Source organism: Anser brachyrhynchus (assembly GCF_964034855.1).
Source record: "Anser brachyrhynchus genome assembly, chromosome: Z".
NCBI classification, from domain to species: domain Eukaryota; kingdom Metazoa; phylum Chordata; class Aves; order Anseriformes; family Anatidae; genus Anser; species Anser brachyrhynchus.
This window is the reverse complement of record NC_137697.1, coordinates 13,758,039-14,015,116: the sequence shown is the minus strand read 5'-3', so window position 1 is coordinate 14,015,116 and position 257,078 is coordinate 13,758,039. Positions and strand designations below refer to the sequence as shown.

Genomic DNA, 257,078 nt, shown 5'->3' with positions numbered 1-257,078 from the left:
GCCCGTGTGGCCAGCTTAGAGTGAGGACTAAAACCCCAATGGGAGGTACTTACGGATCAGTTTAACCTCTGTCATAGATTTTATCCCTAATTCTCACTACTGCAAGAAACAAAGATAAGCGATCTAAGTTTTATATTCCTTCAAAGTTACTCCTAATACTGATCACAGTTTGATCTGAGCAGGCTTTGCATTCACATGAATCCTCACAGGTTAAACTACAGGAAAATTACTTCCCATTCTGCCTTTTCTGTACTATTTATTGTTTTATATGTGTTTTATTGCATCTTATTCTGCTCATTTCCCAAACTTTTCGGTCCCTATTCATCTTAATTTTCAATTCCTTTAATCATTACTGCTGTTTTCTCTGAAACAATTTTGCTTTTTTTTTTTTCTCTCATGAGTTGATCAGCACTGTAAATAATGCTGACCTGCTGGAGTTGTATAGGCAGATGATTTAAAATTTTTCTTCATTGAACACCCAGGAGTGACCAAGAGATGCCATTCTCAGCTACAAAAGCAGCTCAGACACTGGATTTTGCTGCCCCAAGTGGTGAGAAGTTGTGCTTTCAGTGCCTGGCAGGCTGCCTCTGTCCCAGGAAGGGAAGGAAGGAGGGACGGAGCTGAGCTGGGGGCCTGCTGTACTTCACAGGGTCCAGTGCTGGAGAGGACAGCTGTCCTACTTTCTGCCTTTACCCCCCCTTAGTGTTTTCTTAATAATTTCTGGCTCATTATTTGTATCTAAAACAGACACGAGCGAAGGTGTCAACTTCAAAAGGTGCAAAAACTGCTACAACAAGGATTTTGAGTCATAAAATCTGTAAAACTAATAAAAACATTCTTTTTTTTTTTTTTTTTTTAACGTAAGTGTAAACTAGTTAAGTGGTTATTCTCTAAAATGTTCCATCTTTGAGACCTTAACAAAAATTATATAACATGAAATTAAGTCACGGCTTTTCAGGCACTATATTAGGCAAACATATGAAGGGAGAAAGTATGTTATATTATTTCCCTAGTGGACAAAACTGCGAAGAGAACTTGGAACAATAACTAGCTTCAAATTATATTTTCCATTTGCCTCCCATCAGTGAGCCAGCTCTGATGACCATTGTGTGCAGAGACTGTTGTGGGTTTTAAAATGAACTTTTTTTTTTTTTTAATCAAGAAAACTGACCTGCAAAATTAGAAACCACCCTAAAAAAAAGATTTTTGAAGGTTTTGAAAACACCAACTTCTTAGGCCCTCAGTAACCATCTATAGTGCTAAGTGGAAAGGCTGGATTGATTAAGCCTTGCTTTTTTGTTCAGACTACCAGAGGCAAGGCTTTTAAAATCAGAATAGCACATATTGATTTCTGTCATTTTATCTGCATGAAACATGTATCTGAGTGCCTTCTTTGGTAGCGAATCTCTACCATCTTCATTGGGAATCAAATTTTCAGAGTCAAAGTGAATGTTATTCTGATTCTGTTGAGCTCAGAACCTGTAACTCAGTGAAAAGGATTAATGTTTAATGTGTTCCTAGAGATTTGTAATTTAGGGGTGGAAAAGAAAGCCAAACTAAAGCAAAAAGTGTGCAGATGCCTAAATACAGGATGCCTCATTGCTTTCATTTGGAGTTTGCTATCTCAAGACTCCTGAGAACCTATGCTGAAAGAGTTGTTTGAAAGCATTGTGATTTATTTTTCTGCTCAGGTGCAGAAGCTTATAGTAAAAAAATTGGGAACATGAAGGAAAAGGTAAGGATTTTGAGCTATCTTTCCTAAGAAAGCGAGTTAGTAGAGGCCCAGCAAACAAAAATAATAAAATTGTGTATCAATCCAGATTTAATTTTCCTTGAAGTCCTCAAATATTTCCTTCTTTCTTTTGTGGATTTTCCTCTGTGCTATAACTTTGTTGCTTTAGTAAGGAAAAGAAAGTGATTTTTCCAGGAGGGAAGATGAAGCTCTGGTGGGATTTAGCCTTTTCACTGTCACCATTATGAAGATACCAACTTGGAAAAACCGTAATCCAGGATGTTGGACAGTGTCCTAGTAGGAAACAAGCAGAATGGTGCTTTGTGCAAGGAAGTGTTCATCAATACCATTTCTGAGAGCAAACTCAGTCAGACACTGAGTATGTGCTTTTTATTGTTTTGCTTTGTTGTCAGTAATATCTCATCATAACTAGAAACCAATGTAATTTATTTTTTTAAAAACTGTAGAGATGGACAGAAATTTCACTTTAAAGGTAAATGAAGTGGCTTTATTACATTTCAACATTGTCTGTAACTGTAATGTCTAATTCTGAACGGTATGAGGACTTGCCAGAGCAGCAGTTACCATGCCTAACAAATCTGCCACTAGAGGGCACAAAATGATTTTAAAAACAAATTATCATTCTGAAAGATTAAAGATTTCAAACTAGCAAAGCAGTGAAGTAAATACAATGAATGTGACAAATAATTATAGTTTCTTTTTCATTTTCAGCTTTAAAAAGATCAAATAGTATTAGCTTTTAAACGTTCTGTAAAATCATACTTGAAAATATATATCTATTTTCAGGTATCAGAAATGGAGATACTTTATATTGTGCTATTGAATTTAGGGAAAGATGCAGTGGACTTTAGGAGAAAACAAAATCTTTTTTTTTTTTTTTTTTCCCCAACCAGGAACATAAATTCATCAGAAGTTGCATAACGTTTTTGAAACTAGGTTGTGTAAAATAAGAGATAACTGAGCAGAAAGACAGAGGTTCTTGTTTGACCTTTGCAATACGTTAGTTGCCTCAGCCCCTGTCTGCTTAATAGGTGGCCGGTACTCAGAAATTCTTAACCCTGCATTTAATATTGCTAGGAATGCATGTCTGTCTCTGTTCCCTGTCTGAAGAGATATCATTTCACAGCTATGCAGGGATGGCCATTAAGATAAATCAGCTGTGTATGCCGTCCTTCCATGCTGTGTAATGGGGGCATGCGCTAGACAGATATTCAGGTGGTGCTGAGAGTCTTTCATGGTCACAGAGAAACAGGCACAGGTCAACTGCCAGTCCTTGTCATACACACAGTCTGAATTTACCTCCAGAATTTAAAGACTGAGATGCATTAGCAAAAGCAAACATATGAGCCAGATGTGCTTTAGCCCAAGCTGCACAAGTCTTTGAGGAGTAATATCAGTCCTAATAGATTGCAATCTAATACCTGTCATGGCAATCCCAAGCACAAACAGGCTGGGCGGAGAATGGATTGAAAACACTTGACCAAGTTATGGAGGGTTGTGGTGGGTTTTCCATGAACTGAAGTCTTTAAGTACATGTTCTTTCTCAAACATACTACAGGTTTCACAAGGAAATTAGCAGGTGGGATGACATAGTCTTTTGTCGAGGGGATCACAGTGGAGATCATCATTGATCTTCTAACCTTTAGACCTATGAATCTGGAAACCTTGACTGTCTCCATGCTGTAACCATTTCAGGCTGAAGTTTCTAGGTGGTCTCAGCTAATACCTTTTGAAAACAAAACTAGGTAAAAAATCCTTTATTATTTTTTTTTTCCTCCACAGATTCATGTGTGTGTTCACATACACAGGAGGAATCTGGTGTAAACGGTAGAAGGACCAGTGATCAGTATCAGAAAGTACTATTAGACTGAAATCAAGACACTTCTTAGGTTAAATCTTAAGTTGCTGAGATGGTTTCACTTTGACATTTTCAAAATGAAAATTTCAGTTTTACAGAAAGTAGATATTTTTGAGATAGCTAATAAAAGTTTAAGACAACTATTCATCTCTGATCCTGAATATTTGAAATTACTGAAATCATGTGTCTTATCAAACAAAATAGACTTCCTCCATCTTTGGATTTTTGTCTGCACGTTTTACTTATTCAGGAGAGATACCTCAGGTTTATGTGGATTGGGAGAAATTGTTCTCCTCCTACCTTTCTCATTTACTAGGTTACAGCAAGCACTGGTAAATTACAAGCATCTACCAAATTTGCCTCAGTTCCCTTCATGCATCTAGAAATCACAAGCCCTATGCTGTCTGTATACACAGTTCTTGAACTGCATGCTGTATATGTCATTTTGTGACACTTCATTTTTTGTTATTTCCCATACGTCAAAGGAAGTGACTGGGATTTTTGCTTCAAGCTGAGCTCTGACTTTTGACAAGCATGGGTGGCAAAGGATGTCTTTAGATGCATTCAGCTAACAGCTAAGAGTTAAACAATCTTAGCTCTTCTGGCCATGCTTAGTGCTCAGAAGATGTTTCATGATGGTCAGATACAGTTAATGAAAGATAAATAAATAAATAAATACAGCTGTATTTATAGAAAGTCAGAGATTTCAACATTATTCTAACCAGAAGTGGCCCTATCAACAGCAGGGTGTTTGATAAGCTGTGAGCTTCTGCAAGTTCAGTGTACAGTGAAATGGCACACATATGAATACAAGTTTTTGATTCTCCTCGTACAGTTTTTCTCTCTCTTTCCTGCTTGTTTCCCCTTTTCCCCCTTTGTTAGGCTATACAGCTTGTGTATCTCCTTTCTTGAACATTTGAATTATAAATTGTTTCATGACTGGTGTCTGTGTCGAGGATGCCAAGAGCAATTCTTCCACCTGATTATTTGAGAGGTGTTGGTGGAAGTTTCATTTCTTCTTACAACGTCTTCCATTGAAGCATAACCCCTTTTTTTTTTTCATTAGCTTTAATCTCCAAACTTTGAAAATATGGTTTCTTGTAAAAGTTGTTTTCCAGCACTGAGTTGTACTCAATTGAATTGTACTCAGTTGAATTGTACTGAGTAACTTATTTCTGAAATGCAGATCTCTCCAGTCTCTTTGACTTGATGACCCCATGATCAAGTACAAATTTTTCTTGATCAGACTCTTTTTATCTGGATTAAATCAATATTTTAAAATCTAATTTAGGGGTTAGAATGCATAAGAATTCCCTCGTGGTAAGAAAGTTACGGAGAAGAACAAAGTGACCACCTAAAATATCTCCTTTTAAGTAAAATCTTTACCGCAAGATGTGACATTTTGATTTACAAAGATAACCTCAGTGATCAATGAACTCACTTGAAAGAGGGAGGAATTGAACAGTTCGTGCGCTGTGTTCCTTGGATCCTGTATTGGATTTAGCTCACCAAAATGTGTTTTTCTTGGCCTTTATTGTAAATATTTAGGCAGTAGTTCCCCAACAAACTCTTACAGAGGCTGTGGTTTGCAAACATGGGCTGGATTAACAATCTTCATGTAGATATCTTTGACTTGAGTCTCTACTTTCTCTGCTAGTAACAAAAATCTTCATTTAGCCACAATTGTCAAAATTCTTCTGCTTCCCCAGTAGTTAAAAATGTTCTATAACAAACGAACAAACAAACAAAAAACCAGACTGTAAAGGTGCATGTGAAACTGTTGGCATTGCATACTGCTGGTTACTGGACCTATTCCAGCTATATATAACTTAGCGAAGTAAAATATATCATTTACATACTCTAATCTGCTTCTTTTCCTTATCCTATCCGACCTGAACATTGCTCATGGCAGATCTTTTTGTGCCTACAGGGACACAAATCTGGAGTCATGGCACTGTGTCCCAGTCCCAGCCCCTTCACTCTACTGGAAAAGCACAAAGGGGTTCCCGTATGGTAATGAAGTGGTAATGAAATGGTGTGAATTGAGATGCCCGGGAATCAGAGGCGGCCTGTTGAAGGAAGGATGGTGTGCGACTGAGTAGCTGAACACAGCTGTAAAGTCTCTTGAAATCACAGTGTAGGTCAATGTAATCTGATTTTCCTTTTATTTTAATTAACATAAATCATAATCACTGCCATGGCAACAGTCAAAGTGTGGAAACTAGTAAAAAGAAGAAGGACGCTCTCTCTGGGCTAATTTCTCATTTCTCTCTGTCTGTTCCCTCCCACCTTGCATCACAGAAAAGTGATTTTGCAGGGGCAGGATTAAATCACAGCAAAATAAGCTTGCCTTAACCTTTGAGTTTGGATCCTCTGCTGTTTTTGAGGGTGGAGACCCCTCCAAGTGAGCATTTCAGGCACAGAATGATGCTGGAATGGGGCATACAGGTTACAGCCCTTTTGATCACTTCTTCCCACTACTTTTTTGAAAGTCTGACTTTGTCCCCCTGCACTAAGTTATTTACTGCGAATATATTTTATTGAGAGATCTTTAAGATCTTAAGAGATTCACCAAAACCACCGTTGATTTGTGGGTAAAGTATAAAATGGGAATGCACTCTGTTTATATAGGAGCCATCTAGTCAACTTCCTGCAAAATATTGTTAATTTGCTAAACTTTTTCGTTGATTTTGGTATTTCACTTCCACATTACACTGAAAAATAAGAAAAATAAACAAACCTTTTAAGTTTGTGCTGACTGCCTTGCAGAAATGTCCAAGATAAATATTGCTATATATAGCATGATAAAATGAGGCTCAGAATTCATATTTCTGCTTATGTTTGCTTCAAAAGTCTCCTAATCCGCATTGAGTCCTTACCAGTTTGTTTTTGGTATCAAGCCTTCAGGCTTCATATATGCATCAAGGCAAGGACTGCCTTTATGGTGCATCTTTTACAGTGTATTTTGATCATGACATCAGGACTTGGAAAATTATGATGGAGTTACAAAAAATATATATTTAAAGTACTATTAAAATACATATGGCTTTCACCACTGCAGGTAGATCATGGGTTTCTGGCAATCTTGTAATACAGAGCATTGTCAAACCATGCACTGCAAATCATTTCACTTCATTATTTTTTCATTGTAGCTCTGATGTAATGCTATCACTTTTATTTAAGACTCGGATTTATTTAAACCCAGCATCCGAATTCAAAATCAGTTCATCCACACCAAAATGCTTCACCTGCTTTTAACGCTTGCACCGCTGCACTGCTGCGGCATTTTTGGAGCACTGAGCTCTAGCTTCCAGGCTAAGAGGAGAGCAAGATCTCCCAGAAAATGAGGACTGGAAATAATATTAAAGGAATTGTTGCCAGTGGACCCTGTGAACGTTTTCTGATCCCATCTCGCTGCTCAGGCAACATCACATAAGCGCAGGGAACCCCTGACACTGAACCCTCACGCTGTGCCACCCGGCCCCATGTGGCACCATCTGGCTGCTTCCACACTGTGTTTCCCAAGCTCCTCCGTCTGCAGGAGCCCCGTTTGGACATCTCAATTATCTGCACAAACTGCCAGCTGAGCTCCGCGCCGCATCGATACTGTGGTATGAGACAGCTGGGTGCCAGATGGCCCTGGAGGCTGCAGAGTGGCACCTGCGTCAGTAAGTCTCGATGGATCAAAGCAATTCCAAGCGGAGCTGAGAGGGACGGCTTCACCTGTTGATTAGTTTACTGTGAATCAGTACTCCAGCCTGAGGAAAGGAGGATTTGGACTGTGGAGTGGCTAGTTTAGATAGGGCACTCACACCCTAACCCTTACGCCATCCGGCTGTGCTAGGAGTTTGTGAACTTTGGAGACTGTGTGGTGGTATCCATCCTTACCTGATGGGAGTGTAGAACTAGTGGGTGGGAAAACTAACGGGATGTGCAATTGGAAAGAAATGTAGCTGAAGATTGTATGTGACTTGTTCTCTCATTCCTTTTCTATTAGCAACCTAAATTTGTCAGTTAAGGTTATTTTGAAATATCTCTCAGCCCTTTAAAGATGACCATCTTATACAAAAGTAAATTCTTTCTAATAAGAGATTGAGTATTATACCTCAAAATATTGAAATATGTAAGTATATATTCCAAATCAGTTGGAGAGTTTTTCCTGTTCCCCATCCTTTCTGGAGCCCACCTCTGGTGGACATCCTCATGCGCCCAGGCCCACCATGGTGCTACAATTTTCTGTCTCCTCTTTGTGCACAGAGCTCTGCAAGCTGCTGCTTCTGCATTAGCTTGCAGGACTAGGGAGTGACATGGTTCATCAGCAGAAGAGTGCTACTCACTGGCATCAGGGTCAGCCAAAAGCACTGAAACAAGCTGAAGAACACAGGGGAAGATGAAAACGATTCTCTCCTTGCATCAGTCCTGCTTGTGCAAGCAGCTACTAGAAATACTTCCCCCTGAAAATATGGTCATCAGAGTTATTACCGTGTGGTTAAAGAGTGTGTGAGAAATACTTGACTTCTTTATAAAAAGTGCATTTTTAAGGGCTGAGAAAGACATTCCAAAGATTGATGGGGCTTGTGAGGCTATAGCCCACAGTGGAACAGAGAGCCAAGGCCCCCAGTCTAGCACCAAACTGAATGGGGGTCCTGAGCTGCAGTGCCTCGTTTCTCCTGTCTCTCCATCCATAACAGTATTTTTAATAAGGGATGATTTTTTATCTTGCACACAGCAATGGGCGCTCCAGGCTTTCTGGACCTGAAGTGGCAAAAGGGGATGATACTTCTGGCTCGAGCGTGAGCAGGTCCACCTCAGGTATCCCTGATGCAATGCGCAGGTAGATCTAATCCCTTAGGCTTAACCCCTGCCTTCAGTGTAGGGCCATGGAGATGCTGTCCTCTGGATGATCGGGGCCAGCTGTTGTCTCTGGCAGTCAGCAAGTCTAAGGCCAGCATCTCTCTCAAATGAGAAAGCACACGCAGTATTTTCAGAAATATTCCTACTCCCATTAGAAGCCAAATCTCATAGTGTTAGTCAGATAAAAATGCATATTTTGATTTCCAGCTATGAACTGTATAAGGAATGAAAGACCTGCCCTTCTTAATGGGAATTTTGTTGTCATGATTACCCCAGGGGTTTCTTTTCGTCTCTTCCAATATCCATAGCTGTAGCTGAGTGGTTACTCAGTGAATGATGAGTGCTGCGTCAGCCTCAGTTCCCTTTACTGCAAGTATCAGATTGTGTTGAGACATCTCAAATGCCCTGGATACGGCAGATACTATAAAAAGACAAGGCAATGTCTCAAAGTCCAAGGCATTTGTAGGCTTTCTGCCCACAGCGGTCACACAGAAATGTGTTTGTGACCTTGCTTTTGGCAACCTGTTCTGATACTGAGACATTTTCTTCTATGAAAGCATTTTTTACAGTGCTTAGATCCATGCATGAAATCATCTTTACCCAATTTGGAGGAGCAGCCTGATCAATTACAAAGGTAATCCTTCACTGACAGATACTGAGAAGGTTCAATAACTTGCTCTGCAGTGCTTGCAGCAGCATATATTGTTTATTCTGGGCCAGGATTTTGTGGCCAGCCAATATCAGGGTTCTTAATTTAATCAAATCAGTGCGTATTAAACCTGCCTTAAGCTGTAACTGTTCAAAAATTCTTTGCTGTTTACAGATGTCTCATTCTGCTGTTCGTGAGCAATATTAACAGCTCTCTCCTTGACGTTCAAATTCGGTGCTAATTGAATTACAAAGTCAAACATCACATACAAATGAAAACAGCTCCTTAGAGAAAATTCAGAAGTGCTCTGCCACATACTTTGAGGCTGTTCTGGTTAACATATAAAAAGCATTCATCCCAAAACTTTCAGTAAACTAAACAGACGACAGAAACACTTGCCTGTGCTGTACCTGGAACTAAAAGAGGGGGAGCGAGTGGCACGTCCATATTCCAGCACGGTCTCACTTATCCACCACACTAGTGTGGGGCCGGGGCACATGGCCATTCGTGAAGGAGCATGGGCTTAGGCCTCTGTACTGGGTTCCTCTGGGTGCTAGGGAAGAAGAAACCTGGCCGCGTGCATCCCTGACATGTTTGGGTCAGTACTTTCTGCTGGCTTATGACAGACAGTGTCATCAGCAAGTATGGAATCGGGCACAGAGATGCCAAACCCCTTATCCAGTTTTGTGAGGCAGGCCTGTACACGTAGGAAGGGCTCTGTGTAAACGTGGTATTTACATATATAGAACAGACGATGTGATTTTGGCTGTCTGATCTAATTCCTTGCCAAGTTTCCAGTAGTTTAATCATCATCTAATTTAGAATAATTGTCAGTTTTTTTTTTTTTTTAACTGCTTTTTCATCTCTAGGGCTATAAACACCATCACCACATACATAGGTAAAATCGTTTTTATAACAACTTGTAATTTTAAATGGTCAAATTACAAAATTCTCTGTAAAGAGAAAGTCAGCAGAGGTCAGCAAAGCAGGTTACTCACTGGTGACTCTGAGCTATATTCCAGCAGTTGTGCCATAAAATGATATGTAAACCAAGGGTATAAACATGTGAGTTTTTATAGAGTTGGCATGCAAAGTTTAAATCTAGACCTGTATCTAGACTTCACAGTTTTTAATCCATGCTACATGTTCCATCAGATTCCTGGCTGAGAAAGCTCCTTGACCTAGAAGTGTATAAAATCTAGACCTAATTTTCTAGTGTGATTGATTTCTCATTACCTTAAACCAATATACAAGTTAGACACAGGCAATATGAGGTGGAAGTGTGAGTTAAATGGAAATGTAGGGACATATGTATTTTATTTAGCTTGGTTTGTTAAAAAATAGCAGTTTCTTGACTTATGCTGTATTCCAAAAAAAAAAATAAATAATAATAATAATTAGTACATTATGGAAATTTACAATCCAGGTCTTATTCTGCACTTCTTGTACAAATTTCTTGTTAGTACAAATAATAAATAAAATGCAAGAATGCAACTCTCCAGTTTTCTAAAGTGAACTGCTTTCAAATGCCTTCAAGTCTAAACAATCACAACAAAAGTCTTTCTGATGAATGGACATGTGCAGAAGTGCAAGCTTCAGGCTTTCATTTCAGAGTAAAAGAACTCTCTGGCTTCAGCTGGTGAGTGCCAGGGGTTTGTTCATCAGATTTTTTTCATAGTCTTAAAATTGTATTTGTATTCAATTTCATTTGAATATGTTTTTAATTTGGGCAACCGGCAGATGGCTATTGTAAAGAGTCTGTATTTAACTTGGCACTTTCCATCCCACATTCCTCTACTATTCATAGCAGAGCAGTCAAACTTATCTCCAGTGTGCATGAAAGGAGGCACTTTCATTTGCAGCTGCAGATCTCAAATTTTTGAGCACTTGCAAACTCATGTAGAACATTTTTTTGTTAAAATGTAGAGAAGACCAATTACAAGGTATAGTGGGCAGATGTTATTTTCATCTCTACTACTCTTTTTTAAATCAGAGAAACTGAGAGAGAAATTAGACTTGTGTCTGTAGTAAGGAACCCCCACACTAAAATTGGATCCATATTGGTACAGAAAGAGTGGGAGAAAAAAACAGCAGAAAAATTTGATCTTGAAAGTACAGCTGGAGGATGTCAGCCTAAACTGTCAAGCAACATGAAGAATTAAGTATTCAACTTATTGATCTACAAGACAGTGAATAATAATAAAGGCACCCATGCTAGAGTAATGCCTTTTTATTAGCAGGGGTTCACAAAGAAGAACTTGATGCTTTTGAGTATTTGTAAGCAATATCTTTCTTCTTTGGTTGCAAATAGATAGCAGAATGTGTTAAGCAACAACAAATTTCTAAATCTCTTGCAGCATTTTATTTCTGTCTTTGTCAGAAAGTTTCATTTCTACGTACTGTGTTTTCAAACATATATAGTCAGTGAATATTCTGGTTTTCTATATTTTCAAACATGTAACACACTTCTAAAAAGTGCTTTTTCAAGGCTATTTTATATATAAACATTAACTGTAGATTTTTTTTCTTGATATTATCCTTCAGTTTGTGTGCTTCTCCAGAGCCTAGGAAGAAGAACTTAATCTAAAAAACTAGAAAACAACATTTTTGGTATGTAAATTAAATTTCAAAAAAAACTCACAACCTGTCTATTGCTTCTTTAATCATTATGAATATATATTACAAGTGCTTATTGCAAGAAATACAATTCCTTGTTCACTGAACTCTTAAATGTGTTTTATTTTCAATAATATCAAATAGATTTTTTTCTCTTGCTGTGATTAGCCTAAATTTTCTACTGTTCAAAAAGCCTAGCTTTCCAGGATACACGTAGCCTGAGACAAGTAGTCTAACATTTCACATCAAACAATAAATTCAGCATGCTGAAAAATATATACAGAGATTTTTCTTTCCTGTAATATAAATACAGCCACATGCTTTCTACACTCTACAGCATTACTTGAATGATATCGTCTTGTTATATTAAGAATAATTTTATCTCACCAATAAACTATGGACAAGGTTCTAATTCATTCCCACCGAGTTCTTCATTTCAACAACCAAAATGCCATCATGGCAGAAGAGTGCAGACAAATCTTTGTTCTCCACTCCGTCAGGCAACTTGTACTGTCTGGTAAAGCTTCTCGATATGAAACCATGTTCATCCATCCTGGGTCCATGCTGAGCTTTGATCAGGAGCCAGCCTTCAAAAGTCTGAATGATGATATCTTCAGGGCGGAACTGCACAACATCCAGCAAGACCTGAAAGCCTGTGGTTCCCTGCTCCTGGCCACCGGCCTCGGCCCCGGCTGTACTTTCCACCGTTTGCCTCCTGTTGCTCAGTGCTGCTGTAGAAGGGCCCGGCAAAGCATACAGAGAGTGATCCAGTTTGTGTGCTTCCAGCTCCTGGGCTGCAAACTGCTCTTGATAGCGTACAGGAGTTTCCACCCAGTGTCTTATAACAGCTTCTGCCATTGCTGAGGCAGAAAGATAAGTTGCTGCGTTTGTGTTGCCTGAGGGAAGCTACGGAGTTAGACCGAACTCTTCCCAGGCATGTGCCTTACCCTCAGGCTCGTTGATCACTTGATGTAGCCTCTCACTTTTAGCAGGGAGAGCTTAACGCTTAATCGGACACGCCATGCTCAGTGAGGCTCGTTTCATCTCCTATCTGCTAACAATAGAGCACTATTTATAGTGCTAGGGTCTTCAGTGGCTGTAACAGTTTTCACATGTGCAGCTTCCATGCGTAAGTAAAAGCAAAAGTGTAATGCACTGCTGTTTATTGCAATACTGTGCTGTTTGTTCTTGTGAATAATGAGCAGACATATAATGTGAAAGACTCATTTATTTAAATGGACATTTAATGATTCAATTTTTCAAAGGTATACATTGCAATAGATACAAACTGTATTTCTTCTAATTGAAATACAAAGTTATTGTACTGTACAAAGGGAAGAAGTTTAAGTAGCTTGACAGTAGGAACAGAGTAAATTTTAGGTTAGGTGAATTATAAAATCAAATGCATTAGATGTTGTTGCTTAGGTTGTTCATAGGTGAAATTTGGGCTTTGTGAACAGCCTTACTGGAGGGAGGAAGGAAACACAATCATCCCTGCCTAGAAAGGGGGTGGCTAATGGCTGACCCTGCAGTCTTAGTGACCTCCAAACACAGCAGAGTCTTCTGCAGTGTGTCAGGGAGTCGGACTCAAGAGCACAGGGGAAATTAAAGGGAAAGTTCATGTTTCACAGCTTCCAGCAGAGCACAGAGTTATTTTTCCCTAGGAGAATAGTAAAGAAAACTCCAAATCCTTAATGGTATCCCGCTGTCCCAGCAGCCTTCATCTTCTGGGGTTTAACAGCATGAACCTATGATCCCATCTACCACATGTCTGGGGAGCAGGAATGAGAACCTCAAAGACTTTCTATGGTGTAATCTTGCTACTGTGTGATCTCAGGGCAAATAATGCCTAGAAGTATTAATAGTTTGATTAACAAGACTAAAGATGAAAGTGCAGTGAAAAGGGAAAAGCATTTCCTGTTTGCTGGAAAATGGTTTGTTTTCCCATGTTGTACTGATGCTTGAAATAATCAGACAAGATACCTTAATTCCTTTTTATTTGGCTTTTGTTCTTCTGAGCTCTCTCTCTTGCCCTTACATCTTTCATTATCCTGAAAATGGCAAGACAGTTCATATGACATCTTTGGTTGCTAATGGACTGTAGACTCATACAGAATGAGGTAGCTGAATTTCAACAGTAATCAGAAATGAACTTCTGTATTGAATCGATAACAGAGCAGGATTGCTGGACATATCTATAATTAAGGTTCTAAGGTTGCAATTTTATTTTAGACTCATGAAGGCTACATTGCAAGGTAAGGAGATTTTCAAAGATAGATCAAAGGTTCAAGATAACTTAGATTAATGGCCTCTTGTTTAATCGAGTATTGGGGGGCAGGAGAATTATGCTACTTTATTTAACTATTGGCTCTTCTCTTGTCAAACTGTCCTCCAGAAATCATTTTAAAATGCAATTCCAAATGTATGGTTTGCTAGAATAAGGATAAAAATAACCTGGGACGTTGCCCGTTATCTGCTCAGCAGCTGTTTTCTGTTTCACAAGCCAGTGATTCACTTGATGAGGAAAACTTAACCCTGAAGTGCAGCAGTATGCATGGCTGTTTGTTATATGCTTTTAGAAACTGCTGAAAGTTATTGCTCTCCCTACTGAATTCTCTGATGATAGACTCAATTCATTTTACTTCAGTTTCACACTTCATTAATAAACGCGTTATGCAGGAATACCACATTTTTTCTCTCTCTCTCTCCCTGTCTAATTATTCCCATCTTCTCCAGGGGAGGAAAAAAAAAAAAAGAAAGAAAGAAAAAAGGTAAACTTGCATATACTTACCCAGTTACATGCAAAAGGAAACAACCCCAGTATAGCTCACTGCTCCAGAAACAGTTGTGTTAGTATTTCAAATGTCTGTGTTAAGCACACTTGGAACTAAGTGTGGTCTAATTAGCATGAAAATGCTCTGAATGCCCTTTAAATTCATATATATTATGCAGAGCTCTTCAAATGTTTCTAGGATCCCTTTCTACTCCGCAGGACTGGGGAAGATTCTGGTAATGCAGCCATGTAGTCTCACCTCTTTCTGCTCTCTCATCCTGGTCTCTCCTAGGTCCCAGTCCCCTTTTCTCTCTCTTTTCCACCCAAAGAGTCAGGAATTAGCTCCATCTCTTTGTTGCTAAAAAGGAGGACACAACAACCACAAAACAAAAACCCTCTCCAAACACAAACATCCCATCAATTTGGAATGTAATTCCAGGCTTTCCAATTTAAATATGCACACAGTGCTGCAACACTGAAGGACTTCAGATGTTTAGGCCATGGTCTTCAAATACACATCACACACCAGCCATGCACTTTTATAACAGGTGACTCCTGAGGTGATTTTGGAGGGGGACTTTTTATAAGGGCATGTAGCAATAGGACAAAGGGAAATGGCTTTAAACTAAAAGAGGGTAGATTTAGATTAGATATAAGGAGGAAATTCTTTACTGTGAGGGTGGTGAGGCCCTGGCACAGGCTGCCCCAAGGAGCTGTGGATGCCCCATCCCTGGAGGTACACAAGGCCAGGCTGGATGGGGCTTTGGGCAACCTGGTCTGGTGGGAGGTGTCCCTGCCCATGGCAGGGGGGTGGAATTTGTTGATCTTTAAGGTCCCTTCCAACCCAAACCATTCTGTGATTCTAGGATTTTATGATTTTAAATCTTCAGCCTAAAAAGGGCGTTCCTCCCCTCTGGTGTGTGAGGCTGGTACTGCGCGCTCGGCCTGTCGATGCCTTCAGCCCCCCAGCGAGGGATCCTCCCATCTCGTTCCCATCCCTGCCAGGGCACTGAGAGGCCTCCCCGGGCTGGGGGTGCTCCCCCAGGCACCAGGCACCACGCTGGGGACGGGGACAGGCCACAACATGGGCCCGTGGGTGGGCCTGGGCCTGCAGGGCCCATGGCGGGGCGAGGACATGCTGGGGGGGCTGGATGTGTCACTGGTGCCAGGGAGATGGCTGTGAAATGGGGCTGCAGCGAGGATAAAGCATGCTTCTCTTGGAAACAGCAGGTGCACAAAACCAAGGGGAAAAAAAAAATAAAAAATCACCGAGCTGCTGCATAGATCGAGCAGTTATGATGGGAATAGGATGGATGTCCTTAACTGCCAGCTCAGCAACTCGAATCTTTCTGATTTTCTTTTCCAGGTGTTGCAGGCAGCACAGAATTGCATCCGAACAACTTGCCCCCTGTCACACACCGTGTTGAGCACAGAGGCTGCATCATGCGTGATTTACAGCACACACAGGAAACCACCAAATAATTTGGGAAGTATTGCAGAGCTGCTCTGTGCAAAATTGGTTTGAAGTGAGGCAACTAGTTATAGTTGCCTTGTACTTGTCAACCCTTGCTTTCTTTTGCTGTTATGGTTTCTTTTTTTTTTTTTGCATTGTTTCGTTTTGTTTTTAAAGAAAAATAAATAGATCCATTGGCAACAGCTATGTATGAGAAAGAGTGCTAGTATAAACGTGTTACACTGACATCTTGTGGTGAGGCAGGAAAATAGCAGCTAAAAGAAAATTAGTTTTGCAAGCCCCTACTGTGTGTACAGTGCATACAGATATCATTACCAGTCTATGAAATACTTGTATGGAGAGAGAAAGGGGAAAAAACACACACACACACACACACACACACACACACACACACACATTTTTTTAACTTACAACAGGCTTTTTATGAGCTAATATAATCTTCTTTCTCAGTAATTTGGAGGGGAGAATAAATACTCAATTCATGTTGAACACCTGGAAAATACATAAAGCAGCCATCCTGTTAAAGCTGTATCGTAAATTGCAAAAATGTAATGTGCTTGAACTCACTAGAACAACAAATTTTTGATGCATATCTAAAAGAAATACAGGCATTGTGCCTGACACAACTTTAAATAGATTGCTTTGTTGCAATTCTCTGAATGCCTGATTTCCCAAAGAGATATATTTCAACTACCATTGAAATTCAATAACTACTGGAAGGGGAAAAAGGTGAAAATCCTTGCAGGATGAAGTGAACAAAAATGCTTCCAGCAAAAGCTGACAGGCTAAATTCAAATGAAAACCATGTAATTACCCAAATGAATTTAGTCAGAGTATTGCAATTTATTTTTCCAAAAGTATCTAAGGATGCCATTCATGATCTACTTCACATGTCATGCAGAAGGGATGCTGTCAATTCAAACTTGGCATTGCATAAGAAATGTAAGGAAGAGTAGGACACTACAGGTTTTAATATTGCTGGCTCTGTTATAGTCAATATAGGAGATTAAGCTTTGTGGTGATACTGACAAGGTACATAGCAAAATAAAATGTATATGAGAAAGGCACTTGGAGTGACACATATGGAAACTGGAGGATAAACACCAGTTTTCTACAAGGTAATTAATATATATATTTTTTTTAGATTGAGAAAATTACTGTCTGCTATTTGTCTCACTTTGAGTCCATTACTTCTCAGACCTGTGAGTTGTCCTTTTCACCAGACTGTTGGATCTGGATGTGTGTTTGAAACATTCAGAAACTTAACTACAACTATTGCAATTGTCTAGTCATCAGGCACCAGGTGGTTTGTTTTCAATAAACACTGAGGGATTCTTTTCAATAATGTTTCATTCCAACCATGTAATATTTGCATTGGGCAGTGGCTTACAAACAAATTCTTCCCACAGCATACTCTGTTATAAAACTACTTGCAGGTTATAAGGGCTATGTTTTTACACAGCCAACTTAACTGAAAGAAGTCTGTGGGTCACGTCCTTCAAAACCTGGAAAAGGCTGGGTCTGCCCAACCTCTTGGAAAATCTCTTCAGGGCACTGATGTCACTTGTAACTGTAAATTTCATCTCCTGATTTTAGAGGCCTCTTAAGAAATGGAAAGCTAATCTCAGTTTTTGCACTAAGAATTGAGTTTTTGCTTGATTGTTAGGAAACTGTGTGAGAAATATAACTAATATGGAAAGGGCTATCATTTTGACACATTGCATCCACTATCATAAGACTTCTGTTTGATGTGTTGAGATAAAAGAGGGGCAGATGAAGAATGAGGATGAGGAACAATAGGAATACAGCAGCTTCTCTTGGAGCAGATTCTGTATAGAAAGATGAAGGAATGAAAATGTAACTTGTATAATAATGATTTTTGAATTTCAAGTTACTATAAAATTTATATTTAAATTTTTTTTAAAGATTCATGGAACTCTTTACAAAAGTGTTTTTTTATTCACATGGCTTGTTTTCTATAAATTTTTATGCTTGTTAGGGGAAAATGCATCTGCATGTCACAAATTCTTGAGGAAGTGTGATAAAAAACAAACTACATTATTTTATTTAGAATGATACTAATCTGTTAACTTCTTGCACACAGAAAAACAGCGGAGAAGAAAAGAACGATTAAAAGAGAATAATGTGCCAAAGGACTTGAATGTTCTGTTTTGCCACTGATAGGTGGGATCTAATGCACGCTTGCTGTAGAAACAATCTTGTTTTTCATCAGTTAAAAATTAACTAGTGTTCCAAGAAGAATGTTACTTTTCAGATTTCCTGCTCCTCTCCCTCACTGAAGTCTTGCCTTGAGACTTGGTAGGAATAACTCAAAGCAGTTGAGTGCAATAATGCTGGTTTATTTATTTTGGATCTGTTTAAATTTCACAGCAAGTTCTCACTTGCTTCATTAGAATGTGAAATTCCTATTCCAGGGATCAGATCTTCAGCTTTTTATGTTTTGAAGTTGACCACTTAACTAAAAGCAATACGAGTACTGAAAATCTTACCTATTAAATCCTGGCAGTAGGAACATTTCTGCTGTTTATAGTTAGGTACCGTCTAAGAATTCCACAGATAAGGGCTGGAAAATCTACAACCTCTATTACACACAGAACATGTTAACCTATAATTAGCACAGAGAAAATCTGATCTCACTTTTTACAATTTTCCTTAGAACAAAGTTATTGCTAAAGTTAAATAGCTACAGTAAGTTGAACAGCTATGGTACACTGAAGCTCTGGACTTGTTTGTCAAAACATTTATTTGGAAGAATATAATTCAACTTGCTAACTGAATTTTGAGATTGAAAATTTTCACTATGTTGAGGCGTATGAGGGAACCAAAGTTATAACTGAACACACTTCATTCCACACCTACCGTGAAAATATTGTATTAAGACATGACTTTAGGAGTGAAAACTGAAGAGCTATGATATAGAATACAAATTCCCACGTATGTAGGAAATTTTAGAGTTAAAAGCAATACTTTCTGAGTATTTGCTAGCAATGAGATACCAGCTGAATAGCCCTTGATACATATCTTGTGGCTATAACTAATGTCTGCAACTTTGGCACTGGATGCTAAGTGAAGCCACTGATTTAAGGCATTGTGCGTTGCTGCATCCTGCATCCTTTGTGACTGTGTCTTATAGGTGTAACTCAAATCAGTTCACTGATTTTCTTCTTTAACATCAAGATTCCATGAAAATTTCTCCAAATGCCATGAGTCTTCCACCACCATGTGTCACCAAGATGGGTGATGGCCCTAAGGCCAAGCTAGAATCCCAAAGCCCAAAACTCATTGAGTCTGAGAGCTGAAATGTTGGTCTGGAAAGTGGCCAGCTATGGATTCCAGGGTAGGGGTGCCTCATCCAGAAAGTCCTTAAAGAGTAACTGCTGTGATTTGTGAGGGATTTACAGGACGAGTTTGCTGTGGTTAGTGAACAATTCCTTTCTGAAGTGACATAAATAAGTTGTTTGCTGTCAATTTACTATGGGAATTAACTTCTATTATAAGCATCTATAACTGACAAGGACCAGCAGGAGACTGAGAATGGGGGAAGTGTGAGTGGAAGGCTTACCCCAAAAACACAAAATCACAGGAGTGACTGATATTGAATTGATGGTGAACCAACACTGTTGTCTTCATATGCTGACTCAGTGGATGATGTGAAATACGTTGGTAGTCAAGTCTCAATTCTATGGACCACCTATTTTTATCACAGTCAGCCCCCCACAAGTTTCCAGTCTTAGAAGGAGAGCCAGTAATTCATTGGCAAAAATACTACTTCCTCTTGCCCATCCACATGGAAAAAAGACAACCAGAATTTGGCTTCTATGTCAATTGTTACTTCTTTCAGTGTTGGAATTATAACAATATTCTCAGACTTTCTTAATTTTCTGACTTCAGTGATGTCTGGAAGGCTGCAGAGGTTGTAAAATCTCAGATGCTACAAATCCTTTTTTATAGATAGAATTTCAGTTAAGTCTGAGGACCAAATTCTGGTATATGAACCTCCTTTTATCTTTACTGGACTTGTACATAGTGGATATAAATGCAGAATTTACATTGTTAATTGTGAATTTATCATCCATACTAGTTCTGAAATTGCATGTTCTTTAATAGCACAGGTTCAGCTCAGGAGACAGCACTTGGCCACGCTTCTCTTCAATATCACAGAAAAAATTACACAGACAAGAGTAGCAAACACTTTAATAAATTGTTTATTAAAAACTGATGGGAGACTTGCTTTTCTCAGAAAAATCTTCATATCATGTAACAACAATACTGGCAGAATCTCACTCAGTGTTTGCCACACCCTCTAAGCAATAATCTGTATACATGTAAACATTTATAAAGTATAACTACATACCTCATTAACAGGTATGGTAACACACTTTCTCTCCATTACTAAAATATTTTCCTTCCAAAAAATATTTATAAATACAGCTATTTTTATAATATTCTCGAGCAAAAAAAAAATAATGTTTTGCAAGATCTACTGCTTGTATGTTATTTTTACTGAAAGTCAGAAGACCCTTAATTAAACTTTATTGTGCCAAGGTTTATGTTTAGATAGTATGTTGTGCAAGAAATAAAATATTTGTAGTGAGATCATGAGAGCACTCTAATGTTTATAAAGGCAGATTTAACTCCCGTGTTATAGAAACTCTTCTATTTTCACAGTAGAAGCTCTTTTTTTCATATTAGTCCTTGCTGTACTGAAGGTAAATTAGGTCTGTGCAGACTAATAGCCAGTTCAGTAGTCAGATTTGTAATACCGGATTTTTAAACGATTACCTATTCTTGGAGACAAGTTTTCAAAATAATTCTGATCTTTGCTGGGCTTTTTAAAGTATGTTAGATATTTCATATACACTGTAGTGTTTTTTTGTGGCTTGTCAAAACTGCTTACAGATGGCCAAAAAGTACAGAGCCTGTTGTTTATGAAGTGAGGTGGGGCTTCTCTGTGCGAGGCATGAACAAAGCCGCAGGAAGACCATTCAGAGAGCTAACCATAAGCAGAATCCCAAGCCACAGAGAGGGCTCTGATACAGGGTCAAATTAGTTAGTGTTGTTGGCATTTTGTTTCAATTCAAAACATATTAAAAAGTTGGAGGCAGAGGATGAGAGTGAAATATGTGATGGACAGAGAGGAATGTTCTAAAACAGAGGAAATGTGATTTGTAGTGCGCAAGCAAGCTTTCACTCAGCAAAATATACTGGGTGATAGCAGCCGAAGGCAGCTGGATGTTGAATAACGAGTGACTGACTGTCCAGTTTGCCAACTCGCTACTCACACCGCTGTTCCCATAGTATTCAGTGGGGATACCAGAGAAGTGAAGGTTGAAGGAATAAACATTATTCTAGCAACAAACTAGGAGAGAAAGAACCACCAGGCAGTTTTGGATGGGCTCCACAGTCTCTCATTGCTATTCCTATTCTATCACTGCTGGAATTTTGCTGTGGAAACAAATAGCAAAGAAAACAATAACAGGATTAAGAACAATGAGAGACTATTAAGTCACATGCTAGTGGTTTACAGCCTATGACATTTTTTTCCACTGGTGCAATGTTAGATTTCTTTTTGGCAATGTTTTTTTGTGCTTTTTTATGTATAACACTTCAGGGTTAAGCACATGACCTAAATGAGGAGGTGATGCTTCTTAGTTCCTCCCTGGGAGGTAAAGTAGCAGGGTCCACTTTGTTACTGTCCATCTGCTTATTATTTTTGATTTAGTTCTCCTGCCTGAATCTGCGTAATTTGGAGAGAGGCCCCTTTTCTGCTCAGGAACAAGAATTAGTGCCTCAGTTGCCAAACCATGCTTCATACTTCCTGGGTATACAAACCCATAGAGAGCAGTTAGTAATCAGTGAGCAAACAACAGTAATGAGCTGATCTCTTTCATGAGCTGCAACTCTGTGAGGGCTGATGTGCAAAGACTACATAGCAATAGACATTTGGGACCAACTTGCAAATGACTGGTAATCCTGTAACCCAGAGACTGTTCTAGCAGTTTAGAAAAGCAGTGTTCTCTAAGGTTAGCTACTTAAATTGTGCTGGAGGACGCTGTTATTGCCAGAGATCAGATTCAGTTTCCTGTTCTTCATTTACTTGTTCCCAGAGCCACTGATATATCCTGACTATACTATAGTAAGACACCGAATTACTCTGTAAACTGGAAAGGTGTTTTGTTCTACTACTGCAGTTCTACACTCTGATTACACAAAAACTAGAAGTTAATATTTCTTCTCAGCAGAAGTCCAACTTATTTTAGTCCTTGATGTCATCTTGATACTCTGATTTTAATTTCCTGATCTAAAAAGTCCAGTTTTATTTTCACATATTTTAAACTTATCTTTATCCCTATCTAAGTGTGAAGTAACCATTTAGATACCCAGGTAACGTGGTTACAAAAGATGCTTGTGACACATCAGTTACATATCATGTGCCTGACCGCTTGCAAAACTCAGCCTCATTTGAACATGTTAAAGGCATTAGTGGTTTCCAAAATGTAGCTGCTGCAGTTGCATGCCTTCCAGAACTTGTTACTAATAATGTCCAAATCTCACACCTGGGTCAGTTTATTAAGGGGTGGCTTTCTGCCTCTAAACTGGCTGCTATAGCCAATTGCATGGCATGCTACATGCCAGCTATGCTTTTGCACAAACTAATGGGGAGTTAATTGCCTGCATTTGTAGAACGACTGGACTGATGCCTTATGTTACCAGATGCAGCTCCCATGCAGTTATTACCTCCAGATGTGGGGAGAAAGGCTAGCAGAAATACCTGGCTCCATTAGCCCAGTCTTTGTTTGACTACAGCGAGTCTGACCTAGAAGGCCTGGTCTGCAGCAGCAGTAGGCACTCAGACCTGTACTTGAAGATAATATTAAAAGCAGTCTGGCTGGACATGCTACTCGATGCTAAATATTGCAGAATCCTGTCTGTCTTGTATTAGGTACCCAAAATCAATAGACTTTGACATTTAACTTTCTGTGCCTTGTTCCTACTTCTGAAAGGAAGTGATAATAATATTCTCTCATCTTAAAGGATTGTTACGAAAATGAACTAATTAATAACTGTGAAGATTTTGATAGTATCATAATGCATGCCAAAACAATGAATAATTCTGTCCTCAAACAGGATTTGACAAGTGGTGAGTAAATGATACATGGGGCCACACACATCAATAATAGTAGTAAAGAAAAAGGAAAATTGAATACTGAATAAGATAATAGCCAAATGGAAAATACACAGTGGTTATGTAATTAGGCATTAAGTCTAATTATAGATAGGCACATGCAGACCGAATTACAGCTGCACAGTAAATCTTAAATCCAGCATTGTCTTTTTAAGTGTCTGATTTCAACAGTATTTTTAATGTTGTGTTTTGAGCATTTACTGCACTATAGCCACAACTGTTATGTATCTATTACTTTCATGGTTTTTCAGCATGATACCTAATTAGCCATGAGGATGTGGGATGTGTAAACAGATAACATCTCATTTGGAAAATAATTCAGATAGTAATGTAAAGTTATCTGAAATGAAATTAGAACTGACCACACTGCAGCTCCCATCTACCCCTGTTCCAAGAGAATTATGAGTCAGCTGGTGTAGTATATTGAAACCTCTTGACAGTTCCCTGCCTAGAGACTGAATCCACTGTCTATTTTCTGCCCATTGTCACAGCTGAGATAAACCAGAACTTCCTGATCTGTAGCAGGAATGATATCAGGAATGATAGATGGGACCCGGTAGGATCTAAGTTAAAGTTTCACTACCAGAATTTTCCATTTGCATCCCACTGACATTATTGTGAATTTTACCAATATCTGTTTGTATGTAGAAAATATGTCTTGGATCTCTGAAAGATAAATATTGAAAAAGGAACATGTGAAAAGCTTTAATTTTGCCCAAGTCTTACTCAGTTCTGAGACAGTAAATTAATATGTGTGTCAAACAGATGAACAGGGTAGAAATGAAGAATTAGTGATCAACACTAATAAGGATCATTTGCTCTAAACACAAACATACTGTGCTTTTCGCTCACAATATATGTAGCTTTACTTGAAATGATTCCCCCAGTCTCTGGTTATTTTAGTATCATTACTTATGATTTTTCATGTGTTCAGAGTAATGTTAATCCTTAACCTTAATTTCTTCAGAAAGTATTAACAGTTTCATGTCAAGGAATTAAAATACTCACCTTCCTTTTCTTAAACCCTACATATAGAAGCAAGTGACCAAATTCATGTTACTTATACAGAAAGCCTTAATTTATTACTTAATCAAGACTGCAAAAATAGATATGAATCAAATCTGTCCTTCATATTGAGTAAAATAGAAAGAAAATAAAGCTGGTATTCCTTCCACATATTCTTCATATAGGTTAAAAACATGAAGCCTATACTCGTCCTACCCCCTAAGGAAAAACGAAAAGCACTTTAGTGAGAGTCAAAGGACTCTATAAAGCATGCTTTGGATGTGTACACATAGCCAGAATCCATGGAGCTACCACATAAAGTACCTAGCTCTTACTGAGAGCTTTTTAAAAAAAACTGACCTGTTTATCTGATCTGATATTCATTTTGACTGCGAGGTCTCTCAAAGACTTTTAAATTATGATTCTCTTATGATTCTCTTCATAATTCTCTTCTTTATTGGCCAGCTAATTGCTGGTGGTTGTTGTTGTTTTTACCATCCTCACAAATAAGTGGAGGATGATCAAAGGAGAAATGTAGTTTATTCCTAACCAAGAATTCTTCGAGATGGACTCAGTATATTCACACCCTTGTCCTGCTTTTCCTTTGGAGCTGTAGTTACCTGTACAATAGAAAAAGGAATGTACTAAAGAGGCTGAATTCACATGCTGTCTTTAGATCCTCATCCTTAAAACACTTTGGAACAGTGTGAAAGGGTGAACAGTATTAGTTTAAAATTTCCACCCATACAGTAAATTGCTTGAGTGGAAACACATTTTGAAGCATTCATGACTCTCTGTCATATTTACTCCTATATTCTTGACTGTCATGCAGCTGAGAATCTCGTAAGTCTGACACTGCCTAGCATGTCTGCAGTGTCACCGCGTTTGTGCTGTTTAGCCAATCGTCACTAACTGGTTTTGTTACTCACAAACTAGGTTTATAACCGAGCTGCCAAGACATAAGCAAGAAAGGATGGCTGGACATGTTGTTAGGGCACTGACTTGGTAGTTAAGAAATACAGCCCTGGCTCTCCTGCAGGCTTTTCTCTATGACATCTGGCAAACCACAGTCTTTCTGTTCCACTTTCAAAGAGTGGGAAAGAGGTATCAGGATCCTAGTACTATTTATATTATCAAGCTTTTCAAGAGAGTCACTATTTTCTAACGCATATATGCAGAAACTCTTACACGCAGACATGATAACATATCAGGTCTTCAGAGGAAAGAGGCAAACCGGAGTCATATTTCTAAGTATGAAGGTGCCTCCCCAATAACAAAGATGAAATTAACTTTAGCAAGAATACACCTTTAATATTCTTAGTGAAACCAAAGAACAGATTGTTGACTCAGGTATCAGAGGCAGACTTCCTCGAAGGGATAAGCACTCCCCTCTCCTCCAATATGTCACTAACTATGTCGCTTGCTTCAGGAGAGTTGACAGTGTAGTATCAGTTTATGTGTCCAGTGCTAGTCCTGGTCATCATCATAACGCACCTGAAAATACAGGGTATAGCAAGTATTCAGAGTATACAGACAATAAGAAAGCATGTAGTAACTAACCCAGGTTTGTCAAATGGATGCATATTCAGTAGAAGCAAAGATGATTTCAGCAGATTTAGCTTTTGCTGCTAATAATAAAGTAAATTTAATTGTGTTGTTGTCCTGTCTGTATGGCTGATAATTTTGCTTTTGTTTTATTCACCATATATTGGTTTGCAAACAAAAAATAAACGAATGCCCATTCTGGACTTAGCATAGTATAATACTGGTAATGTATTTGTTCTACTAAAAAGCTTTGTGGGATGAAATTGCTTGAGTTCAATTTAAAATTAACAATTATAGGCTCACCTTTCAGACCTCTCTTGAGCAAAGTTCATTGAAACACTTTTTCATGCATGAGGACTGAAAAGGAGCAAAAGGACAAAAGGATTAAATATTTATATACTCTGTACTCTAGAAAGAATAAAAACCATAAGCCTCAGAGACCTGTTAGACATCACTATGAAAAAGTGTTGCTGTGGTATTAAGTGAGATATGTGGCTGTAATTCTGAATGTGCTAAATTTCATTTGTGAAAATTTTTGAGAATATTTGTGGATAATTGCCAACACAGTAACAACAGTAAATTTACTGATGGAGTTTGTTTTTGTTTAAACTATCTCAGAATGTCACATGTTAGGTTTAACCCTAAACGACTTGTGCAGTTGAGGTACAATAAATACTGTCAGAAGTGATCACATCTCTTTTAGTACATATTATATACAGTGATTACTCTATAGATATTACAACTCACACTTCTGTAGTACCTGCTAATAAGATAGACAATGAAGATTTACATAAATTGCAAAAATGAGACTTTCTGAGTAGAAACGGAAAGAAAATTCAGATCTATTTGTATGAAATGTGCCCAGGTATTACTATGTGTATGATTATTAGCACTCAAGTATTAAAAAAGGAGTTTTGCTATAGTTTCACTCAAAACCTCTCAAAAGATGTATTTCAGGTAAGCAATCCTGGCCAAGGAAAACCCATGTTGGTAAGTAAGTACTGGCCAGATCTTGCATCCCTTTTCCTTATACCCAAATATTTATCTTTTTCTTAAGTCTGTTCTTCATTGGCTGGCTTTCTGTCACAGGAGATAGAAAGTTATTCATGTACTACTCTAGTTGTTTCCATTGCACTTGAAAGTGGGAGATGCTTGGAAGCCCTGATTATCTCCCAAAATATTCTTGGTGTTTCTAAGAATTCCTTCATTGCTTTTTTTTTTTCTTTAATATATTTTTTTCAAGTTTTACCTGGAAAGGTAAGGATTTTTAAAACATCGTTTATTTATGAGTTGCTGAAAATTATAGTTCAAAGCATAGGTGCTCTCTCTTGGTTTAAAGATGTTCTTACACTTAAAACAGACTGTAGGTACTGGAAAATCCCTAACTCCATCTCATTAGCTACAGTAGTTCAGGACTTAACCCAATTTTAATTAACGTCAATAGGAGTCTATTTATGTCTTTGGATCAAATGGTCAAAAATTTACTACCTTGTCAGATTGCAATCTCTCTGAGGAGTATGCATAAAAAACCAGGTTCCTTCATACCTTCTTGTAACTTTCCAGGTTGCCCTGATGTTTTTCTGGGTAACGTGCAAGGGAGTGAAAAGAGCCGACTGGTACTACAAAATTTCCACACTCATTGAAGTCAAAACTCATATAATGTTTGCTTTGGCAGGCAATGGTGGCTCTGTAGCATTAGCTCCTAGACAGACGTTTTTGTACTCATCAGCACCTAAAGAGATTTGTGTTATATGATATCAGACCAGGTAAAGATAACAAAAGTGTATGAAACATTGAGATCTAAAATTTTAATTATTTTTTCTTAAAAAATCAAAACGTAGGTATTTGTATTTAAGGGCAACTTGATACAGAAAAATAGCCCTGAAACCAACTGTTAGCAAAATGCTTTCTTTGGTCAGTTTCTAACCAACAAACAAGCAAACAAACAAAAAGCAGAAGCACAACCATGGTAATTAAGTACAATTTAATTTATATCTGGTTTATAAGGAACTTTTAAACTAGGAGAGACAGTGACCACAATATGAAAAGTGTACAATAAAGTGTGTTTTATCCAGGATTACAGCAGGTATAGCTGACATAGAATCATAGAATCATAGACGTGTTTGGTTTGGAAGAGACTTTAAAGATCATCTAATTCCAACCCCCCTGCCATGGGCAGGGACACCTCCCACCAGACCAGGTTGCCCAAAGCCGCATCCAGCCTGGCCTTGAGCACTGCCAGGGATGGGGCATCCACAGCTTCTCTGGGCAGCCTGTGCCAGTGCCTCACCACCCTCACAGTGAAGAATTTCCTCCTAACATCTCATCTAAATCTCCCTTCTATTAGTTTAAAGCCATTCCCCCTTGTCCTGTCATTATCTGCCTGAGTAAAAAGTTGCTCTCCATCTTTTTTATAAGCCCTCTTTAAGTACTGAGAAGTTGCAGTAAGGTCTCCCTGGAGCCTTCTCTTTTCCAGGCTGAACATCCCCAGCTCTCTCAGCCTTTTTTTGTAGCAGAGGTGCTCCAGCCCTCTGATCATCTCTGTGGCCCTTCTCTGGACCTGCTCTAACAGCCCCACATCCTTCTTGTGCTGGGGGCCCCAGACCAGGACGCAGCACTGCAGGTGGGGCCTCACAAGGGCAGAGCAGAGGGGCACCATCCCCTCCCTCCACCTGCTGCCCACCCCTCTGTTGGTGCAGCCCAGGACGCAGTTGGCCTTCTGGGCTGTAGGCACACACTGCTGGCTCATGTCGAGCTTTTTGTCCACCAGAACCCCCAGGTCCTTCTCTGCAGGGCTGCTCTCAGTGGGTTCTTTTCCCAGTCTGTGCTCATGTTTTGGATTGCCCCAACCCAGGTGCAGCACCTTGCACTTGGACTTGTTGAACCTCATTAGGTTCACATGGGCCCACTTCTCCAGCTTGTCCAGGTCCCTCCGGGTGGCATCCCTGGCATCCCTTCCTTCTGGTGTATCGACTGCACCACTCAGCTTGGTGTCATCTGCAAACTTGCTGAGGATGCACTCGATCCCACTGCCTGTGTCGTTGATGAAGATATTAAACAGCACCGGTCCCAGGACAGACCCCTGAGGGACACCACTAGTCACTGGCCTCCACCTGGACACAGAACCATTGACCACCACTCTCTGGGTGTGGCCTTCAAGATAATTCCTTATCCACTGAATGGCCCACCCATCAAATCCACATCTGTCCAATTTGGAGACCAGGATGCCGTGTGGGACCATGTCAAAGGTCTTGCAGAAGTCCATGCAGATGACTTTGATCAGTCTTCCCTTGTCAACTGATGCAGTCACTCCATCACAGAAGGCCACCAGATTGGTCAGGCTCGATTTGCCCTTGGTGCAGCCGTGCTGGCTGTATGGTATCACCTCTTTGTCTTGCATGTGCCTTGACATTGCTTCCAGGAGGGTCTTTTCCATGATCTTCCTAGGGTCAGAGGTGAGGCTCAAAACCTGTGATTTTATCTGCTAACTATATACTTGCAATTTCCTCTAAATAATAATATAGAATAGTAGATAATCATTTATGGTTTGTATAAAATAAACAGATTATAAAACAGATGATCATTCTCTCTATTCTTTGTTTGTAATTACATTTTACTATGAAGTCTATAAAATTGGTTTCATGCCTGAGTGTCTGCAAGTGTAAATGCATACTTAATGGTACAGACATACTGCAGAAAGCCTGTCAGAAAGGAGCATTACCCTGACACAAAAAAAAAAAATCCCTAGTGAAAAAACTAGTTACATGTTTCTACATCTCAAGTCCCAGAGCAGGTTAACAGAGCCTGAAAAGTAAAAGGCAGTGATGAGGAATGCTAAGAGATGCCTTGATTCAAGACAACTTGCTTGTGACCTCCAACAGAACAGCTTTTTTAGGATCCCCTGCTGATATTTAAAATCAGCTATTTGGCATTCCCTTTGCCCGTTTGAATCCCTCTGGTTGGAAAACATTAAATTAACTTACCCTTTAAGGTAGTAAGACACCATGATTTTAAATATGGTGCCTAATTGTAATTATATCAGATACAAGCAGTTAACACAGATCTGCCCTTGCCCATAGTAAGGACAAATTCACCATTTAGTATAATAGTCTGTTAACTTCTGTATTGGTTTGGCATGTCTTCCCAATACAAACAAGCCACTGACAGCAGAACACACACTGCTCTTCCCAGACCGAATGCTTCCCTGACAGTGAACTGTTCTTTGGGGCAAAGAAATTGTTGTCCCTTTGAAAAATGGCAATAAGCCTTTGATCATGATTTCATATGAGGAATTAATTATATATGTTTTTACACCCTTAAAAAATCTAGATGTCATAGTTAATAAGCTACAGGGTTACAACTGGCTTTGCCTCTAGCTGTTTTCTACACCTAATTTTGGGCAGCATGCATATGCAGAATGAAATTGTTTGAATAGCATAATGCTGCCCAGCTGGTTCAGTCAATAATGTCTTTAACTCTTGCTACACCAGATTTTTTCCCAAAGGTTTATATGTGGTTTACCCTAATTATAATTATGTCTCGCTTGAGAGGGGAAGAAAAATTTCTCAAAGATGTTGTTCTGCAGGGAGCAATAAAGAAGAACATAAACAATGTATATTGCTGTATGTTCTAGCGGCTGATGGAGGCATCTTAAAACTGCTGTACAAATACCACCAACATCTAAATAGTTTTGCAAAAAAAATGTGGTAATGAATGCTTCCTTGACCTTCCTTTAAACGCCCAAGGAAAAGGGAGTTTGATAAGAAATTATTAGTTTTACTCATTGAAATCAGATTAAATCAGTGGAAGCTTTCTCACTAATACCAGTGGCAATAGGCAAGTTTAACTCCTAGGCACAGCCAAAGTAAACAACAGTATGTGACCTTGCTACCTGTTTTGCAAGATCTCAGGGAACTGAATTTGCTAGGGGAGGCAGATGGAGTGTGTGAAGTGTGGGCTGTTTTTGTGAGAACAGGCAACAAGCTGCATGTTTATTTCTGGCCATCCCTTCCCTACCTGGTCTGTGCAGAACCAGGTAAATGCTTCTTGCGAGGGTGAAAGACAAGCATTGAATTGGAGAAAGCAGAAGGAAGTTGCAAAGAAGCCTCTAGATCTTTAGACAGTGTATTGAGTGGATTATGGAAGGACAAGAGGCCACTGGGAAGTAGGAGAAGGCTTCCAGTTCCTCTTTCTCTGCTTTCAATCAGTTCTAAATAACAAGACCCTCAAATACACTTGCCAAGCACTTCTTTTCTTCACCACTGCAGAACTGGACATTGATTTTTTCATTTATTAGTGATCAATCTTAAGCTTCTGAGACTTCAGAAAATTTTTTTCCTGACTCCCTCTGGGTGCCTACTCTGACCTGAGAACTAAAATATTATTTATATTACTCCTGAAGTATTCTGTCAGTCAATGTATTAAACCAAGCATATTTTCCCCAATACCTACTTGTTGCCATATTCCTATGTATAAAAGATACGGGGTACCCCACTTGGTACTGTTATAATCTTGTCTCACTCTTGGATATTGGCTTCCAGTCATTCTGGAATAATATTAGTGGAAGGATCTTCTAGGTAACGAACAAGATATAGTACAGAGAGCTGTCAGAGTGACTGTTTCAGAGTCATCTTGTAATGTTAACTTAGCCTAAATCCAAAGGTTAAAATATGTATTCCAAAAATACGTAGGCTATATGGTCAGTGCAAAACATGTTTTTTGATTGGTCTGTTAGCTATGTGACACATGAATATGTCACCTCGGTTCATTTTGGCTGTTTAGTTTTGATTGGACCAACATACCTAAGCTACTTCACTTGTTTGCTTTGCATTTCCCCATTGGCCATGGATAATCTCTGTAACTATCAAGTGGTGCACATGCATGACGGAGCATGGCTAAGAGTACATGAATTCTGGACAGTCAGGAATTCAGGAACAGCATTTCTCTTTGGTGACAGTCTGCCTAGCTGTAAAAATGAGCATGTACGGCCTATAGAAAATCCAGTTCAATTACTGGGAAGACCTCTGAAGGAAATACAAAGGTCAGGTAGCCAATGTTGCTCCTATTGGGGGTAGAAGCAACGAAGCCATTGTTTTTATTGGGAATATGATTTGGGTGTTCAAGTCAAGTACCTGGACCTTTGCAAACAGGGGGATAGGCTTTTCTGCCTTTCCTGAGACAGAGGTTCCAGCCTTGCAATAAGAAGGATAAATGGAATATGTTTGTTCTCACTATTGCTATAATATACAAAGGCTATGATACGGATGCAAATATTGTTTATATTTTTAAGTGGGTTTCTGCATGGGATTTCAGAATGGGCACCCATTCTCATTTATGAAGATCACCCATTTTGCATGGGGATCCTTTCCCACTTGCACTCACACTATCAGAATAATTTCTTAAAACACTGTGATCCAAAACAAATAGTGAGAATCTGACCTGTGGGTTTTCAAAAGGAAAATCAATTGAGAAAAAAAAAAAAAAAAGAGAACCAACTTAACATTCTAATTCTACAAGCATTTGAACCAAGTCTCTACTTATTGGTAACTGAAGCACCTAAACAGGCATCTCTTGAATCAACTTCTATTATGCAGTATGTTTAACAGCCTGCTGCATTCAACATTAGTTACTCATCATAACTTTAGAAAAGACAATAGGAAAACTTGCTTCAACATAAAACATTCTACCTTTTGTTGGGCCTATCTACATAAGTGCACCCAATACTGAAACCACTCTATATAAAACATAGCTTTTGTAGAGTAGCCAGCAGTCAACCAAACTGCTTTATGGAAAAAACCAATGTAATTTGAACTGAATATCTCCAGTGTTATATTCCACAGGTATTAACCTTGCATGAGCAGTTCATGTGAAGGCGGAGGTAGTTATACGGGTATTTAATTGGAAGCTCTCAAACCTAGAAGGCATGGTGCTTAAAAACATTTGCATGACCTTCAATTCACATTATTTCTACAATGCAGATGCCGTTCAGATTTCTGTATGTGAGCTGGAAGTCAAAGAGACAGATACGTAATTTATAAATGTGATTTTTAAAAAGGCTACTTTTTCAATATCCCCAATACAGAGATAATAGTGAAGCTGAAAAGGAAACAACACTTTCTGTTACTCACATTTGCTCTCCTGTTTAGTGGCATATTTTCTGGTGTAGCACTATCTCCTCAGTTTTTCAGTTTAAAATTACATCTGCTGTCCTACTAGGGAAGCATGAAGTTGATTTATCAGGATTCTTTTGGACTGTCACCACTTCAGACTTTGGTTACCTCGGGTGTATAGAACCTTACGTACAAAAACATCCCCAAATACCTTAGGAATAGTTACAACTGAAACAAACAAACAAAAAAAATTTGAGAGATATGATTCATTTCCAAGACTTCCTAATTAACTTGTCGAGTTCAGTTCACAGTATCTTCTTGCTTGCTACATCTGTTTTTTTCCTCAAGAATTTGTACGTTGGCCCATATTTCCTGCTTTTAAAATAAATGGGAATCCTTTCAGATGATCTGCAGTTGATATAATCTCTTCTATATTCCTTGTCTTCAAAAAGTGGCTAAACTACAATCATTTTCATAAACACATCTGACCAACACAAAATTCTCCTTTTGGACTGATATGGTTCAAGACGTTTTATTTATTGAGGGTCTGATATCACAGTATCACAGTATCACAGATTTCTAGGTTGGAAGAGACCTCAAGATCATCGAGTCCAACCTCCGACCTAACACTAAGTACTCCACTAAACCATATCGCTAAGCTCTACATCTAAACGTCTTTTAAAGACCTCCAGGGATGGTGACTCCACCACCGCCCTGGGCAGCCCATTCCAATGCTTAATAACCCTTTCGGTAAAGAAGTACTTCCTAAAATCCAACCTAAAACTCCCCTGTCGCAACTTTCGCCCATTCCCCCTCGTCCTGTCACCAGGCACGTAGGAGAACAGACCAACCCCCACCTCTTTACAGCCTCCTTTAAGGTACCTGTAGAGAGCGATAAGGTCGCCCCTGAGCCTCCTCTTCTCCAGGCTGAACAAGCCCAGCTCCCTCAGCCGCTCCTCGTAAGACTTGTTCTCCAGACCCCTCACCAGCTTTGTTGCCCTTCTCTGGACTCGCTCGAGCACCTCCACGTCCTTCCTGTAGCGAGGGGCCCAAAACTGAACACAGTACTCGAGGTGCGGCCTCACCAGAGCCGAGTACAGGGGCACAATCCCTTCCCTAGCCCTGCTGGCCACACTGCTTCTTATACAGGCCAGGATGCTGTTGGCCTTCTTGGCCACCTGGGCACACTGCTGGCTCATATTCAGCCGACTATCAACCAATACTCCCAGGTCCTTCTCTGCCAGGCAGCTTTCCAGCCACTCATCTCCCAGCCTGTAGCTCTGCTTGGGGTTGTTGTGCCCCAGGTGCAGGACTCGGCACTTGGCCTTGTTGAACTTCATAGAGTTGGCCTCAGCCCATCGCTCCAGCCTATCCAGATCCTCCTGCAGAGCCTTCCTGCCCTCGAGCAGATCGACACACGCACTTAGCTTGGTGTCATCTGCAAACTTACTGAGGGTGCACTGGACGCCCTCATCCAGATCATTGATAAAGATATTAAAGAGGACCGGCCCCAGTACCGAGCCCTGGGGGACACCACTAGTGACCGGCCTCCAGCCAGATTTGACTCCATTCACCACAACTCTCTGGGCCCGGCCATCCAGCCAGTTTCTAACCCAGCGAAGCGTACGCCAGTCCAAGCCCCGAGCAGCCAGTTTCTCAAGGAGAATGTTGTGGGGTACTGTGTCAAAAGCCTTACTGAGGTCAAGGTAAACCACATCCATACAAAATTCTCCTTTTGGACTGATATGGTTCAAGATGTTTTATTTATTGAGGGTCTGATATCTATATCTCAGATTTGCTTCTAGACTCTGCTTTTTAATCCTATTTCAGTTGTATGTTGATATGTGTGCCTTATCACTAATAGCATACTTTAATTCACCAGAAATATGCAGTAAAGTGTTTAAAAACTTTAAATCAGTGGGACGTTAGGATGTGCTTTAAAGGGAAAAAAAAAAAAAAAAAGAGCTCCTAAGGATATGCTACATGGCAAAATGCAGGTTTAATTATAACTTGTGTTCACATGTCTGCATAGCTTAAATTAGCTAACATGAATAAAATAATGAAAGAATTACTTCTGTGTGAACTTGTTACTGGAGTTCAAACTCTAAGGCGTGTGTTACTAAGTCAACATTTCTCTTCTAGCATATGTTACCTAGAGTAGGCTAAAACACTGTTGTATCTTCCTTTCTTCCATAAAGATACATCTATACCAACAAATTATTTCTTACTTACTTGATTTGCATTTAAGGTTCCAAAAAGATTTCAACCACTTAGCTTTGTATCTGATGTTCATTATTTCCAGGCAGAGATGAAATGGTCATTCCCACTGATAGGCGCAATGCTTTGCTGAGCATATTCTCAATATATGTTATAATTTGACTACAGAGAAAATTCAGTTGTACAGGATTGTATTCACACTGATTAATCTGGAAGATGCGACTGTTAAGGAACATATAAAGCTAGAATATATTCAATAAGTTTACCTACCTTATATAACTATGACATACAAGGTCATAAGCAAAGTGCAATTACTTTTGTTTCTGAATCAGCTGTTCTTTCAATTGCTTTGACACTCCATATTTCTTCTCACCAATTCATATGTGCCATTATTGAATCTTGTTCTTTTGCAGTGAAGGGCTCTGTTCCAAGTCATTGTACAGCTTAAGTCAAAGGACTGCACTGCTATCCTTCAGACAGGCAGATCTACAGGATGGTCACTGTTATTACATATTATTATACCCACAGGTATTATGTACATCATAAAATGTATTGTCTTTTACTATTGTAATGGCATTTCTTCACACCTTCACAAGACTATGGTTTGAGAAGTTCTGACAAATATGATTTTTCCAACACCAAATGGAAAGATGAAAGGCTTTAACAACTGGATCCCAAAACAGCCCCCGTCATAGTTTGAGACACATAGAATATTTTCTCTCTAGGTGTTTTCTTCTTAGGGGTAAATCTGGAACATAACTGTAGTTCTGGCCTAACAGAATTCTCATCCTGTGGTCAAAGCCAAGGGAAAAGGCCACTGATGAAAACGTGTGTTTGAATGTAAATACTACAGTAAAGACCATTGTGTCATTGTATTGCTTCCTTTTATTTATTCATTACAAAAGGCAGAAACAATCTCAACATAAAGACAGAAATATTTGAATGCTTTGTAAACACTACTCGTACTAGAAAGATGTATTGCAAACCTTAATCAGAATTGTAATCCTCATAACATGTACCGCGCAGATATCGCAAAAGTCCAAATACTTAGCTCATCCAAGAAAGTCAGGTGGAATGGGACTGGAATTCTTAGTGTTTGCCTCCTCGTTGTTTTTCAACAGGGATGTGAAAGTACAACTTCTAATCCATCTCTTGAAGGTATTTACACAGTGGCCCAAGCAGTATCAGGTTTGAACTGCTATAAACCATGATTTTTGTTTTTTAACTTCAGAAGACCTTGCTATTGGAAAATGCTATTTTCTTCATCTCACAAAAAAAAAAAAAAAAAAAGAAAAAAAGTGCAGAAGAGTCATTCGATTTGTTGAGTGTGTGTGAGAAGAAACTGGACAAAGTAGTAACTCTAGGGCTCCAAATTTCCACAGTTTCTTAAAGACAGAACCCCTGCTACCAAAGGGAGATTCCCTGTCTATGCTCATTTGGTCCTCAAACTCTGTTAATAATTCATAGGATGGGTGTCAGTTTAAGACTGGGACACTTAGCTATTTTTCTTCCTTGCTGTTGGACTGTTTCATGACCTTCCCTTGAAGAGTCATGAAATGAAAAATGAGTCCACAACACTAACAGCATAGGTAGCAGTGACTTAGAAAGGTAAGTGCCCGTCTGCTTAGCAATGTAATCTATTGACTAATCTATTCAAAAATTTTCATGCAAATCTTCTTGCATTGCTTTACCAACAGTAACATTTTTGTGGTACAAGGAAGACTAAATAATAATCTTTATAAAATCAGCTGTAATACTGCAATTACTTTATATCCCACGGGCTAAAATTCTTCAGCCTTCATTGAAATTATCATACATTTGCATCAGTGTAACTGTAGTCGGAACCTGTTTTCTCCTTTTGACCTTTTTTCACCATTAGCCTTTCCTTTTATACTTCTTGTTGTTATTTTGCTAGTAATATTACCTGAAGGACCTACAAATATTTCAGAAAACAAGAAATGGGAGGGGAACAAGTGGAAAACCCTTTCCAAAATCTGCTTGCTTGCTTTCATAACTATGCATTCTTTTGTAGGAAAAACATCTAGCCTTGACAGACAGAGTGACCCTACTGCCAGAACGTAACAATGCATTAGAGCACAGAAAAAGGAAGGGAAGATTTTTGATTGAGAGGTCTTGCTTCTCCCGTTGCAGTCATTCATCTTTGTTTGTAGTATCTCTGCACGTTGACATTTGTCAATATTTCAGATAAAGAGCTGCAAATTGCTTCAAGTTTTATTTACTCAGAGCAGTTTCTCCCTGCCCCTGGTAACAGTTACACGAGTTTGCTCAACAGCAGGCTCCAAGTTACCCACTGAGATCAGAGCTGCAAATACAGCTGCTGACTGTTCTTGGCTCCCCGTGCTCAAATTCTCCTCATGAAAAATCCATTCTGCCTCCAGTCCTTTTTCCATTTCCATACCCTTCTGGATCTTTCTAGGAAATAATTTTGGTGACGGTTAATACGTGGCCATGGATATTTATGGTTCAAGTTTATACTTTGAAGTCTATTATCGTCAGACCTTTTGTATTTTCTGTCAGTTTTCAACCTGCTGAACCTCAGAATTCCTCTAACTGGTCTCACTTCTTAGTTCTAGCTTCTTGTGTGTACCGCCAGTGAAGCAGGAGGCTGTTTTATTGCAGGGCGGGTCCTTTTGAACTGACTAGAATTTGTGTCTTGTAGGGCCTCTGATTCCAAACTGTCTATCCCCAATGAAGACATGTGGTAGCATTTTCATTGCCTCGGGGTCTTCATGCCAGAAAGCGCTCCGTATTTTTATGGGAACTTTTTTTTTTTTTTTTACAGACCCTATTCCCGAGTAAGGGTACGGCATTAGCAGGAGGCTGCGGACGCTGTAACGCGTGAGTAAGGTCGGCTTTCGGTGCGCTCACAGGCACTGGATGCTTGAGCGGCGCTTCTCAGCTTTTATTAGAAGCGTGATGCCCACCCAGCGACATTTATTTTCGCTGAGACCCCTGGGCACTGCAGGCCGGCACCGCTGAGGGCTGGACCCCGCCTCCCCCCCGAGGCGCCCAGCCCTCTCCCTCCCGCCCTTCCCCTCCCCTTCCCTCCCCTCCCGCCGCCGCCGCCCCCTCCGCGCCTTCCCCTTTAAGCGCCCCCCCCCCCGGCGCCCCACGTGTGCGATCAGCTGACGCTGACGCCGCGCGGGGGGGGGGCGGGGCGGCGCCGCTCGGTGCCGCGGGGCCGGGGTTGGCTGCGCCGCTCCCGCCCCTCCCTCCCCGCTCCCCCCTCCCCTCCCTCCCCTCCCTCCCCGCTTCGCTCCCCCCCCCCCCCCCGCCCCTCCCGCGCCGCCCGCGCGCAGGCAGGGCCGGGCCGGGCCGGGCCGGTGCGGCGCGAGCAGCGGCGGCAGCAGCGGGAGCGGCGGTGACAGCGCCCGCGCAGCCCCCGCCCCGCTGCACCTTGCGGCGCCGCCAGCCCCGCTCCGCTCCCTTCCCTCCCCCTCCCCGCACGGCGGCGGCAGGAAGCGGAGCCGCCGCTCACCCCCCCCCCCCCACCCCACACACACACGGGGCGGCCCCGCGGAGCTCGGCGCGGCGCGGCGCGGCTCGGTACATGGATTACCTGGTAGGTGCCGCGAGGCGGGCGGGCGCGTCCGGGCGGCTAATGAGGGCGGCCCGCGCCGTGACCCTGAACGGCGGCGGCGCGGGGCACGCTCCCCGCGGGGGATTTATCGCTCCGTAATGACGGCCGGCGCAGCGATGCTATCGCGGCGGCGACCGGGCGGCACGCACCCGCCGCACCTGCTCGGCCGGGCGCGGCCGTTGGGGTCCGCCTGCCCGCCGCCCCCGCCCCCAGCCCCGCGGAGCGGTCCGGGGGCACCCTCGGCGCTCCCTCACGCCCCCCTCGGGGTGCCCCGCCGGTGCCAGCGCCTCCCCGGGCTTCCCTCCCCTGCGTGGCCGGCGGGCTGCGCCCAGGACCCGGGTAACGAAAGTTGCCGGCTGGCTTCGTGCGAGCCCCGAGCTGCTCCTCGCGTCTCTCTCCCGTAGGGGCTCGCCCCCCGGTGAGGCTGGGCTGCTGCGCGGAAGGCCGGCCAGGGGGAAGGAGGGCGACAAATTTAACAAGCCCCGGTAGCTGTGAGCACGCTTCTGTGGGGACTAAATACCTCTGCATCGCTTCTCCTACGCTTTTTGTCCAGTTCATCCTTTCACTTTTTTTTTTTTTCCTTCCCGTTTTGCAGGCTTACACTAAAAATAAAATAAAAAATCTTCAGCGTAGCGATAACCCGAGTGACCGTGCAGTTCTTGCGTACCGTTCCTGTGGTATCGGGAGTATCTTTGATGACAGAATTTCTCCAGGCCTAATCTATCTCACCGGGCATGGTATAGTCCCGCATGAAACCTAGAGGATTCCTTTGCTGTAGAAGTTGCTACAGATCACCCAGGCTATTTTTTGTAGGTGGTGAAAGCCAGGGACTGGGAATAATAGCTTAAGCAGGATGCTGATCCACTGAAGCTCTGGGACGATCCAAGATGCCTTCATCCATCGCTGACCACCCCTTGTCGCTAGGGTTAGCACCGCTTCCTCTGCAGCAGAAGGAATCCTTTGGATCTTTGGGATACTTGTAGCAACTGGCATCAACCCTTTGAACCAAAGGAGCGAAAATGTAGAAGGCCTTAATTTTTTGAGTCTGTGTTTCACTTGGAAGGAAAACAAATTCTGCTTGGTGGTTCAAATATTTTATCATGCATTTGTGCAGAGCCCCTTCCAACCCTCATCTCTGTTGCATGCAGGAGATCGGTCCTCCTTCCTCTTCCTCTGCTGAGGGTGGTAAATGGAGAGGCTTTTTGGTGCTGTGCAGGAGGTTCAGGCACCTCGGGAAGTCTGCTTGGGCGGGAAGAATTCGTGGAAGAGAGTTAGGCAAGCACTTTTCTGCAGCGCACTGTCAGCCTGGAGGACCAAGCTGTTGCTGCAGACTGCCCCAGCGTACCGACAGGCCTACGCTTTATTTATGCAAGACCTGCAGTTACAGTAAGATATTAATCTGCAGGTGTAGAAGCGCCATCTTTTTGTTACGTTCATAAAAGCAAGAGCTGCATATGTTCAGAAAGTTTTACACTCTCAAGCGTTATGCGTTTATGTTGGTGTCTTTCACCTTCAGCACTTAAGCAGAAGGTCCCTTACTGATTCCTCGTGCTGAGCAACTGCGTGAAAGCCTGGAGGCACAGGGGTTTTCTCCTCGGCCTTTAGTGTGAAGCACCCAGCAGGGCCAAGGATGCAGCTGTTTCTGACTGCAGCAGCCCCCTGACGGAGCACTGCACAAAGTTTTGGTTGGAGGTGGGGCGGAATGAAGGAGCTCGGTGGAAGGAGGCTCCAATAGCTGAGGTCAGGTTTGCTGCAGCGTGGACTCAGGAGCAGTAATTTCTTGACGCGGGGTCTGCCTTCAGCGTTGTCTTCCCAGGCTTGCACAGGAAGCATCTTTTCCTGATGTTCCTTGATGAGGCTGCCTTTGACAGAGACTTTGATCTCCTTTAAGGAGCTGAACCCAAAAAATACCAGATAAAGTTAGTATTAGGCAGGTATCTTCTGTGGTGCTCTGGTCTGGTTTTGTGTTGTAAGAGAACAGTGGGACTAGTCTCTATCTTAATAGCTAGTAGAGCTGTTGCCTGTTTCATTTTTGTATTGATATAATTACAGTGTTAGGAGTGGTTTGTTTTTTTTTTTTTTCTGTGTGTTTTTATTTTAATCAGCATAACTGAGCAAGGTTCAACCTCTAAAAGAAAATCCATCCTCACTCAGTTAAGGGCACCTTTTATGCATACGGTTTATTGTGCTTATATTGCAGTGAACTCCTTTAAAACAGAGTGTGCTAACAGAGCTGCATCGATACGGAGTAGTATGGTTTTTGGGGCTACGTAATCCTCTAGTGTATCTGCAACCATCTTCTTCTTCGTTCTTGCTGCGTTGTGTCTGGAAGGATTATAGTGCATACAGAGACTTGTGTTGGCTGGCCTACGTTCAGTAGACTGTGCTTAATTTAAGAAATTATGGCATGATGCATCTTGTGAAAAGTATGGCTTGTGACCAACCTTACAATATTTGCTTGGAGAACCTGTGGGGAAACAATGGCAGTGCTTCAGTTTTCATAAGTGAGACTTGGAATGCAAATTTTAAGCTGCTGAGTAGACTTTCACAATACGCTTCTTCAGTGGCATCCTCTGCGCTAGATAATGATCTTGCACTAAACAAGTGCATGTATCAGCCTGATCTGTGTACAGCCTTTAGAAGCTACTTCAGAGCATGATACAGAAATTTGAATGTGACTGAAACAACAACAAAAGAACTAGCCTTAGTATTTTTAATATGAAAACTGAAATTGAGTCCTATACTACATAGTGTCTCAATCACATACGTGAGAGTTCCTTGGGCAGATCATGAAGAGTCTTTTTCAGCCTGAGACTAAAGAGAACACTTCTTGCATGAACAATTGCTTCGAGTTCAGTGGCTTCTTCATCCTTAAAGTTAAGCATGAGTATTGAAAAAGGTACACACATTACTTTTAGCACAGCGCAGTCTTGTTGCTTTGATTGGGACTGTTTTCTTTCTCTGTTCTAACAGAGAACCAAAAGGACTTATTTGGTTCTTTGTACATTTGCTAGCTATACTGATCAATTTTAATTCTGTATGTGTGCACAGATGGTTTTGCATAAATAGAACTAAATTTTAGATGAATAGGCCTTGAAGTAACTTCAGAATTTTTATTATTTTTTTAATGACTGGGGAAAGCAGCATATAAAGAACTGGTGTTTTAAAAAATGCTAGCAGGTAGACAGATTTGATTTGGAAAGTGGGAATACAGGATGGATTGTGACCTCTTAACAGTTCTGGGCAACTTCGTATCAGGTCTGACCATTGCTGTTACATCGTTTAGTACTGGCAGGCCTTGAGAAACATTTTTGTCTTTACTACAAATGCGTTAATGGAACCATCTGTTTGAAGGTCAGAGTGTTCATCCACTGAAACATTGTCAGCCAGTAGCTGCTGTTCTTTGAATAAGCCAAGATGGGGAAAGGTCCATGCTGTGTGCTCTGGGCCTTTCCTCCGAGGTACGTACAGGTGTTTTACATGTCACCTGCAGCATGAGCAGCAAAGGTCAGCGTGGCCTTGCCGCAACTCTTACCGTATGCTGAACTTCCCTCTCGTGATATGAATCCTGTCTTTTGTCATGTAGTTTTAAAGATTCTTGGTCTGTCTTCTGACTCCTCTATCAGGTATATCATCCTTGAAATTTCTACCCTCTGTAGAGCACAATGACTTGTATCGTAAGATATTATCCCTCCTTCAGTGTGTAAGGCTGATTGGGCATGACTATGAGGGGTCTGACCGTTTTTTCAAGATTAAGAAATCGCTTAATGCAGAAAAGAAGCCAACTACCATATAGAAGATCAACTAGCATACAGGGTGTGTTCAGCTGTGTTAGTGTTTGGATCATGTTTGAACTTTTGAAGTGAACCTTAGTCATCCCAACTTGGTGTATATAGGTTTGCATTGCAGAGTGATCACAGGTACCTGATTTTTTTTCAGATGAAACCGGATTGGAAGATGCACTCAACTAATAAGTTTTCAGTCCACGGGACCAGGTCAGAACTAGTCTGAAGTAAAATGCCTGAAGTACTCAGTACTTGTCTTCAGTACAAGCTCTTGCTCTGCTGCATTACTCGCTATTATATACATAGCCCAGGTCACTTAATCTGGAAGTGAGGTTGCTGCTGCTTCCGATTGTTTTCTGCATCAGCATAGCAATATAGAAAGAAACCTCAAACAAATTTGGAGACCCTAACTCAAAGCAGTTGTTTTGGCTAGGTTCCCATTGGCATTTCAGCTCTGTGAAGCATAGCATTCAAATCTAAATCAACTGGGAGTGGCAAATGGAATTAATTCTGGTAGACAACCTTCCCTGAATGAGCATGCTTCTGATTTAACTAAGCTTGGAAGTTCAAGAACCTGATTTGGCTGACGACTTGGAAGAGGTGCTCTGGAAAAGCAAATCTTCCTCCTTGGTAGACTCTACATAGCCAGTATCACGAGCACTTTCTGCTGAATGAAAGGTGTTGTCAGCTATATAGAAAGGGCAACAAAAATACTGGTGACTTAACTCAGCTGGATCACCTGGCTGAACACAGGTGAGTGAGCAGAAGAGGTGCAGGGTTTCTTTGTAGAAGATGATAAAAGTGAAATGTTGCATTGGTTCTTCCTGCAGGAGGAAGCATTCCTCAGGTAAAGTTTTGATTCAAAGGTGGCTGTTACAAAAACTGAAACTTGACACAGCTACCTAGGGAACCCAAAAGAAGGCTTTAACATGTTTATAATTTTGACGGCAAGATGCTGTGAATTAATGGAGGTATTGCAGCTCAGAAATTTCATTCTCCTTAGATAACACATGCTGAACAAACAAGTGAATTGGAATGTTTAAAATCAAATTACTTTACCATTTTGCCTTTTCTGTGATGAGGATTACGTTCGAGCAGTAGGTGCTATTACATCCAAAAGTGTGTCTCAGTTTCTGAGAATGTGCTGGTCCATTTAGTACAAATAGCCCTATCCTGTCCTTGTGAATTTTTCCCAAGGTTCAATATGGGCTGGGCCCCATATTGTTCTGCAGAATGCTGCTCCTAAATTCTTCAGTCAGAGCTCCTAGTTTGAGGCAGAATGGTGACGAATTTCACAAAAGGTTAGAAAAGCAAGCTTTTAATAAGTGAGAAAAATCTGCATTTTAGCAAGGACAGAATATTCTTCATAATACCTCATGCTGATTACCATTTTTGGCTTGCTGTCAGTATCGTCAGTTCATATTTTTTAATACTGACAGCCTGTGATGTTTCTTCTCTTAAGGCCTGAGTTCTGAAGTTTTGTGATTATGTGAGGGTATCAGCTTTCCATCAACAAAGGAAACAATGTTTCAAACTTAAAAGCTTGAATGTGGGCCCATTCAACTGTAAAGCTATAAGGAAAAAAATATATGCAGTACTGAATCTTGTGATTGTTTCATTTACCTTATAGTATTTTGGAGTATGTTGGTTTTGCCTTTTTTTTTTTCCACTTTTTGTGCAGCAAGGCTTTCTGAAGGGCAAGCTGTCTTACTGTCCAAAAGTTCCTGGGGACATAAATAGGGTATTTGCAATTGAATGACTGGCTCGTCTCATACTGGAGCTCTTCAGAGCACAGAACTTTTCTTTTGGCTGTCTGGCAGCCTGGTAAGGTGACTATTAGTTGCCAACATGAGGATGTAAGTAGCTTCCTGCTAGCTGAGGAAGAGGCACAAGGCAGGAAACCTAGCTGACAAGTCCTCTTGTGTTCAGACACGGTCCTGCCCTGTGGCTTTGTTGCTTACAAGGACAAACAACAGGAAGAACACGAATCTTTGTGCAATGTTTTGTATTTATGATGCATGTTTTGGTGGAGTAGTAGAAGAAAAACTTATTCACAGGACCAAGTTTGCTTTTGGCATGGAAGAGTCAGAAGAAGCAAGGTGGCATCCAAGAGCTAGTAGGAATTTTTCATGTGTGAGAAGTGAGTTTGCAGATCTTGTTTTTATTTTTTGTTTTTTATTTTTTTTCCTCCTGGTTATGACTTGGAGCTTTTTGATGGAAGAAGCATCTGTTTTCTACATTCTTATTAGCTTTTACAGTAACTATTGCCTAGTTTTCCATTATATGGTTTTGCACCTAACAGAGATACAAAACTTTGAAGCAATTAAATGAAGTAATCGTTCTGTGCACTGTCAGTAATAAGTTTCATAAAAGAGAGTTAATGACGCTGTCCTGGCAGTGAGTAAGAGGGAGAGGAGAATGCAGGGGTTATAAGGGAATTTCGTGTTCATGTTAAGTTGTATGAACTGCATGTGCTTTGAATGGGTTGATGCAGAGGCAAATATTAGGCGTGCATATTGTATCTGGGAAAGGAAAAAAAACATACTGCTCCTTTTGCTATTGGTAATAAATTGGCATGTGAAATTTGGTGTAGATAAATGCAAAGTTATATATATTTATAGTAGAGGGAATAAATCTGACAATACAGATGAATGGGTAGGCTCTGAAATACCATCAGTGCTCAGGATGGGGAAAGAGGATCTTTCTTTAAAATGTCATTTCAAACCCTGACAGCTGTCAACAAATTAGCTATAGAATTAAGAAAGAAAAAGAAAGGAAATGCCATTTTGACACTACTTAAATGCAAGGTTTGCTATTGTCTTAAATGCTACATTTCTGGTTGCATCATCTCAGAATATTGTAAAACCAAAGAGGATATGGAGAAGGATGACAGGGTACTGAAAAGAAAACAATTGCTACCATACAAAGAGGGATTATGTACTTATAGGCTTTCAGCCTGAAGAAGAGGCAGCTGGATGGTGTGGGGAAGCAATGCTATAGATGTCTCTGAAAACATAAAAGAGAGTCAATAAGCAATAAGTCATTTCTCCCAGTACAAGAACTTGATGACAATTATAATCCAGGAATTGCTTTTTCCCATGAGTATAGTTGAATTCTGGACCTCGCTTTGCAGTAGCGATAAAGAGACCAAAAAAATCTGACTTTGTACAGTTTCTTGGAAGATGGATCCACTGGGGAATATTAAGCTTGAGGTTCAGGTGTGATGGTAGGCTTGTGGAGATCCTGAAGGTGTGTTTGCTGGATCCTGAGAAGGACGTATGAATGAAAGATGGTTCCCTGCGTGCTTACACTACATGCTAAACATCTCCATGTCCCCTCTCTGAGGGGAGAGCTAGATCTAGTTCCAGAATAGGAAATTGCTCTCAGAAAATGGAAATGTTCTGGATCGTGTCCAGGAATGCTCCCCAGTGTAAGCAGAGTTGTGCACAGGAGGTGAGACTTTTTATTGAGCAGGATTTATGAAGATACTTAATCTGCTCCAGGGACGTATAGCTAAAGGATTCCTTCTGCTTGGAGGTGCTGCTTTGACATACGAGCAGAGGCTGTTGGACTTCCAACATTTGTATCCGAGCCAATTTATGACTTTATATATAAAGGCCCACAATGCTGAGTGAGCCTGAAACTGCCTGACAGCTTGTACAGAGTGCAGAGTGATGATGAACGCTAATGAGTGATCTCTTCCCTCAGTGCTTTATTCTTGCCTAGAAACTTACATAATTTCAGGTTTCAGCAAGACTGGAAAAAAGGTCCAGGATTCTTGAGAAATGTTTGTGCTGTTCTTGCAGCTATTAATTGTGTGTTGGCTAATCTGCATCTTTCACTGTCTGAACCGTTGCAGTCCTGGAAACAGTCATGGAAAACTGTTCTAGTGAGAATATTGCCTAAAAGAGGGGGGAGCATTGTTCTCTAGTTCATCCATTTGATTACTTTTTATGATGACAAGAGAGTTCTTGGAACCAATCCTACTTCCTGTTCACATATCACTGGCTTTCCATCAGCATCAGGTTTCTTCTAGTCCCTAAACTCAGATTTATCTAACGATTATATGCAAAAAGGTTGGTATTCCGAAAATCTATTTATGCAGCATTAAAGGAGAAAGTGAAAATATTTGGTGTCTTTTTTCCCCTATGAACAGTATTAAAAAATTGGGAGTTTAATTTGGAAATGTTATTGATGGAATGTGCTGAAGAGCTGTGTCATCTTGTGCAGAAAGGGAAGCCTTCAGGTTACTGCTTGGAGTTCAGTGCACAAGCTTAGCAAACAGCAGTTCTGGTCAAAGTTCCTGCCACCTGTACTGTAGCGTAGTTGTGTGTGCTTTTTGGTGTATACAAATTCTTTAAGGCACGTGAGCTCTTGAGGATTTGTTTCAGGCTGCCTCCAGAGAGGTACCTTAAATTCTGGGTGTTGTTTACAGTTGTGTTGCTGACTTTCATATATCTTATTAACTGAAAAAGATACAGAGAGGAGTGGAGGGGGAAGAGCCCTTTACCTGGAAGGTCCAGTAATTACACGTGATTACTGTGTTAGATCATTTATTTGCAAATGAGCAAGTAGACATAGCAATCTTCATTTTAATAAAGAAACATATCACCAGAAAAACAAACAAACAAAAAAGCAATACAACAACGTCACATTGCTTTCTGGTTTTCTGACCTTGGAACTACACTTGGTGCTGTAATTTATTAAGGATTATGGCAAAGCAAGCTGATGTCAAGTATTTCTGTTCGTTGGCAGAATGAGGATGACAGCTCCTGCAGTTAGGTGTTGAGCCTTTTGCTTCTTTTCCAAGAAGCTGGTTAGGGTCCCCCCTTGGCCCACCAAAGCTGCCGAAACAAGTGTTATGAATGCTTTCAACCCGGTTATTTCAGCTTCAGGTGATCAACCGTAAAACATACTCTAATTAGTCTCTTTAAAATTTGCTGTCCTGTTAATAGAAGTAGAAGCTTCATTTTGTTTTTGGTGAAGATGTAGATATGAAATCAATGAATTCATTCAGTTGCAGACTAATGTGTGCATGTATTAGACTTCTACAAGTTTTTTGGTTTTAAACAACAAATACAGAAATTATTTTGTACTGTTATTTATACTGGTAGCTGAGTGTTTGGAAAAAAAAATGGGCAGAACACATGCTTGTGGTGAATGAAAGGTTGTATAGTTGCAAGGCATATGTCTTTCTAAGTCATTTTGAAGAGTGACGTTTTTAGAACACATGATTAAACTAGCAAAGCTTTGGGAAAACATGTATTTGTTCTCTTAGCCATAAGTTGAGTTGCCAGCTGGAGAAATAATTTAATGTTTGTGAGATGACCCTTTTTCTAAGCAAAAGGGTGCATGTTGACAGAAGTGTGTTTATTTTATTTGACATACTCAACCTGAAGACTCATGTTCTTGCTTTAGACATGTTAAATGACTTCTGTTAAGAGTAAGTCCTTTCAGAGTTGTATCAAATAAGGTATCTTTCTTTGCAATATTTGTAGTTATATTTTAAAATTATTTTTTTTCTTTTACTTTCATGCTTACCATGTAAAATCCTTTCAGAAAGCAACAATAAACTGTAAGTAAACAAAATGCAAATTATCCAACAATTGTTTTGTTGCTCAATTGTATGGTGCAAAATGAGTTGCAAAACCAAAGTAATGAAACATTACAAGTATCAAGAATAAATTCCCCATTGTAGCAGTAGATTATCATATATATTGCAATGTTGTGATCTGAGTGATAGTCTGTAGTTCAGTATCACCAGATATCTGATTATTCAAATTCATTTGAGTTATCTGGTGATTAAATGGAAATAATATTTGGAGGAGAATGTTGCTTTTCTGGGAGGGGGGAGGGATGAATATAAAAGTCTAAAAACAGCATTGGAATTAATGATTTTTTTTAATGCTATATGTTGCAGATCAGAAGTGTTATCTTGGAGGCTTGGGGAAGGGATTTGATTAATATTTAATAGGGGAAAGGTTCACTGGTACTGTACATGACAGTAGGAAGAGGAGATAATTTTAGAGTTCATAGCCTCTAATAGCTCGTTGATTTCTAAACATTCACAATAGCAAGCCCCGTGATAGACAGGTAAGGTAACTGGGATGTAGCCTTGTCTCTTCTGCTGAAGCTAGGGTCCACAGGCACTTGTGGGATTTGAGCTGCACCTTAATTCACCTAACAGTGTGAAGTCTGGAAGTACTGAACAAAAATAAAAAAGGAAAATAATTTGTAATACGGCACTTCTTTAGAAAAGAGCAATCTATATACACTGACAAGCTGCACTGTTATGCTGCTGCTGCACGTTTAGTTCCTTTGCAAACAGAAGCACACTTTTACGTCATGTGTAACAATGGGACTGCCATCGACATAGAGTCTGTCATGATACTGAGAAGAGAAATCAATATATACATCATCCTGTGTAGCAGTTTAAATTGCAGCAGACTCAGGTTAAACATTAAGAAACTTTCTAGCAGTGAGGATAATGAAGCACTGGACTAGATTGCTTGGGGAAATCATCACTGGAACCTTTACAGCAAGGTAGGTGGATTTTGTCAGGAGCGACCTGGGTACAGTTCATTCCCCCTCACAGTGTGTAACATGGGATCTCTCAAAATCAGTTCTACTGTTTTTCTATTATTTTTTTTTCTATGGGAAACTCAGAGTGTGAGTAATAGAACTTCGTTTGTTCTGAAAGCTGAAAACGACAACAAAAGAGCATCCTGGCAATTTAAATAACATTTGGAAGCAGCATCCCTTGTCAGCAATAATACTGTAGCTTGAAATATAGAAAACAAAATCAACCATGCTGTTGATGTTTGCTTTCAGGTTGTGCCGCATGTTTTGACTTTCAGACAGTTTAATGAAATATTACTTGTTTAAAATTTAAATATAACAGTTATAGCAAAAGAAAAATGATGCTATGTATTTTTTTCTCATAATTCATGAGATGTTTATTTATAAATTTCACTCATAAATCTGATTAAATTGCTTATTCAGTTGTAGTTTGAAGGTGAGTTGAAAGCAGAGGCTGAATTTTTTTTTCACTGAAAATGTTTGTAGTCTGTAGCATCCAGCACTTCACCTTCTACATGTTAAAATAAATGCGGATGGTGTGCGAAATTCGGAAACATCGAGTAAAAATGTTCTATGTGGTTGCTTTAATTTTTGCCTGCAGTGAGAAAAGATTTCTTACCTAATATAAAGGAATTCCTCAATTACTGTTTTGAACAGATCATTGTAAGCCTGGTTTATTGTGCTTGGCCATCTATCAAAATGGCAAACCAACAATAGATTTTTGCTTTGGTGAGGGGAGAAGATGCATGTATTTTCTGTCTTTGTTATGCTTTTTACAGAAGGTGTTTTTCATCTGTTTTATCAGAAATTCATAGCCCATCAGCATCTCTGGGTGACTGCAGATGACATAGAATTGTGGCATCACAACAGGCTGGAAGTTGAGCAAGTGGAGGGTAAAAACTTTTAATGTGATTATTGACAGCGGTGACAGATTACATAAAATATTTATTCAAAACAGTAGAGAGTTCTATTTTAAACATGAAAATGTCAGAAAATTAAAGGAGTATGACTTTAAAAATATAGAAACTTAAAGGTATATACACTACTTTGGCATATGGAAGAAGAGGGTTTGAATGATGATACATTATCATGATCGATGATATCATGATGATACACTCTTACATACCACTAAAAATCTATAAAATGCATTACGCTGTTAAAACGTCTCCTGTAGGATCTTTTTAAGCCAGAACAGATAAAAATAAATGGGACTGGAAGCTTGCATGAAAATGTTAATGCTGTGTTTGAGCATTTGGGGAGCATTGGGTAATTTGAGGCCTATAATGAAATACCGAGTTAGTAAATGCAATAGTGTTGGCAGTTGCTGCTTTGTGAAAGGTAATAAGTGTTTGAATAATCTGATTTTTTTTATGGCATTTTTCTCAGTCTGTTTAGTACAGTCTTAGAGGAGAAACATCATGTAGTATACCATCAGATATTTCTTTCGGGGAGAGGGGAGAGATGTCAGAGAAAAAAAGATTAATTTTTAATAAATGGAATTCTTAGTAATGTCTTTATTTTAATTTCTTTAGACTATGTCTGAATGTATCCAGCTCTCATTTGCTGTTTGTAGAATTGGCATTTACACGGTAAGGCAATGTTCTAACTAAATAAATAACTTTTGTTAGTGTTAATGCCATTTTTTCTGAAAAGAAGTTACACAGTATTTTGGGATCAGGATTAAATAATGCAGTTAGCAAAAGGGATTTGTCATATTAGTTTACATAAGCAGAATACAGCATGGTTTATCCTATCCAGCTTTATTAATACCAGGACAGAAAGTGTTCTCCACTTTAATTAAAAAGTAATGAAAAATCCAGCCAACCTCTTAAGGTAAGAAAATTTGGAATTCTTATGTGTGAGTTACTGAGAATTCACGCATAATATAATGGCTGAAGGGTTTGTATACATTTGCTTTTAAGTATCCATTATGCTTGAGTAATGTGTTGTATTAAAACATATTAGGTAAATGTACTTCTTGTTGTAAGCTTTGCCTGGAGTGACTTAATATTTTCCAAATACTGTTAAGTCTCCTGAACCTTAATTGAAAGAAACTTGAAAGAAATACGAGGTTTATTTCAAACATGAATGTCCCAAAGATGCTAAGAATTCTTTAAAATTTCACCTTCCTCCTAATTGCTGCTTGTATTAATGATGAGAACAGATAGAAATTCATTAAGTAAGCATGTTTCAAATCTTGGAGCTTTCAGAGTGGGGTTGCTCCTCCCACTGTTAGTGCTTTTCAGCAGGAAACCTGGCACACACCACTTTCCATTTTATTAGGCTCTACAGTCAAAGGGTATGTGCCTTGTGAACAGCTGTAATGAGGCCTGTGTAGCACCAGTGACCCTTACCTGGGGGACCAAATCGCAAAGCTTAAGATTTTTTTATTCCTAGAATTTAGTTCCAGTTATGGCTTCATGTCCACATGACTGTGCTCCCCCCACCTCTGACGTTTGCCTGTGTTCGGTTTTCATAATCTAAAAGACTCTTTTCTAAATGGTAGAACGTAACAGATTTGGGTAATATGTACAAAATCCTCATGGAGGAAACTGCCACTTGCAGTTAAAAGCATGCTTTCCTGTGGTATTTAAGATCCTTAGCAAGACCTTCTTTCTCCAAATTCCTGTGTGATAAGAGAATGCTTATCTTGAAGGATCGGAGTGGGCTACGGTATGAGGTTTTAATGGCTGTGAAGTATGCAGACCATCTGCCAGCTCTTTAGAAGGCTGTATTAAGCTGTCCAAATTAATTGGAGAGGATGTCCAAGTATAATTTTGTGTGTATTGCAGAATTGGGTATAAGCAGTTGTAATGTATAGCAGAATACACCCTCTGGTAATAACTGATTCTGTTTAGGTTTAGAATAGGTAAGTGCAGTGGGTCTGCTGCAGTTCACTGCTAAGTCGTGGTAGCTGCAGTTATAGTAGTAGTTGGATAAATGGTATTTTATTGTGAAATTTGATCAGCATAATTTTTAATTTCATCAAGTATTTTAAATTACAAAGATAGCTTTATTTAGGAAAATGCTGAGAGAAACTGATTTCCCTGACTGCTGGGACCTCAAACAAGGAGTGTGGTGAGTAGGCTTGAGAGCATCCAGAGATGCACTGCTGTGGCCACAGTATAAGAGCAAAGGCATGTCACATATAAAGTGTATGTGAAGGCTAAAACAGCTGTTTTAGGAAACTGCCAGGTGTCTGGAGTACTTGCTTGTACAGAATGCCTGTCATTGAAAGGTGAGTTTCAGATGATCTGCTTGGTGAGTGGGTTTGAACTGTTTTTGTGTCAGAGTTAAGGGAGAGACCTGCCGAAGTGAATGCTATGCGGAAATGAAGTGTGGTTGTTCCTCTCTCCACTCTTTGCCTTGTTCTTGCTCAGTCATGTAACTCAGTCTCTGGATTTGTTGCTCAGGTATGCAAGCAATCTGGCAGCTAGCAAGTATAGCGCTCTGTACAGATGGTCAAGAAGCAAAACACAAAACTCCAGTTCATATTTCCCATTTAATCAATTCATTATAACTTGTATTGTATGCTTTCTACTGCATGCTGTTTTGCAGATTTAATAGATCTTTTTTTAAAAAAAAAACAAGATTGATTATTACCCAAAAGCTAAGCAGTCTGTGAAGTGCCAGTCCTTAGCAGTGGCATGTGTTCAGTTTGTCCCGTATTTGAACACTTCCTGTTCTGCATGTCCTCGTTGTACAGCGCCATAAGTGTCTCGCGAAGACTTGTAGTCCTTTGGACTGCAGACATCTCAATTGTTAGTCTGTTATCAAGCTGCTTATCAGTAACACTCTTTGAGTGCCCATTACTTCAGCTGTACTACTGCATTAAATAGGCTTCCTGTTTTTCAGGCCTGCACAGATTATGAGAAGGAGGAAGGGTTTATATAGATATCTATAGCAAAAGAGTCTGTTTTGCCTTCAGTTGACATGATTAGGAGGATAAAGCTTTGTTCTCTCAAGCTAGAAAGAACATAGGTCCTTGCAAGAAAGATGTGACACTCATTTTGGGAGATTAAACCAGATGAGATTTAGAGGTATGCACCTAGTCCCAAGGGGGAAGTACAAAAGCAGAGGTGGTTAATATGAAAACTGCATAGATATTTGTAAGGAACTGAAGGTGAAAGATGCGTATCCTGAAATGAAAACATTATCATGTGCTTAAATGAAAACTTGTGGAATAGAAACCAACCAAAGTAAAACTCCATATCTTCTGTGTGCCTTACACAGTTAGTACCTTCTGGCAGAAATTCCAGCCTTTTCAGACTTCTTGTTTCTGCTTCTTCCACTGTGCTACTGTCTGAGACAGATATGTCAGTGGCAGCGTGGGAACAGGTAGATAAGTTACTTCTTGACTCTGTGGTTGTGGAGATTGTACGCGTATGACAGCTTGTAGCAAAGCTTGACAGAAATTTGTGTCATCATTGTTAATGTCTTTTCTGCTTCTATTTTATTTTTCTTAAGCAGGTGAAAATAGTATTGAAATAACTGTGGAGACCTCAACCTACATAAACTTAAGAGGGAAAATACATTGAATTTTGTTGTCTTTCTTGTAAGATAGTTTTTTTGATGGTATGTTTGCTACCTTTATAGCTACCTAGGTCTCCACATGAGAAAGTGTGGAAACATGATTGTATGCCTATACATGAGCTCCAGAAGGTTCTCTGATATGCTTTACTGGGCTTTGAGGCTTTGTTCCCCTAAACTGTTTGTATATAATAGTAATCTCTTTTGAACATGGGTTATAGGATATTCTTCTCCCCTCTTACCCAGGTGACCTCAGGAATAAACAAAAAGACTACTAACATTCCTATTGCTTGTTGTTCTGGATGACAGAACAAGGAAAGAAACCTCTGCAGGGATGAGAACCATGCAGAAAAAAACTAAGGAAGCTTCGTGGAAGTGTGATTCTTGGCTGATATGCATTAGGAATAAAGAGTGTAGAAAATAACATTTTATGTTCTTGGAAAATCAGAGTGTAAGAGTTTTCCCTGACTGCAGAATATGGCATCAGCAGATAAACAATTAGAAAACACTCACTTAAAACCAAAACAATATGGATAACAACAAGGCCTCTGTAGAGCTTTCTGGATCTCAGATGCTGGGTATGGCAAAACCAGTGCACTTTAGCAGCATTGCATCAATACTGGCAACTTCCTGAAAATGGTGAGCCATGGATATTTTGGTATTAGTAGACTCTTGACTTGAATTTGCGCAGTGAGATGTGGAAATAAATGATGCATTTATAAAGCTGTGCTTACTATAGTTTATGTATGGTAAGTGTAGTAAATGATTCCAATGTTGTGCTTTTTGTTCTCTAGTTTACTTTGGATTAATTTACATTTGTCTTTGTTTATAATGATAAATTCATGTCCTGAAAACGGTTTGACTAGAAACAGCTGGTATGTTAAAGAATTTTTCTGACGTTAAGACAAAACAGAATTAACATTTATTCATGAAGTGGTGGAGGGGAAGCTCTTAAGAGAAGCCAACTGTGGTGGTAACTAAAGGCAGTGGTGGAGTAGGAGGTAATCATGGGAGTATGTTTGGAACGGTTCATGAGCCAGCCTGTGACTTACAGTATAGAAGGCTTCCTCTGAGACTCTTTCCCTCCCTGATGAGGTTTCCCATTGAAAATGCAAAGTTAAAGTAATAACAGAGCTTATATAGCATATCCTGTCTACTCCTCCCTTTCCCATGTTGCGTCCTTGACATGAGCAGCAAAACAAAGGCACAAAAAGGGAGCAGGAAAAAATCCTTTTATGTTCTACCCTTTGGGAAATGCAGACAATTCCATTCACGTTCACTATTGATATTCTATGGGTAGACTGCTGGAAGGGAAAGGTATAAATATTTTCAACTTCCAGCCTTAAATAAAAGGTATTTACTATGACCAGAGTATTTATTGGCAGTGATTTGTGTTTGATGAGATGGTGTTGTGTTTGAGAGTATGTCCAGTTTGTTGTTGCAAATGTATAGTCAAGCTGCTTTAATCATGTTTGTTTATCTTCTGATAATTTTTTTCTTTGCTACCAATATAAATAGTATAAAGGGAGAATGATACGATGCATGTGTTATTCTGTACGTGTAAATGTTAGCTATATTAAGGATTTTTATTTTTTTGATAAAAGCTGTTAGACTTTTCCTTCTACTTTTCTCAAGTGAAGACAGAATTTTGACCTTTTTTTTTTTTTTTTTTTAAATCAGATGGGGAAAGCTCAGACAGGTTGAATGGGAAATTACCCATGCTGGGCCAGGGGTGAGGATAAGAACACAGTTCTCTCTCCTTCCCCTATGCAGAGTTCATTTGTTAAATTAAATTTATTTGAATTGCTGAGTAGCTGCTCCTTGAGACCAGAGCTCATGTTATCTGTTCAAAGAGCTCAGCAGCTTGGTCCAACCAATGCTCGTGTGACAGCATTGCTTCCCTGAGATGTTAACTGACACAGTCTGTATTTACAGCACTTTGACAACCTCTGACAACTAGTAATTGATTTGATTGGGAAATGCATGGTTTACCAAATTAGCCTGTTAATTTTTGTTGGAATTAGATGTCTGTTTGACAAACTTGCAGACTGGAATGGAGTTTTGTTCTGAACTAGAGAAATGATGAACTCAGATTGAACAGTAAGGGTCCATAAAAAGCAGACCATCTAGATGAAACCGTCTCCTTGCTTTAGGAAAAAAAACAGATGTAGCACAGACAATTAACTTGAAGGAGGACTAGAAAAAAAGCCTAGATCCTTATTACAAGAGTCTCATATCTTTGCTATTGAGTCAAGTTGCCATTCAGTTTGTATGTATCAAAGCTATGTGGTTAGTTATCCTGTACATAAACACTGTTTTGCCTTCCTTTTGGAAATCAGGATTCCTGATCTGCAATGTTGCGCTCTTTCCAGAAAACAGTTGTGTAATATACTGGCAAAATGTCATGTTTTGCCTTCAGTAGCTGGTCCACATGGAATATAAACTATTCCTTTAGGCTCAAGTGGTTCAGGGATTTATTGTGTGAGCATGGAAATTTCCTGATGACTTCTGCTGAGCATCCCTTTATGGTGCAGTATGGTGTAGAATAGTGTTCTTAATTACAAAAATGAAAAATAACTATTTGAAATGATTAATAGATTTAAAGTAGAAATTGCAAATACATAGCAAAGTACAGGTATTCAATATCCTGACAGACTCTTATTATCAATATCACATGCTTGAAATTCGAGTTTCCCTATGACTGTGGACTTGGAAAGACAGTAGTGGGGCATGTTGAATTACTAAGTGGCAAGTGTACAAATCCAGAAGTTAGCTGTGTCCTTTGGATTATTAAGGGGATATAAAGACAAGAAATGGCTTTTCAGTGAAAGTGAAGCTTTCCTTTCATGTTCTGTAATCTAAAAATAGGGATTGTGCATAGCCATGATTTTTGCAACAAAGCAGATTAATTTTCAGGGTGTCTGGAGTCTGTCTGTCTGGGCAGTTTGAAATTGTGGCAAAAGATTGCCTTATGAATATGCTAAAAATTGCATGCACTGATCTGTGTTTGCAGTCACATCCTCTACTTTGTACAGTTGCATAAATAAGAATCAAACAGGTGATTTGTAAATGGAAATGGTATTAGCAATATATATTATTCTTAGTAATAGCATACAGCTGTTGTTACTCTCAGTATTATTTTCTTGAAAGTGATGTAGATTGTTTCTGGTTTGTCTGCAATTTGCCTTTACTAGCAGCTGGACATCTACGCTGTATTAGAAATTACATTTCTTTTTGCAGGATAATTATCTTTTTCACAAGATGACATGTTACAGCAGAAGGGGGATCAGTCTGTTCATCGGGTCTTAGACTTGTTTCATTAGTGTTAGGTCAAAAGCTTGTCTGCTTTTCTTAGACTGGTAGAATATTGCTTTTGCCTATGAACACGCTTGCACTGTAGCCTGAGGGTATTACAGATATAACAGTGTTACTATTATGATTGCTATTGTAAATAGTTCGAGTCTGTTTTCTAAAGACATCCTCCATTTGTTTAAGAATAGGTATATTATAAGGGAAGAGGTCATACAAGCAGGTAGCAGATCAAATAAATTCAAGGAAATGCATCAAATGCCACAAAACTTGATCTGTTATGAGTTAGCTTTATGAGGGTGAAGGACCTTTATAATTCTCTCCATGACTATGTGTCTGTCTTTGTTTTTATGTTTCTCCGCACTGTAAAGTTGAAAATTTTTGCTCAGGTATTGAAGTTAAAGTGGCTTGCTGAATTCCACGCTGCTACAGCTTCTGTATAATTATAGGCTAGTGTTTTCAACATGCTTTGAGATTCTTTATTGATCTGCATAAAACTGTAGATGTTGGGAAAAGTTGTTCTATAGCATCCTGTACATCCTTTTATATAAATAGCCCTTTTTAGATCATTTTTATTTTATTGCAATGTTTGTATTTGTATCACTTTGATTATATTCCACACAAATCTTGAAACTATTTATATTCTGTAATATGTAGGCCTTTAAAGAATGCCACTTCATTTTTATTAGCAAGGATTTCTATAGCACAAAACTGAACTACATTTTAATGGTCTTATATGGCTAGGTCTTATGTTATCAAAGAGGAGAAATAACTGTAGTGTTTAAAAGATACTGTAACTTAGCACAATGGTACATTGGTATTAATGTGTATAAATTCACATATTTCTAAAGGTAGCTTTCAACTAACTACATACATTAGTATCTTAAAAGCCATTCTGGGACAATATCTTTTAGGGATCATTAAGATGTGAGAAATGTCTCAGATGCCTTGCATCCTGGAAAGTAGAGGTTACTTATAGTGTGTTGTAACTAAGATTTTAAAATTCTATTTCTTGTATTGTTGCAGCTGCCTGTGTGAGTGTTGGCAAATCTCTTGTACCTCTCTTTGCAGCAGTATTTATTCCAAGGCTTCCCAAACTTGCAACTTCCATTTCTTAGCTAGATTTAATACTGTCAGTTAAAGCTGCTGGCCCACTTTGTTTCATTCAATCCTTTTAATGTCCTCTTTCAGAGCACACAAAAACTAATTCAAATCATCACAACTTACCATGTAATTATTTTACTAAATGTTGTATTTCAGGTCAAAACATGACCTACCCTTTTCTTGTTACCTTATCTCTCTGAGGAGCAGTACTCCTGTCTGCTTTCAGTATTGTGGCTTCTTGTTGAAGGCAAGCTTGTAGTTCAGTGCTTGGGTCTTCCTAAGTCTAAGCTATGTGAAATATATCTGCATGTCCTTTTTGCGATAACTAGACATGGCAGAAGAGAGGTGCTTCACAGAACTGATTTCATTTGCAGCTGTTTCAGCTAGCACAGGGAGACAGCTGAAGGACAATATGGCCATTGGTCATGGCCAACACAGGTTCATGAGGGGAAGGTCCTGCTTAACGAATTTAATTTCCTTTTATGACAAGGTTACCCACCTAATTTACTAAGGGAAGCCAGCTGATCTAATCTTTTTGGATTCCCCAAGCTTTCAATACAGTTTCTCACAGTATCCTTCTGAACAGAATGTCCATCACACAGCTTGACAAATACATAATGCAATGGTTGAACAATTGGCTGACAGGTTGGCTTCAAAGGGTTGTAGTAAATGGGGTTACATCAGGCTGGTGGCCAGTCACTAATGGGGTTCCATAGGTCTCCATTGTAGGGCCAGTTCTCTTCAATGTTTTCATAAATGACTTGGATGTAGGACTAGAAGGTGTTTTGAGAAAGTTTGCAGGTGACACTAAATTGGGAGGAGCTGTTAAATCCCTTGGGAGTAGAGAGGCCTTGCAGAGAGATCTTGACGAATTAGGGAGCTGGGCAATTCCCAGTAATAAGAAATTTAACAAGAGCAAGTGATGGATTCTGCATCTGGAACAGGGCAACCCTGGATATTTGTACAGAATGGAGGAACCCTGCGGAAATGGATCTGGGGGTTTTGGTTGATAGCAAGCTGAACATGAGCCAGCAGTGTGCCCTAGCAGCCAGGAGGGCCAACAGTACCCTGGGATGCATCAAGCACAGCATTGCTAGTCGGTCAAGGGAAGTGATTGTCCTGCTCTGCTCTGCGCTGGTGTGGCCTCACCTCGAGTACTGTGTGCAGTTCTGGGCACCACAGTACAAAAAGGACATTAAACTGTTGGAGAGTGTCCAGAGGAGGGCGACGAAGATGGTGAAAGGTCTAGAGCAGAAGCTGTCTGAGGAGCAGCTGAGGTCCCTTGGTTTGCTCAGCCCCGAGCAGAGCAGGCTGAGGGGAGGCCTCATGGCGGCCTGCAGCTCCCTCACGAGGGGAGCGGAGGGGCAGGCGCTGAGCTCTGCTCTCTGGGGACAGCGACAGGACCCGAGGGAACGGCATGGAGCTGGGACAGGGGAGGGTCAGGCTGGGGGTTAGGGAAAGGTTCTGCACCCAGAGGGTGCTCGGGCACTGGGACAGGCTCCCCAAGGCAGTGGTCACAGCAACAAGCTGTTGGAGTTCAAGATGCTGTTTTGGACACAGCTGGTTTGATTTTTGGGTGGTCCTATGTGGAGCCAGGAGTTGGACTTGATGATCCTTGCGGGTCCCTTCCATTGCAAGTTATTCTGTTGTTCTGTGATTCTATACACTCTTGCTCTAGCCACTGTGTGGCAGCATGTCTGTTCCCTCATTTGGAAAATTTCCATATGACTCCTGGCACCTCTTCAAAACTCTTCAACATCAACCAATTAGCGTGGTTCTGCATGTTAAATTTTTCTTCAGTTCAGCCATTTTTGGAATTGCCTTAATGTAAACTGCTACTCTTTATCACTGTTTTTTTGTCACTTTCTTTTTTTTATTTCCTGCTACAAAAAGGACAGGGATCTCCTGGAAAGAATCCAGCAGAGGGCCACAAAGATGATATGGGGCCTGGAGCATCCTCTCTATGAGGAAAGGCTGAGACGCCTGGGTCTGTTCAGCCTTGAGAAAAGAAGACTGAGAGGGGATCTTATCGATGTTTACAAATGTCTTAAGTGTGGGAGACAGAGGGATTTGGCCAACCTCTTTTCAGTGGTTTGTGGGCACAGGACAAGGGGCAATGGCCACAAAGTAGAGCACGGGAAGTTCCGCACCAACATGTGAAAGAACTTCTTCTCGGGGAGGGTGATGGAGCACTGGGACAGGCTGCCCAGGGAGGTTGTGGAGTCTCCTTCTCTGGAGATATTCAAGGCCTGTCTGGACGCCTACCTGGGCAGCCTGCTCTAGGGAACCTGCTTTGGCAGGGGGGTTAGACCCGATGATCTCTTGAGGTCCCTTCCAACTCCTACAATTCTGTCATTCTGTGATTTCAGGATTCATTATTTATTATAAAATATAACTTATTCATTATTTTACCTATTTTCTGTGCTCCCTTAACTGTCAGATATGGTTTCCTCACCTCTCTGATGTCATTCTGCTTCATCCTGGCCATCTTAGTCACTTATGTCATGACAAAAATAATACTTTTTATTCTCCTCAGTTCACTTTCCTTTTACCTTGTACTTGTTTCTTACTGTTGCTTTGTTCATTTCCTCCAGTTTTAGCACAGAGTATTTTAACTTCTGTAGTTGTTTGTTGTGGTGGGTGTGGTAGTGGAAAAGTGCATGTGCACAGATAAAATGTTTTGAGGTAAGTTGTATGCTAGAATCTCTTTCTCTCAAATTCCCTTAGTAACTACTTTTTAAAGTACTGTTCACGCTGTAGTGACTTTTTATGTCAGCAAACATACGCTTCAGCTTACAAGTGATGATTTGCTGTTCCCTGGTAACCTGGCTGTTGTAGACTTGAATTCTTTCTCATTTTGTCCTACTGTGAATTTTTGTGAAGTATGTTTGTCTTGTAGCTTAAAAGTGTAGAAGGTTGGTAGCATATCACCACTGTTGGTAGTTTAGGATAGTTTGCCTTTATGGAACTCAGTTGTTCAGAGCATGGATCTTTCCCAGAATCCAGGGTGGATTGCTGGCAGAATTTTTGCCTTTTTTTTTTTCCTTCCTTTTTTATCCATTCCTACCCCAGTAACTACTGCTTAAGAAGCCTAGAACTTTTTCGATTATGGACAAAAGTCAGTCTTTATAACTGCATGCATTTTCCAAATGTGGGAGGTTTTGTTTTTTAGCCAGGCCTGTGTTTTGTTAGAGTTCTCTTGATGATCTGCTTACTTCATTTTGTTGTCATCTTGGGTTATATGGAAGATACGCCAGTGCATTTGTCTGGATTATATAATCTTAAATAACCTCCATGGCATATGGTTGTACCTAGAGGCCTGACAGAAGGTGATAGTTCGATTCCTAGCGTAGTCTCTGCTATGACAATCAGACTACGTGCAGAAGGGGAATGTGTCAAACACAGCAGTGTTGTGGGAATCATTAAAGTTCTTTGCCATGTTCACTTCTTGTCTGTATGTGGGAAAACAAGATGGGATTTGTTGTGAAGGTGAATCAACAGAGACAGACGATCATGGAACAATGAAAGGAGAGTGGAATGAGAATATATAGAGTAAAAGTTGGCAAAACCTTTTGATAATTGATATCAAGATTTGTGTTTTAGATGTTTTGCCTTGCTGTTGTATCACAATTTTTTTTTTCTTGGTTATTTTCTCAAATTTATTGGCTATGGAAGACAACAGATATAGTAAGAAAGAGGGTCCTAGGTGCAGGTTGGATCAGTGCTTTTTGTAAGATGCTAGATGGAGGTGAGTCTTGGTTTCAAAAGTTCTTAAAGTGCTTTTTTACTCTAACATCTCTGAAGTTTGAACAGGAAGGTAACTCTGAAAGGAACCAAATGGGAAAATCCACATCTCTACACACCAGATCAAAAAGCAGAGCCTACGGTAGGATGAGAATCCTAAATTTCTGGCAGTGGCTGTTACAGGCTAGAATACTGTGAAGGTCATGAAAGGGAGTTCTAAACTAAACACCTCAAGAAAAAGAAAGTTAAAATGTGTCCCCAAAAGAAAAAGTTGCTCTGGACTGAGCTATGCTGAGCTAGTGGAAATGTGAAGCTCTGAGACTATCGGATAATGAGCAAGAAAACCACAATAAAAAAACTGAGGTTTTAGGTGTGTGCTCTACTGAAGCTGTAATGTAATGTGAATTAATTTTATATAAGCTTCTACCCACTAATAATAATCTAGTGGATGGTAAATCAGCTTCAGGTAGAGAAAAGGAGTAAAGCCCCTAGTAAGTATGAAAACTGAATGTATTTGGAAATGTCTTTGAATCTATTCGTCATAATGCTTGTATTATTCTGTCTGCTTAAGTTCCTGAATCTTGCAGCTAGTGGCTTAGTTTTCAAACTTTGTATCAGATGTAAGCTAATTTTTTTTTAGCAGGGTAAACTGTGGTGTAAGACATACACACAGACACACACAACTAACATTCCCTAGCAAGTTCTAGACAAGTAATCTAGTAGTTCTGAATCACGATGCCTTGCGTTGTGACCTGCTACATGCTCTCAACTCATTGACGTGTGCGTTTTAGTTATGACATTTAATTAGCCTTCTGCTATCTTTACTGTTGAAATTCTCTTTTCAAATTCTGTACTCCAGTGCAGGAAACTGTTCCCCAAAAAGGGAAGATGTCAGCAATTTGCTCTATTTCTTGAATAACATTGCAAAGAATGCTGTTTGTTTTCATGTTGTGACTATGTCACTTTTCTGACCTTCAAGCTTTCCTTTCAAGGGTTCTTTAGGTAAAGGCAGGTATGCCAAGTGAGCTGACACCTGTCCTCTCTTACCACACAGTTGTAACCATGGGATTCTGTATTTTTAATCTCCCATTCTCTCTGTGCTAGAATATTTTTGATAAAAACCACTTTGGTTATATTTCAGTTTGTGTATTGCCTACTTACTGTAACAACTACTGCTGAGAGGGTCTTCTGCTCTGAATAAGGAAAAAGAATTCAGTGCAGAACTGAAAAGGGAGAGTGCATAGCAAATGCTGTGCCAAAACTTGTATTTATGTATGAAAGTTGTATGTATGTTTTTTAGTTTTGTATACTCAGTATGTTGAACTACTACAGGCCTTTGTGTTGCTGTGTAGGCACCGGACACTGTAGTCCATAGCTCTTAAATGGACTTCAGTTACTTTTTGATGGTTAAATCATTGTTTTGAACTGAAAACATTAGTTATTTGAAGAATTATCCTTTGATTCTTGGTGGAGCTTTTCAAAAATTATTTGGGATACAAAAAAGAAGCATGTCTGTTAGAGGGCTTTTCAGGGACTGCTTAGGGTTTGTCCGTGTTTAAATACTACCTTTTTAAAGAAGGCATTAATTGAGAAAAGTGCTTTATCGACAGATGAATCAATGGATTAATGTGTTGCTTATGCAAGATTTCATGGCTCAGATTGGTAAGGTGTAAGAAGCCTCAGAAACATTCTGCCTTTCTGCACAAATGATTGTGGTTTTCATGTTCACATGACAGAATCATAGCAAATAGGGCTGAAAGGAGTGGGAGTCATCTAATGCATCCCTGGCTCAGAAGACGCAGGATGGGCTATGGCCAAACCAGCTCTGACCAGACTGGTTCTCAGAAAAAGCCTTAGCAGATTCCATAATCTTCTCCTTTAATCTCTTCCCTAGCTCAACTAGCCTTACTCTTCTACATGCTGTTTTTCTAAGATGTAGCCTAAATCTCCTGTTAATCTCTCTTGCTGCAGTTTAAGCTCTTCTTTGTTGCAAACAAGGACAAAAGTCTGTTCCTTTGTTGTTTGAAAGTAATCACATACTTTTTCAGCTTTCTGAAAAGTTAACAGATTGGTCATGCTGTACAGAATCCCAAAGTTACAAATAGAGTGAGGAGTTATGTCTTGTGGCAGTTTACAATTGAAAGATGCAGCCATGTAGCTCCCATTTCTTCTTTTGCTTTATTTGCGTCACTAAAACAGGGATCAGAGGCAGCTTATTAATTTCATGCTGAACATACTGAATTACTTGCTGAGGATCATTTACTGGGTATGCATTCTGCAGTCAAGGACACCTGGAAAAGACTCTTAGAAGATGAGTTAACCAAGCTTTTGCTTGGTTAAGCTCTATCTTATTGAAAAATAGAAACAACGTAGGTATACCATTATGTTCCTAAAGCAGCAGGAGAAACTATGAAACAGATGCAATGTTTTTTTTTTCTTTTATCTTACCAGTTATGACTCAGCAACTCTTTCTTGGAAGATGCAATTTTTTCATGACAGGATTCTCTCCCCTGAAGATTAGTGTGCTTTGAACAAAAGAGGATTGTACAGGTTTCCATCATATGGTCTTTGGTTGACAATGAGTCTGAATTGCCAAGAAATCCACAGACTGTGAGAGATCTGAGACTTTAACTTTTTGTATTACTTTTAGAACAGCTAACTCCAGTGCAGCTGTTAGCTGTCTTCTTTTGTGCCACTGTACAACCCCAATATACAGATTTCCAGGTTTTAATGTGATTTTTATGGAATGTGATGCTTTTTCTGTATATAGGTTTTAAAAAAAAGGTAAATTTAAACAAATTGTAACTTGATTCATGTTTTGTTTGCATGCCACTGAAGAACAGCAGCTGTTAGCTCTAGGACTCTTGTCAGTTGATTGAGGACAACCTAGCTAGCTGGAAAGGTAGTCTAGTAGAACTATTTCTTACTTGGTTGAGCTTTTAGGAAGAGGCAAGAACTGCGGGTTTTCAGTGAAAGTATGCTTTGTTACTTCTTTTAGAGAAGTTAATTCACTTTCTGTGCAGAAGCATTAATACAGTTATGGTGATTAGACTGTAATACTAAATAATTGGTGTTTGTTCAAGTGTTTGCTGCTTCATATAAAATAAATTAAATACTTATTCACCTTGCTGTATTCAAGGGAGTAAACAAAGTACAGATTTCAAACCAATTAAGGTGGCTGCTTTTCTACTTACTGTTATTTGCAAGGTTCTGTTTAGACTAATCTGCAAGCTAAGAAGTTTCTCTTCTGTCTCAGTTGTTTGCTTTGGAGTTTATCCAAAATGCACTTGCTGAAGTAGTTTCTCATAGCTTTCAGAAATCTACGTTCCAGTTGAAAAAAAAATATATTAATTTGTTTATATTAATCTAGGTACATCATTTGTAATAGAATTCTGTGCTCTGTCAATCTAGGTTCATGTAATAAGTGATGAATAATGTCTATTTTAAATTTTCACAGATGCCTTCAGTAACCATGGAATGTACAATCAGAAACAGACACTGCTGTCAGAACACCAAAAAATACTGAGAAAACATATATTTCCAAGACACGGATTTTTCTTAAAGAACAAGAAGCTGCATAGTTCAAAGGACACGCTGAGTTAGATCATCCTCGGAACTCTGAATTATGCTCAGCTTCAGCTTTCAGTACATCTGTGTTCTAATAAGCTCTAATAAAGTTGAGGGGTGGCAGTCAAAAAGTGTGTTAGATAGACCAGCTAATAAAATGGATGTTGTAACACCTGTTGAACAGATAGCTCTGGGATACTTACAAGTTCATCATCTTTTAAGTGATCTTATTGAAAAATAAGAAGTTGATGTCATACACAGGTTCTGATGGTGCTAGTAAAACTTTCAGCCATACATCACGGGTATATGCAAATGTAAAAGGTTTTCTACTGGAAGATCAAGCATTAATATTTAGGGGTCATTTCTTGTTGTCTTTCATAACTGAATGTTGGCATAATGTTAATTTACAAAATTATTAGCAGTTTTCTAGGTTTCTCTTTAAGTAAGACTGTTAAACTACAAGTTATCATCTGTGTTTAAATTAGTAGTTCAATAATCTATTTGAAGTTTAAATAGTAATTTTTTTTGGAGGGCAGTTTCTTAATGTCTCACTGATTTTTGAATTGCCCCTATGAGCTGAAGAGAATCAGATACTAATACACATCAGAGAATATGATTTTCAGTGCTTTCCATTATAATGGAAAATCTGACTGAACCATCTGGATTTGAGCTGGATAGCTGTGTTTAGGAGACAAGAGATTGTGCAGCTGGATTTAGAATCTCCTGAAGTGGAAATGCCTATGTACAGCCTCTGAACAGCAGTTCCAAAATATTTTATGTGGTGGAATTAATGTCTGATTGCTGTATTTTTGCAGAGAAGTTAATGTTAATTCCCTTGTTTAAAAAAAAATAAAAATCCCAAATAAACAAGCAGAAGTGGAATGAAGTTCAGAGCAAAGAGAAACAGCAGCAATATGTTCACAAAGGGGAAGAAAACAATTCTTTTTTTTGCCTGCATCATGGAATTGTAGAATGTTCAGAACAGGGTAAAACCAAACTCAGAAAACTGAAAACCACATCAATGAACGCTAATTTCCAAACAATAAATTTGTTGGCATCTTTTTTGAACAGGTTTAGTAAATAACTTTTTTGGGGGTAGGAGGTTGTGGCTTCCTATACAGTAGAATTAAAATAGAGATTGATTGTATTGCTATGGATTCAGCTGTCTTTTGTATTTAATTTTGAATGGCATCTTTATTTAAAATTAATACAGAGTATACAAGAGTCAGCTTCTTTTGTGTGGTGCCAGGTGAGAGGATTATGCAATCTGAGCAGATTGCTATATGAAGTTTTAGGCAGAACTACATCAGTAAATGTGGAAAAAAGTTAAATTTTTAGAACTCAGTGTCATAGAAAAGCTTTTTCATAAAGCCTGAAAGCAGAATGCAAATTTCAGAATGGTAGTTAAATAAAATGAAATACATTTTACAGTGATTACGCCATTGAAGTAATTTAAGAAAAAAAAACATTCTGTGTGTGCTGAGGAGTTAACTGTTTTGATTGTGTGCTCTTCAGATGTTTTTTTTTTTTTTTCATTTTTATGAGTTGATATTTTTTTTCTTTAATTCCTTTTGCCCTGCCAGATAAGGCTTGTTCCGGTCTTATATATATAGTATATAATATATACTTATATAATAATATATATCTTATATAGTATGTAAGTTGTACTTCAAGTCATATTTATTGTGGTGAAATACAGGATTATTCTAGTGTATGACCTTGTACTTGGTCAGCCAACGGTACTGATTAATGAAATTAAAAGCAGTAATATATGAGACTATAAAGATACCATGCTAGTAGGTAAATACAGTCTCTGTATGTGGTGAGTATCTGTGCCTGTAGTACCTGCCTTCTGTGCAATAAAAGTGCTTTAGGACTTTTAGGACCTGGCTTCTTAGGCAGGGTTTTCAGAATGTAATACGAAACAAAACTGGTTAGCTTTAATAGTTTGTCCTCAGGTTTCAGAAAATAGGAGTAAATCTGTACTGTTCCTTTGCTGACTAATTTATTTAATTGCTGGCCATTGTCTCTTGTGCTCACTTAGTGTGGATGAGGGGTTTCCACTGGTTCTTCTATCCTGCTCTGCTTTGCATGAACTGTGGCTGTTTCATTTTTGACAGCAACCTAACTGCCCTTGCATGCAGAAGGATGCAGATAAAGGGGAAAGCATGCAGTCTCATTAAAGAATAACTTGAGTTATTAGCTTGCTTCAAGCTCTAAAATACCTAATACCTCGTTTAGGGACACCACACACGTGTATGCTGGGACATCCTTGTAAGGCAGTGCGAGAAGGTGTACTTTCCTTGCAACGCTGGTTTGATGATTATGAGCACATCAATGTAAGCCATAACTTCTTGAAGCAGCCTGACCCCTTTTGCCAGTGTGTATAGGTGTCCAAAGTGCAACTAAAGTTCAATTATATGGCAATGCACTGCTGCTATGATTAAGCCAGAAAAGAGCACGGTTGTCTCTGTTGCCCAGTCCTATCTCCTTCAGAAGCTGAGTCGTAGAAACACACAGAAAGCCCTAAAAAGCACTTTTGCAGAGCTGTTGCTTGATGAACATAGCCTTCTCTGGCAAAGCTTGTTTTTGGCTTAGTCAAAATATTTTGATGAAGTTATGTAGAACTCTAAACAATAACATGGCTATTTTTTTCTATAGTTCAACATCCCTTTTATATTTCTTTGTTTAAAGCTTGAAACCAACCACTTCATGAGGAAATGATAAGGATGGCTTTATTTTTGCCGTGGAAATCCAGGTTGAAGGTTCTGATTTGCTGTACAGTGTGAATTGGAGGATATAAGTACTGGGGCCCTCCCTCTTTCAGCAGAATCCTTTTTAAAGCTTTACACAAAGGGGTCTACAGAACATGAACTAAACTTTTTTTCCTAAATGGCTAAACAGGATGTAGATATAAATAATAATTCAATACAAACTTATTTTGCTGGAGTTTTCTCACACACAACTTCTTGTATGTTGAGAAATGTAGTTTCCTTTTAGAAATAGTTCTTTCATTAGTTTCCGGACAGTGCTTAAGATAAATTCATAAAATTAATAAAATAAAGAAAAATTAAAATAATGTTCCAAGGTGGTATAATTTCTCTATGTCAGCAGTAGCATTTCAAGTTTTTAATAACAGTGAAGTACATGCTATGTTACATAAAATTAGATTTTCACCTTTGCCTTATGTAGTTTTTCTGAGGCAGTAATAGGCCATACTTTTCTAAACATGAAAACCAAAATCATCCCATGTGTCTGGATTTATGCATGATTTTGTAATCTGATGTGTTGAAAATGCATTATTCTTAATCAAAAATTAAGATTTTTCTTAACTCTGTCTGGAATATTCAGAATGGTTGAGCAAAGAGGTGATAATGTGCTTGAGTAGTGACTTTTTGCATATGCAGATTTAATAAAACAACTCTGTAGATTCTCTTTTTAGATCACTCCTATTCAACAGTTGGACACAAAACCGCTGACTGTGGTGCCCCCAAAATGTCATGCGTGTCTGTTTTGACAAATACCACTTTTTTGACCTGAAATCTATTTATTTTTGTTTCATTTAAATGTACCTGTCTAGTTTTACAGTGATTACAGTGATTTACAGTGTTCCATACAGCCAGTTTCTCTTGCTGACCTGCACGTTCAAGGTAGCAACGGGGAAATACTTTTTGTAGCTACCACTGACAGAGTTTCAAGGGCAGTGGCAGAACGTGAAACCACAAATAATTCTTGGTTATAAGCTTGGCTCTTTGTTTAATCTTTATCTTGGAGAGGCTGTCCTACCTTGAGGGCAAGCCATGGTTGATAAAACCTTCTGAAGGAAACAGTAAAACCCAAGATTGCCTGTCACAGGACAGTTGGGAAATACCTTCATATGAAGGCTGGAAAGAAATCCTTGTTAATCTTGTTGATACTAGGTTATTGTTACCTCTTGTTCAGGCAGGCTGGCTCTGAATCACTGGTGTGTCTTCAGACTTAAAATACACTGGAAATGAACTTGAACTTGTTTTTTTCTAAATAGCCTTTGTAGTTAAGAACCTGCCTTTAAGTGTGTTGGTATAGAAATTTCTTTGACAAGTGGCAGTCCCGTTCAGCTATTTTATTCATACTGTTTCAAGTGTGAGCCTGTGTAAATCCCTTTTGTCAGTGGAGTAGTTTGTACTGTTTCTTGTTTTGAGTGGTGTTACAACACAATAGGCTTTGTTTATTTTTATTCTTTTATATTCTTCCATAAATTCGTGTTCTCAAATTCTGTAAAGGTAACTAACTGCCTTTCCTTTGAAATGTTTCTTTTGCCACTTGTTTGCCTTTCCCAGGTAAAATTGAGATCATTCGCATAGCATTAGTATGCTTGGCTAGCCATATAGGTGTGCTAATTTCCTGTCTAATTCTTTCACCTGTGGACCATGTTATCTCAGCAGAATTGATTTCTGCATCTAGTTTGGACTAGTTTTTAGCACCTGTTTCTTTCATGTGAATATCTGAATCAGTGAGTGGTGGCAGGATCACCTTTTTTGTCAGTGCTGATAAGGGCTTTGTGCTTTGCCCTCTGTTTGCTTTGCTTGGTATAATAGATTGATCTATCTATTTACTTTTGCATGTCAAAGCTTTTGCTTCACTCAGTCTTTTGGTTTGATATAATATATTTCAGCCTTCTACTTGTCGGACTGTGTCTAAATGGCAGGTCTGTTGTGATACTCAAGCTAAAGTGTTTTGTTTGTGGACCAAAATCATTGTGCATTACTTCACCTCTGGCCCCAAAGGATGTATGCATGCAACATGCACCCTCCTTCCCCCCCCCCTTTGCCTTTTCTCGGATGGCTTCTTTTTAACTTTTGTGACTCTTGTGCTTGCTTTTTTCTTTTTTTTTAAAGTGCTTACCTTTTTTTCTTCTTTGAAGTCAGTTTCTTGTCCAGGCTCTGAATTGTGAGGCTATACCTTCTGCAAGCTACTGACTGCTAGAAATTCTCTGTGGCTCTCTACCTGTTTTTTTTTTTTTTTCCTACCATGTTTCTTGACTGTTTTGAGAAAGAAGTTGTTCATCAAAGAGTTGTTCTGGTATTGGCAAGCTCAAAACATTGGCAATTACTTCTTTTTATTTTCTGGACAAATGCTGTTTTTCTGTCTTTGGAATTTTAATACTGGCAATCTTTATTCTGTGATGGGGAACTGGGAGATGATTTGTAGTGCAGTGTTTGCCAAGGGATGGGAGAACACGAAGTGAATGTTCAGTTGTCCATCTCAAATCTTTATGTGGATATCTGCTGTTGCAGAAGGTGGAAATTAGTGACTCACTAACTTAGTCCTGTGTTCCCAACGGAAAGTGGGAAGTGTCAACATGATGCTTAATCTTGAATTTACAAACAGTGTTTTTTACCTTGTTCTTAAGTTGTGCAGAATGTCTCTGAAGTTTCTGTCCTTACTCACAGCCTTTCAAATGTGCAATGTTGTTAGGTTTTCTTCCATTAATACTGAGTAAAAACTTCTCTGAAGGGCTATGGCTCTCAGAAATTGGTAACTGAAGTTGTCAAGGAATGAATGCTGATATGCCTCATATCCATGAATGCTGATAATTGTTGTCGTTTATACATATACACACAAAATTACACAAAAGTAATTTAAATATATATATGTTTTAAGTAACTTTTGTGTTTTGGCATTTTATCTTGTCATCTGTAGGGTTTGGGGAAGAACACTCTTCTAAGCAATTGTGTTTTTTTTTTTTGTTATCCTTTTCTGACGTGCTGGGAGAAGAACACTGAGAATGGTGGACAATGATCTCTGTATTCTTGGATGCTTGTCTGGACTCTGGTTCATGTGGCTGGAACTGACTTGACTGGTAGATTTGAAATCAAGATGTTTTTTCTGAGGTCAGACTGTCAGGTACTTGTTACTTCTTCCATTCCCAGTATGCTGGGAAGTAATTTGCTTACTGGGTAGCATATTTCACCTACTTGGCTCCCTGAACATAGAGCTCAGGCACTGATGACACCCTGCACATTTTCATTTTGTGGTATTTGATCTCGTCTCCTGATGACTGAAGTATATTAGTCCAACTGAAGCCCTGGGATCTGCTTTATAGCCATGTTTGGGTAAAATTAATGGCCTACAGGTTAATGCACTGAATATTCTGGTGATCATTTCCATCTTGCAGCTACAGCATAATTGTACTTTGTTTGGAAAATTAGTACCAGAAGCAGTGATGATACTTGTAAGCAAATTACTCGGCTGAACATGATTCGTTTTTCTGCTTGAGCTCCAGTCATTATTTTGCCTAATGCTTGTGCATTGCTAATTTGACTGTTTCATACTGTGTATTGTTAAACCACTGTCTGCTTCAGTTGTCTTGCTGCTCACTGTCTGTGCTGCATGACTGGTCACAAAAAATGCATCCTGCAGAGCTTTTCCATGAAGATTGCATGCTTCTTTAACATGAAGATGTTGACTGATGGCTGTGTGACGCACTACGGTGGCAAAGCAGTCTTTGTTAAACCTCAGAAGAGACCGGCACTGGCAGTACGTGTGGTTTCGTGTAAAATTACTAAGAAAAATCCCATGAAATTTGGGAGCGATTATAAAGCACTAATTTTGTGCATGAGGAATGCTGATGATTGTGCTATCCCTTCCAGGAGCACAGGTTCGATATTGAGATATTGTGTGGTCCTTCTCTGCATTTGGTTTTCAACTGCACGTATAGCTATTAAATATTGGTAGTTTCTTTTTCCTAAGCCCTCCAGGCCTTTTCAGAAATTTATAGAGAACTTAGAGAGAAAAAAAAAAAAAAAGCATTACTTTTTCTCCTTAAACTTAGACCAGTGGTTCTCAAATTAAATAAAATTTGGATTCATTTGGTGTTCTGTATGACTGTATCTTTAAATAGTCCTATCTGTTCCCCACCTCTGTCTAATGAGAACTTACATTAGTGAGAAACAGCTGCAATTTCTGGATGTAGGTGTAAAAGTTCACTACCTTGTCATGAAGTGGCTGAGCTATCACCAGCAAATGTATTTGGTTAATTATTCCCTGGATAATGTAAGTACTTCAGTAAGCGTGTTTTAAGTTTTAAACTGTGTGTTTTAAGTCTTGTTTAATATTTTTGTTTCTGCTGACTGACAGACTCTGGACATAAAAATTAATACTAAAATGCTATTTCAACTTTCATGAGTTTAAATGAGTGGGTATACGGAAATTTGAAAGACTGTGACATATGCTATGATACCAATATAGTAATTGGAAGGTGTAATTCAGTGCAGGAGTTGGGCTCTTATTGATGACATTGAATTGAGTGTTATACGGAAAATGTCAGACCATGCTTTTATATATAGATAAGTTTAGTTATTTAAACAGCTCACAAATAGATTTTCTAGATACCAGTTCAATGCAGAAGGTTAATGAAGCCCATAGGTTGGATATGTTGCTATTAAAAATAGATTATCTGTATTCTAAAGGAGAAACATGCACCCACTCAAAAATTAAATCCTTTGGGCTTTAGTAAATTTTAAATAAATGACCACTGCAGCATGAATGCATGCTAAATAAAATGCCTCCAAGTGCAGGTCAGAACCATACTAGAGGGTGTGTGTTTTGTTGAGTTACACAAATATTTCAAGGATGTTAGCTTGACATGCAAACTGAGAACCTGCAAAGCTGTGACTGTTCAGAAAAACAGTCATTGGGCAAAGCTTCCTAGCCCTGTTTTTTAGCAGAAAACCAGAGATGGAGGCAAAAAATGTAATAATGATGAAGTTAGATAAATAAGTGCTGTTCCTTTGTGTACAACTACTGCAAAATCTGGGACCCTTGTCTTAGAAGGGTGACATGAGAGAGGAAAAATAATAATTAGCTCAGAAGTGATAAATCAGATGCTCCTGGATGACCTTCTTTAAAGCCAAGGAGACATAACATTTCAGTTTATATATATTTTTCCTTTTAAGAAATGTTGCTTTTTCATAGTATGTAACTAAATTATGGGACATTTTTCTACAAAATAGTTGTGGAGTTAAGAAGTTAATAGCATTTGAAGGATTAATTTTTTTTAAGAGTAATATTGGCACCGAACAGCAAACATTTTCAGAGAAGACATTAAACCTCAGGTTTTAAAAGTATAACCTAGAAACAGTATTTCATATTCCTGTACGTGTATGATCATGTATAATTTACCTCTACTTTGTACATTTTCTCTTAGCAGCCACCATCAAACATTAGAAACTTCTATATAAATTAGCTTTTTGTTGCTCCTGTTAAAACAAAATCCCTAAATGCTATCCCTAAAAGCAATCAACTTTTGTGAAGTTGTAATCTACGTGTACTTACTCAGCCCCATTTAACATTTGCTACTCTCTCCTGAAGATTTTGTCTTACAAAAGACCCCAGGATTGAAAAACAAAACAAAACAAAAAAATATATATATATAAATACATGTATTTTAATACATATAACATGTGTTATATAACATTCAATATAATGTATATATTATATGTGTATATATATATAACATATGTTTATATGACACTTGATTCCTTCTTCAATAATACCTCTGTGTAGGGTCATATGAACTTCGGATCTGTCTGAAATGGATGGAACAATGTACGGATGCCCAGCTTAGCTGCTAGAATGCAGTTTGAATGCTCCTTAATCTACTTCATACAAGGTCAGCCATTTTAGCATAAAGCACCATCTTTGATAGTTTAGCCAGTAGTCTCTTTCCAGTGAAGCAGGTGAGATTCTTGGCATATTCCATTCCATTGATTCTGATATGTGAATAACATCCTTCATAAGAAGACTCATGTATCAAGCTGTTCCAGGCCAGTGGAAACTTATCTAAGCCATTTTAGAGGCACAGGACCTTTACACAGATGTTAGAACTGTGGTGGCAAAGCCAAGCTGTCATAGATTGGGAAATGTTACAAGCAAGTTAATCCTGCCTAATTTGCCTTCTGTGTTTCATGTGTGTTTTGGTGTAGTCTTTAATTACTTACATTGCTTTGTTTTCCTTCTTCCTTTTCCCCATAGGACCCATGAGTCATTCACTACACAGGATGGGTGGTGGTAATTTAATTAGCTTCTGTTAAGTATGTTTTTTTCCACAATTGTTAGATGTCTTTGCTTCATGTTCTTTTCTGCTATCTGAACGCTATTCTGAAGACAGAATTAGAACACAGAAATGGACATATTGGGTCAGACCAAATACATCCCTTGAACAGTGACCTGTTTTTTTACAATAAGCATAAACAAGTGTCTGTGAAGGAGTAAGGACAGGAAAAGCATGTGTGCTACTGTTACCTGACCTCTGACAAGTTTCTGACTTGTTCAGTGCAGGCAATTTCAGAGTTAGATGTGGTTTATGCTCTTACATCTGTGGATGTCAATGCTCTGAATGTTATCTGTTATGATGTTCTAGGTCTGGCTATTTCTAGTTTCTTTGTGAAGTCAGGCAGAATCCACAGTCGCATTTGGCAATGAACTGGTGGTTTTTCAGGTCAACAACCAATGACATGTAAAAATACTTCTTGTTCTTTTGAAGCTGCCTCTGATTAACTCAATTCAATGGCACTTAATTCTTTCACTTGAAGAGACAGTGTATAGTTATTTGATATCACCACCGTGTAGAACCTACTCGCAACTTTTAAAATTTGTCACGTTGCTCCAAAGTTGTCTTTCCAGTCTGGAAAATATAAGATTGCATAGATTGTGTCTTGAAGAGAAAGCTGTTTCATACTTGGTCATCTTTTTTGTCCTTTCAAGGAACCTTTTCCAGTTGCTTTACCCTTTCAGAGATAAAATGAAAATAAAAAATACAGTGATACATTTAAAGTGGCAACATGGATGTATACAATTACTCCATGGCATTTCCTTTCCACATTTCTAACACTTTATTTATTTTTTTGAGAACTATCTAGAAACAAGCTCCTGTTTTTATGGGGCTCTCAGAACTCAAAATCTCATTCCTGAGTCATATAATGGGGAGCTCAGATGCCATCAGCTTTTTAGGACTGCAGGCTTTTTCCCTTACCATGTAGATCAGTTTTTTGATTGTCACCTGCCATTCTGCTGTCTATTCAGTGAAAGCAGAATGTGCTCACTCATTGTGAGTGTCCCTCCATGTATCCTTAGTCTATACTGTTTTGAATAGCTAGATATTACCAGCAATTTCTGTCATCTCACAGCTCACCTTTTTCACAGCAGATCCATCACAGGTCCCTGAGATATTTCACAGGTGGCCTCCTTCCATTGCAGGAATTGATAATTTACTCTCATCCTCTGTTTCCCATTTCTTTACCAATTACTTGTCCATGCAAGGCTTTTCCCTCTTATGTCACGACTACTTGGTTGAGCGCGTTTTTAAAGTGCTTGAAGAACTTTGTAGAAAGCTTTCTGAAAATTCATTTTGACTATTCTTTTATGGGTCTTTCTGTGATGGTCAAGGCTGCTGCTATCTGGGCAGATCACAAATGCTGGATTTTATTTTACCGTGTGAGGTAATAACATTTCTTCAGTTATAAAACAGTGTGAAGAACTAACTGAAGCCTGAACTGAGTTCTAACTTAGTATTTGCTTCGACTCATTCTTTTTTTTTTTTCAGAATACATTTTTTTTCCCCCAGAATTCTCAACCTCATAGAACATGCCATCCACGCACTGTATGGTTCTATAGCAATGAGTAATTTTTCTCTAAATCATACTCCAGCTTAGTATGTTGAGTATCAAAAATAGCATCCGTCTTTTAAATATGTAAGTGTTACAACAGAGCCACTCCGTGGCAGATGCAGTCATAGAATTATATTTACCAAGCTGGCATTCGTCTGTTACTGATGAGAAAATCCCTTGCCTTGTTCAAATTTCTGCAACAAATGATGTTGCAGAGTCTACAGATTTGTACGACAGATGAATTTGCTGTGATTTGCCCTGTGTGAGTCAAGGATTGTTGCACTACCATTGTCTTTGCTGTCAAAAAACTTTAAAAGGACAAGTTTACATCATTACCATAGATGTTTCCTTGTCACTTCAAATTTGAGGTTAGTGTTTATGACACCAGCGGGTTGTTTGGCACCATCCAGCAGAGTATGTTGTGTGAAGAGTTCAGCAAAGGACAAATGCACATATTGATCTAAGTAATCAAATAGCTGAAGTGTAGCAGTGTGACACTGAAGTGTTTTAAAATTTTATGCACTGACTGTGCTCTTTTACTTTGGCCAGGATTTGTGTAAAAACATTGGTGTGCTGTAAATTATTTGTGCTCTTGTATTATGAACTACACATGCTCTTCTGAGAGAATTTGAGAAAAATAAAGTTGAAATATTATGTTGACATTGCTGGAGAACAGAAAATAAAATAGAATGTATAATGGGAAATAACATGGCCAATTCTCATTTTCCCACTGTTTTAGTACAGTGGAAAAATGGCTTGGAAAGAGAGGTGTGGTATGCACGTGTTTTTTTTTTTTTTTTTTTTTTTTTTTAGATGCATATCCGGAGTAGAACTGAATTTGATGGCTGTGTCCTGACATCCTGAAGTGAGGTCTTCTGGTCCCCAGTGGTCTTTGGTAGCCAGCAAATGCTGGAGTGTGCACAGAAGGTCATGGTAGCCCAGCCAGTCAAAAGGTTTCTGCCTGATTCAATCTTGCAGCTATAGGAGTGCAGTAAATTAAGGCTGAATATACAGTATATAATTGTCAATAGATAATAAAATACAGTAGATAGATAAATATCTGATTTACTGCTTCTGTGCTGCAGCAGGGAGTAGGCATGGAACAAGGGAAAAGGAATGGGCAGAAGGAAGGAAGTAGGGAAACTGAGATTTCATCCATCATCCCTCATGCTTCTGCTCATCGTGGCATTTATCCAGGGGGCGTCTAAAACAATTTGTAAGATTTCTTTTAACATTGTAGAGTGTATTAAGACTTGTACTGTTCCAGTATTACCTTATGTAAAGCTGTTTTACCACATGCAGTGATGGTGTTCTTCACTGATATGTTTTGAATACTTGAAAACTTACTGTAATTAGCAAAGAGAACAGAAAAGCAAGAAAAGTAGAGGAGGTTAGGAAAGGGAAGAACTGATAGGTAAAAATCTGGAGAGCAAATGTGAATAGCCTGATTTGTAGGAATGATCACATTCGACCATGTACATATTTTTGTACAAATCTTTTTTTTTTTCCATGTCTGTGGCAATGATTTTTGCCTTGGCAAGGGAGAACTTCCTATTAAGGGTGGCTTTTTAGGATCTTTTTAGTATAGGACAAATAACTGGCAGTACAATAGGAGAAGCAGGGAAGCGTAGACTTCGTGCAGCTGTAGAGGAAAGACAACCTTTTTGTTTGTTCTTAATGTGTTGACTTGTTGCAATTTTTTTATATGTAGTCATTAATTTGTCTGAGTGGAATTTTAAGTTCATGTGTGGATAGACTACATCTAAGTAAAGAACAGGAAGGTCAAACACTAAATCTTCCTTCCTCCCGTGGTCGTTCTCATTTTCACGGTAACATCCGTTTTTGCCCAGGCTGCGATGGATATATGTCAGATACTGTACCTTAGCTTGGATGAAGCGCAAGATGATGACTCACAAGTAGGGCTGATAAATGCAGTTACTATTGCTCTGCTTCTGGATCTTGGACACTCTGGAGTCTGGAGGCAGATAACCAGCAATAATTGATGCAAATGTTTGGAATCTGATGACTTCTATTGTAGTTTGAAAACATAATGTCCAATAAAAGGTAAATCTAAAAAAAAAAAAAACCTCTTAGTTATCAGGAATTATATTGATTTTGTGTTATTTGTTCCCCTTCGTAAGCCAGCCTCAAACTGTTGAGGACTTGTATGTTGTGGTAATGCTGGGTTGGAGTTTTCAAGGTTACTCTTAAGGGTTGGTATTTATGCAGTCCCTTTCACTTTTCTTTAAAATAAAAGACTCCTGTAAATTGCAGCTGTCTCAGAGTCCTGCGAACTGTTTCTTACATCTTTTCATCTGACTGCTGTAGAGATTGTTAGCTGACTGCACTCTCTCAACCTTCCCTCCCTCCTGAGGAGATTGGAGGATTAATGGCTCTTTCATATGCCACTTTTCATCCAGAGAACTTCATACACGCTACCAGGTCTTAATCAGTTTACTTGTACAAGAATCAAGTCCTCCATTTCTGAAGTTCAGTAATCTCTGGCACGAGGACTACACACAGCAAACCTTTTTAAAAGCAAACGTCATGGTTCTACTAATGAGTTGGGTGGTTTGAGGAAACTCTCTCAGGCCTGCATTGTTATTTAAGAGTTGTGATGTACCTCTCGCTGCTGCTGCTTTGACAATTTAATTTTCTAATACAGGGGCTCTGTTATCACTCTACATGCCAGCAGCACATCTGCTTCCTGTTTTCTGTGATCTAGATGAATGTAGGCCTTTTCATTTATACTCCACCTGTGTTAAAGGTTCTGTGATCTATGGACTTACTGTTATTATTTTTAATTTTTTTGGCCATATATTTAAGAGATTGAGTCTAGGTTTAGATCCAAAAAGCGAATGTGTTTTGTGTCCAGTACAGATTTTATTTGTATTTTACACTGCCTTCAGGTGAAACAGAACTGAGCTCTGGAAGATGAACTCTGTAACTGAGCTCTGGTTTGTCTCGTTGTTACTCTATTATCTGCTTGAAGAGTCATGCAGTTCTCATCATACTTGTGGTGAGGATAAGTAACAGGCAGTGTGATGCTACTTATGAAGGCCTCTCTTCCCTCGTCTCAAAAAGAATGGAAAGTGATAGCATTCAGGCTTGTGGATCCAAATTAATAGGCTGATCAAACTTTCCTGTGTTTTATTTTCATGCCAATGGCTTTGCAAAAATACTGTCAACTTAGAAATCGTATTTGTTGTAGAATTTTTGTCACATATTGAATTAACAAGTAAGACTTCTGTAAATGAAATGTTCAAGAGGAGTTTGCTAGATTTGCAGTTTTGTCTTGAAGCTTGGCAGGTAGACTCAGTCACAGAACAGTTATAGTTGGAGAGAATCATGGGGTTCTCTAGGCTGTCTTCACACAAAAAGCAATGAGGAGACCAGAAAGTGCAGTTTCTTTATGCAGTCTATCTTGAGAACCTTCAAGAATAGAGACCATACAGATCTTTTAGGCATCCTGCACCACTGTTGCCATGTGTGGGGCAGAAGGCTTCCCTTTATGTCTGGTCTGGACTTCTCTTGTTTCAGCTTATGCCTCATGTCTGTCATCCAGCCATCATGCATGGCTGTGGAGAGTGTGGCTCCATCTTCTCTGTGACTGTCCCATAGGCAGGGGAAGGCTGCTTGGAGGTGCCTCCAAACTCTACTTTTCTGCAGGCAGAAGCAGCCTTATCCTTCAGGCTCCCCTCACAGGGTAGGTGCTCCAGCCCCTTAGCATCTGGTGGGCCTCTGCTGGGCTGTCTCTGCCTTGACAAAGTCTCTCCTGGACTGGGGAGCCCAAACCAGAGGACTCAGTATCTAGGTGTGGTCTAAGAAGTGCTGAGTTGAGGCAGGATCATCACATCCCTCCATCTCTTGGTTGTGCCACATGCTGCTGGCCTTTGCTGCTGCTGGCCCCAGGTGGTTCCTGTGCACTTCGCTGTCCCCCAGGGCTCTGGAGACTTCTCCACAAAGCTGCTGCCCAGGCCTGCAGTGCCCAGCCTGGAAAACTGCCCGGGGCTCTGCCTTCCCAGGGGCAGGGCTTGGTGTTTCTGTGGGCTGAGCTGCACGAGTGCTATTCCTCCAGCCTGCCCAGCTCCCTCTGTGCTTGAGTAAATTAGCTGGTTCCCCCAGCTTGGGGTCACCTGTAGACATGACAGGAGTGGCTCCTCCTAGGTCACTGATGTTAAGCAGAACAGGTCACAGGTGGGATCCCTTTGGTACTCCACATTGTCACTGGGGTGCAGATAGCGTACAACCAAAACTGATGCTTCCAAGCCCAGTTGTGTAACCAGTTTTGCCCATTTAAGTTGTCTACTTGCCTGGACTGTAATGTTTTTCCTCGTTCATAGATCTTGCCCCATGACTTTCCCAGGAACCAAAATTAGACTTAATCACCTTGCAGACATCTGGACAATCCTTTTGGCTTTCTCTGAAGATGGGCATGGCATTTGCATTTTTTCACTTGTCGGGGACCTCTTCCACCTCAGTCACCATCAAGATGAGCCAGCACCACCTTCAGGTGCAGCCCATCTGGTCCTGGGGGCTTCTGTGGTTAGTTTTCCTCACCTAACCCCCTGACTATGGTCTCGTGTGATGCTGCAAGTTCTCATGTATAGTCTGTGGGTAGTCATTTTGGCAGAGCAGTTGTTTTAGAATCACAGAATATCCCGAGTTGGAAGGGACCTATAAGGATCATCAAGTCCAACTCCGGGCACCGCACAGGTCTGCCCAAAATTTTAGACCACGTGACTCAGTGCACAGTCCAAACACTTCTTAAATTCAGACAGGCTTGGTGCAGTGACTACTTCCCCGGGGAGCCTGTTCCGGTGTGCAACCACCCTTTCTGTGAAGAACCTCTTCCTGATGTGCAGCCTAAACCTCCCCTGCCTCAGCTTGACACTGTTCCCGTGGGTCCTGTCACTGGTGATAACGGAGAATAGGTCACCTGCCTCTCCACTGCCTCTTGCGAGGAAGTTGTAGACTGCGATGAGGTCCCCCCTCAGCCTCCTCTTCTCCAGGCTGAACAGGCCTGGTGACCTCAGCCGCTCCTCGTATGTCTTCCCCTCTAGGCCCTTCACCATCTTTGTCGCCCTCCTCTGGACACTCTCCAACAGTTTCATGTCCTTTTTGTACTGTGGTGCCCAGAACTGCACACAGTACTCGAGGTGAGGCCGCACCAGCGCAGAGCAGAGCAGGACAATCGCTTCCCTCGACCGACTAGCAATGCCGTGCTTGATGCATCCCAGGGTACGGTTGGCCCTCCTGGCTGCCAGGGCACACTGCTGGCTCATATTCAGCTTACTGTCAACCACAACCCCCAGATCCCTCTCTGCGGAGCTGCTCTCCAGCATCTCGTTGCCCAGTCTGTACGTATAGCCAGGGTTGCCCCATCCCAGGTGCAGGAAGGGAAAAGGGATTAAGTTTCTTAAATGTGCAGGGCAGCAGAAGAAACTAAGGCATAGCAAAGATGTGAACTTAAGTAACTTCTATAACATAAACATTTCAAGTTTGTTTTCTGACTGCTTATCATATTCCCTTAACATTGTTGTAGTCTTTAAATTAAATAACATTCCTGAAATTCTAGAACACTAAATATAACTAAAGTTTATAACAGGTACAGATACTTAGGATACCTCATTGCTGGGTTTAAATATGTGAAAGCCAAGGTACTTATTCGATCATCCAGACTGCTTTCACTTCTTCTTGTGAAGAAATCTTTAATCTGTGTCTTAACTTTTCTGTTGTCTGATACTGACAGGTGAGACCCAAGAGTTCAGTCAAGAATTTTTAGAAGCCACGTTAGTAAAAACTGCCTACTTTCTTTTTGTGTGACTGGAGTGCGAAGTGCTTCCAGTGGTATATATAGTATATTGCTTTGCATGCTCGTCTTGAGTTCACCTGGACATCCCACTAGGTTGAACTGACTTTCTGTAGTTGGCTTTACAATTCACTGTTTTGTATGGGACTTCAGTTATGGATCTGTTCTGTTAGGAAGTGCTTAGGAAACAACAGCACTAAGAAACCACTTCAGACCTTAATTAGCAAACTTTTATTTTGTAAATTAAAATGTTGTACACGGGCAAATGCAACGGTACAAACAGCATTCATCAAGCAAATCACCTAAGTAGGCTGCGCGAACACCAGCTGCGTCTTCTAAAATGCCAGTTGCTTATCATTAGTAGGCCACTGAGGCTGCAGTTTGTAAATTTTCTCGGTTCAGTGTGTTTCTGGGGAGCTTGTATGAACCTGCAAATAAACAAAGAAAGGTTTTGCCTCCAAGCCCGAATTCCCGTCGCGTACCGTGTCTCGCAGGAAGAGCGGAGCCCGTGCCCCGCCCCAGCGCTGTAGCGGTACCGGGGGGGGTGCCTGTGCCCGGGGGTGCCGTGCTGCCGGGGGGGTCCCCAGCTGCCGGAGGTGCCGCCGCCTGCGCTCCCTGCCGGCTGCTGCGGGCCGTGCAGGCGGGCGCCGTTCTGCGGTGCGCCGCCAGAGGGTGCGTGCAGCCCGGCGTGGGGAGCGTGCCGCGGGCGTTCGGTGCCTTGGCGCAGGCTGCTCAAACCTTACGGTGAGCAGCCTCTTCAGTTCACCGAGGGAACCCACCGGCCCACGCAGGACGTACGGGTCTCTTAATTTACCGTAGGGACTCTTCTGTATGCCTGTGAAATGTAATTACGTGTGTATAGCCCAGCTACAGCTACACAGTGGTTTGAAAACGTGTAAAGGTGCAGGTGATGAGGATTCACGTTTCAATATAGACCTTATATGCCATCTTATTAAGAAATCACTGCTTGCAGACTTGCCAGCATCCAGAGCAGCTGCTGGGAGACTGTATAGCTTGATGTAGAGGAAGCAGGAAGGAAAAAGGAGTAAAATCTAGAAGTAAGAGTGTTCTTAAGCTAAAGAGAGCAAAGATGACCAGCAACTGTATGTACAAAAGAGCATGGAGGTTGGGGATAGGTCAAAATTGCAGAAAGCAAGAACTAACTTGGGTTATTTTTTAGTTCAGTTGGCTTTTTTGAAATGGTTTAGTATACCATGGATATCAGGTAGTTTCTGAGCAGTGCAAATTTTGGGTGTGTGGCTGCTGCAGTCAGACATCTGGGATACATGATAGTAATGAAAAATTAACAGTTCATTACTATCATGGCAGAGGGACATAGAATCTAGGAACAGCAAGGCAACCTTTCTACTTGCAGTCCACAAAATTCCTAAGTTTTTGTCGTGTGGTAAGCCAAGAGAGCTACCCTCTACTGTGCTGTTGCTTATGACATCCTGCAACAGTCTTCCCCACTGTCAAAAACAGGATGAAAAAGGAGGAAGGAGAGTGCTAGGGAGAGTCTGTCATTCCTCCCACAGTGATCTGTTCATTTGCTGTTGCTTTGCAAATCTGTACAGCTGTTAAGCTCTGTATGCTTTGACTTGGTTTTATTGTTTGTTTTTTTCTAATATGATTTTTACAGAACTAAACTGCCTGTGTCATGTGGGTAATGCATAGTAGAGCTGTAATTCCCTGTAGCACTTACACAGGTGATAAGAACATAAAAACTGCCATGCTCTGAATTTGTCCAGCTGGGAGCATTGTCTCCAGCATTCAGTAAAAACAAACCAAAAAAACAAACAAAACAAAACAACAACAAAAAACAACAACACCAAAACCAACTCCTGTAGCGAACAAACATTGGAATAATCTGCTTGTTTATGAAGGATTTTATGTAATGCCTAATGGTTAAAGGTTGGTTTTAAACATTTTGTTTTCTTTGCAATCTGTTTCAGAGAGCTGCAACACTAGAAAGAATGTGCTTGCTGGTATGTAAATGCCTACAACCTGATTGATTCTGTCAAATTACTGCCCTCTAAAGTATCTGACAACAGATACTTTTGCTGTCTTAGTTATATTTTGCTGGGGAGGGACAGGACATTTTGTTTATTTTTTGAAGTAGCTACCTTTTATACCTACTTCAGTAATTGGTACTTCTGACTGTTTTCAGAACAGCATAATTTTGGGTTCATTGTGCAATTTTACTTACAGAGTAACCTTATGCATCTTTTATTCTCTGATTATAGAGCATTTACAGGAGAGAGCAAAGTGGTCACTGTGACTTTTCAGGATAGGATTGTACTATCACAAGCACATAGCTAATTATTTGAAATAGGTACAGGATTTTTGAGATGAGAAAATGTTGACCATGACACATTTACTCCTTTGTTTGCCTTTCTGCCATTTCCATTGCCTTGACTGAGCTATTAGGCACTCCAGAAAAAGACATGCCAGGAAAAGATAGATTTGTCTGGTTTGGAAACAGGAGCAATGTAAATCCCTTCTGGTTAGAGTTGTGTCCTTGGGGGGGCCCAGTTCTGAATTGTCTCACCTTAGGTCTTGTATTGTGCAGTTCATTAGGATATGGTGCTGATGACTGCCAAGGACTACACAGGAGAAAGATCCCAGATATATTTGAAAACAAACGGGAAACCTCAGGATGCAAGCAAACAAATTAGGCCAGCACTGAAATCCAGCAGTGGCTCCAAATGAGATAGAATGGGTTTTATCTGAAAAAAAAATAAACAACTGAAAACCAGGAGTACTTTACTCTTACATTAACACTTTGTTGTTCAACAGTAAACATGTTTTCACACTTGTGAGAATGAGAATTAAGGGAAAAACATCTAGGCAGTTCTGGATAGAGCTTGGAGAGCTTCCTGATTCACTGAAACACCTATTTACTTCATGCTGTTACTGACGGCTGTCTCATGACTTTTTTTTTCTCTAGATAAATGTTCAAACCTGTAAAATGAAGGTTTGAATGAGGTTTCATGGGACAGCTGAGCTGACAGAACTTGTTGGCTGCTGAAAGGGGAGCCTTGCTCCAAGGTTTGTGATATCTCTTTCCCCTTGCCTTGGCATCACAGATGAAGTGTGCGTGTATGGTGGTCATTTTCTTCATCACCTGTCAAGTCATAGAATCACAGAGTCAGAGAATATTTGAGTTGGAAGGGACTCACAAGGATCATCAAGTCCAATTCCTGGGTTCCCAAAGGACCAACCAAAAATCAGACCATATGTCTGATGGAAGCATTGTTGTCCAAACACTTCTTGAACTCCAGCATCTTGGTGCCATGACCACTGCCTTGGGGAGCCTGTCCCAGTGCCCGACCACCCTCTGGGTGCAGAGCCTTTCCCTAACCCCCAGCCTGACCCTCCCCTGTCCCAGCTCCGTGCCGTTCCCTCGGGTCCTGTCGCTGTCCCCAGAGAGCAGAGCTCAGCGCCTGCCCCTCCGCTCCCCTCGTGAGGGAGCTGCAGGCCGCCATGAGGCCTCCCCTCAGCCTGCTCTGCTCTGGGCTGAACAAACCAAGGGACCTCAGTAGCTGTTCATGTGTCTTCCCCTCTAGCCCATCTACCATCTTTATAGCCGTCCTTTGGACACTCTAATACTGTGGCACCCAAAACTGCACAAAGTGCTGGAGGTGAGGCTGCACCTCCAGAGCAGAGCAGAACAACCCCTTCCCTCAACCGACTAGCCTGATGCACCCCAGGGTACGGTTGGCCATTTTGGCTGCCAGGGCACACTGCTGGCTCATGTTCACCTTGCTTTCAATCAAAACCCCTAGATTCTTTCCTGTGGGGCTTCTCTCCAGCATCTCATCCCCCAGTCTGTACATATAACCAGGGCTGCCCTGTACCAGGTGCAGAATCCATCACTTGTTAAACTTCATATTGTTGGGGATTGCCCAACTCTCTAATTTGTCCACATCTCTCTGCAAGGTCTCACCGCCCTCGACAGAGTCAACAGCTCCACCCAGTTTGGTATCATCTGCGAACTTGCTCAAGAAACCTTCAAGTCCTTCATCTAGATCGTTTATGAAAACATTGAAGAGGACTGGTCCTAAAATGGAGCCCTGGGGAATCCCCCTAGTGACAGCTCATCAACTTGATGTAATGCCATTTACAAAAATCTGACCAATGACTGCATTGTCCTTTAGGTGTTTTCAGTAACTTCTAGAATAATCTTCTATATAATTTTACCAGACACTGAAGTGAGACTTAAAGTGTCTTAAAGTGATTTAAAGAGTCCTCTTAAAACTATTTGTATATTACTTTTTTTATGAAAGTGGGTCAGTCTTCATAAGGCTTTCATGAATGCTTTTGTATTCTGGCATTTTCCAAATACTTGTTGCCTATGTGTTGAAAGATTTTTCCTTGTTTGTGTGAGGTTGCTTCACTGTTGATATTAAACCTACAAGCATCTGGTCCAAATCAGGATGTTAACCAAAGCAGCATTCCAGTGCCAACTTTGCATCACCTGGTTCAGTATAAATTGCTAAGAAATTCTCATGGGCTTTTCTTTCATTCTTTTTGGTTTCACACTTAAAGGAGAAGCCTTGTCTCAAACTGGGCTGTTGTGTCTAGGAATCCTTTATAATCAGTCATCAAGGCACACATTTGGTAAGGAATATATGCCAATGTATGTTCTCAGATGTCTTTTATCATCTGTCTGGGCATTACTGTTTGGGTTTTTCCAGATCATGAATTAGTCTAGGTCTTTTCAGAGTAGTAAGTGACAAATGCCATACTCCAAACTGGAATTGTTTGCTACATATGGGAACTGAAGATCATCCCATGGGATTAATGTGTGCTAAATAATCCGTAAATACTGAAATAAAACAGAGCAAGGTAGAAGCATGCGTCTTCTTGTCTGCAAACTATTTCAAGTATGATAACTTGTATTTCAGCCTGATGATAAATTGTTCTAGGTAGCATGTTTAAGCTTTATTATGGAAAAAGTGTGGCTTCCACATTTATATGCAAATTTTTAAATGTGAAATGAATTTTCAGAGGGCATTTCCTTAGGATACTATGTTGTCCATCTCTCTCATTTTTTTATTTTACTACATAGAGCACTGACAACATCTGTGGTGTGGATTGCTGAGAGTTTCATGCCAGAGAGTTTTGTTGCTTTCTGCATTTATTTTTTTTTAATCCACATTGGTTCAACCTATAGTAGCCTCTGTAACCTCAGATTAATCTCATATTTAAAATTCTCTTTTGTTTATGCCTGTTTGGCTCATGAGAACGTCCCCCAAACTCCTGTTGTTCAGGATCATTCGAGGATTTTCTAACTAAACTGTTCTGAATTTGACCTGATTATCTTTACAAATGACTTTGTGTATTTTTCACTATTTTTCTATTCCCACACTATGCTTGGTACAAACTTGATATTAAATAGCATAACAAACTAGAAAGCTGTTGACATCTTATGTTTTCGTTGTTAGCAAGTATTGTTTGCATAAGATTTATCTCCTGAGAGGAGAAGGGATTGCTTTATAGAAATATGCTTGCCTTCACTAGTCTAACAATTGGTAATCTGTTCCAATGTGGGTGTGTATATGCACTCTTCTCTGAAATGTTTTCTCAATTGTGAGGTTTCCCTGTAATAAGTTCCCAGCTGGGAAAAGGAAATGTGTTTTCAGCAGGAACTGATCTTGTCATATTTCTGAATGACAGTTTGGTGACTCTTCTTCCTTGCATACTTACTGCGTTTAAGGTAAATTTACTCTGCTGTGTTGGTTTGAATAAAAGCTTTCTAAACTGCTACCTAATAATGGTCACCTACAAACAGCTTTTCGTTTCAATTCCTGAGTTAGTGCAGGCCCTCTAGACCTGTTTGTGTGTGTGCATAGGCTATTTTTGGATCTAAACTACAAATTTATAGTTTAGTGCTTCTCTTCTGAGAATGGACTAGGTAAAAGCTTTTACTGTTTAAGACAAACTGCCTGCTCTCTATGTGTTTGTAGTTGGTTCTGCTTGCTTCCTGGACTAAAGTACTGCAATTGTTGGAGCTCTGTGCATTTCTGGGTGCTCCCAGGGCAGTTTACTGAACTCCAGTATAAGTTGGCCAAATCCATTAAAATCACAGGGATTTCATGCATGTGACCAGCAGGATAAGTTAGCCTGGAGAACCTTTTACTATTTGACATAAGAGGGGTGAACAGCACATCTTTACTCTTGGATCTGAAGTCCTTTGGAGTGATGCCTGCAAGTAATGCTGAATTTCTTCCACAGAAATCTGTATGCATTTTCTGTGTATTTGGTGAGATGTGGAAAATTTGGACAAAGAATTTCATGTTTATAAAAAGGTTTCTGCAGTGGACAGCTAGATGAAATACACTGAAGTCAGTGTGGTCTAGGCAGGCCTTTTCTGTCCTACAGGTTTATCCTATGTCCCACAGGAACAGAAGAACAAAATGCTTCCTCGCTTGTATTCAGCGGTGGGGATAAAGGAGCGTGCTGTGGCTTCTAAGCAGCAGCAGGAGTAGCAAGCAAACATCTCACTCAAGACACCTGGAGATCTCTTTCCTTTCCTTAAACAGCTCCTGCTGCTGGCTTCATGGCTGGAGAAGGGAAAGAGAGGGAAAATTACAAGCCAGTGTTCCTAACCCTCCCCCCCTTCTTTCTTGCTTCTTCCTCTTGCAGTAGTGATTACTGCTTCTGCATGTTTCGCAGTCCCTGTCACAGACCAGGTAAGCAGGAAGCTTTCTCTGCTGCTGTGTCCCTGAGGAAATCCCATCGCCTCTGTGGAAGATTTGTGTATCCTCATGGCAGACATGCATTGGTGTCCCGAAAGAGGTATTTCTCTCAGCGTTGAAAAGACTGGGCTGCTGTGTTGTAAATAGGAAATAGCGTATATTCTGTGCTGTTTGCTGTGTCTGAACGGCCTTAAGCACAAGGAGCCAAATGCAGTCTATAGTAGCTGCAATGTAGTGAACTCTGTATTATTTGAGTTAGAGTTACTTCTGCTCTGAATGTAAGTTGATCTCACGTCTGGGATGCTTCAGCATAATACAGAGCCACACCATGAGATGTTGAGCAGCATGCAGTGGCACTTGTGGAACCAAGCACAGGAAATACACATCTTGGGGACATCCTCTGACTTCTGTCAAATTTAGTAAAGCTGCATTTGTTGGTTACTCAGTATAAGTGAGTATATGTAAATCCAGAAGGTTTTGTTTTGATTACCTTGTCTGTCTTCATTCATGATAAAATTTAGAGGTATCTTCTAAGCTGTTTCAGAGGAGGGATCAGAACATCTATTTATGATCTGAATATTTTCAGTAGTAGAGACTCCACTACAATCTGGGAAGATGTTCTAATGTTTAATTCCATCCAATTTAATGGATGGCTATAGCATTTTTTATCCCATTCTGTATGCTTCAAGGGAGTTTTTTGTTGCCTTTTTTTTTTTTTAATAAGATAAATATTAAAATTTTCTCAAGCCTTGGCATTATCAGAGTTTTTTTCTTCTGGTCCTTCACTCAATCTACTGACTCTTCGCTGATCTCTTTGATTCTATTTTTCTACACATTTGAACACTCTTCTTTGGGGACATCAGGACAGACAACAGTAGTGTAATGGGAATTATTCTTGTGTCAACTACAGACATCATAAAATCTTTCTTGTCCAACTTGGTAATTCCCTAATCTCCAAAGCAGACATCAGTCCTTTGAGGCTATGACTGATCCTCACAGATGCACCATGAAAATTTACCAACCATGCCCCAAAGCATTTTCACAGGCATTTTTTTTCCCTTGGGGTAGAAACCACCACCTTCTCTTTTGTAGCTAGGTGCAAATATGTATACCCTTGGGTGTCTTGTAATCACCACCATTACCTATGCTCAGTTTATTAAATCAAACCTCATGCCTGAATAGTCAACGTGGCCTCTAATTTGCTTTCTGCTCCCTTCTTTCCAGGAAACACTTTGCACATCCAGTCACTTGAAACAGTACTATTTTTCTGTAGATTTGAACAAGAATTTTTTCTTGTTCAGGGAGCATCTATTCCAAATTACATGGCTTTACTGGCAGTCACCCAGTAATATATCAGTGACTTTTTTCATTACTTATCAGTATTCTTTCACTGTTATTGATAATTTTGGGTTTCTTTGGGACAGGTACTGTTAAATGACAAATATCATGGGCAGTTCCCATGGGAGGGTACTAGAAATGTATCACTGGATGAAAACTCCATATTTACATGTATATCCTGGAGCCCATAAATCAAATACATTTATACAGTCTTGGAAGTACTTTACTGATACTGGATCGTTTTTATGGATTAAGCCAAGTATCCTACGCTGCAAAACAGTATCTTGCAGAAGACTGAGAATATTACATAAAATCGTACTTCTAAAACCCAGATTGAAAACTGTAAGTCTGTTGTATACAGATCTGTTGATTGGCATTCATTGTATAACTTAGATTAATTGTTCATAATCAAATCCCTCATCAGTTTTTCTACTACATAAAAATTATTTTTGCTTCGCAAAATCTATTTCAGGCTGACAGGCCTACAATTCTTTAGGGCATCTAATTTGCCTTTTGTAAATATTGACATAGCATTTGTGTTCTTTCTGTTCTTTTGAACTTTTCCAGTTCCATTTTTCCAAACCATAATGACGATAAGCATTACCAATCCAGCCGGTACCTATGCCATCTCTTTCAACATACTTGGATAGAAGTTATCCAACTTTGCTGATGTAAAAATGTCCAATTAGTAGCTGCTGTTTAACATCTTCTTAAGTTACTGTTGGAATGGAAACTATTTCATCATCATAATATGAATGTTATTTGCTTTTTCTCAGACAGATGTGTGTATTAAACTCCTCCTGCTTTTCTTTGTTACTCTCGCCAATCCTACAATTTCCATCCAATACTGGACATCTTTTTTAAAAATGACCTTTTTAGAGGTGTGGGGGATTTTGTCTAACAGCTCAAGCCACTCACTTGTGTCCAGGTCTGGGTTCCCCAGCACAAGAGGGACATGGAGCTACTGGGGCGAGTTCAGAGGAGGGCTACGAAGATGATGAGAGGACTGGAGCACCTGTTGTACAAGGACAGGCTGAGAGAGCTGGGCCTGTTTAGCCTGGAAAAGAGAAGACTGAGGGGAGACCTCATCAATGTGTATAAATATCTGAGGGGAGGGTGTTGAGAGGATGGAGCCAGTCTCTTTTCAGTTGTGCCCAGCAACAGGACGAGAGGCAACGGGCACAAACTGAAGCACAGGAGGTTCTGGCTGAATATGAGGGGGCACTTCTTTACTGTGGGGGTGACAGGGCACTGGGACAGGTTGCCTAGAGAGGTTGTGGAGTCTCCTTCTCTGGAGATACTCAAAACCCACCTGGATGCCATCCTGTGCAATGTGCTCTAGGTGATCCCGCATGGCAGGGGGGTTGGACTTTGATGATCTTCAGAGGTCCCCTCCAACCTCAGCCATTCTGTGATTCTGCTACCTGTTGTTTTGTAAGTTTTTTCTTTTTTTTTTTTTTTTTATTCCCCCCCCCCCCCCCCCCCCAGTAGTTCTCAATCAGAAATCGTAACCTGTTGAGGGGGCAACTGATAGCCTGCTAATGAAAAGAGATTTCTGTCAGGCTGCCATGGATGAATTCACATCTTTTGCCAAAGAAAAATGAAATACCCTATCTCACCTCATATAAGTATCCTGCTGACAACTGTTTCTGTACTGTAGTGGCTATATAGGTGGGATTGATTTCCACTAAATCTAAACATAGAAGAGGTAGAGCTGTGTCTTTAGCTGTCCATTGTAGAATGAGGGGAGTCTTGCTTTCATGCTGCCTGCCTATATTTACTGGCTCTAAAGGGCACCTAGGCAACCAGATTTCTGGTTCTTAGATGAGTTAGGGTAGGTGTACAGCTGATCAGCTGTCTGTAGACATTAAACCCCAAAAAGGGGGGTGGGAGGAGGGAACAATCAAGAGAAACATCATCAAGATTTCAGTTCCCAAATTTTGCTTTCTTTAAATCAAAATTCAAAAAGTACCTCCTTCCAGATAGTGTTTGCCTTGGCTATTGTTTATTGGTGATTACAAGTCAAAAACTGAATGTGTCATTTAAGAAGGCCACTAATTTATATATACCAACCTGACATCTGAAGTTAATTTCTTTGTTCCTGATGGATTCTGAAGGCTGAATTTGATAGTCTAGCTGCTTGCAAATTAAAACCTGTTCCTAGATCTGTTGTTCATGAGAGAGACTGATTAATGTGGTCAGCACTTTCTGATCAGAACTGTATAAAAATTGGTTCTTTTTTATTTTCCAATTCAGCTGTATTTTCATTTAACAGGTATAGAATATAGATAGAAAACTATAACTTTTGTGGGTTATACAAAGTAAGTTTTTACAAGTAAGAGGAATAGAGTGACTGCAGAGGTCTTCTTATCTTCTTCTGTTAATCGCTGAAAGAGAAATATGCAAAAGAAGCTACAGGTTCAACAATAAAGGAAAAGAGAGGGAAAGATCTTAAGGTAATCTTTGCATTGTTTCACAAAGCCAGAATTAATGTTGATATTTTAGCTGTGTTTTGATAACAGATAGTTTTGTTTAAAAAGTTTCAAGACCACCATACCTATAACATCTCTGCAGATCTCTAGGTGAAAGCTGCACCTGTGCTTTCTGAAAGGTCATTCACATTTTGATAGTGTTTTTAAAAAAAAGACATAACAGAAACAAACAACCAAGAAAATCCTCTCAGTATGTAGCTTTACAATATTGCAATTACAGATTTCACACAGTCATTCTGACCTTATTAAAATTGTCTTCAACATCTGCCAGCTGTCACTGTCAACTGCAAATTACTACATATGGTAACAGGTAACCTGTTTTTATTGCCATGTAATCTGTGAGACGTAAATAGCTTTGTACTGTAATTACATGGCACTTACCTTATGGTTGAAGTAATTACATGGCTGCTTGTACCCTGTAAAATAGCGATAACTTTTTTGTTTTTCGTGTTGGAGTTGTTCAATTTGTCCTCTGCGCATTTACATATAAAGTTTCAGTAGTCTCAGCATTATGAATATAATGTACAATCCATTAACGAGACACTCATCCCTCTCTTTTTTTTAAAGTTGGTGCATGAATGGTTTCTAGGGGATCCAAGTTTGTTGTTAATTGTCAGAACACTTTTGGAGTGGAATTCTGAAATATAACCCTTAAAGCAAACAATCTTCTTTTATTTCTATGAGAAAGTCAGCAGCACAAATAAATACTTGTGCTTTTTTAAAAAACTAAATTCGTTCTCATATCAAAATTGTGATTGAAATGAATTAGGCATATCAGTAACTTGCTGGCAGCTCTTTGAGGCAGCAGAATGATGTATCTTTTTATTAGCTGACACATGGCTCTATCTGCCAGCTATATTTTAAATGGAGGTACAATTTCAGTCTGTAGCATTTGGTAGAAATAAATTTGCTATGCTAAAATCGGAAACATTAATGATTGTGCTTACAGCAGTGGGTATGTAATTTGGGTGGCCATGTAATGTTTGTATGTGGGGAAATGGATAGCTTCTCAGGATACAAACATTTATTGTTGACATACTTCAATGTCTATACCCTGAAAAGGACAGAAAAAATGGAAATGCTGCAAAGGACTGAAGCATGGAAGACTGCGTATCCAGACGGGGTACAGCAATGTTGTGGGAAAGCAGAAGAGGGCACTCTACAGCTGTCTGGTGACCCGGAGTGCTATGTGCCACTGGAAGAGCTGCTCGTGGGAGCAGTTACAGCTCTTTTAGCCCTGCTCTTCACTCCTGTTCTTCTGTGCATTACATTAAAAAACCCTTCCCTTTTATTCCTTTTTTTTTTTTTTTTTGGTAGAATTATAGAATTACCCGAAGAGTTTACTGATGCGGGTGCATCTCTTGATATTGTCTTTTCAAGGTTCAGTCTTCGATCCTTCCCTGTCTCTTGTACTGGTTAGGAGAGGTGGTGTTTTCAAGACAGAGTACTTTGTAGGGTAGGTCAGATTGTGAAAGGCTTCTGGTGTGGCAGTGAACGGTAGATGGCAGTACTGTCCTGTTGCACCGCTTGAGTGTGTATCATCAGAAATGTTAAATCCTGTGTAACATACCCTTCACTACACGTCTGCTGTTGAAATATGAATAGTTAGGTTAAATATCACTCTATCTAGAAGTAGGTCAGTTCCCTAAAGACTATTATCCGTGTTGAAATTTGGAGCGAGGGGATGATGGTATAGGTATTTTATAAATAGATGCTAAGTGCATTTCTATTCTTTGGTTACCTGTTCTGGATGTAATTCATAGATGAAAAAAACTAATGTTAGTGTAACACCACTTAATGCCATTTCAAATGTAATCAGAAGCCACTGCAGTATATATGTTCCTAGCTTTTATTTTTTTTTTCCTCTAGGGGAATTTGCTTTTTGCAGAAATAACTTGGTTAGTGATACATGGTGCATTCCTGTAAATTTCCCATTTCCCCATACTGAAACATCTCTACAGTCTGAAAACTTGATGACTCATAGTTTATCAGTCTTTTGAGTCTTAAATCGGAGCCAGTCCCTCTTGACTTTTCTAGTACCGGAAACTGGAGATTTTTTTGCTGTCTGCCCATGAGCACACTTTGAAGGGAAAGGCTAATTGATAAAATTTTTTGCCCTAAAGTCATCTGATTGAAAAAAATAAATAAATAAAAATTCTTCCTGGAGTTAGTCCACTAGAGAAAAAAAAAAAAGTAGTATTTAATCCACATCATTAAAAAAAAAAGTTATTAGAATTGGCCCTTCTGATAGCACATTAGCAGAAAGATCCTCAGTGTGTGTAATCTCTGTAAAAGTCCAAACTTATTTCTCTCCTGAAGTTTTTATTAAGAATCGTGTAGAGAACTTAGACCTTTAAATTTTAATTAATTTAATTTAATTTTTAATTTCCATGGAAGTACTGAATCAGAATATGTGAGGAATGTAGAGTGTACTTCTGCATAATTGTATTTGTGATGCACCAGAGTAGAACTGTTATGACTTAATAACTGTACTCAAAAAAGTATGTTTTTCAAGTTAGACTGAGTGTTTTATTAAATAATTTGTTTAGATGTTGTTTCTTTAACTTTTTTTTCTTCGTGCATGCGTGTGTAGACTTACAGGATCTTTGCAGGTTCTGTGAAGCAACTGAGGAGCTTATTTTTCTAGATTCATTTTATGAAACACTAGGAATGCAGTATTTTATAGCAAGCTGTTCTTGCTAATGTGTAACTTCTGTTTCTGCGAATATGGAAGTTGCTGGCATTAGACTGTAAACACTTAAAATGGAGTTTTAATAGTTTTTTAACTCGTATTGAACTGCTTATGATGGCAGAAATAAATTTTGCCAGTTGTTATTTTAAAATTTACAAATAAAAGTATTTGAGGAGGTAGAATTGTGGTCTTGCCCTAATGTTTTCTATATGAAATACTTGCATATTAATATTTCGATTGCTTTGAAAAGATTAGAGAAAGGGGCTTTCAAATCATAGATTGCAAATTTTTAAAGCTTGTATCAAACTTTTACCATAACCTGCCTTTGCTGATAGTGAAGATGATTAGGACGGAAAGCAAAACTAGCTTCATAATACAGTTTTTCCAAAATTCTTAAAGACTGCTTGCCATAAACTTTTACAAATTGATTTGTGAAAAAAAAACGTGACAAAGTTAAATGAGAGATAGCACATACAGTTTCAATGGTCAAAGGGCTGCGAAGAAATTTTTACAGGAAGTTTAGTATTAGCAGATACTTTACGGGGTGGGGGGGGAGATGAAAAGGTGGATATTATTACAAAGCCAAATGTCTTGTGGGTTGTTTAATTTGTTACACAATGCATTACATTAAACAAAAATTAAAAGATCTCTTGACTGGCAGTACTTTAAAAGCACCCTGCAGAAATTCTTGGTTAGCTATAGAGGAAAAAAAAAAATCGGTAGCTTTTTTTTCTTTTTGGAGTGGATGAAGTTTTGTCAATCTAAGTTTGCAGTATAGCTATATAGTACTTTCTCTACAGTTCTTAAGCTGTATCATGGGAAGCCATGTTTTATTTTTTGGAGGCAGAATTAAAATTGGCTTTACATTTAGTTTCTGCATAGCCAGACTTGCTCTTATGTTTGTAATATTTAGAGAAGTTCAATAGGGGGCCCTTGGTGCTTTGATCTAGTGCCACAGTGCAGTTTAATGAGAGGGGTTCTCAATATTGTCTGCAATATTAAAAATTCTGCTAGTTCTGTCTTCAATAATAAAATGCGAGATTTACACCTTGGAAACCTTCTTGTATTTCTGGGCGCTCTTTCTGTTTGAAACAGGTAATTACAAAAACCTCCGGATCAATTTTTGTAAAGGGGCACCCTGATGGGTGCCATGACTGAAGTGTGACATGAGCCTTTTCCAATACAATGGGTGGCCTAACATTCCTCGGGAAGGCCAAGCTCATTAAATATTCTCTTCTTTTTTTCTACCCTCTCCCCCTCTTCATGCACTTAGCTTGAGTTGTGCTAAGTCTGAGGTTTCCTCACTGAGGACTTAGGAAAATTGCATAGAGTTCTCAGATTGAATTTTTTATGTGTATGACTTCATGATGGCATTAGCATGTGCTTTGATCCATGTGTGAATGGCACTGGGTCGGCTCTTATTGCCATATCCAGATGGTGTTACAGGGAACAAACAGTTGTGTTTTAGGATTTCTCAATAGACTGTCTAGACTGGTCTTGCAGCAGACAGATACAGCCACCCATCAAATTAGCGTTTGTCAGATTTATGGTAATGGTTCACCAAAGCCTTCCTGTCATTGACATTAAGATTTACGCCTCCGAAGTTATTTTGCCTTCCGCAGAGTGTAAAGTCTGATCGTGTGTATGTGTGTGATTATCTACATGTAGATGTATATTTGCATAAATAAATTTTTAACTAAAAGAAAAAAAAAAGTAATTACTATGGTAAGAGGCAGAATTTTTAAAGTATTTTTTTAAGAGTCTGGTTCCTACAGCTGGATTGATTAAGGAAACTTTCCCTTTCCTGTCCATCCCCTCCCTTCAAATGATAATACGGATGTTCTGTTCCAGTCAGTGTCTCCCATATGCCCCTTTTGGAAAGAAAAACATGTATGTGGATCACTATGGCTAGATTTTGCACTTTCATGTTACACTGCAGTAATATGAGCTGCTCCCCGTACACAGTGGGAATAACCTTTTGACAGGCAGTATGTCCATTCTCAGTGGAAATGTTTTTCCAAGTCTGGCCAGGGCTCCTTTGATCATGCCACCTCAAATGTAGGGGTCATAGCTACTATGCAATGTAAGAACCACTGATGGTTGACCAGGGGAGAGATAATTTTGAGAAGAGCGTATTTAAAATAAGCCAAATGTGGTGTATTTTTTGTTTGCTTGTTTTGTTTTTTAATTATTTTTAAGGGCATTAAGAATTTGTGTTGTGGTGGCGAGGCTAAGCAGGAGTGTTGTGGAAGTTTGTAGAGGTAGCTGAACATGCATATACACTTGATGGTGGAAATGAGATTGTGGAAATTTCAAACAGCTGAACTGCAGTGGTGATCTGTGGGCTTGAACATGCCAGAGCATGTTCTGAAAATGTTTGCTTGTTATAAGGATATTTCAGAAATAGCAAAGGGAGTAATGGGCTGATGAAACAATCCAGATGTTATAGTAAACTGTATATTTGGGGAATGCTACCGCTTAATGAACAACCAATTTTACAAAACACTTGTATTGATTTGCAAGTCTCTCTATGGTACGTGCTTTGGAAAGTCTCTCCCCTATTTGCTATAAATGAGAATAATTACCACTGATCATGAATAAGAACAAGAATTTGATCAAATATAAAGCCGTTTTCTAGACAGCTTAATTCTCTGCTCTTGCTGTTTCCCTTGTTTGAAGGGAGCTTTGTGACAATGGAAGAAAGTAAATATGTCTGATACATTCATTGACAAGAGGCAGCTCCAGGAAGTCAGAGCCGGTTCTCCAGAAGGCAGTTCACAATCCTTGAGAAGCACACACGTGCTCCCTGTGCCATCTTTTTTAGGGGCTCACAACCTCCCTGTTACACAGCAGCAGCATTCCCCTGTATCTTGCAAAAATCAGCTAGTTTGTTCTTCACAAATCTGTGATCAGATTGTGATGGTGTAATCTTTGTTTATTGGATAGATTTCTGTGATTTATGTGTGCTGAACGTCTTTCGCTGTTACACAACTTTCCTCTGTGCAAGTATTTCAGTGAAAGGAACTCAAGATATCAGAGAAGTAAATCTTGAACAGCAGAATAAGAACTCATTTCCTTTATGAGGAGAGTGTGGAGAGCTGTTCTTGTTTTTTCTCTTTTAAAAAATAAAAAATAAAAATCTTAGGGATGTTATCTGTGACTGCTGGGAAGAACAGTTTGTCAAACTTTGTCTCCACACAGTATCTTTTCTTACCTCAGCGGAGGGAGGATGCAGCATTGTTTTCTTTCTTTAGGTAGAGCAAGACAGACTTCTTTGGTTTTGATTTTTCTTCTTGTAGTCTGATTTTATCAGAATAAGCATATGATACACTGAGATATTTTAGTTGGTAAATTTTCTGTATACAGTTAAAATTAGCACAATACAGCATTTTAACAGTTGAGTAGGCATTTTAACTTCACTATAGTGCTGTTCTGGTTTTAACCAGACATTGTGAAATGTGTACCTATATACACTAGATACAGATGGTATTTCTTTCAAGACTGTTATACTTGGTTACTTTTTATTTCTTACTCAAGCAGCGTTAGAAAACCTTACCTGGCCTTGGAGGCTTTACATGAGATATTTTTCTTTGAAGTTTGAGAATTGAGACTTTCCTTTCAGCATACTTCTGGTTTTAGTTTGATACGGTGAAAACCTGGGATGAAGTCTTTCTTTCTTTATGCTATCTTAACTTGTCTCAATCAACTAAAAGATACTATATGGCCAGTTTTAAGTTTTTGAGAATCATTACTCCTCCAGGAGGACAATAGATTATTTATAGAAATATTACTACCTCAGTGGATATGACTTACTGATATGAACAAAACTTTCTTGCTTATTAGAAATGAATTTATAAGAGATGAGCTAAAAGGTGCATGTTTTATTTTCCTTATTTTCCTAAAGTACGTTTTTAGGGTAGCCTAAACTTACGGAAGGTAGTAGAGGGGCTAATAACACACTTGGCCTAGCTAAGACCCAGATGAGGACTGTATGTTGCACTGTCTGCACCCATGTAAGTGCTGTAGGTTGGTGCGTTACAAAACATCATTAGTTCTGCGAGTGAAAGACCCATGGTGCCATGGTGGCAGAGGATCTGCACCATGAGCACGCAGCTGAAGCAGAGAGGAAAAGCTGAGGAGCTGCTGGCTGTGTGTTGTTGTAATGGCCAAAGGCGTGCAGCAGGATGAGGCTCTGTTGGGCATCTCCCTTACCGTGTGTTCTTTGGGACGGAGATGGCCACCAGCGTGGCCTGCCGCAGGAGGTGTGCAAGTAGCACACATTAGGATGGGCTTTGTGTCTGGGGGAGTCACTATCATCTGTTTGTCTTTTTGGGGGGAGATTTTGATGACAGGTGATGAGCTAAGAATGAACACGGTGTCATCTCCCCTTTCTTCCCAAAGCAAAGAGTGTAAGTCGTGACTTGGGAGGGGAAAACAATCTGTGGAAACTGCGTGAGGAATGGAGGCAGAGGAGTGTGGTAAGTGGTGAACAGCAGGCAGGCAGCTGAGAGACGGATCTGATTTTTAAAAATCAGAACAGCCTGACCCTGCCAGCGCAAAGATGCTCACAGGACCTTGCCCTCTCTGGTCCTAGCAGGGAGCATGGAGCTGGGGCATCCCAGCCCTGGGCACTTCCACCACCACCTCTCTCGGCAGGCTGGCACTGCTGCCCCAGCCCCTTGCTGCTCTTCTCTGCCCTCACTCAGGGGAAAACAGGGTGAGAGGGACAGTGGAGCTGCCTGAGTGGATGCTGAATTGAAAGAAGAGTTCTCTAGTACCATGGCCTAATTCCCTTGTCAACGCACACAGCCCTCACACCCAAATTTACAAGTGTTTTAAATCCTAGCTAGCTGGCCCAGCTGGGAATATAAACTAGACCTCAGGTATTGTTTTAACTTGGGCTGGCAACCTGCCTACCCTGCAAACGAGGATACAGAATAAATCTGGCAATCCTTCAGAGCTGTCCCACAGCTCCCCCAGAAGCACAGACAGATGCTTGATGATTCCTTTCCAGTTAGTGTGGGAGGCTTCTCTTTCCCCCTTACCGTAAAAACAAAGAAGAAAAAAAAAAAAAAAAAAAACACCATTGTGATACATCTCTAGAAATGCTTTCACTGGTAAAGGAACAGTAACTTGGGCAGTGGCTACTCACCCTGTGACTAAGCTGATGTGGGTGCTTAGGTTTGAGCACCTGGGCAAAACTGGCAGTGAATAAACATGCCTACACTGGAGCCAGTAGACTGTGGGAGTCTGCCCAAATCAATAAGCTGCTCAACCTTCTTTGATTTTATTTTATATTTTATTTTTCTCCAGCAATGGTAGCTTTGTAAGGACACTATCAATTACAAACTGTATTTGTTGGAAAATGTCACATAGATGTCTTGCATAGACGAAAGATCAGAGAAGAGAGCTCTGTAGAATTTGTACTGTGTTCACAGGACAGCTGAGGTTGGGAAGGGATCTTGGAAGATCTATAGCCCAGCCTCATGGTCAAAACAGTGGGGGTGTGTGTGTGTCAGCTTGAGGTCTGACCAGGTTGCTCAAGGTTTTATCCAGTTCAGTTCTGGTTTTGAAAACCGAGGGGAAGAAACCTCAAAAGATAAGGACTGCAGAGCCTCTGGGCAACATGTTCCACTGCTGGACTGTTTTTCCCTCGGGGAAGAAGTATTTTCTTATATTCAGTCTGAACCTCTCGGGTTTCAATTTGTCCATTGTTTCTTGTCCTCGCTGCATTTACAGCTGCAAGTATCTCTTCTGAAAGTTCCCACTACATTTATCCGGATATCTCAATAGCTTTAGATTGTCTGGAAGATTATTCTGTGTTTGTACTGCTGTGGTCTTGTTAGATTTTATAAATGAGATTTCTCTTAGCAGAGGGTGCAGCTTAGGCTGCAGTATGATTTTTGAGAGTTGGCACTTTCTTTATGCCACATGCAGTATAAGTACAAAATACGTTTGAACAAACAGAAATATGTACTTTTGGCAATATTGTAGTCTGAAACATAAGGCGAAAGTGTGATGCCTGATGCATTTGCATTAACAAATGCCTGTTCTGAAAGCGGGGAATGGTAGTGCTTTTGTAAGTAACAAAGGGAAATCAAGATTATTTATTTTTTTTAATATGCTGCTGCACTTAGGGCTCTGAGTTGTGAGACTGACTGATCTTAATTTCACATTTCAAATAGGAAACTTCAGGGCATCAACAAAGACACTAAAAAGCCTACAGAACCAGAAGACAGCAACATGTTAGTATGCTGCTATCTTCACATAGCCGGGCAGCCTCAATTTCATGGTAAAATAATCAACTGTATGAAAATAGATGTCTTAATTCCTTCTGCTCTCCAGGTAGATTTTTCTCTAATTGCTATCAAGTGGATAAGTGGTGTTTTCAAGATCTTCATAGATTTCTGTTTTGTTTCCTTATGCTTTTTTTTTTTTTTGGTAGTAAGTACGTGCTGATCTACAGCCTAGTCTGAGCACATGTTACAGCTTAATTAAAATTGATTTAAAAGCAGTTTAGGTAAATAAGCACTCAGTGAATTTTCAAACATAGGTTAGTTAATTTAGGCTGACTTGCATCACGCATTTGTGTAATGTATGGGAGTAGTAAGAATCCACTTCCTAATTCATATTTGCTTCTTTTTGTATGTTATTGAAAGGGCTCAAGTATCACTTGTTGTTAGTGTGTAGTTTGGCATTTTCAGTTAAGCTGTCTAGGCCCACTGTGGCTGTGTAATGTACATGACTTGTTTTATTTCTAAGACAGTAAAATCCAGCTTTTGAAAACGTACAACATTGCATTCTCTTCCTGTGCCTGGTCCAGATGCACTCGAGTTTTTGAAATATTGCACAGGATCTACGATGACTGTTTTCTAAAACCTGTGCAAGGTAATTGTTTTTCTGCAGTGGTACAACAGCGTTCTTCGTGCCTAGAGTTGCATATGAATTGCAAGTATTACAAATCTGGTATCAAGGCTGAAAAATAAATCTTAATACAAGACTTGATTAACAAAAGTGCAGATTAGTGAAGTGAGTAGCTTCTCTAATAAAGCAGAAAACTAGAACCAGCTGGAGTTGGGGGAGGTGAAGAGGGGTGAGGGGACATGGGGAATGTAAATTGTGGAATGGTCTCTGCTTTGATTTTTTTTTTTTTAACCTGTGTTGTATTAGCTACTTTCCAACCGGCAAATTGTAGAAATGGGCAAAAGAAATCTGTTACGGTTTTTTTGGCCCCTCCATGCTCTTCTATACAAGGAAGCATTTTTTGTGTGTTTCATAAGCTTTCTATACAACTTCTTAAATACCATTTTTCATTCAGACAAAAATGTTGCAGGCATACATGCTCAAAATATGCAGTAACGTGATACGAGTGCCTAGCGAAACTGGGTATAGTACTCTGAGATGGTGATTTCCATTCTTCTCTTTGTAGGCATTGAAACTATTCCTATAATCACAATGCTATCTCAAATGAAATTTTGCTGAACTAATAATTGTTTTGTGGTTGAGAGAACACCACAAGAATTTCATTGCTGAAGTCAGCTGCTGTGGAAATGAGACTCACTCCCCTGACTTGGCCCATACCAGTGATCTCTCAACTGCCATCATCACAGAAATTCATGGAGAAATGGATCCACTCCCATTCATTAGCATGAAATCAAGAAGCAGATCTTGGAAAGAATCTGGTAGTAGACCAGAAGCCAGCCTGGCGCGGATGAGCAATCTCCACGCGCTGTTTAGCCGAGTGCTCTGCCTGTTGATTCAGTTGAAACGTCTCATCCCTGGGGTGTAGCGCGTGGTGATACTCGGCCTGGAGGTGATGAATACATGGATAACTATGCTTCAATCCACATTCCTTGAGAAGGGGTGCAGTCTCTAGGACAGCCAAAGATGGCAAGGGTTTTTAGCTACTGTTACTATGTAAGCATCCAGGAGTACTACAAATAGTTCCCAATTAAACAAAACAAAACAAAAAAACCCTCCTCCGCTTTTCAGGGTGTGGCAGTCCTTTCAGTAGTCTGATCTGGAAGCCTCAGCGTACCGGTGTCTAAAATTGGCTATTGCGAAATAAAATTAAAAAAAAAGACCCTGGCAACAGCAAAGCAACACCACCACCACCGGCCCCCTGCCTGCCCAAAGGAATGAGGCTTCACCATAGGTAAGGGTTTCCTCTGCCTCACACGTACATTTGGTTTTGGTGGGCCCCATTTACGTGTAGGTGCTGAAAAGGAACACTTGGTCCTTACCATGCAGTACAGCTTAAAATGGCATAATGTGACTGCAGGATAACCACAACAGGGAAATAGCAGTCTTGCAATAGTGAAACATTTTTCTCGGGGTATTCAGATTGAAGCTTTGACTCAGGTGAAGGAAGCACAATTTCCCATGTTATTAGGCTATATATAAGTTTAGAAAAAATGGTGGGGACTTGCTGCAGTGTTTTAAATTTTTTTTTTTTTTTTTAAACAGAAATTAAAATTCTGTAATTGCCTCAGCTGGTAGAGAGAAAAGTATAATTTCTAGATTATGTTTTGAAAGCCCCTGAAGTAGTGTAGACCTCACCCTCATGATACTGAGTATTTCCTAAGCTTGCTCAGTTTTCCGAGTGAAACTTTACATCGTTCAACAGGTCCCTAGTTCCATGTGTTGAGGATGGGCAAAGTTACATGTCAAAGACTAAGATTCATGATGTGGAGAATGCCTAACCCAATGAGTACGAAATGCTAAAGGGTATATCCAAAGCTTCTGCCACGTGATAAACAACGTAAAATAGCCCAAACCTGCAGGATTTTTCATGTTTTTAAAAGTTTCGACTTTTAATGGCAAAAACTAACTCAAGAAATTCTTTAAAAAGAAACCCATGCAGTCTGTATTTTGTTTTAACTGTCCTAAGATATCAGTAATGAAGACATTTTAATGAGCAGCTAATGAGTCTCTGAAATAGTTGCATTTGCTGAGATTCTTTCTGGGAAGATTGACTAAATCCCTCTATATTCTACAGTATCAAAGTAGATCTATAGTACATCCGACACAGGAAACGTTACAAGACAATCAGTCTTTTGCTTATGATGCTTCTTACAATGGAACTAATGAATATTGCAGAAATTTAAAATACAGAGTGAGACTACTATTAGTTTTTAAATCTGGTTAGCATTTGTGGAATTTTAAGTGTTGGAGATCTTGCTTGTTTTTTTGCTCTATTGTCACTGGCAAAGAATTTCTTTTAAAATTTTCTGGAGCTCTTACTGTGCTGACCAGAGATACAAAGCACACAAACCAAGCATATGGAGACAGTCTTACTCTGCTTTAGAAGGATTAATAGTTTCAAATTAAGATCAAAAGAATGTCCAGTATGTGTAACATGTAATGCATATTAATTTACCTTAAGCAAATACCACATTGTCCTTCACTTGGCATGCTAGCAATGCACAAAAAAAAAAAAAAGGTGAAAGTTTAGATTGTGTCTGAGCTACAAGGTAGCGTTAATTCCAGTTAAAATAAGTCTTCTATAATAAGCACTTAGGGGAAATTCAAAGCTATTACCGAGGATGGCCTGCCAAAAATCTTAACTCATTGATGACAGTCAAATAATGTTAAATTCTTTGAACATGTGTAAAAATGGGAAAACGGGCAGGTCTAATTCCTGAAAATATGGGCAACACAGAATGAGCACGCTGATAAATGAGTTGCTCTGAAATTTTTAATTTAAATGGAGTGTTTAATTGTTGATGGATGGAAGTATAGTAGCTTCTCAAAGAAAGAATATGTCTTTATTTACCCTGAACAGAATTGTGTGTGTCACTTGCACGGTAAAGTTTTTGTCACTGCTTTTTTCTGGTCAGGTACCACTGAATGATTTTAACTAGAAAATAAAGAAAAGGACTCCACTCTTCTACAATTTCACTTATAAGTTGGCTTTTTTTTTTTCAATTGAAACATACGTGATCATGTAGTAGTGCAATTCCATACTGCTTTTTGTGTATAGAGTTTTTCAGTTTATTTTATTACAGTCGGCCTTTCACACAGCATGACTTTTCTGCTCCTTCTGAATCAATTATTTAAAATTATGGAGTGAAATTCAAGTTGCATGCTTGGTAGAATTGAGTTTTGCTGAAATGCGTATGGTTTTACCCCGTCTTTTGTGCTGATGGGTTTACTAAGGAAATTCTTAATTTCTTGTTTCAGTATTATTTCAACTGGAATCTGTGGTATATCAAGCTGTCCCTGAAGGATTTTCTTCTCTATTTATCTGACAGAAGAAAATTTTTTCTAGGAAATACCACTGAATAGTATGGTTGATTGGAGTAGAAAATATGTTGCTATTAGGCTGGAATGTAAGTCTAAGCAGAAGAGAAAAGTGGTAGACAGCAGGAAGAAGACTCATGATACATTTGTCATTAAAATACTTAAGTTCGCCTGGAAGTCCAAGTAGCTTTTAGTGTTTATACTATGGACTTCATATGGATGCTTAGTGAAAAAATATTTACCTGGTTTCATACTGTTTAACACTTTGCTTGGTGCTGTCAATATGTTTTTTTCAGTGAATGTTTTCAAGTCAATTTACGGTCTCGTAGAACTTTATTTTCATTTTATTTGTAAAGGTTATTTTTCTAGGATTTTTAATGGGAGATGGCTTAACTGCTTTTACTGTTTAAGGGTGCAAAATGTCCCCAGCTGAAAAATCTTCAAATATTTAAACTGCAGCTAAATAGTACATTTTGATTCCTGCTTATGGATAAGAGTCAAATATGAGACTTCTCAGCTTAGTTGTGTACTTGAACAATAAGCTATTTTAAATGACTGTAGTTTATTTGTTCTAGATGAGACATCTCAGTCATGCTAGAAAACTAGCACTGAAATTATTATTATTAGACCATGTTGCTTTGCCAAGGAACTTCTTTTCTTTTGAACAAAGAAGGTTGAATCTGTACCAAAACCAAATTCCAGGTCTGAACAAAAAAAAATGATAAAAATGCTGTGTAGTTGTTACTTCTCTGTAGCTTATGGGACTTGGTCTTTGCTGCTTTGCTCACAGTGTGGTGTGGTTTGGATCACACTGCACTTCAGTGGTATTTCACTAGAAGTAATACATTAATAACAACTGTGTTTTTCCCTTTCCTGCACCTACTCCTATTATTTTTTTTCAGCTTTTGGCTGACATTTACATCCTATTCAGAATTACATTATCCTCAGCTTTGTGAGGATAGCTAGATGTAAAAATAGGTTTAATAAAATTTGCTGGCTTGTTTCTAAGAATAAAGTTTTTTTTTTTTTTTTTTTTTTTTAAAGCCAATTCATTGTAGTTTCTCAATTTAAAGAGCTGGGTAATGGCTCATTAATTTTGGAATGCACAGTTTGCGACATAATAATCAAAGGCCTTTCACGTTTTTTTAGGAAAATGTATTTAGATTTGTGAACTTCAGTAAACATATGCTCCCATGAATTACGTATGTTTTGCTGGATGTTGAAATGTCTGCCTGAGTATTCTGTTCTTTTCCATCAAAATATCAAAATGTTTAGAGAGTACACTTGATTGCTTAAAGGATCTGAGCTTTTTTAATTTCCTTTACTAAGGATCTTAGGAAGTTCAACAGGAAAACAGAAGCTGTTGAGGTAGAGTTTAAGATTTAAGCAGCATAGTTGGGAGTGGGAGGAGAATTTCTGCTTCAGCATTGTGCCTGACTGGATGAGGTTTGTGCAGTGGTCAGGCTTGCACTTTTTAAATGTATATATATATTTTGCTCTATGTTTTTTAGTTTGATTTCCATGGCATTTTAAAGGTGAAGGTAGTGTTATGTAATAAGTTGCACGTACATCAGTTCTTCTGTTTCGGGAGACAGAAGTGACCAAGGCTCATACTTTACATCAGGCACCAGAAATTTTCTCTCTTGCCAGAGAACAGTGAACAGCATGCTTTTTCTTGTTTATTTCAGCTTTATAACTAACTGCAGAAAATGAGTAGGAAACAAGAACAAGTGAAGGTTCACCTGTGTGCACAATGATGCTACCTAGGTGTCAGGTGAGGATCTTGTACAGCCCACTAGGAAACAACGGTTAATGTCTCTTAATTTTATGAATGCTTTTGATAAGACATTTTTCCTGAAATATTTTTTTTTATGTCTTTCCCTACTTTTATAGCTTGTCATTTCGTCCTGATTAAGCACTGATCTCTATAGGATGTAATTTGTGATTGTATGCTTTTGTAGCAATAAACTCAATGATGCAAGCTTAAAAATTTGTTGCAAGGATGAAAAAACGTAACTACTCAAATATTGATTCAAATAAAGAAGACTGTGTTATTATTATTTAGGAAAGTAAAATACTTCCGGTGTTTTTTATCAGTATTAGGATCTGTGTTTGATGTTTTACTGCAGTTTGTTTCTTTTTAAATCTTACACTTCTATATTTTATTACTGAATAACATAATCAGACTGTTCTGCACTCCTTGTGTAAAGTTGAATGATATGTTCTGTACCTTATCGTCTTTCTTGATTGTTATAAATTGCTTTGGAGAAATACTTCTGAGCTATAAATGCTTCCTCTTAAGTGAAAAATCCCTATGGCATGAGAAGAACTATGTGCATCTCTTCTCATACTCTGTATGCAATCCTTACATTTCAAAAATACTGATCTTATGATATGTAGGTGACTGGCCATTACCTAAGCCTCGCTGTAAAAGCTGTTGTATGTCATATGTTTGATATATGTGTATATCAAACTTCCTTTTAAAACAAACAAACAAACAAACAAAAATCACAAACCTCTTTAATTAGGGAAGCGAGTGTAAAAGAAAGGAAAAAAAAACAACTAACTTTAAACAAAAAAAGATAGAGTTAAATTCTGCTTTTACAACTGATCATATGTCTTAGTCTTAAAACCAACCATCTTCCATTTCTTAAGCCTGTTTTTATTCATTGTCTTGATCTGAATTATGCCACCAACTCCAGATTGTTTATGTTTCACTGATAGAATCTCATCATTATTGCAGTTCTCCCTGGTTGTTGGTGAAATTTTCTCTCTAGCCAGTGGAAGGAGGAGTTTCCCATCTTGGCAAGATTTACACTGATCTAGATTAAATGGTAAAATTTTTGTTCCAGTAAGCAGCAGTGAGTCAGTTTTTACTGAGGTGTCTGCAGGCTCCTTAAAATAAATATTAAATCTCTTACAGCTGTGCATTAAAGCAGACAAGGGACTGAGCACCCCAGAGCTGTGCTCAGTTATCTGAATTACATGTTGAGTTTATTTCTGGTTGGATTTATGATTATATTTCACCAACATGAGATATTCTTAAGCAGCAACCTGTTGCCTTTTTAACTTAAGAGAATTTTTATAGAAGTACTGTGTAATTGTTACCTGAAAAACAGACACCCAACAACTTGTCAGTAAAAGCAATAGCATTGGGAAAGTGGTGGCACAGGAATGTTTCAGGCTGGGGACATTTGCTGCTCCCTGTGAAAGTGCTTGCTGTAATGCAAAGTACTTGCACCTACGCAAAGATGAAAGATTCTGAATCACCTCAGGAGATCTGCAGTAGCTCTGAGACTAAAAGCAGATTTTTTTCCACAAAAATGAAAATAAAAATCTGGCACAGTAATACGTTTGTGTGGCTTGAAGTATCTCATGCCTCTTAACTGATAAGGAGTGGATATAGTTACACTAGCAGAAACTTGTTGGTTTGGGTTGTCTGTGCTGCAAAGAGGGTATGCTGACGTACCTGTGAGTAGGCATAGATGTGTGGCAGGCTGTCTCGTGAGTAAGGCCTTGATAGTCTGTTTTTTGATGAAAAATAAACCTTTTTCTTGCCAGCTCCCATTTTTCTCCCCTGCAAAAGTTAAAATCTAGTTGTGGCCTCTGAGAGGCAGCTTAACCTTTAAGAGTGTCCAGAATTTATCTACAAAATATTCTTTACCCTTTTCTTTCTTTTCCTTTTTTTTTTTTTTTTAACCTGACTTAAATAGATGAAGAGGTTTTGGTCAATATTTATTAAACAAATTCTTGTTTGAACAAGAATGGTATTTTTTGTTTGTTTTGTTTTTGTTTTAATGGTGCAAGCCTGTGAACACAGCATATATTTACGGTTGTCTTGCCTCCATATGGTCCATTCTCCTTCCTGTCAACTGAGAATCCCCATCTCAAATTATGTTCCCCAGATATTCAAGGACTACAAGCAGAGCTCCTGTTTGGTTTCTGTTTGAGACAGTTTAAAGGCTGTAGTCCTTGATCCATGTATGATCAGGAGTGACAAATTGGACAGTTCTGATTTTACAGTACTAGAAGTACAAAACAACCAATAAATAGAGAGGTCTTCATTAGAAAACAGATTGGTGACAATTGAGAAACTTAGTGGGAGATAGAGATACTTAACCAAGAAAACAAAATAAAACAAAAACCAAAACCAACCAAGCAAAAACAACCCCAAAACCTTGCAGCTGGAGAGATTAAAAATGCAAAATGCCTGTGTAGGAGCATGAGATGTTCGAAATAGCTGAAGTTTTTCAAATCCAACTTCCTCAGAGTTTGGTCAAGGCAAAAACTTTTACATTCAAAGAAGCTGTCATTGATTAAAATTTGAAGAATTTTTAATGGTACTTCAGATTTGTATGCCTTCCTCCAATTGTATATTTTGGATTAATGGTTTTTGTTTAGGTTGGTCTTCTGTTTCCTCCCACAGTAGTAATGTGCTGTGCTAGCCAAGTAAAACTTCTGCTATATAGGGGAGGAAGAGAGGTTCCTGTATATGTTACTACATATTTCCTATTCCCTAGGTCTTTTGGTCAAAATACATATCTTCTTAGAGGTTCTTATTTTTGTAAATATAGTATGCTGTGATAGTTGTATATTGCGACAGTAAATTGAAAAATGCATGTAAGAATGAAAGCATTCAAAGAGAGCCTAAAGAATAAGAGATACCCATTGCCTGTGACTATGTAGTACTTCAAATCCAAGTATGCCATGAATTGATAGTCGAGCATATCCCTTAGATCTCCCATTTGTGCCTCTGCCAACATCAGTGTAATTTTTACTTCATTTCGTAGAGTTGGAAGGCAGTCTGGTTTTAAATGTTCCAGGCAGCAGAATTCTTTGGCTGTAAAACTTGCGCCGCCTGCAAAATCAAGCTATCGTTATTCTCTGGTCCACTTCTTCCTTTTATCTAAATCCTCCCATTAATTCCTGTTAGACTGTATATACATTCGTAAAGCGTACTCCTTATATTTCAATGTTAACTGCACAGACTGTTTCTAATTTAGTAACTTTTTTTTTTTTTTTTACATCAGTCTTTACTAGTATCTTCCTTCCTTTGCCTTCTGTTAATTTTTAGAGCAACCAAACATTCATCAGTTTGCTAACTTCTTGATTGGTCAGTACCTAAATTTGTGTCCTGGTTTTGGCTGGTATAGTTACACTATATTTCTTTTATGATATGAGCAAAGAGAGAATTATTATCTGAGCAAATAGATTTAAAAATGACAGTACAAACTATACTTTTATTTTTAACGTACTGTCACACTATCCCAATTCTGTTTAATTTTGCTCTCTGGTAGTTTCCTAAGTAATTATAGTATTCCTTATCAATGGGATATTTGGGTCCTTCTCCACTATTTTGTTCTGTACAGTTTTTCTTTGACTAGTATCCACAATCTCCTTTTACTTGCCTTTCTACCCAGCTATGTACATGTTCAGTAGGACTGGACTTCAGAGGAAATAGTCTGGTCTCTTGTCTCTAGAGATTTGTCCTCTTTGCTTTCAGATTTGATAGCAAATGTTAGTTTTGAATTCTTTCATAAGAAAGAACAAGACATATCCTGGGGATAAATCTCAGAGGAAACACTGCCTCAAGTAAACATGAAATATTTCTTCTTTTTCCCTCAAAACTCATTTGGAATTTCTTGAGGTTTTCTTTTTTAAAATTATGTATATATATATATTTATATATATACACTCAGAGACTCACACACAACCTGCGAGTTGTTTATTTTTAATTTTTGCTTATGATGCCCAACAATTCTGGAAGCGTGGGCTGAAGCTTGATAGAAAAAAAAATCTCTGGAGTTTGTCTATTTCTGTAATGTTACTGAAATTTCATATATTGTATTCTTTCGTATACCTCAGTATATGAAAATTCAGATCTTGTTACTTTTCTCAGGCATGTATTAAATGGTATCACCTATGCCTTCACTGAGACACTTCTCACTTGTCATCCTGGGTCATTTCTTGGCCATCTCCTTTTCTGCTTTTTCCAACTACATTTCAAATGAATTTATTTGTGTTTATTTTACCACACTTGAAATTTCTTCAGACCCTCTTGCTGCATAAGTCCCAGTGTGATCCCATAAATCTCACTTCATGTATAATGAGGGAGCTCTTACCATGAGGACTGAGACTCCTATTGCAGTTTGAATTAGGGCAGCAGCAGGTTTGTTTTTTTTCCTTTGAATAAGTAATACAATGCAAGTTTTAATTTTTTGCACCTGAAGTATTTCTCTGATTTTTGTTTCTTTTAGGTTCCTATACCCATTTGGAAATGCGATTTGAATTGTACTATTACCATAAATTCTTTCTTATAGTATTACAGAAGTAATACCATGTCTAGTGTGTGTATAAAGTAAGGCCGTCTAGGGTCTTGGGTACCAAATATCTTTTCTGGGCGAAGAAAGAAAAAACAGTGTGCAGTTGACATTTAGTCAGCGTTAATTAGAGAAATTAAAAAATACCAGGTGGTCAGTAAGATTTTTTCTGGATTTTGTGATCCAGTGTGGAACACAAATAATTCCTACTTTGCTGAACAAAAGAAAACACAGTTCTGTAACGCACCTTATAACATAAGTGAATCATGGAAAAGCTTTTTTTTTTTTTCTTCCTGGGAACCTGTAAAGAGATGGCTTTTAGCAAGCCTGATACCTCTAGGCTAATTTTTTTTTTTTGGGGGTGGGGTGGGGTGTCTATGTATTTTTTATCTTTACTAGAAATTAGAAATGACGGATAGTGTTACATTCTTAACTTTGTCCATTTTTGTGGTGTTGCTACTGCCTTTTGTGCAATGATTTTTAGGGCTTTTTCAATATTTCCTTAGGTTGTGAAACTGTTTGCAAAGGCTTTTGTTCATCAGGCTTCTGTTCATCTTTTTTGTTACCTTTGTCTCTTGCTGTTAGATTTGAATGGACTGAAGGGTTGAAATGTGAGTTATTCCTGTGCAGGGAAATAAATGGAAAGCAAACTGTCAGAAAGGAGGAAACAACTTGAGCAATAGTTCTACACTTGATGAAACTTAGAAGTGTTGGAGAACCCCCTTGGAGCTTGATCTGTCACTGCCGTGAAGTCTCCTGTTCAGAGTAGCACCTGTGCCTATGTTGAGCTCTTTTGTTGACTCAGCATGACCTGTGCATATGCTGTTTTATTTTGGTAGGCTTTTACATCATACTTCTACAGTGAATATCTAAGCACATACAGAACCTGATGTTTGTTTTTCTCAGTGCTTTCTTAGAGGACAGTATGAATGGAGTGGAGAGTCGTAATTTTGTTCCTGCTCTTCTGTTATTTATGGGGAAGTGCCTGAGAGGTTAAGGTCAGAGAGTTACATTTTCCACTTTGAGCACGAGGTTTAGTGATTTGTTTTGGCTTATAGTTTCAAGGAGAAGGACTACCATTGCCTTACAGTTTTTTTTCCAGGATTATTATGTTTTTGTAGCACACAAACTTGACCGCATTCGAAGAATTTTCCTTGTAGCTAGAGCCCTGAACTTCTAGATGAAGCCTTTATCACGGAGCAGTCACTCTCACTGGAAGATAAGGGCAAAAGATCCTGTACCTTCTGCCTAAATGCAAAGATACTATCCTTCATGCTCGTGCAATGTGGCATTGAGGATCTTGATCGTAAAAAATAACTGACTTGAAACCTTTATTTTATCCTTAAGCAAGTGAGAACTTTATTTGCTTGAGAAATCAGTAAGTTCTATGTTTTGGACAGAATTCTACCATGATAGATGATTGTATCATCTTCACCCAAAGGAAGACTGCATCATGACCAGGAAGTCTTTGAAATGATGTACTCTGAATAGCACTGTCATATCTGGCTTCTCAGAAGCCATCCAGTTCATTTTTCTTGATCTTATTTGCTACAAGCCTCCTCTGCTGGTAGCAGAGTTGTCAAACATTTTGTAGAGCTACAACATTTGTTTGGTTTTGGTACTTAAGCCTTATGTCTAGTTCAGCAGGTGACTACATATAGATATTGAAAGTGTTTTGAAATGTGGTTGCTTTTTTTGAGAATCTAGGATTGTAGTTCCTCTGAAATACTGAGACGTGTTGGACAGTGGATGTTGAATAATTTCAGTGAATGAACCCAAATGTATTTCTTTCCTATTGGTCTGAGGGAAGAATTCGAGCTTCTCCTCCAAACAGTATGTTGCTATGTTATGGTCCTGCAACATTTCTGTAAGGTCGGATGTTACCAGGACTATGTTTGTTCTATAAAATTGCTGTCCTTTTTTGTTGAGAATTTGTCCTGGTTTATGGTAGCTCGTCCTTATTGCCATATATCTGTCCATCTTTCTGTGGCATAAGCCAATATAAAATTGAAATTGTGTTTAGGCCCTGAAGAGGGAGAGTGCCTTTGGGTTCAACCAGTGAGCTTACCACGTGCACATGAAGATTAGGCAGGTTAAACAAGAAGACTACTTTGTCAGTAGGCTTTGAGCTGAGGTCCCTCTACTGGATTTGGATCATTAGTCCATACTGTGATGGAGGAGCCTGAGCATAGTGGTCATTGTTAAGTCAGGTTGTGGTCTGTCAAAGAAGGCTACTGATTACAGTTTTAGTATTTTTATCTGTGCTGAAGGTCGCTTCTGGATGGCAGTGCCTATGTGAGCATTAATTTCTGGTGGTAGCCACAAATGAGTAGTGACCTGGTCGGTTTTGCCGTCATCATTGCTATGTAGATGAAGATGGGCCTTATCATCCTGTTGATTAGAAAACACAAAAGCATTTTCACTGTTTGCGTGCCTTAAAGGAGGTAGCTTTTTCCTCTTCCCATCATTTTTTTTCCAGTAGTTAATACCACCTGTGCAGCAGTATGGAAACTGAAGTGTGTACGGCTGTAACTGACACAGTCAAATGCACAGATCCCAGTGTACTGTTTTAACACCAAGGCATTCATAGAACCATTGAAGCAGTTAGGTTGGAAAAGGCCTCTAAGATCACTGAGTCCAATCTTTAACCTAGCACTGGTTAACTATGCATATATTCACACAGTGTAAATGTAGTTTATTATATATCCCTTTTTCCTCTCTCCTAGCTGTGCATAGCTTCATTCAAGTGCCTTGAATGTTTCATTATTTGCATTCAATTACTCTGCTGCTTTCTCCAGTTGTTTCCTATCTTTGGTATTGTAATTGTCCACTTTTTTTCTCCCTATCTTTTATATCATCTCTTGGTTTGAGATTCCTTTGTGCTTATGTGATCTTGTACAATATCAGAATTATGGAGCCTAATATGTGTAAGCTTTACTTTTTTTTTCTCCTTGGTATTTTGGTAGCAACTTCAGATGATTAACCAGTCCTCTGGATAGAAATGCATGCTGGGTACTAGAAGTCTATTTGTTCAACAACGTCTTAATTGAAAAATAAAAAGAGAAGGGAGGCTATATTCATAAATATAGGCAAGAGGAGGAGGGGAGCAGAGCAGAATTATGGTTGAGCTTTACAGCCTTAATTCTGGATTTCAAGAACCCTGGACGCTTGGTTTGTTAGCATTAGATGTTGCACTAACTTAGGGTATTTTTGCGTGAATGTGAGTGTGTTTAACCAACTAAGCATGAAATCCCTTGCTTCTGTTTGTCCCTATTAAATAGTGGCAACAAAAGAAACAGACAGGAGATGGGTCCAGAACAAAACAGAAATAATAGAGTATTTCACCCCAAAATGGAGAGTGAAACGAGAAGTACAATGAGTAGGCGAAGATAGACTCAATGACCGGAGGCAGTGTAATGTGTTGGAAAGAGTAGTAATTCAGGAATGTTCGCTGCCCAAAGCTTCAATCTCTGAGCGGCACATATGTCAGAAGGGTTTGGCCACCCCTGCTATAGATGCAATATTTAATGCTTTTCTCAGAAGAAACCTCTGTGGGGCTTTAAAGGGCCACTGTCTAGGATTGTCAGCTCAAATGCTGATGGACCTAAAACTGGAATAATCCGGTTGGGATAGAAATCCCTAAGCAAGAGGAAGACGGCTGACTTCTTCCCTTACCTCTTACATATCATTAAACTTGCGCGCGCAGCATGTGCACACACACTAGTAAAATGAAAGTAACAGTGGGACTGAATATTGTACATTTTCCTGCAGACTGCAGCACCTAATTGCTCCCAGTTTCCTGGGTTAATAGATGCTTTTTTCCAAAACTGGCTAAACACATACATTTTTGCAAGATACTGTATTGTTCTATTTTAAGTACTTTCAAATCCACTCTTTCTTTTTTTTTCTTTTTTTTTTTCTCGAGAAACAATTAACTCTTACCTCTCTTTTCTTGTTTCTTCTCCCGTCCAGTAGCTATAGTTGTTGAACATATCAGGTTTGGGTATTTATGAAAGAGAACTGCAGTTCCTATACGAGAATTATCTGAAGACCAGTTAGGCTATTAATACGCGTTTCTCTTACATCCTTTGTATTGTTCAAATGGAGCACCCTGGTTTTGGAAACAACTGAGAGCTAATAGTGGATTGAACAACTCTAAATATTTTTTATATGTTTGTGCTTTGGGTTTTAGGAATGGCTTCTTTACACCTTACACGTTACTTGAAACTCTGTACCTTTCTGACTGTACTGTAATATATGATGACATCTTAAATAATAGTGTAGCTTTAGTCCATGCTTCATGAAATATCTCAGGATGCACTTTCTGTACATAAGCAAAAGTAGAATATAGGATGTAATTTTATTTCTTGGTCTGTGACCACTGAATTTTCTCCTCTTCCACAGTTCTTGTGGAAATGCTGGATGCACCTGCCAAAGTGCTTAAATATCCCTCGTTTTGTTTGGGGCCATGCAACTTTAAGCTGCTGAGAAAACAGGACTGCAGTTACCGCTCTGTTTGTATAGCGATGTTTTGATGGTAGAGTTGTTCATTGAGCTTGAGCAGGAGGACTGTGAAACAAGTTTATAAAATTAAAATATATTATTAAAAGTATCCATTAAAATGTGACATGTTGCACATTAAGAATTCTCTTGAAAAAAAGCCTCAGTCATGCTGCTGATATAGCTACAATACATATATAATAATTTAACATCTGTGCAGAAGAAAACCAATAAAACTTCTGTAATCATAACGAACTATCTTTTCATAATCACGTTATCTTTAGATGACCTGCTTATGGTCCCAGAACCTGCTATTTGCTGCAGTGTCTTACTAATTTCTCTTCAGTTTCTTGTTTCCTGCAGTTGTCATCAGTGAAAGGGGATGGATAGTCACATAGACAAGTACTAGAATGTGTTTGTAAAGACTGGGCTTCTTTACCCAGTGCTGTGATTAGTTGTGGTTAAGGTCGTAAAAATGAATTAAATCTAGTAATCAGCTGCACCCTCAGCATAGTTGTGGAGACTCAGGTATCTGTTGCTGGAGGTTCAAAAGCTAGGACTATGTAAAGACAAAAGGCATGAGAGAGAGGGGGAACGGCTCCACAAACACATTTTCTGGTACGTGTTATAGCAGATGTATTCTTACGTGAAGATAGCAGATATTGGGGAAAAGTACTTACGTATTTTGGGGTGGACAGGATATATTTTGGGCTTACACCTTAAATACAGAATTGCTAGCTATCCCACAATGGTATGATTTTAGTTTTTTATATAAAAGTTTTCCATATAATGTATAAAGAAGTATATAATGAGCCTTACTAAGGGCTTAAGAGACCTGTTGGATGGGTCTGGCCTATTTTGGCAATATTATTTAAGAGACGTGAGCAGAACTCTAAAGTAGGCTTTGTGTAAGTGATTTATATTCTTTGTTCTGATTAATTCACTTCTCCAGGGAACAGTGAGAGATCTGCATTTTTATGGCCAGAACTATGTCCAGCAAAATATATTTCTCTCAAGCTATACTCTTTAACAGCTTAAATTGTTAGGTAGGACAAGTACTTTCCTCCTTCTACACACATGACAATGCAAGCCCAGGAAGGAAATCAGTAGAGCAATGCTCTCTGATTCTTTCTTGTGACAACAGGGTAAGCCTGGTCAGCAGTTGTTCAGAAGCTGCTTTGATGTTCACAGCAGGTACTGCATTAAGTTAGCACGGGAGTTTTCTACCAGTTTTCCTTCTGGAAGCAAACTCTTGAATACCCAACTGCAGAGTAAAGTAGAGCCCATACATTTCACTGTATGTGCACTGTTCATGCTATTCAAGAAATTCAAGTCACTTTCTTCAATCCAGCTCCATGAGGTTTAGGTGAAAAGTTAACAGGTATATTTAAATTTTGTTGTAAAGCTGTTCTAGATTTTACTTGAGCTGATCTCACTCTATTAACTGCTGATTTTGCCAATACAGTAAGTTAGAATAATATTTTGCTTCTGTCTAGCACCTTTCAACTTATAAATCTGATTTTAAAATCTTGTTGAATAAATATTTGCAAAAAAAAAGTAACTTCTTCCTCTTGTGTTTCCTCCTGGCAGTGTTTTAGAGCACTTTGCTGCAAGGGACCACCACCACCACGACCTGAATATGACTTGGTTTGCATAGGCCTTACTGGTTCCGGCAAGACAAGTCTTCTGTCACAGCTTTGCAGCGAAAGCCCAGAGAATATAGTGTCTACCACAGGTAGGATGCTGCCTTTATTCCATGGTGTGTACGTTTGGTGTTGCCAAAAGTTAACTTCTGAAACACAAGCAATGGCAGTAGAGAACTTCAGCTTAATCTTGCTTTTGAAGATAAATAATGTATTGTTTTGAAGCTAACCCAACTTTACTCTCCGTGTTTGGCTGTACATTGGGGAATATCCATGAAAGCATACAACTTGGAATATGTCAAAAGTCAGAGCAGACATTGTGGTCTAATAAAATAGAACCTTATGAAACAGACAATAGCAGTTTACTGGAGACAGACATTAAAAGGTTTCTTTCTTCTCTTTAGTTTTGGCTTTTGAGCAGTCTTGTTATACAATCAGAATAGAGAACATAATATAAATTAGAATGGGGTAGTGAAGCTCTGAAAATTACATCATACTTAATTTCTTATAATTGGTCAGTTCTTCTTTGTGGTATATGCTAGCATACAAAAGACTAACATAATGGGAATTATTTCTGGTGATAATCCTTCCTTTTAGATCAGCAAAGAGAGTTGTTTATGTAGTAAGAGCAGATTATTTACAAAAAGTTTGAGTGGTATTGAAAAGATGCATAGAAACAGGCACAACAACAGCTAAAAGGCATCTTAGCTGCAAAAATTTGAATATGAATGCTGATGTAAAAGAACCAGAAGGACTTAATATTGCAAAGGCAAAAAAAAAAGCCCAAGACAAAACAAACAAATAAAAACCCTTGTAGAATAAGAAAAAGGAATAAAAGGAATACCTGCCTGCCAAGTTCAGAAAGAAGACAGATTAGGACCACTGAGATGGAAGAAATCTGGATGTGTGGCTACAGGAGTTTATTAAGGTTGAATTGCAGAGGGAACAGATAGTGAGTGTTGTGCGAGTAACTTGTGTGTATAGTTAGTTTTATGGCTTTATACTGAAGCTGTGCTTCATGGACTTGAATTTTACATGACCATCCCTTAGCAACCCTAACTGGTTTTCAGTGTGTTTTTGCTTAAATTACAAGAACATAAGGTTATTTAATAAAACAGTAAGTAAACAAAGTAAAACAGGTACAAGAAAATACCTTTTTTTTTTTTCTTTGATGCATAATTAACCCATTATCTCGGTGTAATTAGAAATGCTGAAAAGATCTGACACCTCATTGTGTGGAGAAGATGTCAATGCCTAATTCAAAAGGTTAGAAGGAAATTGTTGAGCAATTTAGTCTTTTTTTCTCTTTATCTTTGGAGTTCACCTGAAATTAGTGCAAATTAAACTTTAACACTTTGGACCCTGAAAGAAATAGTCATAGCAATGTAAACAGCAATATAGATCTATCAAAGGAAATAATGAAAATACAACTCATTTTAAAATTAAGTTTCTTACATGTTTCTAGATAGTAGCATCAAAATTCTATCGTGTAGTTAGGCAACTTGAGAAATGCAAATGAACTCCAGAGAAAACTGGGTAGCATCCAAATCAAAATGATAATTAGCTAGGATACTCAGCTTATAATAAATGTATCTATTTGTAACCTTTGCTATATTAGAAAATATGATTGAGAATCAGTAAATAAGTGAGAGCTTCTCCATTTGGTTTTCAAACTATACCCTGTATTTTTGATTTTCTCATCAAGTCCACTCACGTCCATTCCAGCTTTTAGTTTTCTAGGAAGAGTTTAGGAATTATTTTAAGACAACAAACCATTACAAAATTATTCCCTTCAGAATTTCTTGCACTTTCCTGTACTGCACCTTACACTGATCAGGATTGGAGTTAGGGTACGAGAATAGCTTATTGGTCTGATCTGGGAGAACAAATTCCTTGTGTCTGTTAAATGATAGCTAATGAACCCAGGGTGACACACATTCTTCAAAACTGGTTAACTTAGTTCGTAGGTATGTAATCATCTTGAAACTGCTTGTGATAGATGGAAATAAATTCAATGTCTACCAATAGTTCATGCTGAAAGAACAGATGTAGTTTTTCTTATATACACGTACATGTCCGTATGTATCTACAGTTTAGGATGTAGTACATTGATGGTTTGCCGCAAGCCTTGCTAATTCCCTTTCTTTTGGCTGTCTTCATTTCCAGGTAGAAGAAAACATCAATTACTATTTATTTTTTTAAGCATTTAACAGGCTAATAGAAGATTCATAGACACTAGAGTGTGCTTGGAACCACTTTAGTAAATACCACTCAGGTCTGCAAAAGGATCTTTCTGTTAATAATATTTATAGACAGGATTAATACTCTAAGTGTAACTAAAACCTGTGAAGTTCAAATGTAAGACAAAGTGATTTAAATAACACATTGTCTTCCACGTTTCCTAAAAAATTGTACAAGAGTCACTTCATATTATTGGTAATTTGAAATCTAAGCTTCAGTTACAGATGCATTAAAAGATTATTTTATAAAAATGTATTTCATTCCATCTACCTACCAAATGGTAGATGACCTGGGTGGAAATTTTGTGCTGTATTTAATGTATGCCAGCTATTAAATTGTATCTCTGTAAATGTCTTAGCTCTTGCTGATTTGTCTCCCTGCACCCTGCAACTGATATTTTTAAAACATCATATTTAAACAGAATTTCATATGCAAAATATTGTGGTTTTTATTTTTTTGGTGAAAAATGTAGTCTTTTCTAAATGTATGGAATTGATTTCAAATGGCCTCATTGATAAATCACATTTTAATCTCTTTTCTGTTTTCAGGTTTTAGCATAAAAGCAGTGCCATTCCAGAATGCCATTTTGAATGTAAAAGAACTTGGAGGTATAGCATTTATTCTTTTGATTATAAAAAGATACAGTGTCTAAATCTCATCATACCAAAATATTAGCTGTTTTAAATTTAAAAATGATAAATCATTGGGGCTGGAATTTAAAATCCGTTTTTCACAACAGTACATAAAGTTGAGAAAGATTGAAAAGAAAGTAAAAAGTAGTAGTTTCTGCCTTTGGTGTTATCAAAGAGAAATTTTTTTCTTATTCATTTGTTAAGGCATTGTTATCTAAGTTCCCTTTAGTTTAAAGGTCTAGTCCAGGCATTTGATCTTGGAAACCTGGAGGAAGACAGGGGGGCATCTGTTTCTAACAATCACTGTCCATTCTTGCATGCTATTCAAAGTGTGAAATTCAATATAGTTTTAATTTTTGATACTCTATTTTAAAATTACCTTTTAGGTTTAGGTAACTGAAAATTGAAAGCTTCATATATGTTTGTACAGCAAAGTAGTAACAGCTAATATTTAAGGAACTTAGAGCAAAAGTCATACTGTTTAAGGTTCTTGTATTCAGCAGCCAAGAAGTTATGTGAAACAGATGGTGACTGTGTAGTATCCTTTTTGTTTGGGTGAACCAATATCCTTCCTCGAGGTCGAAAATGGTGCTAGTTTTGAGTGTGCTGGTTGACTGCTGGAGCTGCTAATGAAGCCAGATTTTGTTTCTTCATTTCTGTAGGGATTGTAAAACTTCATGCAAAGCATATAGAAAACAGTTGTCTTCTTTCATCTGTTATGGTTTGATTATTTCTTCATCGGTCTTCAAGGTTTGGGACATGGAACAAAGTTTGCTGTACTTTTTGCATTTTTTTTAAGAACAGGGTACTAGAATATTAAAACAAAACAAAAATCCTAGTTTTGCTTTCTATTTATTTATTATTTATTTTTTTTAAGCTAGACTGCCTCCCTACCAGAAATCAGTGTTTTTATCCCATTCCATAAATATTAAATGCTTAATTTATAAACATTTGATTCCAATTTTCAAATCAAACTTAGGCCTGCTTGAATTACTTGAAAAAGAACTCTTCTTTTATTTGCTTGAATTATTTGAAAAAAATATCTTCCTTTAGTTACTGACCAAGCTGAACTTTCCATTCTGTAACTTTTTATTTTGATACACCACAATTCCTTCCTGCTTTTTGTGAAATTAAAGTACCACTTTCTTCCAAAAACTTTGTCCATAAAATACTGTCTGTAGTTTGAATTGCTGTGAAGATGTGGTATGCCCCAAACCATGTTCTTTCAGAATGCACTCTTACCGTGGTAACTTGAAACATCTCTCTGAATTACACAACTTAACTGAGTAATGGTGCAAAAAGAAATTACAGATGTGATGATTTTCTGCTATGGTGCAGTAATCTCTGGTGAAAACTCTGAATGAAATCGTGTTTGATGAACATAAGGAAGAATGGGGAAAGAATGGAAAAATAAAGCGTGCTAATGTATTGTTTGAAATTTTTTAACACTGTTTTAATAAAAGAAATTTGGGATACTGAATGCTGAAGTTTATTCTCAAGACAGATAATGAAGGTGCAAAGGCACTATGAAGCTTTTTTTTTTTTGGCTCTAAGGAGTTTGTTTCCAGCCTTAAGACCCAGCACCTGCAGCCAGCATTTATTCAGTATGTTTATTCAGTCATTCACTGCTGTAATGCTGTCAGAGCAGAATATAAAATTAGGGCAGTTGTCATGACATGGATACTTAGGCCTATGTCAAGATTACAGGCCCAAACTGTAGGCCACCTAATAATTTACAGTTGTGGGTGTTTTTTTTTTGTTTGGTTGGTTTTGTTTGTTTGGTTTTGTTTGGTTTTGTTTTTTGAATAAGCCTATTTGAACCTGGTCAAATTTAAATGAATAATTTTGGACGAGAATAGCTCTTTTTATTCTTACTGATTCCAAAAAATACTAACAACATGTTATAGGATTTATTAACTTTCTCTGTTTTATGTACTAAGATGCATTGTCATGTGTTTGTGTTAGATTTTTGTAAGCTACCTAAAGGCTTTTTTCATGAGCATAGATAACCAACATGTTGTGTAATCATCTTTTAAATTCCATTTAAGACAAAACGTATTAACCAGTTAGCAAAAGTGGAGTGCTTAGTATCAGGGATGCTTGAAGCTCCATGCAGTTGAGCAAGCCCAGGATAAGAGAACTGTCCTCCCCACTGCTGTTTCTCCTTAAGCTTCATGACCAAAGTAATAAATTCACACCCTTAAACCAGCCAAATTAATTGTGTAGGTGAGAGCTCGAGAACCAATAACTTTTAAACAGGATTGGTTAAACAAAGCATGCGTATTTTGTCCTAATTTGGAAATAAAGAGCCAGAGAGAGAAGAGAGTAGGAGGGGTAGTCATACTGTCATGCAAACCATGTTGAATGGAAAATGTAAACACCTGGAGAAGATGGCAGTAGCTGTCAGGTAGTAAAGAAAAAGATGAGGTAGGAGGGGAGTATGTTGACCTGTTAATTAGCATTTAATTTTTAAATAGGTATGGGCAAACCACCTTCCTTTGTTCTGTGGAGAAAGGGGGGAAGACTGAACGCTCTTTTAACATAGGCTGGTAGAGCAGCTAAATTTCGTCTATTTAGTCATCAGAAAACTGATCCCACAAGTAAATGCCAGCCTAAGTAATCCTAACAGGGACATACTAAAACAAAGCAATAAAATCTCATTACTGTATTTGACTAAAAGGCAGTTGACACCTCTACAAAATCTGGTCATGGAGTGTATGTAATGCCATCTGTGACATATCTGCATCTAACAGTTTACAGAACATCTTAGCAGATGACATTTTTAGATGACCCTGATGAGCTGTCCAAGCTGTGAGTTGCACAGAGATGTTCAGCTTCTGAAAGCATTAAAGATGGATCTGTTTGCTATCAATCATACTCAAGACTTCTGTTCAAATGGTGCCTAAGCTCTTCCACATAGTTTCCTCATTTCATAGATAAGAATCATTTACACCTGTTTACTAACTTTGTTAACTTGAGTCCTGATGCAATTCAGACAAGGACTGAGCAGTAGTGATCTTTCCACTGTTCTGGGAAAATATTCTTCTACAATTAGCTTTTTACAGTGTGAATAGAAATTTACTATTTAACTCAAAGCAAATTGGAGTCATGTAAGCACTGCCTGCCTATCTACAATAGGATAAGCAAAAAAACCCCACAAATTTTCTAGTTTCACTTTCTGCAGAGTAGGGGCTGTTTTTTATTGAGTAGGATTTTTGTGAAAAGTAGAAATTTCTTGGTTTGCTTAAAAACAAAACAAACAAACAAAAAACCTCTGTCTCCTGATGGATTTGCTACTTGGTTTTCTTCAGGCTGAATCAAAGGGTGGAGTACAGATAGCATCCTAGTTTATCACCATAAACTACACCTACATTTTACGAACAGTGCCCGCCCACCCCTTCAACCCCCCCCCCAAAAAAAAAAAAAAATTTGAGTTTTTGATTCTAGCCAGAAACAGCTTTGAAAGGCTAAAGCTGATTCAAAGTTTTGTGAGCCAGTCAGCAGAAGGGCTAGACAGACAGAAATAACACAGCTGTGGTAGACTTCCTGCATTCTTTATATGCTTGCTGGTGTCAAGTGCCGTAGAGACAGATGCATAAAGAGCTTTCCGTAGGAGATTGTCTGTGCTGTAGCTGAAGGTGTGACTCCAGTTAAGATGAGGTTGCATCTGAGACGCTGGGCACTGGTAGCACTCTTCAGTCTGGGAAGTTGTGTTGCTTCATCTGTGATCCCAGCTGCTGTGGGCGTCTACAGGACAGCTGGAGGGAGAGTAGATACGGCATAGTGGGTAGAGAAGAAACTGGTGGATGCTTTTCTAGTTGCCAACCATTCTTTCCTTGCTCTAGAGGACTTACTGTGTGTTTAGATAGAGGGGAAAAAAGGGGGGGGGGGGGGGTGGAGAGGGAAGGCTGTGAACAATTGTCATCTATAAAGTCCAGTTTACTGTGGTGTGTCACCTACTGCAGGCTATTAAAGCTTAAGGCTTTAATAAATGTTAGAGCATATTGCAGGACACATGTTTTCTTTTCGTCCTTTCCTCTGACTAGAGCGGGAAATTTTTATTTTAAATTCCACATTTTAAGATGGCAGTATAACATACCTAAGGAGATGCTTAAGGAGATCGAACTGCCTCTTCACAGACAAGTGTATATATGGTGTTTTTAAAACTTGCACGTGCTTGCAACCTAAATGTTGTTCTAACAGTTTTAAATATCAGAATAGCTGGAAATTCAAAGCTGGAGACGGCACCTGTGTTAGCTAATAGGGAAAATACTGAAGGCCTGACTTCTCAGTGGGGAAGCATGGAAGGCAGAGAAGAGGTGAGAGAGATGTTTTTCATAAACTTGAGTTTAACAGAAGCATTCATGCACAGGCTAGATTATCTTGATGCAAAGGCTGTGTGGCATTTATGCTATCAATGCAGACTTGCTGCAAGTTTGACAGCTAACAAATTTGACACCTTCAAGTTCTTTTCAGTGAAATTCTTCTGTGATACTATGTTCTGTTCTCTTACAAGCACTGAAAAGGAGGGAAATAAAGGTAGCCTCATATTGCCATGAATGAAGCACAGCGTTTTTTTTTCCTTAGAAATAGTCAGTAATCTTACTAAGATAATACTCTGGGTTTGGCAGCAACATGTGGTTGAAAAGAAGCTGGCTGAATCTTAGGGTAGGTGAGAGTTGTTATATTACTACGACAAAAAAAAAAAAAAGGCACAAAAAACACTTTCGAAGAACTGGTCATGTTGTTGGCCTTTTAGTTCCCTGAAAATTATAATCTTTTTTTTTTTTTTTTTTCAAGTAATGTGATACTCAGATGACTGTGGCTGACACTGCTGTGCATTGCTGTGTTAAGTAGAGTCTCTCAGGCTGAAAACTCCTGTGGCCGCTAGTTCTCCTTGGTTCTGTTACAGTGAGTTGTTTGGAAGGACTGGTGTGTATATAATAGGTGCTATGAAATTCTTTCATTTCTGTACAAATACAATTGATAGATATTACAGTGGTAAGGAAACATACAATTAACTTCCAATGCAATCCCTCTCCTGTATAAGTAATGTTGATCTTCAGAAGTTGACAATAAAGTAAAAGAAATACATGTCCTGTTTGTACATCATTACTTCATGAGCCTGGTTAAATTAGTAAAGAAATTAAGCAAGGTCTTGACTAAATCCCATGACTGTCAAGTAACCAATCCTTTAGGTCTTTTGCATAAAACCAGCGTTCAGATCTGAATCCAGTATTCTCTGTAGGAAAAAGTGTGTATTCACGATGTTAATTAGCTACCTAGATTGTGCTGGGTGCAAGACAGAGACAGAGTGCTTCAGGTTCCAGTGTCATCAGAACAGTGAAGGGAGTAACTCCATGGAGTGAGATTTGAATACTCAGTGTTGGATGCGTAAAGCAAAATGGTGCGAATTCCTTCTTAAATTTTGATTTCTTCACCTGTTTTTTAGTGTCTCTTTTCAGTTGTACAATGCACAAATTAAGTTAATATTTTAAGTGTCATAGCAAAGTTATAGTAATAGTATTGCATTAAATTCTCATTTTATGACTACATGTTGGTCAAAAACTTCGTAGTCAGAGTTTTGTTCCATCGGAAAATGGAGTTTTCTTATTATCAGAACTTGGTATCCATCTCAACATTAAAGTTCACTTTTCCCTATATCAACGTAAGAATAGTGTATGTAAAGTGTATGTATCCAAAAAAATTCAGCACATTTCTTCAAATCACTGTCTTGCAGACATGTCAAGTTTTCTCCTACCGTATTGCTGTTGCTGTTCACTTTTTAATGATAGTCCCCATGAGTGTAGTGCCAGATTCAGACATTCAAAGAATAGCCCGTGTCCAAATTGTTGTTTAGATAGTTTGACAGCTGTCAAATAATTTTTTTTTCCTACCTCAGTGTTACAACATATGCTGCTCTCCAGGGGAGACAAAAGCTTTCTATAGATAACCTTATTGCTTGGCTTCTGTTGAGTTGGCTGAGTGCCACTGAACTGTGTCCTAAAATTTACTGTGGCACATAAGCCTGTACAGTCAGTCACGTACGTGTCTAGTGTTGGGCTCTTCCAGAATCTGTCATGTGGCTGAGATAGTAAAAGTAGTTGAAATTAATACCTTTGCAAACTGTCACCCTATCGCCTCATTCCCTGTTCAACTCACTATTGTATCACGATTTTCCTCATTAAATGTGTAATTGCAACTTTAGTACGTTTTCCTGACACCTCTTTTCACTGATTATGAAATATATGATGGTTTGGAGGTAAACTGAAAGACCTTACCATACTTAATAATGAACAACTGACATAACAGGAACCACAGGTTAAGCTACATGGCTAAGGAAAAAAGAATGGGCAAAGGATGTCCTGTCTACTTGTTATTATCAGGATATTTCAGTTGGAAAGTATGGGATTAGCCTAGCCAACATTGAAAGTGTAGTAGTTCTGCCAGTAATTGTTTATGGAGCAGAAACTTTCAATGCCTTGAGTCACATTCTTTCCTTATTTAAACGATGTTAGTTTCTATGTTTGTGTTTGTGTACGTGTGTCCCGGATTTATGGTTGCTTTTTTTAATGTGCGTTTATGAGAGAAAATTTAGTAGATTGCTTTGATTGTTCTAAGTAGAAGGATTATTTTTGGTTATAAGTGTTAAGACTGTTCAATTATATTTATTTTAATTAGCTCTTATTATTGTCTTGAAAGGGGCTGACAATATCAGGAAATACTGGAGTCGTTACTACCAAGGATCCCAAGGGGTAATATTTGTATTAGACAGTGCCTCCTCTGAAGATGACCTAGAAACTGCTAGGAATGAACTGCATTCAGCTCTCCAGCACCCCCAGTTATGTACTTTGCCGTTTTTAATACTGGCCAATCATCAAGACAAGCCAGCAGCTCGCTCCGTACAAGAGGTATGTTAACGTGGCAGCATCTTGCCTGTTTGTATTTACTGTCTGCACACCACTGACCCATTATTACTTATTACCCAGACATCCTAGTTATGAACTGGCCTCAGTTAGCCTTTGTTGTAAGTACACAGACCAAGAACAGCCCCTGCCCCTAAGAATTTAGTCCAATGCACTCTATACAGGCTTAGTTGCTCTGGAAAACAAACAAGTGATACTTGGATACAAACACAGTTCTGCTTTTTCGCTGTATTTTGCTGAAGGGAGAAAAGACATTTTAACTACTCTTATCAAAAGCTGCTGGGACAGTGTTTTTTGTTGTTGTTTTGCTTTTTTTTTTTCTATTACTTTTAATCTTCTAGTATCCCATTATTCTATGCAACTGCTTAAAGCAATAGATTGTTTGCAGCCATGGGTAGCCTTTATATAAAAGCTTTTTTTCTGAAGTTTTATGTAATGAAGTGAGGGCAGAGTTGCAATTCCTGTTGTGAAGTTCTTGAGCTGTTCTGATTTTCTTCTTTTAAGCAGTAATGTTTTTGTCTAATTTCTAGCTATCACATGGTAAATTACATAATTCTTCTTTTCAGTGTACTGAAACGTGCTCTTAAGTTTCTTAAGTTTACAGTGCTCTTAAGTTTCTGAAAAATTCTTTTCTCACACATTCTAATGAAATTGAGGAAATGCTGAAAGTTACTTACTCTTCTTGAAAAACTTTTCTTCTGAAGTTGTAGGAAGAAATTAAAATCCTGTTGTGTCATTCTGTTCATAACTGTCATTTAAAGAACTCTTCATATTAAAGATTATACGTGAAATCTTGTTTGTTCTGTGAGTGGTGTTTTTCATACATCAGAGTCAAAACTGTTTCAGCACTTTACTGTGTTGCTGATTGGTATTTGAAATTCTTCCTTTCTTAGGTGTACATCTTTGTCTAAAATATGATATTTATGAAGAATGCATATTTGATTCAATGCAAAACTTAATCATCTGTAGGATAACTGCTATTTGTGCAGTATATTTGCATGTACTTTCTCTGCTGCTTTATGCTTTCTATGCCAAAAGAGACAATATAGTTAAGTTTATTATGTGTTAAGTAGGAGAAATGTGAATAGTGATGTTTTTAATATGAGGAAGAAAGTAAGTGAAAATTGTGTAAATTGAAATGTAAAAATCTGTATTAAATCGCTGATCCTTTCCTCCAAGATTCTGTGTTTAAAAGAGAAAAACAAAAAAAAATTGGATTTGGATTTTAAGTTGCATAAAAAAGTAAGCTGAAATGATGCAGGGATTGAATCTACAATTCTAGGTCTTGTTCACCTAAAAATGGATGTAGGAAGAAGTAATGAATATTTGGAGGAAATGTAATGTGTATTTTAATATATCAAGCTATTAATTTATTCTAGTTTATTGTGCAAGGTAAAAACAAACCATATATTCCTCAGCCTTTCACTTGAAAACTGACATTATCCGAATACATGACTGGTTTCATTTAGTTCTTCAAATATGCCCAAGGTATTTTGATTTTACCCTTTTTTTTCATAGAGTAATACAGATTAGTTTCCATCAATGGATTTTTTTTTCATGATTTAACTATTTTCAAGCATTTATTGTTTTACTATTTTTTTCCTTTTTGAAATGGCCATATTGGGTTTAACGTTAATTGAAAGTTTGGTTATAAATCTGTTTAAGAAATGTTCTTTCTCTGGTTTCATATGAAAAGTGAATATAGGAGAGGAATGATGTCTTTGTGCCATGTGCTATATGCCAGTTGGTTTGCTCCATGGCAAGTTATAGATGTAACTCTTCATTTTGCAGTTGAGCCCATTTGGGTAGACTTCTGGGCATATACCAAATCCTTTGTGTATTTAGAGGTAATGTTTCTTCTCTTTTATTGACAGTACCCTCTTTCTCTCTTTATCCCTCCACATCATTACCAATTGTTTGATATCTCAGTGGAGTAACAGATCTTTATATGCTTACAGCAGTATTTAAATACATTTCTACTGAATGCTTTTAAAAAAATCTTGGTTTATACTTGTAGCAAACAAGTCTTGATTGCTACTTTGAGTCTGTATGAAATGCTGAATACAATAATTTTGTTGAATGCACACAGCTAATGCATATCTTCAGAACAAAAATTCTGTATCGTGGGGTGTATGTCTGTGAATTTTTTACTTAAGAATAGTCGAGAAAAAAAAAAAGTATTTTGAACTGAAGGGGGCTGTCACAAAGTTATTCCTGGTATTTCATCCCTGAAAAAAGTGATGTCATGTGCTTGCTGTGAATGCAAAGTGGGAGTCTTACTCAATTTTCCAGATGTTGAAATAGAAATTTCTTGGTTTCTTAGAGGTTTTGCTGTGCTTTTGTCCTCATTAGTGAGGTCTGACATGAAAGGAAAATGCTGACTCATCACATCACCATTTCTTATTCCTAAAAAGAGCATTTTTAAAAATTTAATAAAGAAAATCTGTTAAGCATTGGCAGTTTTGTTAGACTTTTTTTGCAGAACTACATGAAGTTTAGATAGTTCCATGCTTTTTTTTGTGTCATAAGATAAATGAAACACAGTTGAAGTTTAAAATTATGTATGTCTTCTTTTAGACAACAAGTTGCCTTTCTTTAATGGATATGATAGGACCCCTTGGAGTATAATTAAAGAAAATGTCTGAGTTGAGTTGTGTGTAATAGGAATTGTAGAAAAATATTTATCTACAACAAAAATCCTTCACAAAACTGTAAAACTGCCAAGCACTTTCTGCAACAGATGTTAGTTATATTTATTGTTGGGAAGTGCAGTTGCTTTAGCTTTTCAGAATTTTATATTTTATTTTAAGTCTTTTTTTCTATGCATTGCATAGGTTAAAACAATATCATAGAAGCTATATACTTTAAGTATTAAACAATATCATGAATAGCTCAATTCAAAATTACAATAGCTTTTTTGGAGAATATCCAGTCAGTTTGTTTAATCATGAAATGTAATTGAACATTTTCAGGCATGATTGGAGAATATACTTCATGTTACTGAAGTGATCATGAAAACTTACAGGAGAAACTAAACTGAAATACTGATCAGAAATGTGATCTTATCTTCCTCTATTCAGTTGCTGGTTGGGTTTCCTTTATTTATTTATTTTTTTATTTTTTAAATCATAGAATCACAGAATAGTTTGGGTTGGAAGGAACCTTAAAGATCATCCAGTTTCAATCCCTTGCCATGGGCAGGGACACTTCCCACTAGAAGGACAGTAAACCAAAAAAGGTACATTTGACATTTTATTCTAGAAGCTGGGAATGAAGATGTACCTCTTAATTCTGTTATATCAACTTGCATGGTATTTATTTCATCTTCCCGTATTAAAGGTATTTGTAAGTTGTTTTGATGTTTGTTGTAGCACTAGCGCATACTTAAATGATTTCAAATAGCTGCTAAGTGCATTAACTGGAGCATAAAACTGAGGCAATAATATTTAAGTTAATAGGTATATTGCAAAATAACCTTATTTTAGTTTAAAATTACAGTAATGAAGAATTAATCTTGTGGAAGTCTGTTCTTACTGCTATATTGGAACCCTCCTGTATTAAAAAATTTAGAGTTGCAAACAAAACAAAAATTAGTTACTCAACAGATGGGGAAGATCGTGTGAGAGTGGCATAGCAGTTTGGCCACTGTTTCCAAAATACTGGGTGCAATTCTAGAACAGTGTACCTAATTATATATGTGTATATTACATAAATGCATAAAATTAAATAAATTATATATATATAAACCATAATATATAGATAGATAGATATTTTTCTGATGGAGTGTATTTCTGGTGTTCCATCAAAAGTTGCTTTTGGTTATAGACAAGTGTTTTTGATTAGTCAAATTTCTTTAAAGGCTTAAAATATAACAGGAGGTTTTTGGTGTTAAGAGTATTGTAAATTGCTTTGCAAGTGAACCTGTTCACTTGTTGATTTTTATTTTGGAATCTGTGTTGCTTTGTGTGCTAATACTGGAAGCTGGATTTTTCAGTACATTCCTATGATTTGAACCAGTATGCAAACTGTGAGTCACTTACCTCCAAAGTCGCAAAAATATTTAGGAGTGACAGGTAGGATGAGTTGGAAGCTGTTCGCGGCCATTGTGCTTCAGGAACAGGCAAACACTTACCTGAATGTATTGAAGAATTGTAGAAGCCCCATCAGGCTGATGAAAGCAGAAACTGAATTGGACTGTGAAGCTTTGCCAGTTCAGTAGTGAAGCTACATATTTGGTGGTGGAATGTTGATTTTGGGGAGTTTCTGGTTTTCGGTTTCGTGGTGTTTTATTTGTTTTGTTTTGTTTGTTTGTTTTAAGATACAAGGCTGCTTGCAAGATCACATATGTGAAGACATCCATAGAGTTTAATTTTTGTTGTGTTTTCTTTTGCTTATCCAAAAGTGCAAATAATTAACACATTTCTTTCATATCTTTAGATTTTTGACCACTTGTTCCAGTGGAAATCATTGAAGAAGTCTTCTAAATTTCCTTTTTTAGATGTGCCAGCACATTTAATATGCAATGAGACTAGCAGACAGTCTTCTCAGTCTGTTTTAAGATTATCTTTCTTTGTTATCTTTCTAAATATTGTCAGGAAAAAAGGTGAAAAAATATTATGTGAGCTGATCACACGTGCTTTTTTCTCTTGTGTAGGAGGTCTTGCTTTAAAGTTGAAGTACTGATGGGTGTGTGAAACTCCTGAGGAAAGTCTTTCCACTTTTCTTTTTTCTTCATTAGAGCATGATTAAAAATGTCATTGAATTACAAACAGTATTTTCAAAATCAAATGTGAAAGATTGGTCCCTTGATTGCATGAATTGTGGTGTTTTTATTTATTTGACATTATTTTAAGGTGTTTGGGTTTTCAGTTGTGGATGGTGTCCAGTTTGGTTTTCTGCTAGCGGAAAAGCAGAGGGTGGCTCTCCTTGCTAAGTGAACCACTACAGTGATGTAGGGACTGTTACACCGCAAGCTTTTCCTCTCTTGTTTAAGTCTGGAATTAATTGTGTAGATAAACAATGTTGTTTTGATGCCTTAAGTTTCTTGAAACTAAATTGTTGCAGTACAATGGCCAGGTTTATCAGGGGCTGTGCAGGGGATCTGGAGAGCTATGGAAACTGTTCTTTCTGGGCCTGACGCTTTATAGTCCAAGCTGGCTGCACATGACATGCTTAATTCCAGGACTTAATTACTTCTTATTGTGTGTAAGGTAGATCAGTGTCCTTGTGCTATTTTGCCATAGTTTGTCTTGTATTTTCTGTTGGTTAGGTAAAAATAATTTCTTTTTGGAAAACCTTTCAACTTTCCAATGTGTGAATATTATTATAGATGTCACTACTAACAATCTGAAAAATGGCATTGATAAGTTGGTAAGAGGTTAAGTTTCAGAGAGAGTTCAGTATCTCAGCTAAAAGCTTTGAAAAGATTGTACCTCCAGAAGCAGAAAATAATAATTAAATTAAAAAAAACAAACAAAAAAACCAGCCTGAAGCCAAGAGCAAAAATGGAAGTATACTGGCTGCACTCAGTCCCATTCTTGCCCTGCTCAGACCTTGCAAATCAGTTCACCTACCCGAACTCTTAAAGACCAGCTGTTGCAAATCTGTGTACTTTGACCGGGACGACATCTATAGCAAAGTTAAATTGCGGGCAGATTTTTAGTTCCTCAAAAAGCTATTTGCGAAATAATTTATCTTCAAATTACTGCAGCAAATAGCCAAAATATGGATTCCTACCCTGTTTTGAGATCATAGTGACCTAAATGACCTTAATATTTGCAATCCCTTCACAGCAAATACTTCTCGTCCAAGGTGTATCCCCTGATATTTGAAGATTGTTTTGGAACTGGACTCTGCTATTTTAAGTATTGGCTGTTTCCTTCACAACTGTGGCCTCTGCAAGAACTGTGGAGTTATTTGTCAGGCTTCAGTTATGAATACATTTGCAGGAGAGGACAACATTTATAAACTGATGTTTAGGAAATACTGATTTTGCCATGCTTAGAACAATGTTGAAATGATTCCTATTTACACATCTCATAGGAAATCTCCCTTTCTGATAAAAGAATTTCTTCAGAACAGTTAGAGCACTTACGTATAAAAAGATCCTAAAATAAAGTAATATAAACAAAATATAATACAGGAATATAAAAATCAGTATAAAATAATCTGTAAGTAGATCCATGCCCTAGTTGGATGTGAACAACAAAACAGGTTTATAGGGTTGCAAGTCTGTGTCCAATGTAAATATTTAGGAGGTAGAGTATGCTTTAATCATTGCATTGTTAGAATAATTATACTAATAGCAAGTTGGGTAGTAAATATTTACTGCTGCAAAATGCAAGTGACCTTTTAAAGAAATTAAAATAAGAAATTGCAAATCTGGAAGAATCTGTATTTTTTCTGTTCTCTTTGAATCACTAGCACGGTAGGAAATAATGGTGAGCAAAGAAAAAATTAAGATGAGCCGAAAAGGAATTGTAAAGGCTGTTTAAGGATTTGTAAATAAATAAATCTGTCCAGAAGGTCTCTTTTTATGAAAATCCCTTTATAAAAAGGTGAAGAATGACATGGAGGATCCAAACAGTAAACACCCTTTTCTTTAGATGGATTTGTTTCAATTACTGTTTTATAATAAACGAGGCCATGGCAGATACCTCCTACTCCCCTCTTCCCCTCCCACCATATTTTCATAAGATCAGATGGTAATTTGGAGTTGTTGGTAATAGGTGAATAATATAGCTTACAAGTAACCAAACTGTACAAATGTGCGTGTCCATTTTAACAAAGAATTATAAATCTCTGAGTGGTAAATTCCTTGACGAATACATCTGCAAGAAACTGAGCTGCTTTCACATACAAAAAACATTTGCTAAAAGATGAATACAGATTTTTATATATATTTGTATACTTCCGAATGCTTTTGTGGTATTCATTAAGTAAGGACTGTGGGAGCTGAGAAAAGCACAGCTTCTTGGAGTTCTGTCTGAAACCTTTTTTGTTTGGTCAAAAGTTGCTGAGATTTAGTTGAGAATTATTAAATGAAATCCTGAGGCCCGTTGGATACAAATCTGACTACATGATCATAATGATCCTTTTGGGCCTCTAAGTCTGTGAAACTGCTCTTCAGAGGAATTCGTGAGTGCTCAGAAATTTGATTACTGTTTGAGACATCTTGCATGAGCAAGAGAAGTTGTATTTCCTTCAGAATAAATAACTATTTCAAATGGAACTCACTAGTGGCTGTATAAATGATCTCTAAAAGGAACTCTACATGTTTTCTAAAAAAAAAAAAAAGGAAAAAAGAAAGTTTCCCGATCAGATGAAAAAAACGGAAAAGTATTTAGTAGTGCACTGGATCAAGTTTGTGAAAGCTCTGCAATTGTGTAAGTGATTTAGGATGTGTTTTCCTTTCAGACATCCTTATTTTTAGTAGAATTAATTCTTAAGCACAACAATATAAGCTTCTGCTGCTTAAAAGATGAAGACATGCCCTTCCTCCCTTAATGCCTTTTTTTTTTCTTTTTTAAGTGAAAGTAATAAAATGTCTTTAGTACTAAAATATGTTTGGTAATAAAATATATCATCCATCTTTTATTTACTGCATAGTTAAACTCTTTTCTGTATCATTTATATTTGGTACTCAGTGTAACAGAAGAATTTAAAAAAAAGCTTGATTATGATCACATAATAATTGTTTTATTTGAATAGGTACACAGTGTATGAAATGAATTTCTGGTCTCTTTGCATTCCATGAAAATTAGATGCTTACCCTTCATGGAGGATCGTGATGTGAGCATCTTTATTGGTCATTCCAGAATGGGAAGGAGGTTGAGTATGGGATTCTTTTGATGCCTCTGAACGCTCAGCATTTCTTAAGACGCTTGATGGGGGTTACTCCTGAGAATAAGGGGTACGTACCGTAAGGGAAAGAAGAACTGAAAATTGATGCACCATTGCCCATCAGAGTTGAAGTGCATTAAGTGGGCAAGCATAAAATTCCTATGATTATGAGAGGGAAAGAACCATGCTGCTCTGGAAGTGGAGATAGTAGCATATGTTTGAGACATCGCAAAGCAATGGCGTGTTCCAAGTGACAGGGTGGGGAAAGGATCATTTTATATCAGCATTCTGGATGCATATGACTGGGACAACAGTGCATTTGTCAAGGACCAAGAAAGAATGATGTATCATTATAAAGCGAGATTAGATCCTTTACTATTCCTTAATGTTGCTGAATTCTTTTTTTTTTTTTTTTTTAATTTCTCTTCCTGGGTTGTCTTCAAGCCATTGTGCTTCTGGAAAAAAATCTGAGATGTTCAGGGGGTATGATTTAAACCAAAATCAGAGATTGTTGCCAAGTTATGAGCTTGCATGTCAGACAGGATATTGTGGCTTTTGAAAATGAAATAATCCAGAGAGAAGGGATAGCAGGAAGAATAGAAAGAGGGACCACTGTCAAACTTTGTGCACCTCCCTCTCCTCCATTCCCATAAACTTTGCTGGCATTAAAGCAAAAGAGATGAGCAGAGAGCAGCTGGAGATGAAACAGAAAGGAAGAATGGAAGGGAGTTCAGCAGCTTCAAAAGTGGTTAAGTGACAGGTCAAGGAGGCTGAGGATGGAATACCGTGGTGTTTTTGGTTTTCTCTGGAGGCATGCTTCTACAGGGATGTATATTGAGAACAGTGTCCATTACTTCTTCAGAATCTGTCCAATATATAATGACATTTGATTCAAAAAGTGGACCCATTCTCCCATCCCCTTCTTCCAGTGACTCAGCAGACATACCCTGGAAGAAAGATGAATTATCCACTCTCTAGCATCTGGGAACAATCTTCTTCATAAGACTAGAAGCAGAGTTTTGAATATAATGACATTATTCTAATGATGATTTGTTGATACTACATCATATCATTAGTCATGCTGGAATCTTTAGAATCATAGATGTTTTCTCAAAATAGTTTAGAAAATCTGAAGCAGTCTGACATGAAACAGTAACTTGTTCCACTGGAATCTGTACAGCTCAAAATTTTGAGTTAGTATAGTGAAGGATCTTATTAGAATCTTATTCTTCATTTATTAGTGAAGAATAAACTAGAAGACATTAAAATACATGATGAAATTATTTTTTCTTGAAAACTTATTAGTGCATTATTTAGATTTAGTCAGGTAATCCTTGAAATTGTCCACCCCCTACGTGCTGGTTAGAAAAATAGAATACTACCAGTGCACAGAATACTTAATGACAATGCACGCACACAATTTCTCAACATCTTTACTTTTCCCGTGTTTTCTGTTGTCTTTGATTGTTGAAAATCTGCTCACATATAGAGTTGAAAGGGTCAGAAATACTGTCTTAAAAATAAAACCTCAATGTACATGCACATACGCCTTTTTAAAGTTAATGCAGGCTGAAGTTCTGTATTCAATATGCACTGTAAGGCATCTAGGAAACTTAAAAACAAAAAAAATTGCATTAGTTGATGAGCTTTTCTTATGAAGACCATCATCTCATACACATGTATGTAAAGAGGAGGATAATTGGGATTACTGCATATATTATTAAATACTTGCTACAGTTACATTATTTACTTAAAATTAAGTTGTACCATCTGTCTCTGTCAATGCAAGCTTGTTCTCTAATCTTTTTCCAAGACTTGTTCATAATGTATTATCATGCCATTTGTATTGTCATTTTTGTTTTTGTTATTGTGGTAATAATGGCTAGGTAATAAAGGCTAATACATTTTTATTGACATTATATGAAACATTCAAATATTTATAGGATTTGTATTTCCTTTGCCTCCCTATTGCTTTGTTGTATTGCAGCAAGACCTTCGGAGCAGACCATATCGTAACTAAAAATGTAACATAGATTCTATTCCAAATTAGATACCTTCGTGCCTCTATCCTAATTCTGCCTTTACTTGCAGCAGAGGATAAAGGAAATAAGAGTGAAATTTTAGTTACTCTTTAGGACAGAAAACTAAAGCACTAAAGCTCTTCAGAGCTGTAAATGAAAAGACGTTCTGTCACCGATATTGCAGGAAACATTGGGATCCCTTTAGCTGCAGCACTGTCTTCATTCATGGCACAATGTATGTGTGTCGTTTGTGAAAACACATAGTTCATTTTGATTAAGCACAATTATCTGTGATTTTTAAATACACTGTCTAGATTCTTTTTTGTTTGTTTTTCATTCATCTGGGGGTAAGTAAAGACTATCCAAAGTTGTTTTCAAAAATGTGTGTGCACAGAACTTTATTATACAGCCAATACTCTTTGAGTAATTTCATCTGTTCTGTGTATACAGACTCATTAGTTACAGATAAAATTGTTGTTATTTCATTGTAAGATTATTTTCTTTGTTTCTTACTTTATGGTGGTTTTCTTAGTTGTCCATACTGAATTGCTGTATGTTCTTTAAAGCGGAACAGAGGCTATAGAAATGGTGCTACACATTCTTCAAGTATTTGGTATGGCTGTACGTCTGTCATGTAATAGAATCGTTGTAATGTAATTATTAATGTAATGTAACTGTGTAATTCTGGTTGACTACTTTTTCTGCTGATGTACCACCTATATCATTTTTCATGAAGTTCAGAATGTATCAGTTGTTTAAATTAAAATCATAGTTGAGTTTAAATCGATTTAAATTACATTTTTGAATAATTAAATATATAATGAAGGGGAAATCCTTAATATTTTCCACGATTATTTCTCTTGTTAATTTTATTAAGGTAATTTTGAGTTTTATTGAAATCTCGGTTGTAATACTTAAAAATAATCTTATATTTAGAAAATCTTTTGAAAATCAAGGTATTCTATTTTAAAGTGAAAATAGGGTGTTGTTAAGGGAGAGAAAAAGCTTAGTATCTTTGTATTCTGATTTATTATATGGAAGGCTGTTTTTAACAAAAAAAAAAGGGCTTTTTTTTTTTTTTTTCTTTTTTTCCCCTCCACTATTCTCAGTCTCTTTTGATCATTGATCTGGGTGACCCCACGCTCAGGGGTTTTTTCTTCATTTGACATGGACAGATTTTTGAAGTATAGCTCTCCTTTGGGAACCTCGGGCAGTTCCACTTGACTAACCTGTGATCTAATGAGCAGTAATGCAGGGTTACAGTGACCATTTTGTTTGCTTTGAGGGAGGATGGCTAGACAGAGAGTGGGAGAGAGGCGTTGTCTGCGGAGAAAAAAGATGCAGGGTGATCGAACAGTGTGAAAAAGACTTGTTAGCCCACATTAGTGTGCCTGATTTACTTCACAACAGGTCAGGAAAGGCCAAAGGCAGGGTTGTCATTAAATTGCAAAGTTGAAAATCCCAGTATTCTAAAGCATTCAGATTTCTGAAAGTTGTAAATTAGAAAGTTTGTGGTTCATGATGAATTTGCCAGGAAGATATACAGGAGTACCAGCTTCTTTTAAACATTATAAGGTACCTTACGTACTCATGCTGTAAATATTAAAAGAAAACCAGCTTTTTGAAGTACTTTCATGGTTGACTGTTTTACAATGAGACTGGGTGCCAAAGAAAGGCCAAACACTAACAAGGTCGTTGCACTTTCTTTATGAGCCCTGGGGACCCCTTAATTATGTGCCCGTGCTGCTTATTTTGAGATCTGTGGAGAGTATGTATGCGTGTGTTTGCATAATATATAATTTTTATTTGAATTTATTGTTTATATACATACATAGACATAGATATATTAAAAAAAAAATCTAGCACCAGTTGCCCGGGAATGTAGATTTCTAGTATTCTGCAGCACATTATGATTCTTTTCTCCTGTCATTTATTGTTTCTCTTAGAGTGAACATTAAACACAAATCATGCCATTGGTGACCAAATGAATATAATTTTATCTTTAATTTACGTTTAATGTTGCAGGGACCAAAAGAACCTGTTGTCTTTATGTTCCAAAGAATTTTTTCTCCTAGTGGTAAATGGTGCTTTTTGACACTTGAATTGGACTTGACAGCCTGTCTTAAAGACAGGCTAATATCTTTCATCTTCTTTGGCTAATATTTGCAAATGTTTTATGGCTGCTTTGCAATTTCAAAAATAAAAAGTTGGAACTACGTATTTCTGAATTTGTGTTTGCCCTTTTGTTTTATTTGCTTATTGCTAATTGGCAATGGCCTGGATCTCTGTGATTTGAAGGGTACAGCTATCAGGCAGAATGTCCTTTCACACTGTTCTATTGACAGTCTTTAACTCATAGCAAACTCTTGTTTTCGTTTTCTCATCTGTCTGGCTTTAGTAAAAATCAAAATTCAGCCTTTTAGTTATATTATCATTGTGCATTGAAGCAGTGGATAATAAAACAAATGGGTGGTCTTAGTGGTAAGGTACTTTTTCTCTGTCTGCTACCAGAAGTTTCGCTAATTGATTCTTACTCCTGCTGGCTGTCAAAAATCAGTTTTCCACAATTGGCATACAACTGTGTTAACTTTTAGGTTGTGCTGCAGGGACGGTTTTTGTTGTCTCGATCTTGTTGAATCTTATTACAGCTAGTAAATATACAAAATTTTATGTTTGAAAACAGCTGACCATAATTAAGAGAATTTTTATTATCTGACTTTAGGAACTGTGCTCCCCTTGATCATTCAGATGATTCTGATGTTAAGGGGGTGTCTTGGTTAAAAGTAACAGAAAACAATAGGATGTCAGGCTAATCATGCTGAACACTAGCTTTTGTTTTTTACTTGCATTGGATTAATACATGGTGCCAGATTATTTTAGTTTATCTTAGTCCTTTTTTTGTTGGCAGTGAACATATGGTGTACTTTTACATCCTTATAAACTGAAGTTGAATATGGGAAACAAAGTACATTTTTTTATATACAATGCTGCATTTCACAGTGACTTTCTCAATGTCAGTCCTGTTTTTACCACATTGTAAAATTTGCTCAAGATGAGAATTTTGATATTGAAATAATTCATTTCCAAGCAGTGCAGTGTCCAAAGGTGCTTAGGGATTTCTGCAAACTAGACTGGAAGAATTTCACCCAGGTATATTTTCATTTTACAGGTTATTTTAACATATGTTTAGTTGCAGCAACTTGGTAGAGATGCAGTCTAAGAAACTCTGCACTTGACTAGCTTTTTCTGTAGCTTTAGGTCATGTTAGTCAATGGAAACTTATTAGGGCATAAAATGATGGGAAAATGCTAAATAAATCAGAATGCTGAATCAAAATACACTTAAGCTTTGCAACTATTCTCTTTCCATTGACTTTATCCATTGCCTAAATAACATTGTCTGTGCAGTCTGTACGCACTCTTTATTAGCTCTTCTGTTTGATTTAATTATTCAGTTACTCAGTGTGTCTGAATTAAGTCATCTCTGCCAATCTGCTTATTACAAAGTGTTTGGTCAGTGAGTAGAGACTAATGCCATCTCACTGGATTAATTTTTGAAGGTGTTTGTTTAGGAAGCAAGACATTGGAACACCATTTCAAAATTGGCCTATAAATAAGTCAGCCAAGACCCTGCCAATCACAGGCAGTGAAAGGGCAAGCTTTACTTAACCATCTGAAGAACATGATAAATTTTCACTTATTCTTGTTGGCTGCCTTTAAATCGTGAGTAGATTTTGCAGCTTGGTTTCTGGACATTCTGTTTAAAACCAACCAACCAAATAAAAACCACCACCACCAGCAATAAAACAGACACAAAAAAAAATACAAAAAGTTTGCTGCCATGTAAGTTGTTTTTACATAAACTTTCTATGTATTTTATGAAAAAAAAACATTAAAAACTTTTGTGATGGTAATGTTGGTGGTTTGTTCAGGAGACGACTTCAAAAATGGGGGGTTACTGCCAAATACAGGCTTTTGGAAAACTATACTTCCACTTCATAATTGCCTCTTTAATAAAGCATTTATTTTAAGATAGGGATGTTTAACTTTTTATATAGGTATTAAACTGCAACTTAAAAGATTTTACTGTTTATCTGTCTGTTGTGATATATAACCTGCAGCAAAACTTTATACTCTGCTTCAGGTTAAGATATCATTCCTGTAAGTTACCTGCTATAAAACCCCTAATGGTGTAACATTATAATTCAATCCACATCACGGACAGGATGCAACCAGTAATGTTTAGCAAAATAGGAGAAACAAAATATAAAATTATTGGCAGGTGCTCTTTTACTAAAGAAAATGGGTGTGTCTTTTTGCAATTCTCTTAAGTAATATTTTGTGTCTGCAGGCTATATTTGAGAAATATACCTCTAAAAATGTTCTAAACTGGGAACGCAGTAGCTAATACCTTACATAAAAATAAATGTCTTGCTATGCCAATGGACTCTGACAATTCAGATTTCAGTAACTGTAAAATGGGCTTAAAACGCTCCCCAGATGTATCTGGCCTTTTGGAAATCATTCTTTCTGTGCAATAGGAAAAAATTCTTGCTTAAATAAGAAAATGAATTCAATAATGCCACCCTTCCCCTGCACAAATAAGAAGGTGGGGGTGGTAATACTATGTCTGGGAAAGGAAGCAAAAATGTATGCTTAGATATCCCATTGCCTGCTGTTATAGGGGTTGTGCTTGCCAGCAGTTTCTGGCAAGCGCGTTCCTTCCAAACCCTCTCCAAACTCTCCAGGCATATAAAAAGTCTTGTGCCTGTGTTAGTCAACTTTCACTTACTGGTAGTGTAGAAGGAATGTTTATTGACTGACAAACTGCCTGTTTTGAAATTAGGAAACTTGAATTAAGTTTTTGTTTTGGTACATGTTAGTTTGTTGTTGTTTAATTGACAATGCAATTGAGTTAGGAAGATGGCTGCTAGTGTCCAAACTGGGTGAGAGCTTATAGAGTCCGCTCTTGTGGGCAATAAGGCCTGGGATTTGGCTGATGTTTTTCTGGATACAGAAAGCAGCAGATCATCAAGTCTCTGGCCAACGTGCAGGAGTTTGGATGCTCCAATTGTAATCTATGTTCAAAGGGTAGGTCAGCAAAGTGACATCTTCATTTTTGGTGGAACCTAGCCATAAATCCATTTAAAAGTCTAGTGTGTCTGACAGTGGGGCACCATGCAGGGGTGCAGACTGGAGAGCTAAGGACAGTGCCATAGAATGGAGTTGTCTTCGACAACAGTAGTACCATTACAGGTACTAGTTAAGTAGTAGGAGGAGGAACTGAACTATGTCCTAGAAAGAACCATGACTGAAGGGAGACTAGAAATCTAGCTCATTGAATACAACATAGTTTTGTACAACTGTCTTTCTCAGGAAAGTTCAAACTCATGTTCTTTCCACTCTTTTGTTCTCGAACACATAGAAACTAAATTTAAAAGATGCCTTGATAATAAACTGTCATCCAACAGACAGCTGGAGTTACATCTGGGCACTGACGCTTCCTGGTTTTTAGGCAGAAGGCTGTCTGGATCTTTTCATGTGTCTTGCTCCCAGTACTTGTGTCTTTAACTGAAATAGCTACCGTTGTAGTATTAGAACATACCAGTCTTTTGATGTATTTGCTGGTCACCTTTGAGATAAAGAAAGAGTCTCATATTCAGTGTACAGGATTTAAGAATAGGCAGACTATCATCTACAACCTCAAAGATAATGGCCATCTAATTATTGGTGATTCCAATGAGAGTGTGAATTTAAAGCAGGAATTAGAGCTTAACAGAAGAGGAAAAAAGGCTGTTGTCTCCCAACTGGTGTTATCAGCTTTCTCACTGAGTATTTCCATTTTTCTCCTTTTCCAAGATGCCTCTGATTCAGTCAACCTTACAGTGCTTTTATATGCATAGACCCTGCCATACTCAATTTAAAGAAGTGTGATACCAATCCTAACAATTGTGGTCATTAGGCATCCTGCTCTTGTACATACGTTACTGCTACTGTGTTGTGGTATTGACTTAGCTGACTGGAGAAGTTACACAAATCATTTTATCAGTAAACTAGGATGGCAGTTTTCTAGTTCTTGGCCTTCACAATTATTTCAACCTCTGTATTCTGAAAAGTACAATTTTAAGTATCTTTAGAGTCTGCAAACAGTTAAAAATTCTTCAGAATACGTGTTATCTGAGCATTGTGATCACACAGTGAAAGAAGGATGATTTACACTGCTCAGGATTATCATTCAGGGACTGACTATGTTATGAGGTGACTAAAATATGTCAAATGCTAGAATGTGTCAAAGCTGCCCATGGACAACATTAGTTTGGTGTGACTGGAAAATAATTTTGATTTTTGAATTAAGATTAGAATTACATTTTGAAGATATATAACCTGTCAGTTTGTAACCTGTTTCACAACAATAGCTGCAAATTATTTTAAAGGGGTGGAGTTGCTTTGACACTTGAGCATTGTGTAATTCCAAACCTTTTTTGACCCTTTGAAAAAGACTTTGATATCACAGAATCACAGAATCGTCTAGGTTGGAAGAGACCTCCAAGATCACCCAGTCCAACCTCTGACCTAACACTAACAAGTCCTCCACTAAACCATATCACTAAGGGCTACATCTAAACGTCTTTTAAAGACCTCCAGGGATGGTGACTCAACCACCTCCCTGGGCAGCCCATTCCAATGCCTAACAACCCTTTCAGTAAAGAAGTTCTTCCTAATATCCAACCTAAACCTCCCCTGGTGCAACTTTAGCCCATTCCCCCGCATCCTGTCACCAGGCACGTGGGAGAACAGACCAACCCCCACCTCGCTACAGCCTCCTTTAAGGTACCTATAGAGAGTTTGCGTTCAGTTCGCGTTCTCTTATATTATGATAATTGGAAATAAATACAGCACTTCAAGTTCTGAAATGGCATTCCAGAGCTATCTAATATATAGATAATATACATTAATTCTTAGTTATTTGCTATAAATATATATGTATGCACATATACATGTATATATGTTCTGCATCCTGCATCCATTTCCATAAGTAGCATGAGTTTTATTATTATCTTTCTCTGGCTGTCTGATCCAGAAACAGCTGAGTCTTTCTCAGATTTGTGTGATTTTGAGATTCATGGTGATTTAACATTGTCTTTGTGTGATTGTTCTTCCCCTGTAACTCAGTGAGGAAGTATGAGCATTCTTAAAAAAACTAATTTAAACCCTAAAAACTTCTTGCACTGAGATGTCAGGGTAATATACTACTTTGTTCTCTTAATATTCATAATATTTTATGTTAATCCACATATGGTGTTAAGTAATGCAGAAATAGTATTGCTATAAGGTATATTTTTAAGTATGTTAAGAGCCCATTCTGAAGCGGTTATTTTGTTAGTATACCCACTGAAGACCATAATTTTTTCTATCTTGCAGGATTAAAATTCTTTTACTGTTTAGATTATTTCCGTTGCTTTAAATTTCTTTTTCTTGATTGCATTCTCCTAATAGAATTTTAATTAATCTTTTTTTATGCAAAAATGTTTCTCTTTAGAAGTATAATTCAGACTTAAGTCAGAATATAGATGTTGACATAACATTCAGAGTATGTGTTAATATTTTGAACCTAAGTGCTAAGAGATAAATATTCATTAAGTTTGTATTAAAAGTGATCTTGGCTAGTTTGCATAGTGGAATTGTTTGCAAGCTTTGATACAATTCTGCATTTTTGCAGAGATGAAAAAAAAGCTTTAAATCTGATTCCCCATTCTTTTATTAGACCTTAATTGTTGCTTCATCGGTAATTTCTTTCTCAATTTAAACCAATGAGGCTCTTCAGAATTCAAGTTTATAGGAGTTTTGTGAAGATTGTTATAAAGTACTACTGCTGAAAAGTGTGGCAGTCCTGTACCTATTAAAGGAATTTGCAGCTTGAGCTCCACAAAAGGCTCAGCAAGAAATCGATGTAGTTCTATAGAAATGCAGGAAAACTCTGCCAGAAATCCTGCAAAACACCACAGGATTCCACAAATTTAGCATTTTTCAGCTGACTGCATTCTGGACAACTGCCCTCCCTGTACAACAGAGACAGATCTAGGCTGGATCATCAGTCTCACAACCTCTATCAAACTGTTCTCTGTTGCATCTTGAGACTGCTTAGATGGCTGCTTTGTGCGGTGGTTGGAAATAGAGAAATGTTTTCTTATCTGCAGGTTTTGTTGCTGGGACAGATGCAAACAGTTACTCATCACCGTAATAATGAGAAGGGAAGAGTTATACATACCACCATCATAGTCTTCCTGTTCAGGAGCTTTGAGGTGCCAGGAATAATTTTCAACATAGAGCTTCGGTTCACATTATTTTGTCTTTTAGTTGTGGGTCAGTACCAGAAACCTTCCAACAACCCCATTCTATTTCTCCTTTAAATTCTGTGCTGCAAGCACGTTTTGCATCTTGCAAACTTTTGCTGTGCTATGGTACAATATTTTAGGGCTATATCAGCTCTTTAGTATTTCATAGTACTAGGGAAACATTATTTACACATAGTATCTGAAGTTTTGGCTTGGAAGGGCCAAGCCACATGTTTCTTGTACTCCGTCTCGGAGGCTGGCAGGCTATTGTTAGAAAAGACAAGGTTTGTTTTTGTCATGCAGTAATAATCTGCTGCTTGTCTTTGCAGACCTGCATATTTCATCTTAAATTTTACAGGCAAACAATAAGGGAGAAGAGATGAAGAGAAGAAAAGCAAACTAGAGTCCTAGAAAATTCCTTTTCTTTTTTGTCCATGAAACTTGTTCCGCAGCGAAAGGAGTGCTTACAGACAGGGTGTGCCAGCTGATGTCACCCAGCATTGAGTGGGGAAGTAGAATGCTAAAAAGCAAAAAATGAGAGTTGTACTTGCCTGTTTGCTCCCCAAAAAGAATTTAAATTCAGTGTTTGCTACTTGTCAGATGCCCAGAGCCTCACCTGTCTTCGGTGCTTGCAAATCTGCTCCAGTGATCATTGCCCCTCACAAATGTCTGCCTGAGAGCAATTAAAATTTTACCAAAGAATACTGGGGGAAAAAAAAAAAAGTACATGTGTGTCATGTAGTTACTGAATTCTTTAAAGATAAAAACAAAGGCCATCACAGAAGCAAATTAAAGCCCCTGGGAGCTGACATGGTTATTGAAAGCTTTAACAGAGCTGCCCTACCATAGAAACCTGCTTTCTATTGTCGTTCATTTTGGTCTTTGAAAAGGAATTTATGATCAAAGTTTTGTTTGAGCGCAACACAATGGCACTGTTAAACATTCTGCTTATATTTTGGCAAAGTTAGTCCAAGATTTGGGCTTTTTTTTATTTTTTTTTTTTTAACATGGCACTCATTCTGCATCAAGAAAAGCATTTTACTGGTTATAATGTTTACCTCTCAAAATAGCAAGCTTTACTTGGGTTGGGTGTTTAAGGATGCTTTTAATCTTAGCTCCATTAAAAAAAAAAAAAAAACGCTTTAAAAATGTATTCATCTTTAATTATACTGGATCTGTATTTCTTGTTTTATATCTGTTCCTACTGTTTTGTGATAAACACTGATCTAGAGCACTTTTGTGGGTGACATCTCACAAAATGAATGAAAGAAAATCTGTGTAGTTAAAATATTTAAGATCGTAAGCTGCTTTTATACCTAAAGTTTCAAACTTGATGACCATCAAGCGAAATCATTGAAGACTACTATCCAATATTTCAATTGCTGTCTACAGAAAGAAGTTAGGTCTTTGTCAATTAATATACCACAGTATGATTCTTTTCCATCTTAAAAGCTAATTATCAGTTACTTCATTTGACGACACATACAGCCTGCTTTAATCCAAGGGAGGGGAGGAGGGAGGATAGGGTTGGAAATAAATGATACTTACAGTTGAAGAAGTAATTACAGTTATTTAGATGTTGGAAAATATGGGTTTATTTCTTGTCTTTGCTGTGGACTTGCTGCACAGGTCCTCAGCTAGCTTTGTGGAAGTCAGGTATTTCTGCTCTTCATTTTACGTCCATAGAGAAAAGTCTTGTAAATGCTCTAGGGTTGTAATGGCAATCTGTAGTTTTGAGTACTTGGAGACCTAAGTGCAGCTGGAAAAAAAAAACACATTGATCTCTGTGATAGACAAACAAAGCTCCAAAGACTGTGATGGTGAAATGGATTATATAAACTGATAAGAGGTCATTTAAATTAATGGTGAAGAAAAATCTATGTATGCACCGTTCCCTTAACATACAGTTTTGCAGGTATACGTCGGACTTCTGGAAGCAGCTTTAGAAATGCTGCCTTGTGGTGTGATCTTGATGTGATCAAAGCAAAATGAACAGTCGGCCAATTTAAGTTTTCCATCTTTAATGTCTGTGGGAAATAGACGTATTTGCTTAGTCCTATATATGAGGTTTGTAAGAAGAATGCATTGAAGTTAACTAATGGGTTTAGAAGAGTTTCCTTCGAGTGGGTTGAAAGAAAGATATCACAATAGAGGTCCCCCTCTGCTGGTGGAGAGTTTAATGTTCGTCTTGAACATTGAAATGTATCTGGACACCAGTGTAAAGTCAATTGACTCCGAATGTATTTATGCAATAAAAAACCACTGTTACACAATGAAAACTATAACGAATCTACTGAAAACATTTTAAAGTGAAATACCATACCACTGCAGTTATCAAGTTCCCTGTCTACTCATCTTAGCTCTGAAAGACAATTCATGTCGTGTCCAATAGAAAGTGTATGCTGTATTGTCAGTTTGTATTATACCTAGCCTTTGGCACTGTTAAGCTTGTTGTTTAACCCTTTCCAGAACTGTTTAAGAATTTTGTGCTGGTAAGCAACAGATTCCACTTCTCATTTTTAAGAGATTTCTTTTTACTGAGTTTAATAAACTGCTTCAAATATGTTTGTATGCATACCTGTCAGGAGAATTTGTCTTCTTTGGTAGGAAGTGTATGTACCGAATTTTGCATGTATACTAAGTGTTCATAAAGAAGAGTGAAAATTGTAGGGCTACGAGAATTGTTTACAGTGATCCACTAAGAAATGAACCAGCAGGAAAATACAAATGAACAAACAAAAAGCCATCCTAAGTAAATGTCTAGAGAAGACTACTTTGAATTCCTTCAGCCTAGTGTGTTTGTCCAGTGCAACTTCTGTTTTCCTGATTGCTGCAGGGCGGTACTTTTTCTTGTAACAGAGAAGATTGCCCATCAGGATGGAAAATAATTCTGCTGTCTCTTTGCTTGCTTCTTCCATCTTTTCTCTTTCATGTTTGACCAGATGGGTTAAAACTCACTCATAGCTGCGGATTTAGTGTTCAGTAAGATGGTGAATTAATTCCTTATTTTAAAATCTAGAACATTGTGGCTGGTTATTTACTTGTATGTTTGTGTGTGTGTGAAATAAAATGTAAGTGGTGACTGCTTTTATAAAACAGATGCAAATGGAAAAGGGTTCTAAAATGTATTACAGAATTGTTTAATTTCAGTATGGTAAATATTAAAGTAACTTGGATTAAACACTTGAAATAAATACTGTAATCTATTTCAAGTAGTTTCCATTTCTTATGAATATAAATAAGGATCTATTAACAACTGTAAATCAAAACCTTTCTATATTTCATGAATTCATATAAAAATACAAGGGTGTGAGAACGAGTGTTCTCACTGTATGATGCGTACAAAACACAATGACTTTTTTATGAAGTTGGGATTTTTATTTTAGGCTTAGAAGTACTTACAGGGGCATAATGTTTTCTCTCTGTATATCTAGCTAGTGTAAATGAAACAGAATAAGAGAATGAAGTTTTCTTCTCCTTGGAAATGTAAATCACAAGAGGAGCGTGAATGAGTTTAGTATGATCATTCAGTTAAACCTGAATGGAATTTCCTATAGCAAAGAAACAGCACCATAAGCCAAAGGGGTTTTCACCTTCTCTTAAGCAACAGGAATTTTTGGCATTCTAACAAATTCTTTTTGTAGATTTCATTAAATGATAGGCAATGCTAATGCTGTCCCTCTGCTTCCCCTGACCCCCTCCATTTTCAGTATGAGTTGAATAATTTTAATATCTAAAAAAAAAAAAAAGCAAATAGTCTTTCTGCCACAAAATCTTTTTTTTTTTTTTCAATACTTAGGGATTTATAAAGGTCTTTTTGGTCATACTGTTGTTTTGAGAAAAATAGCTCTGGCTTTTTAATCACTTGGTTCAATTTTATAAAAGTTGGTGTTGGCTATGTCTATCCATACCTATAGATATAGTCTGTATATAGTCTATATATCTATAGACTAGATATAGTCTGTTGTTTACTTGTATTAGATTTAAATTCAGAGCAAGCATGACTTCTCAACTGACAGCTTTATGCTTACCTTTTAAGATAGTGTAAGCCGTGTCAGGCACTAATCTGTTGTTTTGTTTTGGCCTAAAAAGTTAGATATGAGGTCGTATAGTTTCTCATTAAACTATCACTAAAAATAAACAACTACAGTAAACAAATTAGGTTGTAATTGCAACTTTTCTGATGATTTCATTTTGTTTTGTTTTCTTGGAATTACCACGTTGTTTTAACAACTTGTAGTTAAGTTTTGAAGCTGGCCTTGTCGGTATACTAGATTTTAGTATAAACTAATGAAAAATAGAGTTGACTTGAAAAATTTGGCTACTCTTATATGCATGGTGAGTTCAAAATTATCCCTGTTTATACAGCCTGTGGCAATTTAAGCAATGTGTTTTGTCACCTGCTTTGCTGTCTCATGAAGCGCTGGAACATTTATGAAGAAATAGAAAATATGACTTTGAATCCTTGACGTCTTTTAAATAAATGCACATATTGATAGTGACAGATTGCTAAACTTGGCTTTAGACACTTAGCTGTGTTTCTTGCCAAAAGTAATCCAGATGTGCATAATTTATCCGCCTGCCATATGTGCACTGACATGTCTTTCTATAATCAACTGTCTGTTGAGTATTGTTAAACAGTTAAATGTTCTTTATCAACTATATCTTTTTGAATAATGCTAATAAGTTCTTTAAGGAGTTAAGGAGCAGCAAGACCATAAAAACAACTTTTATAAACTGAAGAAACCATCTTCGGATTTTTAATTGTCGAGAAGGCATGCATATTTAGGAAAAAAAAAGCATTGGTAAAAGAAGCTTATGTAAAGACCATCTTAAGTGGTGTTATACAACTAAGGAGGATGCATATTTTATGTAATCTCATTAGAATGGGACAGATCTTTGTTGTGGCAATGTAAAGGAAGTTGCTATGGAATAATAACATTAATTAATAAGGATATTTTTTGTATGAGCTGCTTGTTGAAAGGAGAAAATGAATTTAACTTGACAAGCAGTAACCAAACGTCCTGGCATTAAGTTCAGAAAGAGTTGTAGGAGGACATTTGTGTCATTTGGAGTATTTCCTCACATCATCACAAGAAACAACCCCATTATACATTGTCTGTTGCACTGGGTATTTGTGCTTCAGCTGTTCTCAGAAAGTTATTTCTTGATTTGTATTATTGCATTACCTGGAAAAAATCCTGTTTTAAAAAGTGTTCTGTCCAAGGAGTTTGCTATCAACAAATTCTGTTTTCAAAGGAAACAGCAATCCATAGAAATATTCCATTTGTTTCCTCTATGCCTTTCCTTTCACCCCATAGACACAAAGTTATCAGAATATTAACATGGATAATCTGGCTTTCATTGATCTGTGAGGTATATATTGATCTTTGAGGTGTGTGGTGGTCATTAGACCAAAATGCAGTGTCTCATGGCTCTGAGTTTTCCCTGAGGAGAAGGGTGTCTGGCTCTGTCTGATGTTCCTGTGTATACAGGTAAGTATTTATCCCTACAGTTATATAGATATCTATCTGTTGTACATAGGCCTGTCTTTGTAGCAATCTGCTTTTGTTTTTGAACTCCCCCCTAGCAGTTGCATAACTTGTGGCATGATTAGTAGCTCTTCATCATCCTGGGAGGTCTCAGTCATGACCTCTCCAACTGCTGATCTTTCTCATTAAGATGAGAATAGGTGTACATAAGCTGTTGAGAGCACCAACTCTATGATGCTTATTTCCATCAGGTCATTCAGATTTGAGCAACTTATTTTGGTTTATACAAGGGATGACATAGAACTCCAATATAATGTGCTGAAATAAGGTTACAGTGGGAGACACAGTAATGCAGCAAACAGTCCTTACTACCTACCATCCTGTTAGAACCCATCATTGCTGGAATGGTAGAAAGATGCTGCATGCTCCTAGTTTCTAGACTTTGATGTTTAAAATTTAAGATTTCATCTTGTCTCTCTGACCAACACATGATCTAAATGGTTAGCAGTGTTCCAAGATGTTATACTGCTGTAGTTATCAAAGTTAGTGGCTGTGTGGATATGGTCTCATGGATATGTGAGTACCCTCACACAAACCCTGGCAGAAAGTTGGGAGGTTTCTTAAGGAAAGTGGGTTGATTGTTGGTGAATTGCCTAGAGTTGCTAGGGTCGATCATGGATCAACAGTGATCCATGCTACTTGAACTTCTGTGCTTGCTGAACCGTGCTGCAGCTACTGTATTAGGATCTCTGCTCTTTCAAAACAAACTAACCCCCAAAATCAAAGGTCTGTGGTGGTGTGAGTTTAGCTGCTTTTGGGAACCGATCATACTGTTTCCTGAAGTACACAAATCACCTTTCTCTCTCTCTTTCTCTCTCTCTCTCTCTCCCTGTCTTGGGTCACTTAATGTTTACTTGTCTAATTCAAAACTAGTTGCATGCAAAATATGGGGAAGCATGTTTTCTGAAGACTTTCTTCTTGATGAACACACAGTTTCTTGCATGTGAAAACAACTATGGAATCTCAGTATTCCATAACCAACCAGAAATTTGCTCCACTCTCTGCCCACGTTGGGAAACCCAAACTTACTTCAACAATTACTCCTTGTAATGTAAGTTTTCTTAAATAGAGTAAATACGTATTGTTGAAAACATAGAGATTTTGTAGGTCTTCTGATGATCTCAGAATTTTCAGCACATTTTTTCGTCATTGATTCTTTGTGTTTTGCCTTCCCTTAGTCATTAGTAAAACAATGGGTGTAATTTTTCTCCTTACTTTAAAAACAAAACATAAAAACTACCAAATCTCATTATAATTTGTGATACTCCTTCAGGCAACATATTTTACAGATTTATTCACTCTTGTTAATCTATGTTCAGCATAGTATTCTACCTCTTGTTTATAACAATTTAATAAGATACGTTATTAGATTACTTCAGTTACTAAGAGAATAGCATCTTTGTAAGAATTTCAGGTGAGAAAGTACATTTTTTCATTTTAGTCAGATGCTATGTGAATCTTAAAATATACACTGTTGCTTGAGCTTTGTGAAATACTGTAATATTTTTCATTACTCATTTCTTAGCTGAATTTATAAGTCTCTAAGAAGCTTTCAGCCTCCACAAGCTATTGACATAACATGGCTTTTATGAAGAACCTTTTATGCTCTGATTACTTGTATCCGGAGTTTATTAGGGCTGTCATTGTTTGCCACAGAATTATGCTTCAGAATCTTGGCTTTTAATTTTCTTTCTTAAACTGTTTTTGTCTCAGTTCTGGAAGTCATAAACTCTTATAAAGTACAAATGGAGTTTAATAAATGTTACTACATTACTACATTACATGACCTTCTGAAAATTAAGGATTGTAGCAATTTTAAACTCTGTCACCGATCGTTTCATCAATATCAGTGACATCTTGGCCAATTGTAACATAGCAGTTTTGTCATTCCAGATGTTTTCTGGTGGGCAGATGAAAACTGGGAGAGGAGAGGGGAGAGGTGATTCAAAATTAACCTGGATGTGTGCATGCATGCTTGCATACATCCTACAGGCAGTGCTGCAGTGAATATCAACTGAAATACGGTGTATCTGTATACTGTCCTTTTCCTGCCCAGAAGCATTTAGTTATTTTTGTTTCTCCTGTTACATTTACGAAAAGACTAATTAACATAATAGAAAAGTGTTTTGGCCAAAGAAGAGCTAGTCTGACAACTGAACTCTCTCATTACATTTCCATCTATCTATCTTGCTAGAGTAGACAGGACCCTGGATTAACTACAATTTGAAAGGTTAGTTGAAAAGATTAAAGGTGACTTGTAAATGGAAAATGGCAACTTTGCTCTTTTGGATTCTAAGCACATCTGGTCTAGTGTTCCTCATGTTGAGTGGTAGGTTTGCCAAGACTTGTTGCAGACTTTGTAGAGTAGTAATAATAAACCTGTTCAGAGAGTTTAAAAGAACTTGGCATGCCATATGACAGGTTCTCGAGTAGTTCCGTCAGGAGCCAAGTGTACTGTAATAGACCCCTTTTAAATTGTTGGCTTACACGAAAACTGGAGATGTCTGCATTTTCTCCTTTTCTCCTCCCTTCCCCTGAAGTACAAAAGGCAGATGAATTTATTAAAATGCTTCTTTAGTGTATGTTATTGAGCTGCGAAAGAGACCAATAGATAAACATTATTGTAAGTTTGCAGATGTGCTCTCATTTATGCCTGTAGGCAAGATAAATTTATCTACTTATGTAAGAGGAGCCTTTAATCAGATAATCTGTTATTGCAAGTAGTTTAGATCATGAGGTGAGTAGTTTTTAAACAGGCCTTTTCAGTGTGTGTTGACTTTACTGGTCCTGTTCTTCATCATGAGAAACATAAAAACACAATCAGGTATAAAGAAAATAAGCTGTATCCTTTTCTCTCTTATCTTCAATATAGTGTATGTAACTGCAGACATATGCAATATTTCTATATGAATATACAGCCCATAAAATATTGCTCATTAGATTATAGAGAAAAGAACAGATCCAGATGTTTAGATAACAGCATCCTTCAAGACAAGTGAAGAAGTGGCAGAAGGATTGAAATATATATAAATAACATGGTATGAAAAATCTGTCCTCCTATACGTAGGGGTAAAAGAAATAGAGATTATAATGGAGGCCTAAGCTTGTTATGTCCAGCATGACTTTTCATGCCCTGTAAAAATCTATGCTTTTATGAACAGCAAGACTTCAATGTATGTTTTCATGTTGCTCTTCAGGTCTGGTCTATATACTACTCTTAGAGAACTTCTACTTCATATGAGAAAAGGTATTGTTTAATATGGAAACATTGACCACCTTTGACATTGACATCCTCTACTGCTGTACTAGAAAGGGTCTGCTTTTCTGAAAGCATCTTCATCTTATTCAAGACATGACAGGAAGTGACTGACATACATAGATGCATTAAGTGGTTGGGTACAAATTAACTTTGAGAAGAAATCCTGTGTTCCTGCCTCTTCCTTGCATACAGGCCAAGCATTTAATGGGTTGCAGTGCAGGGTTGTATAGTTGAGCCAAAAACGTCAGGGGCCGAATCACTTCAGTCTCATACTGATTCATCTTGCTTTTGATCTTGTCTGCTTTCCTTTCTGAGTGAGGGAGAGGTCACTAACGAGGGGATAGCTCAGAAGTCATCAGAGAAATCCCAGACCTCATTTATCTCCGAGAATCAGTATTGTATTTTTTTTTCACTTTATTTGCAGCGGTTACTGCTTACAGTAAACTTAACTATCTTAATTTTCCCAATATTTTCAAATCGTGTTGCATTCAACCAAGTAATATCACCGTAATGCTTCCAAGAAAGTATTTAGTGGTGTTTTTTTGGGGGCGGCTGGGGTGGGTATTGGGTTATTTGTTTGTTTTGCATATGTTTTTTTTTTCTTTAAAGCCACTGGAAACTCAACTATTGACAGGAAAAATACCATTGTCATCCCAATAATGATTGTTTAACATAATGGTGTCTTGAAGGAAACTGCCTACTAGCTTGGCACAGAAGGAGGACAAGACAGCTCGTAAAGGAGAGAGGATTTGAAAAGCATAGGAGACTTTAGAGGATTAAGAGAATGCTTGAGGACTGATCAGCTAATCAGCTCTTCCCAGATCATATAAAAGGGAAAACAAGAGGAGACCTAGCAGGAGTACTGTTTTACAGCAATTCCGTTTAAGGGAAAAACTATTCATGTGTCCCTTCTCAGAGACTTCCAGTGATCTAGTAATTAATAGTGATTTTAATTACAGTAGAAAAAAAAATCTACAATCGGTTTCCCTTTGGTCACCTAGAAGAACTCTCTTATTGAAATATTTGGGAAAAGGAAGACCATTTAACAGTCCGTGCATCTCTGCAACCCCAAAACCTCAGAATCCTCATCACCTCAGTGAAATGTAGAGTACAGCGGACTTTGGGCAAAAGAGCAAGATTTAGCACAAAGGCAGAACTGATGGATGTGAATGATGAAAGCTCAGTCATGAGTTCCAAGCTGGTGAATGGAGTGCACTCCATTCAAGAAATTTTTAGAGTAAGATGAAATACTTCTTGCAGTACAGATTGCACCTGAATTGCAATAGTATTACGTTCTCTTAACATTACTCAGAATGGAAATCTGCTTTTTTAAGAAAGGTTTTCAGAAACATTCTAAAGGTTCTGAAACTGAAGTAAAATACACAAGTCTTTGCCTCAGGGTGTAGAAAATGGTGGGGAGAAAAGTTGTGTGTTTTGCAGGGATCAGTCAATCACATTTGTTGCAGCTATAGAGCTGTTTTGCTTCCGTGCTCTGCCAGGTGCTGATGAGAAGAGAAACATCTGACTGGATGTGAGAAGGTGTCTCTGCATCAGTTCCCTTGCAAGAGTGAGAATAGGATGCAAAACTGGTGGATTTAGGTCCAGTGATCAAGACCCAGAACAAATGTTTCAGGAAACTAATAGTTTAATTGCTGTGTATCTTTGACTTCACTCATAGTGCAGCTGAATTGAAAAAGCCTTCAAAAATAGTCTTTTTCTTCCGACTTCTATTTAGTAGTGTGTGTGTGATGGTACATAGACAGGAAGCAGGATTTTCTGGCTGTGTTTCTGACCCTGTGGTTCTTTACCCAGATTCATATTCCTTCTCTTTTCTCCCTCATCCTATTAATCATATCCCCATTTCATTGTTTTTTACTCGGTATTCTTTATTTTCAGGAGGAGTAATCTGTGTTCAGTGAAGGTCAGCATCAGCACCAAAGTAGTACCACTTTTCCAAGAAGAAGTTTTGCTTAGTAGCCTGGTTATTTTCTTCTGACTACCTCCTTGTACAAGAACCTGTTACAGTGCTGCTTTGACTGGTTTTATGGAGATGCACTGTGTCAAAGCAGGGAGTGGGCAGAGTTGTTTCTGAGCTACAGAGCACAGGCTTGTCATGTGCTAAATACAAACACTTTAGTGAATCTTACAAATTCTTCATATTTATAAAGAACTTTACAAATGTCATGCAATCTTCGTTATTGTAAAAGCAGGTGTTTGTAATTAGTATTTTCTTGCTTCAGCTGTATCATTGTGAAAAGTAAGCTATGAAAGTGGACTGTGAAGAAAATGCTACTGTAAGCTACTAAACTCTCCAAAGAGTATTAAGAAACAGTCTAGTTTCCCTACCCTCATGAAGCTGGTGGTCTATTTTTAGAGCTTGTTAAGGTGCCATGTTTAATTGAAATTACTCCTTTCAGAAGCCATGCATATGCGGTTACTGTGACTCGAAGTATCTTAGGTCATTTTCAGAGAGATCGAGGTGGCATTTAAAGTACAGAGATAGCTTCCTTTCAGTATGATGTAATACTGAGAAAATAAAAAGCAGTCAAACTTCTCATATGGTAGCCAGTTAGGTCCTTCCAGTCCTTTTCAGGGAGGTGCAGGCAGACTCTGGGTGCAGAAGTTACAGAGTCATGTTAGTGTCACGCTGAGCTCGGGGTGTCCTGGCACTCTGCACAATACTGCAGGCACCCTCCTCTTGGACTGAAGTCATGACTCAGCTCCATGTGGTTGAGGTCCAGGCGAAGGAAGATCAGGTCTGCCTTCAAGAAAAAATTTTGGATATACCTATAATAGTGATCACTGTGATGTATTGGCACAAAATACATAGTAATAAAAATAATTTGGGATTGTATTTCTGTGCATATTCTCATGGTGCAGAATTGAGATCAAATTAATTTAGGTATCTCCTGGTTCAACTGAAAGATGGAGCCAGTGGATTCATTAACGTCATTAGTTTTTTACATACTGTGTAGAGACTTTTTCTGCTACTGGTTGCTGAGCCTGTAATTAATAGAGAACAGAAGATTACACTGTATTCAAAGAAACAAGTGTTCTGCAAAGTATAGAACTGGCAGATGAATGGCAGCGCTGCCTCAGCACTTACAGTGCAATCACTTGCAAAGTGAAACTCTTCTGTGGTCTGAATGCAGTTTGGTACTGTGCCCACTATTGCTGCCCAGCCTGGTTTCAAGATGAAGATGTGTTTTAGAGAGAGGTTGCAAGATAATTGTGGAGTGAAAACATCAATTATTTTATTATTTACTTCTCCTAAATGCCTTCTGGAGGGGAGTAAAAAAAAAAAAAAAATAAAGGGAAAAGAAAAGGTAGCTGTGTAGGAAGCTTGATCATTAGTTAAAAGAACACTAAGGAGTTTTTTTTTTTTTTTTTTAATTTGTCGTTAGAACTAGAAAATAATTTTTAAAAGTATTTCCTATTTTTTAAGAGCTTTAAAGTTGCTTGGCTTTTACTGGGTTTAGCAGCCTTGAAAATATTTGCCTAGAGGTGACCAAAATCTGGAGGTAAAGGGAATAAACTTAGTCTTGTGTTATATTAATCAATCTAGTTTTCTGTCATGCAGCATCATTGCAAACGGAGATGCCTTGTGATGTGATGGGCAGCCTACAAATAGCTAATTGAGCCTGATCTCTGTTAATTAGTGCAAGCAAATCTTGTAATGAAGCTTTGAAGAGATCGTCTGAACCAGATGAAAGCTGAGGCTTTACTCAGTGTCAGGGCCTTGATGTTAATTATTGAGTCCTGTGACCCAGCAAAAGGAAGATTCACTGATAAAGTAGTCTTATAGAAAGTTTTATTATTCTAGTATTTATGTGAATTTTATCATCGGCTCTGTTTCACCATACCTGTACTTCAACACACAATATAAAATAATTAAAACCTGAGGAATGGGACTTGTATTTTATACTTAAGTCACAGTTTAAGTACATAAATCAGCTTTTCTAGCATAAAGAAAAATTAAAATCTTAGAATAGTGTATTTATATTAAAATAGCATATTTTGAACACACACACAAAAATTAGTCTTCTGTTACTGAAAACGCCCTTGTCTTCTTTTCCTTTAAGATTTCAGATGAGTCTCTAACAGTCAGGCAGTAGACGGATCATATTTTCATTTTATCAGCCTAACCTTCTAGGTATAGATAGTAATACTTTGTGAGCTAAGGTCTCAGGTAATTTTCATTCTTTTTCTTGCTATATAGTTTGCTTATTCTATAAAAGTACACATTCCAAGTTTTATAAATGAGTAACATTTTTATTTTTTTTTTAATTGCTATAAGCTGTTTTCAGGTGTCAGATTTCAGTGATCAGAATGGTTAAAATGAAAGTGGAACACTCTCAATCCCAAATAGTCATTGTGATGGAAAACATTCATATGCTTTGAATCTAAAGGGGTTAGATATTTCCCAGAAATATCAAGTAGTAAGGCTGAGAAAGACTAAGCATTATAATACAAACGGGAAAGACTGCAGGTCATCTTTCCTGGAAACTCCTGATGATATGTTGTTTGCTCTCTGCAACCTGGTGATTTGAAGCGGGAATTTTTTTTTTTATCTAGCTATGTCTTCTTTATAAGGGCTTAATTGGTGCATGCTAGACAGCAAAAGATTAGTCTTGCATCTCTGAAGTTGAACACTTTTTGATAGTGTCTGTCTGATCAGGCTTGTTGCATTCTTTCACTTAAATAGACTGACTTTGTTAAATTGGAGGTGGCCAGATGAGATACTTTTGGAATTTTATTTTATTTTTTTCAGGATTTGATATTCACTGCAGATGTCAAAGAAGAAAGTTGTTCCACAAGAGTTAGGGAGTAAGAACAATTTTAATGGACTCTGATTTTTGAAAGCTGGTTTTGAAAACTTTTTTTTTTAAATCTATTTAGAGTAATATCATGGTGTAAATTATTAAGTTGCATTTCTGTGTAGAAATGGCCTATGCAAATAAGTTCTCAATGCTCATTCATAGGAGCTGGGGTAAAGAACCCAGCTGACAGCTAAGGAATTGGTCCTAATTTTCAGGTGTAATAAAACGTGAACTGCTAATATTGTTAGTCTGGGAAAAATGCCGTAAAATCAATGTTTGCATCAAGATAACTTTAATATACAGAAGTCGTTTATTCATCTAGGACCTACAGAAGATAAGGGTTTTATTTTCCAAATAACTATTATAAACAATTTTACTGTAATATATATACGATATAGATATACTATAATATATGTGTGTGTTTTTATGTTTATTAATGAGCATTAGCTCCTAGTAGTAAGGTGGCTGGCCATAGCAGAGCACCTGGATAGAATAATTTATAAATAAGTATTGGTAGTTAGAATGCTTTTTCCACACTATAATTTCTAGCAATTGTCATAGCAAAAGGACACAACTGTAAGAGATTCTTATATTTTAACAAAATCTAGAGAAATCTGCCTTACAAACATACAAAATACGCTAAAGGAAACTGAGTTTAAAGTTAGTGTGTATAAAATAGATTATAACCAATGGCAAAGCAGGGATTTCCCAGATTACAGCAGTGGAATTTCAGAGTATAGTAGAAAAGAGGCTGGAAACTCTGGTGTGTATTCTGCTCAGTCATAAACTGGATTATATGTGAGAATAGTGCAACCTTAAAGAATGTTGTAGAATGTGGCTGAAATAGCATTCCACAGCTAGATGCAGAAAGACAGAGAAATGTGCCTGGCAAAAATATGTTTTCATGAAACGTGTACTTTATATGATTGAGACATGGTTTTGAGTATTTCCTGTTACTGTTAGCACAAGGAGTTGAGATGCACCATTCGCTGAGGCTGTGGTTTGGTCAGATCTAGGAGCTCACATGGTGAAGGTCATGCTTGTTTCCTAATTGTTCCTGACTGGTTAATCTGGCATCACTTGTCCTTGGCTTGTTCCTGACACCTGTTTGCCAGGCTGAGGGAACAGGGGATGATGGCACAACTCCCCCTTCAGTTGGATAAGTATGTTATCTTAGTACATCAAATGACAAGAATAGGGTCATTTTTCTGTCTCTGTGCTTTAGATGGAAAATTACCAGTTTTTAACCAGGTAGTTGTCTCCTGGCTATGGCTTACGACGGCTACATGTCTAATTTGTGCTTTTCCTATCCTCAGAGATATGGACAGTTTTTAATATGCTATGCCTTACCTGCCTTCTTACCACAATAACAAAGTAGTATCTGTTTCCTCAGCTTTGGTCTCCAGTTTTGCCTGGTTTGAATTAACATGGCATTGAACTATTTCCCCCTGTACCAGCTGAAGATGGCTTGATGGGTTACAGTTTCTCTCTGTGTGGATGCTGGCTGGACTTGGAAACTTTTTGCATTTCCTTAGCTGTGTCCAAGCTAAAAGTTCTACAGAAAAATGTCCTGATTAACTTGATGCCAAAACCAGTGAGCTAATTCCTGGACACTGTTTGGTAGTCAGTGTTCCAGAGATCATTCCCCAAAGGCAGTTTCTCTGAGGCCACTCTGTTTTGCAGACTAGGGAAGTTTACCAACCTAGACATGTGTCATTTTGTACCAGTTGGCCTCAGTTCCCCAGAATACTCATGAACAAATTTAATTCCCTGCTACAGAAGGAATTATGATTTGAAACTCATCTACACTTGGTGTTAGTGAACAGGTAGTCTCTAGTAATTTCATCTAGTTACTCTATAAACAGCATGGATGAAACTGCTCATGTATACAGAACTGCATATATGGGGTGGCTTTTCTAACCTACATGATGCTTGCATTAATATTATTGTTCCCTTCATTTTATTTTCTTCTTCTTTTGGAAGTCAAAATGTCTGTTGTGTTTTCCTTTGCTCATTTCAGTTCAAATTTTACCCTCTTGATTTCAGCTGGTTATCAGAATTCATGCATCCCGATTCAAGTCAGCATAGAAATACCAGTTTCTAACAAAACTTCATACAAATGTTTGCATTTTAATTAAGCAATGAAAGATCTATATCAGATATTTTGACTTCAGGTATAAATATTATTAAAAAAAACACACTCTAAGGTGATTTAAAAAAAATAATTAAACTTCTGACCATTCTAAACAGCTTCTAAAGCAAAAAGAGTGGACATGCATAGACATTTGCTTGTTTCTTCTTTACAGGAATACAAGTAGCACTAGCGCTTGATCTCCTCTGTACTTTTGTATGAAAGCTAGAGTTCTGTCCAAATATTTTCACTGACTTGGCTGTAGAAGGAAATGCTGGCTTGGACTCTAAACTCTAAATAGGACCACTGTGAGTAAATTGGTCTTGTGCACATTTTATATACGCAAGAGTTAAATCTTTGGTGTAATATAGCACCAGTTATAAGTAAACAGGCTATGATTTCAGTGCTAGACACTGCCTTAAGGCAGAAGAAATTACACTGTCATGCAGAGGATATGTAGCTGCTGCTATTTTGGTGTTTGATTTCTTCACTGTCACATAGTTGAAAGCTCTCCAGGAGAGGAAAAAGTATAAACCCTTAAGGGAAGAAAATGACCATCTTAGAGAGGATATAGAAGTGAGGAATAGCATATATACTTTAGTACTTGTAACTTACTTCTATATATCTATTAATTCTTAGTGAAAGCATTTGCTCCCAAGCACAATATGCTTCCAAAACCTGCAGATATACTGATTAAATATTTTAATCAATTACAGGGCTAGTTATCATCTGACCAATGGAAGTGCTCTTCACGCTCTTAAAAATGCACGTTTTAATCATAGGTATGGCTTTTAATGTACAAATATAGTTGTCGCAAGTTTTGAAGAAAATTCCTGGAAGTAGCCAGTGTTGAAAAATGTTTGTAATAGCATATGAAAATATATAAACATCACCTGTGTCATTGTATATTTCTCCAAAAGAGTTAGGGGTTTTAGTCCTAAATTTATAAGTTGGAGATGTGAGTTACTAGGTTGTTTTAAATATAGTGTTGCTACTAATGAGTGAATGAATCACTAACAAACTTCTGGGAAAATATCCTTAAAAAGTTCTAAAACACCTGGGAGGTACAAGGCATATGTAACAGAAGCCTTCAGAAAGTATTACAGAATCTAGAGTTAGCTGCCAGTAAATCTCACTCAGGAACTAAAAGATCTCTGACCTACCTGAGGATGAAGTATAATTGTAAGCAACAATACCCAAGATCACTTTGCATGTCTTGCCCAGGCACTTTCAAACATCTTGGTGCCAGAATGATAACTGCCTGCATTCTTGCATAGAAATTGACCCCACTTTGGAGAGGATGCTGGGACCAATTTGTGAGGAATGAGTAACAGGGCTTAATATATACAGTTTAGCTGCGTGTAGACTAAGAAGGAAACAGCTGTCTGTAAATATTTGAAGAATATTAAGAAAGGAAAAGGGACTGTTCTGATATGTATCGTGATTGAAATGAATATTGATGACATTAAACAAAAGGAAGATGTTCGTGTATGGGATATTGTAACTATTCTGATGGATTCTTCTCTCAAATACTAAGGAATCTCAAGAGAAATGTTATAAAGCCCGAGAATTATAAACTTTAAAATTAGAGCAGGAAAAGTATTAGAGTTTTATTGTAAGAAGTTGTCTAGCATTAGGAAGGTGACAAAAAAAAATGTTCCTCAAAATACTTTGCTACATTTTTATTGCCTTTTCTTCAGTGTTTCCAGAATACAGATAGGAATGACTCCCAGTAGCTTTGAAAGGGAACTGAAAACTCTTCTTTTTAAAATGGGGTGGAAAGCTAAGAAGCTGACTGGGGGAAGAGGAAGAAGAGATGTGCCGACAAACTTCTGAAATTTTGTTTTCACATGGAAACGAGGTTTCCTAACACAAACAAGTTGTTCAGAATCAATGGTAACTGCTGGTGGAAAAACACCTGTGCTGCTTCCACAATATATTCAACTATATAGGGAGTGAAATATTGAGATAAACATAGTTTTCCATCACCCTGTAGTGTTTGATTTTTATATTACCAGGAAACCTTGTTATCAGCAATGAGAATGTATTCCTAAAAAGTAGATTTCAGCATCTGATTTCTTTAAGGGAATTTTTTTTGGAACAAAGTATTTTGTTGAATTTAAAGGAACTGGACTGAGCAAATCCATTCTGTCTGGAGAAGTAGTGTTAAAACTAGAGCAAAAGAAATCTGCAGAAAATCTTGCTTGGGCAAAAATAGCTAAATAGATGAATATATCTGTTGGGTATGCCTGACACTTTTCATTTTTAATTGTAATATCACATAAAACTGTTTGGGAATGTGGGAAATTGCAGAGTATGTGCTTTGTAGTCTTTCAAAATTATGACAGGAAGAGTATTACTTTATGACAAGGGATATGCAGAGTGCCACAGAACACATCTAAATGCTTTTTCTCTGAATTAACAAATTAATCCCAATACTTTAATTTTGGAGTGTACTTGGTGGTCGTCTTGGTAGAATAAAGTCCAACCGCCTGATGAGTTCAGGGCTAACCAAAAAATTAACTATATTACTGAGGGCATTGTCCAAATGCCCCTTGAACACAGACAGGCATGGGGCATCAGGCACCTCTCTAGGAAGCCTGTCCCAGCGTTTGACCACCCTCACAGTAAAGAAATTTTTTCACAATATGCACTCTGAACCTCCCCCGGTGCTGCTTTGTGCTGTTCCCTCACGTCTGTGATCAGGAAGTTGCAGAGAGCAGTGAGGCTGCCTCTGAGCCTCCTTTTCTCCACTATACACAGTACACTATAAATTTCCATCAGTAGAAAGAATTAGGGGAAAAAATGCAATCGGAAGTATGTTTTGTGTGGAGGCTTAAATTTTCACTGTAGTTGCTGGGACCAGTTAGTTGCAGGGAATAAATAGTAAGGGTTCTGTTCTCAGTTCTCCCTCATCAGTTGTAACTTGGGTTATTAGCTTAGCCTTGTCCAAAACCTTTTCATTCACTTAGTCGTATCACAGGCTTACATTCCCCACTTCCTTGCCACTTTGTTTCTACCATCTTTTTGTCATAATATATCTTAAGAGTGATAGACAGATATCTCATGTAATGAAAAAGGTTTAGCCTAAATGAATGAATCCTGCTCTAGTATTTTCAGTGACTGTATTTTTTAATACAACAAAAACAGTTCTATATTTGTCTTTTAAATCTCGTGCTAATTTCAGATGGGGTAAAGGTATCTCCTTCTGCATTGTGAATGACAGACATGTTGTATCATTCTGATAATTTTACAAAGGATGCTAAATTCCTTCACTGTGGCTCAGAAGATACTTTGCAGCAAACTGATGTGATTCTGATCTTCTGTTGTATGGTTATTGTTTTTAAGCCACAGAAAGAATGGATTTTATCTTCCAGTCATGCCAATGTATCCTCTAACTCCCCAGCTCTCTGGAAAGAGGAAAAATTGAAGATGGCTTCCTTATCCTGTCAGATTTGGACCATGTTTCTTTGTTATTTCACTTTTCCATCTTGTGCTGTCTGTTGAACTGACAGAATGTTTTTATCCACAGTTTGATCACAATTTCATGAAGAAGTAAATGTTGTATAGAATAACGTTTTCTCCCCAATGTTTTTCTAATATTTAGAAATAACTTGTTTCTATATAGTTATATTTCTATTTAACCAAAATTTTAATGAGGCAGTATATTTCTGCTATAGAAGAATGAACTCTGAAATATTTATTGACTCATCTGGAAAAAGTGTGTGCATATCTGAGTTGTGTGTGTGTACATGTATATATACACTTTTTAAAATCACAGTTAAAGTCATCAACATGAACTTGAAACAGATTATATCAGTCTAGCTATTAGCATTGTCAAGAACTATCCTTCATAATAATGTAATATACATCTCAGGATACTGGTGATATATCCAGGCTAATGTTTTTCTCCTCTATTTTCCATCATTATTCTGTCATTTAAATGAAGTCAGCATTTCATATGTAACTTTGAGCTGACAAATCCAGACTTTAAGCTTTAGCTTGAAGCAAAAATTAATAAATACTTCTGTACCAAATTGTGTTCCTTATGTGTATCGAAGTGTCACTGAGCTGCATTCAGTTCGCTAAAAAAGGGAAGGCAAAGAGAAGATGGTAGACAGATTTTGTAACAGATAAATAAATAGGTGCATAGTGTTATGGTGTATTTAGGTTATGCCAAGCTTTGTGGAGTAGATTGGATTAGCCCATTTTCTTTCCAAACAAAAGCATGTGTGAAAGTTGTATGGATACCTGTTTTAATGCCCTTGTTTCTTCACAAATGGAGATACCCTGTTACAGATGTACTCTTTGTTCCAGCAGCTGCTGTTTTAGGCTGAGAAACCGTGCTAGAGCATCAACAGAGTTGCTGAGATAACCACTCAATTGCTGACCTGTATTTTTCAAACCTATTTACAGTTTCAGACTGACATTTAAATATGACAAGTACTTCTAGTGTTACTAGAAAAACTAAAGTCTTCCTATGTGTTAGTATGAAATAGCATTGGGAAATTCCTCAGCTTGTACAGAATACGCTGTACAAATTCTCAGGCCTCTCCATCAGCCCCCATTTTACAGACAACTTGAAAGTATTTTTCACTTGGCGTAATTATTAGGGTGGAGTCCTTTTAAAATGCATTCAGCTGTTGTTTTGGGAATTTAGTGATCGGTCTGTTTCAGCATCCAGAAATGGAACAACCTATATAATGACTGAGTGAAACTATTTCTTTTGCAATGCTGAGGTGAGGTCTGAGTTCTCAATTTCAGTCAGGATGTGTCGAGGGAACTGTCAGGGCGGGGGGGGAGGGGGGAAGCTTTGAATAAGGACATGTTGTTTTAAGTAAATTTCAGGACAAATTGAACTTGAACAATCCACTCAGATCTGAATCCATAAGAGAATGAAGCATTTCAGATTAAAAGTCAATTCTCCCAGAGTAAAATTTCTCTTATATGAAACTTTGTGGAGTTTATAGATTTCAAGATCCAAGGTAAGGGTTGTATCTACTCCTGTATCTGTGTTCTATAACGATCACACTTTAGGAGGATAGTTGATGATATGACACATTTATAGTACCTTGAGAAAACTATAAGGTGTCTGCAAAACATAGTCAAATAACAATATTTCTGGCCCATACTGGGTGGAAGAAGGGCTTTCAGTGTGTCTCAAGATGCATATTCTCGCCATATGTGTTGTTTACAGGTACTGTTAAAATACAAGTTCCTCAGTAGTACTGAAAGATCTGTCAAAGTTGATTATTTCACTGTTTTTCAGTACTAGTTTAGAGGATTGCAAGCTTTTTTTGTTGCATTGTCTTATTGAGATTTGTTTCTTTTTATGTATGCGGAACCGCATGTGTAACAGACGTCTGGGTCACTGTGCTGTTATAACTTTGTGCTGCTCTACACATTACATGAAAGAAGCAAGACCTTTCTATATATGTAGGTAAACAGTGTCTTTAAAAGAAGTATAATCATGTTGGTACTTAGTTTTTTAGCTCTTCCATAGAAATATCCAGCCAGCAGTATTCTGGTGTCATATCTGGAGGTTACAGAGAAAACTACCGCTCTTCTCCAATGTTTTCAGTCATCCTAGGAAAAACTACTGGAAGGAAGACCATGCAGCTCCCCACCACATCCCTTTTTTCCCCCACTATGTTTTGTATTAAAGATGATAGCTAACACCTTTACTGTCACAAGTAGTGTCTATTTTAAGATAAATGCAAATTGATAAGAAGGGGCGAAGTTCTGGGGAAAAAAAAAAAAAAAGGAAGTAAAAGATCTTAGATTTTATGTCTCTGAGTAGGATTTTGCCTGGAATATGTTTGCATGAACCTGAGAAGACTGTGTGTAGTATCAGGATGGCCAGGTACAATGCTGTTGTTATCGAGGTAAAAGCAAATGAATTGAGGAGTCTGCAGTCTGTGCACGGGCTGCTGTTGGCATGTGACAAAATCACTTGTCAGTATACATCCCTCTTACCTGTGGTTAGTTTGAGCTTTTATTTGAACCTGAACTCTTAAAACCATTTGGCTAGTTTATGCTGAAGATCCTGATGGCAGTATCTGAGAGATAATTAAGCTCCTGCATGTGTAGAAATAGGTGGCTGGGTGGAGATGAGCCTACGAAGTGTCCTAGACAAGGGAACAATGCAGCATGGATGCCAGTGGTCATAGCTGTACAGAAAGTCTCAGCCTGTGCCCAGGAGAGATGCTTCAGAAAATCTGGCCTTGTGTCAGTGATGTGGGTTTAATTTTTTTTCTTAAATAACTCTCACACAGGTACCCTATTGACTTGGTTGTTTAAGGATGGTTTGAAATGCACATACACACACACCCCTCTGAATTCATCCCCTAAAAAGTAGCTTGTTCCAGCTTGTTTTCCTGTCTTTATTTCCACATCAAGCATATTTGGCCTGGTCTTATAGTTAAAAATGAAAAAAAAAATACAAAAAAAAAAAAAAAAAACCCAGGGCAGTCTCTCTAAAAGCCTGGATTGTTGCTCCTATTGACCTTGGCAAAAAGAAGATGCTTTGAACTTAGTAACATGAGTTTTTTTTATTAACCTTTTAATTGCACATTACATGTGTTCTCAGATGCAGCGTGTGAAGTACCTGGTACACAAGCAATGACAATCTGTATAACAGGAGGGCGCTGTGCTCCCCAGATACCTGTCTGGGTGGGCAGTGTCAGGTCAGCTGCCTGGCTGTGTCTCTCCCTTTAATTTTGGGGCTTGCCTGCCTTTTCCAAAAGTCCCTTACTCCTGTTGATTTCTTCACAGTTTTAATAAACTGTGGCATGCTACAGGAATTAATCCCAAATACTCATTGTTTGTTGTTGTACAAGTCTACATCTAAAACAACTTGTGGAAACCTAAGCTTGATCTTGGCAAATGTGAGGAGGTTTCCTCAGGAAAAACAAAGATGAAAACTTAAATATTGTAATTAAAATGAACTGGGTAAAAGGTGAAAACAGTCTATAAAAAAAATTCTCAGTCTCGCATTAAAACAAAGGAGTAAATACAAAGACTCCATATACAATCTTTCTTGGCTTTGCAGGTTGCTTATAGAAGTTTGAAGGTCATCCAGTGAAAAGTGGTTGATTTTGGATTTAACTTATTACTTTATTGTGCAATTACTTTTACTGGCTCTACTGCTTGGACTGTACTGGTTGGTTGGTGTCTGCTGCTTCCAATTTGCAAAAGGCAATGGAGGTATTTCCAAGGTTTGCAGGTTTTTTCACTGCAAGCTGGGACATACTGTAGCTGTCACAGTGAGAATAGATGCAAAATTAAAGCATATTTAACACAGGAATTGGGTGACGAAAGCTTCCTCTGTGCGTGCTTAAAAATGAAATGTAGTATGTTCTAATAGCCATTTGACAATTTGATTTATTACCAATTTATAAGTTCTAAAAGGATTTGGCTATTAGAATAACATCTGTATATTTCGTGTTACATTATCCTGAAGAATTTGATGTTCATGGATTATGTTAACTGTTTCTGAACCTTCTCCTGGAGGAGGCCAGGGATCAGTTATTTTCTTCATCTGGTCACCCCATCAGTCATTACAGGTGCCTTTCTCTGTAGTTATAGTGTTGAAGCAGAATCATATTGTTAGCCTTTTACTCACCCTCGTAGTTCCTTTTTCAACTTGAGTAAACAGTGAGCAGGTTCTTGCTTTTTGATCTATATAAAGCCTCCCCTCTTAGACCTTGACAGTTAGACTATAAAATTAGCACAGGAGCTGGGAAAAATGCTGCTGTTAGCAGTTTGTTTGTTCATATATACAAGTGAGAGGTGAGACAACTCTATAGAGATTAAATATTACTTTGTTTTTTCCTCCTGACCCCTTATCTATCTGTTTTCATGTGGATTCACATCACAGGGTGCTTCGGAATAACACTTTTTCCCATTAGCTAAATGAAAGGACATGAATTTTATTGCTACCTGTTCTTTATCAAATACAGTTCTGAATTGATCAATTGATACATTATATTGAAATGACATTATTAGCACCAGGTCACTGTGAGTCTTACAGTCATGACGGTCTATAGGAAGGCAAGGTTTGTAGAGAGAGATCAACTTTGGGTGGATCAGGAATACAGAGGCTCTTCTCCATGTTAATAATACTGTAAGTTTTAGAATACGTCAGTTATTGCTTCAGTCAGGCTTCCCTGCAAACGTAGTCTGTGTAATAGGAAATATTCAAAATACAGACTTTTAGTAGAATTATAAATGTAGATGTAGCACATAACTTGTAGCTTTCCTTTACCTAAAGGACTTTTGTTTAAACTACATTTCAATGTCAAATTAGATTTTCTACATCAAGACCAGTACATCGAAGTTATTTTATCTTCTCTCTTCATCTGTGGCTTTTTCTGTTCTGTTCATTTAAGACAATCCTCCACCACTACCTCCTTCACAGTGGTGCATCTTAGAATCAGGTAAGTGGATTTAATTTGGAGTATTTAAGAAAGAATAATAAACATACTAAGGTGATGAAAGAAGTGAAGACTACGTTTCATTTTGTCGGTAAATGAAAGCTTAAGAATGTATAGGTTGAGCTAATGTAATATATAGGTTGAGCATTTTCAACACTGATTCTTCTGTGTTTTGTTTTTTTATTTTTCCCTACAATTTTAAACCTTTTTAAAAGGGTATGTAGAGGAATACAGAGTGGGACTACAGTGATTTCTTTATCTCAGGCAGTTACGTTACTGATTAGTTGCATTTAGGTTTGCATTAGGTTTTACAGTGCCTGGGTAAGAAAACAGTAAGCTGAATAAGAGAACCTGGAAAAGCTCTAGGTTGTAGGTATTCAGAGATCATGTACCTTTTTTCTTGGCATTGAGTTTCCATGCAGAAACAGCTGCCTTAACTGATTCTGTAGATGTCTTGTTTGTACTTTTTGTCAGTCAGTTTGTAACTTTCTCTCTAAAGAATGACTTTTTTACTTTAACTGTAATATTTCAATATTTTTAGGATTTCAGAAGTGTGAAAGTGAAACACCAGCTATTTTTGAGGCTATTTGTCTGAAATGTGCAGCACAGGTATAATATGTTCCCGAAACCAAAGAAGGGAAGGGCTACTCTTAGTAACATCCATTCAGAGCATTACATTTAAAGCTATTCCTCCATTATTTTCCTGTAGTCAATATTTGTACTTTTACTTTTGTTACTTACACACATGCTCTGGCTAGCAACAAATAGCAGTCTCAGACCCCATGGACTACTAGAATGCTCTGAGTACTGCATACGTTATGGTCCCAAGTGGGAGAGGATGGATTGACAGGCTGAAATTATTAAAAAAGAAAAAAAAAAAAAGTGAAAACAAGCTACTGGGAAATACGTGTTGCTCAAGAGATAAAGGGCAGTTATGCCTCTCTGCTTCATACCTAACCTAGGCTGCATGAAAAATATTGAAGGAACATAACCTTACCAAAATGGTATTCCTGGATAAGGCTTTCTCTTCAGGAAAAGGAAGAAGGAGAGAGCAAATTGAGCCAAATGTTGGTTGGGCTCCATTGTGTGCTGGTGGAAAACCTCTATGGATCACACCACAGACTGTGTTGTGGCAATACTGGAGAAGAATCAAGCCTTTTGCTTCCCATAAGTATGTATCTTCTTTATCAGTGAGTTGATCAGAGGGGTTTATGCTTCACATTTGCTATAGATGATCTTAGAAAACTTTTGATACATCAAGGATAGAACAGAGCAAGAGCGGGTGTTCATACTGTAATCGACCTTACTAAAATTCACACTAATGAAACTGAAGTCTTTCTAATCTTAAATACATTTCCCAATGTATTTTATAAATTGTTTATATTTTCTTCCTTGGTGAATTTTAAGTTGAGTGTATTTTTTTAAATGTGTTTTAAATAGTGGCTCTAGACTTGTTGGTATTCATAGTAGACACATCTAAACATAATAAATCCCCTTTTGGCAAATACCATATTCTGTACTTGAGCTAAAGATACTCTTTGCTATAGAGCCTTAGGGATTACACCTGAATTTCATTAAGGAAGTCTAAGTAATATCCAGAGGAATCTCCCCATGTAGAATTGCTTCGGACTGGTTAGGACAAGATGGGATGCAGCTACCAGCACCGCCCCGCACCCCCCACCCCCCCCCCCCAAGGATTTGTGTTGTTTGCTTTTGGTAAGAATAAAAATTGTATTGAGATGAGCAGGATATTGTCTGTGAATAATTCGGAGAGTGAAGACAGATCTATTGTGCTGGAGTCACATTTTCAAGGAACCATATGTTTTATACATATTTTTGGAAATAAAACGGTCAGATTTTAACTGAATACAAAGAGTTGATGTACAATACAGGATATTGGGAAATAGGTTTGCTATAAGAACACCAGTTAAGCTCAGTCTGTGTAGGAGAGTGAAAATTCGGGAACTTTATTCATTGATCATATTATGGTCCATTTATCTCCAGAAGTGTTGATGCTAGAGGCTGTTCCCCATAGATTATTTGTTTACTCTGTGAATGCTCAGGAAGGGTCCTTGGTTATTTCATCATCTGTTTCCCTTTTCAGGAAAAAGATGCAAAAATGATTAAGGCCTTTATTCTATGATTTTGTTTTGTTTATTTATTTAGGAAGTCCTACTCATGGTAGCCTTAGGTGGAGAAAGGAAAAAGGGAAGACTAATTTACCTGCTGCTATGCATAACAGAGCCCACTTTTAGAACTGAATTATGTACGACAGGTGTTAAGGGTATTGCCTGTGCTTAATCTCCTGCCAATTTAGAAACATGAGAGGAAATTTTCATCTTGTCTGAAACAAAATGCTTGACACGGAGTTCGAGATACTCATTATTAATCTTATGTGCTGAGTTTTCACTGTGCACCATATATAATCTCTATCCTGGGATTTTACATGTTAAATCTGGAGAGCTGTTGAAGACCAATAGATCAGTCTATTGGACTCTGTTGGAGATCAGTCCAAAGCTTGAAGTCTCTTGATGCTTCCTTTCTCACAACCTCCTTTTGCATGCTGTAGAAAAATTCTTTGTCACAGTTTTCTGTAGAGAATTTAGTTCTGAAACTGAACATTCAACTACCTGGATTGGAAATTTATAAACAGATTTCTTTTCTGGGAACACTTACTTTCAATGTTTGTCAATTTTTTATAGCTTGGACTAGACACAACTCTGTGATGATGATATCGGTTGTGCAAATGTATTCCTGCAGGGAAGACCTTTAAAAGTTTACAGAAGAATTCTGTACAGAAGGTCTGTTTAAGATTCTAACTAGGTCAAATCAAGGCTTATAGACAGAAAACTTTTTTTTTTTTTTGGGGGGGGGTAGTGGTGGGGACTCTTCATTTTCTGCTTGTTTGGCCAACAATTCCAGGTTGTCATGCAATAATGAATTGCCTCTCATCAAGCTGATTGCTTCTGTAACTAAATAGATATGTTTTTCTCCATCTGAGAAAATGCATTGCAAAAGTATAAAGTGGCAAGTAATGAAAGTTAATGCAATTAATAACTCTATTGTATATAAAGTTGGATAGTGATAATGTGCTGAAGACTCAGGTAAGCCCTGTTTATTCTACATGATATTTCATAGTTAATGAACAGCTCTATTTAATTAGTTGTTAGAAGTTGTAATCTTAATAGATTTATTACCTCTAAATCGCGTTCACATTTGAAGTCCTTTGTGTTTAAACAACTTATGGCGTTTTTACAAATGTATCATCAGAACCATAGATTTGGTTGTGTAGCAAGATGAAGATTCATGAGAAAAATGACCCTGAGAAGTCACGGTTTGCTGTTTTATCATGAAGATGATTTCCAGCTTTTCAGGAAGACGCACAGATTTGCTGTACTTCTGGTAATCAATGGTAGTGCTTTCTGCTTTGAAAAGCTCTTGGTTACTTCCAGTTACTTCTATTTACTTCCTTTTCATCAAAAGAAAGGTAGAAAGTAGGAGGGAATCTTTTGCTGGCCCCTTCAAAAGTTTTGGAGATTTGAGCAAGTTATAAGCTGTTGAAAATTGTCATAGTCTGTCTAGCTTTTCTTTTGTACAGTGTGTTCCTGGCTTGCTGCCAAAATCACTAAGCATTATTAGCACAACACTTGAACCATCTTAGTGCCTTGCGTCAGTATGACACACAAAATTTAAACTCCAGACAGAACGCAGATAAAATAGTGGTGGCTACGACTGCAGCTGCTTTCCTCCTTCTAAATACCCTTTGGCCCAGACAAAGGTGTCCTGGGGCAGGTAATCAGAAAAGCATGAGATCAAGTGTCATGTCTGCTGACTGATGTTAATAATCTGTGCTTTCATAATCACTTGTTACTGAGAAAGGAATTCTGACCTACCCAAGGCTGTTCTGCTCACCCTGCTGTAAATCCTGCTCCTCTTCCTCTGAAGGTACCTAAACACCTTTCAAAGCCTAGCCCATAAACTGGGAATAAAGCCCTAGGGAGGGGTTTTGCCGAGCATCTAGCATTGTTCCCACTGAAGTCAGATGCGTTCTTGTAATTGTGAATTTTAGTGTAGGATAATTAAACTAACACTGAGAACTTCACGCTTTCTAGGTGGTTGACAGAAAAGAAGATCCCTGCTGGTTAGCCACGGAGTGTCAGGCAAATTACATGATTAGACTTTCTTAATTTGGTCTAGCCTGTACATATAAACGAAGAAATCATTCTTTGCCAGAGGCTGGCCAGTTGCATGGAATGAAGGAGACAACTTTACAGAAAATAGTGTTTGATGTATATTATTTTACTATCTTATTGGCAATTAGGAAAGCAAAATGCAGATTGCATAAGCAGCTGTCATTTTTGTCACTTTGAGTCCTCGTTTCTACAACCTTGCTGAAATTTCAGGAGATGATAACTGGTACAGAGTCTTCAGGTCAATTTGTGGGGAGATCTAACTGCTGATTCTTGCAGACTTGCTTTTAGAGAAAGACCTTTATATTTGTTTCAAACGGTGAGACAGATGCAGGATTTTGGCAACTGGTTTGATCCACATTCAATAATTTTTATTAAAATATGAATGGCAAAAGAATGATGTTAAAGCCGGCTTGAACCGAGATGCAGCAAAAGGCTTTTTGGAAATACTTGTTAGGTTAGATAAAGAAGGAGTGAACCTGACAATGCCGCTTCTGATTCTGACGTGTTGCATTCATTCATGGAGCATGTGCCAGTTTACTAGTTTGAGTTTGTGGCTTTGTGTTGTACTTTTTTTTTCTTATGTCTACAAATTCATAGAAATCTTGTAGGCCAGATGAAATCATTTAGTGGGGTAGGTGTGACCAACAGGCTGGATGCTTTCCATACCTGCTTTAGAAGAGAAATCTTCAATGATCATGCCTGGGAGTTAGGACTGCTCTGGTCATATTTCCATTTTAACAATCAGGTTGTATCTTACGGAAAACAACCATTAGAAAAAAACTAGAAGCCTTTTAAGAATATGGCATGGAATGAAGGAAACAGGAGACTAGAGTGTAAAATATCTAGATGTCAAATTTATCTATTTATCACAAAATGTAGATGAGAGGATGAAGATGAAGAGAATGAATAAACAGCAGATGGAAATCATGTGGACTGGAGCAGGCTAGGAAAATAATTATTTTCTCATTAAGTATGACTCCTTGCATTTTTTTTCAAGATTCCCCATGCCTTTTTGAGCATCTTCTCTAACCAGGTCATGAAGAGCCTCATGATGATGTCCAGAACATGTCTTTTGTTTTCTGCAGTGCCCCATTTCTTGTCATGTTGGGAACATTTTTCTAATAAATGGTTTTAGTATTTTCGCCTTACCATCCTCTGGGAGTGAATAATTCATTTCCAGCAGACCTGCTTTTTGTGTGCTCAAACTTAGGTTAACATGTGCCAAAATAACAATGATTTGCCAATGTCTCTTGAATTTGTTTATGAGCAAAGAGAAACATTGGCTGTGATGCTTTTTTTTTTAAGTGTATGTGGCAATATATTTCATAGTATATCTGAAACGTAAGTAAACATTGCAATTCCAGGTTAACAGTTTCAAACTTATAATTAAGTAAAATAAGTTCATTTTAATGTAATGATAATGCTGGCAGATAAGATACAGTTTTCTATGACAAATTAGGTCTTTTCACTGATATGTTCTGTTACTTTCGCTGAAGTTGGCTGCCTGGACAAATTTTTTCCCCTTTTGAAAAGGGAGAGACATCTTGCTTACCTATTCTCCAGTTCACCATTTGATAAAGTATGTTATTACAGTTTGTGGTGTTTTTTCTTCCCTGTAAGTCTAGAATTTGCTGTTCTCAATCTAAAAATTATTGGATACCTTTCTCCTGATGGATGTGTCTGTGCTGTTGCACATGGTTTGTGTCATCATAGACTAGATTTAATGCACAGAGTTAAGTTTTGGATTAGCAATGTAACTACCACATCAAAATCAATAATTTCCTTTTATAGAGGTGAGGAAGAATAATAATTGCAAGTCAAGGCCTAAGTTTATGCAAATGCCTCTGAAATTCTAAACACATCATGTCCTAAATCAAAGTAGTGAGTTTATTCTGATAGTTGTCTTAAAAAACAAACACACACACACACACAAAAGACTTGGAAATTTCCTTTTTAATCTGAGTGGAAAATTTCCTTGTATGAAAGAAAGATAATAGGGAAAACCTTCCGAATAGGACAGGAATGGTCAGTTTTCCCATTTCGTGTTCAAATGCTTGATGAAAACCCACGTGCATACACCAGACCTTCTATAAATTAAAAATGTAGAAGAGTTTAAAGGCTCTAGAATGCAGAATACCTGGATCTACCCACAAAGTTGTTTCCAAATGACAGTGAAGCATCATGGTGGATGATGTAACTTTAGGAAGTATGCCAGTAAAGCTATCATTTAAGGCTTGTCTACATAGAGAAATAACCCAAAATAGATACCAAGGAATAGCTCTTCTACAGTAGCTCTCTGAAAAGATGTCAAGAGTGCTTTTTTTAGTCCACTTTGAAAGTGGATTAAGCTAAACTACAGAAAGACTTTTAGTAGGATTGTCTGTGGGGGAGTTAGAGTGGAATAGCTGTGGTACTTCCATGTTTTTACAATCACTTCCCCACCTACACAAGTCTGCAGAACAGTTTTGAACATTTTATACCTGTTCTTATTTGAATTTGTCATTTTAGTACTTAGTAGAATTTTTCTTTTGAGTTTGTGACAATGTACTACTTCCAAAAACGTTTCAACTGTATTTATGAAGTAATTAAGAGACATATGAAGACTCTGAGTGGATACTATTCTAATTTAATGCTGGTCATTAGTAGTTAAGTAAGCCACATAAAAACATTGATTCTAAATTTCTACCTCATATCTGACAGCAGAATACAGGGAACCCAATTCAACATGTATAATTTTCAGAATGTTAATAAAGCCCCTGTATTCTTGGCACAGAGGAAGACAAAAACTTTACAAATAAGCCATGAGTCGGGTTCTGAACTTCTTCATCCTTAAGGCTGAATCCATGTAGCAAAGCAAAATACGTATCGTGAACATGGGTTCAGGAACAGCAGCCTAATACATTTTAACACCAGCCTAAGAAAAGTATCATTGCGTATTTAATGGACAAACAGAAGGAAAAAAGATGATGCTCAGCAGCATCACACTAGAAGAACTGAAACTGTGAACAGGATGCAACTCAGTTTGTCATCCTTATGGTTAAAATCCCAAGAGATCCTCCCGATACTCAAAAGTGTAATTTTGTAAGTGCATCAAAAATTACCATTTCCATCAAAGATGCCTTGTAGGTGGATATATTATTCTAATGTATCATTTTGCATGTTCTCAATAAGATTAACTTGCTTCATAGTAAAAATGCCATGTTCAAAAGCTTTCAACTGTACATATTATATTAGGGTTCAAAAGATGATTCGTAAACAGAAGAGAGCCTATTTCATAATGAATCCTTTTCAAAAAGCGGATTAAATATGTTCTTCTGTGCATAAAGGAAATTCCTTGTTATTCCAGTAACACTTTCTCATATTGTCCTTCAAATTGGATGCTTCAACCTCTTCAGCAGAAAAGATCTCATGTGCCAGTAAGTGTTCAGGACAAACAGAATCTAAATAACACTAGAAAGGCACATCATCCCACTGGGAAACTACAAACTGTTTTCTGTGTTCCTTGGCAAAGACACAGGCCCCAACCCATAAGTCGGGTACTGTGTGAAAAATACTGGTGGAGACTCAGCAATGGGGAAGATGCCCATAAAATTCCTAGATGGGTCCCATCTAGGAATGAGACTTTTAAACCTGGACAAATGTTGGCTGCATTGTTCTTATGCTGCCAAATTCCAAAACCTTTGGTGCAAAGGCGCTCCAAGCCCTGGTTGAGAACTGACAGATTTTGGTGTTTGCAGCTTTGGACCTGCACTGACCACAGCAGCCTGCTGCAGCCAGGGCTCTGCAGTGATCCGAGTGCACAAGGCGACACGGCTGCAGGGTCTTTCAGGCTTTCCCTCCATGAAAACCCCATTGCTGTACAGTTCTTCCTGACGTTCTTTCTACATGGTAAAATCTTCATCCTTCATTTTTGTTTGCAAAATAATTCTGCAAAATACATCATTTGTATATAACAGGCAGTCTCAGTCTTAGTGATAGGATACAAATGGCTATTAATGATGAGGAAATTGTCAAAGAACAAAGTTTAGTAAAGCCAAAATAGTAAAGAAATTGATCCTACTCTATTGCCAGTTTAGTCTGCACATATTATCTGAATGTGATGCCGTTCATAGTCAAAACAACACAGGCAGCTATAATAGATTAAAACTGCTTTTCCTCTTTTTCTTCTTGAAAGACCAAACTTTTACTGTGTTTGTTACTTTGCTTCAAGAACATAGGGGTAGACTTTACGGTTTGTTTAGCCATGAAGGGATGACAGACTAGGGGGGTGGTAAGGGGAGCTTAGTTTTGGAATGTAAATACATGTAGAGCTCTTCTCCTTTTGTTTAGCATCTCTTTAAACTAAGACAAAAAAAATCAGTGAATGAATGAATAGCAGCATGGTGAAATACCTAAATGTTTGAGTTAAAATTTTTGGATGTTTGAAATCCTATTTGGATCCTTTTCCCAGATCGCAGTGCATTCATATGCACTCAGCAGGAAACTTCATGGAGATGCACATTTGGGCAGAAGGTCTTTGGCGGTGCCTTTTTCTTAACTTGTGTCTTTTCTTCTTTTGAAGAAAGTAATGGCTTAAGTCTGACTGAAGAACAATCTTTTTTTGTATGTTCCTTATAAGAATTTACTTATGGTTCACAGATTTTACCCACCGTCTATGTCTGCAATCCTTTGGATTTAAAACAGCATATATCCCACTGCAGACAACAGGAAACGCCAAATTAAAGACTTAATGACATACTGCTGAAAGAAGACAAAAGGTGACAAATTATAAAACAGCCAGCTAAACTTTTAAAGAAAACGCTGAAAAAACCCTACATTCCAACAGCTTGAAAAGGATAAGGATATTGTTACACTTGCAGATATATTAACAAAAATTAGAATGAACCATGCTGAATATAAATTTAAGCATTTTTTTTGAAAAAGTTAATGTGTTTCATTAAAAATAGTAATAGTAAAATAAAAATAGTAATTTCCTAGGATAGTGAAAACAGAGTTCTGAGCTTAAAAAAAAGAAAGAAAGAAAGAAAAAGAAAAAACCTGAATATATTTTAACCTTGTTCTTATTGGCTACTAAATCACAGACTTCATTTTTGTAATTGTGAAACCAGTGAATGTGTGACTTCTACCCTTTAGAAATGATTAACCTCTGCTGCTGCTGCAACTGCAGTAGTGTCAGCTTTCTCCGTGATGGCACGGTGGCTGTGTACTCTGGCCTTCCAGCCTCTGGCTTGATTTACAATGGGTGGTGCGTTCTTTGATCTGTTGGAGTTGTGCAGAGATGGTGGAAGAGGAGTGAAATGAGTGGCAAAGAGAAAAGAGGGGTCATATACAGATGAAAAAGCAAGGTGGCAGACCTTTCCAATCCCAGTGATGGTCTTGATCCTGTCATTTATTTAACCACTTAAATATTTGCACTCTGATGATAGATACTCTGTATTAATATCCTCGATGTCATTAATTTAATTTCGGACCATAGCACTTTGTTGGTAGCTTGGGATGTACTGCTTCTGTTTGGGAAACGGCAAGAGGAGTTCAGCTAGTAGTTATGAGAACAGCAGTGTTGCATTTGCTTTAGATACTGCTCCCAGTTCACTGTAAGGGTTCATACTCAGAGGTTACCTGCTCAGCAGTTTATCAGCACTACTCTGAAATCAGATCAGAGGGAATCTGTCACGATCTTCAGCATGAACTATAATCATGGTAGGATTACGGTGAATCTTCTTATTCATATGCTCCAAAAATTATTTGTATATTCCCATCACTGCGGCTGACATATTTAGAAATGCACAGCACCCGTTTAGTTGATAAACACTATTGATGTTTTACTTTGGAGATTTTTCTTACCTTTTGGAAAAACAGAGGAATGATTACTTGGGGTGGGGGTTTGCTAGTGGAATCAAATTACATACTAGAGGAACAGCTCTGTATTCATGATCCCATTTCTCATGAAGTGTTTAAATAGGAACACTTGCAGGCCTTTGTGAAGTGTAGTATTTACCTAGTTCAACTAGTGATGCTAAATTTCATTGCTCACATAATAATAAAACAAGCTTTTTTGTCCTCCATGTATGCCTCTAGACTCAAAAAGAACTTGCCATGTACATATATAAACATATGTATAAACACCTATCTATATTTATAAACAGTCATCTGTCAACATGCTGGGAATACTCTGACCAGTTTTATCTCCTTTTATGTATTGTCTGCATCTATCTGGTGCTTGTGTTCTTAGGTGCATTGTAAGCTTGGGGCTGGGCCGTCTTGTATAGGCAGCACCTACTGCAACGGATGCAAGTCAACAGCTGCACATGGGGCAACGCACTAAAACAAAATAATGAGTGACTGACTGGTTGTGTCAGACAAACCACTGTCACTGTGAGTGTGCAGCACTGACTGAGAAATATCAGCACTGCGCACTGATGGGATGAGTGAAATAGAGAAGAGCTATTGAATTATTTTATTTGGCGCTGCTCTGGATAATATGAGACGCCAATTTTATTTCTTTGGTTTAAAGCTGGACTGAAACTTTTACCTCCTCCTATATGGAAAAAAAGTTTGCCATTGCAAAATTGCTGCTTTTTGACTGCTGCTATTAAGCAGCTTGATTTTTCAGTAAGGCTTGGTTTTATAAAGTGTCAAAGTCCATTCGAAGTTCTTGTTTTAACATAGCGTTCCTCATACTTTTTAAGCCAAAGTGCTACTAGTCTTTTTAATAAATACATGGATAGTCGAACTCAAAAGTATAGACGTTGCTCGGCGGTCTGTGTTCTCAAGGCTGTTATGCAGGCTAGTTCTGAAGAACTGAACAGCCACTCTGTATTTATGTGCATCGTAAGAGAAACATGGATTTTTGAGCTCTCATGGGGTGGAGCTGAGTTCTTAAGAGTTGTCTGTACAGTGTACCATACAGTGGGGCCCCAGCCTTTAGTGGGGTTTGTAAATTCTGTCATGATAAAAATTAATAAAGGAGAATATTGTTGAAAAGATAATTTAGCCTTAGAGTATTGCCTTTTAGTGCATATATATATATATGCACATATATATATATAAAATAAACCCAGCTATTAGTTCAGCCAAATTTTTTTTTTTAATACATATAGAACCATTTATTTGTCATTGAAAATAAAGGAAATGTTCAAATTGAGAAAAATATTCCAAATTTAATTTACAAAAAGTGAAAAGCAAAGATGAAGCATGGGAACTGATTATGAAAAAAAGTTTGTTTCTCTTATTCATATGACAAAAATTATTAATCAGAGTATTCCCTAATGATTTGCAGCATCTGGTAGAAATGGAACAGCAGCTAAAGCCTGCAATATGATAATCTTGTGGAAGAAATGAGTAACCATGAACAGTATTTAGCAAGAGAATTTAAGTTTAAAAATATAGGCTTTCTTCTTGTGTAGTTCTGCCAGAAAGCAAAAACAAACAAAAAAATCAGTAATCTGAGACAGTAGCTACAGTGAAGGAAGCTTCCTCATGATGAGCACATCTTGCAGCAGCGAGGAAAGGGGCAGTAATGCCTTTAGAGGGAGACAGTGAATGTAATTGGGTTTGAGGTGGTTGGCTTGGAGTGGTAGAAGGGGAAAAGAGATGCAGAGGAACAGGAGTAACAAGATTAGGGCCCTTTCTTCTTTAGGACTTTCCACCTTTCCATTTGTGGTTGGAGGAAGATGAGAGCTGGCTGTTGTCTCACCTGGGTTTTGGGAGCCAGAGGCTCCTAAAATTAAACTTCATGGGTGTGGAGAACATTTGTTGTTGTTGTTACATTTATGTACTAGTAAAAATAAATAGTTTGTAGGTTCTGCTGAAATGCAAATAATAGTTACACCCAGAGCTAATTTTGTGTTAAAGGAAGGTATATACTTTCTGAGCAAGTTCAGGTACAATATTCCAACCATACTTGCATAAAAATAGCCCTGTTTACACCTATAGTTTCAGTTGATGCAAATATTGTTTTAAACTTAGGTTAGAGTCTGTGGAGGGTGCATGGTGGTTAGTCCTAAAAACTGTTTTTTGTTTATGCCCAGAAGTTGTCCAGTGCAGGCAGCATTCAGTACAGGCTTCCTTCTGTTGGCTGCCCAGCGTGTTACAGGCATGACTTCAAAAGCCAATCTGCAGGAGGGAGGAACTTTTTATTCCTGTGTCACCTCAGCCTTGGGTCTGAACTGTGAGGCTGCAAAAATTGCTGCTGATCATGGTAGTGTGAATCAGGGTTTTGCTTTCTGTATTACTGAGAATACCAGCTAATCCAGAAATTAAGCAAGACCCTTGATTAAATTTGAATGGGCTATCAAACTATCATCAAATGGCATCAACTTTTAGTAAGATAGGGTCAGAATTATCTTCTGCAGTGAAATCCCTACAGGCATCGAAGGAATGGTGCCATGAAGAACAGACCTGCCACTGGCAACTCTCCAGTCCTGCAGATGTGAGGCGGAGGAGGTTCTGCAGGATTAGGGGAGTGGAGAATAAGCTGTGTTCAGCTCGATAACTCTACCCTGGTTTAAAATCTTAGATTGCACAATGTGGGTGGAAGGTGGCAGAAGTTAAGAATGTTTCATAAAAATGTTTATGCAAAAAGTGAAAGCAAAAGATGAAAAACAAATCAAAAGTTGAACCATGTTTGCAGTAATGTAGAAAGTAATCATATGTTTAGTTGACATACAAAAGGGCTTGTGATTTCTCAAAAATGCTTAAATAAATTTTAAACATGTCCATGATCTCGGCTGACCACATGAAAACTGCCAAATTTGTTTTAAATGAGCGATTTTAATGGTTAGTTTGCCATATCTTTTTGATGTTAAAACCAACTCTCTTGCAGTGTAATGGACATTTATTTTAAAGTGGTATTATCACTGTTATCTTGGCTACCAGTGCTATACTATGCTGAGCCGCTGGGACCCTTCACTGCTACACTGAAGTTTTCTAGCCACCAAAATGCAGAGTAACACAAAGCCTAACCAAACATAAAATAAATTACCATAAGCATTTCTCAAAAAGTAGAGCCGGGGTCCTTACTGCCTTGTCTGAATCTTCAAAGCCATAAGTGATTTTTTGCTTTTGTTTTGTCTAGGTGTTGCTTCAATGGCATCCTAAATGCAGCAAAGTAAACATTAAAAAAGAAGAAAAAAAAAGGCAGCAAACACACACACACACAAAACCAAACAAACAAAAAAACAAACAAAAAAAACCAGCACCACCACAACAAAGATTTTTATTAACTAGAAAATGCAAGGTGTGTATTTTGAAATTAAGACTTGCATATCTTGTTTTGTAATTAAGAAGCTCTCACCTCGCTTTTAACCAGATTGCTTGCTCTCACATATGAGACTTACTGCATTTTCTTACAGTACCTTTGCCCTGTGATGGCCTCTTGTTTAGTGATATTCAATTCGGCTGCCGTTCGCTGGAAGTTCACCCCCTGGTCCCAGACTGTTGGTTCTTGAAATTTGCCAGCTATGCAGATAGAGACATAAAGTAGCCATTTGTTACTTGGCTGGTGTCTACTTCCTCTCTTTTCCTCCCGCATGAGATGTTTTCCTCTTGTGTTTTCACTCTTTAATATGTTTGTGTAGCACTTATCAAAACAGACCCAAACAATGTAATGGGTGTTATGTGTCAATGATAATCAAAGCCATGGTGCTTAAACCACTTTACAAAGGTTTAGGTTTCATCAGTATTCTGAGGTGTATTTGGAAACAATTAGGTCTGTTCTTAGAAAAGACATCCTTCTGACTCTGAACAGTTTTTCTTACTCCAGGCAGAAAAATTCCAACAAAAACAAGTCTTCTCTTGAGTGGTTTAAATAGTTCTGGGAATGACAATCTAGATTAATTTTATATACTCCAAGTTTGCTGCAAAATCATGTGAAAGATATTGTACCTCAACACTAATTAAATGTGTAATATTAGACTCCTCAGACAAATGCTGAGTTTTATAGGCAAGTTTGTATCTTCATCATGTCTCTACCAGGACACAGGTTTCAATCAGGGTTTGGAGATGTGGGGGGAGTCTTGTCATGTGTAGTATGTATGTTTTGCTGAAATCATTTGCAAATAACCACATCTGTTAGCTATTGGTGTCCTTGCTTAATAGGCAAGTTTAAAATAACTGCTTATACTTGTGTGCTTCTGATTCTTTCTTTTGCAAAACAGATGAACCTCTGTATTCCAAGAATTGTTCCAAATCATATTTTCTGGCACTGTTCTTACTTTTAGTCATTGTATGAATTAAAATATGCTTTCCAGCTCTTGCCTAAGTTGTCAAAAAAAGTCTCTATAGAATTAACATGCATACAGTTTTTGCAATCTTTTTTTTTTTTTTTTTTAAGCAATGTTAAATTTGCTTGAGCAACATTTCTTGTTTTGACTAGTGGGAGATCTAAAAATACGCTACTGTATTGACTGAACTAATTACATTTCAGTTCTAGCCACTACCATCTGGATCTCTGTCTTTCTGGTTACATTTTCATTGCACAGATTGCACACGAATGATTAGCACCAAGAGCTGATTGTCCAAATTTTGTTCTGGGTATTAGCAGCAGCTCTGCAGAACCACATTCAAGTTACTGTGCCCTTCATTTTCCTCTGTGGGTGCTGTGGTCCGGTCTGGGGGTCGCCAGTTCAGCAGGGATGTGGAGAAGGTGGGGACAGTCCAGTAGCAAGCTGCCGAGTTGGCCAGAGGCCTGTAGCCACCTGGCTTACCAAGAGAGGCTTTGAGGGAGCTTTGAGGGACTTCTCTAGTCTGGCAAAGAGAGGGCTAAAATGCAATCAAAATAGATGCTTACTTGAAGAGCACTTAGTCAACCTCTTCTTGGTCAGGAGACATGACATAAGGAGTAGCCAGAAGTAGTAGCTTGGATGGCTCATGCTGGACATCAGGAAGGAAATCTTGTGAATTAGAGGCAGAATTTTCTGCTCGAGTCAAGTGATCTACCAGGCCATGGGTTTCAGAGTTGGTAAAAAGCGAGTATGTGATCAATACTTTCTTCCTCAAACTTTTCATTCCATGGATCAACTAAATCGAGAATTTTTTGTGCCTTGCTTTAGTATAGCAAAGGAGTATGCTACCTGAAGGAAGAAGAGCTGAAGCTATCAAGTTGAGTTCAGGCTGAAGGCACTCCTGGGCATGGTGAAAAGTTCACTCGGGTGGATGTAGATCAGGCAGCAGGGCTTGCATAAGTCTTAGGTTAACACTCCACAACACCCTGTGCCTTCTCTGTTCGTTGAGCTGCTCCTAAGGTCTTCTGTGCCATCTCCCTCTGGCATGATGGTATGTTTTATCCTGGAGTATGATCAGTTTTACCTAGTCTTCGTTGTCTCAGCGTTGTAGCACATAATTTTCTACTGTTAGCAGAATATCTCAGGGAATAGCTTATTGATAAAACATTGAGAGAAAGTGGAATGTCATGACAGTGAAAAGCAAAGGGCTTTTATTTAGGTGCCTAATAAGGATTTAGGTAGCAAGCTTTGCCTCTGAAAGGTCTATTGAAAGCTTTCAAAACACAGGAGAAGATTAAATTGTACCAAACCAAGTCACAGAATTAGATGTAGTAAGTGTTCGAAAAGCAGCAAAAGAGTATTTTAAGATCCAAGATATTGCTGATCATCGCTGTTAGTATAAATGATGGCATTCTCCCAAGTAACTTGTAGAAAAAAGATTGACATTATGACCTAGGACTCTGTCTGTTCTATAATACAAACTAATTCTTTCAAAGACATCTCAACATACAAGCTTATCTAATCATAGTGTTTGGACAGCCGTCTTTCCTCCTCTTAACTCTTCTTTTAAGTTCCCACCTGATTTTAGAGACTAACTTCTCAGATATGGATGCTGTCACATACATAAAGTTTGTCCAGTTTATTCAGCCTTATTGACTGTCTTTTGTTCATATGTTCATGTACACTATACTGGTACTGTATTTGATACTATGGTACAGATAATAGGAATGGTCATATTCACTGCAGAAATCTTGGTGGGGTTTTCTTGGTGTTTTTTTTTGTTTGTTTGTTTGTTTGTTTGTTTTTCTTAACCAGCCAGTAATTTAGAAATGAGTACATTTTAGGGGAGGCTGTCAACAGCAAATAAGGTATGAAGCAGTGCTCATCAACTGGGAACTATGTACTACTGCGAGGAGTGAAAAATGCTCCAACAATTTCAGTGTCACATAGTTTGAAAAGCTTGACAGAGAAAGTTTCAGTTACCTAATGGATTTAATAAGTTAACTTGATTTTTATTCTTTATTTCAATTTCTGTCCCCCCCCTCCCCCCTCTGCCCTCCCTGTCCTTGATAGCTGTTTCCTCACTCCATAACTGAAAGTTTGCATTCCCAGTAGCTGTATTAACACTGCAGAATTTTCAGTAATTCTGTTTACAGCACCTTTTGGTGTGCTCTCCTCTCTTTTCAGGGAGAGGTGTTTGTTCTAGGGTGCCACTATGATCCATTTTACAGTGCAGCCACACAGCATCGTCACACAGGAAGGTTGGGAACTTCTTCCAGTTGCTGCTGCAGAAATTGGCAAGTTGGATACCTCCTGAGAAGTGAAAATTTTAGTTCTGCTTCCACATTGTAAGCTGTGTTCTGTCTCATTATACTACCCAGCTGTTTGCCAGGCAATACTGCATTAACATTTAATACTCTTTTTTCCATCTGATTATTTTTTTTTTGTTTACAAAGGAGGACTAAAGCTTTTTTTTTTTTCTCATTTGTATAGGTCTGTTTTCTGTAGCTAGTCATTGGACCAAAGCAGCTTCTCTTCAAGAGGGATAAAAAACAGTTTGTCAGTGATAGCACAAGGTTTATGACCTGTTCCATGGGGCATAATTAAAAATGGAATTCAGCCCCTTTTTGCAGAATAACTTTGACACATCTGGTTTAAACAGTTTTAGTGCAGAGAGGAGATAAATAGAAGTTTCTTTACACAGTAGATTAGTTTCAGATGAGATATAGGATTCCCTAAAACTCAGGTTCATATAAAAAGTACACCAATGGGACAGCCACCCATGAAATGTGCGTAGTCATCCACTGAATATGTGAAAATAAATGGTAGACTTTATAGCACTAAATAAATAAATAATAATAATAAAAAAATCTTGTCACAGCCCCAGAAGAAAATGTAAGGTAATCACGCAGAAAAGGAGGAGGACCAGGGCTGAATTCCTTTACAAAATCCCTATTCTTTCCCTGCTCTCTCTGCCAGAGCACCTCTGATCCAGTTTTATTCCAAGTTCCCCATCAGAATGTTCATGTTTTTACAGATATAGCACATTTTATGACACCCACTAAAGTTATCTGCTGTGAAATTCAATTGTTTAAATACTTTGTCCTTTTGTTACCCTTTTCTAATGGATTGCCAATACATATTGCTTTCTCATCAGATGCTGATAGTCCCTTTAGTAGACATTACTATTCTGTGAAATGGTGATGAACACACAATACTGGCTTATAGATAGTGAAGTACAAAGTAGTTGTTTCAGCACTTTGCTCTTGAATAGAAAAATACAGTCTGTGTCTGTTTAATATTCACTAGGATACCCTGGTTTTTAAGGAATGTTGCTGGTAGATACCTCTCTAAACATTCAGGTACATTGTTGTTGTATGCATTTTAGTAAATTATTTTTATGCATTTTGAGAGAATTAAGATATGGAGGAGAGGTTTAGTCATATACACTTAAATTAAGGCATTTGTGAAGGCCGTATAAAGTTTTAACAAGAAGTGTGCTTTGCTGCATTGACAGGTAGGAGACCTGATCTGAATTGGGAGCTAGATTACTGGCTTAAATAAAGGACAGCACATGATGGTGCAGTTTAATTTTGATGTAAATTATTTCTAACTTACAACAGGGCATCAATTAATTAGTAAAATGTATGTTTTCTCAAAGTAGTGTGGTTGTGAATCTGAGATACCAGGTTTTAATGTCTTCAGAATATCCCAAGAATTATCTCACTTCTACCACAGACTGCAGCAATACAGTAGTTCTTGACCAATTTGCATGGGGAAATTGAAATGATATAAAATAACAGTTGAAAGAATACAAGTATTTTTAACTTTAGCTGGAAGTACATACAGTTTAAGTCACTGTAGGTGGTCTCAGCAAAGCCATTTCAGATGCAGAAAAGGGGTAGTGTTTTCATTCCCTTGTGTTATATGTACATTATCATGGTTCAAGTTAAACTATTTCCAAAATAATTGGAACATGAGGAAATTGGTTACTAGCAAAGTTAATTCAACCCACCTCCTGCTGTAAACCTTTTGCTCTCTAGAGAGGATACATTTTGTTGGGAAGAAAAGAGAGAGAGAGAGAAGTAGAAATGTGTTGCTCTATCATGTAATTAAGTAACTGACATCTTTTTATGATAATACATTTGGGTGGTCTGTTCTTGAAACACTTGATTTGTTAGGAAACATAACCATTTCCGCAAGTAATCTCTAAGTCCTAAATATTTTGAAAAAAATTTGCATTGCGGTATTGCATCAGTGCATTACTCACCAGTTAAACTCTCTAAACTGCTGTCGCTTGGCATTGGAGAGGGCTTCCAGGTTTTTTTATATCAGCAAAAACTTCTGTAAATTATAATATTGTTTGGCAGAGCATGAGGAGTAAATACTGGAAAACTAGATGATTTAAGAGAAAACAAATGGAGAAAGTTGAATCTCATTTTGCTTTTCCTTGGGAAAAAAAAAAATAAAAATCCTAGTAGTTTACAAAACATAGAAAGTTTGAAATTGACTTCAGTCACAGTGTTTGTTTAGGTGTTGTGACCCTTTTGTATCCTTGTTGTAGTTTCCTCTCAATCAGCACAATTCTGATTGTCCCCACTGGACACTTTGGAGATTTAGAGACTTGCTTGCTGCAGTGAACCTCAATGATTTTGAGGTTAGGCATGCTGCCACCGAGTCTAGGATCATTTTAACTGCCAGTGGTAATGAGCTGCTGAGTTTTTCAGATTAAAAGAAAAGCACCTTGAATACATTTAAATATTATGCTAATATACATAAACACTAATATGTTGAATAAAGTTCCTGTAACCAGAGCAATCTACCCCAAACTAATTTTTGTAGACTCAGCTGACTGTCAGGTTAGTGATTCCATGCACAAATGTTTAAACTTTAGGTACCAGCAGGAAATAGCTAATGCACTCTATAGTTTACAGTTGGTGAAGGGTCAATATGAAAATATTTCTGTGTTGCAGTTGGTGAATAGAGTCTATGATGGTTTTTCCCAAGCCTGGTTTGAAACACTATTGCTTTTCTAAAATCATAAGCATCTAGAATCACCTTTTGAAAATGCAAATGTACTTATGGAAACCCAACTGACCTTTTTAAAAATGTGAGAGAAACACAAATAAAAATAAAATCAAGTTATACCTATTTGGTTAAAGATTTTAAAGATAACATTCTTCTCAGTTTATTTTCCATGTGGTTCCACACCTATTAACTTGCAAATTTTTGCTGTAAAACAAAAATGACAATTTGAATTGAAGTAATCTGATGCTTGAGTTATTAGGAAATATGGGACACTATTAGCTTTCCTTCTTAAGGACATTCAGGAACCATTATGTTGTTATTCCCTTGTTCAGAATAAGAGCAAAGGTAGGACGTGAAACTAGAACCCTCTGCTTCCCTCTCTTGTGCTCTGCGCATGCTGCTGTAACAGCAGCCAAACTACGGGCCCTGAGTAGTTAAATGCTGTGGCCATGCCTTCGGAATAGGGATTTGGTCGCTCACAGGCAGGGCCATAGCTCGCACAGTAGGTAGGACCTGTCAAGAGAGCTTAGGAGGTTGTGGAGTGATTATGCGTTTTGTTCATAGGTGGGAACTCTGCTCAAGAGAGGAGTCTCTCTAGGGAAAGAGCAAAATCCTCTCTTGTCATGGCTCAGAGGCATGCTGATGCCTCCTGCTAATGCTCAAGTTTCTGCTGACTGTCTAGACAGTTCCCATTCTGTAACTCTTCTTTTGTTTCTTACGATGCTCTGTGTCTGCAAAGACCACGCTCATCTCTGACAAGAACATTCTCTATGGCTTGATTAAGTCAAAGTGATCAAAATCTGTAGAGGCAGATTTTCCCTATAAGGTTTGTCTCAAATCCTTAGTCATATGCCTTTGGCAAGCTGTTTGTCATTCTCCAAGTTAGGAGTAAAGGTTTAGATTTAAATAAGAAGATCAGACAGTGCACAGTTCCTACTATTCTGCAGTAATTTTGCCTCTTCTGAGGGGAAAAATGCCAGTGCTGGAAACTCTTAACTATATTATTTCTCAAGCCAGTAGAATTTAAGTGTGTCTACTATGTGTACACTTACTACTATAGAGCCTGACTTATGGTGACTATACAACAGAAAACCACTGCACGTTCTGAATGATACTTGACAGGTATCTCTGTAAGCTGTTAATACCAGCAGTTCAAGAAGGTATAATTCTGTATCAGAGGTGGGAAAAAATAGAAAGTATTGATGCATTTTGATACAAAGTTTTTGCTTTAGTTTCTAGGCTTGAGCTACAGACTCTTAACTGTACTTTTCTAAAATCCTAGACTCAGAAGATTCCTGATACAGATGCTGATTAGAACCTCCTTTGGGAGTGGTACTGGTCATTTTCCTTTGAAAGACTGAATTTCTGACAATAGCAGCTGTATCTTCATAGCTTTGTCTGCTAATACCAAGAATATAAAATACTGGGCTTTCTGTAGCAAAAGTGGGCCATCTTTCTTACTGTCTACAATTGTAAATATAATTGTAACAACCAAAAGGAAAATGGGGCCAAATCAGATTCTGTGTGGAACAGCCACAAGCTGTTTCAGAAGCTGCCCCACAAAACATTTATGGCTGGCCCTGAGCAGAGGTGGCATAGCCAGCAATACAAGTTCACCTCATTGTTATCTGAGCCAAGTACAATGTGTTAGTGAAACCTATGGGTGAGGACAGTTTAAACTAACCTTTTCTTTGAGCTAGAAAGTACTGGAGCTTGCACAATTAACTATTCCATCTTGCTCAAAGTTTGTGTAGGGGGGAATGACAGTGGAAACATCTGCAGCACAGTAACTTCATATCCTGCTACAGCTGTTAAGCAAGAAGATATCTCATTCCCCTTGGATCCATTTATATCTGAGATTTTAAAGAAGGAAGCCACTTGTAACTACATCAAATGCTATGTAAGATTTGGGATGTGCCACATTCAAGCATTATGATGCTGCATGCTTCAAAGGCAGCTTGAAAGCAATGCATCTTGCACAGCAAGACTGTTTAATCTTGCTGTGGTATTTTGCTCTGTATAAAATAAAGTCACTTGTGCAAAAACAGGATCCCTTGTCCTGTTTTGTATCATGTGAAGTAATTTACTTTTTTAATTCTAAAAGGAGGATTATTATTTTAAGTATGCTTGAATTCATTCATATGTTTTAGTGATAATTCATGTAATTACACCTGAAATACTCTATAAATACCATTTTCTTTCTGTGCACTAGGTGTTTTCTCAGAATATGCAGCTAAAGAGAATTTTTGAAATTCAGTCTCCTCATTGGGTCACTTACATTCATACCGCATAGAAGTACTTATATTTGGATCAGATGGTTTTCATGTTTTCACAGAAATGTCTAAACAGGAATAGGTGCAGAACAAAGCTGTCCCCTGCATCTCTGAACCTTATGGGCAGTGTTGCTTCCTCAATGGGTGGTTTTGCAACGTGCCGAGCTGGAGCAGCGACAGCTCTGGTGACCTGAACGTGTACAATAACGTATAGCAGATATCTGCAATGCTGAAGCTCAGCATCCATTTTTACTCAGCACTTCTTTGGCTCTGTCAGTCACTAGGATTGCTTGAGCCAGGAAAACAGCCCTCCATATAAGCACTGCCCAGCTTGTGGATGTGTGAGCACTGCTGGGGAGCTTGCTAGGCTGAGGGTCTGCAGAAACAGCACGGGGAGATTCACCACTGACTGGAAATGCATTGCAGCTGCAATGTCGTACTCTCCCTCCCTCTGACAACTTTTCAAAGTGAAATACTGAACAGAGGGGAAGAAATGGGGCCTCTTGTGTCCTTAGACCAGAATGTCTTCAAGTCCACATGCTTACTGACAGACTGCTTGGAAATTGGGTTGAGTCATGCTGTATGCAGCCCATATATATCAGCAAGGAGGCAAGCATATCAAACGTACAATTAGTAATGTTTTGTTTGCTTCCCTACCCCCACCCACCATAACTCAAATGAAATGCAGTTTCAGACAAATTTTGTTTACTTACTTTGAACTTAGCTTATTGCAATAAGCACTGACCCGCTTTTCTTTATTACTTAGAGAGTGTGCTCTTAAGGCTTTGTCAGATAGTTCAGTGAATGTTTGCCTTTTTTTTTTTCCTTTTTCCAGAAAATGATGGAAAAATTACTTTTATTTGGGTTGAAATATGTTCATCAATTGTAAAACTCCAACTCTACGCTAGTTTCTGGATACAGTACGTGAAACAAGGCTGTCCTGTATCTCTTAAGGATAGCATGTATACCCAGGCATGCAGCAGAGGATTAAACAGACATGCAGCTAAATCTCTCCCATAAAAAAGATATTGTGTTATATTGTATATGACCTGTAGCCCAAGACACTTTTATGAACTGCTTATCCACTGCCATCCCAACCCCTACTCCCCTATCTGGTACCAGCACTCATTATAAATCATCAGTGTTTCTCTCTTTCTCTTAATATCTTCCTGCTCAAGTTGCATTCTATTTTTTTTATAATCCTTGAGATTAACATTTAGAAAAAAGATTTAAAAAATATTTTGCTGGGTTTTGCCTTTAGGTTATGCTTTGTCCAAGTGATTACCCTAATTTTAAGCATAGCCAGGGTAAGAGAACTGCTGCAAGAACCATCTGTCTGGACTTACTAAATGACCGAGAGGGTGTCTGTCTGGGTGATCTGCATTTAAATTGTATCATCTTATCCTCATTATCTTTTTGTGTGATTGTCTGGGGATTTTTCTGAAAGATTCCTTTAGCATAAATCACAATGTATGATTTCTGATACCTCATTTTTGTCTGTGTGGTTTAAACCAGAAATATATTAAATTTGGTCCTTAGAGTCCTCTTGGTCATTCTTTTTTGTGCCTTTATGAATTAAATCCCTTTCTCCTTTTTTTTTTTTTTTTTTTCTTCCAATCCCTGGATTATTGTTTGTCCACTGGAAATAGCTGATGTCTGAAATTTGCAGGGTGTGTGTGTTCCACAAGCTTTCAGTGTATATTTGCGTACAGCTTGTTTTAACATGTTAATGTGTTTTTTTTTTCTCATATAATCTAATGGTGGTGGCATTTTAATCAGTTCTGAAGGACCACTCTGAAATAGCCTGTGAAATCTGAAAAATACTCCAAAAGGAGCTGACTACGTCTGAGATACTCATTAACAAACATCCATAAATTCATAATTGCAGACTTACTTCCTTGTTTACCATTTTTCTTTCATAACGACGATGAGACATGACAGCTAGTCCCAGGGGATTCCTGCACTTCTCGGCTGGTTGATGTCACACTGCCTTTAGACCTGCATCTCACGAAGTAACCAAGGGACTCACTGATCTCCCATAAATGTGCTACCTGTCACATCTGATTGTCTTAAAACAGACGCATCTTAGTACTGAAATGGAGAAATATTTGTGCATAAGGGTTTGAACTCTTCTTACAAAGACTGCCTCATTTTCTGCAATAGATCCAAAACTGGGATATGGTTTAAATTGAGAACATAGTAAAAACATTTTGGTTGTAATTGTAAAGATTTTGTTTGTGGATCAGTGTACCTTTGTTTTGGTGTCGGGGAAAAAAACAACAGTGACTTTCAAGTAGATTGAGGTCTTTCACTGTATGAAAAGTATTCTAATTACATGTTTGATACTGAATTTCTACTCAGAATTACAGTTCTCTTGTTCAGTTGGTAATTTCTCAAGGTGCAGAGAAAGCTCAGTTCCAGGCTTTTTCTAGTTTAACTGTCAGCTGCAGAATTTGTTCAGAATTCTATATCTTGGTAAATAGAATGTCTTTTTTGGGCCTTTATATTAACATGCTTTTGTACATTTATTATGATTATTAAGTAAATGCTGTTTTTGTGTTATAAATTCTTTGGACTGATCTAGATGTCCCAGGATACTTCTCTGTTGGCTGCTGTGCTCTGGATTCTGGACTGAATTTTAAACTGGTGTTTGGATCTGCTCAACTGTGCCGCTTAAACTCTAATTGTCATATTTGGACTAAAAGAGCAAGCAAAATTTTTCCCTGAAGGTTTGGATGTGTTCATCATTCAGCCTTAAAACTGTTAAGCTTGCAAACAATTTGAACTTGATTGCTCTTCTGCAGAGTTGCATCCTGCTCCAAACAAAATTAACAGCAAGAACACTTTTGAAATTTCCTGGGAACAGAATTGGGCTCTGACAACCTTGTCCAATGTGCTCGTCTTGCCTAAATTTTCTCAGAATTGGTATGACCAGTGTATTTGCACTGATGCTTCGGCTTCCATGCCCAGTGGCTGCTGAGTCCATCAGTTTGGCTGTATCATATTAATCAGTCCTACTGCATTTGATCTCAGTGCCACTTGCTGTCATATCACGGTCTCTCTTGCTCTCTGGAGCTCCCATCAGGCTGAACATGGTTGTTTGGTCAATGGTTTAATTTCCTTGTCAGCTCTGTTGGCATGTGGGACTGTGATACCAGTACAGTGTGGAAGCACAGCTTGGGGTGGGGGGTGTTGTGTCACCCCAGGGCTCTGTGTCTGGGGACACTGCTGGGGCATGGTGTCCCGCACCAAGCCCGTCTGCACCCCTTCCTGCCTGGGCGGGCTTCACCAGACACATCCCTTCTTGCAGGGACGTGACTGTCACTGGCTCCTGTCAATCAGCTCTTCCTGCCAGAAGCACCCAGTATGGTCTTTTTCCCCCTCACCAAATACGAAATTTTGGGTGACTTAAATAGAAGTAAAAACGCTACACCTTATCGCTCTAACAAGAGGTAATAGTTTGTGAGTAGTTTCCAAATATTTACCTTTATTATTAAATTTTCCAGACACACAGCATGCATTCTAGTTTGACACCTCTCAAAACTGAGTGCCGTTTTTAAGGGAAGACCGTAACTTTTGCCTGGAAAAGTGATGTAGTGAGCCATTCTAGCCACATCTATAATTATGTAAAGCTGGCATCTAAGATGACAACATGTAATTGCAGAAAGAAACAAAATATCTACATAATTACCAGTTTCATAAAGTACTAGAAAATGATGAGAGAGAGCATATTGCAAATCTCCAAAAATAAATAGTTTTTAAAGTCATAATCATTATAAAACAGATTTACTTGTGAAGACAGTATTACACATGTTGTAGGTGACAGACTACCCTTAACGTGTAGCACATATGTGGCTTGAAAAAAATGTCAATGTGAGCTGTATTAATAATGAATTTTATTTCTCTTCTATCATCTTAATGGATGTAAGTGCACTGATTGTGAAAATTAGGAAAGAATGGATATTCTTTTTTTTTAAAAAAAAAAATTGATTTGATTTTAAAAACATTTTTTGAAATGAAAGCCTGGGTTTTGAAAACATGGCCTTACGTGTATTTGGTGAAGCCAAAGCAAAAGAATCCCCTTCATTAGTAGATAAGCTCTCATTTTGACCACTCCATCAATTATTTTCTTTTTCTTTCCCTTTTTCTCTTTTCTTTCCCTTTTCCTTTGTTCTTTCCCTTTTCCTCTTTTCTTTCCCTTTTCCTCTTTCCTTTTTCTTTCCCTCTTTTTCTTTTCTTCTTCTTCTTTTTTCTTTATTCTGTAGCTGGCTATCTTGGAAAACTAGTAAAATACTATCATTTTCCAGATAATGTTCTTAACTTCTTGGCATATGTTCCTCCTTTCAAACCCCTCAGGATAATCCACAGCTCCACAAAAACATGAGTCAAATACATTACAAAGTTCCCTCAGAGAATCAACATCTTTTCCAGCTGTTTGGATACTCTGTCTAAAACCTGACCAGACCTCTCATCTCCCAGTATTGTTTTGAGCTTTTATTTTTCAACTTTGATTTGTTCAATGTTATAATTTCTAAACTGAGCCAATAATTTTGAGTCTCTTCGGTTTTCTTTACAATACTTACACTGGACAATAAAATGATCTATTATCCAAAGAAGATTGCATTGTTTTCAACTATTTCTATTCACTAGTGCAAAATTTCTTACCCATGTCAACAAAACCCTTTTTAAAATCCTCCCTAGGCAGTTTCATATATTATTTATGGATTAAAGTGTCTCCCAACCATATTCCTAAATAGACTTCTAGTTGTTTTGATTGGTTTCGGATAGGTGTACAGCAATTATGGGGGCCATATAAAACTCTTGGTAGATGTTCTTATTTTAAATATAGTTCTGGCAACTGGATAAGTTACATTTTTATTTATTTATTTATTTATTTTTAAAGAATGCATTTGTGATCATTCCAGTTAATTCCTTGTGTATTTTGTCTGGCAAAGTAGTATAAATCTAGTTGTAACAGCTTTAAAGATTGGCAAGTTACCTAGTAAGCAGCCTAAGGTGGGAATTGGGCCTCAAAAGTTTTCCATCTCAATTAGCAAAAATAAGCTTATCCCCTGCACTATCTACATAGAACCATTTATTTTCTTCTAACCTTTAATAAACCTGCATTGACTATGGAGAGAGAGAGCGTTATGTTAAGAGAATCCAGTGCTGGACCTCTTAATATCCGTGAACAGTATGATCTCCCGCTCTATTTTTCATTTGTTGCCTGCAAAGGGAACAAAGCAGAGGAGCCTATAACCATAGTAACACAACGTCCCAAATCTCACAATATATTAGATCATACTTTTAAAATAAAGTACTCTATAAAATATTATAGCCAGAGATTGTGAAAGTGTTTGTCACTAGAGTTGCCCGGGTGCAGCAGAGGTGCTAATTGTGTGTTTCTGTGCTTGCTGGTGGAACTTTGTAGCTGAAGGTGGAGGGGAATGTGATGAAGGCACTTTGACATGATCATCTGCGAGCTCTTCTGATGCTCAGCAAGCTGGCAGGTGGCTTGTAGCTCTGGGATGTGGTGCTGCTCCACTGGCACCCCAAATGAAGATCCCAGTCCTGTGCCTGGCCCGGTGTGGATGATCCTGAGCAGTCGTGCCAGCAGTCAGTCCGGGGATTCTGTGCTCGTCGGCTTCAGCCTCCACCTTCCCTCCTCTTCCTCCCTTCTCTCTCTGGCTGCTGACCCTCTTCTGTATCAGCTGAGTGGGAGGCTTGCATGCTATCCACAGCTCCATCCTTGCCTCCCTGTACCTGATGCAGCTCACCAGCATGGCATGACCCAGTTCAGTCTGTAAGCTTAAAAAGAATAAAAATAATAATTAAGAAAAAGAATCCTACTGATGTTGAAGCTATCCCAGATCATTCTAACTGAACTAAGTTAGCAAACAATTACACAAGCAGTTATGCCAGCAGATTGTGGGGAGAGGAAACCTCTGGCACGCTGAGGGAAGGAGCTGACAGGCAGTGATGACAGCAGGGCTAAGGAATCAGTCATCTTCTCACAGCGCTCAGCTGCAGGCAGCACCGGCCCCGCGGTCACCGGGCTGCCTCCCGCAGCTGGCCGTCCCTCCCTCCCTCACCCTGGCAGGGACACGGCGCTCGCCGGCAGCTGAGGACACCCTGCAGCCCTGCACCGCAGTGTTCGACCGCAATTTGCCACGCTTGCAAGTTCAGCAGCTTCCAGTTTTGCTGTTGTCTTCCAGCAATGTTTAAAAAGTTGGCACCTGTGCACTCGCCTCAAAAAAAAAAAAAAAAACAAAGGCAACAAAACATTCTGGAGAAAAAAAAAAATTGGCTAACTGTAGTGAATCCTTTCCCTTGCCTCCCTCATCTGCACATAATCACACTTGCTTCTGCATCACCTGTGGGCGACTCAGCAAAATCTGGGAGAGCGAGTTTAAGAGCCATCCAGATGACTCTCTGTAGTGCCTAGCTTCTCTGAGATAGTGTACATACTATATCTTAAATGTGCTACGCATTGGGCTTTTGTATATGTATAAATGAGCAGAGAGAGTTCTTCAGAGGAGAGCTTTTTGCTTTGCTAGTGAGTTTGAGATGAGCAGTGAGAAGGCCCAAGCGCACTCCACATATCTGCATTAATACTTGCCAGTTGCTAAAATGCAATGTGCAAATATTGTCATGACAACGTTTGAGTGTAGGTAGAATTAAGTGTGGATCTGATGTAGTGTGTGTGTGTTTCTAAAATGTAATAAATAATGGGTTTTCCATGTAGTAAAAGTTTGAACCTCCTTGTCAATCTAGACACCCTGAATTGTGTCAGTGACTATATCGTGAATTTAGGAGGCCCAATAAAATTTTACTTAGTGCTATTCATTTGGGAATTAAGGCTTTACTGTTATTTATGGTGTCCTTTAAAAATAGTCTTAGTTGGTGGTGTTTCAAAGGAGTGCAAAAATCCTTAGGGCTCAAGGTCCTGCAGTCGGGAGATGATTTGGTTAAGCTGAAGAGGTTGTAGTATTGACCTATTAGTAAGAAAGTGAACACTTGCTATTTGATCAGACTTCAAATTAGGAAAAAAAGAAAAAAGAGGTTTTATGGAATAGGTATTCTCTGGCTTTTAGGAATGTGAGTGGCTATTTGATAAAGGCTTTAGCATTTGTGACTCTGATTGAGGAAACTTCCTAATTTCATGAATCTAGATGATTTAGTTTGGCAAAACTTAATATTAATCTCTCTCATTATAAAGACTGTGTTTAACTTCTGACAGTGTGCAGAAGTCATTATTGTCACATGGTTCTAATTTCTGAAAATTAATCTTTTAAAGATAAACACAGAAAGAAAAAACTCTGGACACTTCATTAACAGGAAAGTAGTTGAAGTTCTGCCATAAACGCTTATGAAAAACGGTATAATACTGTTTGGCCCCATATAATTTCCTGGGGAATTGAAATCCTTGAACAAGTAATAGTAGTTTTATAATATTCTGTGACAGACAGAGCATGCTTGTTATGTAAACATAGTTACTAAAGATACTAGGATACATGTGTTTAATACTATAAATTGAGATTACTTGAGCATGAGTGACTGAAGTCCTTTCGAATATTTTCTAATACACCTAATTCTTATGCCAAAAGTGCAGAATTTATCTGAATCCTTGACCTTTGTTAAGCCATTGTCATGAGTATACAGTTCTAAGCTTAGTGTCTCAAGTTGCAAACTGCTTGCTTTAGAAAATCAGCCCACAAACTTTTCCTAATGTGTAATTGAATCTCATTTCCTATGCAGAAGAAAAATAATACTAGGTGAGCATTAAGATACTAAACATTTTAGTTGGTTCCTCTTCCTATGTTGTCTTATAAGAAACATGAATTCTCTCACATTTTTGCTCTGAGTTCCTTGGATTTATAAAATATGTGTGTGAAGCATGTTCTGAAAGAATTTGCTGATATGACCAACTGCACTTGCCATGAGGAGAAAGAAAAATTAAAGCTGAGACTACACAGTCAAACCTCCAATAAAGTTGTTCATGTTAGTCTAGCTCACACTGATAAGTGACACCCTCCTCTCCTCTGTTAGTAGGATGGTGATGCTGTCTAGGGGTCAATGTCATTTTCTCATTTTTTTCCCCCAGATTTCTGATTGTGACTTCTGGATAGTTCTTTTATTTGTTTCTGTATTTTGGAGTTTCTTATTACTACAGTAGTAGTAATTGAGCTTGCCTCTGTTTATGTAGATGCATCCTCTTGTCTTATGGCTGTTATCCTTACCAATAGCAGCTGACTGATTTTTTTTTTTTTTACGACAAAAAATAAATATCTAAAATTTTTGATTCTAGCACTTTTTTTAAAAAATTTTTTTGAGGTAGAAGGGAATAGATTAAATCTTAAACAATACTAAATATTTCCAGTTATTAATAATTACAATCCATGACAATCTGTATTTTAGCAGTCTTAATGTGATACTTTCATGTGTTAACTATTTTGTTGTTGACACTTTTTAAAAGATTAATTGGGCAACTATAGTGAACCTCGCCTAAACATGTCACTGTCTGCTCCAAGAACTGTGTCTGCTGCTTCTGGATTCATAGCAGTTGTAACCATGCTACTGGCAGATGTGTTTTTAGTTAGGATGTTGTACCTACTGCGTACTGTTTCTTCTTCCATCATTACCTCCGTATGGGGTTTTGGTGGTCAAGAAACTTGGACTACTTTGGTGTTGGATTAAGTTGATAAAGTCACCCAAATAATTATGTTGGAATAGTTCTTTGTTTAAAAAAACAAACAAACAAAACTTTTGCAGTTATGAGTTGTGGAAACCAGTGCAGCTACTGAAAACTTGATATTTTGTTTTATTTTATATTCATAGAATCATGGAATCATAGAATATCCCGAGTTGGAAGGGACCCATAAGGATCATCAAGTCCAACTCCAAATATTGGAAAGATTGTTCTAGTGTTCTCTACAGTAAGATAATATTGAAGATGAAACAAAGCTATTCAAGCAGTAGTTGAAATGTTACATTTTGAAACCTAAAACCAATGCTAGCATTTTTTTCAAAACAGCTGGGAATGAGAATTTTGTGGCAGAGACTACCACAATCTCAGTTCTTGAATTATCTTTTATTAAATTTCCAAGTATTGGAGTTAAGTCAAGAAAGAAGTAGTTCTAGCTCTTGATTATAGTATTGTGAGCTCTTCATATTCCTACAGTTGTCCAGTAAATAAAACGTGATCATTATGGTGTAAAGTATATTCAGTGATTGATACAATTTTGCTTTCCTCTGTGCACCTGAAGGTCACCATATGACTGAAGATTTAATTACAGGATGTTTGATAAGGGAGTTCTCAGATTCTGTAAAGAATTATTTCAATCAGTTAATTAACAGAGGGCCAGGAAGAACCTTTTTGTTTGTTTGTTTGTTTAAAACTTCTGTTTCTCCACGTAATCCTTTGTAACTGAGTGCAGAGAGGAGATGGGACTCCTCTCTGCAATTTTGGGACTTGGGTTCTGGGATACCAAAAGAATTAGGAATTTTAATGATTCCTCTATTTCTGAAATTAAATACTTCAGGCCCCAGAAAATCAGAAAAAGTTCTTTTGTTTTTGGTTTTTACTTCAAATTTACTAATCCCTAAAATTTGCTTTTAGATTTTTGTCCCAGGAATCTGGTAGGAACTTGTTATTAAAGAAATAACTCTTGTTATGAAAGAAGTACAGAAGTGGTATTTCTTTATCATTATGTTTTAAAATAAGTATCCTTTGAGGAATTGTTTTTAAACATGGTTTCCTAAGAAAACAAAGCTCATGTAATCATGCTTTCTGCATGTGTATGCTTGTCTGGGTGCCCTGCTAACAATGACCTCTGAAACTTTCAACATTGCTAAACTCTCCTGAAAAAACTTCTAGCATCTGCTAGAAATTCTGTAAATTTAGCAAGGACCTTGATAATGCAATGACTGTGGCAGAAGAGGATGCACAAATTCACCCTATGCTAGATACCAACAAATCAGTGCAAAGTACAAATCTGTATTTTGCAGAAAAACGAGTTTTACTCATTCAGCAGCTTATGGAACCACTTGATTCTTGTAAAGCATATGGATTTAATTTGTTTCACTTCCAAGTTGGGAAAGACTATTCTTTTTAAACCAGTTTTTGCGTGACTTTGTATTGGTCCAGGCTGGATAGTTTAGGTAGTGAGTTGTGAGATGACAGATACAGTTCTCATACAGGTGTGTAAGCCAGGAGATCTGGCTTTTTTTATATATAGACTTTGTGTTACTGATATTCCAAATTTTCCTACACAATACTTTCTGAAAGTGTGGATGCTTGTCTGATATTAATGACTATATCACCTCTTCTTCGGTCTTTTGATTTTAAAAATATATTTTAGATTTTCTGTAATCAGTTTTAAGATGTGTTGATATCATGAGCATGATTCACAAGCTGTTGATATATACATCCTTGCAAGCCCTACCTATTCAGTTATATCTGCTTTGGAGTTTCAACTGAAAACTAAGGGAGGAGACTTACATTTCTCCTTTCAATCACATTTACGTTCCACTTTTAAATCCAGTGTACCACCCACATTGGTCCTGAGGAAGCTAAGGGAGTTCTGCCGCTCTCTGGTTATTCTACATAATTGCTACTTACTGTTTTTGTCTCCTTTTTGTAACAGTTTTACCCCAGACATTCTGTTCTTCCATCCCCGTAAGGGTAATATTTTCCATTTGCCTTTGCCTTCCCAGAAAGGCTGCGTGCAGCGGGCATGCAGCCGGGGAGGCGGGCACACTGCCTCTAGCGTGGGGGCACTGCTTCTCCCCATTGCACTTTTATAACCTATATTTTGTGTGTTTTTTTGCTGCAGCCAATGGACTTTCCTTAAAAAGGAATCACTTGTGTCATTATGTGGACTGTATTTTAATCCACTACCTAAAATATAAAGACATGATTGTTTGAAGTTGTTTTTTTTAGTCTTCCCAAAAATAAGTTGTCTGTCTTTGAAAACCAAAGAATATTTCTTTAATTAAAAATACATAGTTTTAAAATTTGTTACACTGCTATTGTGTGTCAATAAAAATAGGACTTTTAAACTACATCTGGTAATGTTGTGAAACTGTTATTCAACAAATTATCGAATAGTAGATCTCCCTCTCTCTCTCTCTCTTTTTTTTTTTTTTTTAATTAAAATACCATAACATGGAAACTATCACTATCTGTGAGGACAGGTAACATTTCTTTCTTACTACTCATACTGCAGTAATGCAAAGAGCTCATCAGGTACTTTTGTCCCTAGGGACACAGTTTTTGCTTCTGTACATTTAATTTGTAATTAGCTAATGTTTTTGAGTTATCCACTGTCTTAAGAAGATGTGTAAATGCTTTCTAATAAAATTTTACCATTTGACTATAATTTTGAGGAAGTGTTTCCAAAATACTATTGTTCAGAGGAAAGTATGCTCTTTTAAATGCTGTCCTCTTACAGTTGAGACTCTCAGTCAAGTCTGTGCTGAGTACCTTGATCTCAGGCTTGTTCTGTTTTGTTTGGTTTTGTTAATTTTCCGCCACAGCTACAATGCCAATGTTTTGTCTAGTAGGAAGAGTGCTATGAGCTCCTGCATGGAAAAGTATGTCTTATTTTATTTATGCAGAGAGGTTTCATGGATTATTTCCTTCTTTATCTACCATCTGTTGTTCACTCTCATTCTTTCTGGAGGTTCTTCCCCTCCACCCCTTCCAAGTATTTCCTTTTTTAGCAAATCCATCCTGCAGCTCTTTTTTTGTGTGACCCCGATGAATCTTCGGTAGTTTGTTCAATATATTTGCCACTTGGTTAAAAAAAATGTTTGAATAACAATGACCGGAGTTTTCAAAATTAAGTGCATTGCTTTAGAAACCTGGCCAATAGAAATAAAATTTATGAGTGCCTAATATCTTCTGCTGAAACTGAAAATATTTTTTGTTTTCAAGAATCAAAATAAGGTGTCCATGGAGGCAGGTGGGACGTATCTTGTATTCATTAACAAGAGGCAAGTTGCTGATACGTAAACTCACTTTTGAGATCCATAAAATCAGGTCTTAATTCATCTACCTTTATTTATTTAACTTAATGTATAAGCTACATATTTTGAAGGCAGAAGTATAAATTAGAAAAAGTAAGGAATCTGCATGGCATGACCATTTCAGTTTTTTATTTCCCTGCTTTTTGCATTCTGTCATATAAAATTGGTGTATTTTTATGTAGTGTAGTATTAAGCATAAATCAATATAATTAGTTCATGCTATTGCAAAAAAATGTAATTTTGAGAAGTAATCTGTTGTTAAGGAAAACTAAGTTGACCATTTGAATGTCAATTCATTATAACGTGTTGCATTAAAACACAAAAAACACACCCAAATGTTGTTTGTGGTGAACATTTTCTCGTATTGGAAGGTCTGGCATAACCAGGAGTAGAATATATCTGAAACCTAAGTTTTTAATTCTTGTATCTGGGATCTCTTATTTTGTTACAGGTATATTGTTTGCAGTAATGTTAGTACAATAGTAATAAATGTATTGATTTGCATGAGGATTAAATACTGCTCTTGGGATAAATACAGTACATTTGACATTACATTTCAACAGTAGAGAGGTTGAGTGTGGCTTCAGTTACTCTTAACACTAAGTGATGAGTGACCATATTCTTGGTCAAAGGAGTGTAATTATCAGAGAAATGGGTCTTAAATTGTGATGGTGAAGTAGTTTCATCAAATTACAATCAACCAATGTAACAGACGATTGTTTTGTGAATTGACAGTGTTGTCCTCTAACACCTATGGCAAGACATATGATGGATCAAAAACCATTTTGATCTGCTGTCTTTATCAGAGAAGAGTGGATTTCTCTGTGAGGCTTTGTAATTGATTTCAATTAAATTATAGCTCTGGTGACAAAATTCTTCATTTTAGTGCTTTTAGGTCAGATGAGTGTGTGCCTTTGAATGCTGGAATGATGCAGAAAGCATTGTGCCCAAGTAACTGAGACTCGTGTCCAAATTGGCAGGAAATTTTCAAATATCATGCAAAAGTCAGTGCAGAATTAAGTTGCCATCAGTGTACAGAGCTGAACTCAGAGGTCTGACATTTGTTCAGTGGTTAATGGGCATCTGCAAATCCATCTTTTGGGAGTGTGCTGGTGGACAAGTGCCTGGTCTGGGGTGGTTGCTCCTTTGAGCAGGTTCAAGAACCAAATGTGCCCAGTGCTGGTCATAACACCAGGGTGGTCTTACCACCGTCCCGCCACTATGCCAGAGCTGTGGCATGTGCATCCACACTCATCAAATACTGCAGTTTGCCAAAAACATTTAAACTGGCCTGCAAAAAATGAACCCCAGATCAGTAAAGGCAAGCAGCAACTAAGAATACAAGGAATCTGAATGGGTGTGTAACATTACAGGAATTTCTCTTATTTTTAAGCTGCACTATGAGGTTTTGAGTGCTCAGGTGTTTAAAAATAGCAGTCCAGAGAGCTTTGCTACTCTTAACAGGCCAGAGTAAACAACTTTTTTATGATTAACACTTCATTTGTTGGCATATTATCTTTTCAACTTGCTAGTTCAGTGTCTACAATTACTAAGGATTGTTTGGGGGAATTTTCTGTTTCTTACAGAAATGAAGGTGTGTAAACATGGCTAGCCAATTTGGACCAACTACTAGTTGTTTTGCATCCCCTTCGGCCTTCCAGTGAAAACAAACAAACAAACAACAAAACAGTCCATGGACTACCACTTCATTTTGTCCGTGTGTCTTCGATCAGGTTTAGACAAGCTTAATCATTTATTTCCCCTCATATTCACTCTTCTAGTGAGGCAAGCAGAGGCAAGCAGAATTACTGAGTTGGAGGACTCTTAAACTGTCTTTGCAAGATACACCCTACTTACTGAAAGAGTTTAATTAAAATAAATTAATTCCTTTCACATAATGGAAAAGTTATTAAAAATAGCAGGACCCTCCTCCTCTCCCCACAGAAAATCATTAAAACAGATTAAGCAGGTGTAATCAATCAGTGGTGATTGTCCAAAAGTCCAGACTAGGCAGGTGTTTTGTTTTTTTTTTTTACTTTTCCTGTGAAAACTGGGGCAATTCCCTTAAAGCAACAAAAGAATTTGCATTGATTCTTTCAGACAGTTGCTACAGAAGAGATATTGGAAAAAATGTGCAAATCAAAGTCATTAGAGAAGATCAGAAGCATCTGACCATACTTCAGAGAAAATATTCAGATAGCAGAGATGTGGCACAATGAGACCTCAGAGAAAAGAATACGTTTCTTTAGCATCATTCCCTTTATATTAGGAGCAGTTAAACACTCAGTGAGTGTATTTGTACTTATTTTTGCAAAAGAGCTTGCTACTGTGGTAGCAGATTAGAAGTCACACCCAAACAAATGATAGGAGTTAGACAAAGAGCTGCTCTTTCTAGAAGTGATGTTAATCATTCAGTTGTCCTGAAGTGACTGTTACAGCTGTAAAATCTTAAAAGTATTTCCCCAAAACTTTCCATTAACTCTTCTCTTTCGTTCTCTCCTGATGAGTCTTACATCAGTTTGGTATTTTATCAGTTATCAAAAAGTAATCCAAATAAGCAAAAGAGGCCTGCTTGGAAACTAGCATGTCTTTAGAAGCAACATTGTAAAATTTGTTGTTTAGTGTTATATGAACCTCCATGGTTTATTGCTGTGGGACCTACAGAAGTAGCTGTGAAACAGTAGCTGAGCTGGGAGCTCCACAATTCAGGAATTCCCAGAATTTTTGATGCTGAGCTAAGTACAATAATTTAAAGTTAGCATGAACACCGCTTTTAGGTAGTTAGGTGGCAGGGTATGCTGTTGCAGAACTATGTCTATTGTTAGGTTTATTTAAGGGCCCACCAACTATTCCCATCCTATGGCTTGCTTTCTTGATTTCTTTTTTAAATTATTTTCATTTATTTATTTATTTAAAGATACTATATAATACAGTGGTCAGATAACACAAATGAAATTTCCTAAGGGATGTCTAATTGCTTGTTAGGGTAACATAGAGGTCTAGCACTGAAACAAACAGGCAAGCTTTTGTGCCTGAAGCCCACTTTGTCAAGAAATGAGAAATCGTAGTGCTTCCCCAGATGAGTATGCAGCTTTGGTTCCCTGATTAGTATATCCAAATCTGACGTACTGGTCTTATTCTTTTGCTCGATTACGCTCATGTCATTAACATATTACTAAATAGGGTAGCTGGAAAGAACTTCAGACTAGCAGTCATCAAATATTTTGCATTACATAATTTTATTATATATAATGATATTTGAAGATGACATATTTTTCAAACATAACTTCTTCTATTAAAGAATAATGTGGCACATGATATTCTATTAGTTTTACAGTGTGACCATATAAACCCTGTGCGTTAAATGAACACTAACACTTCCACCTAACACTTTGTCTGCAAGTTAGGCAGTTGTTTTTCTAAGGTACGATATGGGAAGAGGTGTCTGCTTCAGTATTTTGCCTTATTGCTTAATGTCTTTGCTTTTATAGGCTTAAACCAGACCCTTTATATTGCTTTAATGTATTTTTTGCATGTATTAAAACACACCCACACATGCATCAGTTCAACATTCCAGCAAGGCAGCTGATTTAAAAAAAATGTTGTTAAACAAGCTGAAACTGGTTGGCACATATCTAAAGACAGAAATCAAATAAAACTGGCAACTAAAGAGAAAGGGAAGTTGATATTGGCACTTCATCACAGAGGTCTCTAGGTAAAACATATGCAAAAGCCCTTAAAATGTAGTTCTACTTTGAAAAGTGACTATGTAAAAATGTCACCTTACTCAACAAATCTATTCCATATATGTACTCAGTGTTGCATCTGCTTGCCCCTGTGATAAAATACACAGCTTTTCTTTGTTTGCTTCTCCTGTTAACTGTACAGGATCAACACAAATCTGACTTCCATTTTGACATTTGTACTACCAAAGGTCAGTCACTTGACAAAGATTGCCACAGATCTTAGGGAATATGACTGATGGATAGCAAGAAAAAATAATACTGAAGCTGTTAAATTCCAGCCTCAGTTGGAATTCCTGTTACCTTAAACTTAATGTCGCCTTCTTTACCTTTTTGAATTGAAGTAACCGCAGCTGCTGTTAGAGTAATGCTCAGACTGAATTTTCAGCTTCAGTTTTTCATGACATAGCATAGAGAATGAATCCTTGGAATTTAAGCTCATGATAGCAAACTGAATAAATTGGATCTAGAGAGCATGGTAAAGAAACAAGGACCTTCTCTCAGCTATTTCTAGAATTACTTTATACAGCATGAAAATACTTTAAGGTACAACTTGTACAGATCTTGCTCAAATTACATGCACTGTTACTGGTTTGGGTTTTTAAACGTTTGGTAATATAGTATTGAGAGTAAATCTTCAGTCTCTTTTCCTTAAGTACAAAGTTTTTCCGAACAGTTTTTTATTACTAGTTATCATTTTGAAGAATTAGTTTTGTTAAGGTAAGTTTTTTTATCCTTTATCATGATAGACACTTTGTTAGGCATGCTGGAAATATGATTATGTTTGGTCACATATTTCTTACACCCCTGAACTGATCTTGCCATTGCATGGATATTCATTTGTGTATCCACTTAACCTGTCTGTATGCTGACTTAAGTTTATTACCCTTATACCATATGTAAAGTAAGACTGGAACATGCAAATAAATGAAAGGTATCTAACTAGATTAGTCAGCACTATTAAAATCTAATTATCAGTGTTTGTAAATAAGATTGCCTGTCTTCCAGTGTCTTTGTATCATAGTGCTTCCCTTTTCAATTACATGAAAAAAAAAAACCAAAAAACTGTCCAGAACTGTCTTTGAATGAATTAATTAAAAAAGTAATAATACTGACAAAACAAAGTAAAGAATTTCGTGCTGGACAATTGACAATATAGTTATTACAGCACTTCTATAAGTTTTAACTACAAAACTTGAGGTTATAGTAATGCATAAGTACAAACGTTGTTTTCAGTTCTTTTTTGGAAGTGAGATGTTCCAGGAATTTTGAATTATCTGAAATGAGTAAATAAGGCAAAGATAGGTAAGTTAAGTGCTTGTTTGGGGTATCTTTTCACAGAGAAAAATTTCTGAGTAGTGTTAGGTTCTCTAGACATTGACATATCAGCTAGCGCAGTGCAAACACTCCTAGACGATGCTTTTGCTCCTGATGGGAACATAAAAGGGCTCAAAATTGCCTGTAGAGTGTTAGAAAAGGCTTTAAAAATGTTTTATGGTATTGTTAAAAAAAAAAAAAAAGAAAGAACAAAAAAAACATAGAACATAACCAAAATGACTATTTTTCTCTTGGCATTTTAAATATGGAAGTTAGGGTGGTGTGAAAAACACTTCTGTTCATGTCTGTCTTTAATGTTGTGACCCTGGAAGTCATCCCTTGTATATGGCTCCTCAGGTGTGATCTAATGAGCTAAAAAGCCGTGCACTTTCACAAAGTTTGAGAAACACTGCAGTGAAGCAATTGTATGCTTGTAGAGAACGTTGGCCTAGGCACCTTTACTTCTTTTCTTTTACTGACATGCTCATAGTCAACAGTTGACTGCTGATAAAAGCCATCACTTTGGTTCATGGAGGGGAACCACATACATGCAGAATGCTTTTCTCAGCTATGCCTTTTGTCCTGGTCCATTTTTCTTACAGCACTAGGAAGGTTTTCTAGGTGATGAATGTGCTCTGAAAGAGGCCCCTATGTGCTCATATCTTTCTTTTCTACACTTATGAAACAATAGCAGTTTGTTTGTGAAACTAAACAGCAATTTTTAAGGGTCAGGCAAAGTACTTTGGGATAAAGATTTGGATTATTCATATACAAATATACACAGCCCAAACTTTAAACACGTTTTCTGACCTGGCTTTCTGTTTATGTGATATAGAGAGTACACCAGGGAATTCGTGACAGTCATGATTTTTTTTTTTTTCAAACAAAAAACTAAATCTGGTGAAAATTTCTTAATCTGGTGCCCGTTACCATGGCAACCTAAAATATGGCTGTGTGTGTGTTTGTACAATAAGCTGACATGAAATGCTAACGTTACTGAAAGTATGTTAAATTACTTTGCTTCCGTTCTCCCTGCTGTTTCTCTTCCAGCCTTCCTATGCCTAACACTTACTTTTGGATAGTATCCGATTGTACCTCTGAGAAATAGAAGTGTTGCACGTATCTTCTACCGTCAGTTTTCTGAATCCTAGGAGGATGTGGTCCATGATTTACCAGTTACAAGTATGTTGTGCACATTGTGAAATCAGACAATCTGATGATCCCACTGAATCTTAAATCTTTGGTCTGTAATCTTACTAGACCTTTCAAGACTTTGAGGTTTTTAATGCATTCAATTCAGTAATACTGAAAATCTGAGATGTCGTATCTTTGACACACTGGACTTTTATTGGTCTCAAAAAGAAAATGTCACACACGGTTTTTGGGGGATTTTTTTTCATTGTAATGTGGGATCTGTCATGGCTATGCCAAAAATCTGTTGATGCAGTTTCTGTTGCCAGTGCTTTGAGTCAAGGAGGGGGAAAAACTCAAAATAAAAACATATGTCATAGAATTTAGGATTTAGATCTAAATGCCAGCTTCTCATGATGTCCATATAGACATTATCTGTCTGTAGAAAAAAATCTACGCCCACCAACTTGAGTTATTGTGACGTGCATATTTTTCAAACAAGATACAGTTTTAGCAGATGGAGGGGCATTGTCTAATTCTCTTGTCCACTTTAGAGCCACAGAAAGACACTTTGCAAAACAGTCCCCTATGAAGACTGAAGAGTGATGTTTATGTTCTTTCTGTTCATAATAAATGCATTGTAGTGTTTTCCTAGCTACTTACAGCTCTTCAGAAACAACCAAAACTGATAGCAGTTAGTTTTCTTGAGCTGCACTAGAGTAATTCTAATAATAATTACTGCAGATCATTTTCTTCTTGTTTGATATTTGGCAACCGTTTTCTTCTGTAGCTTTAAATTGAAATTGGCTTGAGGAGAAAGAGAGTTCTGCATTGGGTCCAAGTGTGTAGAAATTTAAGGAAAATGTACAAAGGTCTAAAGTAATTGCCAGGTTGTTCAATTGGAAAATACCCATTAGATGCCTAAAAATACAGGTATGTAGTACTCCGCAGCTCCTGAAAACATGCACAATTCTGAAGTATTTGTCTTTTCTATTAGTGCTGGTATTGATGGCATAAGTTTTTCTTCTTTCTAGTTTATTTCTGCCCATTATTTTCACCATGATAATCAGTAATAGTTTGTTACCATTCAAGACTAACTCCAAAAGCATCTGGAGAAAGTCAGTTACCCATTTAGATTCTATCTGTATTTCCATATGGTAGAGAGCCCAGATGATGAACTGACTAGTATACTTGGCAATTTTTCCTTGGGGGACTTCAGATGCCTTAAAAAATACATGAAAATTATCTAAACTAAATAAAGCTTTGAATCTTGAACAGCAGCCACTGGGAGTCACCCCCTAATTCAAAGGAAATTCAAAGTATGGTAGCAATATTCAGAGCTACAAGGACTTGCATGCCAGCCATGTTTTATGTCCTGAAACTGCTTTTGATTGATATTATAGGCAGGCAAGCTCTTTCAATGTCTGAACACTCTTATTTATGCTTATTTATCTGCAGCTTCCTTCCTTCACTGTATTCCCAGTTGGTTCCCTTTAAACCATGGGAACTTGACATCTCACTGCCAGCTGTGTTAACATACAGGGCTCTTTGCTCCATTCTTGCTTAAGTGCCCTCATAGAGCTGCAGATGAGGGATCTCAGGTTTTATACTTGTTGCTCACATAAGTAATCTCCACATACATTGATCCCACCATTTGTTTTTGTTTTGTTTTGTTTTGTTTTGTTTTCTTCTAGAATCAGGCAACAAATTTCATATTTGTCATGTATTAAATGGCTTATTTTTTAGAGAGAAATTAGGAGTACTGTTGTAGTTTCACTTTGCAACTTCAGATTTGAAAACCCAGTATTCCTTATGGAAGAAATTATTCTTATAAAGGGCTGTGCTTTTGTAGACACATCAAATTCTGTGAACAGAACTGGTATTGAATATAGTCCTGTTTTCTAGTATGATGTTGGTAAATCTTCTTCTTGCAATGTTTTAATTTAAATGATTATTCACTATAGTCTGAGATAAATACTGTGGTTCTCCGCTACTTTCAGTTATTTTTCTATATTCCTAATTATTACAAAAATATATTAAAAAATCACATTGAGTTTTGTAGTCCATATTTTGTTGACTACTTTACCAATACTGCTGTGGTGGGACTTTGAACATTTTTCCAGTTTTTCTTCTCATCACATCCTTTACAATTCAAATACCTTTGCAGTTTTGATCAAATGTATGTTTTTATAGAAGGTTAGAGACTTAGTGTTTTGCATGCCACTACTTCATCTCCTGTCTTCTTTGTGTTGATAGGAGACATTTTGGTTTTGTTTGTTTATTCTGTGTGTGTTTGTTTGTGCAGTTTATTTTTTAAACTGACTTCATAAAGATTGACTCTGAAAGTAAGTGGTAAACTTCTAGAAATTTGAGGATAATTATGTATGAGGATAACATAAAACTTGAGGGCTTCTTTTCCTATATTTATACTCAGATGTTACTATTGACTGAGTGTAAATGATTTAGGTTTTCTTATGGATTTCAGTTGATTGTGTTCAGAAATTTGCTCAGATTTACACCTCTGCCTTCATTATTTGAGCCTGGATATTTGTAGACACTATTTTTTAAAATACCTCGTCACCCCATTCACCTCACTAGAATAATTTGTATCTTGGATACAGTATTGGATTGAGGTTGAGCTTTTTTTTCTTAACAGGAATGGGACATGTCTTGTTAGTTTTATTTACTGGTAGTGTCTGAATTTTTAGCTGAAAAAGTTAGTAAGGAGAACATGTGAAATGTAAAGAGGAAATAACTCTACGCAGAGGCCCAAGAAAGAAGAAAGAGATGACTAAAACTGAAGGGAGGAGGATTGCACAATTAACATGTGGTAAGCTTGTACTTTTAAGTAAGTAGAAATAACAATGTCATGAAAGTGAGTAATCCCTTTACAGGCTGTCCAAAAGATGTTGACAATATATGGAGATAACGGAAGAGTGGGAAGGATCAAATAGAAAGAATAATCTGGAAGAAAAAAATGATGGGCTCTCTGGGACATGTACAGATAGATTTTAAATCTGGTAAATGTAATTGGGAAGTATGAAAATGTAGATAAAACAGAAGTCTGAACTTGTGGGGAGTTTGGGGGAGAAGGATATAAAGAGATCTGGCAGATATCATCAAAAGGATAAAACAAGCAGAAAGAAAACTGATTATAAACTTGATTGAGGTTTTACTGCTTAGTGATGGAAGGAGAGACATACAGAAGGGTAACTGGCTTCATGGATACACAAATCATAGAAAATAAACTTTCGAATTGTTCAACAGTATAGATAGGCAGACAGAAAGGATGGAAATAAAAAAGGTGATGAGCAATCCTCAGATGCTACATTAACATTGAGAAGATGAGACAGACTCTGGAAGGAAGTGTTCCATAAGGTACGGACTTCTAATGGAGTTGAGTCTTACAGTTGATCTGAGGATTATCTGAGGCTTTTCCGTAGCTAAAGCGTGTACACTGTTACATTCCTCTGTGGGTTCTCCAGTTACTAATGAGGATTGGATCTGGGCTGCATTCTTTTAGAGCGTGGGTCCATTAATGGGATTACGATCCTCTGCACACTCGTTCATTTTCATGAAACTCAGAGGTTTAATATGTTGGAGACATGTCTCCTCTGCCAAATTACTTGGGGGATAGAGTCAGACAGATGAAGTCTCTTTTCAGCTGGAGAGAGAGAGAGGGAAAAGGAGGGAGGGAGACAACTAATTTGCCTTAGATCCTTATCACAGAATCTTTTTTAAGTGTTCAGGGATTGGCATTTCAAAGTAACTATTGGTTGATGTAAATTGTGAAATGAGGCCGTGAGAATGTTGGATTATATACCCCAAGCCACAAGTACACAGTCCAAGTCCATTTTATGTGTTAGAAGGTGGGAAAATATATGAAGTTTTTTAGGAACTATGGTAAAAAGGTGTGTTTTGACAGAGAAAGTCAACATGTATGATAATGGGTGTTACAAAACTACCAAGTTCTTAGACATCTAGGTTAAATGTTTATTTATGTTCATGCAACAGAGAACTGACTCTAAAAAGTAAACATACACATTGTAAAATGTCCAGCCGTGACAGTGCATGGAAAAGTTAAGATGAAACATGCAGAAGTTTTCTACTCTTATACCATGGAGTCATACACACATAGTAAGCAAAAAATATGATGCGAGAGAGGAAGGAAGGTGTGTATATTTCATTGTACTAAAGCAAATGTACACAATGATATAATTAATATCATGGAAGGACATAAAATATGCCTTGTAAGTGAAATAAAAGAAGATACACACACACAAAAAAAAATGTAATTGTTGGCAAAACAGATGTATATTTATGGTAAATATAGTAGTCAGATAATTCTTGGATAGAATAAAAGGTAGGCAATTAAAACAAGTAGAACAGGATATACATTAAAGACAAACTTAGACAGCAATGCGAATAACTGCTCATATAAAGCTTCGGGACCAAAAATTTGGGCAGCATGCTTTGAGCTAGTGAAGGATTACATTCTTAGTTCAATGGTCTAGACAGCTGGAGGCCATCCTAGACATCAGCCAATTAAACAAATTAAGTATGAGACATAGGATGCAAAGATTACAGTTAATTATGAAAAGAAATGGATGAAGCAGATTGTATAGACAGAACTTCATTGCATCTCATTCGCTGAGCCTTGTAACATGGTTGTTACTTCCAGGAAGCCATTCTGTGGTTATTTTGCTTAAATGGCACATCTAGTTTGATCTGTCATCTGACAGATACAGGCTGCCCTTCTCAAGTGTCTGGAAAGCAGCTACTACATTGAAGGTGTGAAGCGGATGCGTAAATATTAGCAGTGTGCAGAATAGGATCCAGCCTTGCACAGCTAGTTTGTGTATTATTATAGAAATGCACAGGTTTACTTTCCTTCCAAGGAGCTGTCTTTGAGAAAATCTGCCAGGTATCTTTTCAGCAGTTCTGGTAATTACATAGGTGAAGCGTCTATAGCAGAAGCTGAGAGAGCAAATTATGTTCTACATCTAACCAGAACAACAATATTGACTAGAGTAACTTAAGAAGAAGAAAAGGATCACAAAATAATATCCCAAAGCAATCGCTCTAAATATTCTACAACCTTACATATTAACTTTCTTGATCAGATGTGGCAGTGTCTTAAGATCTTATCCTATCACACAGTACTTTATATACAGAGTATTGTAAAGGATATACTCATTTTTCCTGTCTTTATTTGCCACATCAAGGACTTTTATTATATGTCTGAACAGCCTATTTTAATTGAAAGTTTAATTTAAAATATAATGTGATATTGTCATTTAAATGAAATATAGCAATTGAGGATTAGTGTTAGATGAAAGGGAATTTCAAGGGAAAGAATCTAACTGGATGTAATTCAAACATTTTAAAAGGAAAAAGTTAATTAGGGACAACCAACATGAATTTGTGTGAAGGCCAGCCTGCTTAGGATGTTGAGATGGCAAACAAAGAAAATTGAGTAGATGTTTATTTTGACTTCCAAAAGAATGTTAGAAATTAATCACATCCAATACCATTGGCTAAGGTAAGAAATCTTGTTGCCAATGTAATACAGTTTGTTAAATAGAAAACTGGCTTGCAATATTAAGCAAATCACAGCAATAGAATATAACAATTATTTGAATAGTCAGAAATTACTAGTGCTTACTGTAGGGAACGATTGTGGGTCATCTAACTTATAAACACAGAAAAGTTTCCATTATTGCATCACTGTGGTTATGAATTCAGGAAATGAAAACGATATGATTTATAAAGTAAAGTTACTTGGCTGCGCTGTACTTCATGTGTTTCTTACAGTGTTCGAACAGACTTTTTAACTGTTGATTCAGTGGACAAATCTGACTTTAAATGTTCCTTTCCTGCAAAACATTCCCCCAGGGAGTTTAAAGAAGTTCTTCTTCCTTAGGGGAACTCTTCTGGCATCAAAAATCCATCAGGAATAGAGAGCTACAGGCTTGTTGCTGTCAGAATCCTATCAACATGAGGTTTTTTTTGAGATGGTCTGAGCAGTCTGTCACTATATTTTTGAGGGCTGGTTGATGCACAAAAGTAAGTTGTCTGGCAGAAGCTCAGTCAAAAGAAAAGAAAGAAAATAGTGGTTCTAGTTTGAGGAAAACTACCAGAAAATTTGGTGAAGTATTCATGAGTTAAGAATCCTGCTAGATTCCTTGCTGTTGGCAATGATCAAGTAGCAGCAATGGCCAAAAAACATTTTTCCATCTGTATTTTTGTAGGAGACTGAGAGTTGAACACTGTTTAGTGCAGATCTCTTTTGTCTACTTGTGGTTAGATATCTGTATCATGCGTTGTATTGATGTGAATTTTAATACCTTTCATAACCCAAAGCTGTTAAGGAACATGGTAGCCTGATTATTTAGCTGGCTGCATCTCCAACAGCCCTTTTCATTTAATATAACAGGTGAGTTTTTCTTGTCATTGCATGACTCTGGAAACTGGGGTGTGAAAAAAATAATCTTGAGACTCATGATAAAATCGTAAGTTAATAACACAGTTGGTGTTTTTTTGCAGCAATACTTAAAATATTGTCTTTGGCCTGTAGAACACCTGAAGGATTCGAACTTGTCTAGGCAGTTTATTCTAGCAGTGAGCAACAGGGGAGCTTGAACAACTTAAAGGAGAGGAGCTACTGGCAATGTTCCATCAATATTGCATTTCAGTTTTCTCATTGTCCCTATTTTTATCTTCCTGAATTTATTGCTGGAATGAGAAGAACTTGTAGAGATTGTGTGGACCTCAGTTTTTTTGTTTGTTTGTTTGTTTTTCTTACAACAAAACTGAGAATTGTACACCGTTAACAATCCTGAATCTGCCTTCTTGTCAGATCTGCAGAGTGTTTCTACCTGCAAACTTTTAATACTTATTTGCTCATATTCATGGTTTGTCATAGATTTATTTTGCAAATAAAATTAAGGATCTTAACTTTAGTCCAGGTAGCAGTAAAAATGTTTTTTCTTTAATGCATTTTGGTGAACTACAGGGAACACTGGGTGTTGAATGGAACCGTAGCTCAGGAGCTTCATGCTTATTACTAAGCTGTATAATTAGTATTTAATAATACACCTAATGAGAAGCATTTGAACTCTCAAACGTCATTCTTGATTTCAGATCAAAAATAATATCCATTACCTGATAGAACTTTCAGAAAGGACAAGAAAACTAATAGTTTAAAAATATAATCTCTTGCTGTGTTATAGCTGAGACACACCTACAACTTTGAAAGAAATTATCAAAAATAATTACCTTTAGTTATAAATAGTCCCAATTTATGTGGATAGCTGACATTGCACTTCCCTCATAGACTCTTTTGGACAGAAAGAGGTGCATAACGATTGATAAATCCTCTCAAAGACATAGTATGTGTCATCCAAGCCCTGCATCCACATTCTTAGGTATGTTCTGCAAGTCTTTGAGATCTGAAAAGTCCTTTCACCCATGTATCAGAGGAGGGTACTGACTTCAGGCCCAAAAAATGGTGTGTGAAAGAGAAAAGCCAAATTGATTAGCCTTGGTCATGCTGTGTCACCAAGTATACTACAAAATTGCTAATAATAAACAACTGTAGATTTAGCAAACAAGAAACAGTTCAACTGTATTATGTCAAATGATCTAGATGTCCAGGCCAGTGTAAAGAAATTGCAGCTTCATTAGACATTCATTATGTAAAGGCTTGCGGCGTAAAGCAAAAGAGCTGTAAGGTGTGGTTAAGTTACACTTAAAGGGTACAGGCTTGTTTGTGGTGGTATTTAATCTGCCGACTGCTCATAGTCAAATAGAATTTTGCTTATTGCTTCTACTTGGCAATAAATTAAATATTGAAATCAACAACTTGTTACTACTTATCTCTCTCATGAGCAGCTATCTAAGTGACAAGCAGACTTTGCTTCTGGGTGAGAGTGGGAGGACGGAAAATAGCTCACTGTTGCAGTATGTGGAAAAGGAATCCAAAAGAGATTTGAAGGTCTACTATATGCCAGCAACACTTTTTCCTTTTTTTTTTCTTTCTTTTTTTTTCCCCCTAACAGAGAAGTTAGATAGAAAATGAAGAATACCACTTAAGCTTATAATGTCACTTGATATGCATCACGGTAAGATGAAACATAGCACAGAAAAAGTGAGATGAGTTTTGTAACTTTGGCATATTTATCTTCTCTCTGACACTTCGGCTTTGCCTTAAGACAGCAGACTTCCTTGGGCAATGACGACAGCAGGGCTTACTTTGAATACCAAAGCTTGTACTGCCATTCTTATTTCAGCTAAAGAAAGCGTTGTCTTCTTAGGTCCAAATACTTTCTAGTGTTTTTTGTCCCCATTTCTAACAGATCTTTAGCCAGCTTTTTAGAGTCAAGTGTTAGAGTAACTGATTTGAGGTATAGTAAAATCCCTAGATATTAAGTAAGATAAGAAGCTGTCTCTTGCTTAGTCAAATAAAACATCTAGAAGTGACTGTACTGTCATCTGTAAGTACATGGAAGATTTTGAATAGAAGAGGAATCTTCAACATGATGGTGAGGGTGTTAATGACAGATATAATTTCCCATGCTCCAGTTAGGGCTTGGGAAAAAATCAAGTGGCAATGGAATAGGAACTTACTACATGTCAGTTCATTCATGCTGATAGTCCATGCCCACTTAGCCTTTAGCAAACACAAAGTAATTTGAATGAGCTTAGTTCTCAGAGGATGTAAACTATCTTGAATTTGTCATGGGCCAGGATAAGTGCATGGATTGTCGGCATGATGCTCTGATGCATAGTAACTCTTTGTTCCAGTGTAACTTGTTCCCATGTCAAAGCTTCTGCAATTTTAAAAACTAGACCAGATATCTTGCTTAAAGTTTGGTCCTAATTCAAACAGTAATAGATGAGATTTGTACAGAAACTCTGTGGATTATGTGTAAGACCTGAGAATGTTATAATTGACGTAACTGTCAGTCTGTCAAATCAGTGATTGACATAACTGTCCTTTCTAGCTCAGTTACTTTTCCTGCAGCAAGGATTTTAAGGCCAAATCTAGTTAACATTCTAAGTGGAAGTTTTTTATGTGATTTTATTGTGGACTATGCAAGACATATTCACTCCACATATGTTTACATTATAAATATGAGCTTCATTATATACCCTTTCTCTGGGTATTGATTTGTAAATATGTCCCTTTTCAAACATAGAGCTAGATATTAGAAAAAAAACAACCAATTCATTTGTAAGAAATTAATTTCTGCATAATTACATGTCCCAGTGTTTTTAACCCTGAAGCAATACAAATTTTTAAATTGAAATTGAAGCAGTAAATCTTTCCTTAGAAAGATGCATATTGTACTCTGAGCATCATTACTGAAACCATTTTACTTTGAAGCACAGAAGGAACACTTAATTTTTATTTACTATTATGAAGGAAACCCTTTGATTACAGGAAAAAAAACTGACAAATATGAAAATATGACTGTGATTTGGGCAAAGTTCCAGAGATGGGAGAGAGTGATGCTTTTATCTTCAGAGGGTCTTTGACTGCTGCATTTATTCCATTAATAGCTCTAGTATGGCTAATGTCATACTTTGTGCATTTGCCTCTGTGTCTGGCCTTTGTATAAACTGCAAGGGAAGGTGTTTTGATGTTCAGCTCTGCTGGGAAATATGGTGGAAGAATATGCTGTTTCTTATTTTCCTGGATTGCATGGAACACCATAGTAAAGTTTGTTTTCAGAAAAATAAGTTTGCTTCAAATTTTATTCTTCCCAATTTGAATATTAAAGCCAATACATTAAGAAAATAATTGAACAAAATGCATTGTAAGTTATGTATACTTATGAATACATTCAAAGCGTCACACGAAAAGGCTGTAGTGAAATTATTTGACCAGACATACCTAAACAGTGTTGGCCAGTCTGAAGGAAAGGACAGATCCTACCCTTATATAGAGAGGGAACTGAGGAATGAAAGCACGTAACTGTGAGCTTCAGTAAAGCCTATGCGCTTTAAAATCAAATATACCCTCATTCTATTCTCATTCAGTATTTATTATGTACAGTTTTGCCTGCTGAACACAGAGATTTAATAAGCAAATGCATTATAGTTCCTATTCAGCTGTTTCCTGTCTTAATTTCTGCCAAATATATGAGTGGAGAATGTCTATGGATGTACATACAGATTTAATGCTGAATAAAATCATAATAACTTGTAAATTAATTTTAAAAAACAGGTGAAGAAAAAAATCTGTCAGCTAAAGTTATTTTCCATTATATACTCTAGTTCAAGTGACAGGATTCCATCTACGCATACTAATTTATGTGTACTGGAGGAGGATAAATCACAAGACCTGGAACTTATATGTCATTGGCTATGCCAGGATTTTGGAATGCTCTGCAGATGTTACTATGAAAATATAGCCTACCTAACCTTGTCTTCCAAAATCAACGATCAATGAGATCACTGTATAACTCAATGAACTTCAGTCTGATCTCATTGCATTGAGTCTTAGCCATATGCTTCATGGTGATACAAAGGCTTTAGAAAGTGTATTGCTGAAACATGCCACCATCTCTTCCAAGTACCTGAAAAGCTATTCTGCTTAGCTGAAGACTAAATATTTAGTATTTTGTTATACCATACCACTTTCATCAAAGGTGTGTTTTTCAAAAGTTTTAATAAGGTTGTTTTGGATGCTTTCAATTTTAAGTCTTTTGCTGAAAGTAGGGTAACCATACCTCTGAAAGGTAGGTGAAAATAAGCATTATTTATGCATTACAGACAGGCAAATAGTATTTCCATTCCTCTTTGCTGGGGATTGGATAACCAAGCAAAATGAATTCATCCAAAATAATTCACGGTGGCACAAGAAGGGTTAGTGCTACAGAACTAATAATCAGTCTTTTTTAAATACAGAGTACTCACTAATTCCATATCCTGAAGGGTGCTCCTGAAAAAGGTGGCCATTTCTAGTGATTCCCTTCTGAGCTTTTCAATTCAAAATTGTATTTTGTAAAAGTATCTCTTCATGATGTGATTTGGAAAAGTCATTCTGGACAGGTAAAAAAATAATCAAAAAACAACTTGTAAATCACAAAATCTATGATGTGAAACTGTGCTGAAATAGCCATGTGAGGATTATGGGGAATGGGTTAAAAAACATAAAAATACATGAGAGAAAATACATCGACTATTAACACCATTTTAATCATCCCTAAACGTCTCTGGCAGCCATGGATTTTCAGTCTTAATTTTTTCATATTTTTTTCTGCCCATGCACCAACCACAATGAGAAAAAAATCAGAATGTGGGGGACATATGGCCAAGGAATGTCGTGAACAAATCCACATCATGTTCTGGTGATGATACCTCCAGCAAAGCAATCCTTTGCAGCAAAGCAAAACATTTGCTCCTTACAGAGATCCGAAGATCACATGGACTTATTTTATACCTTAATATTTCTAATCTGTTTGATTCCCAAGCCTGTTGTTGGTGAAAACAATGTAAGATTTAGTCTCACTTCATATATAATGCTTTACATAAATTCAGTTTAGTTCTGTTATCCATCATATGAAAATAATCTCCATATAACTGACCCAGGGCTGACTGCTAAGAAAGCCGGTCTGTAAATTTGAAACATTTTCCTTTGTTTTCCTTTTTTTCCTTATACTCAAAGTGAGGGAAAAAACAACCAGGAAGTTTGGCAGGTCTGAGCTTTGTTTGCTGCAAAGGGTGTGCTGTGTATGTGAGTTCTTCCACTTTGGTTTGTATCTCAGTGTGGATATCCTTTGGTACCCCTGCATGATGCTTAAACTATTTATGACCACTCACACTGTGTTGAGTAGCCTGCATTCAGAAATCCTCTGAAAGTCACGTCCAACAGCCACCTAGCTGAAGTACGAGTTTAAAGCACATATTACTATTGTTTTTAAGCAATGTAACATTAATAATATGAGGCGGAATGGTATGTGATAGAAACCTAGAAGCTGCCATGCTCGTCATATAGCAACCTAGTTACTGATGTTTTATACCTGAAGAATGTTCCCTTCTTCCGTGCAAGGGCACTCTAACTACACCCTGTCACAATATCATTTATTCAGGCTCAATATCACCATCTTCCTCTGAAGCACAGGGATTTATACCCCTTAATGTTTTAACCTACCAGTCCTGCTTTTTATAATTTATTTGTGTTGGTAGAAACCTGCACTTGGCTTCCAGAGATTAATATTTTCCCTAGTGATTTTTAATCTTGTTTAATTTTTATTTCATAACATCATGTAGTTGGTTTGCTTCCTCGTTCAAAAAGAAAAAGGAAAACTTTGAATATCATTCAATTCTTTCAGGTTCTACCTTATTTTTCCCCTTAAGAGGTTGAAAACCAACATCATAAGTTCTGATTCTTAGCTCTGCTTCATTACAATGATTTCAGTTCTTAGTGCATGAGAGGAGTGGAGCCCCACGCGAACATTTGGTATGAGTTGTTGGTTTGATTGCGTTTTTGCTCTTTTAAAATAATTACATTTTAATGATAATCAAAACTGTACTCCATTCCTATCATTTAGTGTAATCTTCTTGTTCAGAAATAATTGGATTTTTTGAATCTGATTTTATAAGGGTTGCTTTTTATTTATATTCAAATACTACTTAGGAAATGATAGCTCTATTTTCTTTCTTATGGGAGATGATGCCTGATGCAGTTGTGTAATTGGAATTACTCATACTCCAAGGTGCTCTGTTCTCTGACAATTTTTGTGTATTGCCATGTTCAGAGACTTCCTTCCTTCCTGTGATCATCTCAGATATTTCTGCATCACTTCCTGTACTCAGGAAGAATGAGGAATTTTTGTATTTATAAAATGTCTCATTATGGACTTGCATTGTGGCCAAGATGACTTTTAATTATTAAAAGGACCTTATAAATAATTCTAAAAAATAAAAAATGTTTTGGAAGATAATTAACATTATTACATTTTATGAATATGAGTACAGAATGGGCATTTTGATATGCAAAACAATATAATGTGTTTAATGGGGGGGTGGCATTTGTTTAAAGTCTTGTTTGTTGATAAGAATTTAGACCAACTTTCTTAATTTTGTAATATTCTTCCTAGTAAACTTCCATTAACTCATGTTTAGTTTCACCCAGATCTTATTTGTAGTCCTATACTGTATTAGTATAGGTGCAGTTTGTAGGTGAACAATACCTTACACAGAGTTGTTAGTGGTGAAGCTACACAGAGTGCCTGTGAGGTTCATTCAGTCATTTGAATAGTGGCTTCACTACTTTTTTCATCATTCTAATTAGCATTACATTTCAGCTAATGTATAAGATACAATATGTAACATACATAAATATGTATGATGTACAAGTTAAAATGGCATAAAGTGCATTACATCTCAGATATAAACTTTAATTTGGAACTGAAAGACTAGAAATGTCATTCACATGAGGAACCTAAGAGCTGCTGCACTGGGCTTATTTTCCAAGGGCTTATTTTCCCAGTGTCCCATTTCTGACAATGGTCTTGGACCCAACATATGAGTGTAAGAACATGCTAGGTATGCAGTGGTGCTTCACCTGTTATCCTCTCCCAGCATCCAGTACTCTTCAGGGATTTCCTGAATATGAAGGTTACTTTCATAACTTTCTGTCTAGTAGGATGTTTCTTCCATGGACTTGCCAAATTAATTAGTGAATATGTTTATGCATCTGGCATTGATAATATTCTGTGGCACTGAGTTTCACAGGTTGATTTTACTCTGGGGGGGGGGGGGGGGGACACGACGACACTACACTTCCTTTAAAGAACAGATATTCATGGATAGGTAGATAATTTGACCGAGGGAAACCTAGACACTGAAAGCCTTAGCTGGAAAAAAAAAAATGTTTACAGCATGAAGTCTGATTTTTCTAGATCAGTCTGATGTGTCTGTATTTGTTTTTAGATATCTAATTTTCCTTCACTGAGCTTTGGTCATTTTGACATATTATTTACTCTTTGTGTAAGAGAAAACAGATGTGGTGAAAAACACTGAAAATTTACTTCACTCCAAAACTCTGTATTTTAAAGTGCATTTTGTCTTCAAAAAAAGGTTTGTTAATTCCAGTTACAAATAAGAATCAAGAAATAATGCTAGGCACCAAAAATTCATCATATTACATTTTTTTTGGCAGATGGAAGGGAAGCAAATGTTCAAGTATGTGGGCTATCCTAAAATTGGCAATTTATTAGAAATATTGCAAACATTCCAGGTGTCTTCTGATACAACAGTATATGAAGTCATTTATTTCTCTATAGATGTGTGTAAATTGGTATTATGTATAATGTGACATTTGAATTGTGGGAGGGAGAAAATTTTCCCTCTTAACTCCATGAGAAGCTGTTTTTATGCAGATAGATGTGTATATCTGTATAAAGGATTAAAAATAATAATCTAATCTAAAGTAATAGTTTATCTTTTGAGTATGTAGATAAATGCATAGAAAAAACATGGGAGAACATACATACATTAGCTCCATTAATACTGTTTTTAAGGGGGGATTTTTCTCACCTCTATTACCTATCATTCAGCTGCCACGTAATGTGATTACAGATTCACCCTGATATTGCATTAGGAACAGATGATTGTTGGTGGATGATTTTTGATGGTCAGTATTGCCACGTTAAGAATAGTTTTCCTGTTCCATAGACATTCATTCTACAGCTACTGATTGTTCAATAAATTAATTTCAAAAATAGTTAATTTGCTTTTTGGAACCTGTGCTAAGGTTCTGCCCTGTGTACGTGGCTTCCAGGAGTATACTAGATAGGATCTTGCTGGTATGTGGGAGAGAGGGCTTACGCTTCTGGCGAATTTCTATCAGTCATGGTCTGCTTCTCTGCTAATGTTTTGCATCAACGCAAATGACAGTGACTAGTTGTAGTGAAGTCTTGCGTGGACATGTGTCTAGGGGGGTTCTGTATAATCATGTTTTGTAGTTACAGCCATTGCTCTTACGTTATCAGTTGGTAGCATGTAGGATGGTGTAGTCTCCCTTTCAAGCATGCTATGGTTTGTGTTCACTGTAAGCTGCATTCTTTTTGCTCTTTGTAATAGATAACACTTACATTAGTTGGATGCATAATTCCTGTTTTATTTTTAGTTTTTGTGTGGATGCATTTCATCTCTGGGGTGATTTGGCCATCTATGGAAATGTTTTCTTTGCCTGAATGATTTACAATCATATTTCCAAAAAAACTCAATTGAGAGAGGAAAAAATTATTCAAAATCGTGTACAACAAAGAATGTCAGTACTTTTTTTTCTGTTTTCCATGTTGAAAATTAACTGTATCCAAGATCAACAAAATACTTTTGAAAGTAGCTTTCTAGATACTGAAATTTGGTTTCAGGTAGATACAGTGTTGGGGCAGTGTACTGCTATAAAATGGGAAGTCGATGCATCGTTTTGGATACTCCTGTTAGCCATTCCATTGGAATAAAGTACTCACATATGAATTTTATTATCATAAAAATATTAAAACAAAGCATTTGTCGGTCTAGCCTAAAGTTATGTTACATAATTTATATTTAGGCACTTTAACAAATGGCGTGATGTTTCAGTGATGTTGAAGTCCTGAAACCCTAATCTTTGCAAGTTCTCAACACCTCTGAAAACTGGCCAGTGCTCAAGGATCTGGTTTAGGAACCTAACTGTAGGGATCTCATTTGAATAAACTGGCCTAAATTCATTGCTGATAATTTTTGGCATTACATATTTGTGAAATGTATCAATCATGACATTGTGCTTTTGACATTCCAGGATATCAGCTTCCTTCTGCAGCTTCTTCTGCAGTGTCTGTGAAAGACATTCTTCATGGAACTTAATACCAAACATGGAGGGCAAAAAATGGGCTGTCAGGAGGCCAGTGCATGCAGATACTTGTGCGATAAGGGAAAAGAGCAAGATTCAATAAGGATTCTTTCAGGAAGCAGCAGTTTATATTTCTTAAGGCATGTCCTGTGAGGAGATGCCTTAAATGGATGATGATTCTTCCTTCCATTTTAAGTTTGATACAATAAAGCTCTTTTTAGAAATGATAATGGTCCCATAAATGATAATGGTCCTACCTCTGTTCCGTAAAGCTCTTCAACGTGTTTTTAAACACTCAATAGTTAGTAATTTGATCTCCTTCTGTGATAAGGTCACCCTCTTGGTGGATGAAGGGAAGGTGGTGGACGTAATCCTTCTGAGTTTTAGTAAGGCCTTTGATATTGTCCCTCACAGCATTCTTCTGGACAACCATGAGATAAGCAGGTTTACTCTATGCTGGGTGATAAACTGGTTCAACAGCAGAGCTCAAAGAGTTGTAGTGAGTGGGGCTACATCTGGTTGGTGGCCCATCACTGTCAGTGTTGCCCAGGCTCAATTCTAGGGCCAGTCCTGTTCATTTTTATCGATAATCTGGATGCAGCAACTGAATACATCATCATCAGTTTTGGTGATGGTACTAAACTAGGAAGTGCTGTTGGCTCTCTGGAGGGATGAGAGATCCATTGTAGAGGGACATAGATACCCTGAATGCCGGACACAGGCACAATGTGGGAGACAAGTGGCTGGGGAGCAGCTCAGCGGAAAGGGATCCGCAGGTACTGGTCAACAGCAGGCTCCATGTGAGCCAGCAGTATGCCCTGGCAGACAAGGGGGGCAAATTGCATTTTGGGGTTCGTTAACCACAGTATAGCCCGCCGGTCAGAAGAGGTGATCCTCCCAGTGTATTTGGTGCTGGCGTGGCCTCACTTTGAATATGGTGTGCAGCTCTGGGCTCCACAATATAGTGAGGATGACAGGGTCCTTGAAAGCATCCAGGGGAGGGCAACAAACGCGTTAACAGGGCTGGAAGGCATGTCCTGTGAGGAGAGGCTGAGGACACTTGGGTTGTCCAGTATGGAGAAGAGGAAGCTCAGTAACAGCCTCATTGCTCGCTGCGACTTCCTGAGGAGGGGAGGTGGAGAGGGAGGTGCTGGTCTCTGCTCCCTGGGAACTGATGGCAGGATGCTACAGAATGGCACAAAGCTACACCAGGAGAGGTGCAGACTGGATATTATGAAAAATTTCTTTACTGTGAGGGTGGTCAAACACTGGAACAGGCTTCCAAGAGAGGTGGCTGATGCCCCATGCCTGTCAGTGTTCAAGGGGCACCAATATGCTTTAACTTCTAGATAGCCCTGAAGTGGTCAGGAGGTCAGACTTGATGATTTTTATAGGACTTTTCCAACTTAACTCTTCTATAGGACTGTTTAAATACTTGAAATTCAGTATGTGCTTAGAAGTCATACTGAATGTGGGAATTTTACATAGTGTTTTATTTAATCCTGGTCTTTGCTGATGCTCCTTGGTGTAATGGGAAATGTAAGATCTTTGGAGGAAGGAGAAACAAGGATGTGTGAGGCAGAGCACAAAGAATATGGTTAAAGTGAACTAATGCTTCTCTATTTGAGTGTTTTGCTGTAGAATCTTTGTTTAATGCTTAATAAATCTGTGAAATCTGATGTTTTGTTTTGCTTTTGTGGTTCTTTATTCTGTGTTTTTCCAGTTCTCTTTTCTTGATACCCAACTGGAGAGAACTTTTTCATGTTAAATGTTGCCAATCAAAGACTCCATATAGGCACTTTGTTTGAATCTGGAAAGTGCTATAAAATGCTAACAACTTCGACAAATCAGACAATTAATGTCTGGAGCTTGGCATAAGTATGAAATTTTGGCTTTCATGTCTGTAGCACAGTTTTTTAAGATAGTTGCTTTGTTCATTTCACAGGTGGTACTCTTTCCATAGTTTCTTTGTATGTTTATCTGTTTCTTTTCCATACAAAACAAACAAACAAACCAAAAAAAACAACCAAACAAGGAAACAAACAAACAAAAAATACAAGTTAACTGAACTCTTAATAAAAAAAAAAAAAGTCTCACATAACGAGATTTGGGAGAGTTTCCATCGGGATATTCCCATCAGAAAATCCCAGTCTTTTCAGGTAGACATTTCTTTCTTTTCATGTGAAAGCTCTCCCTCCTCAGCTAGGAGCTCTTGCACTCAGCCATTTTGTCATTGCACAAGGAGTTTGTAAGCAAGCCTAACCCGGCAGAGCTTCCTGAATGAATGGTTGCAGTGGAACTTGCAGCTGCTCTCAGAGGGAGAAAGGGAGGACGCAGTCTGTGAAAAACTCTTCCTTCATTTTTACAGCAACTTATGGTAGCTGATGTGAAAAAGAGAAAAAGAACAAGTGAAGAAGAGTGAAAGAGACTCAGTACTCTTTTTTTGGAGTTTTTACTTCGGGCCTTCAAAAGAGAAAATAAACTCCTCTGAGCATGAGTTATGTGACTGCAGAAAGTCATGGAAGGCCAATATGCGGAAATAGTTGCTTGGGCACCACAGTCGCTGTCCAGTTTCATTCTGCTGGCTGTGTTGTACTCTTCCTTCCTGTGTTCCTCAGTAGTCCTAGGGTGGACAAGGACCCTTATCCCTAGCAGGAGAAACAGGAATAGCCACTGGTTGCAGCCAACAGATTAGTAACACTAATGTCTTGCTTGGCGCCCATTACCTGAAAGTTTCTCACTTTGTGACCTGTGCTGTTTATCTCATTTGTAAATGCAGTTATTAAACTTCTGTCACCGTTAGCACCAAAGCATTTTTACCTTTGAAATAGGAAGACTGCTGTAGTTCGACAGCCAGGTACCTTGCAGTGTTAAAGGAAAAACAATCCTCTACATCGGAGCAAGAACTTTGTTCTCTGAGATATGACCTCCACTGTACCAGACAAAGAGTTTTTCCCATATTTCCTGACCTCATGTTCAGGTCAGCTAGCAATGCTTCAAGTCTTCATCTTGTTTTTTTTAGTTTACAGATCAGCTTTATGGTATTGCTTTTAAGGAAACACCTGTCAACAGCAAAAGACTGACTAACAGCCAGCAACTTTCAGAGTTTCTGTAAGTACTTCTGTGTTTGGCAATGCTGGAATCCCGTTTAAGAGTTAAAAAGCACTGCTAAAGTAATTTGTCATTTGCTATGGAGTTGTACAGTGTCTTCCCAGACTCTTATTGATTGTTTTTCCTTGATGCAACTGGTCACTTTCCTTCAGTCATTTAGCAGACTTTGCTAACTCTCAGGGAAATAGTGCCCTTGTTTGTTTGTTTGTTTGTTTTTCTAGCCTTCTTTTTCTGATTCTACAGTTAACATCAGTGATGTTTTATTGAAATAAATTTGGTTGTTGCTGCCTTGCTCTGGTGTTCCAAAATTTCTTACTGGCTTTTAAAATAGTTTTGAAAGTAGAGCAACAAAACATTTTTATGCTCCTGTACTTCAATGCATGGATCTCCAACTTGTCTTAATATATGAACTGTAATACAATTAAAGTTTTAATGCAACTGTTGGTCATATTTTTAATTGCAAAAATAAACCATGTTTGTGAGACTACTTACATGTTCATGGTATTGCTTTATATCAGATGCTCTGGATGCATTTTCGATACTCCCATGGTTAGAACAGTAGCAGATGGAGGCTGTGGTGAACCTCTTAAGTTATAGAACATAAAGAACACCAAAGAGAAAGGCACAGTTATTTTACTCGCTTCTTACAGCTGTCTTTCTATGTGAATATTTCATATCTAAGTTCCTTCTGTGTAAAATATCAATAGCAAAGTATCTCTGTCAACTTCAGCTGGTACCTAGCTCTTTTTCAAGAAAATGGTTTTGAAAATATTTGGGGAGTTGTTAGGCTTTTTTTACTGTTCGGTTGATTTCAGTGTTGTCTTTATGTGTGTATTTAGGTAGAGGATGAGGAGAGCATAAGGGAAGTTCAGTATATAGGCATCTTTTTTGCAATATTCTTTTGCTAGTTGTCAATAATTTCTACTACATAGTAAGTAGGAAACAAAAAGGAAGCATACGTTGTAATTTCATTTAAGTTCTTCTGCTTTGGAGTCTATTCATTTTTATTATTTAAAGATGTTGTCTAGCAGTTACCACTCCTGTTATCTGTATCATTCTTATTATCTGCTTGTGAGGTCAACATAAATATGTGGATACTTTTCTGACCTAGAATTATTTGATCAACTTGCTAAATAATCAATGCTTTAGCACAGCAAGGTGCTAGAACTCCAGGTTTTGGAAATATATTTGTTTTAAGAAGTACTCAAGAAATGCAAAGAAAATATGTTTATGTGATACGACTGGTTTGTTTAGTGTAGCTTGATGAAGCATCTTTTAAAGAAACATTAACAGAAAACATTACTCTTTCCCAGTTGTCCATAGTTAAACTGAATTAACATCTGTTTTCATTGAACATCCCAAAGTTTCATTTTGGGCTGCTAAAAAGCATTTGTTTTTCATAGCTGCCTATCAGAACATACTTAAATGCTTTGAAAGTAGGATTTGCAGAGTGGCCTGAAGATGGGTGCATTGATTCTGTGTATGAAAAAAGCAGGTTGGCCCGGCTGACTTCTTTTGACCCATAAGGATCCTGAGTCACCACAATCTGTTCTGTGGGAGATGGAAGGCAGTATGACCTGGCTCTTGGACACGTTTTCAGCAGTCGTGAAAAAACAGCCTGTGGGCTAAGTGATGCTATGGTTCTCCATGCTATTCCTGTTCTTGTGGGCTGCAGTGCTGCAGCAGATGGTTCTTGTCCAGTTGCGTGGATTTGAAAGATCAGAGCAAGGTAAGCACAGGACAGGCACTTGGTTGAGGGGGAGAGGAAAGGGATGAAGAGGGGTAAACAGGCCATGTTTATTTTCTCATTTTTCTTTGATTTTTTGCCTTTCTATCTTTAAATTCTGTATAAGTATATATAAATATCTTAACAAGTAAACAGTAAGACCACTTTGGTGGGGGAGGTGGACAACAAAAACTTAGTGTCAATGTTTCCAATACTCAACGAATGTTCTGACATTCTGTTTGTATTTATTTGGAGAATTTTCAGCTATTTTCATAAACTCTTTGTCTACGAGCTTCTCAAATGCATTAATAGCTAAAATGAATTAATATTAGCTTTTTAATATCACAAAAGGTAAATGGGAAAGCCAGAAAAAGAGCCTGGACCTAAAACATCCTTGATTTTTTCCCGTATTTAAATACAAGATTTTCTACATCCATAAAATCTGACTTCTCAGTACTGAAGTGTTTGAGGAAGTATAAAACTTAAAAGATACTCTATACTCATTTTATAACATGTTATGAAAAAAGTAGTAATTTTATTCCTGAAACTTGCTATAATATTCTTGACTAATGGTCCAGACATACTTAGAAGTATTACTTTTCGCAGCCACTGACATAGCTTACAGAGTCATAGCTCTCACTTACAGCATTCATCTCGTGGACAGGGCAAATTTCTATGCAAGGAACAGCTATTTTTACCTTGTTTAGACAGAGTCTGGGGAGGGTCGGGGGTTGCGTTTTGAGCTTTGTAGATAGTTTGGGACTTAAAAGTGAGAATTCCAGTTTCCCAGTAGCGTTTGCTATTTAATTATTGTCATTGATAGCCTGGAAGCATTCTGCAATGTTTTGATTCCTTTAGAGAATCTCCAGATTTCAGAGAATATCAACTTGGGAAGTACAGAGAAAAACTATGTTAAGTCTAGTCAGGTTCTTTTTTTTTTTTTTTTTTTTTTATTAGCTATAAATACTTGACTGTCTGCAGACTTTTTCACCGCTATGCATCTGACACGAGTCAGTTATATTGTTGTACACATTTAAATGGTCTATTACTAGTCTGCTGCCAGGCACTAATAAAAATATATTAACCCTCTGATCAAATTTTATTATTTTTCTCATTTTCTTTGTAGACAGTTTATGGTTCCACAGGATTCTTTAATTCACAGTCATGATGCACTGTTAATAGGTTTTAGTATCTTGTCTTCCTGGCCCTGTGCCAAGGAGAAGTTTCAGCTATGCTTTGAATAGCTATTGGTGTGGCAAATAAATAGCAATGTGACTCCTAACACAGCTGTAAATGTGGGGTAATAGGACAAAATTTGTTCACCACATTGCAGTTCTTTATATTAAACTTACCCATGAGAATAAGAAATATATTTGCCAACAAAACATCATTTGTATAAATTTGGTCTTACTCTATTTTAACTCCCTTGAAATTTCCATATTCAATCTGATCTGGAAGAGAAAAGAAAATTATCACTCTGTATGTCACAGAGGTGTGAAGAAGTTGAGAGACATAGATAAGAAGGAGTATTTTGTTTATAACTGATATAATTCAATATATATCGGGGAAAAGAGTCAAAAATTCTAAATTTCCATAATTCCAAATTATTGTAATTTAATGCTTCCCACTATTTGATCTAAAGAGAGACAGGTTATGTTTGTCTTAGGAACAAGCCAGCCTTCTACATCCTTTTTCTGTTGTTACCTCCCTTGTCAGTCTAACTTGGCAAGTTAACTGAGTCTGGATGTATTCACTCCTTTACAAGGAATTTACTGAATAGCTAGATGATAAGCCCTTATAATTCCCGATATTTTCCCAAAAAAAGGCATAAAGAAAGCCAAGAAATAGTCACAGGTCCTTACCAACTCAGCTATCTCATTCCTTTTCTGGTGTCACAAGATGTGGCAGATACAGGTGCTGCCAGAGTCAATTCATAACTGAATCTATTTTAGGTTCTTTATGGAGGAGATTATTTCTGTGTAGAAATGACAAGTTTCCTGAACTTCTCCAAGGCACAGACTCAGAAAACAAGAACAAGTCTGAGCTGGTGTCAGTTCCTAAAAAGAAGTTTTGTTTCTCTTATGGCTAGCCATTGCCTAGCTTATTTCAAAAGGCTTGGAATGAGGATGGGAGGGAAGAACTGGAAAAAATGCATTGCAGTCAGAAGTATGCACTCACCTGAGTGGGACTGCTCACAGCTGACAATCAAACACTTGGTGAAGCAACTTGCCAATTTGAAGATGTTAATCTTAAACTTCAGTTTTCCTTCTGTGAAACTGGGAAAATACTTTTTAGTTCATACGGATATATGATGTTTCTTTCACTGTTCTCTCTAATGTCAAATGGGATTCTTTCAAAAGCCTTGTAGAATCCAACAGTTCTGTTTGAGAATGTTCTTGTGTCTCTATCATAATTTGTATCATTCCTGAGATGATTTATGCCTGCTTAAGTGCAGTCTGAAATATGAAAGGAAGATAGGCCCTTAAATACCAAAGGAAGCAATGTAGCAGCAAATAAACCAATTTTGCTGAACTCATAGTGCTTTCTGCTTATGTTTTTGTTTGTTTGTTTGTTTAAAAAAAAAAAGAAAGAAAGAAAGAAAGAAAGAAATTCCAAGATCTGAAATTTAATGTCAGTGAAGCCATGCCTTGAATGTTTTACCTTCTTTTTGATTATGGTATATGATTATAGATATGCTGTTGGCTGAATATTAGATCCTGTAATTGGGTATGACAATGGTAAATGTTGCCATATGGTTTTATTAGCCATGTTTTCAAGGCCTGTCATGATGTTGATTTGCAATTGGTAGTGGTATTATTGAAGTAGCATGAATAATATAGTGATTTGCAATTGGTAGCAGCATTCTTGATCTAGCATGAATAATGTCTCTGCTCACTTTAAAGCCTTTTTTAGGCTAAGGTGGATCTGAAATAATAGTATGGTATTATTTTAACACCTTGGTACAATTTGCAAAAAATATTTTTTTTTGCAGGTCTGGCTTGTGTCTCAAAACAGGCTTTAGGGAATGAGACCTTTCAGGTGACTTCTGAAATGACTAGGAAGCAGCAGAGATGCAAAAGTAGCTCTAAGGGAAGCTTCAGATACAACAGCACCTGCTATCAACCTTTTGCAACTAGCAGTAAAAACAAAACTAATAATGATTGAAACTCTTTCTACTTTTAAGTTCTGTGTCTTTCTGTCTATCTTGGTATGTTCCTAATGGAGCATTTATTTATTTATTTATTTATTTATTTTTACTGCTCATTGCCTTTGTCCTTCACTGTTTTTTTCTCCTGTTCGTGCCACCTGTGGTCTCTATTTTAGAGACTTTATTTTTTTCAGATTTTTTTTTGTTTACCATGTTATTTTCTTCTGAATTAGGTGAAGAGAAAAATTAAAAGACAAATAAAAACACAACTGTGTAGTCCCCTTAGCCCTTTTTCCTTACATTTCATCTATCCATATCTGACTTCTTTTTGATATATGCAACTGGTTCTCCAGGCACCATGAGTTGTGATGGCTTAGTCCTGCAGTGTTCACCTTTCTCCAAGAGCCATGTGGATGATTCTACTGGTGCAGTAAAGTCTGCATAGCAAATGAAGCTGACTAAGCTTATAGACAGCGAATGTTAAAAAAAATAAAATAAAATTGCCCCCTTTACTCCAGCTGGACAGTCACAGTAAAGCAGGTGATCCTTTATCTTTGACTTTGAACTTAAATCAGGAGGGAAGCAACAAGGCTTTCTGGGAAAACCTGATCAAGAAACTGGGCATAACTGTACAGATGCAAGACAGCAATTGTCTGCATGCTATTTAATTATCATATGTAGCAACAACATCTCTGTGCATTTTTTTTTTGTTCTTTGAAAGCTAATGTTGAAAAATTGGTCTCTTGGTCACTAGGACAGAACAAATCAGACTTTCAAAAAGCCAGAATATAGCAGCATTATTTCAAAATTAATTGTCACATCATTACATGTGGGGTGCTTTTGCACTGCAGACAAGTCTGAAAAATGGAGCACTCCTAAAGATGCAGATGCACAGTCACACTAGCGCTCTGTCAAGCATCTGAGATATACATGACTAAAGTATGAGTTTCAGAAGCACAGGCTCCACTCGGGTGCCTGGTTCCTGTTGCAGGTTGACAGTAATTATCAGCTGGCCTAACTGCTAACCTGCCGTTACGATCTATGCCTTCATTGTTAATTTTGAATGAAGTCAATAAAAGCGGAGGTTTGTCTGATCACCTCAGCACCTGAGTCCACTGAGAAGGTTGGTTGGGTCTGCCAGGTAATACTCTGCCCTTAGCAGTAGTAACATAGAGTACTTAATGAACTGCAGTGTCCTAAACGTCATGGGAGAGCACTGCTGTCCAGAATCTTTCCCATCTGTTAACTTGGAAATCAGTTGTAGAGAACAACCCACTGCTAGTTGGTCCAGAGGGACCAATTTCTTGTCTACGGTTCTATAGTTTCAAAAAACATTCTATTTGTGCTGGCCTAATGAATTTGATAAATTGTCTCTATTACATGGATTTTTAATAGCAAATTTGCTCTAATAATTTTTTGATCAGTTGATGAAAATTAAATGATCAATTTGAGATTGATTTTATTTTGATAAACAGACTGTTTGCTAACCAGAAATTCAGCATATTCCTAATACAGGTAGGTATATGATGAATTTCTTATGCTTTTTGCTTTGTTTTCAAATGTATTAATTTTAAATTCTTTTTCTACATGGTGGTATCAGGATTATGCTGATGAAGTGATTGTTGGAAGTAATAAAAATCTGACTAACCTCTAACCATCAGCAAAACCACAATTTAATCATATAATGGTGAAAAGCTGTTATGACTATGGTAAAAAATAAAAATAAAAAATGAAGCAGTGGCATTTCAGAATGCATGCTATCATGCTATTACCACTGAAGTTTAGTAGATAATTCTGATATTGTTGTGCTGTAAATCATCTGCTCTGTGAAGGTTGCTCAGGGACAGAGATAGTCTATGTTGTTTTGAAACAGTTATTTACCCCCATAATTACTGTAATTGGAAGCAGTACTTAGGGAAGCAGCTTAAGCATAAAGCTGTAGGTTAGTTTTCCAAAGCAAGTCTCGTCTTTCTCCTTTGAACAGTGTTTTTTAGAATTAGTGGAAACCTCCTTGCCAACACTGAATTAACACACTCGTGCAAAATGCTTGTTCCATATCTTTTTAACTGTGGTCCTGCCTTCAGGAGTAGATATGTTTTAATTGCCTTACTTGTATACGGAAACACAGTAGTTCAGGATTTTTTTAATGTACAACTGATATTAGAACTCTATGAAATTGAGTAGCTTACGGTGGGTTGTAATCTCTTTTATAGTACAAGGTTAGCAGCAAATACCCTTTTATTGTAAACAGTGACAATGGATTTTAGTTTTCAGTTTGCCACCTTGTTGATTCTGTTTGCTTTCACCCTGACTTTTCTGCTGTTAGTAGTTGGCTGTCAGCATGGTTCTACGTTGCTGATGGTTTTCAAATCATCTGAGGAAAAACAGCATGTTTTGCTTCATTTAGATGTGAGGAATCATAGTATATGCACATTGACAATGAATTCAAGATATTAAAGTCTGTATGACAAATACAAAGCTTTTCGCCTGTGCAGAAAGTTACCTGCTGTCAGGTAGGACAGACATGTAAAAAACATTCAAATATGACCAACCTGGCTAAACCATTGACAGAGAATTTAAAGTGTTTTCTGAAATTAACTGTTGTACTGGATAGCCAGTGAGCTTGAGGCATCCCCAGGTGGACTTGGAAGCATCCAAACCAAATATGAAAAGGAGAGTTAGTTTCCAAAATAAATTGTTAAGAGTAGACATTTGTAGTAGACAAAGCCAAATATGTTTTCCCTCTTCTGCTTTTATATCAAGAGATGATGGAAGTTACTTAGTTTATACTGAAAATATTGGAATGTGATAGTCGGGCAGAGTTGTCACACCTGTGTTATGCTTTCCTGGTAGTCTAGACATTCCAGCCTCTGTTCATTCCTGTGGATCTGAATCCATCACCTGTGCTTAATACTTACGTCTGTTGAAAAAAGTAAATACTCCTCCAAACGGTGTGTCATGTACATGCTCTTCTAACTTCAAACAGGCCCTTAATTCTCTTGTGTTATATGAAGTATATTGGTGTCAAGATAGAAAGATTACTTACAAGGACCCAGGTGTTCATTTTCTGAGATTTTTTTTTAGACCTACCCTTACCTCTCCTGCTGTTTTCGCTATACTGGAGTGAGGAAGTGTGTATTTGTAACTATGGTACTGCAACCTGTTTGAACATATCTGCAAAAGATGCTATTCAACTTGCTTTAATGAACGTCCATTTTTATGTCCTTGCTTGTTGCAATATGATTTGGAATAGCTGACTCAGTTTTCTTCTCTTGAAAATGGATCTCAACATCATTTTCAGAATGATAAATGTATTCTTTGTACTGGAGATACTGTTACCATAGTCCACTCCTCTTTTCAGTACCTCAGTCATCTGTCATCTTTCCAAAGCTTCAAATCCCTCAAGATAGTACAATTCTCATTGGATGTGAGAAGAGTGCAGTCTCACTGAGATTGACCTGATCAGGAAAACTCCTGTCTTCTTTTCTTCTCCTCCCCTTTCACCCAAAATGACTCCTTCAGGAAACATCCAATCCTTCTGTAGCCCAGTGGATCAAAGTGCTGTATTGTTGGATCTTAATCACATATGAATGGTTCCAGAAGGGATCAGAGCTCTCTTTGTTCATTAGAGGCTTCTAGGCCAAAACCAGTGCCAGCAGCCATAAAGGAAATATGTAAACCTCTATTCGGTCATTCAGTGAACCATGTCACTCTAGGCTTGACCTCCACTTCTTTGCAAAAACTTCCTCCTGCAGGAAGGTGGCCTAGATCATGCTCCTAAAATATATTAATGCTAGCAATTGTATGGGAAGGCAATTTTTTTTCCTTCTGTTTGATGTCCCTCTACTAATTTTTCTCCCCACAGTTTTCTGATTCAGAATATCTCCAGCTGGAAGTACAAACTAGGACTCGAAATGTTCCAGGTTTATCTGTATCAGGAACAGTCATTGCCTGTATCACTGCAGTACCACACAGTCTTGCAATTTGTAGTGTTTAAATAAAATAAAATTAATCCCATAAACTGTTGTTAGCTGGGAGATGTGGCGTCACCCTCTTCTCTCCCTTCTGGTTTTGGAAGAGTGCCTGTTGTGAAGTTAGTAGTGTGTAGCCAAGCCCAGTCCACTACAGGGATATCTGAACAGTAGCTATTTCTACCAGTAAAAAAAAAAAAAAAAAAAGCCTTAAAATATATTTGAATGGGCAATGAGTACTAAAGTATTACTGTTCACCCACAAAGAATACTTAGTACTTATTTAGAAAGACTCTAAAAGCTTTTTGAATCATGCACTTCCCAAACAATTTTATTATTTCTAGCAGACAGCTCCTGATTTACTCTCTCTCCCTTATCCTTAATTTTCCATGCAATTGTTCACTTGTACTTATTGTTCAGATTGTACAAGTGATTACAAATGTACCTGAGTCTTCTACACACAAGTATGTGCCAATATCAAAGTATAAGACCCCAGATATTTTTATCTTCCTTTAAAATGAGTTTCTGTTGAACTGGATGCATATGTATCTCCACTAATTGGGATCGGTGATAGGAAGGTGAACTGTTTGTGATTTGAAATTTATTTGATCGAGTGTTTTTACTTCTTTATAGCCCGTCAAGTTGTTGGGAGTGCTTAATGAGGCTAAGCAATACTGGAAATTACATTAACAAGACATGACTCTGTATTTCTCCTTCAGCTGGACATTTTTGTGCAGCCATTTTAATGATAATGTCCCTTTTTCTTTCTATATGATATAAATTGAGATGTTCTTCTAGCCTGTATATTTACATGGGTAGTTAGATGTATCCAGTATAGCCGAAGTGCAATTCTGCATCTTTCTCATACTTTTGTATCAAGCATGTGTGAAATGCATAATTGATATTAAACTTACTGCTATCTCTGGTAGTAGTGAAAGGAACATAAAGAATGAGAAGTTCACATGTTAACCTCTGATATAAATGGAATATACAAATCCTACTGGAAATGTTAAGGTGTTGCATGTGTTTTGTATAAAATAAGCAGAAGTGTTCTTGCTTCCCCAAGAAAAGCTGTAGATCCAATTAGACCCCTAACCTCTGGAGTTTTTGGTAGGATCCAGTTGTACTTGTTTGTCCTGCATTTGCCTTTAATCTAAACACAGTTGATACCTTATGTTTACTGATAGCCTGTTAATGCATAATAACTCTTTTCAACGGAACAAATGAGCCATTTTTTGTTTCCTGAGATGAATGTCCCTGTTTCACCTTGATTTTCTGACTGTTGTCATCTCAAGTCAACTTGCAGATTTCTAGCTGGCAAATATCAATTTGATACACTAGCAGTTGGATTGGTTTGTTTGTTTGTTTGTTTTTCTTTTAATAAAATCGTTTTTATTGTGATGCTTCAGACATCCATAGAAACAGGATGTCTTATTTCATGTAAGCCATCTGAAGCCATTTTGTGAGGTTGATGTCTTCACACCTCTCTTTATTTCACCTCTCCAATTCCTTCCACACTGCTTGTGGCCTGACTGACATGTTGATGACACTGTCCTTTCTATTAATCTGTCTACAACTGGGTTTATAAAACAGCATGGCGGGTGGCACTCTTTGCTGGATATTGAGTAAACTGCTGTATGATGTGCAAATACTTTATTCAGTCTGAGAATTTGATTCTTCTCCAAAACTGCTGTTCAGTAGGCAGCATAGTATCTTTTCCAGTTTTTCTGGGCCAGTGTATAAAACACTACATTTGTTGTACTGATTTTCAAAAAACTATTCTTACCGTTTTATCTCATAACAAGGTCATTTCTTGTTTTGAGAGGACAATTGGAAATGTTCCATTAGCAAGATTTCAAATTTTAACTAGTACCAAGTAGACTTTCCTTTTTGGTTTTAAGTGACCAAGCATCTGTGAACTATTAGCAACATACCATTGGCACATTGATTCATAATAAAACAATAGTAACCTTTTTTGGTTATGGGAGCAAACATAAGACACTACTTTGCAAACTCTAATCTGTTCAGTAACCCTGGCTTGCTATGTCTGTATTTATACGGCCATGCTAAATATTCAGATCTAAAAAATGTTATTGAAGAACATATTGCTAGCGGTGTTTTTTTATTTGTCTGTTTATACATATAAATATATATATGTGTTTATATACATATATATATATATATTCAGCTCCAGGACCTTCTTCCAGTGGTTAGTTCTTTTTCTTTGAAGTCTGGATCACTGAAAAGTTAAGCAGCTGAGTGCCTGAGCTGGAGATTGAGGAATATTCAGTGGTCTGTTGCTAGTTATCCACTTTTTATGCCACCAGCTGCCAAAAGGCATAACAGAATTGTAATACTAAAACCAGTTGTAAAACCACAATATAGTACTACTTTCAGAAAAATAGCAATTCAGATGTATTTTTGGTGCTTATAGCTGAAAGATGTTCTATCTGTTGTGGGATAACACTAGATACTGTACCATACATCTTAGCATTGAAATGGCAGAATAGTTTAATTGCATTAAACCTTTCAATTACCTCCCTACAAATGACTGTTTGTTCTTGATGAGTTTCTCATTCAAGTGACACTCAACCTCATAAAGTAGTAAACTCATACTAAAACATATGCTTTATAATGGTAGATTTTTCCCCTTTTTCAGTTCACACAGTTAACTTGTATCAAGTTTAAAAATAATGCTTTAAAAGAATCAATTTCATGGTGAATGCATCTAGTCAAACAAGTCATTTAAACAACATCTTACTCGTGTGTAGCAGACCGTTTTACAAGTAACTGAGAGTTTTACAAGCCTGTGTTTCAGACAGGATAATTGGTTGTTTCTTATATGTGAGTTTAGCATTTAAACTCATTAACTTAAATATACAGAACCTTTCTCGGTTGGTATGGAAGTGCTTCGCTACATTCTTTTTAGCTGTATTCATATCAATAGTTCATTATTAGGAAGGGGTGAAATGGTGCAAATTTCAAGTACGTTCTCAAAAAGCCAATAATGCATTATGAGCTTTTGCATTGCTGCTAGTGGTCAGCAATCATCATATGGTGATATCTAATGTAAAGGAAACTCAGTAATTGTAAACATTGAGACTTTCAGTGAGCACCAACTCCCCCAAATTTAAAAAATTGATTATACCTTCATTAGACAACAGTTTTGAATAGGTAAGGTATTTTGTCAGGGGAATGGAAGGGAGAGTGCTTAGAAAAATCTGTTGCTTGAAAATATTTTAATCAACTGGCATTAATCTTCCCATCTGCTTAAAAATTTATGTCATCCGTATATTTGCTTTATACAATTTTGTTTACAGTGAGAAACTTACCCAAGGTGTAATGCTAGGACCTGTTGACAAAACTGGACATCAAATTCAGACGCAGAGGGAAGAAGCTGACTTGTCAGCCCACAGAATCCATGCTTTCCTCCTCTTTTCCCACTCTGCTGGAATCACTTGACATGTGCCTGCTTTTTTTTTGCTTTTTTTTTTTTGCTTTTTTTTTTTGTATCTTTTATACTATCATGAAAATTGAGGCATCACCATGACATAATCTTCCGGCCTTCAGATGCTTTTCTTTGGAAGAAACTTGGCTGTTTAGTGACACTACAGAGGAAACTTCATAGTCACAGGCATACAAGGGCAATCCTTAATTCATTTCATCACAATAACAATAGCTTTATTGATCCCATTTTAAGTATCATCAATATTATTATCAGTAGCCATCATTCAAGAAGGCCATAAGTTTTATATATGTTGTGTGTCTGCCCTAGAATTTGAGCATTCATTGGAGAGCAATGTGGTTATGTAGTTTCTCTGGGTATGTTTTTTTGTTGCTGCTTTGTTTGTTTGTTTTTAATGTAAAGGTTGATACTCTGCCTGAGATATCAATGTATCTTTCTTTTATGTATATGAAAATCTTGATCTACTGCCTATTATTTCTTCTTTTTCCTTGAAGTGTGGGTCAGGATAAGGTAGGGCAAGTGGTGTCTTGATGCACTTAGTGAAGAATATTAATTACTCTTTTTCTTGTCCCTTCCCATGGGACCTTTTCACCAATAGACTTCTCAAACAGGTAGAACTCCCTACTACAACCTACGATAATGGAAGGAGAGATTACCTGTCACCTTAAAGTTTGAAAGCCAGAGGGAAGCTGGAGACCCATACAGTTCTTCAGCATCTCTTTGAAAATTCACTCATTTTCTCAAATGCTTTTGGTCATCCCTAGCTTTTCCAGTATCATCTGCAGACCTCCACAGTTGTTCAGTGTTATTGCCTCCCAACACTGGAAACAGCTCCATTACGTGGTTAAAAAAATCCTCTCTCAGTGTAAAGTGCTCCTTTTTTGTCCTATCTGTAATTCTTTGTGCACTTACTAACATTTTAGAGGTAGTGGCAAATTGGTTGTGCACATGGGTGTTCTCTATATCCCTGTGTACAGGACTGTTTCTGAATCGAGTCGTGTAATCTTACTCTTTATATCCCTGTGCTTTATGCAGGGATCTGAAAGCTGTGAAAGGCTTTACTCAAGCAAGGCATGAAGTCAGAGCGTGAGAGGGTTTTGCCATATTTCTGAATGGAGAGTCATTTAATATCAAGAAAGGGAGATGAGTCTGGAGCAGCTGGAATACCTGGTTTAGAGCAGTGACTTCATTCCAAAATGGATTTATTTTGCATTTTCTGCTTTTGGACCAGAAATGGTTAGATGCAGGTAGTTATAAGCGTGTTAAAACACATGGCACTGTGCAGACTGCATAATAGACACTCTCACCAGCAAAGGACCTGAAAGGAGCTTGAAACTATTCTGCATTTATCCAGTCTGCTCTATAACTGAGAAAGAACAAGTGAAATAGGCAGGACCACTGTCTGAACCTATATGCATGAGTACATATTGTAGAACCACAACCACTGCTGAATAAATGGTTTTTCTTTGTGTTCCCACTGGTTGTTGGCTTGGAATGGTTTCAGCAGTGTGAATGTGTGGAACCAACCACAGAGCCCTTAGAAACTCTGTTCTTTGCTGTTGATACAAGAATACATGTCCATACAGTGTTTTGGTGCTTTGCAGACATGGGCACAGAATACAGATGTTATTTATTCAAGTACTAGATGTATATACATGTTCAGGCAGACGCAGATGAATCATCACATATGTATCTCTCCAGAAAATACTGCTTAACTGTTATCTGAACAGAAAACATGCCATTTGCAGAAGGGATGTCATAATAAGGACTGATCGTTGGACTTCTGATTATTCTAAAGGGTTTTTTTGACATTCAATGACACAGGTAAACTTTTTCTTTGGGCAGAGGGAGGGCGTAAAAACTCAGCGCTTGAGTGCCTGTGGCTCAGGTTTTGTTACTAGTTGAAGCCACAGTCTGTATTTAAAACTAGTATATTTTGCTGCTGAAATCACCACGCTCTGTTGTTAGTGTTATTGTCTGAAGTGAACCGTGAATATCTACAGTCTATTCAAAACAAAATTAAACAAAATCTATAAAATCTGTGAAAGGCTAACAGATATGTGGTTAAAGGTCTTGAGTGTTGAATTTCTACTAGCTATTTGTGTTTCTAGAGTTATTTAACTGACGATGTAATAAAGCTGTGAAGTTAGAGGGGAGATGAGTTGTGATATAGTAAAAGCTTTTAATATGTTTCTTTTAAAATTATCTTTGGATATGTTCTGTGTTTTTTAACAGATTTGGGCAGTGTTCTCAATTTAAACCAATTATTTTAAATTTTAATTGATCTTAAATGCAATCAGTTATTTCAGAATATCTTAAGAAAGTGTTAGGATATGCTAAGAATACACTTGTGTAGAAAATTGTCCATATATATAGAAAATCAACATTTCAGTCACTGTGTAATATGTGAAAATATATATATATATATGTGAATTTTAGATGTCCTCCAAAGATCTGACTTTAACCAGGGCTAATTTACAGCCTTACTCTTTAAGATTTTATATTCTAACACTTTAACTGAGACTTCTTGGTGACAAAAGAACTAATGCTGCGTCTCCATTAATGCTAGGCATTGTACAAGCACATAGCTCCCAGTATCTGTTGCAACCCAAAGTACCCAGTGGGTAGTTGACAAAGTAATAGGATCAGTGACCTACAGGATTAGTTGTGAGGCAAAAACATGCAGTCCAATACAGAGAAATTACACATTAATAGTGTGTCTGAAAATCTGGTACTTGATGTCCCCTTTTCTCCTCATTAAGTCTTTGCAATAAATTAAATCATTTTAGCTGTAGATAATAAAGTAAAATGTTGTTCTACTGTGCTTTCAATGCACTTTTTTTTTTTTGTACAATCCTTTCTTCTCTGTTCTCATTGTTTCACTCATCACTCAAGAATGGATGTTGTGGTTTGAGTTTGGATGTTGTGTGCCCCATTCTTGGTTGCAATCGCAGTACTGTTTGTATGAATCTTCATCTAGAATAGTCTGGTTTTCTCGACAGAGATGTGCTGCTCCTATTCTCATGTTATCTGTGTGTCTCCTAGTTGTAGGAAAAGTAGAGGCTTAGATAAACAGACTATGTTGGGTAAATAAAACATGGAAGGCCAAAGTATGGGTGTATCTTTTTGCTGTTTACCTAGTTCTTTCTATTCCTTTTGAACAAATTAATAAAATGTAACCAAAGAAATCTAATAAGCCATTGTGTGTTGTTGCATGGTAAAGAATTGCATGAAAAGATGCAGACACTGGTAGCTCCTTAAAGCCTATCTTTGCTTTCATCCAAACAAAGTTTCTCATGCAAACCTCAGTAGTGCCTTTGCACCCTCAGCAGTTTTCTGTCCTCATTCTCATCTGCCCTATTGTCATCAACCCATCATACCACGGTTATATGCATCTGTATAAAAAACACCTACACATTTAAAAATAAGCTGCCACTCTATATCCTGATACATTACACAATATTTTATTTTATTTTTTTCAGTAAGCACCCCACTGTATTCTTCCAGCTTTCAAACTCACTCCCCTTTCCTTGTCTGACACTTGCATTTGCCAGTACTGCATGCTCTGTTTGGAACAACATGTCTGTGCTGATTTGCCAGGCATCATATTTCTTCATTCAGAACAGTTAGGAATCTTTTTTTAAAATACATTTTTTTAAGCAATTGTTTGCAATCTGAAAAGGGTAGTGTCTTGTGGACACTAAATATAACAAGGATGGAAAAGAGCATCTGTTCCACAAGCCACTGTGTAAAGTATTTTGTGGAATATGTGTAGAAGTGACTGTATTCCTCTCTGTAAAGACTTAGCAGCCAAAATATCAGCCATGTCTATTAAAAAGCTAAGTACAAGGCACAGCTGGAAGTGTTTCAGGTAGTATTTCGTAAAACAAAATAATAATAATGATAATAATAATAGTTTGGAAAGCTGTACAAATCAGAAATACTAATTTCTAAAGCATCTTCCACTACCCATGAGGATTTGAACAAAAAGTCTTTTGCTGGTTTTGAAATCAAGTCTAGAGAAATTGCTTGCCTTACCATCACACAGATATGCTGAAGAAGCCAGTCTTGGGTTTTCTTGCGTTGTTGCTTCAGCAGGTCATACTTTAAAAACAAACAAACAAAAAAAACAAAAAATAAAACAACACATTAAAAAAAAAAACAGTTGCAGAGTGCTGGTTATCATAATACACATTTAATTGATTCATTGTAAATTTTTGACATTGTACTTACAGACTTTGGATCCAGTGGCACATACAGCTCAGCTGACAATAAGATATTTAACTTCAAAGAACTAGAATTTAAGAGCATTTTGATGGCTGATAGTGTTGTTCAATGTCAAACTGGCATTCCTAGAAATAACCCCATGCACAGGTTGCTGAGCAGGTCTGTTTTAGATCCCAGCAGCATTGCCACCGCTTCCCATCAGCTGAGGCACTTTCATTCCCATCCCCACTGGGTTAGAGGTGCTCCATATGGAGTCCATAAAGATGAGATACAGGTGTTTTATGAGGAGTGCTCACTAGACACGGGTGCATTACACAGACCCTTCTAGACGTGGATGAGGTCACTGTTCTGAAGAAGCATACAGCCAGGCACACGTGAAGTATCATTACATGAGAATATGAAGTGTCTCTATAGAAAGAATAAACATTATGAAACTTCTGCTGACAGTTGTGCAGGTTCAAGGAGCTGTTCTGGTCAGACAAGGGGTTGTTGTTTGCCAAATGAGGTGTCAGATAAAAAGGTTACCAGCAGATTTTTAGGGAAAAGCATGCAAGTGTTCACTTGTACAACACTGGATTGAGCTGGTTGATTTAAGATGAAGTGGCTAAAGATCCTTCTACCCACTCTTATAAATCATTGTATTCACAACAGGATCAGCGAGAAAGCATGTATAGCTGCTCAAGAGGCTGTGCAGTTGCAGTCCAGCACACTAACATAAGCTAGAGTGGATTTCAATTTACTTTTTAGCATCAGTGGTGATTTAAGCAACGGGTTGCACTCTATGGTTAGGAGGTCAACATTTGTGGTTTCTATTTAATTTGCCAGAATTTCCTTTCTTTTGTTTTCTGTTTTCCTTCTTTAGACATGACTTCTTTTACCTCTAATACCATCCTTTTCCTTATTGCAACTGTTGAAAGCTTTTTTTGTTTCTTTTAAAGTCTTCTCTAGTGATATAAATATACTCTGAGCCTCTAATTATGGTATTTTTTTCTATGCCACCTGCAAGCATTTACCTTTTTAGCTGCACAGTTAATTTTCTTTAAGTTACTCATTTTATGTAGTTTCCCTTTTTAAAACTTAATGCTATGTGATGGGCTTTTTTGGCCTTTTCTCTTCTCCAAAGGTATTGAATTTGAACACGTTTGGTCACTGTTACAGGCAGCTCTTCTGTTGTTCATGGACCCAGCTCTCAAATTTACCTCTCTCTTGTGGGTTTTTCTAAACAGTTGCTCTAAAAGGCAGGCTTTTGTGATGTCTGAAAATGTAACCTCAGCATCACAGCCCAATGAAATATTTACAGTGTCAGTATGGGGAGCTCCATGTCCTACTACTGCTACAGTTCTTGTCCATGCAGATTTGAGATGAATGAACCATTCCTTGTGGCTAATATATGGATTCAGCAAGTTAGGTAATTTTAGTTTAATTCCTGCCTCCACCAGTTGTAGGAATGCTTGCTTAATCCTGTAAAAGTCTGAAAAGTTCAGACTAGTGGGGTCACTGACATGACTCTGTAGCTTTTGATTAGTTATAATGTACATACATTATTACAATTCATTATTCCCAGTACAATTGTTCAATAAAGCAGCAATGGATGAAAAAAAAATTATTAAATTCTCCAAATACAGCCTGATAAGTATAAGTGAATGGCTGCATCTTGCATTTGTTTACAACAGATTAGAGTGGGTTGGAAGGCTTTTTGTACTGATGAACTTCAGAATTAAAGTGGGGAATTCAGACGAAAAATAATGCTTTCAAGCAGCTTTTTTCATCTTCAGTAATAGATACAAATGACTCTGTATTCATATAGTCATACAGTATCTAAGTTTCCCTGGATGTCTTGTGTTGTGAACTGGCTAGATGAGGTTCAGTAATAGAACATATAAAAGCTTTCAGCAGGGACTGGTTAGGCAGCTTACGTAGATCAATTTAGTAACATCAGTTCCACGCTGCTGTGCTAATTTACCCCAGCTGAGGTTCTGGGCATCAATCCTTTTATTGTGTCTTGACTTTTCCAGCACATAGGTTAAGCAACATTTGATAACCATATGCTTAGCGTATTGTGCCAGCAGAATAGGACTTAGAAGGTGGAGTGTGGGAAGAGTGGGAATAATTGCAAACGTGTATTGTTAGATTTTATTGACTTCAGTATGTGGCATAGATACAATGTCAGCTTCTCTATAAAACAAGGCCCCATGTGGAGTCAAGACACAGTGAAATCCTGTAAAATAGTAGTAAAGGAGTCTTGAAATGATGTGGATTTAATTGATTGTATTTTCTTCTAAGGTTATGTCTTAAAAATTTAGCAGTCCCAAAGTAAACACTTAAAAATGCAAAGCCAGTATGTAAATGCATGTCTGATGTGTCAGACATCTGAAGCGTGTCTGAGTCTTAATGTTTTGCTTCGGCATCCACGAGTAGGCAGAAAGCTTTTCATCAGTTATGCAAGAGAGCAAGACAAAAAGCTTCTCTTAATAACTGCCCCCTTTTGTACTTGTGCTCTTGGAGGAGCTGTAAAATAGTTACTGCTGCTTATCTGGTTATGCAGGGGCTACTGAGATGAGTAGTCAGAAAATTTTAACTTCCTTCAGACATTTTGATGATTAGCATGCATCCTCCTAGGAAATCTGGTAGGGAACAAGTGTGAATGATGGCCATCCAGGCAAAAAGCAGCTACAGAGAGAGGACCAAAAGAAAAGTGGATTGAGAGCTGAGAGCGTGCCGGTGGAAAACCCGACAGTGTAAACAGTGTCGGGCATCCGATTGTGCTGGTCTATTTTTGTGTAGTTTTATCTCTTACATGTAACAAAGGGTTCCTTTTCAAGTCTGAAAACAACTTGTTTTTAGAACTGAATGACATCTTCTGAGTGGGGGGAGAAATCGCAGTACATTGCAGGGAAAAATATTTGTGCCTGCAAACTTCTTCCTGGGAGTTTCAAGATAATAGAGCCTGTTTGCAGAGCTCTGTGCTTTAGTAAAAGTTTAAAGGAAGAAATACAGTAACATACCGCAAAATGTCCCTTGGCTTGTGGAAGATCCTTCTGTGCTACTTTCTGGTTTAGTTACTATTTGTAAGCTGATTGGTGTTATTTTTCCATATTTGCATGAGGGACAAGTCACCTAGCAAATCTTTTGTCTCTGTAGGTGTGAAAAAATAGGTGTTACTTATGAATATAAGCAGTTGTGCCTTTATGCCAATATCAAAATTTCTCATTTCAAAAGCCACCACTTACTAAGCATTTTAATTTAAGCATTCGTTCAGGATGTGTTAATGCAGAGACTCCGAACTGGTCCTAAGGGGTGGAAAATGATGACAACACATCACTGATTTTGTTACATCTTGATTACACACCAAGAAATGGTAAAAAAATAGATTTTAGTCAACAGTGGTCATCCAAATCAAAAATGTCTCTTCAAAAATTGTTTTACTAAATCAGTTCCTGCTGTTTTACTACTGCAATAGAAATTATATCTTGGAGTCTGCAGGCACGGAAATATAGCTTGAAGTCATTGTGTTTTTGTTGGCTAGAAGCTGCCTTGGTAAGCAGTGTTGTATTTGCTCATGAACACACAAGATTCAGTGCAAGTCTGCTTACTGCCATCATTTCCTTTTGTACGCATTCCTAGATGCTTTAATGCTTTTAAACCCAAGTACTCTCATTAAAATGTAATTACCTTTTCCTCATCATTTCCTCACATGGCACAGCATTAATTCAAGAGGATATGTAAATAAGATTGCGGACAGACTTCATTGAACTCAAGGGACTGATGGCAATAGTCTTCCAGTAGAGGGGGTGTGGTGGACATCCTCTGGGTTATGGGTCTGAAACATCTCAAGTTACTCAGCCATATTTGTCAGCTTAACACCAGCGAGCTGCTCCATCAGCTAGCCGCGCTGACACCTTGCTTTGTTATGTTTCTGTGCCGCTTTTACTTTCTCCTCTTGTTCAGCAGTCAAAGAGGCTGTTACTGAGAGGAGCAAGAGCGCTTTCTTACCCTGCTCCCCCAATACTGTGATTGGTGACATTCACTTAATTTATTAATGAGGGTAAATTCAATTTGGTGTCACTTCACCTGCAGGAAGCATTGCAGTTTATCCCTTATAGAGATTACTATTTATATTCTGATCACATGCAACCATGCTAACATATCAGTTATTAATATGGCACTATGACAGCAATGCTAAAAAGTTGGTGTTAAAATACTGGTTTTTGCAGACTTGTGTTTTTTTCTGAAATATGTTTGATGTGAAGTAAATGTCTACTACTGTGCTTTCTTTTCTACATGTTTGCAGGTTGTTACTGATACAATTTTGCTTTGTTAGAAATAGATTTTTTAAGTTTTTACCTATATCTTAGCTGGAGGAAGCAGAAGTTCTGCTCTCAAAACCAGATCACTCTTTCTGATATTTGTTACTAGAAGCTCTGCTCTAAAATCCTTACTAGAAAATGAGAAACCTTCCTGACACATTGTCACAGTTGAATTCTGATTTATGTGAGTTGATACAACCACACTCAGTTTCTTCTGTTAGAATGCATTATTGATAAATAAAACTGTTGTGTAGACACTGTACAGAGCTGTATAGAGATGTTGCAGGGTTTTATTCCCCTGCACACGGAGCCTCTCACAGTTTGGCTCCAGTTGCCTGTCTAGGGCCTCAACTGCCTACCAGAATACAAGTAACTGTTCCTGTTGTTGTGCATACTTGTGGCTCAGTCTGTGATAGAAGAGAATTAAGAATATTTGGCAAGAATTATACAGAACAAGAATGTGCAAACTAAGTCAGGACTAAATATTTCTGCTGGTATGTTGACAATAGCAAGTATTGATGGATATGATTTTGGATTTAAAAACTATTTTGACAAGTCAGAAATGAGTAGACTTTTGGATCAAATACTATTAAAGACTGAAAGTCTGATGAGAACAGCTTAAGGTTAATATATTGACCAACATGACCTTCAAGCTGCTGTCTTTTTCTAACAGGCATTAATAGGATCAAAAATATGTTTTGATACACTACTTGCTGATTTGAAAAGCGAGTAGAGAATACTACTAAATTCAAATATTTTATTCGACAGTCTTCCTGTGGGTCTGTGTTTCTAACTTGATATTCAGTGTAATTAGTGTCAGTAACAACTGGTCTTTCCAAGAATCTGCACCTTCCCCAGTACATTTTGTCAAGGCTTGTAATGACCCTATAAGCTGCAGTTCTATATTGCATCGTAGGCTGCCTCCTTGATGCATGGTTGCTGCAGAAATAAAAATTGAATTAGTTTAATTTAAAGCCTTCCTTCTTTATAGGCATTATTATGTATTGTTCGTAAGCAGCTGAAGGCTGATGGAACGTGCTGGATTTTGAATGAAGACCATCACAAAAAAACATCGTGTCCCACATTTATTATTATTATTCTAATCACATTAGTATGCTAGTAGTCCATGTTGAAGATGTTGAAATTAAATGTTGAATTTTTAAAAACTAACTGATTTTGGAAGAATTTTTATTTTTCTGAAAGTCATTAAGAAACACTCTTTAGCTTACCTTGAATACAGTGTTTAAATTTTGTATATTTTTAACAGTTCGTTTGTGTTGTTATAGTAATTTAATAAAAAAATCTGCATTTTAAGTGTTTACTAATAATGTTCTGACAGAACCTACAGCTTTAGCATTAAAGTTTGAATGTAAACTAGAATTTCTTTATGTTATGTTGGCTGTTTGGACACTTAGTTCATGTGCTTTGCTCTTTGCCTTAAGTACATATAATTCTTCCCCAGACCTCCCATGCTGTTAAATGTATGGGTGGAATGGTAGCTTCCAAGCAGGTCACTCACCCCTAAAGAAAACACTTTCAGGTCACAACATATAACCTGTATTATAAGAACAGCTGTGGATACGACTCTAAAAATTAGCGTCCTGATTTTTCACATGTCGTTTTTCAGATGGTTTTGAATTTATTTACTTACTTATTTTTAGTTGAGAGGTAGAGTCAGTTTTCATAGTATTAATACATTTGTCTCTCTCTCTTTTTTTTTTTTCTTCATAGATCAAAAAATACTTTGAACTTGAGCCACTTGCACGTGGAAAGCGCTGGATTCTTAAACCTTGCTCCTTGGATGATATGGAGGCAGTAAAAGACAGCTTCTCCCTTCTAATAAACTTGTTGGAGGAGAGAGACTTCGAACCTTCAAGAATGTGAAACGCAAGAGAGAAGAGTGGTTCTCCAGGCATCACTGTACCTGTTCATTCTGCTCACAGCTTAATTATGGTGTGGCATCAAGGCAATGCTGTGATATGTTGTTCATACATAGTTAGTGCAGAATGTACTTTTGTTAAAATAAATACTCTGTGAACCAGGTACATGACTATATCCAGTAAAGTTGTCTACACTACTGAAATAGGGAGTTCCTCTTTGTTTACCACTAGTTCTGCATACTGCTTGTTGCTTTCTTGTGTTGCCGTCATCCTTGACAGGAAATTTTGCACACACAAGAATAACATAGTCCGTAAAAGAGGAATTCTACCTGCTACTTATTTTTTAAAAATAACTCATGTCTTAAGGATTTGTGAGACTAATTTGTATTAGCTTGTTTACTGACTCCACATTCTGGAAAACACAGCCACTGAGAACCTAAATATGATACTTTAAAACAAGTAGTTTCATATTAATGCAAAGGTTACTCTGAAGTTTTACTAAGTGATAATACAATCGACATGTTAGTTGATTCCTCTCCTAAAGTCACTGCATAACCTTGTCTAAGGCAGAACCATTACCTTGCTGGAAGTTCCCTGAAAGAGAAATTTTCACACAGATGTGTGCGGGTAACAGTATTTGAGAAGAATAGGTGACATAAAAATGTTGGCCTAAGTAACCCTATTCTTAGGAAACATACAGACAGAAGTTGGGTAAAGTAATAATTCTCACTGAAAGCATTTTTTTCACCAGAGAAGCAAAGCAAATGTCTGTTAATTCAGCTTTGGAGGCTTTACTGCTAGTTAGAATTGTAACTGATTTTAAATAAGGATTGCCTCCTTTATCACTCGCTCATTGCATGCTACTGTTATCGAAACAGTGCCAAGAAGGCATCTATACCAAAATGAAGGGCCTTCCAGTGTTTGTACTATAAGCTTCTCTTTTCAAGGGATTATAACTTGTTCTTTCAAACTTCCTCTGGGCTGCATGTTACTTAGAAGACAAAAAAGTATTCATTGGAAACAACATTTGTAATACATTTGGAAATATCCCATTTGGTTCCAGTAACATAGTGCATATTTCCTCTTTCCAAGTTTTCCCCATTGTGGGTTTGCAGTTTTTTTGGCTGCCTTTTGTTGACTTTTAAAACTGATTTTATCTGTTAAAGAAACATGCCAGGTTGCTGGTTCACCATGAAGTCAGTCACAACAGGGTATGTGCAGATCAGTCACTTGACTGGTGCACACCTTGAATGTTGTGCCTTGTGCGTGAGTGTCTGCAAACATAAACTGTAGTGATGTGTCAGTGGTTCCTCATCGATTCTGCCTATGTTTTGAAACTCTTAGCTTCTTTTTCAGGGCTTTAAGCAACATATCTTTCCACTCTGAGCATTTATTTTTTAAGTTTAAAGTTTATTGTAGTTTTTCACTAGTTTATTTGAGAATAAGAAAATAGCAAGGATCAGCTTTTAAGGCTTATAAAAACCATTTCTCTATTGCAATTATACTCTTTGTTAAACAAAATGTTTTTACAGTTTTTGTTTACTTTTCTATTTCCATGGATTTCTTGCATTGCTCCCTCAGAACTGTTTCTGCTCAAATGCATGGCCTAATGATCACTGTTTTAACTCACTTCCTATTATCAGAATGAAGCTGGGAAAACTGGTAAGCTACTTGTTTTATGTTGTGACAGAATAGGCAGAAAGCTTTGCTCATAAGCCTGAAGGACATCGTGTGTTGTTTTTCTCTTTCATGCCAGGCCAATTGTCTCACTCCTCCTACTGTTGGAAAAACCCAAGAACTGGAACTGTTCATTTCAAAATACAAAGGGGATCCCAATGACGGTGCCAGCTCTCTCCCCCCATTGAAGTGACCCAGTATCCCATCAGTTTGTTATGTGTAGGCAACAGAGTCTCCTTTCCCTGAATTTCTAGAGGAATGAGATCTGATGTGCAGTTCCACTCTCTCTCTTAGCTTATGTGAGTTTAGAGGTTACAGAGTCCCCAGATTTCCACAAGGTCTCCAGATTTCTTTCCTGGTCAGGCACAATGAAAAAATAAGAGATGGTGAAGAGGAGCAAGAGATTATTTCCCAGAGAAGGTAGACAGTTTGGGGAGGCAAAAAGAGGGATTCAGAGCTTTTACTGTTTTTTCATTGAGCATTAGCAGATGAGAAATTAAATCTTGTTACTGTTTCCCCCCTTCTTTCCCATATTAAAGATATGGACCAAAAAGTACAAAAAGTTAAAATAATCTCAACTGTATTGCATTCTTGGAACTGTACTTATTCATACTATCAGTGTTTCAGGTCCAAAGACTTTAGAATTCCTGACTTATATTTTGGTCATGATTTCCCAGCTATGCACTGTTGGAAGGTGCTACACAAGTAACATCCAAAAGGACCAACTAGTCAATGAGAACATGGCTTTGGCATGTGCCAAGGTGCAGTCAGACTAGGACCTTTTGATGCTTAATGCATTTTCTTTAGGAAAATACCAGCTGCACAGGAGCAGTGATTTATTTTTCACAATGATTTTGAATATGTTTTTTCTTACTAATACAGTGATCATTCCTCACCACAGGTTGAAACAATACCTCATAATTGCTTAAGGCTAAGACCAACACTTAACTTTACTTTGAATGTAGTTCTTCTGTGGTTTTGTGTTGTGGGTGGACTTAATGGATATGTACCTTTTTAATGTCTATAAACCCCTTCACCTTTTTATGGAGGGATTAAAATGCTCATAGTGGCTCACAACATCACGCTTCCTTGTCTAAAGTGTTTTTGAATACTCTGGTTATGGTAGAATATGTAAGCACCATGCAATTTTTATTCGGATGACCAATTTTTTTTTTTATTATTTTTTTTAAATCTTCTCACATGTGTTCATCATTTAGATGAAATAAACTTGGGCACTAGGCTCTACTTTCCATGCAAGTTCATTAAGGAGTGAACATTGTCTTTTTAAAAAAGATACTGTGCTTTAATGTTCTTTAGACATCTGTTAAATTACTTTGTATGTGTATGTGTGTGTACGTGTATGTGCCCACATTGGGCTTCTTCTCAGACCTGTGGCTGTCTGCAGCGTCTCAGCCGTCAGAATGAAAACATTATCAATCAGTATCCAACAACAGCTGGTTTTGACAAGCCTCTGTCTGCTGCCTAATGCTTTACGACCTGTCAATAAGACTTCTTTGTCTATCCACTCTGAGCTGGTAATCTTACTGCTTCCATGTTGTGTCCTGTACTTGTACTTCTAGCATTTGTATTGGGAAAAAAAAAAAAAGTTAGAACTTAGTGCGTTTTGATATTATTTCTTGCTATATAATGTTCCATGTGTATCTTAGCTTGCCTCTGTACAAAAATCTGTGATGTATTATTTCATTTAACTTCTTGCATTTCATTATATTTATAGAGTTGCAGATTTTTGTACCGTATTAGTTAATACAGTTGCCTTTTTGTAATGGCAATTAATTTATATTACAAAAGTTTGTATCTTTACTGTAGTTGAGAGTATTAGTTAACTGCCATATTATCTTGACTTTATACTAAAAATACAATGTCTTTACACAAAAGTTGACCCGTTCATGTGGGCAACTGATAGACATGAGGAACCTATACTGTTTGTGATTTATACATGATTTCCACTATCCAAAAAAAAAGAAAAGTATGAAAGAAAAAAGAAAGAAAAAAAGAAAATAAACACTGTGTAGAATTGAGTTGCTAAGTTTGGATTTCTTGAGTAGTATTCAAGTCTAGGAACATGGTGTATTACCTCAGTATTGAATCGTCAAAGTAATTTATTTACTCTTAGATGAAAACAAATGATTACTGCATAATCATTGCTAAGTTATACATACCTACACATTTCTGTGCATATAAAAAATTGAAACTCCTGAAAGCTGGCTGATTTATTTCCAAAGCAAGATGGTGTTACCTGGGAAATATACCTGAAAGATATTGCAGATTTTTTTGCTGGAACAGAAACTGGAATAATATTTATGCAATTATTCCATAATGGTAAACCAAGGAACATGTTTATGTGACTAGAAAATGGTTTTAAATAAAATGGCATGGCATAGTACATATTAAAAAAAGATGCTGCAGAAGTTGAGCAAAGTAAAATACTACAGGAAAAACAAAAAGTTGCTGAGAAAACTCTATGCTATGCTATCACTGTTTGAGAAGAAAAAACACAGCACAAGTCGTAACACAGCACTGCTGAGCCGGACTGAAGATTTCTGATTCAGCTCCTGAGGTATGCTTTTTTTTTCATTTTATTATTTTAAAATCTGCCTCTTAACCTGACACCGGGACGGAAATGAAAGATTTGTAAACTCAGAATATTTTCTTCATTCTTTTTTGTTATATAAATAGGAACTGAAAATCTGCTAATCATGCCTCATTTGATAGCTCTTTAAAGAATTTTCATTAGCTCATTAGCCCTTTGACCTAATAGTTCAAACAAATAAAAACATCTGTTTCTGTCAGCTGTAGGGTTAGTCATCCAGGGCCTAGGTTAACACAAAGATGAGAGAGTCCCATATCCTACATGAAAACAGAAACCATTCCCTTTTCAGTATCTGCAGTTGAAAAAGAGCCCTGAAATCAAGTAAGGTTGCTGAGATCTGTTAGGGAAAGACACTGAAAAAAATCATTACCTTGCTCAGCTCTCATGGGTGAACTGACTAATGTTATTGTGTGGGTTGGACTGAAGATTGAGGCTAATGGAACTAGTTATGAGACATTTATGCTTAATGCTAGCTGCTTTTAATATATTTTAGCTTTTATCACAGCTGTATTTATAGAAGCCAAAATATGTTGTCTATACTGCTTGTTCATTCACCAGATTTCATGGGAAAATGGGTTCTAGTGGGTTTTGATGAAATATATTCAGGACAGCCTCATTTGTGGAGTGAGTGTTTGTATATCAAACATTCTGAGCACTTCCATTTATGATGTCTCAAATATGCTTTCATTTTTGAATCACTGAAACTGTCTAGAAAAGGCAGACGTTCCAATGTGAATACTGGTCTTAACAGTAGTCTGTGCAGCTCTGATTATCTGTGGCAATAAGGTGGAGAGAACAGAAGGAACAGATTTTAATCTTCTGTTTGTCTGGTTTACAGTAAACCCAACAAGACTGCTTAGTGAATGGTCCTATGCTGGTTTGGGATTACTACAGAAAAAGAAGTAGGAACGAAAGGTGTGAAAAGGAAGGATGAGTGGTAATCCATGCTCAGCCATTCTAGTATTATGGGAATGGAGGGGCTCACTGCCTGAAAATAGCATGGTTTTGGTAAGGAGAATATTTGTGATGGAAAGCTGATATATAGTTAACTTCTAAATACAGAAACATTTCTTCTCATATGAAAACTCTATACATGTGTTTGAGAACCTGCCCAAATGCTAGTAAGATAGATGCATGTTGTATCTTTCTATTACACTTGTGTGCAACATGAAGAAAGCAAATCACAATTAATTTTCTCAATTCTCACTATTAGGTTGTGAGCTAAAACTGAGAAAAACCGGGAATCACAGCACTCTTTTTATATCTGTCACCTTGAAACAGCGAAATGCTGTTGTTCGTTTTTAT

General features: G+C 37.7%; 3 protein-coding genes and 1 long non-coding RNA gene across 24 annotated transcripts; 1 reads left to right on the top strand and 3 right to left on the bottom strand.

The window, feature by feature from the left end:
- Window positions 1-10,384: 10,384 nt before the first annotated feature.
- Window positions 10,385-12,788, bottom strand: HSPB3 (heat shock protein family B (small) member 3). The gene has a single exon (XM_080574591.1). It carries the CDS (start codon window positions 12,586-12,588, stop codon window positions 12,139-12,141), a length of 450 nt encoding a protein of 149 aa, XP_080430717.1. The 5' UTR covers window positions 12,589-12,788; the 3' UTR covers window positions 10,385-12,138.
- A 12,269-nt stretch (window positions 12,789-25,057) lies between these two features.
- On the bottom strand, window positions 25,058-42,593 carry LOC308185892 (uncharacterized protein). Of its 4 annotated transcripts, XR_013943804.1 has the most exons (4): window positions 38,641-42,588; window positions 27,280-27,466; window positions 26,038-26,091; window positions 25,058-25,683 (listed from the first exon to the last, which is right to left on the bottom strand). XR_013943804.1 is itself a non-coding variant. In XM_080574585.1 (2 exons), exon 1 carries the CDS (start codon window positions 39,217-39,219, stop codon window positions 38,680-38,682), a length of 540 nt encoding a protein of 179 aa, XP_080430711.1. In that variant the 5' UTR covers window positions 39,220-42,593; the 3' UTR covers window positions 26,119-27,466; window positions 38,641-38,679. The 4 variants fall into 4 exon arrangements, 2 of the variants coding, with proteins under 2 accessions (XP_080430711.1, XP_080430710.1); XR_013943805.1 differs by lacking the exon at window positions 26,038-26,091; XM_080574585.1 differs by lacking the exons at window positions 25,058-25,683; window positions 26,038-26,091 and having other exon boundaries at window positions 26,119-27,466; window positions 38,641-42,593.
- On the top strand, window positions 38,355-255,201 carry ARL15 (ARF like GTPase 15). 18 transcript variants are annotated; one of them, XM_080574569.1, is made up of 10 exons: window positions 38,355-38,643; window positions 49,831-49,918; window positions 50,558-50,614; window positions 84,688-84,788; window positions 85,680-85,850; window positions 117,616-117,760; window positions 120,458-120,517; window positions 127,244-127,452; window positions 228,673-228,761; window positions 251,337-255,201. In XM_080574569.1, the coding sequence occupies exons 5-10, from the start codon at window positions 85,776-85,778 to the stop codon at window positions 251,422-251,424; spliced, it is 666 nt and encodes a 221-aa protein (XP_080430695.1). In that variant the 5' UTR covers window positions 38,355-38,643; window positions 49,831-49,918; window positions 50,558-50,614; window positions 84,688-84,788; window positions 85,680-85,775; the 3' UTR covers window positions 251,425-255,201. The 18 variants fall into 18 exon arrangements, with proteins under 18 accessions (XP_080430695.1, XP_080430701.1, XP_080430691.1 ...); XM_080574575.1 differs by lacking the exon at window positions 84,688-84,788 and adding an exon at window positions 48,006-48,021; XM_080574565.1 differs by lacking the exon at window positions 84,688-84,788.
- LOC308185901 lies at window positions 135,706-223,538 on the bottom strand. The gene is made up of 2 exons (XR_013943814.1): window positions 197,485-223,538; window positions 135,706-197,387 (listed from the first exon to the last, which is right to left on the bottom strand). It is a non-coding gene; the product is annotated as an uncharacterized lncRNA (long non-coding RNA).
- Window positions 255,202-257,078: the final 1,877 nt, after the last annotated feature.

Coding starts and splice junctions, on each gene's coding strand:
- HSPB3 (XM_080574591.1), bottom strand. CDS start 12,588: ATGGCAGAAGCTGTTATAAGACACTGGGTGGAAACTCCTGTACGCTAT.
- ARL15 (XM_080574565.1), top strand. CDS start 50,561: ATGTCTGAATGTATCCAGCTCTCATTTGCTGTTTGTAGAATTGGCATT. Junction 50,615..85,679: donor GTAGAATTGGCATTTACACG/GTAAGGCAATGT, acceptor TCTCTCTGCAAG/GTCTCACCGCCCTCGACAGA. Junction 228,762..251,336: donor CAGCAACTTTCAGAGTTTCT/GTAAGTACTTCT, acceptor TTTTCTTCATAG/ATCAAAAAATACTTTGAACT.
- LOC308185892 (XM_080574585.1), bottom strand. CDS start 39,219: ATGAACTGGACAAAAAGCGTAGGAGAAGCGATGCAGAGGTATTTAGTC.